The sequence below is a fragment of the Salvia splendens genome, chromosome 1 (genome assembly GCF_004379255.2).
Source record: "Salvia splendens isolate huo1 chromosome 1, SspV2, whole genome shotgun sequence".
NCBI lineage: Eukaryota > Viridiplantae > Streptophyta > Magnoliopsida > Lamiales > Lamiaceae > Salvia > Salvia splendens.
The window spans coordinates 38,769,990-39,024,284 of record NC_056032.1 but is presented as its reverse complement, the minus strand read 5'-3'; the positions used below and the strand labels follow the sequence as shown (position 1 = coordinate 39,024,284).

The window sequence follows — 254,295 nt, the reverse complement described above, 5'->3', positions numbered from 1 at the left end:
AGGGTGTTAGGACTTCTTCTTGATGGCCCTGCCCATATTGCTGGCCGAGTTTTAGTTGTTCGGCGCACGTTTCTTGTTTTTCCCAAGGGTTTAGAAATCCTTGGGGGTAGGGTGTAGTATGTACTAAGTCTTAAAACCGTCGTCAAAGTACACGTGTTTCAGTCATTCATCTAGGGTTTAGAAATCATATCGGCTAGGTAGTAGTTTTTTACTGATACACATAATGTACATTGTATATTATATAATGGTTGTTTTAGGTTCTGTAATGCACGATTTGTGATCTGTAATGTACATTTAACTGACCAGTTTAATTTAAGTTTGGCCGTGTTTGATTGTTCGGCGCACGTTTCTTATTTTTTCCCAAAGGGTTTAGCAATCCTTGGGGCTAGGGTGTAGTATGTACTAATTATCAAAATCATTACCAAAGTCCACGTGTTTCAGTCATTCAACAAGGGTTTAGAAAGCATATCGGCTAGGTAGTAGTTTTTAACTGACATACATAATGTACATATTATATTATATAATGGTTCTTTTAGGTTCTATAATGCATGATTTGTGATCAGTAATGTACATTTTTACTGACCAGTTTAATTTAAATTTGGCCGTGTTTGATAGATCGGCGCACGTTTCGTCTTTTCCCCAAGGGTGTAGCAATCCTTGGGGGTAGGGTGTAGTATGTACTAAGTCTTAAAACCGTCGTCAAAGTACACGAGTTTCAGTCATTCATCTAGGGTTTAGAAATCATATCGTCTAGGTAGTAGTGTTTTACTGATACACATATTGTTCATTTTATATTATATAATGGTTGTTTTAGGTTCTGTAATGCACGATTTGTGATCTGTAATCTACATTTTTACTGACTAGTTTAATTTAAGTTTGGTCGTGTTTGCTTGTTCGGCGCACGTTTCTTATTTTCCCCAAGGGTTTAACAATCCGGGGACTAGGGTGTAGTATGTAGTAAGTACTAATACCGTCGTCAAAGTACACGAGTTTCAGTCATTCATCTAGGGTTTACAAATCATATCGGCTAGGTAGTAGTTTTTAAATGATACACATAATGTACATATAATATTCTGTAATGGTTATTTTAACTTCTGTAATGCACGATTTGTGATCTGTAATGTAAATGTTTACTGACCAGTTTAATTTAAGTTTGCCGTGCTACTAGGCCTCTTAGACGGTGTAAGGCGTGCGATGAGATGGGCCATCACGACTCTAGAAACACTTAAAGAGATGGCGATGGAGAAAGAGTCGCGGAGGGGCAAAAGGCCAGCTTGATGTATTTTGTTCCACACATCATTATTGGGGGTTTTTTCGGATTAGTCTTGTGCTTCACTTGGTTGTCTTAGTATTTATTAGTATTCCCACTGTCAACATTTAATACATATTATTATTGCATTATTAATCTGTTTTCGTTCATTATCGTTAATGAAGTTGTACATTATTGGATACTAGCACTTCACTTACTCTATATAGTTGTTCCATTACAGTTCATTATTGGACACAGTATGTATATTATATGTTGCATTACGAAACTGATAATGTACATTGTTGGCCTTGAAGTTTACCATTATTATCCAAATGCACTTAATTGAGTGTACATAATATTTTTGCATTAGTAATCTGGTCTCGTTCATTATCGTTAATGAAGTTTTACAATATTGGATATTAGCACTTCACTCTCTACATAGTTATTTCATTACAGTTCACTATTAGACAGATTATGTACATTATATATTGCATTACGAAACTGATAATGTACATTGTTGGCCTTGAAGTTTTTCATTATTATGCACACGCACTTAATGGAATATACATTAATAATATACTATAGTTTAGAATTTCAGACGGGGTTCGTCGATAATAGAGAAGGTCGACCTTTCTCCCCCTGTGTTTCTTTTGGTCACCCTCTTCTGGAGCTGTGCTTGGCTCGGCCACGACCAATCTTTCCCTGATATTCTGCACTAGTGCAACTGGAATTACATCATCAATTGCTTCGTCGATGTCCAGTCTTAGCTGATTCTCTGTTGTGGAATCATCAACATACAACATCAGAAAATTATTCTAACGAACAGAATAATGCATAATATTTGATATATAATGTATACTACTGATTAAAGAATGCACAGATTCATTCAAATAATGCACAAAGGAAAATTATACAAGCATATTTGTAAGTTGTGTTTTTCACCATTTCACCTATGTATACAAGCAGTCCCATAATGCCTAATAACTGGTAAATAATTTAAACTACTAGCTACATAATGTACAGATTCAATCAAATAATGCACATAGGTATATTGCATTCACCATTTCACCCACATCAATCAGCAAGCAGTCAAATAATGGCAAAAACTTGACAAATAATGTATACTACCAGATATATATATATAATGCACATATTCATTCAAATAATGCACAAGAGAATGAAAATAAAGCATTTTTTTGAACGCCGCTTACTACCTTTTCAACCATGTACAAATAAAATCTTATAATGAATAATACAAGTTAAATAATATATACTACTACAGACAAAATGGGTAGAGTCAGTCGAATATTGCATAATAAATGACAACTAATGTACAGTACCAAATAAATAATGTACAGTACCAAATGAATAATATACAGTTTCAAACAAATGATGTACATGCAAACCTTTGAGTTACGGTAAGCAGCAATTCACCAATATACACAATAATTCTCATAATGCCTATTACATTGCAAATAATGATAACTACTTGATACATAATGCACAACCTCGGTCCAATAATGCACATATTTATATTCCATTCACCAATTTTCCTACAACAGCCAGGAAGCAGACACATAATGCATCCGAGAACATAGATAATGTAAATTTTTAATCAACTAATGCGCACATTGATACTTCACTGAGTTAATCTCCCAGGTATAAGAGCACTTAAAAAGGTAAAGAATAATTCACTCATATACACAATAATTCTCATAATGCATACTATACTGCAAATAATGGCAACTACTTGATCCATAATACGCAGCCTCAATCAAATAATGCACTTATTTATAGTCCATTCACCAATTTTCCCACACCAGCCAGTGCGCAGGCACATAATGGAGTCGCGGCGCGATGGCGGTTGGCCGCCGCCTTCCTTCCTTCCTTGCGGTCGGCGTTGGGAACCGCTCGGGCCGGAGTCGTGGCTATCCAAGTTAGCTCCGACAAGTTGGTTAGCCACGTCATCGGAGCCGGCGTCGGTAGGGATACCGACCACCGTTTGGAGGAACCGCTAGAGGAGGATGTTACGTCTCCCCTATACTTCGGATGCGACCGCGTCTCCTGCCAAATGTTGAGGTACTTTAACGGCTTGTAGTTCATGGATTGGTAGGTCGACAAGGCGGACTGATGAAGTCGACCTCGCTCCGGACGCTCCCGCCGGCCGCTCCCGCCGACCGCTCTTCCTGGAGGTAATACCCCTTGAACTTTTGGATTTATTCGTTGGCTCTGTATATGGCGTTGCGCACCATACTCTCGTTGCGCTCGATTGTTCCAGCCGGCCGGTTTTCATTGTACCGGTGACAGATGCGCCACCAATAATGATCGCCGGATTGGTTCGTGCCAATCTCCGGATCTTCGGAGATTGACAAGAACGCTTTGAACAATTGTTCCATCTCCGCCGGAGTGTACGGTGTGCGGACACCGCGAGTAGGAGGAGTCCGAGTTTGGGAGGGGCCGCTCGACCTCGCTCTAGGCTCGGGTGTCCACCAGTATTGCCCTTCGGGGGCATCTTGGTCGTCGATCGGGTAAGGCCGGTAGCCACCCGGAACTTCCGAACCTTGGGTTTGAGGAGGGGCCGAATATTCCATTTCCGGACTAGGAAACGGTTGTGAACCGAACCAATCGGGGTTCCAACCGTGGGAGCCCAGGGGGTTTCGCCGTGGCCGGACATTGTTTTGTTGTAAGAGTAAGAGTGAATGAAAGATTGGATGAGAATTGAGAATGGAAATGAGAGAATATGGATGATAATTGTGTAGTGTGGTGTGAATTTTTGGTGTGGAAGTGGGGGTATTTATAGATGAAAATGTGTATTTTTTGGGAAAATAAATTAAAAGTGGGTTGAAATCGGATATAATTTTTTGGGAAGTGGAAAAATATTATTTTTAAATCGGATTAAAAAAAAATTAAATTGACAATGGCTATGTCGTTGGCCAATCACACATTGCCACGTCGTCTGCTCGCTAGCACGGACGTGCTCGATGCATCGAGCAGCGCCGTGCCAGCGGCGGACAGCGTCTCCGTGGCGCTGGCACGGACGGACGGACGCCGTCCTATTCGCCGTTGTGGATGCTCTAAGTGTCTCTGAAAACGTGCAACCCAACTATGGATTAGTTTTAAAATTATTTTAAAATGATACTAACTTACTATTTTGATCATTTTAATTCTTTATCTATCTTTCTACATTAGAACCTTTAATTCTTTTAGGCAATGTTTTTTTCTTGTTACTATTCAATTTTCTAATTCTTTCTTTTCTCTTCAGTTTTAATTAAATAATGCAGAAATTTATTTTTTTTATCATTCTTTATTTAATTTCTGTATTAACATTCGAGGATAAGAAAAAGAATAGGTAAATATGAATTGTTTCATTCTTTTGATTAGGTATTTGTTAATTAGTTTCTTGCAATAATTTTTTTTTATAAATTTTCATAGATTTTATAATTGTGATTTTTTATACTATGTTATTACTTCACATATTTTTTGTTATGTGTTTTCTTTTTAACTCTGCATTTTTTTTTAAATATAAAGAAAAGTTAACGAATTTTTTTGGATACTAGAGTCTACTTTTTTAGAATGCATGGTCTATTTACTAAAAATAATAAAAATAAAATGATGGTACAAACATAATAAGTAAAATTATTTTTTTTTATAAACCCATGTCGGATCAAAATAGGATGGGGAACGAAGGGATCATACATATAACGGAGCCCCTACTCAAAAAAATTCCTGCGTCCACCACTGTATTGGAACTATGGATTTTGTTCCAACACTCGGTGCATCCTGTGAGGCTCTAGGCTAAATGGCAAGAATTTTTTAATTTAAATGATGTAATTTTAGTGTATAATTGACACTATAAAAAAAGTTATTTTTCAAGGATAAAAAAATGAGACGCAATTACTTGCATTAGAAAATTTTAAAAAACAATAATAGTTTAGGACTCAAAAGAAAGCGTCTTTAAATTATTGATAAATTAACTTAATCTTTTGCTTTTTTAAGACGCTTCCATTTGCGCCTCGAATTTTGGTTGGGACGCTAAAAGTAAGGACGCTATTTGAACATTGGTAGTACATTTAAAACTTAAATTAGCGTCCTTAAATGCATTAAAAGTGTCTTAACAATTTTTGTTGTTGTTGTAGTATGATAAGTATAATTTTAAGAGATTATGATATATAATTAGTATACAATTAATGTAATGTTAATGATATGCTCCCTTCGTTCCACTTTAGGAGTCTCAGACACTTTTCTGAACTCGTTTTATAAAAATGTTAATAAATAATTAAAGTGGAGAAATAGTAAAGTAAGAGAGATAATAATGTTGAGAAGAGACTGGGACTTCTAAAGTAGGACGGATGGAGTAGTAATTTTTTGTGTCTCTAGACGGCAAGAAATTTTTTAATTTAAAATTTAATTTTTTTAAATAAATTTTTTGAAATTTAGATTATCTAATTTTAGTGTATAATTTTAATATATTTAGATATGTAATTAGTATACAATTAATGTAATACTAATGATATAATTTTTTGTATTTTATTAACGTTATTATGTGTTTATTTTAATTTTATGCATAATAAAGATAAAAACAAATGGAGCATAAATTTGAAAATAATTTTAGAAATAAAAAATGAAAATATTTTGTGATATCGAGCATGTATAAATTGTGGGTAATGATGACACAACATAGCTGGAGTATGAGGGAATTATGAGCTGTGGATGGGTTTTACCTCCTCCGGCTGACAGTAAGAGTCTTTTTTGTCAATTTCGATTCGATCCTTTAAGAAATAAGTATGGAGTATATTTTATTTCACTTACTAATTACTATAATGGTAATTAAGTTTCACATACTTTTAACTCACTATATTCTATTCACATTTCACTGTAACATTGATATAAAATTAAGTATTTATTTTCCACTAATTTTTTAACTCAGCTATTTCTTAAAGCTTACTATTCGAAAAAAGTAGACTTATATGTGTAGACGGACTGTGCAAAATATTGCACGGTAGTCTTTCCTTTTTCTTGTTGGTAAATATACACTCCCTCCGTCCCATAAAAGTATGTGCACTTTTTATATTTGTTTGTCCTATAAAAATATGAGCATTTTCATTTATGAAAAGTTATCTCAATATATTATCCCTATACATCAATATTACAACTTATATTACCATCAAAACACTAATAATAATGTAATGTGGGTTTCTATATCTACTAACACTACTCTAAGTACTTTTCTCCTTCATCATCTTATTTTATCCATTTTGTCCTAATTATCGTGTTATATCATATACCCATATTTTGGTGGAATAGAAAGATTAACATTTTTATATGTATCACTAAGGGCATCCACAGTGGGGCGGATTGATGCATCGGGCGGACGCCATGCGGACAATGGCACATCCATCATCCGCGCACTATGCTTCGATCAGACATCGTCTGCGGTATCGTCCGCCCCACTGCGGGCGAGGCGGACGATACCTCGGACGATGCAACGCATTTTCCTTTTTTTATTTTTTAAATTCTTCAAAATTTATATATATACACCACAATTCCTTTCACTCTTTCATCTCATTCTCTATTTCACTTATAATTAATCCCGGTGATTACTCAAGTCCGAATAGTCCGATGTTCAGTGGTGGTGCACGGTGGTCGGGTACAGACTCTGAATACCGGCCATTTGACTCCAACACCCAATACGATCCTGATTTAAGTACCGATTCGTACGAACAGTCAGACATGGAGCCGTCTCCTACCCGCGCCCCCGCCCCAACTCGCCGCGCCTCTGGATTCGCCGCCGCCGCCTCGGGCTCCGCCACCAAGAAGAAGCGGAACAGGCAAAGGGCCCAGAAGTTGCCGCTTCCGGAGAAGAATGAAGAGTTCGCCCCATGGAGGACGAACTACAACCCGGATGAAACCATCGCCTTGGCTAGGTGTTGGATTGATATTTCAGAGGATCCAGTGTTTGCCAACAACCAAAAGCAAATAGCGTACTAGGAGCGCATCGCTGAGCGCTACAACGAGGCCAAGTCGCCGGCCGCCTACGAGCGCCATAGGGACCAGCTCCGCAATAACTGAGATCAGGTGAAGAAGCAGGTCAGTTTGTTCTCGTTGGAGTACGAGAAGTGCTTGAGGGAGCAGGGCAGCGGCGAGAGTTTGACTGATGTGCGTGATAGAGCGCTTGCGTCGTACATTTCATTGTACGACGATTTCAAGCATTACAACTCCCGGTTCCTCTTGAAGGACAAGCAGAAGTTCCAAGGAGAGATTCTGCCCCTATCGGCTGCGGCAAAGAGGGCGAAGAACACCGCCGCCGGTGATTATACGAGCAGCGACAGCGACGCACCTCCGATGGACCTCAACCGGCCGATGTACGAGGATGAGAGTTTCGGCACACCGATGTCCTCCCGGCGTCCCATTGGCAGCAAGGCTGCCAAGAACAAGGGCAAGGCGAAGGCGACATTCTCACAAGCCCTGGCCCCGGCCCCGACTTCGGCTGCGGGACATGCCTACGCGGAGTTGGTGGCGGCCGCCAACCGGAGGACGTTGTTGGACACGCACCACGCCCTCATGTAGTGCGAGGACCCAGACAAAGTCGAATACCTCAAGTAGATGATCGATGATCTGCGCCGCAAGTTGGGAATGATGTAGAATATGCTCTTCCTATTATCTGTAGTTAACTTATTTTTTATTTCTAACTCTTGTAACTTTTTTTATAATTAGTAATGTAGGATTTGTCTTTCATCGTGGTGCTTTTTTTATAATTTTGCATGATATATTTGAAAATATAAAAAATTAATTAACAAAATACTCCCTCCGTTTCATCATAGTTGAGGCGAAACTTTTCGACACTGAGTTTAAGAAAGGGATGTTGAATGTGTTGAATAAATAGATAAAATAAGTAAGAGAGAGAAAAATGTGGAGAGAATAAAGTAGAAAGTGAATAAAGAGAGAGGAAAAAGTAAGAGAGAAAAAATAATTACTATATATGGAAATGACTCAACTATGAAGAAACTTCTCGAAATGGAAAAATGACTCAACTATGAAGAAACGGAGGGAGTAGTAGTTAAAACTATAGGGCGAACTTTAGAGTGTCCCACTGCAGATGGAAGGGTATAAGAGCATCTATAACGCAAGGGGTCGGGCCGCATCTCGCGAGTCCCGGCCCGTCCCGAGCGTTGCACGGAGGAGAGTCACGGCCCAGGCCCGTCCCGGGGCGGCGTTCCCTGCCTGTCGCGCGTCCCGCGTCCCGGCCTGGGACGGCGTTGCACTGTGACGGGCCGTAACTGTAGAGTCCCGGCCCAGCGTTACACGCTCCTCGGGCCGGGCCGCAACCATTTTTTTTTTTAATTCGAAAATTTTTTCTATAAATACTACTCCATTTTCATACACATTCAACTTCATATTCAACTTCAAATCTCTTCCTAGAATTCGAAAAAATGCCTCCACGTCAAAGAATATTCGAAGATCAAATGTCCCGGTCGTTAGCAGAGGCGCTACCGGCAATCCAAGAAGAAATCAACAACGAAGTTGAACGCTACCAAGCTGTTATTCAAGCTTGGAACGAACAACAAACCCGGTTACCACGTACCCGGATGTATATTCACCGAGACCGTGAACAAGCTGCCTTGCGGCTTTTCACAGTATTCGATGAAATTAAATTGTCCGTGTTATAAATTTCCAGTGTTTTTTATTTTACGAGTTAAATAGGTTGGAGTTGTGAATAGGGTCATTTATTAGTTGCGGCCCGGGCCGCAACCTGCAGGGTTACAGCAGTTGGGGCCTGGACCGCAACTGTAGAGGAATGATGACTTGGAGGGGACTTGGGGCCGGAAATGGGGACGAGGTTAATGATGCCCTAAGGATAGAGTGATGATGTGGCGGAGTATAGGGTGCCCATGGATGCTCTAACATCTATTTGCAATTTTACATAGTGTGTAGTAATCAAAATGGATTGGTGCAATGTGAAGTCCCTTTTCTTGTACGCAAATGTTATTGTTGATTTATGTTTGAACGAAACGTGTGAACATAAGTTCAGTCAAAGAACAAAAGTCTAATCATACATGATTGATTGTTGAAAAAAAGTTCACATATCGTCTTCGATCATCCTCTAATTTTGTCATTAGTACATGTATCCATTCCTCTAACTATTCTATTGAATAAATTTTTTCTTGATTTTGGCACCATAAAACTGAAATCTCATTTTAGATCTCCAATACAACACGCATTTACCCAATGCTGCTTATGGAGTAAAATATTAATAATCGAGAATTTGGAGAGATTTTGGTGTTAATTAATTTGACATAAATAATTTCGAAATCTTACATTCTTCCCCCTAAAAAATCGAGAAAATACACTTGGACCCCCCAAAAAACAAATCGTCAAGATCCAATCACTGTCACCGTCTCCGGCCATCGGCGTATAGAGAGAGCGGCACCACCTCCTGCAGCGGAGTGGAGAGAGGCGTCGGAAGCGGCGAATTCCGGCAGACAGGGCACGACGCGTTGAGCTTGAGCCACGCGTCGACGCACATCACGTGGAAGCAGTGCTTGCAATCAGGCAGCATCCTCATCATCTCCCCCTCCCTATACTCACACAGGCAGATCGCGCAAACGGCGTCGTTCTCCCAATTTCCGCTCCGCTTCGTGAACACCAGCTTCGGATACGAGTTGATTACCGCCTGCTCCAGCCCTACCACCGCGTTCTGCTCCCCGCCGTCGTCGTCCTCGGCGACGAAGATGATGCGCGGCAGATAGATGCTGTTCTCGGCCGAATTCTGAGGGTTAGGGTTTCCGAATTGGCGTCGGCGACGGCGGCGGGAGAAGGATCGGTAGCAGATGTAGGAGGCGAGGAGCACGGTGGAGAAGAAGACGAGGAAGCCGAGGGCGATGGTGATGGCGTAGCCGAGGCCGATCGAGGTGAGATTTTTGGAGACGGAGGAAGGGGAGGCGGTTAGCGGCGGCGGAGGAGGTGGTGGCGAGGTGGACATTGGGAGAAAAAAGGGGTGGAAAATGCCATCTGAATGAGGGGGTGGGTGGGGGTTGGGGTTGGTGCTGGCCGTTGATGCAGCATTTAATATTTCAGTGTGGACATAGAGGAACTCATTTAATGGGTCAACTACATTGGCTCATTTTATTTATTGTATTTTACTCTTATAAATATACATATTTAAAATATTGGACTTTGGATTTTGGGAAATTGTGATTTTTCGATTTGGACTTTGGAATTTCGATTCTGTAATTTTTACTTGGCTCAATGATTCAAACTATATGATTGGCTCAATGACTCACTATATGATCCTTTGTAGTTATATGTATTTGATCATTCGAATCATTTTATACTTAGTATCATTTCTTCTACTATAAGATTTGGCGTTTTAAAAAATTATACACAAATCAAAGAGCAGGTTGAATTTTTTAAGGAGTTAGAATAAACCAATGTTTTAAAAACCGGATCAATAAACAAACCGGAGAGGCAACTAGTTCATAGTTCAACCGGTTCGACTAGTTCAACCACTGGTCGAACCGTAATACTATTTATAAATATATAAAATTTAAATATATAAAATACAAAATAGATTAAATATAGTGAATGATAAATATAAATAATATCATATCAAAAAAACATTAAACATTGTATAATTAGTCAGATATAAAGTATTTAAATTTAACTATTTTTTTATAATTAATATTCATATATTTTATTTATGTTTTATTATAAGAACAAATAAAGTTCATATTTTTTCTTACTAATACACTTGTAGTGAACCAATATTATAGCATATTTTCAAATATAAATTATTTAAACTAATATTTAGTAAACAATAAAATGTAATTAATAGTATATATAAAAAAGTTTGTCGCTTAATATATGAGTATCATTATTTATGTTATTGTATTTTATAAAATTTCAACTTCAGCTTTGGTAAGATATCGTCATTTCTCTTTCTAATATTATTGTTACACGACATAATTTTAAATTGCATAGGTTAGATATTTTTTTGTTATTTTATGTATGTTAGATGTCTTAATGTTTAAATAGAAATTTTAATTCATCTCGTAAAAATTTATATTCATACGTATCAAGAGAGAGAAAAAAGTTGTATATTAACTTATTTATGATAATTATATATAAAAATAATAAATTTAGTGAATGATAAAGTATAACTAAATGGATGATAAATACGAGTAAATATTTTGTAATTTATAATTATTAGTTAAAATATAAATTTTTTATTATACAAAAATTTTCATAGTTAATACATATATGAATAATGAGTAAATGTCAAAATTGGTCTTGAACATATGTCATAGGTCCTAAACTTTATCTTTTGAATTTTTGCATTCTGAACATTTCAAATCAGATCACAATTGGTTCTGGACTAACTGTTCCGTTAGTTTTTAACGGTCAACGGGTTTAATCATGATTTTGACCAAATTAGACTGTTAATTATGATTTTTTTATTCCCTAATTATTTTGTTAATTATTTTAATAAATATTCATTTATTAAAATGACGAACACTAGGACGACCAGAAATTCGGCGAGAAGTAAGAATTTTGGCCAGGATTTGAATGTGGAAGAGGATAAAGTCGTAAGCATTAGGATGACTAGAAATTAAGCGAGAAATTTGAAGTTGGCCATGGATTTGAATGTTGAAGAGGATAATGGTTTGGAGCCAAGTGAAATCAAAGGATCGAGAGGTGTAAGCACTAGGAGGAAGAGGAGGGAAAACAATGTCGAAGAAGCTGTAGTTGAAGGGGGAGGAAGAAGCTGATTGGGGAGTCTACTTGTGAAGAAACAGAGAATGAAGAAGCAAAACCGGAGAGCGAAGGAAAGGAAAACAGTTCAGATATTGCAGCTGATGAAGTGAGAAGCTCTGGAGTGGCTTGATTTTAATAAATGAATATTTATTAACATATTTAAGGAAATAATTAGGGAGTAAAAAAATCATAATTAACAGTCTAATTTGATCAAAATCGGAATTAGATCCGTTGACCGTTAAAAACTAACGGAACAGTTAGTACATGACCAATTGTGACCCGAATTGAAATGTTCAGCATGCAAAAATTCAAAAGATAAAGTTTATGACCAAAATCGTAAAATGAGCATATGTTCAGGATCAATTTTGTCATTTACTCTATATGAATCATTACTCTTCTATGAATATCACTCAAATATATGTGGTGGAGTGGTAGAGGTGTTCCTAACCTCCCAAGAGGTCTTTGGGTTCAATTCTTGGATACTATAAATTTGAATAATTTTTATGAAGAGAAATAAGAATCGGTTACCGGTCTAACCGGCGGAGTCAACTGGTTTAAAGCGGCTAAATGTACAAGTGGTTTTTAAGGCTGAATCGGACCAGATTGCCTGTTGGTTCACGGTCGAACCGGCCGGTCCGGTTTTTAAAACAATGGAATAAACTATTAGCCCATTTTCAAAATTTATGCAGTTTTTACTAATTTGACTATTCTATTTAATGAAAATTTGTCCCAATGAAAATATGGTGATTGATTGTAAATAAATGAGTCAATGACAAGTGATACATACCCTCTCCGTCTTTCTTTGAATGACAACAGATTTTATGCAATTTTATTTTATATTTTAGATGGAGAGAATAAAATAAAATAAAAGAGTAAAAAAATAGAGATAAAAGAATAAAAACTTGAGAGTATTGTGTAGAGATGTAGTCAGTCTTGAGAAAACTTTAAGTAGACAGAGCCTTTTTAGTACTAGTACTTTGGTAAAGTTTATTGTCATCGTATTTTTCTTTTTATAATACTTTTTAATATATTAGAATCAAAATAAATATATAAATAGAAAAAAACAATATTAAACGTGTGTCAAACGAAAATGATGTTTACACAAGGAAATCATATAAGTTATATAGTATATCATTCTCCTCTTTTTCATATACCAATTTTGCAGTTCGTTTTAAAACAGACACTGAAATTTAACATATTTTCCACCATTTACCTTCCTTGGCTTAACTTGAAATCATCAATTAAGAGCATCCACATCCATGCTTTTTGGCAAGAGCATGGAAGTGAGCCCGAACCCACTTTTACTCTCTGCTCTTCCGCAAGAGCACAACACCCACATTCATGCTCTTCCGCAAAAGCATGCTCAAGGGTCCACCATTCTATTATTCAATTTAAATACTTCAATTACTAAAAACATTTTCACAATATTAAAATGCATTAAAAATACCCGAAATACTATTATAAATGACTAAAAATTTAAAAATTACATAATTAAAATTTTAAAAATTAAAAATTACATAATTAAAATCTTAAAAATTAAAAATTACATAATTAAAATCTTAAAAATTACATAATTACATAATTAAAATCCTAAAAATTGAGGTTGAGAGAGTTGTTTGGTGTAGTGTATTTTTTGTGTTGAAATAGAGGTATTTGTAGATGAAAGTGTGAATTTTGGGATAAAAATAATGAAAAAATAAATTAAAAGTGTGGAAAATGAATATATTTTATTGGGAAGTGGGAAAATATTTTTTTATTAAATCTGAATTTTTCATTTTTTTGAATTAAAAAATAAATACAAAATGATAAACCAACGGCCAATCAGAGCATGCCACGTCGCTGCTCGTGCTCTTGCCGTTGGCACGGGGGTGCTCTTAGCTAAGAGCAGGGTCGTTCCAACGGCAAGAGTACCGCGGTGAGCAGGGTACCTGCCGTGCCAATGGCACGGCGCCTGCTCTTAGCTAAGAGCACCAATGTGCATGCTCTAAGGGTTTAAGCTTTCCGCGCCTTGCCTATGATTAAAAAAATGTGATCTGTTTATTAATTAATTTTACATATATATATATATATATATATATATATATAGGGTCCTGTTAGGTTGAGATTATTTAGCTAAATTGAGAAATGAGATGCAATATCAGCCACTAATCCACAAGATTAACTAAATGTCAATAGCTATCACATTATGTCAACACGGGGGTATAAGTGTCATTTCGTGTTTTAATGTGTCGGATTGTTGACATGGCTTGTATGTCTAGTTGACATGACTTATAATTATTGTTGACATGGTTTCTATGTGCAGTTGACATGGTTGTACGTATAATTGACATGGCTTGTAACATAGTTGACATGGCTTGTATGTGTAGTTGACACGATATGTACCGTAGTTGACATGACATGTATGTGCCGTTGACACGATATGCACCATAGTTGTCATAGTGTCACCGGCTTATATATCAAATGTCAACAACTTATAGTAAAATGTATCAGCTTGTATATCAAATGTCAACAGCTTGTCAAAAGCTTGTATATATTGTCAACAACTCAAAAACAATTATTGTAATTAAAAAATAACAACTATTTGACTTAATCTTCTCTAAGCATCGTAGTATACAACTACACAATAGCTTAATTGATAATTCCATAACAGAAACGGAGATGGAGTCGGAGGAGATTGACTCGCCGGAGGTGGAGCGGCTGAGGGAGGATCTGTTGGACGGAATCGACGAAGATTCCGATCTCTGCACTTCCATCCACGACCTCGACTCGTTCATGAAGAGTTTCGAGGAGGAAATCACTACATCTCCCACTTCCAGTCACGGATCCGGAGCGGCTGAGGAAAGAATCATCGAATCGGCGTCGGATTGCGGCGAATCCGGAGAGGTTGAGGAAGGAATCGTCGAATTGGTGTCGGATTTCGGCGAATCGCGACCGGATCTAGGCTATCTGCTCAAGGCGTCGGACGACGAGCTAGGGATTCCACCTCCGGCGGCGTCTCCGGCGAGCAAGGAGCTGGTGACGGGGTGAGGAGGAGCGCTGCCGTGATTTGAGGCGGAGCATCAGCGAGAAGGGTCGGAAAAGAGTGGAGGAGGAGATGAGCAGAAGGTGGAGACGTAAGGGAAGAAGAATGGGAGGGGAGAAGTTAGTTTTCATTAGTTTTCAACTAAATTTACCATTATACCCTTTCATAATAAATTAATCTAAAAATAATTTTTTGTGGCAAAATCTAGACCACTCATTTAATAAAAATGAGTGGCTGATGTTGCATCTCATTTCTCAATTAGCCTAAAAAATCTCAATTGATCATGGACATATATATATATATATATATATATATATATTTATAGGATTGTGATCAAGATAGAACCATTCTTAAACGTAGAACAAATGTCAAACGGAGGTCGTTAGATCTTTTAATCCAATGGTGTTGATTTGCACAACAACTTCCCATTACAACCAAAGCTATTATTAATGGGTGAATGCAGATAAGTGAAAAAATAAAGCATGCATGGACTCTTCTTCGTTTCATTCATTCTTCCATCAACATGTTAGTTTTTTCACATGTTGAGTCCGGAATGTCGTGAAAACATAGTCTAATATGTATGATTTTTAATCTTGACCGTCATTTTTTCCTCATCCAATAAATAAAATATGTAGAGTTCTAGGTTCTACACTTAAGAATGGTTCTATCTTTAACGCAACCCTTTATATATATATATATATATATATATATATATTAGTCTCATTATTCACAAATCCACTCTTAAAGACCGAACCACCGAACCATTCCAAATTAGGGTTTTTAGATCTAGTTTTTTATGGATGAGAGACACAAATTTATCAATTATTTTCGGCTTCATCACGAGCCTATTTTAAATCATCCGAAGGTAAATAAGTCATACTAACATGTTACGAAGATTTAACTTCATTCCAGTAGGTTTTTACTTCATTCCAGTACGTAAATGCGGTTTCGCCGTCGCGTGCCGTTCTTTCTCTCTACAATATCTATCACCACCGCCACAACACGGATATGGTGTAATAAACACATGGAATGATGTAATAAATTATTGGAATGAAGTATGTGTAGAAGCATTTGAAGTCCTAGTGGAATGAAGTAAAAACCTTATCCAATGAAGTAATAACGTTTCTGAATGAAGTAATAAACGCACTTGAATAAATTGCATTTTTAATGTAAATAAAGTAAAAACTCAGGTCAATGAATTCAAATGGAACATATGTTGAATCATTTCAAAACCTACTGGAAGAAAGTAAAAACATGTTGTAGTTTCAAGGTATTATGTACGGAATGAAGTAATAAACCTATACAATGAAGTAAAATGAGCTTGTAATGAAGACCGAAAAATTTACACAGCAGCACATCTCATCAAATAAACTAGATCTAATGGCCCAGATTTGGTCTCTAGTTCGGTCTTTCAAATTGGTTCGACATTGATCACAACTATATATATATATATCCTATTCATCCCTTAGATCCTTTATTCTTCTTAATATGGGCCGTTAGATCTCATTCATCAACGGTCCAGATGATCTGCATTATTACACTATAATGGTGCATTATTAGTCGGTGTGCGTTATTCAACTGAAAATCTGCATTATTAGTCGGTGTGCTTTATTCAACTGAAAATTTGCATTATTAAATGACACGTGGCACCAATCTAACCGTCGGATGACAAAATCGTGGGGCTGAGATTAAAAAGAACAAAGAACAAAAGATACAAAAAGGAAATGAATACATCCCTATATAGTAGTATATATATATATATAAATATATATGGTTCAAGTAGATGATGATGGTGGTGGTGAGTGACGGTGATGATGATTTGTTATTGAAGGAATTTGATGAGCTTGACTTTTAGATTTAGAATCAGTATATAGATTAGGATTGGGCAGAATTTTATTTGGAAGCAAGAAATTCAATAACATGGTGGGATTAACAAAATTTACAAATATGCAGCTTAGTCTTAATTTGGACAAAAAATGTATATCATGTATTAAGCTCTTATGCAAAACAAATACTACTAGTACTAATGTAACTTTACATTGGGCAATAATAATGAACTGACTTGACAGACGTAACAAAAAAGTTTCACATTAAGTATATACTATTAAGTACGAAAAATAACACGTTAAGTTTGAATTATTTTTCTCAATCCATTCTATTATCACACCCCTAAGGCCATCCGCATCCATGTCTCAATACCGTCTCTTAATCGTGTCATCCCTTCACTATTCATGGGTCCCACTGCACTTTTTATCCCATCTCTTAACTAAGAGACAACACATGCATCCCTTCATCTCTTAATCATCTCATCCCTTAACTATTCATTCAATTTCATTTTTTACTTTTATTTCCAACAAATTCAATTAATAAAAATACACTTCATTAAATAAAAGAAATTTACAATTTAAAATCTAAAAAAATAAAAAAAACACATAATTAAAGTCTTAAAAAATAAAATAAAAAAGACATAATTTAAAATACTAGAAATTAAAAATTGCACACTTAAATTATAAAAACTTTTCCGCTGGCGAATCATCCTCCGGACGGTGCACCCAAGCTAGATGGAGGCGGAATACCAAGTTGACTTGCCAGATACTCAATGTCGGCAAGATGAGCTTGATATTGGGCAGGCGTCATGCGGGAAGTGTCAGCCATCGTGGCGATGAAGTACATGGACATTAGGGAGGACAGCTGCCCTTGGTAGCCCGCCTGGCTTGATTTGCCTCGGCCCCTCCCCCTCCCTCTAGCCGACTTCGCCGCCTTGTTCCCTTGCGGCCAACGTCGTTTACCGGAGGAGCCCCCTGCATCGGATGTCGGGAACTCAACCTCTTGTGAGGCGTTGCCTTCCCCGCCATCACTAGACGAGTATTGACCACTCGTCGTATGCTTCGTGCGTTTCGAGCTCGAACCCGTGCTGGAATCGACACCGTCGGCCCACCTATCAAGATGTTTGACCGCCTCCCAAACATCGGGAAATTTGAAACCTTTTTTGGAGTCGGATTTAAAAGACTCGCAAACCCGCTCTAAGAATGTCGGCTCCACTGGCTCCGCTTTAGTATTGCTCTGCTTCCCTCTTGTAGATCCCACAAAATCTTTTGACATCTCTGTCGGCTCGCTCCAAATGAGCGCGAAGCATCTTCAGGTGGTGGCTGAAGGCCCCCTTCTGCTTTTTTGCGTTGTATACTTGGGTGACCATATCCCAAAAACACTTGCGGATTTATTGATTCCCGAGGATGAGATCGTTTGACGTGCTGATCCAAGCGTCGAAGAGAACCATTGTCTTTGCTAGTGTGTATGGATGACGACAGCCGTCCTCACCGCCCTCCACCGCCTCCGAAGTGTGTTCCTCCGGAATATCCTCCCTAATTTGGGATAATCTCTGCGTTTGCGTGCTCCTCGGACCGGCGGGACAATAGTATGCATCAACTGGAAAAGATGATGTTTGGTACGCTGGCGTCACCGAGCCTTGGGTGGACGGTGACGAACCGGAACCGGAAGCACCCAAAACATTGTACATGCTCCCCCAGTAGACAAACGCGTTCAAGTCGTAGCCGCCACCCTCGCCGTCGGAGTTTCCGTCACCGGACATTTTTGCAGAAATTGGAGAGGAAAGAGAGATGATATGATAGTGTTTGTGAGAGTGTAGTGTTTGTGTGTGGAAAAAATGGTGGAGGAATTGAGTTATTTATAGATGAATGTGGGAAAAAAAGAAATAATAATAAAAAAAAAATCTGCAAAAAAACGGTAAAAAAACGGCTGAAAAAACGGTCAATTTTTTTCATATTTAAAAAAAATTTAAAATAGTCTAAAATCGACGCCCACTCGCGGAGCCAGCTAGTGGACGTCACGCTCCAACCGCTGCTCGCCACGTGGCCGACGCACGTGGCGAGACAGCCCGCCAACCGCCCCTCCCCTGAGCTACGAGACGCGATGGAACACCCGCATCATCGTCTCGATGCGGTCTCGTCCTGCCGAGACGAGACCGAGCCCTCATCGAGATGCGGACGCAGGTGCTCTAAATTGACCGTATCAACTATATAACACAATGTCTAATTAATTTATCTGCACTTAACTGAACTAAATCTTTTTTATTTACTAAGTTATTTCGGCTATTCCGTGTTTTATCATTTTATTTATTTTGATCTTCGACCAAATTAAACTTGATTTCATTACAACCAATAACTAATTAAATCTTATGTGAATACATATAATTGATTATAGGGAGTACATATATCCTTTCTCATATCAAAACGATCAATATCTAATTTACTATATTCATAAAAAAAATTACAAAACGCTAAATGATTCATCACCAACAAGAATAATATCAAATCTTCACACTACAATTCATCATCAATAAATACGAAAATAAACAAAATCCAACATCTTAATTCCAAAGTTCCGACAAAAATATACTCTTTCCGTTCCCTCATAGTTGTGTCATTTTTTTCATTTTGGAAAGTTCCCTCATAATTGAATAATTTCCGTATATAGCAATAATACCTTTTTCATTCTTAGTTTACATTTTCTTACTTTATTCTTTCTCTTACTTTTTTTTTATTTGTCTACTTAAGACTTTAAATATCCACTTTTTAAACTCTGTGCCAAAAAAATTCATCTCAACCATGAGGGAATGAGGAAGTATAATAACTGATATAAAATGTTTGATAAAATTCCAAATTGACCCAAAATTCAAATTAAACACTACTATTCACGTTTACAAATGACAGGGTTTTTTTTTCTTTTTTTCTTTACACAAAATTTACTAAATCTCTTTTCCTTAGTACTATTATCCACCGTTTTTTCCCCTCTCTACTTTTTTTCTTTCTTTCTATGGACTATTTATCCAACTTTAATACATTGATTATTATATTATTATTTTCTCTCCACTCTATTAATGACTAATATTACTCCTATTTATCCAACTTTAATACATTGATTATTATATTATTATTTTCTCTCCACTCTATTAATGACTAATATTACTCCTATTTATCCAACTTTAATACATTGATTATTATATTAATTTTTCTCACCACTTTATTAATTACTACTTCTAAAGTTACTCCTACTAAAATGCATGGCGGCTAGCCGTCTACTATCAGAATTATTGACAGTGGTTGGAAGCAGAATTTTAATTGGGTTAAGACCGTAAAAACAAGACCTAATTTTTAATTTGGCGTGGTTATTCGATCGGTCATACTACTATTTTTGCACATTTCCGATTCACCCTCAACAATTAAAAATACCAACATATTGACAACAATTAGCAAAATAAGTACTCCAATTATCATGTTTCAATTTCAAATCTCATTTCCTAACTTGCACCATAGAGATTTTAAGTAAATAAATTAGTAGTAAAATTATAGTAACACCGTAGATTTAATTATCTAAATAGCTTAATTTTTGGCTTACACTTATACTCCGCCACTTCCATCTTCACAACATCAACCGTGGCCGTACAGTTCATCTTCATCGTCACGTGTTTTTTAATAAACCAAAACTTCATCCTCCCGCCAATCCGCGCACGCCAGCTCATCGTCGCCCGACCCGCCTCCACATCCGACCCGAAACCCGGCTGCGCCAGCACCCGGTCCATCACGATCACCACCGTCACGTTCATCCTCGCCGTCCGCCGCGCCGCCATATTCCCCGCCGGCGCCCGCGCCTCCCCGATCGCCGCCCCGCGGTAGTACACCGCCGACGCCGAGCTCCCGTACCGGAACGACGCGTAGTTCCGGTTCCTCACCGAGACGTCGGCGCGTATGGTGGCGTTGGAGCCCGGCCGCGGGAGGCGCGTGCCGGGGATGAGGTCGAGGTTCGCGGTGGAGCCGTTCAGCAGGAAAACCGGGCCCCTCACTCGGAATACGGTGAAGGCTAGGGCTATGGCGAGTATGGCTACGAAGAAGAGCGAGGCGGCGGCGCAGGTGCAGCATCTCAGCAGGTGCCGTTTCCGGAGGGAGGGTGCTTTTTCTTCGTCGATGGGGGCGGCGAGTTGATGCTCCGGCGGTTTATCCATTTATGATGCTGAGTTTTGTTGGCTCTATAGTTGGGCAGCTACTTTTATATATACATGGATGGATGTGTAGCTTGGAAATAACTAATGCCCATTAATTTAGACATAATAAAACATTTAAGATAAATTTCCGTAAATAAAATTTTATTAAATTTGGATTTGTTCTTATTAAATTCATGGTGAAATTGTAATCCCTCCATCCCAACTTAGTCTAACCGTATTCACTTAATAAAGTATCTAATTATTTTTACTTTATTTGGATCTCTTTTTCCTTACTTTATTATCTCTTCTATTTTATATTACATTGGTTTATTCTATTTAACACAACTTTTTTTTTATCTTCATGCCCTAAAGAAACGATGATATGGAGTGAGTACTATTTGATGTAGATGATAAAAAATTCCACCGTAAAATAAATGAAAATAAAGTCATACTTTTTCTAACCGAATTTTTAAATTATAAGATAAACCAACATTTGAACAAACTTGACGATTTCTTTAATCTGTCCTAACATTTAAGTTGCAAAATTTATTAAGAAAAAAAAACGACAAAACGAAATTTTCTTATCGCATTTTATTATATAGTCATCATAGTATTGTCATGAATTCGAGAGAAAGTTGCAAGGTTATCACGGAAAAAAACAACAAATTTAAAACGAAATTTTCTTATTGCATTTTATAATTAGATGGTAATCATATGTATAAATATTATGGCATATGGGTAGTTCTTGAATTAAGGTGTAACCACATTTATCACAATTTTTTGTACAAAAATTGCTCCCAGGGCATGGAGGGCTTTTTTGGACTTTCATATCTAGGTACAAGATATAACCTAGATATGATATTTTCTTTATTTCTCTCTTGAGTATTGAATATGTTGTTTTCTTATAGTTTGAGTACCATAAATGATATTTTTCATTTAACTTTTTCAATTAATTTAGGTCAGATAATTTCTCTCTCTTTCTCTAAAACTTGTAGCTAAATTTAATATTGATTGTGATTTAACCATTTTTTAATAATAAAAATTAAATATTTAAGATTAATTAAAAATTAAAAATTTAGGACTAGTTAAAAATTTTAATTTTTAATATTTGAAAAATCAAATCACAATCAAAACTAAATTTAGTTACAAATTACATTGATAATTGAATTTATAATTTTAATTTTTATATATAATACTATATTTAAGAATTTCATACTATTTTTTATTTTTACTTTTCATTTTATAATAGTTTAAGAGAAAGAGAGAGAAAAAGGATTTGACATAAAGTGATTGAAAAAGTGAAGTGAAAAATATCATTTTTGGTATTCAAACTATAAGAAAATATCATATCCAATACTCAAGAGAGATAGAAAAAATAGAATATCCGGTACCTATATATGAAAGACCAAAAATGCCCTTCAAGCCTTAGGGGCATTTTCGGTGCAAATTGTGATGAATAGTGTAAAAGTACTATAAATGGGATTACACCTTAGTTCAAGGACTACTTATGATATTTTTAAAGTATAAGTATGTGTGCAAAACGCATAGTTCAGGACTATTTGTGTAGTTCACTCGTAACAATAATAGTACTCAGTACTGTCATGAATTCGAGAGAAAGAGAGGAAAAATTAAGTTATGCGGATAAATATCCTAGGGGTATTAATTATAGAGTATTTGGAAAAGAATTATCTATGTTACGCAACATGGGTAAAAGTGGTGAAAATTGGGAAACGATCAATCATGAAAGAAAAAAATCAAAATCAGGATGGTACACAACATTTTTAACATAAAATATAATTCGATCGAAGGAGTAGGTGTAGCGTTAGCTTGATGATCAGGTATTAGGATAAGACATAAATTAAATTTTTGCTGCGGCATTTCCATAGGCATACAACAGTACTTAATATCTACTTTAATTTCACGTGCCTAAACTACCAACGTAATGTGGAGTTATATATTTGGGCTGAAGTCTATTTTGAAATACAAGTATTGGGTTTAATAACAACCACCCTGATGCAGCCTATTCGAACCATTTAACTTAGTCTATTTATGTGGTCGTATACTACTATATTTTAAAATTCATAAATGAGTGACTAGCAAACTTTATAATAATTGAAATAAGAGTAATATATGTAAATCACTAATTACTCAACTCCAAAGATATACTATATCAATACCTGCATTGATAAATGTATGTCTAGGTACATAAATGGAGTATATATGGAGTACTACTCATGTAACTCCCCTAACTAGAGCCTAGTGGGGTGAGGCCTCATCACCATGACGCGGCGAAGCTATGTTAATAACTACTCATATTAATGTCTATCAAAATTAATAACTTGATTTTTCCGAGCCTATAATGTGTTTTGAGACTTATATATATATATATATATATATATATATAATTTTCTATTGTGGGTCGCGATTTGAGGTAGAAATAGAGTTTGGATAAAGTGAGTGACAAGAAAAGAGCCAAAAGAGTCTGAACACATCACTCGACCGAGTGTGGGGCAACAATCCAACTAGAACACTCCAGTTGACCGAGTGTGAGACGAGATTCTAATCAGAATAATACACCATTCGATCATGTAGAGTAACACAACAAGCCACTTGATTAAGTGTGTGTTGGAATCTTGAATTTAAGATGTCCGGTCAACGAAGTTTGATCAATAATAAATGTGACGAGACATTTAATTTTTGGAGATTAAATGATATAGCGTCGATCTACGTTCCGCGTAGATGACCATAGTATATTCATCTTTCTCAAATCCGATTCCCGGTGAGTGAGAAATAGTGGATAAAAGTTGGTCACATTGTAGTTTTTGATAAAGTTATGAGTTGAAAGTGTACGGAGTAATTAACTAGTGTTAATTATCCCACATAGGAGATGAGACACATCTTTAAATGTGTATTTATTAAGTGACTTAGAGCATCCGCAATGGGCGGACGATGGCACGCTCGATGGCGCGCATCGTCTGCGCCATCCATCGTCCGCACCCATTGCGGGTGCGCGCCATAGGGCGCGGACGATAGTCGCGCCCTATACTTCGGTCGCGGAGGATAGCGCGGACGATGGCCATCGTCCGCGCCATCGTCCGCCCCATTGTGGAGGTCGCGGACGATCGACCGCGGACGATGGCAAGCGGTTTCGTTTTTTTATAAATACCGTTCATTTGTAACATTTCATTTCACGCGATTTCATTTTCGAAACTTACATTTACATATTTACTACGAAATGGATTCAAGCCCCAATAGTCCTACGTTTAGCGCAAGGGCGCATTGGCCGGGTACAGAACCCGACGATTATCGTTCGTTCGACACCAACACCCATTACGATCCCGATTTCAGTACAGAATCGTATGGGTTGTCTGACATGGAGCCGTCTCCGCACCGCCCAACCGCAGCGGCCGATCCCGACCCCGCCGCGACCGCTTCCGCCCCAGCCAGAAAGAAGCGAAACCGGCAGCGGGCTCAGAAGTTGCCGCCTCCCGGTGATTGCGATGAGTACGCCCCCGGCCGTACGAACTACAACGACGACGAAACAGTTAAATCAATTAAACAAAACAATAAAATGATGATGTGGCGCGCCATAGAGCGCACCTTAGGGCGGGCCTTAGGGCGCCCCACTGCAGGTGGGGAGGTAGGAGGATAAAACTGCTAACGTGGCGCGCCATAGGGCGCGCCTTAGGGCGCCCCATTGCTAATGCTCTTACTACACTTAGTACTTATCGTGGACTAAGATGGGTGAAAGAGCCCACGCGCGCACACGCGGGCCGAGCCGAGCCGTGCCCGTGCCCTTGGTCTTGGTCTTGGATCTTGGCAATTGGTCTTTGGGTGGTCTTTAGGCTTGTCCCTGGACTCAGACTTAATGTTTTGGGCAGCAGCCTGATCAACTCGGCCTGCTGTGCCTTGAACGATGGCTTGATCAGTGTCTTGATCAAGTCACGAAGTCCACATGTGACGGTTGAACTAGGGCGTGTACGACGTCTAGATTCAACGTCGATCACTCCAGCTTTCAAACTCGTAACGGTCGGCGGTTACCGGCCCGCCATGATGACAGCCATCAAGGCTGAGTTGACCCCCGCAGTGGACCAAGCCTATAAATAGGCTAGTCATTCCTTGCATTAGAAGAATAGAACAACTATCGAACATACTCACAAGCATCATACTCTCTCTGCATTGTTTTTCTTCCCGAAGCTCTGTCCTCTCCTCCATCCAGTTCGCCGGAGCTCTGTTGATTGCGGTGCTGCTTCACCAGAGACGTAGCCGTTTTATCTTTGGGGACGACACGTCAAACCGAGAGCACTACCGGGGCGTATCTCGTATTGTGGAAAGAGGCCTCCTCGACTCGGCTAAGTTTTATTTTCATTTTACAGTTTCGATTTCATTGTAATTTTCAGCTTTAGTTCTTCCTTGTTGGGTTGTATTACGTCCGATATTGTTCATCTCTTATAATCCCAGTAAAAAAGGATCCCAACAATGTGATGTAGTGATTTCATCAAGAACACACGACTTGACCAGTGGTGTGACACAACAAGCCACTCAGCTGAGTGGTGTGTCACAACATCCTCCTCGATCGAAGGACACAACAATTTTTGCTAGAGTGAATTAAAATTGAAGGAAGAGAAAGGGTTTTATTCTTAATTCTTTACCTCACGAAATATGAAGAAGCATAAAGGGGAGTAGTATCATTTATTTGTTATAAAAAAATGGTACAGAATACTAATTTTATTATTAAAATGGGTGCTACATTTTCACTTTGTTTCAGATAAAGTGTTAATTAGTCTCTATTCTAGTACCTTATAAAATCGGTTTTTATCTTAGATCTATAGTCAGTAGCCAGTAGGTCTATTTGATACTACTATTTTTAATTAAATATGGGTTTCTTTATATATACTCATAACTCATCTAAGTTATAAATTTCGCCAAATTAAGCCAAAAGTACTCAAAGAAACAATAAGAAACAGTCGCAACAGTGAAGGGCAGTGTATTATTTTTATTAATAGTGATAGATTCATAAAACCATCCCTGCTCTGAGCTTTCAACCATTGGGGTAAATTGAATACCTCTTTGGATTTAGTTTTTTTTCTTTATTGAACATGCACTGCAAAAAACAACTAATTTATTTTCTGCCGGTAATTAATTCATATGTCAGTAATTTATTTTAGCTACATACTACTGAAATTCCGTCAGTTATCCATCAAATTCGTCGGTAACGCTATTTGTTGTCGGCAATATAATTACCGATCAATTGGCCCCGTCGGTAATTCAACTCTTTTTTATGATGCATGTTTTTGGGTATAAATAAATGCAAAAAGTTTAATCATATTATGTTTTGGCAATTGATTACGATTGGGCAATCGATCGGCACTTGTGGGAAATTTGGCCGACCTTTGTTGATTTTGTACCATATATCCTCACTAAGTCAAACATTCTATTTTTTTATACCGGTAAAGAGAGTGCATGAAGTTGAAGTTCTTTGATTATTCAGAGAAATGATAGCCAGAGCCAGTAGCGGTAAAGTGAGTCAAATATGGAGTAATAAACAATTGATGAATTTATTATGTGTCAGCTGTCGGGTATCCCTAATTAGTAATTACAATACTTATTCATATTTCCTATATTTAAAATACTTAATACAATCAGTGATTTGCTAATATATTACGCGCAAACGAGTCATGCGTATGTGTAAAATACACTCATTCATAATTATATATAGAGCAAACTGCCTTAAAAGTCATGAACTTTTTGCCAAATTTTAGTTTTTCCCATAAACTAAAAAATTGGCGTATAATGTCACGAACTTTATCAGGTTGCTAGTATTTGCCATTTGACCCGACCCTGTAGTTTTCCGATTGAAAACTAGCTTACGTGGCAAGCCGGAAAGATGAAGTGGAGATCGTAGGAAATTCTTAAAATGATGTCGTTTTCTACAGCTAAAACGACGTCGTATTATGTGTAGACCCATTGTGGTGGTAAAAATTTTCCGGTAGAACCGATGGCGGGGTTGCCGCCGGAGGAGGTTGTGAAGAGGGTGGTGAGCAAGGGTGCAGCTTTGAGGAAGGGGAGATCGAGCAGGAGATTTTACAAAGATTTGGGTATGTTGAATCCCAGCTCCGAAGCCGCCTCTGTCGCCGGCGGAGGAAGCTCCGCTGCTGGAATTTGAAGAAAGTGAGAAACGGGAAAGAGGGGGTCGGAAAAAGGAAAGGTCAAGTAGAAGGTAAATTTATAAATAAAATCAAAGCTTTTATTGGAGCATAACAAACACATCAATAGTTAATCGTTTCTTTTTTAATTGTGGTGCAATGGGGAGGAATTTGAGAAATGGAGGGGTGTTTGCTATGATGTTGTTGGTGGGGTTGTTTGCTTTGCCGATGGTATGAGGCTTGAGAAATGTAGGGGTTGGCTGATGGTAGGAGGCTTGAGAAGGACACGTTTGGTGGCGGCGGAGGGCTTGGTGGTGGAGGTGGCCTTGGTGGCGGTGGAATTGGGGGAGGTGCTGGTGGAGGGCTAGGTGGCGGGGGCAAAGCTGGTGATGGACTTGGGGGAGGTTCTGGTAGTGGGCTAGGTGGCGGCGGTGGAGCTGGTGGTGGGCTCGGGGGAGGTTCTGGTGGAGGTGGTGGCAAGGGAGGAGGCCGGAGGGCTTGGTGGAAGAGGAAGAGGAGGAAGAGAGTAGCTAGGGAGGAAGAGTGGTGGCGGATAGGGCTGGCAATTTTCGACACGACACGATAATCCGACACGAATCCACACGAAATTATTGGGTTAGGGTCAAGTCTTATTGGATCTGTGTCCTTATAGGGTTGACCCATTAAGAACCCGATAATTCGGGTTGGGTTCGGGTCGGATGCGGGTCGGATACGAGTAACCCATTAAGAAATAATATTATTATTTTTATTATTATTTAAAAAAATATATATTACTTTAATTTTTTAATTTCTTATAAATTAGGTTTAAATAGTATAAAATGAATTTTAATTGTGTAAATTAGGTTAAAAATTAAGGTTTAATCGTGTAATATTAGGTTTTAATCGTGTAATATCAGGTTCGGGTTGTTATCGTGTCGTGTCAACCCATATTATATCGTGTCGATAACGGGTTCGTGTCGGGTGCGGGTCGTGTTCGGATTTGAAGGTAGCAAGTCGGGTTCGTGTTCGGATTTACAGTTTCCTTAACAGGTCGGGTTCAGGTTAGACCTTATTGGGTTGGGTCATTATCAGGTTGACCCGATAACGACCCAATCCGCACGATTTGCCAGCCCTGGTGGCGGATGATATGGGAAAGTCAACTTAAAATTTGTTATCCACGTCATCCATCCAACGCACACTTAGCAGCCACATCAACTGAAAAAGACACGTCAGCTAGCTTTATAGTCGGAAAACTCGCCATGGAAAAACGGCGACCAATTATAAAGTTCGTAACATTATACGCCAATTTTTTAGTTTGTGAGAAAAAAACCGGAATTTGTATATACTATTTGGTTTTGAATCAATTAAATATATATGGTGCGAATCCCCAATAAACAAGATGATTAGTGGCCCAATATCAAGTTCTGAGCTTAAGAATTTATCTCCATTACCAGCCTTAGATGAGTAGTACTTACGTTTGGCCCAATAGCAAGATTTGAGCTTATTGCTAAATTGGATTAGACTGTTGGATACATTTATTATTGTTATAAAAATGGACCGAATATAAAGTGTATTACTAACTAAAATGGTGCTAAACTTTTCATTATGTGTCTCGTTTTCTATCATATTTCAATTGATACATGTTTTTCGATATAGGGAACAGTTCAGTTGAGAACTGTCCTAAAATGAGAAATTTATCCATTGGAAGCCCAAAAAATATCAGTTGTTTAGTTGATGAGTTCTCAATTTCTCATTTTAAGATAATTTTGCCTTTTATAACATATAGTACTCCATATCAATTTACTTATTAAACCTAGCCAAAAAGTAATTATAGATAGAAAGAAAGAAAACAGTAGCGACAATAAAGGGCAGTATATATTGTAATCTGTTTAACTAAGATGGACGCATAAAAAATAAAAAAAACCACACCTCCCCTGTAACCCCGTTACATATAAATGGAAAATCCAAAAAAACTTATGTATATACATACATACAGTAAGCCAGTAAGGCTGTGTAAATAGATATAAAATCCAGTAAGATATTAGTCTACAATTTGACCTTACGCTTACACTTCTGCTCCTGAATAGCCTGGCTAGTAAGATTAACGGTCAACGAGCAGTTCATAGTAACCCTGACATGCTTCTTCACCATCAAAATCTTGACCTTCCCTCCCACCACCGTGTAACTCCCCAGCGTCAGCACCCCCGAATTAATATCCGATCCCAGCTCCGGCTGCCCCGTCACCCGATCCGCTATCACCTCCACCGTCACGTTCATCCTCGCCGTCCGCCGTGCCCTCGCCTTCCCCGCCGGCCCCCGCGCCTCCCCGATCTCCGTCCCCCTGTAGTACAAAGACGACGTCGTTTCAGGGTACCTGAACGACGCGTAGTTCGGGTTCCGCACCGACACGTCAGCGGTCAGCGTCATGTTGCTGCCCGGCTGCGGCGTCGTGGTGCCGTTGATGAGATCCAGGCGGTCTACCGTGACGCCGTTGAGACGGATCACGGGGTCCTTCACCTTGAAGACGGTGAAGATTAGGATTACTATTACTACGGCTTGGATGAGGAGGACGGCGCCCACGCAGGCGCAGCACCGGAGGAGGCGGCGCCTGCGGTGGTTTACTGGGGTGGCGGCGGCGGCTTCGTCGTCGCTGCTGGTGGGGCGCTCGGAGGCGGGGGCTAGAGGCCGGATTTGCTCGGAGGTTTCCACCATTGGAGGGAGCTGAATTTGTGGAATATTTTTTGTTTGGTATGGTTTATATTTATATAGTGATTGTGGATGGAGTGTGTAACCGTTGAAATATTGTGGCATGCCAGTGTTGAATTCATGCTTTGACCTTTTTATACATGATGACAGTCTATCTATTCTAATCAAATTAAATTGCCTCTGTTTAACTCTGACTCATATTTTAAGAATGGTAAGAAGAGGGGGTGGGATAGCAGCCCTGCGGCTCCATACAAACAATTAAAATAATATATATTTATTTTATTTTATTTTATTTTATTTTATTTCTTTAATTATTTTATTTCTTTGTGTAGAGCAGTAGGGGCTGCTGTGCTGAAATGCACGGGATCCCCACCCTAAGAAGAGTCATCACAATAAGGACACCAGTGTTTTAAAAATCAGAACGACAAGTGAACCGGCGAAGTTATTGGTTCACGGTTCAACTGGTCGGACCAATTTAACCACCGGAATAGTATTATATTTATATACTACTATATAATAATTTTTATTAGTAGTATTATTATTTTATTAGTTTTAAGTACTTAAAAAATTTGTAATCTTATTAAAAAAAATACCTACGTGATTCTGCTCTCTTTTCCACTCCAAATCTTCACTAAAAGACAAATAGGCTCTCTTTACCATGTATGTCATCACGTGATATTTGAGGGATTTGAATAGGGTGATTGATGGGCTACCACGGGGGACTTCAAATAGCCAAATTAAAACTCCAGATTTCATTGTTGTACCCGTACCCGTACCCGGCACTGCTTTCTCCCTCACTTGCTCCATTCTTATCTTCTATTTCTCCCTCACATGCTCTCTTCTACTTCTCCTTCACATGCTCTCTTCTTATCTTCTATTTCTCTGTTTCGAATTGGCCGGCTACGAGCTACTGCGGCTCTTTCCATCCTATTTTTTCCATTTTCATTGCAGGCGTGAGAGAGGCTTCAATTTCAGCAGAAAAAAAAAGCAGAAAAAAAGCAAAACTAGCCAAACCGGTTCACGGTTTCCGGACCAACCGTCAGGTTTTACCGGTTCAAAACGGTCCAACTTGCATCCGATTTTTAGGCATGAATCGGACCGGACAGCTTGCCGGTTCGCAGCCGAACCTGTCGAACCCGCCGATCCGATCCAATTTTTAAAACATTAAAGGACACTTTGGTGGAAAAACCACTTTTTTTTTCCACAACTAATTTTTTTTGTCCACAGTCACTTTTTTAAGTGTCCACATTAATAGTGGACACTCCCAAGCCATTTTTTTTTATTTTATCAATTGATTGTATATTTTAATTCAATTTAGAATTAAAATTATCGAACTGAAAATAATTAGAAATTAACTGCTAATTTAATTAATAAAAATAATAAACTAAATTTTCGTTGTATTACATAAAGGGGAAAATTATACAACGAAAAATTTCGACATCGCACAATTTCTTCACATTGCGCCCCTTCCCGTACGTGCCCAGACCTCTTCAATCAAATCGGTCTGGAGTTGGGTATGTGTTGTGTCTAGAGATGCCCACCGGTTCAGGTTCCGGCGGTTAACCGCCGAACCGGAACCATCGGAATTCGGGTCGCGGTCCGGTTCAGGTTCAAAATATTTCGAACCGGAACCGTCACCGAACCGGCGGTTCCGGACGGTTCGGAACCGGCGGTTAACTAGCGGAACCGCCGGTTCGGGCGCGTATATCAAGGCATGGGGATGGGGCCGACGGCGACAGCTTTTTAGCTGAAAAACCGGCGGTTTTTGGGACGTGAACCGGCGGTTAACCGCCGGTTCAGTGGTATCCGGTTGCGGCGCGAGACACGAGGAGACATTGCGCAGCTTTTGCAGACGGTTTCGTTGACCGAAACCGGCGGTTTTGTCCCGGAAACCGGAGGTTTTGCTCGGAAACCGGCGGTTCCGGCGGTTTTCCGCCAAAAACTGCCGGTTTTCCGAAAATTCAAAATTTTTTTTTTTCAAATTTCAAATTCGAATTCTTCCATTTCCCCCCCCCCCCCCCCATTTTTATCTATAAATATCCCCCTCTATCCTCATTTACATTCACCCCACTCTTGTGTTAATAAGAGTTTCTCTCTTCAATCTCCCAATTCTCTCTCTTTGTCTCCAATTTCTCATTTGTGCTATTGTGCTTCCATTTAATTACGCAAGAGCTACTCTTATTACGCATTGTTATACACTTACACATTGCTGCATTTCTAATAGGGGCAATTTGATCTTCCAAAGCAATCAATGCATCTCGAACACACATAGTCAGAACATTATTCAAGCATCTAGCATGGAAAAAATCAGAACAAACTATCTATTAGTGCTAATTTTTTTCATGCTAGATGCTTGAATAATATTCTGACTATGTGTGTTCGAGATGCATTGATTGCTTTGGAAGATCAAATTGCCCCTATTAGAAATGCAGCAATGTGTATATGGCGTGCTGATATGTGTTTGCTTAGAAAATGGGCAACATTTTGCAAGAAAAAAAGGTTGATCCCAAGGTAAGAGAACTACGTGGGCTTTGATTCCTCAATAAAATTGTGGATACGTAGGCAACTCAACTTAAATTTGAAAAGTTTAACTTTGAAAGTTTAAGTTGATCCCAAGCCCTTTTCAATTTTTCCTTTTTCCCCCCCATTTCATGTTTTTTTTATTTACCTTCCGAGTCCGACGAGGCGACGACACTTATAAATTATATTACATTGTTGTATGTTGTTGTATTGTATACTTATGTATTGTAAATTGTAATGTATCGCTGTCCGTTACAACTCAAAATCAATAAAATTTATTTCATTTTCTCCTTATTCGTCTTATTTGTGCTTGAATTATGCATTGTCTTGTTCCGATTTGTTGTATAAAGCCAAATTTTAAATTAAAAAAATAATAATAATAATTGAACCGCGAAACCGCCGGTTTGAAAACCGGAACCGCCAAAACCACCGGAAAACCGGCGGTTCCGAACCGGAACCGTGAAATAGCCTCACGGTCCGGTTCCGGTTCCGCCTCCGCCAAAACCGGAACCGCCGGTTTTCGAACCGTGGGCAACACTAGTTGTGTCCCTGCGCATATCAGTGAAACGTTGGAGCATATATTCATTACTACGCAGTACACCCATCTCTATCGGCGCGGTGGCAACACCGTGACTTTAACTAGCACCGTCTTCCGTGTCCAACGCTCAGCAGCAAATCTTTCATCTTCTACTATCATATTGTGCAATATGATACATGACATTAACGACATCATCTTCGTGCCACACTTGTGTCGGGCACCGTAAAATGGCACACCGCACTTGGAGCACACCAAAAGCTCGCTCAACATCCTTCCTAGCACCCTCTTGTTTTCGCGCAAATTAGACTTTCTTCAGTCCAACAGGTTGTCGAACTGTCTTGACAAATACGGCCGTGGCCGCCTCCCGCGCCGTGTCCTCGTCGGCTTCTGCTTGCACCTCTTGAATCAGAGAATCTCACGCTTCATTCCACAAATCATCTATTTTTTGGAGGTGGAATTGAGAAAAACTTAGAGAGAGAAATTTGGAATAGAGAGTTGAAATGAGGTGAAAATGAATGGGGTTTTATTTATAGGCAAGAAATAAAAAAACGAAAAAAAAAAGTTGGCAGGCGCCGCAGCGCATGGGCCTCACTATAATCCGCCGCGGCTCGTCCACCCTGCCCCGTCCACGCCGAATACTCGACGGAGGGCTGTCCGCCGCCTCCCGCCCCAGCTCCCCTGTCCTCCACTATAGGGAGGCGCGGCGCCGCCGTGTCCTCCCTATTGTGGACACTAATGCAAATTGAGTGAAAAATGTTACAAAAATATAATACTACTATTAATTTTTATATAACATAAATTTTATATGAATGAATATGAATGAAATAAAGTTAGTGGAATGTGAGTTAATGAACGAACTGAAATGACTAGGCACATGGAGTATTTATTAATCGGAGTATTTATCATTCAAATTTAATTAGAAATTAAGAAATAGTAGTAGTATTAATTAGAATTGAAAGTTGATCAACTTTAAGTTGATGCATCTAGATTCTAGAGTCAGTGTGCAATATCTTTACTAACTCTATTATCTAAGTCCAAATAAAGTACTAAGTATCTTAATATAATTATGCAATTGTTTTTTAAGAAACGTAACTTCACGATTGAGTGATCGATCCGGACTTTAGGGAAATTTTTGTATAAAATATCTTCACTATAAGTCCAAATTTGTATACCGGAATGAGAGGGCTGTATTAAGTTGAAAAAAACCAGTTTATACTAGTTATAGTGTACAGTCAGTCAAATACAATATAAAAACAATTAATGAATTTTGTTATTTGTCGGCTATCTTCTTTTTTTCTATCATAACCATACTTATGTATATAGTTAGTAACTTTCACCATAATGTTAGTGAACCTTTAGATATAGAATGATTCTTTAAATATCAAGATAAATAAAAAATTAACATTAATTACACATAGTTTTTACAAATGGAGGTTATATGTACATCATAAAAACCACTATATAAATATTTACTTACGACAATGACTTAATACTATAGTTATATATTACGAGCAAATGAGCCATGCGTGTTTGTAAAATACCGAGCTAGGCACACAAGATATCTCAACAGCCTTTTTTTGTAGAATTTATATTTTATTTTTAAAAATCTAACTTTATTAAGCCATTATAAACATAAAAGTTGACTTTCAATCGGAGCTCGTTGCGCATTATGTACATGTACAAAATTATTAACTCGTTGGGATTTTTTGGAATTAAAGGATGCCTACAAATTTTTCATTCACATGAATTTGCGTATATTTGTTACTCCTTCATTTCTGAATTGAGATGAATGAGCTATTAAACTCTAAAATATAATGCTTTCCCCTTCCGCTATCAATAATTTAGATATTGGACTATACGAGTTTAAATATAAAATTGTAAAGTAATAGAGAAAAGGCGGTTGAATTTTTTTTTATAAAAATAGTACTTACCAGTTAATTAAACAAAAAAATTTACTAATACTCCCTCCGTCCCAAGTTACTTGAGGCATATCTTTTGGGCACAGAGATTAAGAAATAGATGATTAGTGTTTTAAGTGGGTTGTGTAATTAAGTAGATTAGTTGTTTCAATTATAATATTGATTTAATTTTTATGCGTCGTTTTTGAAATCTGCGATTACAACTCAATTTATATATCCATAATTATTTGAACCAAAAGTCGAATCAAATCTAATAAAGTTTCATTACTTAGCGGTAGAACCAAAAATAGATTACAAATCCACCTCCCAAATTCTGTAAATGGCGGCAGAACCAAAAGAGCAAAACAATTACAGACTTGGCGCCTAATTTAAGCATTTACTGCCTATAAATACATAATCTAATATTCACACATCCTGTCAAACTGGAAAGATCAAAACAGAAACAAAGGAGAGGATGAGGCCTCGTGAATACTCCTCGGAACAACGAAACCTAGTGGTTCAATTCATCCTCGAATGTTGCATCAAAGGAGAACCACCACGAGGTACACTCAAGAAAGCTCAACTTAAGTTCTCGATATCAAGGCAGACAAGCACAAGATATTGGAATGCAGCAAAGAAGCAACAAGAAAGTGGAAAAGCAATCCAGTTAGTAAGTGGTAAGAAGTCTAGACAATACTCAAAAGTCATTCACTTTGATCTTACTTTATTTCAAGGTCTGAACTTTTCTAAAATATGCAATATTAGAAGTATAGCTATTAGACTAGGATGCAGTAAATCAACAGTTTGGAGATGGGTGAAAGCAGGGCTGATCAAATCTCACACTTCAGCTATACGCCCTGATTTAACCGCCCCTAACAAGCTGCTAAGATTAAGGTTCTCCCTAGAAGCTTTAGAACTAGACATGTTTTTAAACACAATCAAGTTTAGGAACATGCACAACACTGTCCACATAGATGAAAAGTGGTTCTATATTACGAAAGGATCTCAACGATATTACTTGGCACCGGGAGAGGTTGAGCCACATAGGACATGTTAAAACAAAAAGTTCATTTCAAAAATTATGTTCATGTGTGCTGTTACTAGACCACTTATTTCAGAAAATGGAGAGGTTTTGTTTGACGGAAATATTGGAATTTTTCCTTTCACAAAACAAGTCCAGCCAAGAGAAAAAGCAAAAATAGAAGTGCAGGAACTATAGAGACTAAGCCTATCAAAAGCATAACAAAGGTTGTGACGAAGGAATTCTTGATCAATAAGGTAATACTATGTGCATTACTTTTATGCCTTTAATTTTCGCACTACATACATGCATTTGATCAATATCCTAATGAATAGACTAATGTGATGCATGCATTCAGATCATACCAGGAATAATTGAAAAATGGCCAGAAGGTGCAAGTAAGTGCATATATATCCAACAAGACAATGCAAAGCCACACATTCTAGACGATGATCCTGATTTTAGGGCTGCTGCAAATCAAAATGGTTTCACTATGAAACTTGTGCAGCAACCTCCAAACTCACCTGACACCAATGTGAATGATTTAGGATGGTTTAGAGCAATACAATCACTACAATTGCAGACTGCATGCAAAACACTTGATGATTTGGTTAAGGCGGTTGAGAAATCATTTGAGGACCTATCTGCTGTAACATTAGACAATGTGTTCCTATCACTACAAGGTTGCATGGTTGAGATCATGAAGGCTAGAGGACATAACAGCTACAAACTTCCCCATATGGGAAAGGAAGCTTTAAGAAGAGTAGCACAACTCCCTCATAACTTAGAAGTCCCAAAGGAGCTTGCCATTGAATGCATTTCATATTTGAAAGACCAGGGATGCATTGATGGACTTGAAATGATTGCCAGAACTTTGGGTATGGAAGTTTAATGAGGCAGAGGAGCTTTATGGAGTTGTTTTAGAAAGGAGATATAATGGTTTTTTGTAAACATGCATATGGTATTTTGCAAAGATGCAGATTTGTGATGAATGCATATTGGTTTTTGTAAAGACGCCTGATGCTCTTTTTATAAGGAATGCATTTGCTGATAAGAATGTTTTTTTTGTAAAGAATGCATTTTGTTAACAATCTCATCCAAGCTCACAACACAATTCTACCCAAGCTTATAACATAACCCAATCCAAGCACAAACAACACAAGAACATAACCAACAAAATCTAACACTCATATCCATCCCAACAATTATGTCAATCTATGCTTGATTTTAAAGATCTCACCAAAGGTCTAGATGCAAATTTTTAGAATCTCACCAAATTTTTAGAATCTCACCAAAAATATCACCAAACGTCTAGATGCAAATTTTTATAATCGGCGTGTGTGGGAGACATGAATTAATCCATCCACCCTTACAAATCCTCTAGCCGGGCATGGTAGATCTAAGAGAACCAAGAGGGCAGGGTAGGCGGAAGAGAGAGACTAAAGAGAGAACCCAATAAAAATTTAGGGTTTCACCTCTCAGAGTCGCCAAGATAGAGGAGAAAAATAGGAGTTCACCTCTGGAATGTAGAGATTTTTTGCATAGATGAGGCGAAATTTAGGGATTCAATATTCGAATAGAGAGAGAAACTGGAGAGGATGATTGAAGAGTGAGAAAGAAGAATGTGTAAAATGAATGTTACGGGTGAGTGGTGGGTGAGTGGGTGTCAGAGAGATTAATTTGTTAATTACAATAAGGGATAGATTAATTAGAGCTAATTGTTTATTAAAATTTCCTAATTTTTACCTAAAAAAGAAATGACTCAAGTAATTTGGGACAACCCAAAAATGAATACGACTCAAGTAACGTGGGACAGAGGGAGTATATATTTGCACCTAATTATTCTACCAGCTGAGAATAGTTTTTAGAATTACATGTAAAATATATAAAAGTGTTGATTATTCCTATGAAGTTATAATCAAAAGGAATTAATTGAGTGTGGACCTATTATGCCAATTTATGAATGTAGCCCAAATCGGTCTATTATCTAAAACTCGAGACCCAAACCCGGTTGCCCTATCTGGTGCTCCAACAGTGAGAAATGAGGAGACCTTAGAGCATCCTTAACCCTGGCCCGGATTCACGCCCCAAGTCTCCTCCACGTCATCATTCCCCTAAATTTGAGTCTCAGGCCACAACGGCTCTAACCCTGCAGGCCCCAACCCGGGCCAAAACTAATAAATGGCATTATTCACAACTTCAATCTATTTTAATCGTAAAATAAAAAATGCCAAAAATTTAAAACACGAAAAAGTTGTTCTTCGATCGGAATTGAAAATTACAACATATAAATTTAAAAATACAAAAAAATATTAAAATATAACGTTAATGCTGGAAAACGTTGGTGTGTATCCAAATCTCTTCAATTAGATCGGCTTGAAGGCGAGTGTGTAGTTCGTCTTGGCGCATCGCAACTGAACTGGCCATGACATTGCAGATGTCGGGAGGAAGGCCCTGCACGGGCGGGGAGGTGACAGTGTAGTCACTCCCGGTGCTGGAGAGCGGATCGTCGCTCCACAAAGTTACATTTTCTTCCTCGTCCTCAACGATCATGTTATGCATTATGATACATGCATACATGATGTCGGCGATTAGTGGACGCTGCCAACCACGGGCCGCTCCCTTCACAATAGCCCACTGTGCTTGGAGGACTCCGAATGCACGCTCCACATCTTTCTGAGCCGCCTCTTGCCTTTCGGCAAACAATGCCCTCGGATCCGTTGTCGGACATGTGATAGTCTTCACGAACACGGGCCATCGAGGGTAGATCCCGTCTGCCAGATAGTACTCCATACTATACCGACGGTGGTTGGCCGTGAACTCTACGTTCGGCGCTCGCCCGACACACAAGTCATTGAACAATGGAGACTCGTTCAACACGTTGAGGTCGTTGTTCGACCCCGCGACACCAAGGTAGGCATGTCAGATCCACAATCGTTGGTCGGCAACGGCCACCAACACAATCGTGGGATGTGTGCCCTTGTGCCCGCTAGTGTATTGTCCTCTACAAGCCGTTGGACAATTCTTCCACTGCCAGTGCATACAGTCGATGCTGCCAAGCATCCCCGGGAAGCCGTGGGTCCGCTCGTGCAAGTTCACCAACTTCCTAACGTCGTCGGTCGTTGGCTTTCTCAAGTATGTATCCTTGAATACTTCGATGACTGCCCCACAGAATTTAGCTAGGCAATCCCGTCCAGTATACTCGCTTACATGGAGATACTCATCGAACACATCTGTTGTAGTTCCGTAAGCGAGTTGACGTATGGCAGACGTGCATTTCTGAAAGTCGATATACTTTGCCGGCCCGCAGCATCGGTGGTTTGGCAGAAATATGAGTCACGAGCTACAACTGTGTTGACAATGCGCACGAACAAAGGCCTCCGCATCTGGAACCGGCGACGGAACATCTAATCACTCCATCGTGGATCGCTAGAGAAATAATCTGTGAAAAGCCGCAAAGCAGCTTGTTCACGGTCTCGGTGAATATACATCTAGGTACGTGGTACCCGGACTTGTTGTTCGTTCCAAGCTTGAATAGCAGCTTGGTAACGTTCGACTTCGTTGTTGATTTCTTCTTGGATTGCCGGTACCACCTCTTCTAACATTCGGGACATTTGAGCATCGAATAATCTTTGACGAGGAGGCATTTTTTTGAATTTTGGGAATAGAAATGAAGTTGAATGGATATGAAAATGGATGGAGTGGTATTTATAAATAAATTTTCGAATTAAAAAAAAAAGTTTAAGTTGCGGCCCGGCCCAAACACGAATTAACGTTGGGCCGGACCGCGTTGCAGCCCGTCCCGAACCAATTAACCCTAGGTCGAGCCGGACCCCAGGAGTGTCCTCAAACCGCAACTGCAGCCCCGGGACCGACACATGCCGCATCTTCCTCTTCTCCAATGCAACGGCCGGGCAGAGACTCGCTCATTGCGGCCCGGCCCAAAGCGTTAAGGATGCTCTTATGCACCCTTCTATTTGCTGTGAGAGTTCATTGCAATTTGTTCTCTTTGAAACGGTTCAGTAAACAAGATTATATCTCATGATTGAATATATATTTTGTTTGGTTTATAAGATTAAATCTCACAACTTAATCCTAGATAGATAGTCTAAGTTATAGTCTTATGATAATTAGTCATATACAACAATGGTAGATCTAGGGGCGGCCGTCCCCATCGTGCGACTGATTTCCCCGTATTCGGACTTAAAATTGTCATGTCCGCCCACTCCGTTTGCCTCTGATGTCGCCCCGAAGACAGAAAAAATATCCATATCCGCTCCAAACCAAGCTAGTAATATATATTCCCTCCCCCAGTCATCCATCTCCAACTAAAATAATCTTACAACTTAATACTAGGTGAATAATCATATAATAATGAGTTATCCCAAACCGAACGACACCTTTATGCACTGTCTATCTCTCTAGTCTTCATGCTCTCTTTTTCTCTATGTGGGATCTTATGTGTTCTTTCTATCATTGATCATTATGTGTATGGTGAGTTAGTCCTTCACAAAGACAACCTTATGCTATTTGACCAGCAGAAGACTTGGTTTGAGGTCTTGACGGTTGTTCTTAATGAGCTTGTTAATCGGTGTAGTCGAAGGTCTAGCTGGTTGGGTGACAAAGTTTTTGGGTTGGTTCTTGTACAAAGGTATATTGTGTCTCTCTTCTCTTAAATACCCGCGATTTTCAAATTTTCATGAGTCCATTTTTTTACTTTGTTACCACATTTTGGTCTTGGTTATAATATAACTATAGGGGCGTTTTGTTTATAAACGGTTTCCAAATTTATGCTTGACTTTGCGTATATAAGGTAATATAATTATATTGTGGGCGATTATATATAAATTTATGCTAACACATGAAATCATATTAATTAAAAAATATAATAATAATAATAATAAATTGCATTAATAATATAATTGAAAACAAATGAATTGATTAGTAATTTTATTAATTATCGAGTATTAAATATAATTTTTAGTAAAATTAATTTCTAAAATAAAGTTAATAAATTCGGCATCGGTGTGCACATACAAAAGATATTAATGCAGTCCTTGCCGTTAATTCATTATTGAAAATTTAGCGGTAAAATTAAATAAAAGCTCAGACTTAAAATACAGAAAATTAATTTCAAGAATAAAGAAAAGGTTTTGACGTTTGAGCCTAAAAAATTAATTTTAGTCAAATAATTTGTTGTTTGTTGGTAAGTAGTCGTTGGGGTGTGATCGCTAATAAAAACAAACCATGTTTTACTGTCAAAGATCAAATTGTGTTTTTTTTTTCATTTGGTCGAGTTTTATTTTTTTATCGAAGTCAAACATGACACATACCCACCATCTAACAAAATTACATCAAATGTTTTAAACCATGATTGCTTCATATATAAAAAGGTATTCATAATATAAGCCGAATAAATGATTTTGTCTAATCATTTGACATTATTACTTAAAAATCTCTCAACGATTAGTAATCCAAACAAAATACTCAATGTATCATTTTTAGGTTAAACACATTTTTCTATGCATTTAGGATTTTGATTTGGTATACTTTGTCTGATCTCTGGACTTCATGTATTATTGTATTTAATCTTTATTAACTGGTTATTTTAAGATTTTTTTATATATATAAAAATGGATGACAAATCTTAGTTGTGAATTATAAAAAAATCAATGCCCCGGTAAATGTTCGATATACTCCTATATATCCTACTGTAGGACCACTTATAAAAATTTGAATACTATAATTTTCAATTTCATCAAGTTGCATACGTCACAAACATAATATACTAGTAGAACCATCCTTCAACTGTTGAACATACTACTAATTTTTCATAAAATTCACACATTCCAAGCATATAATATAGTAATACTAGAAATCGAACCTTCCTTCAGACTTCACGATTAAATATTTATAGACGGTAGAAAAATTGCTAATATGACCACACACGTTGCTTTCTCTGTATGTTGACAACTCACAGTTTTCGTAGCGAATATGACCCTATAGTTTAATATTTATATGCACTAAGAGCATCTCCAATGGCGGCGTCGGCACCGGCACGCCGATTCTCACGCCGATCCTCACAGCACCATTGTAGGCCCCGGATCGGCGTCAGACCGGCGTCAGATTTTTTTTTTAATTTTTACGATGAAGAAGCCCTCCTCCAAGCACATGCCGACATGCGTCAAACGGATGCTCATATTCGACTCCAAAATGATTTAATTGAAGAGTTGTGGGCGCGGAGGATTGCAAGGCGTTAGTTTTTATTTAAAATTATGTAATTTTTTAAATGCACTTTTTAATTTAAATGAAAATAGTATATTTTCGCGTATATGTGTCGTATATTTAATTCCGTATTTTGTGTGATTGTTAATTGTTTGTTTTTCATAATTAAGTGATGTGGCTGGGCTAATGCATGTCCGGTTGCTTATCCAGTTGCATGTCCAGATGATGTGGCATGGAGATTTTAGTGCTGATGATGTGGCAGTGGCAAGGCTGTGGGAGGGCTATTGTATGTCCATAACCATTGGAGATGCTCTGAATCTTCTTTTTTTGGAATTTTAAATTGCATTTGCGAGTAATTGACGATATCAGCAGTCAAAGCATTTAGAATTTGACGCGTGTGACCCTTTTTTTTTATACTCCATAATCCATATGGTGTCGTTCACCGTACGTATTTTCATATTTTACACTCTAAATAAACGTATGAAACAATGTACATTAGTTTAGTTCATAAAAGAAAAGCAGTATCAAATTATATTTAGGGAATAATAAAAAAGTACATTTATAATTGACTTTTTTGTGAAAACCAAGTAGTAGTAGTAATATATAGAGAATACACATTCCAGACACTTTAAAAATCAAATTAATGAACTGTGGGCCTACGGCAGTGCTGGGTGGGCCCATGGGATATGGGCTCAACATGGACGGGAAAAGGTTCAGATTTTAAAAGCCCATTAAGATACATGGCCTTGGGCGGCCTCTTCTACAATCCTTCATTAGTCAATCGAGTGTAGTTTTTGACTGAGTAAGGTGTTTGATTACGTGATTTATTATTTCATAACGATATTATTCTAAGGATGTGCTCATTATTTATAATCAGTAATGTCAAGTTTGAAGAATTGTGTTATAGTGTTATAGTGTCAAGTTTCTTCTAGTAGTAACAACATAAAAACATAATCACCAAATTTCAATTTTGTTGTTATCAAATTAATAATATATACAACAGCCATATAAAATATTTCACTTCCAAAAAAATAGATTCTCATTCATGTTAAAACTTAGGTTTTCAATAAAGAGAACAAAACGCTAAACTGAAATATAATAACATAGCAATCTAAATAGAATGAATACAAGTGCTGAGAAAACCACAAAACTAAATTCGTGTTAAAACAATGTTGATGAAGAAGCCAAAGAATACCTAAAACTGATAGAGATTTTCGCTGTAAATTGAGTGACAAATGTAATGGGAAATTACTTGCTTAGTGAGTGGATTTATAGAACCCAAATATCATACTAACATATTTATAGTCCAAACAATAGTATTACTTTTAAAACATATTTAGTTTTCCCTCTTTCAAATTCAACTTCTTCCAATTATTACAAGAACAAAAAAAAATCTTTTCACTTCTCCAACTTTATGTTTAAAAAACTATACATGGAGTATAAGTATAAACTATGATCCAAATATCTATCATGACAATTTTATTATTTTTCCCCAATTTCCGCTTCGGTACATGTATAGATATAGAATAAAGTGCGTAGTGTCTATGAATATTGAATATATTCCTTATTTAATAGGAGTCCGGGTTCTACTTACCATATTTAGATAAATAAATCACCCTCCCTCAATTCATAATTTACCAAAAATGCCATTAAAAAAACACCCCCCATACACCAATTATTGTCGGCACTCTCTCAATTACACTCTCTCAATTTCCCTCTCTCACTCTCTCAATTACACGCTCTCACTCTCTGACTCTCTCACTCACAACTGCGTTCCCCTTTCTTCCTCCGTGGAAACCCTAATCCACGCCTCCTCTTCCTCCTCCAAATCGCCGCCTCCTCCTCCTCTTCCCCAGTCGAGCGTCCATGGATAATGCACCCTCTCCACCCCGATCCCCCATCTATGGGTTGGATTCGGCCGGAAATCGCATCCAACTTCCACGTTGGCCTCGTCCGAATCCGGCGCCGGAGTGGACGTTCGACCCGTCGGAGGGGTCGATCCCGACGCCAATTGCGTCCCCTACATACTCGTGGGAGGCGGGTGATTCGATGTCTACGGTTGTTCCTGAAACTCCGACGGTCGACGTACCTCCCTGGACCGATTCCCAGCCCCCAATGTACCTTGAAACCCCAGATCTTGAAGGTATGCCGTCGATGGTGGGTGGTTCCACCGTGGTCCCTGGTACGCCGGATCCCATGCTCGAATTTGAGCTTATTGTCCCTGATACGCCGGGTTACGAGAGTCCGGACTCCGATTTGGTCCCTGAAGCTCCGCGAGTGAAGAGACGGAGGCGACCTGTGGAGGAAGAGGAGTGGTTCAAGGAGATCCTCCTGATTCTCTTACCCGGCATGAAAGATTTCATCTAACATGGTGAGTTGTGTAAGAATCACCCCCTGGCTCGGGTTTGGAGATTCTGTAGTCGGCTGTATTTAGGGTTCTTTTGTTGGTGGCTGTATTTAGGGTTCTTTTGTTATGCATTCGACTCCTATATGATGAAATATGTGATGTTTGTCCGATTACCCTACTGCTATAGGGTGCATTGTTGTTATACATGCTGGAATTTGTTGTTTGTTGCTTCTGTGGTGTTGGGTTATGTTTGTGGGTCCTGTTGTGTGTGAAATAGCCTCCCCTTGATATGGTTTGGAGGCTTTTCACAATGCCTATGATGACATTTTTCTGAGGTGGTTTGATGTTGCTAAATTGTTGACTAAGTTGATGGAATATGTTGTTGGCTGCTGCATTCTGTGTTGGGATATGTTTGTGATTCCTGTTGTGTGTGAAATAGTCACCCCATGATATGGTTTGGAGGCTTTTCACAATGCCTATGATGACATTTTTCTGTGGTTGTTTCATGTTGCTAAATTGATGACTAAGTTGATGGAATATGTTGTTGCCTGCTGCATTCTGTGTTGGGATATGTTTGTGATTCCTGTTGTGTGTGAAATAGCCACCCTTTGATATGGTTTGGAGGCTTTTGTTGGTGTATTGCTGTTGGTTATTGCTGTGATGTGTAAAAGCCACCCCTTGTTTCTGGTTTGGAGGCTTTTGATGGTGTAGTGTGGTTGGTTGTTTCTGTGATGTGCACAAGCCACCCCTTGTTTCTGGTTTGGAGGCTTGAGCCAATGCCCTATGATGAAATTTTTCTGAGGGTCTCATAGCATTATCCTGCTTATGTGCATTACATTAGGTTTGCACTATGTATGTGTACCAAAAAACCAAAAAAAATGCAGACCCTAACCCAAAAACCATAGGGGCTGACCTACACACCAAAAAATCAGACTACCCTATCCCATACACATGACTTTGGCTGACCTAGAAGCCAAATGCATTTGACAAAGGGCCAATATCATACACTGACCGAACATTGTTCTCTGGCAGTTGTAAGTACTGAAGCACATCTCTCACAACATCCTCCTCCACCTCCAGCACATTGGGCAGCCCCCCATTTCTTTGTAGCCTGTCCTTGTTGATGTGTGGGACTTTGTATCCATTTCCACCTCTGCACTGTAGGATTTCAGTGAGGCAAGCCTGCAAGCTTAGGAAAACTTTGTTGAGAGTTTGTGGTGACAGCTCTGTAAATGAGCTACACACATTCCCCACTAGTTCATCCACAGTCTTGCATGGTTTCTCATGCTGCAGTGACTGAATTGCCCTAAAAATCCCAAGTCTAAGATGTTTGTGTCAGGGGAATTAGGTGGTTGACAAATCAGATGGATTTTAAATCCATCTGAATTGGCAACAACCTGAAAATCTGCATCCATGGCAGTTATGTGTGGGGTTGCATTATCTTGCTGAATGTAGATGTCTTTACTTGCCCCAACAGGCCATTTGGCCTTAATTGCAGGTATAATCTGTGGCCAAGAACAATATCATAACTAGATGATGATCTTTTTTGAATTATTAAGATCTGATAGAATGAAAAATGTTGCATACCTTTTGGATAAGGCAGTCCCTCATCACTGCCTCTGTGACTGAATTGATTGCTTTAGTTTCCATGGAGTACATATTTATTGTACTACTACAATGGAGCAACGATTGACATTTTAAGTATGTACATGCTTGGTTTCCATTAAAATCTAGTCATGAAGTCATAGTGGATTATCTGATGAACTAATAAAATGCAGAAGCTTATGACATACAATAGTAATGAACTAATGAAAAATATGTATACTCCTATATAAATAAATAAGCAATGGAAGACAAGGTTCTATAATATACTGTACATCAACTACCACAAATATACAACTAACATCTCATAGACATCTCTAGATTCTCTACTCCCTTTCTTTTTATCATTGCCAAAAATAATTATATTCCCTAGAAGAAGAGAAAAGAAAAAAAAAAAGATAAGATAAAAAGTTCCATGATTTCTAGATTCTCGACTAGTCTCAACGGACAAAAAAACTTGTCGGGTGGCTACAAAACGTAAACAAAAGTGAGCGAGAAGAAAAGCATCGATTCGATTCATTACCCCTCCGGCGCCGGCAAGCCCTCTCCGCCCAAATCGTCCAATCCGGAGAAAAAATCGTCGTCATCGATGTCCACCTCAGATTCCTCCGGCTTCTTAGAGTCGGGCTTGCTGCGGGTGCTGCCGGCGAGGGAATTCCGGTGGGTGGGGACGGGGTGGCTGTGGTCGCCGGTGTAAGTGATGATGAATTTTCCCGGGTCGGATTTGTTCCGCTCCACTTGCTTCCTTGCCATACACCCTTTTAATGTGCTGCATTTGTAATAACCCCTAATTTTCACAACAATTAAATTAATTAATCAGAAATCTAGTATTTTTGTTGAAACCTTCTTCAATTAAATGTAAACAGACCTTGGATATGGGGATCCCTTGATTGGCTTTTGGCCGTATTTTCGCCATGACCATACGTCGGAAGACACGCTCTCTGCCGGGACATGGCACACCTTCTTCGACTGATGTTTCCTGCAAAAAATTGGAAAATTTTAGTAAGTAGTAAAATTGAAACTAGATCCATGATTAAATTTGACATTTGGTTACCTTTTTTTGGACCTTGTGGTGCTGCGTTTTGAGGCGTTCAAGATGGAAAAAAGGTGTTGTTTTTTGGGGGAATTTTGTGTGATTTCCTGCTTGGGCTGAGGATGCTGTAGAATTCGGTGAGACGATGATAGTTCTTGCAAAACAGAGAGGGGAGAAATCGGTGGAATTTGTTGTTTCCAAATTAGCTGATGCAAATCTTCAAACGGATCTTTGGACAAAGTAAAGCTCTCCAAACTGGTGGGGTTTTGGGAGGCGGCGGCGGAAGTGGAGGTCGAGCAGCTTCTGACCACGGCGTGAAGGTCCCAGTCATCCTCCATTTTTTTTGTATCAGACAAAAATGGAAGGGCTGACTTTTTGAGGAGTAGAGAGAGGTGGAGAAACAGGGCTATATTTTATTTATGGAGAGAGCAAGTTGACTTTGGAAATGTCAAAGGGGGTAGAAACTAGAAAGTGAGTCTACGCGGTTTGGTGTATGGGGTGGGTGGGGTTGCCGACAAAAGATATGGAAGCAGAGCCACGTGGGACGGGTGCTCCACTCTAAAATCTGACTGCGTCTCATGCTTCACTACTTTCTAGATACACAAAGCATTAAAGGATAAGTTATCAAAATGTTTTTTTAACTAAATAATACTTCATCCTTCACACTTTCCTTTTTAATGAAAAAATTCCCTCACACATTTATATAAATATATTATTTTCTCTTTTCACTTAGCACACAAAACATCTCCTAAAACTCCGTGTCAATTCTCAAGTGTGACATCTACTATGGGACGGAGGGAGTACTAGTACTCATTTTGTTCCATAGTAATGAGGGTATTTCTTTTCAGCACGAAGATTAAGAAAATTTGTATTAAATGAGTTAAGTCAAGAAAGAATAAAGTAAGAAAGAAAAAAAGTAGAGAGATGAAGACGGAATAAAGTACTCAATCTGTCCCAACTAAGCAGAGTCGTATTCCTTTTTGGGATGTCTCAACTAAGTTGAATCATTTCTTTTTTTAACAAAAAACAAAACATCCATCACTCTTACTTTATCCACCATTTACTTTACTCTCTCTTTATCTTTCCTATTTTATTCATTTCTCTTACTTTTCAACACAATTTCTTAATCTGTGTGTCCAAAAGTTTTGTTTCAACTTAGTTGGGACGGAGGGAGTAAAAGAGATAAAAGTATGTGAGGAAAAATGTATTGACTTTTACTACTCAAAAGGGAAATGACTCCATTATTATGGAATGTACTAAAATGACAAAATAACTCTACTATTATGAAACGGATGGAGTATTACTAATATGAACTTAACATTCAACATTTTATAGCAAGTGAAGTACACATATTCTATCATTGTCCATATTATTAGCATATAAATACACAGTAACAACACTCATAAAATACTTCACTCACTCGATTTTCATCTATCTTAAGTACCAGAGGGTCTTCTCCAGTAAACTTATATGGTACCTTCTCTAAAATTTGGTTTGCAGTATAAACGAATCGATTGCTTGTGCCGTTGACACCCATTGGAATTTGTCGAGCACCTTGACCTAGAGCCGATTTGCGATGTCAAAATCGCATCCCCTGCTAAACTCCCATAATTTTAGATTTTTAGCCATCTAATAATCTAAACGGTTGCATTTATGATTTTTTTTCAATTTCAATTTCATTATGAATAAATATATACTCAAAATATATCTATAAAATTAGTATTGAGATAAATAAAATGAAAATAAAAAATTCTAATAGGAGTAATATTTAGCGAAGAACACAAGACAACGAGCCCTCAAATAACATCTAGCTAACCGTTCTAAAACGAAGTGTACTTCTCTATTTATTCCATGATTTAGTACTCTCTACATCTACTAAAAACATGTTGCAAAAATATGAATTAAATTTTAATAAAAAAAATAGTATACGTATTCTTAGTTGTGAATGAATTCTAATTTTTTGGGTACAATCTTGGGGTGAACAAAATATCCAAAAATGTGATCCGAATCAAATAAAACTATTGGATTTTTAACAGTTCCATATGTTCGGATCATATTTTATAAAATTTAAAGTAATCTAAAATGCGAAATATATATATTATATTAAATTTATAAATATAAAATCTTTCTGTTGGACAGTTCTAATAATATTTGGTACAAGATTTTCGGATTTTGGTATTGGATTTTTGAATTTTCGGCATTGAATTTTTGAATTTTTATAATATATTTTTATGGAATTTCGGATTTCAGAATTTGGATTGTCGGATTTTTTAATTCAGATTTTCAAACAATTATAATCGGATTCAGTTTTTATGAAATTTCGGATTTCAGAATTGGACAAAATTTTGATCTTAAATGTGAATGTTCACCCATAGTAATATATATGTACTGGTTAGTTAGTTATTATAAGTAAAGTTGATATTAGTGATGCTATGGGCATGGCTGTGTGCCCATAAATACAAGAATATTAGTAGATCAACTGAAGAGGCTGATATTTTTTCAATTGACATGATCTCCCTATTTGTGGTTTCCACTAACCAATTCGCGTATATGGTCATCTGTTCACTTGTACATTGTTGTAACTTGTCACTTTTTGGAACATGTTATATACTATGTGGGGTGTTTGGTAGGAGAGATGTGATAACATGTGATAACTTAAAATGAGATGATTTATCTTAAGAGTAGTGCTAAATGGCCATAATGTGGCTGGCCATAAAAATAAAATATTGTTACATTTAATGCTTATTTACTTGGATTTAGTTCATCTTAAAAGTAACAACAATTATCTAAGACTAATTTACCCTTTATCCCGAAATAAATACACATAAAAGACTAAGTCATCAAATCATCTTGAAACTTTGAATGTAGCTCATTTTCGTTTCTTATGTCAGATATCCACTCAGTTTTTTTTAAACTTTAATTTATTATTTCATATTTTAGAGTTTAATATCTATAACTACTTTTAAATCAGAATATATGTATATCTTTATGATATTATTAATTTTATTATTGTTGATTATATATAGATTCACTTACAAATGAAATAATTTAAAGTATATTATATTTAACATTAATATTTAAATAACTTATAAATAAAATAAATGTAAACGTTATACTATATAATTATTTTACATACTAATTCAAACTTTTTTAGAAAAGATTGTTCCAATATTAAAAGTATATATAGAAAATATATTCTGATTACATAAAATATAAAATTGATGGTTGGAGATTAATTGAAATCTTGAATGGTTCATAAAAAATTGAGACACAAACTATTGTGCAATTCATAATAAAAATCCATTGAAATCCTCAATAATTCAATCAAATCGAAATTAATTAAATTATTAATTGAATATAAGATCAATTAGGAATTTTTTTATTTTTTTATTAAATCTAAAATTTAATATGAACTCTCAGTTGTTCAATTATACTGAATTTAAACACTTAGTTGAAAATCATTTGAGATACTTAATTAAAAAATTTAAAATAAAATCAATCAAAATTTCTATATATAGAAAACATAAGTAATTATACCTTGCGTAAATTATTGCTAGTGCACACTCTTAATTTATGTCGGACAATTTTTAAGATAATTGGAAATCAAATTCTTAAGTTCAAAACCATAGTAATATATAAATTGTTATTTAAAAAAATTAAAATTTATTTGAAAATAAATACTCCCTCAGTAGTCCGTCTTGTACTACTTACACTTTTGTTTTTGAGTCGTAAATTAAAGATGGAGTAATTCGTGTAATTAAATTAGTATTTTAATTTTAAGTATAATAAAAGGATACTTAATAATAGAATACTTAATTAACTATAATATATTAATTAAATACCATGATTCTTACTTGAAATATAAATAGTATTAGTAGTTTAAGAAGAGCCAAACAAGAAAGGTGTGACTAACATTACACAAGGTAGTAGTCAATCGTATCAAATGAATTGTCATTTAAGGATTCAATGATACAATAAGCTCCTACGAAACAACAGAATCAATCGTATCAAATGAATTGTCATTTAAAGATTCAATGATACAATAAGCTCCTACAAAACAACAGAATCTTTATTGTCATAAACAAACTCAATTAATACAATATTATATACAATTGAATCTCCAATATAAGTAATATATTGAAAATTATAGTTTATAATTCAATTATTTATAAAACGATAATGATACTAGTTAGTGGCGGATCCAGGTATAATGATTAATCATTATATAACATACCAAAATAAAAACTAATACTAAAAGCAATATATTTTGAAATATACAAATTTTAGAGTCATACATTTCAAAATACAAAAATAAACTACATTATATCTAATTTATTTTTCGACGAGTCTTCATTTCTTCAAAACGATTCACTATATCATCATCGGATACTTGTAGAAACACATCTTTCTCAATGAAAGTGACCAAACAATCGTTCAAAGGTTGATCACTCATTCTATTTCTCAACTTATTCTTCACAAACGTCATTCTAGAAAACACTCTCTCTACACTTGCAGTGGCAACCGGAAGAATCAAAATCAACTTGATAAGCAAAACCACAAGCGAATAAACCACATCTCTTTTTGTTTCAACAAGCTTCACCAAAAGAGAACTAATATCTCGCAAATTCTGAAAGTCTTCATCACTTCTCATATCTCTAATGAATATATCAAGTTGGCACTCAAGGTCCATCAAATCAATGTTTGAAAAATCGGAAGGATAAAAAGTGGCAAGTTTGAGTACCTTTTCCTTGTCAAAAGAAGAGAAGCCATCTTTAGGATTGAAGCAAGCCATACATCTGAGCAACTCCATATTAACTTCATCGAATCGATTATCAAGTTCTTGAAGTAATAAGTCAATCACTTTGATAAACACATCAACACGAAAATAATGAAGATATGAAACTTGTTGAACAAAACGTTTTGATCTTCCATGAGGGCTATAGTGAGCTTTCATATCTGGAACAACAATGCCATGTTTATTGCAAATTGAGATTACCTTGTTCAAGTGAATCTCCCATCCATCCTCCCTCCCTCATTTTCTGTAGTTGATATTTGGTTAAAGTGACAAGCCTCATAGCATTAATGATGTCTTGATCTCTTCTTTGCAAAGCAAGACACAAATTTTTAAAATTATAACTAGACATAAAAAAACAACTTATCATGGAAGTCAGAAGATCAAATTTTTAAAATTGAAACACAATAATTTAGAATCCAAAACAACAATTAAGCTATTTAAAATTAGATACTTGTGCATTTAATACTCTATAATCCCTAAAATAATACATAATTGAGAATTTCTCATCCACAAATAATTGGAAGCACGGTTGTTTTCAATTCACCCCAATTTCAAGACAATAAGAGAGAGTCATAAAGTGTAAAACATTATTCTATTTTGCACAAGCTGCCAAAATCCCTAAATTATTTAATGAACTAAACTTTTACACCTAAATTCCTAATCACTCACCTTTTCAACAATGAACAAAGTGTATGATGAAAATTGAGGCGGCAAGTCACGGAAGAAGGCAAGAAACCGGAGTTGGAGAGCGGTAGTCGGCGGCGGAAGAAGGCAAGAAGCAGAAGCAGTCGGCGGTTTTCAATTGGGGATGGCAATAGGTTTGTTATTTTTATTGTGTTCTGTAAAAAAATGCTTTGAATTAAAATTGAGTTTTACCACTTTTTGATTTATTAAATATATTTTATTTCTTTTTCAGTATTTATTGGAGGAATAGCCAAATATGGATTAGGGGGACATTAGTTTTTGGCCGCGTAGTTTTTGGAGTAGCCAAATAGGGGGACATTATACATATATTATTAATATAAACTCAGAATTTGTATTTAAATATATAATACTACTAAAAAAAAAATTTGGGTACACTCGTACCCCTTGTCCCTACTCCCTCCGCCACTGATACTAGTAATATGTTGAAAACTTAAAGTCGTGTGCGGTTATAATAATAGTAGTAATTAGATTATTCAACTTCTTTGGGGTCTCAAATAATACTAATTCAGATGTGGATTTTAGTGTTAATTTCAATTGTTCTTAAATTTAAGAGCAAATTTTGATTAGTATCTAATTCACATATATAAACAAAAATTTAAATACATTAAAATAATAATAATAATAATAATAATATAATACTCAATTATACTATAATTTTCATACGAATTACTAGTATACACACGTAAACACTATATAAATAAATACTAAGTATATCAATCCATAAAATACTATATTATATTACCTCCGTCCATTCTACTCGCACTTTTATATTTCAGCTCATCTCAAACTATTTGTATTATTTCAATTTTAAGTAAGAATTATACTAGTATTTAATTGTTTCATTATTTAGTGTTTCGATGGAGTGTTTCGAAAAGAAACGCTTCACCCAACAAGGATAATATTTTTATATAGAATAATCCCACATGAGATTTGTAGTGCGACAAGCCTCTAGGTCTCAAACATGCAATCCAAAATATACTAATATCCTAATATAGTAACTACGCTTGAGAATAAGAAACATTGAAATAAGTTCATTAAGTGATTTATACGAACTTTACCTGGACATGAAACAATAAATGAAGAACATTTTGTCTTTAAGTATTTAAATAAACTATTCCCCATCTCAAATTTCACCGACTAAATCAGCAATTGGGATAACAAATAAAGCCCAGGCCCAACATTAGCCCAGCATTGATTGCTAGCTCATGTGATAAAAAGTGCGTGGACCACTCAAATTTGATGATAAATGAAAAACTCTGTTTTTTTTTCTTATTTCTCTTCTTTTAAATTAAACTTGCATCAAAATAAAACGCATTTGTAAGAAAATAGAAGAGAATTTAAACGCATGGAAAATTACCAACTATGTTGAATGAAACTTTTGTGTATGCAAATGGGTTTAGCGATAGAGTGATCAGTGTTTGATTTCATTGATTTAAGATTTGAATATTTTACCTCCGTTCATGAAAAATAGTTATGTTTTTTCTATTTTGGATTGATTATCAAAATTAATCTCTATCTATTTTTAGCAAATTTCTTTCTAATGCAGTTTCCACTTAATAATATTTCAACCATTTATTATATATATCTCTTATTTTATCAAATTTGCATTAAAACATGTGTCGTCCACCGCTAAAGCTATTTTTTATAGATGGGTGTATTTATTTATCCAAAAAATTAAATGAAAAAAAAGAAATACATATTCAAGCGTTGTCAAGATGGCGTGGCACATTTAATTTAGCCGTGCAATGTCTCTTTGATTGAATTTAATGTATCAGGGATGATTCTCAGGTCATTTTCGCATTATTGGAAAATTGACTTCAAACTACAAATGTCATATTCTACTATCAACTTGATTGAAAAACGACTACCTAAAATTTCACAACCAATATTTATTTTTCTTTGATAAGGACCTACTTAAGAGCATCCACATCCGTACTCTTGCCAACGAACATGGATGTGAGCCCGGATCCACTTTTACTCCTGTTCTTAGGCAAGAGCACAACACTCACATCCGTACTCTTCCGCAATGACAAGCTCAAGGGTTCACTATTCTATTATTCAATTTAAATAAAAATATTTCCGCAATATTAAAATGCATTAAAATTACCCGAAATAATATTACAAATTATAAAAAATTAAAAAATTACATAATTAAAATCCTAAAAATTAAAAATTACATAATTAAAATCCTAAAAATTGAGATTGAGAGAGTTGTTTGGTATAGTGTCATTTTTTGTGTTTGAAATGAGAGTATTTATAGATGAAAGTATGAATTTTGGGGTAAAAATAATGAAAAAATAAATTAAAAGTGTGGAAAGAATGGATATATTTTATAAGGAAGTGAGAAAATATTTTTTTTATTAAATCTGAATTTTTCATATTTTTTTGATTTTTTAAAAAATAAAAAAAATGATAAACCAACGGGCCAATCGGAGCATGCCACGTCGACGCCTCGTGCTCTTGCCGTTGGCACGGACGTGCTCTATGCATAGAGCAGCGCCCTGCCGTCGGCAAGAGCACAACGGCGGACAGGGCTTGTCCTTGCCGACGGCAAGAGCACGTTCGTCGGCAAGGACACCGCTGTGGATGCTCTAACCGGCCATCACTTTATGTTTTGAGGAGAGCAAGAGGTGATGTTTAACTAAGATTAACTAAGATATAGTACTACAGAAAAGACAAGATTAACTAATGTATAACATCAAATGCACCTCCAGCATCAATGGTGGGCTAGTACTGCGATTCTCGAATGCTCTAAAAAATATTTTTCTCTTTAAAAAGCCTCATGCATGATTCAAGACAGAAACTTGATAGACAAATTCTCCAATTCAAATCTATAATTATAACACCCTATAACGTGAGTATTTAAGAAAAACATTTGCCGACATATATATCAAAGTTCAAATTAAAAAAAAACCCCAGAGTTCGATCAAAATATACTCAATCTTGCAACTTTCAATTATATTCAACTATATTATTCTTCATTGTCCCATTAATTTGGATCTGAGATAAATTGTAAATTGAAATGATTTTAAAGTCAAAATACATCAGTCTTCTCTTGTATTCTTTACTTTTTAAATTAAACTTCATAGCTTTTATGATTATATATAAATATGCATAAAAAACCACAGATTTCAGCTTCCATGTCATATACAATTTCTTTTAAATTAAATCAATAAAATAATTGAGAAAAATACTAACATTACGACATAAATAATTGAATATATTTGTAATTTGTGGAATTGACTAAAATTTTATAAAATTTCATGATTTTTCCGATAATCTATTTCACTTTACCATTCTATTTTTCTGTCTTTATCAAAATATATTAAGCATATTAACTTTACAACAAGGATCTTCAAGTGTGGAGCGGGCCCTCACTCTTACAAATATATGTGAATAATAATAATTAAACTTTTAAAATTTTAAAAAAACATTATTAATTATATATACACAACAAAATCCGGAAAAGACTATTATAGCCTTGACAAGTAAGAGCAGAATTGCTCAGTTTTTGTTCAAAATTAGCTAAGAGATGGCACATGCATTCGGATTCTCTTCCATGCTGTGATGCAGATAGTAGTATGTGTTCATCGGCGGATAACACTGACGGAACGGTATCACCGTGCCAATACTGGGGTCCGATTCCGCCTTCTCCTTCTTCTCACCTCCCTTTTTGGGGTCTTCTTTCTTCCCCTCTTCCTTTTTCTCTGGCTCCTTAGATGGGCCAATGGAGATGATGTCGACTTGCCAGTTTTTCTTGCGCAGTTTGCTTACCACTCTCACCGGATCAACTGTCCCGACCACTATTAGCTTCTTGCCCTTCATGTCAATGGTGATCTCATCGATTCCTACGCCAAGAATGGTATATAAGTCAATGAAAGTGCAATGCTTGATCTACATTTGCAACATTCACATGTGAAATCAATGAGTATATCCTCACTTTCTATGTTGTCCAAATAAGAGAAGATCTTAGGCTTACATAAACCAAATAACATAATTTCCTATGCTTCATTCAACTGCACTAATGATGTTCATTGAAGTGTTGTTTTGTCTCTCATTTCCACCATAAGTGCATTTATGAGTGAATGAATGTCCAAAACCATCTCAATATCACCAGCATTAGTCTCAATTGTATCTCTATATTTGAAAATGAGATACCTTAAAATGTGAGCAATTTTAATGAAAATATGATTTTGTAATGAGTGCAGATTTGTCTCCCCTGTTTGGATATGCATAAACACGAAAATATTAATAATTCAAGAATTTTAGGCGGGAATAGTAAACTCTCTGACATGCTACAATTATTTTTTTTTAAAATATTTATTTGCACATGGAGTTTTAATAACACAAACCAATTTTACAAGCAAACCTGAAAGGGCAGTCACAGTTTTGAGAGCCCTTCTTTTGTCTCTGTCTTCTTCCAGATCCAGTTTCAGAACAAACTTCTGCAAAAAAAAAACACATAATTATATAAACGAAAATCTTGTAGTAAAACAAAATAAAAACATTGCACACAAATGTGTATGTGTGAAAATTGAAATATGGTTTTGCTAAAAGATAAATAAACAGGAAAAGAAAAAAGTGCAAGATCATAAAGCAATTATCTTTATTGAAACAAACACACACACACGAAATCCTCGGAATCAACCATGGAATATGATGGGGTACGAACTAAACAAGCCCAACAGCAGTGACGGCCCATCAGCCCAAAGCCCAAGGAAGAGTATGAGTTCGGCATTACCAAAGAGTTCGGAGGAGTTCGGCATTACCAAAGAGTTCGGCCTCAGCCTACAGCTCGGTAAAAGCCAACCAATCAAGCTCTGCTCTCAGGTCGGCATCAAGCTCTACTCTCAGATCGGCAACCAAAGCAGTTCGGTCTCAGTATTCGACCGAACAAGGAGTTAGTGGACCCATGCAGGATTTCCACAACTTCCAACACACCCACTACCACGTGGCGTCAACTCAGGCCACGATCTTAGGCCATGACCTACACGACCTCCACGACCTAGAGTGATGATGTAAGCCACGATCTTAGTTCAATGTATAAATAGAACTTAGATCTGGTAGAAAAGGGTTAGAATCTCTCTGGAGAAATAATCATATAGCAAGTCTGTGTTGTAAGCTGTAATTCGCAGATCAAGCAATACAAACCTGCCCCCATTTCTCCCCGTGGACGTAGATTTACCTCAGTAAATCGAACCACGTAAAATTCTCTGTGTCGTAATTTATTTTTACGAGCATTCATCATCACCAAAAATTCGCCGACTCATCACTGGCGCCGTCTGTGGGAAACAGAGAACAAAATTTGTGATAAAGCGAATTTTTGATCCATTTTTTCCACCCAAAAAATGCATACCAGATCGCAGAGTACCCGTATTCCTGCCCGTGAGAACCAGGAGGAAGCCAATCCATCCCATAGGTCGGGAAAACAGCCTAGGGATAAATCCACCACCAGTTCTCATGGTGGAGGAACAAGCCGCTCCAAAAGCCGTCACACCGAGTCTTCCCAGCAGCCCGATTTGAACGAGGCTGTCAAGCTGTTTTTGGCGGAAAAGCAGGAGGAATTCTTAACCTTCCTGCAAAAAAGCCAAAAGCAGCCGGGGACAAAAACGGCGGATTCTCCCTCTCCCTCCATACGAGACAGTCACTACCGCAGTAGTGTCATGTCTTCCAGAAGAAAGAATCCTCGGTACCGGAATCACAGGAGAACTCCATCTCCTCCATACCGAAGAAATGTCGGGTTCGCCATGTACGGAGTATTGAGGACTCCGTTCTCGGACGATATTACCCGAACTCCCCTTCCACAGAACTACCGAACTCCGTCGATAACCTATGACGGACTCGTGGATCCTCATGACTTCCTGGGACGCTATCAGTATAATATGGCGAACCAAGGTCTCAATGAGGTCCATATGTGCAAGCTGTTCCCCGAGCTGCTCATCGGGAACGCCAGAAGGTGGTTCGACAGCCTTCCTCAAGGCAGCATTAGATCCTACCGAGATCTGATGGATGCTTTCCACAGGAGGTTCTTTCAGAAAGCGGAAAGCCCGAAATACTTCGGCTCAGCTGCTTTCTATACGTCAAGGTCGCGACGAAAAGATCAGCGACTTCCTGACGAGATTCCATAAGGAATGCCTACAGGTAGATAATCTCAATGATCTACTTGTCATTTCGGCATTCCAAAATGGAATCCTGCCCGGAGCTCTCTACAGAAAGCTCGTGGAGTGCGGTCCGCAAACAGCTCAAGAGATGTGGGACCTTGCGGACAAGTTTTCTCGTGCCGATGAGGCAGACCGTCGAAAACGGTCTTTAGACAGCTCATCTAGAGAAGACAAAAAGAAGCCCGGTCATAGCGATCAGAGGCATCCTCGCCGAACACCTTCTCCACTAAAGGAGAGATAGCGGTCATCCGAGGTGATCGAAAAAGAGCAAGTGTGTTCGCAGATTGCGCTTAAAAGTGCCGAGCAATCAGTTCGGCACCATCAAGCATAGCAATCACAGCAGCCGGAATCAGAGGCCGGCGAAATGACCGAAGTCACACCGGAGCCGAACTCGATGGTGTACGGCACTGAAGCCGTGATTCCGGTTGAGATCGGCATATCCAGTCCCCGAACTCAATTTCTCCTCAGAAATGAATGGTGACGGACTAAGAGCCGAACTACATCTGGCCGAAGAAAGAAGAGAATTGGCCTGCATAAAAGCAGCCAAGTACAAGGAGCAAGTAGCCCGGTATTATAACCAAAGGGTGAAAAAGCTGCAATTTCAAGTGGGAGATCTCATCTTGAGAAACAACGAAGTAAGCCGAGCAGAAAAGCTGGGCGAACTCGAACCCACATGGGAAGTTCCATATCGGGTGTCAGAAGTCCTCGGCAAAGGGTCTTACAAATTGACTCACGTGTCAAGAGCACAAGTACCCCGAACATGGTACGTTTCCAACCTCAAAAAGTTCCATTTGTAAGAGACAGTCCGGTCAATGTGCTTTCTTTGGTTTGCTTGGTTTTTGTTCGTCTCTATGTGCTTTTTATTTGTCTATATGCCTTGTCTATGTGCGTGTCGTCTCTTACAAATGTTACTGAGGTATCTTGTTCTTCGAAGGCTGATCCCCTTCTTAGAACATATACAAGCTAAACGATTGTGAGTCAAAGCTTCTACAGAAGATACAAGACCACAATTCAGCTTAAACAAGCAGTTCGTCCGAAACGAGCTGCAACAAGCCAACGATTGTGCGTCAAAGCTTCTAAAGAGGATACAAGACCACAATTCAGCTTAAACAAGCAGTTCGTCTGAAACGAGCTGCAACAAGCCCACGATTGTGTGTCAAAGCTTCTAAAGAGGATACAAGACCACAATTCAGCTTAAACAAGCAGTTCGTCTGAAACGAGCTGCAACAAGCCCACGATTGTGTGTCAAAGCTTCTAAAGAGGATACAAGACCACAATTCTGCTTAAGAATCAAGCACTTCGTCTGAAACGAACTGCAACAAAAGTCCGATTCTCGCGATAAAACTTGCCTGAATTAGGACAAGGGAAAGTCCAATCCACGCGATAAAACTCGCCGAATTAGGACGACCAAGTTCGGTCAAAGCAGTTTACCTCATAAGACCGAGGACGACCATGTCTAGTCAAAGAGGTTTACTGCATAAGACCACTTCGGTTAACTGGGAAAGTCCGATCCACGCGATAAAACTCGCCGAATTAGGACAAGGGAAAGTTCGATCCCGGCGACGAAAATCGCCAAATTAGAACACAAAGACGAGTCCGGTCAAAGATGTTTATTTCATCAGACCAAAGACGAGTCCGGTCAAAGATGTTTATTTCATCAGACCAAAGACGAGTCCGGTCAAAGATGTTTATTTCATCAGACCAAAGACGAGTCCGGTCAAAGATGTTTATTTCATCAGACCAAAGACGAGTCCGGTCAAAGATGTTTATTTCATCAGACCAAAGACGAGTCCGGTCAAAGATGTTTATTTCATCAGACCAAAGACGAGTCCGGTCAAAGATGTTTATTTCATCAGACCAAAGACGAGTCCGGTCAAAGATGTTTATTTCATCAGACCAAAGACGAGTCCGGTCAAAGATGTTTATTTCATCAGACCAAAGACGAGTCCGGTCAAAGATGTTTATTTCATCAGACCAAAGACGAGTCCGGTCAAAGATGTTTATTTCATCAGACCAAAGACGAGTCCGGTCAAAGATGTTTATTTCATCAGACCAAAGACGAGTCCGGTCAAAGATGTTTATTTCATCAGACCAAAGACGAGTCCGGTCAAAGATGTTTATTTCATCAGACCAAAGACGAGTCCGGTCAAAGATGTTTATTTCATCAGACCAAAGACGAGTCCGGTCAAAGATGTTTATTTCATCAGACCAAAGACGAGTCCGGTCAAAGATGTTTATTTCATCAGACCAAAGACGAGTCCGGTCAAAGATGTTTATTTCATCAGACCAAGGACCAAGTCCGGTCAAAGAAATTTACTTCATAAGACCGAGGACAAGTACGATGAAATTTTTTCGCTAAGCTGTAAATACAGTGTTAGAAGCGAAAACAAAATTTCATTTATCAAATCTTGTTCAGCATACAACTCCGCTACCCTACAAAATGGCGTTACGCTATTACAAAGGACTATTCTACTGTCCAGGGTTGCTGAAGTTAAGCCACCTATCTGCAAAATCCTCTGGAAGCCGAGTTCGGTTGTTCCGAGCAGATGAAGAATAAGCAGGTCGACGAGATGCTATCCTCGACCCAACGCCTCTTCCCCGAGCCAGAGAAGTCCTAACACCTCGGCGATGAAGAGTCTCTGCAATAAGCATCTGCTGATCTTGCTCGCTCATAGTCACAACTCCTCGGCGAATTTCAGTCCGTCCCCGTCTTGACGATTCCGGTTGCTCCTGAGCCCGTTCTCGTCTTGACGTTTCCGGCTGTTCCGGAGTTCGTTGTTGGCTGGGAGTAGGATTTTGAACAAGGGAACCAGAGGTTTGATCTGGAGTGCGAGCATCTGTTGGCGCGATATGCCGGAGGAATCTCTCAATTGAGGGACGCCGGGCAAGAACAATGTCGTACCGAGAAGCCCAGCGCCGCAATGATTTCACGACTTGTTGGCAAGCCGAGCTCTCCAGCGCATTGTTCCTCCGGAGTACATTATACTCCTCCCACAGTTCGTCAACTCGTTCCTGAACTTCTGATATGGTCATTCCCCCGCGCACACGGATGTAATCCTCATACGCAGTCCTCTCAGCAATGGCCGTATTCAGCTCGGCCTCCAGATCTTTCTTATCGGACTCTAAGTCCTTGATATCGGCCTCCAGCTTCACTAAACGAGCCAGAAGCTCGTCATTCTTCGTCTGATCGGCTATAGCTCTTCTCTCAGCTTCGTCCAAAGCCGAAGAGTACAGCCGTTTCCAGTGAAGTATCTCCATCTCCTTGGGTACAAAGCAGCTATATTAGTTCGGCAGCTATACCGAGCAGATAGTAAAATACAACAGGAATAAAGGCGAGTACGAAAAGCTATACGAAGACAAATGTAGAGAATTTTTCATTCACAAGGAAAATTTTTTACACTAGGGCTTCAAGGCCATTTTACAAGGAAGAAACTAGACTAAGAGAAGGGAGACGAAATCATACTCCGCCTGCTTCGTCTCCGGCTCCTCGGTCTGGTACAGCTTCCTTCTCCTGGGCTACCTCAGCCTCGGCCTCGCCTCCTGCCGGCCTCGCCTCCGCCTCCTGATCGGCCTCCTTCTCCGGATGCCCGGCCTGATCGACTTCGGCCTCCCGCTCCAGCGGCTCGGCCTCACCCTCTCCGTTGTAAGTCGAAGCGGGTGAAACGGGTCCCACGGAGGCAAAGATAGCCTCCAGGTTCTCGTCCCGATCAGCTCGACAACTCCGGACTCGGTCTGCAGAAAGCAGGACCGAAGATGAAGCGAGCTCCTCAAGGAGCGGCAGATTCTGAAGCCGAGCTGCTATCTCTCGGCTGTACAGAGGCAGCACGACGTCGGCCCCCTGCTCGCCCTTATCGGCAATTAGCCTTACCAGGCTACCGACAAAGGCCGAGAACTGGCTGCTCAAAAAGAGTTTCTCCGTGTAAACACGGAGAGCCTCCCCTTGGGCAACCACGGCAGCAGCATCGCTCCGCTTCGCCTGCTCTCGCTGGATGACGAGCTGGTTTTTGGCAAACTGAGCTTCATCCTGGGCCGAAATCCTAGCAGCTCTGGCCTTCTCAAAGTTAGCCTCAGCCTGTTCGGCCCGATGACAAGCAGCTGCCAACTTCCTCTGCATCTCGGCATAGTCATTGGACGCTTTGGAGAGTTCGACGGCGACGAGCTTGGAGAGCATATCGTTCCTCTGAAAATGGACAAGGAAAAAAGTCAACAGAGGGCACCAAAAATACAGGACAGAAGCCAAGCCAAAGAATCAAGAAGACAATTCACCTCGGCGAAGTCCGTGGGCCATAAAAATGGCTCACAGATATGCTCCGAAGGAGGCGCCAAGACCACGTCTTTCTCTGGCGCTCTCGGGGGCTTCTGGGTCCTCCCCTTCCTACTTGCCGAAGTCGACTCCGGCTTCTTTGGACCCGAAGAGGTCTTTTGCCTCTTCGGATTCTTCTCGGCATCAGGCGCCGAGCTGGTAGCCTTCTCTTTCTCCGGCTCCTCAAGCTCGGAGGACTTTCGGATAGCCTTATTCAGCATGAACACTGCCAAAAAGCAAGAAAACAAGGTTAGTTTTCTTCGTTAAAGCAGTAGAGCATAAAGATAAAGAGAAATCCTCACCCTCGGCCTCTTCGTCCGAAGACGAGATATTGAACACGAGGTCGCCCTTGACGAGCTCAGTTTCCGAATACTGTTTCCTAATCATAGGAATCTTATTGAGCTCGCCCTCGAGCTCGGCCAACGGTTCTAACCGAGGATGGGGAATCACGGACTTCGGCCTTCTCCAAGGAAAGCCCGGAGCCGAAGTCCTATTATAAAAAAAGAAACGGTTTTTGCCATTTCGGCCACTTGGTTTTGCAGAAGGCCCTAAAAGGCTGTAAGGGGATCAAGTAAAACCAAGATCCCTTCCTTTTAAACTGGAAAAAATTAAGGATTGCCCTCAGAGACAGATCCTTATCTAGCCTACGCAGTTCGGCAGCAAAAGCCGATAAGTGCCTCCAAGAGTTCGGAGTCACCTGACCTAAAGGGAGTTGAAAAAAATCAAGAAGCTCTACAAAAGGTGGGGGAAGAGGAAAACGAAGCCCGCATTCTAAGCAGGCTTCGTAAACGGTGGCATAACCCTCCGGCGGGTCGTTAGCCCTATGATCATCGTCGGGAACCACCGCCTTCCCCCCAGGTAAAAAATATTTCTCGTGAAGGGATATCACAGTATCCTTACTCAAGATACTGTGAAAATACTCTACGGTCTTCTCCCCGGATTCTTTCCGGCTAGAAGACCCCTTATCCCCTTTCCTACCGCTACCCGACACCGAAGAAGAAGAAGAAGACATTTTTCTTACTTTTTGAAAGTGAAGAAAGTCTGAAGAAGCTCTTGAAAGCGGAAGAAAATTTCTCGAGAAAGAGAGAGTATAGAAGACGCAACAGCAAAGGTGTTCAAATGAGGAAGAAAGAGCATATTTATCAGATTCGGCGAAGATTTCAAAATCGTCGCACCGTTTCGAATCCCACCTTTTCAGGATTCAACGGCCGGATTTTACTGTCGCATTTAATGCAGTCACATGCAAGGCACGTCCCCTGACGTCAGCCTCCCCCGTACCTTTATCCAGAATGCCGAAGTGACTCGCTTCGCCGAAGTGATTCACTTCGTCTTTCGGGGGGGGGGGTAGTGATGGGGTACGAACTAAACAAGCCCAACAGCAGTGACGGCCCATCAGCCCAAAGCCCAAGGAAGAGTATGAGTTCGGCATTACCAAAGAGTTCGGAGGAGTTCGGCATTACCAAAGAGTTCGGCCTCAGCCTACAGCTCGGTAAAAGCCAACCAATCAAGCTCTGCTCTCAGGTCGGCATCAAGCTCTACTCTCAGATCGGCAACCAAAGCAGTTCGGTCTCAGTATTCGACCGAACAAGGAGTTAGTGGACCCATGCAGGATTTCCACAACTTCCAACACACCCACTACCACGTGGCGTCAACTCAGGCCACGATCTTAGGCCATGACCTACACGACCTCCACGACCTAGAGTGATGATGTAAGCCACGATCTTAGTTCAATGTATAAATAGAACTTAGATCTGGTAGAAAAGGGTTAGAATCTCTCTGGAGAAATAATCATATAGCAAGTCTGTGTTGTAAGCTGTAATTCGCAGATCAAGCAATACAAACCTGCCCCCATTTCTCCCCGTGGACGTAGATTTACCTCAGTAAATCGAACCACGTAAAATTCTCTGTGTCGTAATTTATTTTTACGAGCATTCATCATCACCAAAAATTCGCCGACTCATCAGAATAATTATTGAAGAAATAAAAAGAGAAGCACATACAAAGGTTGCAAATCCAAAAAAATAAAGTAAAAGGAAAAGGAGAAGAATGAAGGCAACCTTCATTTGTGGTTGAAAAGAGAAATTAGTGAGCCTGAAAATGGTGGTGGGTGAGTAATTAAGAGGGGATAGTGAAAAATAAGAGGGAGATGACAGAAAATGAAAAGTGATGGAGCGAGAAAGAGACGGAGGCTAAATTAAAGCACAAGATTGTGCTGCAAACTACCAAGGCAAGAATGCTTCTTAAATGGGAGGTTATGAACCAAAATAAAACAATTGCTCTCTCTCTCTCTCTCTCAAATGGGAGGTTATGAAATAGAAAAATGGGATTCAGTGCACGTTTCAGCCTGGGAAATGGGTGCGGCACAGGTGTATAGTAATGCAGCAGAAATTAGAGAGATAGAGGTAGCAAGAGAGAGAGGAGGAGTAGCTAGGGGTGGAGCTAGGAATTTGTAGAAAGGGAGCAAATTTTTATGCGAAAGAATTTTAAGTATTTTTGAGAAGGGGGCAGTAAGAGATTGAATGAAATAAAATTTATAATAAGTAATATATAAAATGAGGAGGGGGCAAATGCCCTATCTAGATTCCCCATTCCCCTGGGAGTACCTGAATTTGAGTGTATCCTTCCCCATACATAATGTGCTAAACAGATGGTGATAAGTAGCAAAGAATAAAAAAAAATTATTAATTTTTGATAAAAATAAAAATGATTCAATTAATTTAAAACTTCTCAACATAGTAAAATGACCCTATTAACATGGAACGGAGCGAGTAGAAAATTTGGATGTGGCAACAACGTTCACAGGCGCCAAACTGAAAAAAAATGATACTCCTTTCGTTCCGTATTAATAGAGTCATTTTTCTATTTCGAAAAGTTCCAAGTTAATTGATTCGTTTCTATTTTTGATAAAAAAAATAATTCTCTCTTTTACTTTATTCTCTCTTACTTTTTCACCATTCATTTAACACATTATTTTTAAACTTCGTGACGAAAAGAAATGTCTCTATTGACAAGGAATGGAGAGAGTATAGTAGTAGCAATTTCATTAGCCTATTTTATCTTACAAAATGAATTTCATTTATTTTATTTGCACTTTCTATTTCTTACTTTCACTTTTTTTCTTCCCTTCTCAAATTTTAGCCCTTTAACTCTCCGATATATTAACAATTACTATCTTTATGTGCATAAATTGAGTAGTAATAATATAATTTCTCCGTCTCAATTAATGACATATACTATATCTTTATAAAATGTTCCAATTAATATAATACACTTTTATTTTTAGAACTAAAATACGATAAATTAACTTAATTAATCATAACTATTAATTCAACCTACCTAATCCCTAACTCTAGAAAGGTGATCGCCGCTGCCTCCATTCCTAATCGTTTTCGTTATTGTTTCAATTGCAATTCCAGCGTATACGGAGTACAATATGTTTTACTCCCTCCTTTCATTATTCCGAGTCATTTTTTCATTTTTGATATTTCATCGTAGTATAGTCATCTCTTACTTTATTCTTTCACTTTTTCATCTGTTGTATTTTATTATTTTTTTTATCTAATACATTATATATATTTTTCTTAGTCGTCGTGCCGAAAAAAAATACCTCCACTATTATGCAACAGACGAGTAATTAAAATTCAAGCTCCCGAGTATTTTGCAAAGGAATTAGTAAATATTTTGAAAGCTATATGCATTGTAGGGCATAATAAACCGGCCTATACATATGCAATAAATGGGTGCTTGACTATTGTGTACATATATATACTTTACATTACGTAGGCTATGTACCTAGATCGTATAGGTTATATTATACCATTAATTATCTTTTTAGTAAGTATATATATATATAGGTTTACTATATATACTAATATAGTAAAATACTCTAATAGCCAAAAATATACTCCTAATTGTAGGCTAATCCAAGTCCTTAAGCACCACTAACTTTAAATATAGTGAAAAATAGTAGTACTATGAATTTTTAGCTTGTAGACAATTTCTTATAAAATCAAATTTCACCTAAATTAAATTCAAGGTGCGTGTTATTATAATATCCAAAACTGTGGCGGTGGCATGTTCATAACTTCTAACTAGACTGCATCATTTCATAAAAAATAAAAAATAAAATCAAATTATATATGATAAGATTATCTAATTTAATTTTTAAAACGACATCATTTCAATGTTTTGATTTGTCAATTCAAAACTGATCTAATCATGTCCTCCGAAATTACCATTGAACTTGTCACTAAGATTTCATTTTGCAAGAATACTTGATCACAAAAAAATTGACTACATACTAAAAGTTTGTGCATTTTTCATCACGTTCAAAGTTGGTAGTACTGGCTCATGTAATTGGTGTATTTTTTATTAATCGTAACAAGTATTTTATTTATCTGATTTATATTAATAGTTATAAATAATTATTGACATCATTAATATTCCAAATTACAAATAATATAAAAATCAATACCTGATGTGTAAATTTATTTGTTTTTAAGTTATAAAAAACTGAACAAACTAAACTTTATTTTTTGTAATTTGTAAATTATATATATTTCTATAATTTTGAAGTTATTGAAAATTTGAAATTAAAATAGATGGATAAAACGAAAAAAAAACTAATTTGGAGATAAACTAATTAATTAGTATAATTTATAAGTGTACTACTAACCAAAAGAAACTAGGAGTACTATAATTTATAACTTTTCTCACTCTCTCTTGTAGGAGTAACACTCCTAGTATTATTATTGTCTTTGGCTGTCCCCTACCAGCAATTAATTTTCATGTGTGCATGTGTTAACTAATCGAACTATTCAATAATATACGACTACGTATACAGTGGAGGTATTATTTGTTGTAGCGTGGAGAAGAATATGCAATAGGAAATATTGACATTTTTTAGTTTGTTTTCCAGATATATTGTTTTTTATACTTGCTTTAAGACATACATTATTTAGTAATTAAGTATTACATTGTTTTAGAGTTATTCTACTTTATAATTTTATCCCTACTATTATTATGTTATAAATTTACATTACTATATACTTTTGACCCATGAATTGCTGAACTCATATGGCATGAATTCAATTTCCTTTCAACATTATTCTCTTCAATCTGTACTTTATTCACTAATCTGTGCACATTATTAGATACTATTGGTACATTATTTACTGTACCAAATCTTAAACGTATTAAAAAATAAAATTTAATTCATGTGGTGGTGTTATAACCTAAGAAGGTAAATGTACATTATACTACGAAATTCGTACATTAGACACTGCGAACTTATCATGTTTCCATGACTGATATCTACATTAAACAAAAACAAATTGGACATTATAAAAAATAACAAATACTATTGTTTAAACAATGAAGAAACCATAAATTCGTACATTACGAACTGTAAATATCTAATTACTCAAAAAATGACATGAATAAAAAAATGTTAACCACACATATTTGCACAATGAAAATGAAAATTTAAGAAGAATAATTGTATACATGAAAAAGAATGTTGATTTAATTAAGGAAAAGAAACCGTATAATATATATTTTCCACCCATGAAGGAGAAAATCAAGGAATTAAATAACTGCTGCAAAATACAACTACCAGGTATGCCCTTTTCTATTTTTATAATTAATTAAATTAGTTACATGTAGGGTCATCAGATCTTAAGATTGTGGGGTTGAGATTTAGAGAGGAGGTTGAACAATAATTAGGAAAAGGATATGAATACATCTCTACAGAGTTGTGATCAATGTCGAACTAATTTTAAAGACCGAACTAGAGACCAGATATCATCCACCCATTCATCACATCTAATGGTTATTAATAATTACAGATTCTGATTTTTTTGTAAGATCAAATATTATGCAGTATTCGCATTTCTTCCTATATTCCCAAACCCAACCCACTTCTCTCTCTACAATTAAGGCAGTTGGAGTGTTAGGTGGGGCAGTGGTGGTAGTCAACCACCGCGCGCAGCAACGGCGGGGATGACTGACGGTGTTGAGGTGGGGGTCGAGTTTGCAGGGACGACGAAGTGGCAGACGGTGTTGTGCCTGACGACGATCAGCGAATTAAGGCAGCGGCATTGGCTGGGGAATGGGGATCGAGGTAGAAGCCGAGAGAGAGAGAAAGAGAGAACTAGAGAGGTTGAGAGGAAGACGATATTGAGATAGAAGGGTCACTGGAGGAGGAGGCGTGGCCGGCAACGCCAGAAAGGCAGAGGCAGCGAGAGGTTTAGATAGAGGTTTAGAGGTTGCTTTGCTGGAAAATCGGTCAGTTACGAAATTGAGATTACACCGTCGAGGAATTGATGGAGAACAACTCCGACGACATTGACATTGCCTGGTTTAGTGCCGGATGGAGCATACGCAAGAAGTTCAGCTCGATTGCGCCGGAGAAAGGCACCATCGTGGAGCTCTGCAGCCGCGTACATGGCGGAAACTTTGACAGCTGCAATTCAAACCGGGGGAGCAATGAAAACGAGAATTGGACATGTGTTGGAGTAGAGGAAGAGAAATTTTGAGTAATTTTGAGTGTGTGTTGTGCATTTATTAGGTGAATTATTGAAAGTGTGAGTAGTTAAATGACAACAAGTGTTCCTCATGCATATGAAGGTAGTTATGTACATTCCTTCGAAGCTGGCCCCCTACATTCGATCTTGTCTTTCTTGAATGCTTTGTGTTCTGTTGAAAGCTTGCAATGGTTCTCTGCTCTATGTTCTCCACCTGCCACAGCTCAATTGATTTTCTGATATAGAGTATCGAGTTATCGTTGGTTTTAATATTAACTGAGTTTTGGTCGACGGTAAAGGTCATCTCATTCTCTCTTGAACACCCATGGTAGCTGTGTTGCACCTAAAATCATTAAATAGAATATTGAAATTGAAGTTGAGTCTATGGGATTCTCTGTTGGTAATTTGAATCTGTGAGCAACTAAGCACAACCTCCCTATTTTTATTTTATTCAACTTGTTCTGTTATTGACTACAAATTTGGAGAAGAAAAAGTATAAAAATCATCGTTATTTAAATTTCTATATTACTTCATTCAACTAGACTATTACTCCATCCAGTTACAATATTGCTTCATTCACCTAGATTATTACTACTTAATTATTTAACTATCTATATTACTTCATTTGACTAGATCACTACTTCATTTTATTCTATTATATTACTTCATTCAAATAGTTTTATCACTTCATTCGACTATGTTATTACTTTAAGGGATTCTTGAGCATATGAGGAATAGTGATCACTACTTCATTCATATGTACATTTACTTCATTCAACAGGTATACCACTTAATCACAATAGGATTTTATTTCATTGAACTTCAATCGGGTTATTACTTCAATCCATTACCTTATTAAATGAGGTTATAACTTCACCAACATTGACATACATCATAATAATAAAGATTAAATACTTCATTTTGAAAACCCTTCACACAGTCTATTCGCTTTAAATTTTGTAAAAATGTTAAACAAATTCAAATTCAAAGTGGATGAAGTAATAATCTATTGGAACGAAGTAATTAACTATTGGAGTGAAGTAATAAATCTATTAGATGAATTAATAAACTATAAATGTAATTTGACAAAAATTCCATCGGTTGAAGTAATTTGGCTACCTAATGAATGCGAAAATTTTCACTACATCATCTCATCTCATCCATTAAAAACTAGATCTAATGGGCATAATTTGGTCTCTAGTTTGATCTTTAAGACTAGATTTGTGAATAATGAGACTCCCCTAATATATACTCCATTCGTCCCATGTTACTCGCACTTTTCATTTTAGGCCGTAAATTTGGAATAGATTTTTAAGTGTAATTAAATTAGAATTTTAAGTGTAATGAGACATCACTTAATAAAGGAGATCTTAACTTAAACTAACATATTAATTAAATGCATTAATTCTAACTTAAACTATAAATAGTGTAAGGAGTTTGTGATGAGCCGAAAAACAACAGTGCAAGTAACATGGGATGGAGGGAGTAACACAATAACATGTTAATGATGAATTGGAACTCATATTCAAAGATGAACTAAAATAATCTCATACATAAAAATAAATTTAGTAAAAATAAATTGAAACTCATATTCAAAGATGAACTAAAATAATCTCATACATAGATAGAGAGCGTGAGAGATGAAGTAATACAGTAACATGTTAATGATGAAGTTGTCATCACTCATCATAAAGTAACGCGGGCAAATTAGACGATAAAGCCTAAAAATTACAGACATCCGAGATTGCTTCAAACATATGCCCGGTTTGGATTACATGCAGTCCAACTAGTTTCAAACATTTTCTTTTATGGTGAAAGTCAATCAATATTTGGACTAGTTTCAAATACTATTTTCTTTTATGGCGAAAGTCAATGAATGTTAAATATTCATATTTGAAGGTTTCAAAACGGTAGTTTAACTAAATTTAAAGAAAGCAAGAAATAATTTTCTTATTATAGTAAGATAAATTTATTACCTTGAAAAATTTGATCCGCGTGACGAGGAGGTTGCAATAAACGGAATCGACCCGTGACCCGGATGCCACGTGGATCATGGTAGCCCCGACCCGGTTGTTTATAGTGTTGCAAATCTCGGGCGGGGACCCGAAAAACCACAGCCCCACAATATGGGCCCACGTGGGCGGGCGCGTTTAGATTTTCCCGCAATCTTGTCAGCTCCCACCCGCGCTCGACGCGTGTGTTCACCACGCTCCACTTGTCCTTGTACCTCCCCCTATTTTCATCATCTTCCCAATCTCAAATTACCCTCGCAAGAGAACCCTAAATTCCACGACAATTTGGTTATTCCTTGATTCCTCAAATGAACCAAATACTGTAATTTTTATTAGAGAATTTCCAAATTAGATTGTTCGAAGCTTAGGGTTTTTGGAGAATGGGCAAAAACGAGAACGATTTGCAGCTATCCATTTACAGGCCGCCGATATTCACCGGCGGGTGTCTGGAAATCCGCCTCTTCTACGTCCGGATCTCCCCCTGCGCGGTGGAGAATCTCCCGGAGCAACTAAAGCTCCGCCACCTCAGGCGGGAGGTAGGCGTTTCGCTGGAAATCAACGGCGCGCGCGTCCCTTATTCTGACGCCGTCTCCATCACTCTCCGCCGCGATCGCGTCAACAAGGATTCCTCCGAGGTGACATACGTCAGCACCGATAGCGTCAAGGTATCGGGCCCCGCGGAGTTCGAGGTGTGCGAGGAGAGGGATGATCTGGATTTGATTCTGTGTGGCTCGCTGGAGAAGGCTCATGCGTGGAGCAATGAGACCGCGCTGGATAACGATTCGAAATCGGGGTGGGGTATCGAGTGCTACGCGGCAACACCTATTACGAATAAGAGCTCGGCGCTCCTGCAGCCGAGGAAAGGGGGAGGCTCTCCATCCATCGAGGTATATGTAGCCGGGTGTTGTTCGGGAACGCCTGTGATTTTGATGAAGACGGTGTTGGTTACCCCGCGCAGGAAAGCGAGGCAAGGAATGATGCTTGATGCAATTCCTGAGGACGAGGAGATGGGGAAGGAACAAGGAAATTTGTGTAATGGGCTGGTGAGACAGCGAAAACTGCAGGTAATTTTAGGCTTAATGTTGTGGAGTTGAGAGTCTCTTTTATGAAAAAAAATTGATTGGGTATTTAAGCTAAGATTAATATGCTGGTGTGCAGATTCTGTTTTTATTCAATGATCTAGGATATCTGGAAGATGTTTTCATTTATTCAGTGTGTAACGAAATGTAGCAAATTTGATAGGCTGAAGCTGAAGCTGAAGCTGAAGCTGAAGCTGAAGCAATTACTTGCAAATCAATATAGAGAACAAAATTAGAGTGGGCTGTTATAAATGAGTAGGGTATAAGTTGGGACTCTACAGTTTGATATATTCTCCTACAATTAGGTTATAAATTGTTTATTTACTTCCTGATGATGCATCTTATGCTGTGTACCTCATGAAACTGAAACTTAGTTTTGGGCTGAGCTATGATCCCGTGATTATGGACAGCTTTTTTCAACTGGCAAGTCTTTTAGGATGTTCTTTCTGAAGACAAAAATCTTCTCAGATATAGTACGATGATTATCTTAATAGTTTAATGTTGAAGGAAACTCTGTTTATGTCGACTCTTAGTCATGATATATAAGAATAAAAAATTATTTTTTAATATCTACTACCACCTATAAGAAAAGGAAGACAGAAGTTCATGACCCAACCGATAAGTCTTACTTTAGTGATACCGTGATAGCATGAACTGAACCAACTTTGAGCTTGTTGGACCATGTAATCCTTCAAATACCCAATCATATGTATTGTAAATCCAAGCTATCATCCAAAGTGAATATACTTCATATATCTTTCATTCTGGTTTGTACTTTGCTGTTGCCGGGCTCTGAGAGACCCCCAGGTTAGGCGCCTTAGTCCCATTGAGGCACAAGGCATCCCTTGCCCATGCCTAAATTGTCTCGGACTAAACTTGCCTAGGTTGCTTGGCCGTAGCCTGTCACTAGCGCCTTTTAGAAAATTCCCGTTGTTCAATGGATGTTTCAAGCGACAACTAGTTCTGTTGCTGAGACCTGCATGTACAAACTTTTTTTTTGGCATTGTTAGATCCTGGAAATAATGTATTCTTACAGATTGATTTATGGACAATTTCATGGCTAGCAACATAGCTGCAAGAGTTGACCAATATCTTTCAGGATCCAATAAATTGTGTACTGGTTGCAAGAAGCCAACCTAGAAAATGAACTTTGGATAAGGAAAGTTGTTAGAATTTATTGATTTTAGGTAAAAGGTGAGTGCAGTATCGAGCTTATGTAGTACTGGTGCTTTAGAGTCTAGGGTCTTCTCCCACAACCACTCTACTTGTATAAAAGTTTTAGTGTATGCTCTATACCTTATCATTTTAATCAGACTTTCCAAATGATTGAGGAACCCTGTACCTTTACTATCCATCAACAATATGGTTCAGGATCTGCAGACTAACTAGTTAATAAGTTAACGATTATTTGCCGCAGCTAATCAAAGTGTAACTTATCTTCTATAGGTATCTTCAGGACCTCCCTGTCTCTAGATTCTCTGTACAATTTATAACTGCTCAGGACTCAAAATTTTTGCTTTTATGTATTTCACACCTTTTTCCATGTAGTGGTTGTAAGCTGGCCATTACTGGAGTGGGTAGTTTCTGGGTGATAATTTCCATTTTCCTAATAGATTCTTATTTTGTACTACTTCCAAATTAGTAAGCAAGAGCAATGATTTGGGGTAAGTAGTGTGCTTTAAATTAAAATGCAACTAGATGTAGAACTGTGCTCTTGTTTACAGTTTGGATTATCTCTCATACAGTCATACTGTCATACATTCTCATTTACATGGTGCAATAACATCAGAGATCACATGAGTTTGAGCACAAATTTTGTTAGGAATAAACACGAGAAATCTGATCCCCTGTAGGTTAATTATAGCCAACTCATAAACATTTGAATGTGTGCACTGCAAGTATCTCCTGAAGGCATCACATGTCCGGTGCAAAATACTAGTAAGTGGAGCTGTTGAGTGAAATGTTGGACAAAACAGAAGCACATAGATGACTTTGTAGAGAGCTTTAAGAAAAACTCTGTCTGCTCCATTCTTGTTTCTATTATGCCGCAGAACAGAAAAACATGTTAAATCATATTTTGTTTCTCTGGTTAGCCTATCCAACTAGTCTTCAGATGGTAGCCCATTGTTTTATAAGTGTGTTGAGCAAGATTTCACTCACTGTGTCTTGATATTATTCTTTAATATTTTATTGGCTGGTTTTGTTCTGCAGTTGATGGCATCTGATATGGATGACGAGGAGTCAGAGGGGAAAGTTGCATACAGCTATTACTCTGAGGATATGTACCCTGGTGAAGATGGTCAGCTCTCGTGGTTCAATGCTGGTGTAAGGGTTGGAGTGGGGATAGGACTAGGGATGTGCCTTGGTGTTGGAATCGGAGTCGGGCTGCTGATGAGATCATACCAAGCCACGACTAGGGGTTTCAGGAGGAGGTTCTTTTAATCTGGTCATCCTCACTTAGGGGAAAACATAGGAAATCAAATCACATTGGAGATGGAAGCATACCACCACACCATAACACAGCTAAAAGTAAGAAGCTCTATAGTATATAGCGTATCACAGGGTTGTTTGATAGTTGTGTCTTGTAGAAAGGGTGCTGCTGGTTTGAAGAAGGACGTCGTTTGACAATGTGTGTGCCACTGGGAAATGTTTGTGTAGCGAATGTGATATAATCGGGCCTTGTGTGAAGAAGTACTCTCTGTGTATCTTCCCTCTAGCTGTATATCGTCTTTTCCCCCAACAGATCATTTTTGTGTAGCTTTTTTTTTTTCTTCCTTTTTTCTCTCTGCAAATCCAGACATGTTAGCCAATTTTGTTCCCAAATAAGTAGCCGTTTGCGGTACTAGGTCGTTGCTGCTTTTGTTGTAGAGTTGTAATGCATTGGTGTAGAGTTGTTTGTGTTGTTGGAGATCATTGCCTTTTTACTTTATGTAAGCACAGTATAGCTATTGAATAATGATATTGAAGCGCAGGTAACACTTATTTGTCTCTGTTGTTCATTTACTAGCGCACATTTAAGTTTTTCGACCAGGTAAAGCTAACAAGAATAAGAGGTTGTGGTCTAACTTTTTACTTGGATTTTTTACCAATTCTAACCGGTCTTAGCTTTGGCTGGTCATAAATTTTGACATAGACTAGTACTCCTTAATAAATATGAATTGAATTTGTAAATTTTAAAAATTCGAGCTAAGAGTCGTCAGAATGGAGTCACAGTTTTTTGGCTATATTTAAATGTTGTGAGAAGACAGAAGAGTCATGTGATTAGATTTAAATCCATATATTTTATCCACGTCATTGTTTTATAGCATGGGTTGGATATGGCATGATAAATAATTTGGGATTAAATTTTCGGGCTAAAAGTAGGATAACATTTAGATATGATTTTTGTTATTTTTGTAGACTAGATATTGCTTGGGATTATTTCAATGATAAAACATGAAATGACAAATATGCCCTTATTGCATGCTTCATATAAATAAGCAATTATATATGCAATTTACCTCACTTGTTCGATTATTTGCAACTCTAATTTGAAGTTTTGATTCTAATGATTATTCATCAACTATAGTTAGAAGTTTGAATTCTAATAATTATTCATTATTGTGTTATGTGATCTAAATTAGCGAGCATATTCCATCTTAGCAATGGAGAAGAATCGAAAAAAATTACAGAATAATCAATGATTAATTTATGATTTTATGGAGTAGAAAGGAAAACAAGCTCGGTTTTTACACATTAGAGAAGGCAAAGTGATGCTTCACAAATTTTCAAGCGGGCACCACTTTCGCAGCTCTCGGATTAGAGTAGAAATCAACAGGAGGCTCAAGATCTTAGAAGAAACCATCACTGCCAAAATTTGTGTAAAATTTCCAGCAACAACAACGAATTCATAGAACACGAAGCTCAACTCCAGAACAAATCATCTATCAACATCGGTGGCCTAAATGACAATTGAACAAATCTATTGAAGCAATTTACAGAAAATCGAAGCTCAGATTTGGAACATCAACAGTCCAACCTCATCACCGTATCAGATCTACCAAAATTGAAGAAGACAACGGAGGTAGGTGTGTCGGCGGCTATGCCCAGCAACCACTACCACCAGACACATGCGCTACAGTCGCCGACCATTTTTGGGCGGAAAGAAGAGAAACACATCGACTTCAATCGATAGAGAGAGAGAGAGAGAGAAATTGACGGAGGGTGTCGGCGGCCGAGTGGAGAGAGCGGCCGTGCCCTTGCGACCACCACCACGACCACTGAACCTTTGCACAGCCGTCGCCGGCCAAAGCATCATACCGAGAGAGGCGACTTCAATTGATAGAGAGAGGGAGAGAGAGGGGGGGGGTAGACGATGGAAATCAATTTCAAATAGTGTATAAACCCACACATTTTTTATGGATAATAGTAAAGGCCCAACAGTGCAAAATGCTTATGTGGACACGGGCTTGGATAGGCTTTCTAAAGCCGATGGGCTTTGGAAGTTTTTATCCAGTCTATAAAACGAATGATATATATAGGATTAAAGTCCTAAACCTACTATATCCCTGCTATAAAACGGGTCCTAAATAGTCTAATGAACTCCACGTGAATTTGCTACAATAAATAGTAATGAACCAAATGTAATTCGAAAGACTAAAATTATATTAATAAATATCTCAATGCATGATATCTCACAAAAATTGGCATTCATTCAAAACACTAGACATGTATACAGTATACTCCAATTCAATTCACCACTCGTCTTATTGTCTTCCCACTTTCATCACATAGATGATAATATGTCATGTGTAATCCATCTTCATATCTAATATGATACGAATTAGTCTTAAGAAGAAATAAAATAATAATAATAATAATAATAATAAAAATTTGTGTATTTACAAATGAGCAGCCCTAAGGTCCATCTACGACTACAATCCATCTTCATTCAAATCTCAAATCATACCATAACTCACTCTTTTAGTTGCTACACTAACATTCCACTCAAATCTAGAATATACACCTCCAACTCATTCCTCATTTGTACCCGAAAAGCAAAATTTATTTATGTATTTATTTTATTTTTAAAAAATTATTCTAAACTTTCATATTTTTTTAGGTTTCATTATTTATAAAATATTCAAATAAATTAACTATATTTCCAAAAATTGTACTTAAAATATAAAAAAATTACATAATTTAGATTGCTAAAATTATTTCTTCCGTGGTGAAATTCATTCGTGCATAATAAAAAATTTTCAATAAGATCTTACTCTAATATTTTCTTTGTTGGGGTCAATTAAATTTTGTAAACTAAGGATAACATTATCGCCATAGGAATTTGTCATTTTCTACATGGAGATCCATTAAACTTTATGGTTGCAATTTCAAAGAGAAATTATAAATGAAGATGAATTGGGACTGTTTGACATTGTATACTAGTATATTATACTTATATAGAAGAAAAATGAATAAATTTTTTTATAAATAATGAATTTTAAATATAGAAGAAAATAGAAAATATGCTTGTGGTGCAGTTCACCACTGCGCAACAAAGCCATGTTCGGGGTAAGATCAGACCTCAAGCCAGACCTCGAACCACAAATGCAATACCGCATTAGGCCTCATGGACCTCGCCCCTTCATCGTGTCACCCATTGCGCTGGACCGGACCATACAACAAAATCTAGCTGCCGGGATTTAATTTTTTTTTTTAATTTTTGGGTGGATGCTCAACAAAATATGTACAGACTACAGTACTAGAATAAAGGATTATTTAAACGAAAATTAGCGGAAATTGGGGCTGTAGTGGCAAAAGTGAAAATACACTGAACACCTCTCTCCCAACTGGAAACAATCAGCTCTTCTATAAATACCTCCAACTGCTCATTTCCCAAATTTTCGAAAAGAATATCTGAAGCTCCCCCCTTTCTTCACGCATAAAAGCCAAAGATTACGCCTCCTACTGCGCCAAATTACTACTTCAAATTGACTGTTTCTCAATTCGGTGTGTGTGAGAGAGAGATCTCCGGCAGTAATGCCTCAAAGCGGCAAATCGCAGCCGCTTCCTCTAGTCGTGACGCTCAATTGCATCGAAGACACACTTCTGGAGGAGGAATGCCTCAGCGGCGTGGCGGAGGTGGAGCACGTGTAGCTCAGCCGGCTGGCGGAGTCGCGGATCGAATCGGCCGCGGCTGTGCTAATCCACTCGCTCTCGTTTCTTCCACGCGCCGCGCAGCGCCGCCTCCGTCCGTGGCAGCTGATTCTGTGCCTCGGATCGTCCGACCGCGCAGTCGACTCGGCTCTGGCCGCGGACCTTGGGCTGAACCGGCTGATCCACGTGGACGTGAGCCGAAGCGAGGAGGTGGCGGACACTGTGATGGCGCTTATTTTGGGGCTACTGAGGCGGACGCATCTCCTCTCGAGGCACACGCTCTCGGCTTCCGGGTGGCTCGGCTCGGTACAGCCGCTCTGCCGTGGAATGCGACGGTGTCGTGGATTGGTTTTGGGGATTGTTGGTAGATCTGCCTCTGCGACGTCGTTGGCTAATAGGAGCTTGGCGTTTAAGATGAGTGTGTTGTACTTTGATGTTCAAGAGGTATGCTAATTAGTAAACATATGTTTCTATTTCAATAAATAAAGTTTATGGACGTAGCTTTGTAGTATTGTTTGTCAAAGTTGTATGGCCAAGCATACAGATGGAATTTGGAAGATTGGTTTTCATGCTGACATATACTAGTATTTATATATAGTTGGAGTTTTTATATGATTTTGGTTTCGAATTATGGAAATTGTAATACCCATATTATGTTCTACTACTAATACCCCATATTACTGACCTGTGCTGCTATTCGAAGATTCTTAAGATTGTAAATTACTTAAAATGTTTCGCTGTCTCTTCTAGATAATGTTTTTTGCTCTCTGATTCTACATGCGCTTCCTGTTACTAAGTTTGTACTCCATGTTATATAGTGTGTGTTTTTCTCTTTATCGGTGTTATCTACATTGTCATAAGCACTAGTATATGAAACTAGTCCTGCACTTTGGTGCTGTTGTTTTATTAAGTATAAATCCTTATAAATTCTTTTGACCATGTCACTGAGAATGTGTTCCATGATCAATTAGCTGATCGTTTTAGACTGTTCAACATAATAGTAGCATTATCATATTTGGAGTCTTAGAGTTTTCCACTGCCTTTTTTAATGGTTAATTTAATATATTGGTGGTAGTGATTTGTGTAGTTAAAGTAAACATGTGACATGATGACATATGGTTTAAATATTTGATCAACCATCTGTTCCTGACATCTGTGTGTAGGGAAATGGTAAAATAAGTAGATCTTCCTTAACATTTCCCGCTGCTGCTAGAAGAATGGATACACTTAATGACTTGCTTGCTGCAAGTGACCTAATATCCCTTCACTGTGCTCTGACTAATGATACGATTCAAATCATGAATGCAGATTGTTTACAGCATATAAAGCCTGGTAAATATCAATTTTTGTTCATGAGGATTTTTCAGACCTTCGTTTTCGGAATATCTCTCTTATGAGTTAATACTTCTTTGAAGGGGCATTTCTTGTAAATACTGGGAGCAGCCAGCTGTTGGATGATTGTGCTGTGAAACAACTTTTGATTGATGGCACGCTTGCAGGCTGTGCCCTTGATGGTGCTGAAGGTCCACAATGGATGGAAGCCTGGGTATGATGAATAATGTTATAGGGTGGTTCAGAAGTTCACTGCATTTTTCTTACTTGCTTGCTTGCTTTTATGCACGATTCCTCTTTCTTTCAAAGGTCTCATCTCCATTTTCTTGTATCTGTTTATCTTGCTAGAAAAATTACTTCCGAGATCCTATCATTACTTAGAACCTCAGTTTTTCTGGTTTATCTCTGTTTATGTCTAAACTGATACTACTATGACCTGCTTTCAGCTAAGGGAGATGCCCAATGTTCTGATACTTCCTCGCAGTGCTGACTACAGTGAAGAAGTATGGATAGAGATTAGGGAAAAGGCAATTTCCATACTACAGCAATTCGTCGTTGGTAATGCCATTCCAAAGAATGCTGTATCTGATGAGGAAGATGAGGAGGAAAGTGAGCTGGAGAGTAAGAACAAACAGAGTCCCATGCTGGAGAGCGAAACTTCATTCCAAGGTTCAGTGAGTGATAGACTGACTGAAAATGTTGAGCTAGTGGCAGAAAGTTCCCAAAAAAAAGTTTTGAATCAGGCGAAAGATAATTCTCCCCAAAATCAAAGCTCTGTTTTGTCTCAAAGTAATATAAATAGATCTGAAACAAAGCGAAACAGATCAAGTAAGAAGGCGAAGAAGCATGGCCGGCAAAAATCTCAGAATAAAGTAGATGGCGCATTGACATTTGAGAAAGAAAGTTCTTCATATAGAGAAGATGATGCTACTATGAGTGGCACAGATCAAGTTCTGAGTTCTAGTGAAGATTCAAGGAATAGGAAAACACCAGTTGACTCAAAAGCAGAATTAACTCCAGAGCTGCCGCTAAACTCAAGCCGAGAACTTGTTAAAAAATCGGGTGAAATGCTGAAAGATGGCTACATTGTATCTTTACACGCAAGAGACCATCCTGCACTTCATGTCTCAAGGCAAAGAGTCAAAGGTGGTGGTTGGTTCCTGGATACATTGTCAAATGTCACAAAAAGAGACCCTGCAGCCCAGTTCCTGGTTGTGTATCGAAACAGGGTACTTAGATCAAAAGCTACTTTTTTTTTACTTTGTCCCATTCATCAATCATCATTTTGCTTGGTTGAGATTCATTAGTGAAATAAAAAGGGAACTAGTGCTAGTCCTAGGTTGATATCAGGTGAGAAAAATAACACGAAGATGGCTCCTGAGTTTCCTTGTTTACTCTTAATCGCAGGATACAATTGGGTTTAGATCATTTACTGCTGGAGGAAAGTTATTACAGGTAGGCTCCTAGATTATGTCCTCCACAGCTACACTTTCTTTAAAAGATGCAGCTCTATGCTACTGAAAATAGTTTGTGTGTTGGTTTATCAACAACAGCAGTGTCTGGTACAGTTTTACAGGATTTCAAGCAAACCATGTGGTGCATGTGCTCAAGATTGAATATTGGGTTCCATATATTTGTTTTTGAAGCACTTATGTAAACTAGGCTGTGGTTAAGCATTTTGATGTTTAAATAGTATAAGCCAAATATTCTCTCCTGTTATTGCATTGGCTACACATTTAGTAAATAGATGCAGTTTCTGTTGCTTGAGCTTTCATGTTGACTTTACAGATAAATAGAAGGATGGAATTCGTATTTGCCAGTCATAGCTTTGACGTGTGGGAAAGTTGGACGGTTGAGGGTTCTCTCGAAGAGTGCAGGCTGGTGAACTGCAGAAATCCTCTGGTACGTCCGCTCTGGCTCACTATAATTAGATTTATTAATTGTTGCAATGTAGAGCCTTTGATCAATAATCTCAGTGCCACAACTGCAATGATCCAACTCCAAGCATTGCGCAAACTTATGCTGAAATTTTTTCATAAAGTGAGAAGCTGTCAAACCTGGTTTATCTCTCTCCCTAAGATATATGGCAATTATGGTAATTTGCAGGCTGTGTTGGATGTGCACATTGAAATCGTTGCTGCTGTAGGTGAAGACGGCATCACTCGCTGGCTCGATTAGCTGTTGGACGTACAAATGTTAAAAGTCCTATAACACATGAAAGACACATTGCATGGATGCATTCCTTTTACGAATCATCTTCATGAGACAATATTGTTGTAGTTGAAAACATAGATAGGCCTATTGCAATTCAATTCTCAAGTATTTGCATGCTTATTTTGACGTCTAATATACAGAGTGATTTGTTTCAAAGCTCATTCAGTCACATTTTGGTTTCTAAAACCGAACCTTGTGGATTTGACATGGGAGGGATTGTATGAGGTTTTATTTTTTGTGTCACGTAAAGGGAGAAAATATAATTTTATATTAACCCGAAAGAGAATTTTTTTCAAAAATATTAATATGACATTTTTAGTGAGATAAACTAAAAGGGAACATGAAACATTATTTTATGGAGGGTTAGGAGTTCAACCTTTTCAAGATTTTTGGTGTTAGGAATTTTTTATTAGGGAAAATGACTTGTTGACTTGAACCCCTATAATTGACTTGGTGGTATTTTTTCAGAGCGGATCTCCTACTTCACCATTCCTACTCCACACTCACAGCTCAATAAAATAATCTCACCATCACTTAATCATCACTTACATATTTCTAAGATTATTTTATTAAGTTGTGAGTGTTGGAATAGGAATGGTGGAGTAGGAGATCCACTCCGGTATTTTTAGTTCGAGTTTCAATTAATTCATTTTTTAATCCTCATTGATTAACTTAGTTATCATTTTAGTTTGTAGGTGAATTTGAGCATCGAATTAAAGCGTGGCATTCTGATGTATGCTATAAATTTAACGATGAAAAAATTTAAGATTTTTCCTGTCTTCAAATGATTTTTACTATACACAATATTTTTTTTATGAGACTAAGAAGTATCTACTGGGCGGATCTAGTGTGCTCCATACCCAAAGTCCAAAGGCAATGTTCGATCACCTAATGATAGAACCTTGTTCTATCGGGATTGAGCACACACGTTTGTAACAAGAACAAGAGGAAGATAAACCCTAGGGGGCGATTTCCGCCAGAACCGGAATGAGAACAAGTTTATACTTTATTTCTCAATGCACGAAAATACGATAGAATTCTATTATATAGAATTCTAAACCCTAACATATGTCTTGCTAATCAAGAAACATAATTAAAATAAAAGATTACAAAAGATATGGAGAATAAATAAAGATAACTAACTAAAATCAAAGATACCCTATAATATTGGAGATGATCTTCAACGAGATTTGCTAGATCGAGGACCCTATCAACTCTCCCACCCTCGAAAATCGCCTTGCCCTCAAGGCGGAAAGTAAGGAAGCGTTGTTGGAGTATGGAAATCACCAAGTGCTGCTCATCATTCTTGAACTTTCGATCTCCTTGTCCTAATGCTTCCAATAGTTTCTCTGGTTCATGTTTCAGTACCATTGCGATGCAACACCAAGTGATAAAGATCATAATATGCATTAACACCTTCCCATATGCCAGGCAAGAACGATTCTCCCAACATCTGATCCGAAACTCATTTTCCTGCCTAGAAGTGAACTGCTCGGCGAACTCCTGAACTAGTACAAACGACAAGCTAATAAATCCACCTCCATTAGGCCTTCCTTCATCATATTGCCATTGAATCATCCCGTGACACCCAAACCTTTTTAAATAGGAGCACATCTCCAAAGCTTGAGCATAAGAGCTCCCAAACTGCTCCCAAGTCTCATAAATATCACAATCATTTGAAGGAGCTAACCAATTAACATACCAACTCATCTTCTCATCATTCCACCGAGAATGTAATAATCTCCTCAAATTTAACAAGTCAATTTTTACCAATAAATCATATTTGGTGAAGTATAAAGCACTAGAATGAACATCAACCACACGAAATTCATCGAAGTCTAGAGAATACATATCAAGTACCTTAAACAATCGAATCTTGAAGAATATCCCCCATCTGTTCGAAACTGCTACACACCAAACATATTCCTTCCCATGCTCTTCCTCATGAAGCTTATATTCACTTGTTTCTTCTAAATGAATCGTGTAGTAAGATGGATCATATCGCCGACGAACAACATTCAAAACATCTATGGAATCGTCGTCGGGGTCTGCCACGCAATTTCGAAGCATCCTGAAAGATGAGGCGGAGTCGATTGTTCGGCAGGGCAGTCCCATATCATCATTCCCCGTGTGTAAAATCTCCGCAAATAACTCAGGATCAACAATAAGCGACATGCTCTCAACCTCAAGATTCAACGACGATGTGTGAATCATCTTCGTCCACTCCTCACAATTGTCCCAGGCATTCTTCACGTCAACCACCCTACTAGAGTTCAATATGCAATCTTTATCAACACGGACATCATTATCCGCCAATTCCACCTCCAATTTATTTCCAAACGAAGAATCCCTAAACTCATTTAATAGATTCTCATCAACTACACATGAATCTGCCTCTTCAAAGAATTCCGGAGCAACTACCTCTTGGAGGAACGAATCAACCTCATTTATTTCCATCATTGGCAGCCCACAATCAACTGCAATATGAATAACAGTGTCTCCATCTTCATCACCATCCGTGCTATTTGTTCCAAAATTCTCATCACCAGTAATAGTTTCAAAACCAAGTTCATTAATAACACTATTATTGGTCGATCCCGTATTCACGATCATATTCTCGTCACAAACAATTGATTTGGAACTACTCACAATAGCAAAAATATTGCTAGAAATTGCATTTAAAGGGTGAGCACCAAATTGACTGACATCACTTACTTGTGTGACCTCCTCTTGTCGCTGCAGTGGCTGCTGATCGGGCTCGGGATCTGCGACTGGGCACGCCGTAGTGCGGTTGGGCTTCTGCTGGTCTCGGACGATACGCCTCGTCCCCATAAACTGTCTAGGTGAGGCGGTCACCGCGCTGGGTTTGTAAAATTCAGGGTCGAACCGCTGTTCCACGGCCAACAAGAAATCATCCCAACTTTTTCCTTTGTTAGTTTCCACCCAATATTCCCTCCAATCCGATGCTGGGTGATCGAATAAATATTGTGTAAGATAAAGGCGATCATCTAGCGGTGTGTAGTTGTGGTTATAGTACGTCTGGATCTTACGGATCCAATCTGAGGCATTCTCTCCGTCGAAACGTGGTGGCTCGAGGCGGAGTCGTGGTACGGCCCAGGGTTTGATACCCAGCGGTGGGGTTGTGACCGACGGCGGAAGAGACGAGCCCTGCTGCGGCGTCATCACCGGCTGCTGGTCCGGCAGCTCCTTCGGTCTCTGATGCGGAGGTGAGCGCTCGGCAAGGCTGCCCGGAGCCTCCTTGATCAGCGTTTGCTGCTCGAAATTTTCCGCCAAGGCTTGACTTTGAGCCTTTATCATTCGTTTTAATTTCAAGAGCATATCATCGATAGTTGGGTGGTGCTCTTGTGATTCCTTGGGAAAAGACATGATATTTTGAGATGGATAGGTTCAAGCAACAAAAACTTGGGTTTCAAGAAAAACACTAGACAAGCGTGAATTTGAGAGAGCTGTGGAGAGATGGTGTGTGGTGGGAGAAGAGTAAATCAATGGAAGCACCAATTGATAGAACCTTGTTCTATCGGGATTGAGCACACACGTTTGTAACAAGAACAAGAGGAAGATAAACCCTAGTTGAGGTGCTAGGGGGCGATTTCCGCCAGAACCGGAATGAGAACAAGTTTATACTTTATTTCTCAATGCACGAAAATACGATAGAATTCTATTATATAGAATTCTAAACCCTAACATATGTCTTGCTAATCAAGAAACATAATTAAAATAAAAGATTACAAAAGATATGGAGAATAAATAAAGATAACTAACTAAAATCAAAGATACCCTATAATATTGGAGATGATCTTCAACGAGATTTGCTAGATCGAGGACCCTATCACCTAATCATTAAGTTAAAGATGAACAAGTTATATGCAATTTGTCCATGCCCCAATAATAATAGTAGTACTTAAATATTTTTATTAGGTAACTATAGATATTTGAGGTTTTGGTTTCAGTTTCCAGTCATACTAGAATACTCATTCTATTAATGTGTATACAAGTACTCCCTCCGTCCCGCACTACTCGCACATTTCCTTTTGGACACGGAGATTAAGGAATGAGTGATAGACAAAGTCAACAATTACGGCTGTAGGTATAAATTGTTACTAAAAATGGAAAGAGTGCAAATAACTTGGGACGCCAAGAAAGGAAATAAGTGCAAGTAGTGCGGGACGGAGGGAGTATTAATTTATGTTTCTTGTTTCTTTTTGAGGAAATTAAATATTTTCAATTCATTATTCCAAGGATTAATGGAGTTAGGTATTCGGCCAAACATGTTGTTACATTTATTGCTTCTCATGGATGATTATACAAATAAAATAACACTCCCCAGGTTTTGTTTAATTACAAAAATACCTTAATAACTACAAAAATATCACAAATATCAATTTAAATACGAATATCCTTCAAAGAATTGTAGCCAGCTTAGTAGCATCATTTGCAACGTGCTTTGCTATTGATATTTTTTTTTATAATTAGGTTGAGAACTTGAGTGTACATGTTAGTTTTATTCTTAGTTAAAGATTTACATTTTTATTCCTTTTATTTTGGTGAAGGTGGTATATCGTGGAATGCATGTTGAAATAGAGCTTTGAGTTGTAGGGTTTCTATGTTGGGAGATCTCTATCTCATTTTTCTCTCTCCCACGGTTGATCTATATAATTTTGGATGAAACTGAAAGGATATGGGCTAGATTAGATTAATATGGATTAAATAATTATAGTTGGGCTACAATTATAATAGTCCATAAGCCCAACAATCATAGAACCCTAGTGACTCACCATCTATATAATGGTTATTTATTCTCCATTGTGTGAGAAGAGAAATAGCGTAACATTAGAGAGAAAATACGTAAAGCTTTGTAGAGAATTCCTAGCTTTCTCTACAGAGCGATTGTACCGAGGAATTGTTCCTGCATCGGATCAGAATACACGTGGACCTCGATAGTAGTGGATTCAACTTGCAGGACACAATCGAAGAAGAAAATAACAACAAGTAAGATTTAGTTCCGTTGTGTTTTACATGCTCAACTTGCAATATGATTATGAATCTAGATCTGTTATTCTTGTCTGCAATTTCCGCTGCGCTCATTAGATGAACACAAGAATTACTAACAGTGGTATCAGAGCCCGGGGCTTGATTCATAATTAATTTTGTTTCCTAATTAATTTGTGGATGATTTTGGAAATCAAAATTCTAAAATTATATTTCAAAATTCTTTCACTTGGGTGATTTCAATTAATTTTGAATCGGTGCATATAAGAATTCATAGGCAATTCTTTAATGTTATGATTACCTTGATTACATCTTTGGTATACTCCACGCAATATTGTTTTGGGCGGTCTGTACGGGTTTTGCGGGTTTACTTGCAACAAATCTGATGGCGGCGTCGCTGAAAGCGAGGGCTTAGGCAGCAAGGCAGCAACTCTTGAAAACTACGGAAACGATGCCACAGCGGCTGCAGGAGAAAGCAGTGGTGGAGAGGAAACCGAACGGCAACGTCATGAGATTTTTCCCCAGAACCCTAGCGGGCTTTTGAAGATCCGGGTCGGATTCGAATCGTGCTTTTAGTCATTGTAAATCACATTATTAATTTAGAATTAATAATATTAATCAAGCCAACAAATTATTTACTATCATTATTTTGAATAATAATAGTAAATGTGTTTTAATATTATTTTAGAATTAATATTAAATATCTGTTTATATTAGTTTGGAATTGATATAGATCAGATGATGAATTTATTAATTGGATTAATGGATTAATGAGCAAGAATTTGTTAATATTATTATTTTGGAATAATAAATAATATATGTACTTGATGATGATTTGGAGTCATTACTTGATTTACAAACTTATTAATTTAGAATTAATATAGATTGAATTAATTTCGTTAATTAGATTAACAAATTGGGACATAGTTATCATCTGGAAATGATAATATATACTCCACAGCACAATATTAATTTGGAATTAGTATTAAATATGCATAATTATATTAATTTAGAATTAATATAATTAAATCCACATTTAATTAGTGAATAAAATTTGATGTTATTTGTTGAGCATTATTTGATATCATATGTGATAAGCATGCTATTTGATTTATGCTTATTTATTTAACTATAGTAGTTAGAGACCGTGTTATATTATGTCTGGGTAGGCGGCGCCCAGTATGTGTAGTCCGTGTTATACTATGTCTGGGTAGGCGGCGCCCAGTATGTGTAGTCCGTGTTATACTATGTCTGGGTAGGCGGCGCCCAGTAATTGTTTGAAATTTAATATTGGATATTATATTCACAGAACTAGTATCACACTTTTCCCCACAAAATATAAGTCTTGTTTTGAAACAAACGCGTCGTCCATCACAATTGTTTGATGTTCCTAGTCTTTTCGACCACGAGTTTTACGCTCTCGCGTTTACTCTAAATCTACAAGGTTTAGGCTCATTCATAGATGCATGGTTGGCATCGTGTGATGGGGTTGACTTGCTTAAATTATTTTGAGTAGCCCTCGCAACCAGAATAATTTATGGACGTATATTAATTAGATTAATAAACCAAGAATTGTAAAATTGTTGTTACAATTGGCTTGGAGGCCTACCTGGTGATATTATTGTAGTCATCAGCCCTCGCAGAGGCTGCAATAATATAGACTTGGATCTTGGACCACTAAAATTTATATTAGATATAAATTCGTATTTTATGTTTGGGGGACATAATATATGTTAAAATTAGTGGGAGCTAATCAATACAATAAACCCTTGTTTGATTAGTGATGCGATTGTGATCTTTGTATGCTTTTCTAATTCGTTTTTCGTTTTATTTTCTGTTTAGATAATATGTCAAACTTATCTTATGAGTGTATGATGGAAACAAACAAATTGACTAGGTCAAATTTCACGGAGTGGCAGAGAGACTGCCCAAAACTCAAGGCACAAGGTGCAATGAGTGGGAGCTCAGCTATGTTTGTCATTGAGATAAATATGTCTATGAATAACTCACAATCCTGGGTATTGGATAGCGCTTGTGGTTCACACATTTGTAATAATGTGCAAGGTTTAATTGATAGCAGGAAAGTGAGGCCTGGGGAAGTAGACCTACGTGTTGGAAATGGAGCAAAAGTTGCTGCCGAACGCGTGGGAACTTATAGATTAGATCTTCCCTCAGGACATAGACTAGATTTACATAATTGTTATTTCGTTCCAGTTATTTCAAAGAATATTATTTCCATTCCGATGTTAGACATCGAAGGTTTTTCCTTCCATTTTGCAAACAGCAGGTGCTCGTTTTCTAATAATGGATTGTTTTATGGAAATGCCTCTTTAGAGAATGGATTATATATGCTTGAATGCAAACGGGATATTCTCAATGTGCAAAATAAAAGACTTAAGCTATGTAATACGGATAATGCTACTTATCTTTGGCATTGTAGACTTGGTCATATCAATGAGAAAAGGATAACGAGATTGAGAAAGTTAGACTATCTAAATTCATTTGATTTTGAATCATATGGTGCTTGTGAATTCTGTCTCAAAGGAAAGATGACTAATAAGCCACTTTCCGGGAAAGGGGTGCGTGCTAATGATGTGCTAGAGTTGATCCACACAGATGTGTGCGGACCGTTTCCAACTCAAGCAAAAGGTGGTTATTCGTACTTCATTACTTTCACTGATGATTTGACAAGGTATGGATATGTGTATCTTATGAAACACAAATCTGAGGCCTTTGAGAAATTTATAGAGTTTAAGTGTGAAGTTGAGAAACAACTTGGGAAAAGTATAAAAACTCTTCGATCAGATCGAGGAGGGGAATACTTGAGCCGAGAATTTCTTGATTACTTGAAATCGCATGGAATTCAGTCAGACTGGACACCTCCTGGTACACCACAAATGAATGGAGTATCTGAAAGGAGAAACCGAACATTATTAGATATGGTTCGATCCATGATGAGTTTAGCTAGTCTTCCTTTATTTCTCTGGGGTCATGCTTTATTGACTGCTATTTACATTCTGAATAGAGTTCCATCTAAATCAGTTGAGAAAACACCATATGAGTTATGGTATGGCAAAAAGCCTTGTCTTGACTATATGCGGACCTGGGGTTGTCCAGCCTTTGTTAAGAAAATGATGACTGATAAGTTGGAATCTAAAAGTGAGAAGTGTTATTTTGTGGGATATCCTAAACAAACTAGAGGATATGAATTCTACTGCCCCGGAGATCACAAGGTGATAATCTCTAGGAATGTGAAGTTTTTGAAGACACTTATGTCTTAAAGGAACAAAGTCACAACATGGTAGATCTTGAAGAAATTCAAGAACCACAAGATAACATTGAGAATGAGGTATTGTCAAATGGTTTGAACAATAACTCAGTGGGAGTTTTTGATGATCTATTGGGAGGGGAAATTACTATTAGAGGAGACCTTAGAGGGACTCTCGAAGAGCCTCCTCAAGACAATGAGATGCATAAAAGACAAGATGATACAATAGTTGCATCACCTCTACCTCAAGAAGATCATAGTGATATTCCTGAACCTACTCACATTCAGAATGAACAGCCCGAGCCAGAAGAAAACCAACTCAATAGGCCTAGGAGGATTCGTCGTGCACCTGAGAGACTGAATCTAATGATTGAGAACCAAGATGATGAAGTTGATTTAGATTACGATGAGCCTAAGACCTATACCGAGGCGGTGTCAGACACCGATCGAGAGAAGTGGCTTGAAGCCTTGATATCTGAAATGGACTCGATGTACTTCAACTTAGTCTGGGAACTAGTTGACTTGCCAGATGGGGTTTACCCCATAGGCTGCAAATGGATATTCAAAAAGAAAAGAGATGCAGATGGCAAAGTACAAACCTACAAGGCTAGGTTAGTGGCAAAGGGTTATAGTCAGCGTGAAGGCATTGACTATGATGAAACCTTTTCGCCAGTTGCTAAGATCAAGTCCATTAGGATATTACTTGCAATTGCTGCATACTACAATTTCGACATTTGGCAAATGGATGTCAAAACCGCATTTCTCAATGGAGAATTAGAAGGCGATGTCTATATGACACAGCCAGAAGGTTTTGTATCGAAAGAAAGGCCGAATGCAGTGTGCAAGCTAAAGAAGTCCATCTATGGACTTAAGCAAGCTTCGAGGAGTTGGAATATTTGTTTTGACAGAACAATCAAATCGTTTGGTTTTGTCAGAAGCAAAGAGGACCCATGTGTTTATAGTAAATGCGAGAATGGTAACATTGTCTTCCTTATCATATATGTTGATGACATCTTGATTATGGGAAACGATCATTCCATGATGCAATCCGTGAAAGAATGGTTGTCTAGTTCCTTTATGATGAAGGATCTGGGTGATGCTTCCTACATCCTTGGAATCAAGATCTATCGAGATAGACCGAATAGGATGTTAGGATTATCACAATCCACTTACATAGACAAGTTGCTAAGGCGCTTCTCAATGGAGAATTCTAAGAAAGGTTTTCTTCCTATGGGACATGGCATTGTATTGTCAAATAAGGATTGTCCTTCTAATGACAAAGAAAGAGACAACATGAAAATGATCCCGTATGCTTCGGCTATAGGATCTATTATGTATGCCATGATCTCTACTAGGCCAGATGTGGCCTATGCGCTTAGCATGACAGACAGATTTCAGCAAAATCCCGGTGAGGAACATTGGAAAATTGTTAAGACTATTCTTAAGTACCTTAGAAGGACTAAAGAATATTTCTTAGTCTATGGTAGACAACCAGAGTTATCAGTTACTAGGTACACTGATTCTAGTTTCCAAATAGACCATGACGACTATGAGTCTCAGTCTGGATATGTTTTGTCCTCAATGGTGGAGCAGTAGTTGGAATAGTTCCAAACAAGGTATAACTGCCGATTCCACCACCAAAGCCGAGTATATTGCTGCATCTGAAGCTGCCAAAGAAGCTGTTGCTTTGTTAGAGTTCGTTAAAGAACTGGGTGTCATTCCGAGTGCCAATAGTGCAATACCTTTGTATTGTGACAACACTGGTGCTGTTGCGCAAGCAAAAGAACCCAGAGCTACGAACAGGAACAAGCATGTTCCTAGAAGATATCATCTGATCAGAGAAATAATTGAAAGAGGCGACATACAATTAGAAAGAGTACCCACTGATGATAATTTGGCTGATCCTTTCACCAAACCGTTATATATAGCAAAACACAACAAGCACTTTGAGAGCTTAGGTGTTAAGCATCTTGGAAGATGGCTTTGAATCAGTGGGAGTTACAGTTTTATATGTCTTAGAAACATTTTGTGTTGAGACAATATTACTTGATCACATTATATGAAAATTTCATTTTCTATGGGTTTTGTGCACTTATTGGAATAATTGTTTTAAATGTTTGATTTTATTCTAAATATTTGTTCCCTTGAATTATGACTGTTGTTAATGGTGTGAGACATTAATGATATAGTATAATTCTAAAATAGCCCTAACTAATGATCATCAAGAATGGGATATTGGTGATATGTTATAGGTTAGCATGGGGTTTGCATCACATTCTTCGAGAATGTAGTTGTTCTCACAACTATGAGATATTAGATACTCGTGATGGACACATGGTATATTTTGGAGAGTATTGGTATACCCTACTATTAAACTGTTTTGTGAAGTGTCTACAGTTTATTAGTACATGAAGTATGTAATAGTCCTTGGATCTGAGGTCATTACACATTTTGTTTGTTGAGTGATGTGCTTTGACCTTGTACAACGCTTTGCCTCCCCTCGGAGGATTAAGACACGGACTTGTATTGGGTACATCATAAGATAAATGGAAATGGTAGTTGAGCCAAGAATGAGATTCATTCCTCGATTAGAATTTCGAGAGAACACTCAAATTCTCTATATTACTTGACCATTAAGTCATTGGCCAATGCAAAGATATATTCAATTAAAGTAATTGAATATGATCGAATGGGTCATTTAATAAAGATGAGATAAAGTGATTGAGCTATTTGGATGACACATGACAAATCTTAGGCTCAATCGGGTGGTTCGTGAATGAAAGGATATTACTATAAACTTTGTGTAAAGGCTTGTTTACCGAATTCACGTAAACGTCCGTCATATATCGAGCTACGCTGCCAACGCAGTCTAGGAGTTTTGTGCAGACTTCGATTAGATCGTCGTCGATAATGAGGGCCTAAAGGGTCACACTATATGTGTATTTTGATCCGCTCAAGGGTACAAAGTTGGAACTGCGTATTATATCTAATGCTAGTCCAAGTGGGAGATTGAAAGGATATGGGCTAGATTAGATTAATATGGATTAAATAATTATAGTTGGGCTACAATTATAATAGTCCATAAGCCCAACAATCATAGAACCCTAGTGACTCACCATCTATATAATGGTTATTTATTCTCCATTGTGTGAGAAGAGAAATAGCGTAACATTAGAGAGAAAATACGTAAAGCTTTGTAGAGAATTCCTAGCTTTCTCTACAGAGCGATTGTACCGAGGAATTGTTCCTGCATCGGATCAGAATACACGTGGACCTCGATAGTAGTGGATTGAACTTGCAGGACACAATCGAAGAAGAAAATAACAACAAGTAAGATTTAGTTCCGTTGTGTTTTACATGCTCAACTTGCAATATGATTATGAATCTAGATCTGTTATTCTTGTCTGCAATTTCCGCTGCGCTCATTAGATGAACACAAGAATTACTAACAGAAACATGGAGTAATTAAAAATAGTGAACAAATAAAAAGGGAATGAGACTCATTTTCCTTAAAAAACGGTGTCGTTTGACATTCATTTTCTTTTCCCCCAAAAAAATGTCATATAGGGATGACGGCCATAATGTTTTTGTTGACCAAAAAGAAAAAAAATTGTCCATTCTTACGTGTCTGGAAAATTACATTTCATAAAAGTTAATACTATGAATACTCCAAATTGAGAATAATGTTACATAAGAACATAGAAGAAAAATGTATTTGTTAATACCTAATGAATTAGTATCAAATTTAACACATCCTATATAATCATTTTCTAAGCTTGTACCATGAATGTAAACATATTTTTGTATAGTAGTCTATTGATCATAGTCACTACCAGTGACGGAACCAGAAATTCTAATAAATTCTAATAAGCCCGGACTGAAAATAATAATAATAATAATATTTGTAATAATATTTATTATTACTCCCTTCATCCCATAAAAACAAGGTCATTTTCCATTTCGGGATGTCCCATAAAAATATCCTCTTCTATTTTTGATAACTTCGTACTCTCTAATGAGTTGGAATCCATTCTCCATTAATAATACTATAATTATATTTTCTTTTATCTCTCTCTTACTTTAACAATTGTGCATTAATTCACGTGCCGTCCCAAATGTCCATATTTTTATAGGACGGATGAGTATTATTATTGTTACTCCCTTCGTCCTGAAAAGTAGGAAACAATTTCATTTATTGTATCCCCTGAAAATTATGAACACTTAATTTTGAAAACTTTTTTTTTAATCTCTAATGTGGTAAGATCCATTATCTATTAATAATACTTTAATTAATTTTTCTTTCTATCTCTCTCACTTTACCAATTATGCATTAAAACTTATACCGAAGCTAATGCTCATAACTTTTTATGAACGGAGAGAGTTATTTTAAAGTATTAATTAATATTGTTTGAATATTTTGAGGACTGGGTAATTGTACTTCATTTCCGTTATTTTATAATCAGCTAAATAATTTATAGTCCAAACTCATATACAAAATATATTTCAATATTATGATGAGTTTATAAAATACTTTAATTATCATTTAAATTATACGTTTTCTATTAATCCAATAGTATTTTGTTTGGATGCGGCAAATATTTGATTTATTCATTTCATCTCCCACAATAAGTTGATAAACGATTCATTTAATCTCCACTTAACTTTATTTTTTTAATAATTGGTAGGAAACTTGGCATGAACTATTTCTTTTAATTTATTTACTTTTTTTGTAACAAATTCTATTGAATTCTTTTCATAATTATACTAGTATTTTTAGTTATATTTCTTATTGAATTCATTCACATTAATATAATTTTTTGTTACACTCGCCATTGAACCCTTTGTAATCATTTTCTTAATATTTCGTATTCATTAATTATTTTTGTAAATTGAGTATACAATGATTGAGTTTCAATAACATGCATTTGATTTACAAGTAAATAACTTTTTGGCTAGTCATTTTAATTTTCTCATTTTGATAATTAAATTTAAGGTGTTTTTTACTAAATAAATAAATAAAAGAATACCATAAAAAAAGAATAAAAATATTAAGTAAAAGAAGTAAATTTCTGTTAAACCATAACATACACTTTTTTCTTTTAATATTTTTTTATGGAACATCTTTTTATTTTTAATAATAAAGTATAATTTAAATATTAAAATGAATTATAACTTAAAAAATCAGAAAAACAAACATTTATACCTAAACTACTGTATAACTAAGAAAACCTAATAAAGAATTAAAGAATTTAGTGTTTAAGTATATATTCAAACAAAATGTAAATGAATTCATAGAAGACGTGGGGTAGTGGTAGGGGGCAAGGGGTAAGGGGGTGGTGGGATGAATTGAATTATTTGAATATTAAATGTTTGCTGCCGTTTCATTAGAAAACATCTGCGTTTTGTGGCACAGCATGGGCTGCTGTGGTTTTAACCACAGCAGAGGATCCTTCTCCTACGGTATACTCCATATCAATAGATTTCATATTTTATTAGGTAAATTATTAGATCCAAAATATTTAATACATGGAGTTGGTATTAATTTGGTGCCCTAGGCCTCTATGCAATGCAAAAAGTGAAAATTGATACACTGTCATGTCACTTCCAACAAATTTCAACGGACTCTGTCTCTATCTTTATCCCTATTTGTAGACGTCTCCAAACCGAACCGGCCCGGATGAACCGGCCCGGAACCGTCGCCAGCAGTTCCGAACCGGAACCGGAACCGTCACCGGCGGTTCGAACCGGCACCGGAACCGCCAGGCCGGTTCCGGTTCCTCATTTTATGCAAACCATAACCGGCGGGTCGGAACCGCCGGTTCCGGCGAAACCGGCGGTTCCGAACCGGCGGTTCGGCGGTTTCCGACACAATTTCAGGCCTACTCCCTAGCCTTTTCACAATTTCAGGGTTAAACCGGCGGTTCCGGGCCTAAACCGGCGGTTTCCCACCGCAATTTTCAAAATTTGAAAATTCAAACGGTCCGTAAACCGCCGGTTCCACCGAAAACCGGCGGTTTCGGCGGCGAACCGGCGGTTTCGGCGTTATTTTTCAAAATTTGATTTTTTTTTTTTTAAATTTTTAATCACAATTTTCCCCTATAAATACCCCCTCCTCTTCCATTTCTACTCAGCCCATTCTTGTGTTAATAAGAATTTCTCTCTCAATCTCAATTTCTCTATTCTCCATCCTCATTCTCTCAAGTTGTGTACGTTGTTTGCGCTCATAATTTACCCACGTTGTTCTTGTTCACGTTATCATATAGTCATATTCACATAAACACTACTATCTATTCTCTACTTCCAATTTCCATAATATCATGTCTTCATCTCGTCGTGGTGGTGATCGGGGCAAGGGCATTGCTCAAGATCAAAGTGACTCTCGGCGTCGTCGTGCCCCTTCTAGAGCACAAGTTGCGGAGGAGGTGGGGAGGCGAGCCGCTCTTCGATTACAAGTAAGTTCTAAACTTCTAAATTAAATGTTTTACTATGTTAATATGTTATAATAAGTCTTTAATTTGAGAGCACCATTTGGTATACTTGCTCGGAAAAAGATTATGTGCGGACTACCGCCCTTTTCTTATATCCTTGTGCAAGATGGCCTATTGTGGAATGCCTCAGCGTGGTCCTTCCTTTGATTTATATGTTAGTTATGTTTTAATATGTTATATGATAAGTCTTTTAATTTGAGAGCACCATTTGGTATACTTGACTCGGAAAAAGATTATGTGCGGACTACCCGCCTTTTCTTATATTGCTTGTGCAAGATGGCCTATTGGGAATGCCTCAGCGTGGTCCTTCCTTTGATTTACTATGTTAGTATGTTTAATATGTTTTCAGTACGTTTTAATAGTTAATATGTTTTAATATGTTTTAATATGTTTTAGTAAGTTTTATATGTTTTAATATGTTTTAGTAAGTTTTAATATGTTAGTATGTTTTTAATATGTTTTAATTATTTATAATATGTAGTATGTTTTACTATGTTAGTATGTTTTTTTTAATATGTTTTTAAGTTAATAGTATATAGTAGTTTTACTAATAGTAAGTTTTAATATGTTAGTATGTTTTAATATGTTTTAGTAAGTTTTAATATGTTAATATGTTTTAATATGTTTTAATATGTTTTAGTAAGTTTTAGTAAGTTTTAATATGTTAGTATGTTTTAGTATGTTTTAATATGTTAGTATGTTTTAATATGTTTTAATATGTTAGTATGTTTTAATATGTTAGTATGTTTTAATATGTTTTAATATGTTATAATATGTTAGTATGTTTTAATATGTTTTAGTAAGTTTTAGTAAGTTTTATATGTTTTAATATGTTTTAGTAAGTTTTAATATGTTAGTATGTTTTAATATGTTTTAGTAAGTTTTAATATGTTAATATGTTTTAATATGTTTTAGTAAGTTTTATATGTTTTAATATGTTTTAGTAAGTTTTAATATGTTAGTATGTTTTAGTATGTTTTAATATGTTAGTATGTTTTAATATATTATATGATTGGTGCTCCGCCGAAATTAGAGACCAAGAACCGGATTGGGACAAACTAGTAGTACAACCCGACCAAGACTACTTCCCCGACGAAGAAGAGTAGGCGCCAATACTTCCGATCAAGCCAAATAGGTAAGCAAGGTAAGAGAACTACGTGGACTTTGATTCCAAAATGCAATTGAGCATTGAGGATACGTAGGCATCTCAACTTATATTTCAACTTAAATTTTAAATTTAAGTTTAAATTTAAGTTGAGCTCAAGTCCTTTTCCTTTATTTCTTTTTTCTCCCCTTTATTTCGAATATGTAATTTTGTAAATTGTAATGAAGACTTTAAGTCTTTTGTAATTTATAATTTTGAAGTTGTAATTTCTAATTTTTATGTTGTAATTTGTAAATTTTAACTTGTAATTTGTAATTTTAAAGTTGTAATTTGTAATTTTGAAGTTGTAATTTGTATCAATAAAATTACATTTGTTCATCGCTTCATTCTAATGTTATTTACGCAAGTTTTTTTACATTTTAAACTTGAATTACAATTTACAAAATGCAAAAAAAAAAAAAAAAAAAAAAATCGGATAAACCGCCGAACCGCCGAACCGGCCCGGAACCGGCCCGGAACCGGGTAACAACCGGCGGTTCACGGTTCATAAACCGGAACCGTGCGGTCTTCGACGGGCCGGTTCCGGTTCCAACAAATCTTGAACCGGAACCGCCGGTTCCGAACCGTGAACCGGCGGTTCACGAACCGTGGTGACGTCTACCTATTTGTAACGTATACTCTTCGTTCCCTTCCAGTTCTTTCCCATCTCTCTAGAAATTATAGAATAAAAACAAAATTATAAGGGTATCCACTATAGATAGCCGCGGGTTGGGGCAGGCATAGGGCGAACCATAGTGTAGGCGACGTCCGCTCCGGGGCGGACGAGAAATTTGGGGCGGACCAGCATTCGGTGAAACCGGGGCGAGGACGCGCCGGGCGGCCTTTCGCCGCGCCTATAGGCGCGCCGGCCATAGTGCGCAGGCGGTCCTCGAATTTTTTTTTTCTTTCAAAATTCACTCTATAAATACCACTCCTCCACCTCCCATTTTCACACACTCTCCCTTCATTCACTATCTATACTTTCACTCTCTAAAAATGCATAGTGGAGATTATGAATCACCCGACTCGCAGGAATCGGGCTATGGCGGCAATCCTTCACAGGGATATGGCGGCTATCCTACTCAGCCGTCGGGATATGGCGGCTATCCTTCTCAGGCTATGGCGGGTCTCCGTCCCAGCCGTGGAGTTGGAGTCAAACCCCCCCGCTGTGGGCATCGAGTCCAAACCTTCATCCATCTCAGTCGTGGAGGTCTTCTCCAACGCCCCCACCTTTTCAGCGGAATCTGAGTCGGTCGGCGTTTGGAGATTACAGACCCAACCTCGACGCGCTTAACCAGCCACGTCCGGAGTCCCCTTTCCCATCCAGTCACTCTCCTTACACCGAAGCAGATCAAGACGCACTAGATACCATGATGGGGCTGCTCAGTTCCGGCGTCCCGGATACGCCGGTTGCACGGGTGGAAACGCCTGTTCCGACCGGAAGCAGCGCAGGGGGCGGTGGCGGAAGGAGCGGTGGACGCGGTGATGGTGGATCGGGAAGCGCCGGTGGCGAGGCAAGCGACGTCGGCAGTGGCCGTGGCTCGGGGAACAAACGGGGCAAGCTCTACACGAAAGCGGAGTCCATTGCCGTGGCGATGGCTTGGGATGCCATCACATCGGACCCCATAGTGGGCACCGATCAGACCGAGGGGAGCTTCTGGAGGCGTGTCCTGATGGCGTACGACGAGTTCAAGCTGCGGGGCGCCCGAGAGCGCGACCCAGAACAGGTCTCAAAAAGTGGTCTCGGATTCTCCCGCCTACCAAGCGGTTCGCGTGCATATACCAGAACAACCTTATGCACGCTGAGAGTGGCCGAAACGAAGCAGACGTGAGGGCCCTGTCAATGGGCCAATACAACACGGAGAGCTGGCCGAAGTTCACAATGTGGGAGGAGTATCAAGTCCTCGCGGATTGTCCGAAATTCAAGGCCATCTGCGATCAAGAGGTCAGTGGAGCTCCTACGCCGAAGCGTACAAGACACAACCTTGTCGGGGACTACAGCAGCGGAAGCGGCTCGCACTCGTGCGAGCAGAGCAACGAGCAAGTCGAAGAGCCCGCCCCTACACACACTAGGCGAGGACGACCCCCAGGACAACATGCATCTATCCGCAGCGCCAAATGGGCTAGAAGTGCCTCCCGCCTATCGTCAGCGCCGTCTGGATCGCGTTTCACGCAGCCCGCCCCAATCCCACCGCAGATGGTTCCTGGTCCTGCTGAGGTCTTGAGGGAGAACCTCAATGCGCAGTTGATGCAACAACTGCAAGACGTTTGCGGCAAATACGGAGCAGAGACTGACCCGTTCATCAAGAATATATACTTGAAGCTCATAACTCGGCTTCAGTGGCGTCTAGGGTTGGCTGATGAGGCAACTGGGGCAACGGCAGCCGCCAGCAGCGAGGCAGGCGGAGAAAAAGAGGGAGGCGGAGAAGAAGACGAGGAAGCCGACTCCGACACCGAGTAGACAGTGGCGGAGTTTTTATTTGTGTTGTATTTTAAATATTCGTTGTACAATTTTACCCTTTTTCAATACAACGAGTATTCTGTCCCAATTATCTCGGTTTCTAATTATTTACACTGCGGTGATTTTAATTATACTTGATTGAAATAAAAAACAATGTTAAAATGAAAATTGATTATAAAATTTGGGGGCTATTGGAAGTGTCCACTATAGTGGCGGAAACAAAAATTTGGGACTGTGGACAAAAAATTTGGGACTATGGACAAATTTTGGGACGGGGCTATTGGAGTGTCCACATTATAGTGGACACTCTAAGCACTATCTTCAACTTTCCGCCCCCAGCTCACAACCCTGTTACAGCGTCCGGCCGCGAGGGCTTGTCCCTTACTAGTTCCGTCGCTGGTCACTACACTATTGATTAAACATTATTAGGAAAAAGTGAGAGAGAATATAAAAAAAAGGAAAGGACTCACTTATTAGGATTGTCTCAAAAAGAAATATGAATCAATAATATAAGATAGAGTGACTTAAACCTTTAGTCATGAAAATATTAAAAATTGACTTTGTAATGAACAAACTTAACACTCCATCCCAGCTACTCCCTTCATCCCAACTACTCGGACTCCCAAGGTAGTTGAGTCTTAGTATTTCTTTCCAAAACATCCCAATGATGCCGTTCCCTTTTTTTAGCAAAAAAGACCACTTCCTCCGTCCCATTAAATTGAAACATTTGGTTTTCGGTATAGAATTTTATATGTTGTTGTGTTGTGAGTTAATGAAAAGAAAGTAAAGTAAGAGAGAGGAAAAAATAGAGATAGTGTTGTTTCCAATTTAAAAAATCATTTCATTTTTAATGGAATAACCCAAAAAAGAAAATGTGTTCTTTTTCATTTGTGCTACTCTCTCCGTCCTTAAAAATAGAGAAACTTATAAATGATATGAGTTTTAATATATAATTAGTAGTATGTGAGAGGTGAAAAAAACAGTGGAAATAGTTTTAGTGGACTGTGAAGTTCACATGATTAGTGGTGTGCGATTGGTTAAAAAAAATTCATATTTAAAGTTGGTCTAATTTAGGGAATAACCAAAAAATGATAAAACTAATCTGTTTTTTAAAAATGGATAAATATATCTTTATTTCAAATACTATAGTACATCCTCCGTCCAATAAAAATATGGGCAATGGATATGGCACAAGAATTAACATAAAATTGGTAAAGTAAGAGAGTGAAGGAGAATGATATGGTAAAGTACGAGAGATGATGAAAATGATAGTTAAAATAGTGTTGGTGAAGATAGTGAGACCTATATTATTAAATTGATATAACTTTCTAAAATTGGAATTCACATATTCTTGTGGGACGGAAGAAAATGGAAAGTGTATATATTTTTATGGAACGGAGAGAGTATTATTTTTCTTTATTTTAAATTAAATTTCAATCCGTTAAACCTCGGTGCCTAATTTTAATACTCCCTTGGATGGATGGAGTATAAATTTGTCAATTCGGACATGTGCGGCGTTTTTAAGAATGACTTTGAGGATCAAAACCTCGTCCAATGAACTAGAGGCTGACACCTCAACCCATCACCCATTTACCGACACGTGTGCGGCTAAGATCTTTTCCCTCTTCACCCCCAAACAAAGTTATTTCCAAAAGGCCACCCGCACTGCGTCACGCGGGTGGCCCGTATTCCATCACTAAGGGACGAGACGACGGCGTGACGCGTTGCAACAGCCCGTCTTGTCCCTAGCCCACTCCGCGTTCCGTCCCGCCGTGACGAATGGCGAGACGTCTCGCCACGCGCCGAGGCGACGTGGCGCGCTCCGGCGCCATGCGTGACGCCCACTCGCCGGCCCGCAACGTCACGCTGACACAATAAATCATTTTTTCTTAAATTCGAATTTAAAAAATGAAAAACAGTAATATTATCGTTATATTACCCTTTTTTCCTTCTTTTTTATTTTTATTTTTTTTACTCTATAAATACTCCTAATTCATCCTCATTTCACACACAAATACACATACATCTATTCTTCTCAAATCATCTTCATTTCCTCTCTAATTTTCATCTAACCTCTCATCACAAAATGTCCGGCGACGGAAACTCTGGCGGTGGCGGCTCCAGCCGGTTCGACATCAACGCGTTCGGTGACTGGGGGCATGTACAATGTCCTTGGTGGTGGATCCGATTCATCGACGCCGGGCACCCAGGCCGGAGGTACCAACCACCCCATTTTGATGTGGATGCATAAGCCCGTCCCTCCGCCCCGAGGTATTCGCAGGGATTATCCCAGATTCGGGAGGATTATTCCGTTGAACCCACTCCGGAAGAAGGCCGAGGCGGAGGAGGAAGCCGAGGCGGGGAGGAGTCCGAGGCGGTGGAAGCTCCAGGGCGGAGGCGGAGGCGAACGAGAAGGAGGAGGAGGAGGATCTAGGCCGGCATCCGTACAACCCCAAAGAAATGCTGGCGGTGTACAACGCCTGGATCAGCGTCTCGTACGATCCCATCGTCGAGAATCAACAACCCCGGAAGTATTTTTGGGAAAAGGTCACCGAGGCCTACCACGAGATTAAACCGAAGGGGTCCCGCCGCCGCACATATAAGATGCTTCGCGCTCACTTTGACCGAGTCGACAGAGAAGTCAAAAAATTATGCGTCATCTACAAAAGTGAAGCGGCTCATTACCAAAGCGGAGCCACGGGAGCTGACATTCTGAGGTCGGCTTTGCGAGTCTACTACGACGACACGGCCAAACAATTCAAATATGTCGATGTTTGAGAGGTCGTCAAAGACGAGGAAAGGTGGGCCGGCGGTGTCCGGTCCAGCTTGGGCTCGACCTCGAAGCGCACGAAGCACACGACGGGTGGCCAATACTCGTCTAGTGAGGCGGTTCGGGCAGCGCCGCACAAGAGTTTGCCTCGCAGGAGGTTGAGGGCACAACAGACTATGTCGGGGGTCCTCCCGTGGCCGCCGTCAGCCGCAAGGGAGAAATGCAGCGAAGGCGGCTAGAGGGAGGAGGGGCCGAGCCAAATCAAGCCAGGCGGGCTCGAGCTCGGGGGCACCCTCGAACTCCCTAATGTCCATGTACATGACCGCAACAATGGCGGACACTTCCCGCATGACGCATTCTCAATACCAAGCCTACCTTGCAGGAATTGAGTTTATGGCAAGACAACTTGGTATTCCGCCTTCAGGTGGCTTCAGTGCACTTCCACCGCCTTCGGGGGATGATTCGTCGGTGGAGTAGTTTTTTTTATTTTCTATAAAATTGTATTTTAAATTATGTAATTTTTATTTTTTTGGATTTTAATTATGTGTTTTTTTTATTTTTTTGAATTCTAAGTTGTATTTTTATTTTATGTTGTAATTTTATTTTATTTTTAATGAATTGTGTTTTTATTAATTTAATTTGTTGGAAATAAAAATAAAAAATGAAATTGAATGAATAGTAATTTAAGGGACGGATAAGAGATGGAGGGTTGCAGGTTCCGTCCCTTAATTTGCTTGGAATGCTATCACTTCAGATCCCGTGGTGGGCACAGATCAGGCCGATGGGAGCTTTTGGAGGCACGTCATGTTTGCATACGAGGAGTTCAAACCCGACGGCGCCGAGAGGCGCGACCCAGAATAGCTCCGGAAAAAGTGGGGCAGGATTCTCCATGCGACCAAGCGGTTCGCGTCCATATACGAGAACAACCTTCGCCACGCTGAGAGTGGCAGCAGCGCAGCAGATGTTAAGAACCTGTCTGAGGGCCAATACCACACGGAGGGCTGGCCGAAGTTCACCTTGTGGGAAGAGTATCTTGTCCTCGCGGATTATCCGAAATTCAGGTCGATCGTGGCGAACGAGGTGGGAACAGCTCCTGGGCCAAAGCGCACAAGGCACAACCTTGCCGGCGACTACAGCAGTGGAAGCGGCTCCCAAGAGTTTGAGCAGTCCGACGAACAAGTCGAAGAGCCAGCCGATACTCACACTAGGCGACGACGGCCCATGGGACAACAAGCCTCTATCCGCAGCGCCAGAGGGGGTAGAAGGGCCTCCCGCCTATCGGCGGGCGCGTCGGGATCGCGCATCCAACAGCCCTCCCCAATCCCACCGCCCACGGTGCAACCCCACGAGGTATTGGCCAATACCATAGACGTGCAGTTAATGCAACAACTGCAAGACGTATGCAGGTCATACGCAGGGGAAACTGACCCGCACGTCAGGAACGTCTACAAGAGGCTCATCAATCGGATTGATAGTCGACTGGGGTTGGTTGATAATGCGCCTGGGGATACCGTGGCCGGCAACAGCGAGAGAGGAGGAGAAGGAGAAGAAGAAGAAGAAGAAGAAGAGGAAGACGAGGAAGCCGACTCCGACACCGAGTAGACGGTGACGGAGTTTTGTAGTTGTATTTTATTTTAATTATTCGTTGTATAATTTTACCGGTTTGCAATACAACGAATATTCGGCCCTAATTACCTCGTATTCTAGTTATTTACACTGCGATTATTTAAATTATACTTGATTGAAACTAAAAATATTTAAAAATAAAAATTGATTATAAAATTTGGGGGCTATTGGAGGTGTCCACTATAGTGACGGAAATAAAATTTTGGGGCTATGAACAACAAAATTAGGACTATGGATAAAAACTGGGGCGGGGCTATTGGACGTATCCGCCCACTCTTAAGTGACAGCGCTGCGATGGCCTAAACCCGTCGCATTCCACGATTTCCATCTCCCCTCCCACCACGTAAATCCCAACCCCCAAATTCATTTCAATCCGATTCGCCGAAACCAGAGCTTGGACTTCTCCTTATACAATCCGCACGCTGACATATCTGCTTTCCTCTTCTGTTTCATTACTCTTTTCTGCGTCTCTGGATTTCCGGAGTTGAATTTGATCATACAGGGTGTCGGCACACCGGAAACCACCGCCGGATCAGGAATTTTCTCATTTTCACGATTTCTACATGAGCGGTGACCACTTGAAAATTCCGGCGGCGGATAGTAATCTGCTTCCGGTGGCCGCTGAAGCGAATGCGTCCTCGGGTTTGGATGATCCGAATAAGAAGATCCGGAAGCCGTACACGATCACCAAGTCAAGAGAGAGCTGGAGTGATCAAGAGCATGATAAATTTCTCGAAGCGCTTCAGTTGTAAGTGTGTTCCGTCCTTGTGTTTAATTGCTATATGAGTGACAAATATCTTGGCCAGCATCCAGCAATGCCGAAAATTAATTGCTGTGGTGAGGATAATGAGATTTAAGAAGAAATTGTTCAAGTTTTTAAGCTTGATAATGTTTGAATTTTGAAATTATTGAGGTTCTCTTTTCTTAAATTTTCACTGTCGATGATAATTTAATGCTGAATTAGAAAATGAGTTTTTGAAATTATTGAGGTTCTCTTTTCTTAAATTTTCACTGTCGATGATAATTTAATGCTGAATTAGAAAATGAGTTTTTGATATTCGACTTTTCTTTATCACTGATGGCTGGTTGCTCTTACTTGTTTTCTGATTTACTTTCTTCAACTTTAGATTTGATCGGGACTGGAAAAAGATTGAAGCATTTATTGGGTCAAAGACAGTTATCCAGGTTAATTTTACTTAAGTTTTACACTACACTTCAGATGATATTTTGTAATTTAGAGTTCAACAACTTTCAAATTATTTACCTGGATAATCGATATTTTGAGTTATTGTAAATAATTTATGCTCTAAGGTGAAGCATAGGAGACTCCCTTGAAAAAGGAGGTTTTGCTCACTACTTTGTTTTCCTGAAACTAAACAGAGGTCATCTTTCAGATACGTAGCCATGCCCAAAAATATTTTCTGAAAGTCGAGAAGAATGGTACAAGCGAGCATGTGCCTCCCCCACGTCCAAAGAGAAAAGCTTCTCATCCTTATCCACAGAGGGCCTCAAAAAATGGTTGGCTACCTTTGATTTTCCTGTGAATTTTGTTCTCTCCTTTCCCTTTTGGGGACATCCAATGACTTATTGGTGCCCCTATGTTCTGTGCAGTTCCACCTCGAACAGCAGGTCCTGTGCAATCTTCGGTTGCTAGAGTGGAGACTGGATATGCTGTAAGGCGCGATCCGTTTTCAACTCCCAGAAATCCTATCAGTGGTTCACCATTGTCTTCTTGGAATTACAATGTTGTGCCAGCAGGATGTTTGTCAAATGTTGCAAAAGGTGATTTTTTTATACTGCCAAACAGCTTGATCTGCCATTTGTTTTAAGATGTCACTGATGAAATGTGTGTCTTGGTGGTTTAGATGATGTCCGATTAGCCAGTGCTGCCAATAATTATAGCACCAGCAGCAATGATAGCACTCCGTGTCTGTGGAAATCTAGTGAGATGGATCATGAATTAAAAGCGACATTGTGCAACACAAAGATAGGTCGGTACCCTATAATCTGTAACTTTACTTTTTAGTTTGAACATACCTGAGAAAAATGTGGCAATAAAAACGCCATACACTAAGATTTAGTTATGCACCAGCAGAGCACGAGTTCTGTTCCTCACGTCTGCTATTAGCATCTGTAGTCTGTGAAATCAACATTACTGGTTAAAAATGCAGAAAAACCTGTTTTGTTAGGTTTGAATCATCCATGTTTAAAGCAATGTATGCTGCACTTGTCATGTGTTCCATGTTGAAGCATTGTTATCAGATTACATGAGTGTTATTCTTTTTTAATAATTACTCTTATCACCTGAATGTTAGTATTACTATTAAGACTGATAACCAGAAAAAATATCTATTGTTTCTGTAGAATGGCATAACTAAAACTTATCACTGGCTTCTTATTAGTGCAGTTATGCCGGATTTCGCTCAAGTTTATGGTTTCATTGGCAGCGTCTTCGATCCTACCACAACTGATCAATTGCAAAGGCTAAGGAAAATGGAGCCTATAAATGTTGAGACGGTGAGTTGAACTGCTCTATAACTGAACGAGTGTTTTGGACAATTTTATGCTTATAAAGTTGATCTTTAGCCTTTGTTTACTAATTTGATATTCAAGGGGATATCAACTATATCTATTGTTAATCTGATGCACTCAAGTAGAATTTAACAACCGTTAATCTTGCAGGTACTGATGTTGATGAAGAACCTCTGCGTCAATTTGGTGACCCCTGAATTTGAGAATCATGTGAGTTTCATGTTCTCTATTTGCAGTTCATATCTTCAGCTTTCCCGTACTAGTATTATGAAAAACTCTAGGGAATGTTTTTGGGTTTATTTTAAGTGGATTGAACTTTTCCCTCAATCTTGGTTGCAAGCACAACATCATACGTCTTGATAACCCAACAGTGACCTGCTAGCTGAAATTCTGAATGCTGTCTTCTTGTCTTGGATATCACAGATTAACCTCTAATTTATTCGTTTTACTCTATCATGTCCTTATTACCGTATGACCTTGATGTTGACAGAGAAAGTTGCTCTCTTCATATAAAATAGCAACTGAAAATGTCCGTGCTGGGAGTGAGATCCCGTCTGCATAGAGTCCTCAAAAGGCATTATCTGAAGAGCCTTAGGAGCTTGTTATGTTCCAAGATTGGTTAGTGTGGTAGATATGTTTTTACTTGTTGCTTTATGGTGATGGCAACAGCTGCAGCCATGGGTGATTGTGTGATCTACTGCTGAATATGTGGATCTGTGTGTGTTGTATGTATATAACAGGCATGTGGTGATAGTTTTGAAACGCCCAGAAGTTTGTTAGCTTGAGAGAGAGAGAGAGAGTGGTTGATGTGTTTTAAAATGTCAGGGAGAGTAGGTTTTCTGATCTTGTACATTCTTGGCTTCTTTTTATGATCTGTTCATGTAATGTTTTGGTGTTACTAAGTGACTTTGAGAGAGACAGTATGGAATCATGGTGAAACTGTAAAGCAAACGCCTATGCAAGATGGTAGGAGACATTTGGAATTAGTTTCATATAATCGATATTGATATCGGTGATCGATCTGATTGTTATTTTAAAGGGCAAATGGGTGTTTTGGATGACTGGCAACTACAGCTCTCATGCGGACAGTCACCATGACCCTGGTGCGTTATGGGAGATCAACAACAGGGACGTGATGGCGAAGAAGGCCAAGAAGTATCTGTGGCTGTGCAGTGCGGTTGAGAGGCTCATGAGTGTAGTCTGCTACCCGATAAGGGACTTTCCCTATTGATGATCTAGAAGAACTCCTTGTAGAACTCTAGTTCTTAAAGACTATGATCTACTATTAAATGAAAAACTAGCAATGCAATGGATATATGCACGATGATGTTATTCAGATGAAAATTTTGACATAGCAACGAGAAATCTTGAATTTTTTCTCTCTGAGAAAATTACATGACATAATTCAGTAACTGGTGTTAACAATATCTCCACCTAAGTTGGGATTGAATATTTCAGACATCGTCCACATGAATTCCTTGATGTTCTCTTGAGTAACTGTTGGATGCTCATAGTCAAAGAAAAACGGATTAGGGCAAACAGGTTCATTGTTGATATCACGACAGGGTGCTAAGTAGGGATGACAGAGAGCATCATTGACTGCAAGTGATCAAGAATATAAGAGCATTAATGCAAAGAGTAGAGAGGGGGACAAGAATAAACAAAAACACATGTTTCAGGCAAGACGTCTCCACCATCTCATGCGTTAATTCAACGATACAAGTATCGTAGAGGGCCGGAAATCACAGAAGCATCCTCTCTAACAAATCCAGAGCAGCAGTATTCTGGAATCTGGCAGAAAATTGTTGGTTTCGGTACCTGTGGGAGCTGCCTAAGATAGCGTCGGTGATCATTACTAAGAAAGCCAAGACTGGCATCATCTGGAGAGCCAATTAGCTTCACAAAATGAAGAGAGACGACACAACATCAGTACTAAAACATACACACAACTTTAAAGACACTCTCCATCCATCCCATTTCAAATGTCTCATTTCTTTTAGGAATGTTTATTTGGGAGAGAATGTTAGTTAGATTATTATGTGTAATGTTTAAAAAGGATGTATGGGCTCACAAATTTCAGCTTGAAATGGAAATGGAATATGGAACATTCCAAATGAAACTGGAGTATAATACAATTAATTTAAAAGAAAATTTTAAGAGAATGGAATAGCAAGGTTGCAGTTTCTAACTCCATGCTCCACCTTGCTATATACACTGCAGGTTTTCCAAACTATTGGCAGAAATATACTTAAAAGAGAAATATTCAGAAGCACATCATGCTTATGCCACCAGGATTTGTAGAGACGAGCATAATCTCCAGCGTTCCTCGGATGATGTAAATAAACGAACAAGGACGAGTGTACGCATAATATATTTTTTTCCAAATAAAGAATGAACATTGATGCTAACAAAATAACAGCGAATATTGTATCAAAACATATTCAGTTAGATGGTATGTGTGTTTGGACTGTTTGATCAGAAATACCTGTGTGATGAGTGTAAACTGCCGATCAATATCTCTTCCGGGAACTAAAGGTTCTCTTTTCATGATCTCGCTGAGTTATACCAGAAACTATTCGTCAACACTCGATGACACATTAATATAAATTGTACAAAGATGTCCTAATTATGTTTTTAAAAAAGGTATAGCTTAAGAATTATGTGGAGTGAGGTGTGTCATTTTTCCATACATACAAAAAAAAAGTTGCACAAAATCAATCAAGAGAGAAGATTTAAGAGATGACAATCAATAGGATTTAGGTGAAAATGCTCACATCTGAAGTAGATATCTGATTTCATGTAGTGTCTTCTTTGCATCAAATATGTTACCAAATGCATTGCTAGTCTTTTTAATGGCGACTCTTTCACCTGTCACAGTGTTTTGAGCCTCACTGAAGCAAGTGAAAAATATTCAATTCCCCTTAATCATTGGTAAACACACAGAAACATATGCAAACAGGATGATAAACCAACATTTTTCATATTCTAACTCTAAGACCATGTCTAAAATCTTCCAACAAGCTTCAAGGTCAACGAGCTAATATAACAAATGACACTGTCAAACTATTATAGCAAAAATGATTATTGAAGAGAAAAGCTGGAGTTCCTCGTTATATAAATCTGATCAAGTAAAATATGAGCTCTCTAATCTGAATATACATACTTGTTCTAGCTTCATAACCAACTATGCATCACCATTTTTAATGAAGTTGAAAGACTACATTGTGGTTGGATCAATTAAAACCATTACGACAAAATCTAGTTATATTGGAGAACACAACTTGTAATCTTCCTATTCTAAGAAGGCATCTTGCCTAGATTGATTTTACATTAACTCAAGCATCTAATAAGGAAAAGTTGACCTATTCTTAATCTTTAGTTTTGCATCATTGACTCAAGATTCTCTTCACTTGTCATCTTCCAACACATACTCAACTACAAGAACCCCCATTCCTTTGTCTTACAAATCCCCTTCACATTTTCATCAATTCAATACACCAGTAAGCAGAAAACAACAAAGGCAACTCAATTCCAAACATCAAACATCACCAGAGATCTCAAATTCAATCCCCAAAAATTTAACAACAAAATAAAGCACGAACTCAATGCTCAAGAAACAAGAAATGAAGATTCTTATAGCAAATCAAATGAATTGAGAAGAGAACTGGAAATATCTCCTGCCATCGCCAGAAACACAAGGCGCTTTCAACAATCCAAATTCTAAAGAGGAAATGAAGCAGAGACTGTTTTGTTAGGTTGTTGGATTTGTAACAGTTTCTGCCTCAACTTTTAAACTTGGTCACTCTTTTACTTGAGCTGTATCCGAATAAAACGCTTAAATATATAGTACTACTACTAATAATTTGTATCAGAATTGAAAATAAAACATATTTCGAAAATGCATTCGAGCTAAGAAATGACAACATACTCGCAATTCACCACACCCACTCACTCAAAGACCAAATTAACACAATCAAATCAATAATAACTGGAATTAGATGATAATCAACGACACATTCGACTTGAATGAAAAATGCTAGCTGCACTCAAGCTAATTACTCTCTCTCTCTCCTGATCGTTGGCGATAGCTGTGGTCCTCCTGGAAATCATTCTCTGCTATGCAAGCTCTCATTCGTCAACTTATGCCACGACACATGCGATAGATGCTGCATGCAATGCATGGCGATCAAGTATGCAACAAAAAATTTACAAATTAAACAACACCATATTTTAAGTTGTCTTGTGTTAGCACAAAATGGTCAAAACTATGGGTGATTCGGTACAATATACCTTATCAAAACCATCATATTGGCATAGCGTATATGATGGGGTACGAACTAAACCCTAATGGCAAGCCCAATAACAGTGACGGCCCATCAGCCCAGAGCCCAAGAAAGAGTATCTGTTCGGCACCAAAGAGTTCGGCACGACCAAAGAGTTCGGACTCAGCCTACAGCTCGGTAAAAGCCGACCAGTCAAGCTCTCCTCTCAGATCGGCAAGAGCTGATCGGTAAAGTCCAGCAGTTCGGTCTCAGCATTCGACCGAACTAGGAGTTAGTGGACTCATGAAAGGCCTCCACGACCTCCACTATACCCACGATCTATTTAGTGGTACGAAGCAGTTATTGAGCAGTTATTGCTCACCCACGATCTTGTTAGTGGGGCTGCAAACCACGATCCTAGTTCAATGTATAAATAGAACTTAGATCAGATAGAAAAAGGTTAAGCTCTCTAGAGATAAAATATCATATAGCAAGTCTGTGTTGTAAGCTGTAATCCCAGATCAAGCAATACAATCTTGCCCTCCCTTCTTCCCGTGGACGTAGATTTACTTCAGTAAATCGAACCACGTAAATTCATTGTGTCGTAGTCTTTATTCTCTACCAGCATTTACTAACATCAGAAATTCGCGGATTCATCACTGGCGCCGTCTGTGGGAAACAGAGAACAAAATTTGTGATAAAGCGAATTTTTGATCCATTTTTTCCACCCAAAAAATGCATACCAGATCGCAGAATACCCGTATTCCTGCCCGTGAGAACCAGGAGGAAGCCAATCCATCCCATAGGTCTGGAAAACAGCCTAGGGATAAATCCACCACCAGTTCTCATGGCGAAGGAACAAGCCGCTCCAAAAATCGTCCCACTGAGTCTTCCCAGCAGCCCGATTTGAATGAGGCTGTCAAGCAGTTTTTGGCGGCGAAGCAGGAGGAATTCTTAACCTTCCTGCAAAAAAGCCAAAAGCAGCCGGAGACGAAAACGGCGGATTCTCCTTCTCCCTCCGCACAAGAAAGTCACTACCGCAGTAGTGTCGCATCTCCCAGGAGAAAGAATCCCCGTCCCCAACATGTTCCAGTTCCTCCTCGGTACCGGAATCACAGGAGAACTCAATCTCCTCCATACCGACGAGATATCGGATTCGCCGTGTACGGAGCACTGAAGACTCCGTTCTCGGACGACATCACCCGAACTCCCCTACCACAGAACTACCGAACTCCGTCGATGACTTACGACGGGCTCGTGGACCCTCACGATTTCTTGGGGCGCTATCAATATAACATGGCGAACCAGGGTCTCAACGAGGTCCACATGTGCAAGCTGTTTCCCGAGCTGCTCATCGGGAACGCGAGAAGGTGGTTCGATAGCCTCCCCCAGGGCAGCATCAGATCTTACCGAGATCTAATGGATGCCTTCCATAGGAGGTTCTTTCAGAAAGCGGAAGCCCGAATCACTTCGGCTCAGCTGCTTTCCATTCGTCAAGGTCGCGACGAAAAAATCAACGACTTTATGACAAGATTCCACAAGGAATGCCTGCAAGTAGACGATCTCAACGATCTGCTTGTCATCTCGGCATTCCAAAATGGAATCCTGCCCGGAGCTCTCTACAGGAAGCTCGTTGAGTGCGGTCCGCAGACAGCTCAGGAAATGTGGGACATTGCGGACCAGTACTCCCGGGCCGATGAGGCAGACCGTCGCAAACGGTCGTTAGACAGCTCATCGACCCGAGGAGACAGAAGGAAGCCCGATCATAGCGATCAGGGGCATCCTCGCCGGACTCCATTTGAAAGAATTCAAAGGGCTCCGGTGCAAGACAGATTGGGACCCCGTCTCAATCCCGAGAAGCCGCCCGCTCAGTTCGTACCGCTGAACAAGCCGAGAGCGGAAATTTTCGAACTGCACTCTGACCTATTCGAAAAGCCAAAGCGGATGACGAAATCAGCCGCGCGCCGACCACAGGATAGCTACTGCTCCTACCATCAAGACCACGGTCACGATACTGAGGAGTGCAGAAACTTGGCTGCAGGTATCGATGTTCTTGTGAAGGCAGGGACATTGAAAAAATACCAAAGCAAGCAGCCAAAGAAGAATAAGAAGCAGAGTGGTGCGAACTGCGCTCCTCAGGATCCGAAAAGGCAGCCGGATCCCGAAGACGATGACGAGCCGCAATATGATGGAGTAATCCAGACTATTGACGCTCTCCCTGCCGGGAAGACCAAGTCGTCCCTAAAGTCAGAGCGCAGAGGCTCCAATCGAGAGGAGCCAACGCATAAAAGGCTGAAGCAGGACGAAGTGATTACGTTCTCGGATGCTGATCCCGTCCCGGCCATCTCTCCTCACCAAGACGCCATTGTCATCCAAGCCGGAGTGGCAAACAAACTGATCCACAGGGTGTTTGTGGATACAGGAGCGTCGGTTAGCGTTCTTTTTAAAGAGTGCTTTGACAAACTAGAAGTGGACCCAGCTCGGCTCAGTCCGGCTCCGCTTCCCCTGAAGAGCTTCGCCCAGGAGGACACCCGCCCTGAAGGTATTATCAGCCTTCCGATCACGGTGGGGAAAGCGCCTACTAGCTCCAGTACGATGATTGAGTTTTTCGTGGTGAAAGCTCGGTCCCCGTACAACATCATCCTGGGAAGAGACTGGCTCAACACAGTTCGGGCCGTTTGCTCCACTTATCACCTCACCATCAAGATCCCTACTAAAGGAGGGATAGCGGTCATCCGAGGTGACCAAAAGAGAGCAAAGGAATGTCTGCAAATTGCGCTTAGAAGTGCCGAGCAGTCAGATCGGCACCACCAAGCATAGCAATCACAGCAGCCGGAGTCAGAGGCGATGACCGAAGTCATACCGGAGCCGAACTCGATGACAGTTCAGCTGTACGAAGACGATCCATCCAGAACGGTTAAGATCGGCTTCGCGGGAACGCCCCTACTTCGGGAAAAAACCATCCAGCTCCTCAAGGAGTATAAAGACGTCTTTGCATGGTCTCCGTTGGACATGACCGGAGTGCCCCCCGAGGTAATCACTCATCGGTTAAATATTGATCCTTCAGTCCGGCCGATAAAACAGAAGCAAAGACTCTTTGCGGCAGAACGAAGTCAAGTCATCCATGACGAAGTCCGTCAATTATTGAAGGCGGATGTGTTATTCGAAGTGAAGTATCCTTCGTGGGTGGCCAATCCTGTCATGATCAAGAAAAAGGAAGGAGGATGGCGGATGTGCATAGATTTCACCGATCTAAATAAGCACTGTCCCAAAGATTGCTATCCCCTTCCGAACATAGATAAAAAAGTAGAAGCTTTGATAGGCTTTGAAATTTTTTGTTTTCTTGATCTGTACAAAGGATACCATCAAGTTTTAATGGATGAGATTGACGCTTCAAAAACGGCCTTCATTACTGATTTCGGCATTTTCGCTTATAAAAAGATGCCATTCGGTTTAAAGAATGCCGGAGCCACTTATCAAAGGATGGTAGACAAGCTTTTTCGGCACCTGATTGGAAAGGAGGTCGAAGTGTATGTTGACGATATAGTCGTCAAAAGCAAAAGCACTTCGGAGTACGAGCACAACCTCAAGTCCACTCTCAACGTGCTCAAGAAAGCCAACCTCAAACTTAATCCCCAAAAGTGTACCTTTTTGGTAGATTCGGGAAAGTTTCTGGGTTGTTGGGTTTCAAAGGACGGACTCAAGGCAAACCCCTCAAAAGTTCAAGTTGTTCAAAACATGGCGATGCCGAAGTCCATACATGACGTGCAAAGGCTAACCGGATGTCTAGCCGCACTGAATCGATTCCTTTCTCAAGCAGCCGAAAAGCAACTGCCGTTCTTCACGGTGTTGAAAAAGGCACCAAAGTTCGAGTGGGGAGCCGAGCAGAAAAAGGCCTTTGACGAGCTCAAAAGTTATCTAGCCGAGCTTCCTATTCTCTCTGCTCCAACCGAAGCCGAAGTAATATTCTTATACTTAGCGGCATCGGATCAAACCATCAGCGCGGTGCTTGTACGAGAAGAAGGCCTAAAGCAGCTTCCCATCTACTTTACAAGCCGAGCATTAAGAGGTCCAGAAACCAGGTATCAACCTCTGGAAAAGATTGCTCTGGCATTAGTAAATGCAGCAAGGAGACTGCGGCCATACTTCTATGCTCACAAGGTATGCGTCTTAACTGATCTGCCACTTCGGCAAGTGTTGACCAAACCAGAAGCATCAGGCAGAATCGCCAAGTGGGCTATAGAGTTGGGAGAGCACACAATTGAATATCTACCTCGGAAAGCCATCAAGGGACAAGCCTTGGCAGATTTTCTTGCAGAAGCGAAGTTCGATCAAGCAATTCCTGTTATTGCCGAACAGAAGAATTCTGCCAGTGCCGAACTAGCACAGCCCTTGGAATCCGAAGTAGAGCCGCCGGACTGCTGGAGCGGGTTCGTAGATGGAGCTTCGAACAAGATGGGAAGTGGAGCTGGTATTTTACTTGTCGCTCCCGACGGACACGAGGTAGCCTACTCACTTCGGTTCCTATTCCCCACTACTAATAATGAAGCCGAGTACGAAGCCCTCCTGGCCGGACTCCAGTTAGCGCAAAGTCTGCTCGTCAAATCTCTCAAAGTCCATTGTGATTCACAAGTCATAGTAAATCACATGTTGGGTACAAGTGAAGCCCGTGACGAGAGAATGAAGAAGTATTTGGACAAAGCGCAAAGCATCAGCCGAAGTTTCTCCTATTTTCGGATAATCCGCATTCCCAGAGCGGAAAATAGCCGAGCAGATACCTTAAGTAAGTTGGCCTCAGATCCGAGCTCAAAGGCGGAAGAATTAATGCACCGAAGCATTGATGAAGCCGAGGTACACTCAGTATCCAGCTCGCCGAACTGGATGACGCCGATCTTGCAGTATCTGGATCAAGGACAATTGCCCGAGGATAAGAGAGAAGCTCGGAAGATCACGTGCCGAGCACTTCGGTACGAACTTCATGAAGGAGTCCTCTTTAGAAAGTCTTACCTTCAGCCGTTATTGCGGTGCGTAGGACCAGAAGAGACGGACTACATCCTCAGAGAAGTTCATGAAGGATCGTGCGGTAGCCACATCGGAGCCAGAGCTTTAGCTAAAAAAGTTCTGAGATGGGGATATTATTGGCCAACCATGGTACAAGAGGCAGTGCAGCTCGTCAAGAAGTGTACGAAGTGCCAAATTCATGCAAATGTCCCAAGGATGCCGCAGACCGATCTATACACTATGCAAAGCCCTTGGCCTTTCATGCAATGGGGCATAGACATAGTGGGACCACTTCCTCAAGCTCCTCGGCAAATGAAATTCCTTATCGTTGCCGTGGACTACTTCACGAAGTGGGTGGAGGCTGAGCCATTAGCTACGATAACGAGCTCAAAGGCATTGGACTTCGTCTGGAAGAACATAGTGTGCCGATTTGGCATACCCCGCATCCTCGTCTCGGATAATGGGACTCAGTTCACCGACAAGACGTTCAAGAATTGGTGCCAAGAGCTGAACATTCAACAGCGGTTCACTTCGGTCTCCCATCCCCAAGCAAACGGACAAACGGAAGTAACGAACCGGATTCTGGTGAAAGGGTTAAAAGCTCGGTTAGAACAAGCCAAAGGACAATGGGTAGAAAATCTCCCTCAAGTCCTATGGTCCTACCGAACTACACCCAAAGCATCCAACGGTGAAACTCCGTATAGTCTGGTGTACGGCACTGAAGCCGTAATTCCGGTGGAGATCGGCGTACCCAGTCCCCGAACTCTAAATTTCTCCTCAGAAATGAATGACGACGGACTGAGAGCAGAACTAGATCTCGCCGAAGAAAGAAGAGAGTTGGCGTGCATAAAAGCAGCCAAGTATAAGGAGCAAGTAGCCCGGTATTATAACCAAAGGGCGAAAAAGCTTCAATTTCAAGTGGGAGATCTCGTCTTGAGAAACAACGAAGTAAGCCGAGCAGAAAAGCTGGGCAAACTCGAGCCCACATGGGAGGGTCCGTATCGGGTGTCAGAAGTCCTCGGCAAAGGGTCTTATAAATTGACTCACATGTCAGGAGAACAAGTACCCCGAACATGGCACGTCTCCAACCTCAAGAAGTTCCACTTGTAAGAGACAAAGTCCGGTCAGTCTGTCTTGTGTCTAGTTCGGTCATAGGGGTACATGTTTTTATTTGTTTGTTTTTTACTTGTACCTTTTACTTGTCGTTTATAAAAAGTTTAAAGTTTTTTTTTCTTTCATCTTTTTCATTTTTTCTCTATGTGTTTTGTCTCTATGTGCTTGTCGTCTCTTACAAATGGTACCGAGGTATATCGTTCTTTAAAGACTGATCCCCTTTTTAGATCGATTATTAAAGACTATTGTGAGTCCAAGCTTCTAAGGAGGATATAAGACCACAATTCAGCTTAACAAGCAGTCCGTCTGAAACGAACTGCAATAAGCCAACGATTGTGAGTCCAAGCTTCCAAGGAGGATACAAGACCGCAATTCAGCTTAACAAGCACTTCGTCTGAAACGAACTGCAATAAGCCAACGATTGTGAGTCCAAGCTTCTCAGGAAGATACAAGACCACAATTCGGCTTAAGAAATAAGCACTTCGTCTGAAACGAACTGCAATAAGGGAAAGTCCGATCCACGCGATAAACCTCGCCGAATTAGGACGACCAAGTTCGGTCAAAGAAGTTTACCTCATAAGACCGAGGACAACCATGTCTAGTCAAAGAGGTTTACTGCATAAGACCACTTCGGTTAACTGGGAAAGTCCGATCCACGCGATAAAACTCGCCGAATTAGGACAAGGGAAAGTTCGATCCCGGCGACAAAAATCGCCAAATTAGAACACAAACCAAGTCCGGTCAAAGAAGTTTCCTTCATAAGATCAAAGACGAGTCCGGTCAAAGAAGCTTACTTCAAAGTCCAAACACGAGTCCGATCAAAGAAGCTCACTTCATAAGACCGATGACGAGCACGATGAAATTGTTTCGCAGAGCTGTAAGTAAGCAGTGATAAAAGCGAAAGGAAAAAATTTCATTTATTAAATCTCGTTCGGCTGACAATTCAGCTCCCCTACGAGAAGGCATTACGCCATTACAAAGGACTATTCTACTGTCCTCGGTTGCTAAAGTTAAGCCACCTATCTGCAAAATCCTCTGGAAGCCGAGTTCGGTTGTTCCGAGCAGATGAAGAATAAGCAGGTCGACGAGATGCCATCCTCGACCCAACACCTCTTCCGTGAGCCCCAGAAGCTCTAACCCCTCGGCGATGAAGAGTCTCTGCAATAAGCATCTGCTGATCTTGCTCGCTCATAGTCACAACTCCTCGGCGAATTTCTGTCCGTCCCTGTCTTGACGATTCCGGTTGCTCCTGAGCCCGTTCTCGTCTTGACGTTTCCGGCTGTTCCGGAGCTCGTTGTTGACTGGGAGTAGGATTTTGAACAAGGGAACCAGAGGCTTGATCTGGAGTGCGAGCATCTGTTGGCGGGAAATGCCTAAGGAATCTCCCGATTGAGGGACGCCGGGAAAGAATGATGTCGTACCGAGAAGCCCAGCGCCGCAATGATTTCACAACTTGTTGGCAAGCCGAGCTCTCCAGCGCATTGTTCCTCCGGAGTACATGATATTCCTCCCACAGTTCGTCAACTCGACTCTGAACATCTGATATGGTCACTCCCCCGCGCACACGGATGTAATCCTCGTACGCAGTCCTCTCAGCAATGGTCGTATTCAGCTCGGCCTCCAGATCCTTCTTATCGGACTCTAAGTCCTTATTATCGGCCTCCAGCTTCACTAAACGAGCCAGAAGCTCGTCATTCTTCGTCTGATCGGCTATAGCTCTTTTCTCAGCTTCGTCTAAAGCCGAAGAGTACAGCCGTTTCCAGTGAAGTATCTCCATCTCCTTGAGTACAAAGCAGCTATATTAGTTCGGCAGCTGTACCGAGCAGATAGTAAAATACAACAGGAATAAAGGCGAGTACGAAAAGCTATACGAAGACAAGTGTAGAGAATTTTTCATTCACAAGGAAAATTTTTTACACTAGGAGGGCTTCAAGGCCATTTTACAAGGAAGAAACTAGACTAAGAGAAGGGAGACGAAATCATACTCCGCCAGCTTCGTCTCCGGCTCCTTGGTCTGGTTCAGCTTCTTTCTCCTGAGCTACCTCAGCCTCGGCCTCGCATCCTGCCGGCCTCGCCTCCGCCTCCTGATCGGCTTCCTTCTCCGGATGCCCGGCCCGCTCGACTCCGGCCTCCTGCTCCAGCGGCTCGGCCTCACCCTCTCCGTTGAAAGTCGAAGCGGGTGAAACGGGTCCCACGGAGGCAAAGATAGCCTCCAGGTTCTCGTCCCGATCAGCTCGACAACTCCGGACTCGGTCTGCAGAAAGCAAGACCGAAGATGAAGCGAGCTCCTCAAGGAGCGGCAGATTCTGAAGCCGAGCTGCTATCTCTCGGCTGTACAGAGGCAGCACGACGTCGGCCCCCTGCTCGCCCTTATCGGTAATTAGCCTTACCAGACTACCGACAAAGGCCGAAAACTGGCTGCTCAAAAAGAGTTTCTCCGTGTAAACACGGAGAGCCTCCCCCTGGGCAGCCACGGCGGCAGCCTCCTTCTGAGCCTCCCGGTGCTTCGTCTGCTCTTGCAGGATGATGAGCTGGTTTTTGGCTGACCGGGCTTCATCCTGAGCCGAGATCCTAGCAGCTCGGGCCCTCTCAAATTTGGCCTCAGCCTGTTCGGCCAGACTACGAGCAAGATGCAACTCCTTCTGCATCTCCTCGTAGTCGTGGGATGCTTTGGAGAGCTCCACGGAGACGAGCTTGGCTCTCTGAAGATGAACAAGGAAAAAACTCAACACAATGGCCATCAAAAAATGTGGAAAAGAAGCCAAGTCAGAAAGCTTACCTCCACAAAATTCGTCGGCCATTGAAAAGGCTCAGGGACGTGTTCCGGGATGTCTGCAACCACCTCGGAGATGACCAGGTCTTTCCCCGGCACTCTTGGGGACTCATGAAATTTCCCCTTCCCTTTAGCCGAACACTGCTCCGGCTCTTTCGGATCCGAAGAAGAGGTTTTTTGCCTCTTCGGATTCTTCTCGGCTTCAGACGCCGAGCGAGGGGCTCTCTGCCTCTCCGGCTCCACAAGCTCGGAGGACTTTCGGATAGCCTTATTCAACATGTACACTGCCAAAAAGCAAGAAAGCCAGGTTAGTTTTCTTCGTTAAAGCAGTAGAGCGTAAAGATAAAGAGAAATCCTCACCCTCGGCCTCTTCGTCCGAAGACGAGATGTCGAACACGACGTCGCCCTTGACGAGCTCAGACTCCGTGTATTGTTTCCTAACTATGGGAATCTTGTTGAGCTCGCCATCGAGCTCGTCCAACGGTTCAGGCCGAGGATGACGGATAACGGACTTCGGCCCTCTCCAGGGAAAACTAGGAGCCGCGGTTCTATCATAGTAGAAGAAGCGGTTTTGCCACTTCGGCCACTTCGTTTTACAAAAGGCCCTAAAGGGCTGTACAGGGATCAAGTAGAACCAAGACCCCTTCCTCTTAAATTGAAAGAATTTAAGGATCGCCTTCAAAGACAAATCCCTTCCTAACCTACGGAGTTCGGCAGCGAAGGCCGACAAGTGCCTCCAAGAGTTCGGAGTCACCTGGCCTAAAGGAAGCTGAAAAAAATCTAGTAAATCTATAAAGGCAGAAGGGAGGGGGAAACGAAGCCCGCATTCTAAGCAGGCCTCGTACACGGTGGCGTAACCCTCCGGCGGGGAGTCAGCCCTATGATCACCGTCAGGTACCACCGCCTTCCCCCCAGGAAAAAAGTATTTTTCGGGTAGGGATATCACAGTATCCTTACTCAAAATACTATGGAAATACTCTACGGTCTTCTCCCCGGACTCTTTCCGGCCAGAAGACCCCTTACCGCCTCTCCTACCGCTACCCGACTCCGAAGAAGAAATAGAAGCCATTTTTCTTACTTTTTGAAGGTGAAGAAAGTCTGAGGAAGCTCTTGAAAGCGGAAGAAATTTCTCGAGAAAGAGAGAGTATAGAAGACGCAACAGCAAAAGTGTTCAAATGAGGAAGAAAAGAGCATATTTATCAGATTCGGGAAAGATTTCGAAATCGTTGCGCTGTTTCGAATCCCACCTTTTCAGGATTCAACGGCCGGATTTTACTGTCGCATTTAATGCAGGCACGCGCAAGGCACGTCCCCTGACGTCAGCCTCCCCCTTACCGTTATCCAGAATGCCGAAGTGACTCACCTCGCCGAAGTGATTCACTTCGCTTTTCGGGGGGGGGTAGTGATGGGGTACGAACTAAACCCTAATGGCAAGCCCAATAACAGTGACGACCCATCAGCCCAGAGCCCAAGAAAGAGTATCTGTTCGGCACCAAAGAGTTCGGCACGACCAAAGAGTTCGGACTCAGCCTACAGCTCGGTAAAAGCCGACCAGTCAAGCTCTCCTCTCAGATCGGCAAGAGCTGATCGGTAAAGTCCAGCAGTTCGGTCTCAGCATTCGACCGAACTAGGAGTTAGTGGACTCATGAAAGGCCTCCACGACCTCCACTATACCCACGATCTATTTAGTGGTACGAAGCAGTTATTGAGCAGTTATTGCTCACCCACGATCTTGTTAGTGGGGCTGCAAACCACGATCCTAGTTCAATGTATAAATAGAACTTAGATCAGATAGAAAAAGGTTAAGCTCTCTAGAGATAAAATATCATATAGCAAGTCTGTGTTGTAAGCTGTAATCCCAGATCAAGCAATACAATCTTGCCCTCCCTTCTTCCCGTGGACGTAGATTTACTTCAGTAAATCGAACCACGTAAATTCATTGTGTCGTAGTCTTTATTCTCTACCAGCATTTACTAACATCAGAAATTCGCGGATTCATCAGTATACTTGCCGAAAATTCAATATAAGATAATGTACCTATTGTCGGTATGTTATACCGAAATTCAATATACCGTCCTTTTACAGTATACCGAACTTTCAACATCAATAAAAAATAGAGAGTATTTGGATTTTTGGAATATTATACTGTATTTTATAATTCAAAAATCATGGTATACCAAAATACAGTATTTTTCATATATATCCGATACAATAAGATGGATATTTCAGTGTTTTTCCCGTTCCTAATCAAACCTATTCTTGCTCCTTAGAAAAAAAGTCCACAACCCCTAAGAGTGTCCATAATAATGTGGCACAGCCACGAATCCGCTCAAGGCACAGCCACAAAAACTCTTCCACAGCCACAAAAACTTGTCCAATCCAATAGTGGTCACGCCACAACCACAAATCTTAGGGGTGTGCATTCGGGTTTCGGTTCGGTTTTTTGTCAAAACCGAACCAAAACCGAAAAACCGAATTTAGGTCAAATCCAAACCGAACCGAACCCGAAAAACCGAAAACCGAACTTAAAAAACCGAAAAACCCGAACAAAACCGAAAAAACTGAAAAACCCGAAAAAATAAATATAATATTAATATATATATATGTGTGTGTAATTTATTTTATTTTATATATACTAATAGAATATTTATATATAATATAAAATTAATAATACATATAATATATATAATATAGTAGAATTTATTAAAAGAATATACTATATATTATATATAATATAATATATTAAATTAATAGAATATATATATAATTCGGTTATTCGGTTTTTCGATTTTTTTTCTTCACCCGAATCGAACCGAAAAATCGAAATAACCGAACCGAATTTCAAAATTTCGGTTTGGTTCGGTTCGGATATTCGGTTTGCGGTTTTTTTGCTCACCCCTAACAAATCTCATTATTTTATCAATTATTGGTATATTTTAATTTGATTGGAACAAAATTAATTGAAAAAAAAATGAATAGAATGGAATGTAATGAAAAAAATGATTTGGGAATAGATATTTTATAGATAAAAATTTTTAAAAAAAAAAAAAAAAAAATTGAGCGTCGGACACCGCCGCGGCTTTCTCCGGCGTGCAATAGGCGCTGCGGCGGCGCCATCACCTCTGCCGCCACCGCCCTGTCACTTGCCGCAAATGCGGCTCATCCCCGTCCACCCCACCCGGCCGCGGCTCCCTCTGGCCCAGCTATAGACCGCCACGCCGCCGCGCGGCCCCTATTGTGGACACTATAATGAATTGCTGGAAACACGTCTCAACGAAATTTCCATCAAACTTTCTTTTCATTTTACCCATCAATCTAAATTAACTAAAAATCGAAACCACATAGCTGTAATTCAAGAGACAAAACGCAATCTTATTACAAAATTTATGATTGTTATTATATATACAATATATTGAAGTTCAAACATTAACCAGTAACTTTCAATTTGACAGACCACACATACACATACACATGCATATGCAGGTAAATGTACACAGACATTAAGTATACAATATATACTCGTAATTTGAAAAACTCCATTTGCATTTATCTTCCGTATACAAGAGCTTATATATAGATATTCTTTTTCTTCACCTAACTGGTGGGCCTTGTACATTGAGGCTAGTTTCACCTTGCTCGAACACATTACCAACAAGCCTAAGATTGCTAAGTAATGCGTCGCGTCCAGTAAAAACTACCTGGAAGAAACCATCGACCTCCTTTGCAACGAGCTCGAGTCCTTGACAGAGTTCTCCGGCTGCTTTCTCCAAATCCGACTTCAACTTCTGCAACACTTGAGCTTCAACAGGGTTCTCCACCCCATCTTGCACTATGGGGTATACCTTCCTCACGCCACTATCGACAGATTCCACCTCTTTCAAGAAAACGAGGGCCTTCTCCGGGTCCGTGTTTCTGATTTTGCTGTTCACACAAGTCTGGAGATCTGAGAAGGCCTGCGCCCACAAGCAGGTCTCGGGAACCGGTAGGTCCATCAGCTTTTTTGAAGAACCGGAGAATGCAGCAGCAAACACACCACAAATTAAGAGAGTGACGACCTTAACCCCATACATGGCTCGCATCAAGACTTTTCCCTTTGAAGAGTTCTTGATCTTTGGGAGGTCTAGTGTTTGAGCGAGGCTATCCATGACGGAGAAGATGTTGTCGAGTCTGGGATTCTTCGAAGCCATATGCTGCTTCCATCCATCCAGGGAGGAACGTGCCTGAATAAACTTCTTTGGGGATGCACTCTCCAAATCGTGCAGGAGGCATCGGAGGAAAAGGTGGCCCTGTTTCAATCGGGAGATCTCAGAGCTGAAGGCGATGCAGATGTCCAGCAACTTGACACTATTGTCCAAGTATACATCGATCCACTTGTCCTCCCAGTCGCAGACAGGGAGTTCGAGAGACGTAATGAGAACTTTTATATCGGCGTGTATTTCACACAGTAGCTCCATGGCACTCCTCATCCATGTTAAGCACAGAATATCTTCCTTGCCTGGAGGCTTAATCTTTCTAAGTCTCTCGGCCATGTTTTCCTCAAAACTATTTAACAAATCGAACATCTTTGGTGACAGTGAGGATCCCTTTGGTAACATCATGCGAAATGGATTTCCGAATGGGAGGAAACTTCTATGAGGTTCCTGCGCACGACTCATTTGATGCACTAAGTCCTGAGAAGAAAACATGTGTGTGAGGATGTATATCTTTAACAAATTATAAGTTAAATGAAATAAAATAAAGATATCTGCTGCCACATAGAAATACATCATGATATTACTTCATTAATTAATTGAGTTCAACAAATAGAAAAAGCGTGAGACTGCACATATCAATGCAAAAAATTAAGCCCTAGAAAAGGAAAGATGAATATATGCAGAAAAAAGCATAAAATGTAACACCAAATAACATGGCCATCCAAAATAGGGAAAAAGTCTTGAGAAATTACTGAAACTAGGACATGTCTCAACTACAGTAGATTGAAATTTTTTTCCAATTTCCTCAAAACAATGAAAAAATATCAACGAGATAAAAGCACAAAACAACCAATAATACCATGAAACTCAAACTAATAATAAGATCAACATCGTTAAAGCGGTCAAGCATTAAACAACTCCAGATTCTGGCAATTAAACCCCAAAATTTGAATTTAAACCTAATAATCAAGGAATTAATTCCATCCAACCAAAAATGAACAGATATTTCTTCAAAAGAAAAGAGCAAAACCAATTCGAACAGATACTTACCAAATTCGTCATATTTTCACCTATAAAAACAGCGAAAGCTGACAAATTCGGGGTGACCTCAAAAAAACTAAGCTAAAAAGTTTTTAAAAACTACAATCGGAGAAAATAATACACAAACAGAAAAACGGCTGCCAAAATAAGCATATATATACCGATTGTAGAAGAGGGAAGTCATACCTGAAGGCTGGAATAGTAGTAGTAAGAGAGACGCGTAGAGAAATGGTGAATGAAATTTCGAGGAAATTAAGTGAATGTAAAACAGAGAGGTGTTGGATTGATTATATCAAATCATGTACGCGCCACGCGGCTAAATGCCATTGGAAAATTGATTTTTGAGGGTGCAATTTTTCTAATGGTGGGATGCCAGTACGTGATAATGTCCCAAACCGACCGTTGCGTCTCGACCGTCGATTACATGGTGACGTCATATTATAATATATACGAATAATAAGTGTATTTTATTAATCGCGAGAAGTTTTTAATAGCTAAAGATATTTTCCTTTATTAAATATTCTCTTCGTCCCGCTTTAAGAGTCTCATTTGTTCGGCATTGGTTTTAAAAAATCGAAAGAAAAATTGGTGAAAAAAATAGTGGAATGTGAGTCCTATTTTTATATATTAGTTTTAGAATGTGAGGGGGAAAAAGTTAATGGAATATGAAGCCAATTACTACTATTTATGGAATGTTCGAACACGGGCACCTAAAACTGGAAACTCAAAAATGGTAAATCGTGACTCCTAAAGTAGGACGGAGGGAGTAATAAATTCGCCCAAGTATCATTAGAGCATCCGCAATGGGGCGGACGATAGGCCGCCTGATGCCTCGGGCCCGCCATCGTCCGCCCACTGTGGGTGCGTGGACGATGCCCGATGCATCGTCCGCGCCCTATAGATCGTAAGCGGACGATAGGACATCGTCTGTGCCATCTTCCGCCCACTGTGGGCGACGCGGACGATGCAATGCGTTTTTTTTTAATTCTGAAAAATTTATTTATATAAATACCCCATACCTCACCTTCATTTGTAACCTTTCCATTCACTTTTCCACACTCAAATTACACTATAAAATGGATTCCGGTGAATACCCAAGTCCGAATAGTCCGATGTTTGGGGGTGGTGCACGTTGGCCGAGTACAGACCCTGACGAATATCGGCCGTTCGACTCAAACTCGCAGTACGATCCCGAATTCAGTACGGATTCATACGGTCTGTCTGACATGGAGCCGTCTCCAACTCGCCCCACCGCCCCTTCCCGCCGCGCCGCCGCGCCGCCAGAAAGAAGCGGAACCGACACCAGGCGTACAAGGTGCCACCTCCGGAAACGAATGAAGAGTACGCCCCAGGAGGACGAACTACCAACCGGATGAAACCCTCGTCTTGGCGAGGTGTTGGGTGGATATTTCGGAGGACCCGGTATTTGCGAACAACCAAAAGCAGGTTGCGTACTGGGAGCGCATCGCCGAGCTCTACAATGAGGCGAAGCCGCCGAGCACGTACAAGCGCCATAGGGAGCAGCTCAGCAAGCACTGGGATCAGGTGAAAAAGCAAATAAACCTGTTCTCAGCGAAGTACGAGAAGTGCTCGAGGGAGCAGGGAAGTGGCGAGAGCTTGAGCGATGTGCGCGATAGAGCACTGTTGTCGTACCAGTCAATATACGGCGACTTCAAGCATTTTAACATCTGGGCGCTCTTGAAGGACAAGCAGAAGTTCCAGGGCGGGATTCTGCCATCGGCTGCGCCAAAGAGGACGAGGACCACCGAAGCCGGTGCTTACGCAAGCAGCGAAAGCGGCGCATATCCGGTGGACCTCAACCGGATGATGTACGGGGAGGAGGAGAGTTTCGGCACACCGGTGTCTTCCCGACGTCCCATTTGCGTCAAGGCTGCGAAGAACAAGGGGAAGGCGAAGGCGAAGGCGGCATCCTCCTCGCAAGTCGCGATCGCCCCCTATCACCGATCCCTACCCCGGCGGCACTTGCCTACGCGGAGTTGGCAGCGGCCGCCAACCGGAGGACGTTGTTGGACACGCACAACGCCCTCATGCAATGTCAGGACCCGACCAAAGCCGAATACCTCCAGGGGATGATCGATGAGCTGCGCCCCAAGTTGGGACTTTTGTAGAGTAGTAAACTTTTTTTTCATTTCTAACTCGTGTAAAACTTTTTTTTAATCAATGTAAGATTTGCCGTTTTTAATTAATCGTGATATTTTTTAATTATTTTGCATTGACATATTTGAAAATATTTAAATTAATTAACAAAACAATAGTGAAACCTATAGGGCGGCGGCGGCCTTTAGGGCGGCTTATAAGGCGCCCCACTGCAGGTGGAAGGGTAGGAGGATAAAATGGTGACGTGGCGGTGCATAGGGCGCCCCACTGCTAATGCTCTTAATCATTATGTTGCATTTCCTTCGTCAAAAAACTCGTAACCCCATCGTGACTTCGTCTACGAGTATATTATAGTCAGGTTGGTTATGATCGCAATTAAAATTTCACTTTTATAAGATATGTTTGCATAGGGTTATCAATTGCTAACTAATTAACAATCCAAAAATAATATCAATTCTTAGCCATTAGATTAAGAGCTTCTGATAAGGCCCATTTCATGCATCGGTTTAGGGGTAAAATGTACGCTACTTGATCGATTTTATCGCGTAAAGCAGGTGTTAAATGTGCAGGAATGCCGCTTGACCAAGGCAACAAGGCTAAACTGATCAAGCAAGTACAATAGGCAAAAAAGGTCAGGAATCGGGGGAGTTGATCAAGGGGGGTAATCAAACAGTCAAGGAGGGGACCACTGGCTTCTAGAAGAAGGACATGTGAGGCAATGAGCTGGATGGTGCGCATCATTCTGTTATCAAGGACAACGTTCTAGAAGGGGACACGTGCTGATATATGAGACGCAAGGACGGAGCTGAGTCATGAATATGTTACTGAAAAGCATCGTCATTCTAGAAAGAAAGAACGTAGCAATCAATGAGTCGTTCCCTCTCAGCATGAGCGAATATTCCCTGCCAAGATCGTTATCCAGCTGGAGGTCGTGCCGAGCCTATAAATAGAGGATGTGCCACCACATTGAAAAGAAGATCTTTTACCTTTCTGTCTTTAGTTTTTAGTTTAGTTTAGCTCAGTTCTCTAAATAGCTTAGATAGAGAAACGTTTAGTTAAAGGGCGACCGAAGTGAGCGCTACAGAATACTCGATATCTGTCGGCGTTATCTCAAGTTTCCTGTCGAGAATCTTCTCGGTTTTACTTGCTTTCGTATTTTCCGAAGTGTTAGCTTAGTCTAATTTCAAGTTGCTTTGTAGTTAAAGTTTCGAGCTTTTTACATTCTGCATATTCGCTGTACTCGTTTGAATGCTGAGTATAAAATCGAAGTTGTTTTGTTTTCGTCATCGTGATTACTATTCTAAGTAGTTAATTTTCATTCCAGTCTGCACTTCACTTGATCCAGTAGTTAAAATTCCTTTGAGCAAGTAGTTAGTTTACTTTATGTCTAGCGTAAAATCAGTAGTTAAAAACTCCCAAAAGTAAAGCGTGGCAGCAGCCAACCCCTATTCACTACTCACACACTTGATACACTAGCTTCTCTGTGGGATCGACCCCGAACTTGCACCTTTACTGTTAAAGTAGTGCAAAATTGGGATTTTATAAATTACTTTGGTGGTGAGCGAGAGCGAGATCGTCTTGATCAAGTGGCAACGACATTTGCTAACTGGTCCATCTGGTTCAATTATCTCATCTATATAACTTGATCTAATCTCAACAATCATTCGCAAAAAGCCCCGTCAGATTCAATGGTTAAAATAATGACAACTATATTATATTTTAAATTTAAATAATTAGTAGATAAATTTAAAGGGTATTAATGTCAAATCTCTCTTATCAAAATCTTCTCAAAACTTTAAATTAACGTAACTCTCTCGATTTAAATTATTTTTTCGCAAAAAATATATCAAATTAAAGATAATTTTATAAGGATTCCAACGAGATCTCAATTGCATATGTTCCGACGATGTTCGAATGATGAAATTTGATAATTTATATTTCAATTTTTGTATAAGCAGATTTTATCAACAAATGCACAAAGAAATATCAATATAGTGTACGTAAAATCTCAATATAATGTATGTAAAATATCAATAAGACTGTTGATATTTTCTTGTACTTGTGTTGATATCCTAATGTCATATTGTTGATATTTGTAATACACTATGTTGATATAAAAAAACCCACGAAAATTATCATATGATAACATAATGACGATATTACCCTTTTGTTGATATTTTGTCTACTATTTATTAAACTTTGTGAGCTTTAATCTCATTCACTCATTTTAAAATTTAAGGGTGTAGATTTAGTCCTAGTTTTGAATTATGGTGTTATAAGCATTAGAAGAGGACCATATCTGCATAATTTATAAACTTTAATCAAATTCCAATATATATTTGTAAATTTCCAAACAATTAATTTGATATAATTTTACAATCAATTAAGATTTTGATTTAATACTGATTTAATATAAATTATAATTCAATAAATAAAATTATTTAATTTAGTATAATACGAAGTTGTGTCGTTGTCTAATATGTGACAGTTTTATTTGATCCCAATAATATGATGTAAGTAAATTATAAACTATATTAGTGTCGAAATTTTGATTGATTACAAATTTTGAACAAATTTTAATTTATGCATGGAATTTAAAGTCGGTACATCCCTTTCATATAATTTAACACCAAAACTTATATAAGCTGTGCCTTCTTTTGTATATGCTCTACAGCACCTAATTTTGTCTTTATATTTCCTACATAGTAGTATTATATATTTGTGCTTATAAAGTTAGAAATGGAATGTAAAAATATATTTCTACGCCTGATTATATGAACCTTACTTAGTAGTATTTATTTAAAGAAATGCATTGTATCAAATGAACTTAGTATAAATATTAGGTTTAATGAGATTTCACCCAACCTAAAAAGGAATAAATAGGAGATCTCGCGTGGCGTTCGGTGAGCTCCTCCGTTTGCAGATGGGGAAGGGGGAAGAGGAGACATGGGATGAGGTGGCGGCAGCCATGAAGGGAGAGGGGAGGCGGAGGCAGTGGACGAAGGGAGAGGATGCATCGACGATGAAGGGGGAAGGATGAAGGGAAGAGGATAAGGTGGTGGTGGACCGGTAGTGGCAGCGGGAAGGATGAAGGAAGAGAGGAGAAGGCGAGTGCACATGCGTGCAACCAAAATTGTCAAAATAAATAGATAACCTTTTTAAATATTGTTATTACGACTTGTAAATTTAATAGTATAACCTTTTTTCTCAAAATCAAAATCAGCAATTAAGTATTTCTCTCTTTTTTTTGACAATATTTGCTTTTTGTTTCCATTGAAGAGATAGAGGCATTTTCTCAAAATTTGTTTTTAGCATATCATAAGAGTGGAAATTAGGATCAACAAAATGTTTTAAAATTGAAATATAAAGTTTAGTTTGCTTTCGATTTAGTTAAAATTTTGATTTTCAGTTATGTTCGGTAACAATAGAAAGAGGCGGAGTTGCGCGGGATAGACTGAGTCCACATCCACCTACTAGTAAGTTCTGATGTAAAAGTAAAGAGTGACCATCAGTTCATAGGCATGGACATGGATGGAACACTGGTGCATAGGGCATGAAGTATGAGAGACTCCTACTTCTAAGATAGAGGGAGACATTGATGAACTAAAACACATCAAAAAAAGAGAAATTTCAAGAATATAAATGTAAGAAACTACATATTTGAGGATATCTTAGGTCTTAACAAATTTGATAAGTGTTACTTATACTAACAACATGCATCTTCTGCAGGAACAACCATTGATGAATATGTGAGTCTGGTCGTTACATCACTAGCATAAGAAAATTCAAAATTTTGATTATTTCAGTTCGGTGTGTTTGGGTAACAGTCTTGATTGGTTCCTTTTCAATAAAAAAACAATTACTACTATGATATGGTTCGATTTTAGCAAAAAACTGAACAAAAAACAAATACTCCCACCACCATATTAATGTTTGTCTAAGATTTTGTTACTTAAATTACACATCCTTTTCCAATTGTGCAGATTTGGAAAGGAAGAAAACGCAGCAAAACCCGCCCTATAAAATCCATTTGCCAGCTAGCAATTTCATTCCTATAAACATATATATCCTCATTTAGTATGAGACAGAACATGTGAATGCATAGCTAAGATTGTCGTAGATCAACAACGACAAGAACTGGCTTTACCAATAATATCTCACCTAAATTAGTTACTAAGTAGCAGTCATCCAACATAAGATGCAATAATACACAATATTTCATCTACACTACTACTATGATGTTCTCTTAATTATAATCCCACAAGCAATGCCAATACACTGCCCAGCATGATACGAGCATCGTTATATTTATGCATACCTTACTTGAACGTCTCGTCAAGGCTGAGTACATATTGCCATTCTCGTTGTCTGAAACTTCCATCCTTAGTTAAACCGAAAGAAATGTGAAACAAACAAATTGCTACGGTTTCTTTCTATAAAGAGTCAAGAATAAATCATTCATTTCACAAATGCTAGTTAACAATGCTTTAGGCACTAACTATAGAAAAAATTGGTGATAGAGGATAAGAATGGAACTGATAGAAACGGCATAAATAAGCACGAGGAATTTTCATACATAGCAAGTACCGAATCTGCGTACTATCTCCAACTAGTTGGTGCGTGATGGTTCCTACTGCTGTCTCCTTCAACATTATCAGATGTAACTTTGCTGCTTTGTTTGTTAGTCATCTCTGAACCTTGATGACTTTCTTCCCGGTGAGAACTCAGAGATTCACGAGCAATTCGTTTCTCCTGAATTTTCAGGCAACAGTTTAATAAACACAGGAAGATCAACATTTGGACATAGGACCATTTCTTCCTATGCGTCTAACTTGAGATGGTTTTTAAGGCATACCTCACGAGAAAGCAAGTCCTCGGATTCCAACATGTGTATTACATGGCCCATTTTTGGCCTCTTCTGGGCATCCGGGTCTACACATTTAAGGGCAATCAAGATCAGACGTTTGAGAGCTTTTGAATCAGGTCTTTCAGCCAATTTGGGATCCACCACCTCCTCTGACTTTCTGCTTCCAACCATCATTTTTAGCCAATCGACCAGATTAACCTGTAATTATGTCCTTACTCATCAGTGAGAGTAGCAAATAATAATCGCAAAACACCAGACATTTCTCAGGATTTTATAAGGACTAACCTCACCCTGAGGCCGGCTATAATCAACAGGAGATCTTCCAGTAATAACCTCCATAATTAGTATCCCGAAGCTATATATATCACTCTTCTCATTCAGCATACCAGTGCAAGCATATTCTGGAGCAACATATCTAGCAGAAGAATGTCAAAATCATCTTAGCTTCATCTCATCTAAAAAATAAAAAGGAATGAAAAATAATAAGCTTAGTATAGTTAGATGTAGATACATCAAGAAATGTTTACTAACCCAAATGTTCCCATTACTCGAGTCGTCACATATGAGCTCTCTGAATTCAAGAGTTTGGCAAGCCCAAAATCTGACAACTTAGGATACCATTGACGGTCAAGCAATATGTTGCTGGACTTGATATCACGGTGAACAACCTTTGGTTCAAGACCTTCATGTAAATAAGCCAAGCTGCCAAAGAGACGAGTTGAAGATTGGTAAATAGTCAAAACCAAGCTGCACATTGCAAGAGATCATACTAATCTCAGACCAGATATATACCCTTTTGCAGTTCCTAAAATTATATTCACACGGATATCCCATGTCAAGGGGCTGACTTCCCCAACATCTCCGTGAAGCCACTGGTCCAAATTTCCATTATCTACATATTCATAAACTAGCATCCTGTATATAGAATATATGCATTAGAACAAAATGATGCTCAAGTGTAAATCAACTAGCAAAACAGAATAAGTAATGATACCTATAAGCCCCTTCCACACAGTAGCCAAACAACCTAACAAGATTCTTGTGTCTGACTCGCCCGATGGCTTCAACCTCTACCTTGAACTCCTTTTCAGCCTGACCCCTGTTAAGAATGGCTGACTATGGCTTAGCTCACAAGCAAAATGATATAGCACATTCACGTCTTGGAGAAATTAAAACTTCAAGAGCTACAACTGAAAAGTGATCAAGATTTCCAGGGAAGAAGGAACAAACCATAAAGATATTCATGACAAGTAAGCTTAGAAATTCTCTACCCCCAACGATAAAGATAAACATGACAAGTGAAATTGCAGGAAACATCTCAATGCTCAAGCGTTTGCTTTCCATTGTAGTGCACTGTGCAAATACGTTCAAGAATAGAAGCAAACAGAAGAATACTCTCACTTGTTATTCAGCAAGTTCTTTATAGCAATTTTCGTGTTATCAGCCAATACACCGTAATACACAATTCCATATCCCCCTTCCCCGATCACATTCTCATCTGCCAATCCATTCGAGGCTGCCTCAAGTTCTCTTAGAGTATACCACCTTCCCCATCCCAAATGTGACACCTCCAGCAACGACCCACTACCTCCACCAAACGACCCCGTGTCAGCCCCACTCGTGGCCCTGCTCTCGCCACTCGATGCTCCTCGATCAGAAAACACCACCCTGTGCTCCACTTTCCCCATATCAATTTGTATTTCAGGGACAGCCTAAAAATGAACACAAAACCCAATCTAAGCAACATAAAGAAGCTGTATTTGTTTCATAATAAGTGGATTAGAAACAAATAAATCCGCATTCAATTTCCCAATCCAACAGCTTGAGCATAAAAACTTACTAAAAGAAAAGCTAAGTAACTCACTTCATTAAAAAATATACCTTTCTCAATCCAACAGTAAGATAAATTTTAGGGAAAAAATAGTGAAAATTAAAAAATACCGTTGTAATTAAATCGAATAGAACAAATTAGATCTCGTAATCTTATACCTGAGGACCAATCGGGCGGTGATCGGCGGCGGCAGAGACGGAGGAATCGTGGACGATCTCCTGGATTTCCTTGGACACGACAGGAGTAAACTCGGCGGCGCCGGAGATCTTTCCCTTCTGATCACCCTTGCCCTTGCCGCTGCTGCTGCGGCGGCGAAAGGCGGTGATGCAGAGGGACAACAGGAAGAGGATCAGGACAATCACAGCTCCGACTACTATCCCGATCACCACCCATAGGTGTAGGCCGAAGATCGAGGTCTTCTTCGAGAGCTCCGTGTTCACAAACGCCGTATCGTAGACCGTCATCTTCGCCGCAGTGCGTGTTTAGTGTGAGATTGGTGAGAGAAGTGGCGAAACCGACATGCACAATGAGAATGGAGCAGGAGCGCGGAAATCTCGATTTGCTAGGTTTAAGCTCAATTGAGTGTTCATAAACGTAGATGTCGGTTGAGAATGGATTCTCGGCTGCTTCGCCCGGAGATTTGGCGGAAATTGTTTACAAATTGATTTTGGAAAGGCTCCCGCCGGTGAAGTAATTCGCCGGCGAGCTTCTGTGTGTGTGTGTGTGAGAGAGAGAGAGAGGGAATCTATAGTTATACTGTACTTGAAATTTGGGCGTCTGTCGAGTGTAATTCTCACTGTCGAAAAGGAAAAGTGTCCACTTCTGTTATGCTAGCAATTCCTATTTTTATAAATAAATCCACCGAATTCATTTATATATGCGTATACTAATTTTGGTAGTATTTACCAACTTTCAGAGCAAAAAGAACCAGATTAAATGAATTTAAATCTGACATTTCTTTACAGAACTTACTTCCAGATTAAGTAATTCATTATAGGTGGGGAACAATCACACTATAATCTAAACTGGAATTATGAGCATTATTTTATAGAAATAAATGTAGAAAGATAAATTATGTTATAATTCTCGAAACTCTATCAAATCAAATAAATTTGTATTGTTAATGTATTCTGGTTTATTATCGTCTCCTTTACTTCGAGATAATCATCTTATTTTTAGAATAATTTAGCAGTTTTCCTTCACCTGCTAAGTGCAATATTCATTAATTACTCATGAAACGTTTTGAAAACGAAAGAGTATCATCATTTATTGATGTACTATGGTTGTTTCCCATTGGTATTATTGGTGTAATTATATTTATAAATTTTTTGCTTACGACTGAAAAGAAAGAAGAAATGTGAGGTGATTTTTCTGTCATCCTGTCATGATAAATTTACAACAAAAACGCATTGTAATACTCGGAATAAGATCCCCTGCTGTGCTGAAATGCACAGCAGGACTGCTGCCTCAAACAAATAATTAAAATAATATTATATTATATTAATTTATTTATTTAATTTATGTAATTATTTTATTTTGTTGTTTGAGGCAGCAGCCCCTGCTGTGCATTTCAGCACAGCAAGGGATCCTATCCCGTAATACTCTATGATAATGGTTTTTTTTTATCTAAAGTAAAAAATCAAAATTATCCGATATTGCTCGGGAATAAATTTACTCAAAATTATAGGCTAAGGATTTCCATGTTCAGTTAAAATGATTGAATATTCAACACATTTCTTCTCACTTATTTACTTTTATTTATTTATTTTTAGTTTATTCTCTCTTCATCTCTCTACCATTTTTTTTCATTTTCTGCTTTATTTTTTCTTTACTTAACTCACTTAACATAATGTTTCTTAAATTCCGTACTGAAAAGAAACGAGTAGGAGTTTTAAACTCAAGTGCAAACAAATATTCAAATTTATTTGTTTTGGTTATTAACAAATCTACCTTCAACGGTCGGGTACTGAATTGACACACTTCCAGCTACTTCGGGTATAGTTCATTTGTCAATGCCAAAACATTAAATACACTTTTTATTTATTTATTTGTTTGTTTGTTTGTTGTTGATGAAAAAAATAAGCATATCAACTTTGGCTTTTGTAATCCTAGTCATTGGTTGGAGGGATGACGACTCAACAGACAACAGGTCGCGGGTGTTGATCTCAATTTTTGTGTTTTACTTTTACATTTTGTACTCATTTAAGATTTTAAGCCTATTTTGTATATGATCTCAACATAAAATATATGAGTGCATACATAATCAAACTTAATTCAAGCTGTATGTTATTAAAAATATTACTACTCTCTTTATTTCATTAAAGAATGAAATGTTTTTATTGTTGAATTATTCCAATAAAAAATAAAATATTTCCTAAATAATATAACACCATCTTTATTTCTTTTTTTTAGAGCATTAGCAGTGGGGCGCCCCACCCTAAGGGACGCCCTACAGCCCGCCCTATGCACCATCACGTCAGCATTTTATCCTTCTACCCTTCCACCTGCAGTGGGGCGCCCTATAAGCCGCCCTAAAGGCCGCCCTATAGGTTTCACTATTGTTTTGTTAATTAATTTAAATGTTTTTAAATATGTCAATGCAAAATAATTAAAAAAATACCATGATTAATTAAAAACGGCAAATCCTACATTGATTAAAAAAAATTTACACGAGTTAGAAATGAAAAAAAGTTGACTACTCTACAAAAGTCTCAACTTGCGGCGCAACTCATCGATCATCCCCCGGAGGTATTCGGTTTTGGCCGGGTCCTGACATTACATGAGGGCGTTGTGCGTGTCCAACAACGTCCTCCGGTTGGCGGCCGGGGTCGGGGTAGGGATCGAGGTCTGGATCGGCGATGGGGGGCGGCCGCGGCTTGCGAGGAGGATGTCGCCTTCGCCTTCCCCTTGTTCTTCGCAGCCTTGAAGCAAATGGGACGTCGGGAAGACGCTGGTGTGCCGGAACTTTCCTCCTCCTCGTACATCGTCCGGTTGAGGTCCACCGGATATGCACCGCTTTCGCTGCTTGTGTAAGCACCTGCTTCGGTGGTCCTCGTCCTCTTTGTCGCAGCCGATGGCAGAATCCCGCCCTGGAACTTCTGCTTGTCCTTCAAGAGCGCCCAGATGTTGAAATGCTTGAAGTCGCCGTACATTGACTTGTACGACAACAACGCTCTATCGCGCACATCGCTCAAGCTCTCGCCGCTTCCCTGCTCCCTCAAGCACTTCTCGTACTCCGCCGAGAACAGGTTGACTTGCTTCTTCACCTTATCCTAGTGCTTGCGGAGCCTATGGCGCTTGTACGCGCTCGACGATGCGCTCCCAGTACGCAACCTGCTTTTGGTTGTTCGTGAATACCGGGTCCTCCGAAATATCCACCCAACACCTCGCCAAGACGAGGGTTTCATCCGGTTGGTAGTTCGTCCTCCCGGGGGCGTACTCTTCATTCGTTTCCGGAGGTGGCACCTTGTACACCAGGGTCGGTTCCGCTTCTTTCTGGCGGGGAGGCGCGGCGGGGCGAGTTGGAGACGGCTCTATGTCAGACAGACCGTACGAATCCGTACTGAATTCGGGATCGTACTGCGTGTTGGAGTCGAACGATCGATATTCGTCAGGGTCTGTACCCGGCCAGCGTGCACCACCCCCAAACATCGGACTATTCAGACTTGGGTATTCACCAGAATCCATTTTATAGTGTAATTTGAGTGTGGAAAAGTGAATGGAAAGGTTGCAAATGAAGGTGGGGTAGGGGGTATTTATATAAATAAATTTTTCGGAATTAAAAAAATAAATAAATAAAAACACGTTGCATCGTCCGCGCCATCGTCCGCCCGGCGCAGACGATGCCCTATCGTCCGCGGACGATCTATAGGGCGCGGACGATGGCGCGCCCGAGGCATTGGATGGCCTATCGTCCGCACCATTACAGATGCTCTTATCTCTCTTACTTTATTTTTTCAATTAAATTGCAAAAGAGCACTATTAAAATGTCGTGCTAAAAATTATTTCATATTTAAAAAAACACATGGAGAGTACATAAAAGAGAGGAGGCTGTGGTTTAAACGCAGATGGCAGAGAATGAAAAGGCTTAGTTAGTTTGATTATTTAAAATGCTTACCGATTCTAAGTATCATATCAATTAAATATTCATAAAAATTAGTTAGATTGATAAATTTTAAGGGACGGAGGGAGATAGACCATGAGACGAGCTTCGGATTTAAAACCACCATTGTGAGTGTCCTAAAGGACATAGGGAGTACTCCCTCCGTCCCTTAAATTTTGTCATGCTTTATAAGTTAAAAAAGTTAGTATAGAGTGAATCTTATTTTTATATATTAGTTTTATAATAAATTATAAGTCTGAATGAGTTAGTGGAATATGTGGAACGGACGGTAATGGAAAAATGTGACAAATTTTAAGGGACGGAGGGAATAATATTTTTCTTTATTTTTTCAGTTATGAATTGATTATTTGAGATGCGGAAAAATTTTAATACGGTATAATTTTAGTTAACTCCTAATGATCATTTGTAGGGGTGGTGAGTCTAAAAAAACATTAATATGTTAAGAAGTTTTTAGCATGGTCGAAGGATGTAGTCTTTATGCCTATTTTCATCCCCTATACATCTTCCCACCTATGAATCTTTAGAGGCACATGATTTGGATAATATTGTTCGTAGTAATTATTAAGACATCACATATTTAGAGGTTTTTGTATTAAAAATTTCATTTAATTAGGTTCTTATAGCAATTTTTTAGTTTATTAAGTACGTGTGTTAAGTTACTTTGTTTCATTAGACTTGTTTACCGTTTTTTGTTTCATTAGTTCATTATACTAATACATTTTGATTTAGGAGATTCTTTGGTTGAATATTTATTTAATGAATTATAGACTTAAGTTAATTTTGTTTGTTAATTAAATTTATTTTTCTTATTTATTTTTATATTAATTCAGTTATAATATCAATTCAAAAATTATTGAAAAATGATAGATTTATAAGTTGATAAAGGGCAATATTAATAATTTTTCATTTTTCCAATAGTTTTTAGTTGATTTTGCAACTGCATTAATTTCATATTAAATATGAAAAAATATATTAATAAAAAAAATAATTAAATTCTAAAGTACATTAAATAAAATATTCAACCAAATTAAAAATATAAATATAAAAACCTCTCAAAATAAATGCTATAGTATAAGGAATTAATTTTTTTTTATAAAAGGACTTAATTAATAAGACCAAATGCATTAGTATAAAGACATAATGGATCAAAAATAATAAAACAAAATATATCTATACATGTTTGCTTTAGAATAATGATCTACCATCAGTTGTTTATAACTGTCAACAACAACAATATTACAATACTACTACTACTAAAACGAACCAACTAATTATTGATTAACATCCTTGCAATTACATATTTTTGTAATTAGAATTTTAGCGAAAAAAATTAAAATTCACTTCGAACAGTTTTCTTTTAGTGGTCTCCAAACTAATCGTATTACTTATGTTCAAAATTTTTACACTCCTATTGGTTTAAAAATTGTGAAATAAATCTCACTTGTACCCATAGGATCCGCAATTTTTATTTTTATTTTAAATCGATATACTTTTTCACTAGTACTAAAAATTAAAACTTCAACTTTATCGATGGACCAAAATTATATCTTGAAAATTAATATTGTCATTATGTACTAATTGGGATGTTTTAAATTTTTGGCACAAAAGATAAATAAATATTTAGATACATGATCTAATTCTAATATTCAGATGCTTGATTATATAGTGTATTTTCTAATTTTTGGATATATGAAGGATATAAACACAATAATATTATTCCCCAAAATATAAAAAACATGACCCAACCAAATTACCTAAAATACGAAATACTCCGTCTATTTCAAAAAATCATTAATCTCCTTTATATGTCTTCACTCTCATAAAAATCTTGGAGTGCTAAACCCTATCCCGTCTCTGTCTATTTCCTTCCCTTCTTCTCTCCGTCGATATCTCAAACTCACAGAGTTTCCAAATCCCTTTATATATATATATATATATATATATATATATATATATATATCAGCATCTCTTTCTCCATCTTTCTCAGCTCAAGGACTGCCACCATCCGCGGTTGCCGATCGCTATCCCGCTGCCAATCGATCCTCGCGGCGTTATTCCTCCCGCCGCGCCACTGCTTTTCAGCACCTAATCCCCTCTCTCTCTCGGTATTGAATAGTAAAACAAAGGATATCATATTTCTGCTTCTTAAAGAGAAATTAAAATTGTTGATTGTTATAATCTGCTACTGCATCTGTTTTTTGTTGGTAATCCCCACGAGAGAAAACAATTCCCTGACGCTTTGACCTGATTTCATTACTCTTGTGATTTTGTTGAAATTGCTCAACAGTTGGATACAATGGCTGAGGATTTTGTGGGAGCACTGGAACAGGAATGGTATAATGAAGATGTGAGAGTACAAGCAGATCAAGTTGGGTGGCATGAGGCTGCAATGAGGCTCAAGCGCAGGTACCTCAATCTTCTAGGAGTAACTTTCTATTTTCTTTTGATTACTAAATTAATTTCTTAAGGTGGTGTTCGGTTTCTTAGATAAAATAATACCAAGATATAATCTTGGATTAAGTTGTGAGATTATTTTAGTCATAGGACTAGGAGGTTAGCTATGACTAATTATTCCATGATTATCCATCTAGGATTGAATTGTGGGATTGAATAACATGAACCAAACACACTATATATTTAATCCCAGGATACAATTTTGCAAACCGAACATCCCCTAACTCTTGGCAGGTGGTTGATGGATCTACCTTTGTCCAAATCGGAGCAAAAGAGGATTGACAAATTACTGCCTCCCAATGATATGTATGTAAAAGTGCGCTTATTTGTGTTCTTATGCTCTTACTAAAGCATACATCATTTTTTCAATCAGGATATGATTGGTTCGTGATATACTGTGTTTATCCTATTAAAATCAGTAACATACATAATTATTGAAAGGAAAATACTAAATTGTGTTGTTGGTATTATTGAGGTTAAAACAGTTTTGGTCATCTGACCAAGTCTCTGTTTTTTCCTTTTTTCCTGTAAGTGTGGTAGATTCAGCTGACTAAAAGGATGAAAACATCTTCTGTTTTTAGTTCAATTTGATTCCGGCAAGGCCAGGAGCTCATTGTAGATGTAGGAACTTTGGATTTAGTGTTGATATTGAATATCTGTGGCGAACTAAGGTCTTATTCATTTAGGACTGAGCTGGTTGCAAGTTGCATCCTCAAAACTTTTTGTTTGACTCAGTGACAATAAATGCAGTGTTTACTTACTTCTTGTGTTGTCTTTGCACTTGCAGGATATTGCCTGAATCTTTCCTTAGAAAAGATGATGTAAGTATCCTGCTGCTCTATAAAGCGACTAGTAAGCTTTTATAGTATGTGGGAGAAAAAATTAAAATAAATTGGTTGACTTTTTAGTTGCTGGTGGTAGGATGGTTGCCTTTTTGCATATTGAGGTTGTTTTTAGCTGATATCATAAGTAGTTTTTCACCTTAATTTTAGGGGGGCTATGAAGACATCAGGACTTGTATAGAGAAGGCTTTTGGAACTCCTAACAGCCAAGAGGATCCTATTTGTGATCGAGATGGTGTAATAGTACTTAATTCAAGTGATGGTTTTCAAGAGGTATCTTTCCTCTTGGAGGCTATGACTAATAAAGGCTTATGTTCCTTTGCCAGCATACTTACTGAGGGACTAGATATATTTGATAAGACAAATTGGGGTGTGATGAATACAATCAAAGAATTGCTTCCGAAGGTTATTGCTGACAAAAATGACATTTCCAGATCAAAGCTGAAAAGATGCTCACTACTATTAAAAGACCCGACTAATTTTCGGTGTAATATGACCATGCACTTCACTGCTGAATCCTATTGTGTAGCTGCATTCAAGGTACTTGACGAGCTAGGGCATTTCCCTTCTAGAGCACTATATGCAATGGTTAGGAAGCTGAAAGGTATCAAAGGACACATCCCTTGTCCTGTCATACGACGTACATACACTAGGGATCACTTGGCCAAAGTGGTGAGGAGAGAGTTCACAAAGATGGTATCAAACATTGGTGGAGTAGATGAACCTCCTGAGGAATTGGTTGGGGCACTAGGAGTTGCAAGCTTAACTTTGAAGCTAATAATGAACCGTCCAGTTATAGGAGACTTCGGGAGATTTTCACCAGAGATGGTAGCGTTGCATAAAGATATAGCTAAAGCTATTCACGTATTAAACGAACCAAAGGATTTATTAAACTCATCCAAGGAATTTCACAGCTTACTTGAATCGAGAAAAGTGCTGATGAGTAAAGTGCAGCCTTTGTTGGCTCCTAAGTTGAATTCGTTTAGAGTTCATATGTCAATACATAATATATTGTTTGATTACCTTTATGAGTGCAGTGATATGGAGAATATCCCTGGGTGTTTGATAGAATCTCTTGACATAATCAATAATAGACCTCAACTTGGGTCTTCCAAAAAGAGTTCCTCTAAAGTTTTATCATCTTCCAAAGAGTTGATGAAAGAGGAAATAGAAAAAGAGGTGCAACTTCTCCTAAATATCAGTGCTCAAGCCAAAGAAGTTGTAGCGAATTTGCTTCCAGAACATGAATTTGATGAAGAATTTGCTCGTGCATACATGGAGGATTTCCATGGAAGCGATTCTCGTTGTGTTATTTATGATGATCCACAAATGGAGGATGATTCGCAGCATTTTGAATTTCATTCTTGTAGTTCATATGACCAAACAGAAAGTCTTGGGGAGACAAACCCAGAAGAGTTCAATTTACATGTTCGCAGAAGTAAAAGAAATAAACGCTTACCCCCGTCTCCCAATAGTCAATGCTTGGGGAAAGAGTTTCCATCGGAATGTAAAGCTGAGGAATCAAAACCTGCTTGCTCTGATTCCACGAAAGTGACAACTAAACCTCGTATGTCTTTTCTGTCTCCCTCTCCTGCCAGAAAATCAAGCCACATTGAATATAAATATGAAGAAGCTACAAGTTGCTCTCCAGGAACAACTAAAAATGGATTTTCTGACATCAAAGTAGAAGAAACAGATATTGTTGATCAGCAGAGCAAGTCAGTTAATGGATACCTTGAGCTCCAAGAAGCATGTGATGCTACTAGTATTGCTGCCTATCATTTTGTGGGTTACATGCTGGACACACTAGCTAAGACCGAAGGTATAGAACTGCACAAAGATGATAGATTATATCTACGTAGCCGTACTCCAGTCCTTGAAGATACTGAAGGTAATTTTCTTTCAGTCATTTCTGCGTCATTAAAAAATAATGTTTGGTGTCATCTTTATATTATATTGATTTAACTCTCTGCAAAGGAGCGTGTAGTTGGATTTCTATGTACATTTGACAACCCTTTTCCTCATCAACTATGTTATTATTATTTGTCTTGTTTTTCTTGCTTTTATCCCGAGTAAGAAAATCTACTTGTTTAATTGGCCTTGGTGGTTCTTGATCCTGTACTCTATGATTTTTGCTGCAGAATTTTCGGACTCTGTGGTGTCCAAATTCTCTGAAATGTGGAAGAATGCGCTTGAGTTGTAGGCCTTTACAAGTCTGTCAGTCACAAAATTGTCTTGTCTACCCATGAGGATACCAGGGCATACATATCATGAAATCAAAGTAATCAAATGACTAGCCAGATGCCCAAGTTGCTGCTTTCATTTTCATTTCCTTGTCAAATCATGGTATATATAACAGGCCGCGTTCTTCATTTTTAAGGGCTTGTGTATTGAAGATAGTGCCAACAGAATCATACATAAAATGTCAAATGGAAAGTAAAGTTTGTGATCATTTGCAGGACCAGGGTCTAATATGGAAGCTGTGAAGTTACAATCCTGGGAGTTTGTTAGGATGCAAGAACCATGGTAGAACGATCAGAATTCAGACATTTGTGTATTGCAGTACCTAGTTATTTGTAGATTTTTACATTTAGATTTGCCTGAAAGCATGTTCCATTTGGTTAATTGATTGTGTTAGCTTTAGCCTTTTTCAGTACACACAATGGCTGTCTGATCTATAACAGGAAATCGATTCGGTTGTACCTTGTAAATTTGATGGAGCTTTGATGTAACTTGTAACAGGAAATGGTTTTAGCCATTTTGATTCATTATTGAACTTGCATCATGATATATTTTTTTGGATTTATTAATTGTGATATGCAAAATACTGTTAATCATTGACAATATTTTTAATGTAATAGTAAATGGATTAATCCGGTTGGTAGAAAATCACCTATCTTTATATTGCTGTGATAATTAAGTGGAAGAGTGTTGGTTTACGAATTACGATAACAAATCAACTAGTGCCACTTTTGTTTTTTCTGTTCGTCGTGGTAAATTTGAATTTTATGCATCTTATTTCAATTGTTTGTTTTATCAAATTAAATCAATGCATTGTTAGTAATGCAGAAAATCACCTATCTTTAATTCTTGGTGTCATAATTAAAGGGATTAGTTTGGGACAACTATTTATCTAGTGCCACTTTGTTCTTTCTCTCTTTCATGGTTTTTTCTGAATATTCTTTTGCGTCTACATATAGTACTTCATTTTCTTGTCCTATTATAGAAAATTAGTGCATTGTTAGTAAAGTCATAATTAATATGTTAAACAATCTAATCATTTAAAATAATTGAGTGTCTAATATAACAAATGCTGGTATAGAGTTGCTGAATTCTGAAAGTATCTTATAACTAAACTACTCGAAAGAATGAATCCATAAAAATAAATAACATCAAATTTTAACTAAACAATGTGAGCTTTATGCTTTATCCCAGTAACATTTACTAGAAAATTTGTGACGTTCCTATATACTCCATCCGACCCGCACAGAGTAATAATATCATTAATATCAAAAAGTGACACACACACTAAATTAATACTCCATCCGTCTCTAAAAAATAGACAACATTTAAAATGACACGAGTTTTAATATCTAATTGGTAAAGTAAGAGATAGAAATAAAAAATGATTGAAGTATTGTTAGTAGAGAATGAGACCCGCCTCATTAGAGAGAAAATAATTCCTTAAATATAATTGGTCTATTTTTAAGGGACATCTCAAACAAATATGGTCTATTTTTAAGGGACGAATGGAGAAGATACCTATCGAATTAAATATTATTATGAAATAAAATTTCTTAAACAGTGTATAAAATACAAATTTATAACGACCCTACTTCGAACTAGTCATTTTGAAGTTACTATCACACTCACACCACACTATCTAGCAGAGTAATTGGAGTAGCATATAATTATCATGTAATTTAATTACTTAAATGGGCTAGAATTGATTAGTATGCGTGGGTCACTCATTGGGCCGACCATATACTTGTACTATTCTACAGCTTATTTATAGTTTCATAGACGAGTTTAGAATCAAGCACACGAAAACTATCCAACTACGTTGTACTCCCTCCATTCCACGGCACTGGAGACGTTTCTTTTTAGCACACAATTTAAGAAAAATTGTGTTAAATGAATTAAGTATAGAAAGAATAAAGTAAGAAATGAAAAAGGTAGATAGAGGAAGAGAGAATAAAGAGATAATATGTGTTGACTTTTGTTAGAAAAGGAAATGACTCCACTATTATGGAACATACTAAAATGGTAAAATGACTCCACTACTACGAAACATAGGGAGTATTTATTTGCCAAATTCACATTTTTAGTTTAGCAACAACAAATAAACTTATACTACTACAACTAAGAAACATATATATGGAGTATTTTTATTCACAATTTCAGTTTAGCAACAACAAATAACTGTTGAAATATTATTAAACTTGATTTTGTAATGGAAATATCTAGATATTGTAGAATTGTCTAGAAATAAGCTTGAGAAAATATCTAGATATTTTAGTAGAAATATCTAGATATTTTAGGAGAATAATCTAGATTTTAAATATTATGTAAGAAATATCTAGATTTTTATAGATAAAAATCTAGATATTTAGAATATAAAATTATTATGTAGATTCTAGAATATGAAGAGGACTCCTATAAATAGGAGTGAGTTGTAACATTTTAGATAAGTTGAGAAGTTGAGAGAATTTGAGAAATAAAGAGTGTCATGGTTTTCCCCACATCAACATCTCCTAAATCACTTCCCAAATATTCCACCCATTGTCCCCTCAAATATTTCCTCCAAACTAAAATACTCCTCCAATATATTTCCTATATTCCAACAAAGTGGTACCAGAGCCATAAGTTCCTACCTATAGTATGGCTAACTTGTCATCGTTCCAAGTCCCCATGCTCAATAAGAGCAGTTTTGATAATTGGAGTATCAAGATGAAAGCATTATTGGGAGCCCACGATGTTTGGGAGATCGTGGAGAGTGGCTACGAGGAGCCGCAAGACGAGACCGATCTATCCCAACAACAAAGAGATAGATTGCGAGATGCGAGAAAGAAAGACAAGAAAGCTCTCTATCTCATCTACCAAGCTCTAGGGGACGACGATTTCGAGAAGATCACAAGTGCAAGCACGGCCAAAGAAGCGTGGAAGAAGCTCCAAATCTCGTGTATTGGTGCGGAGCGAGTAAAGAAGGTACGTCTCCAAACTTTAAGAGGAGAATTTGAGTCTTTACATATGAAAGAGTCCGAATCAATTTCGGATTACTTTTCAAGAGTCTTGGCGGTGTCAAATCAAATGAAAAGAAATGGTGAAAAATTGGAGGATGTTAGAATTATGGAAAAAATATTGCGTTCTCTAACTCCAAATTTTGAGCATATAGTAGTTACAATTGAAGAAACAAAAGATTTAGAGGAAACGAGTATCGATCACTTATTGGGATCGCTACAAGCATATGAGGAGAAACAAAAGAAGAAAAAGGAAATTTTGGAGCAACTTTTAAAGTTGCAAGTGAGCCCAAAGGAGAAAGAAGAAAGTTCGGGCAGTGGTGGTGGTCGACAAGGAAGAGGTCGCGGACAAAGACAAGAGCGCGGTCGTGGCCGAGGATATGCTCGTGGACGTGGACGAGGATATTTTTCGAACAATGAAGAAAGAAAGGAGTTCCCAAATAAGGGACGAGGAAGGAGTTCCCCACAGTCGAGGTACGATAAATCTTCAATAAAGTGTTACAATTGTCATAGATATGGGCACTATACTTCCGAGTGCAGAGATGCAAAATCAAAAGTTGAAGAGAAGGCTAATTACGTGGAGAATACGAATGAAGAAAATGGTTGTGTCCTTCTAGCTTATAAAGGAGAAGCTGGGAGAAAAGATGATACGTGGTACCTCGACACAGGAGCGAGCAATCATATGTGCGGGAACAGAAGCATGTTCGTGGAGCTTGATGAATCAGTAAGTGGTAACGTCTCCTTTGGTGATGAATCTAAAATTCCAGTTAAAGGGAAAGGCAAAATACTAATTCGTCTAAAGAATGGAGCTCATGATTTTATTTCTAACGTATATTACGTGCCCAATATGAAAAATAATATTTTGAGTCTTGGACAACTCTTAGAGAAAGGTTATAATATTCATATGAAGGATTATAGCCTTTCAATAAGAGATGGCAAAAATAATTTGATCGCCCAAGTGCCAATGTCCAAGAATAGAATGTTTTTATTAAATGTGCAAAATGATGTGGTGAAGTGTCTTCAAGTATGCTACAAAGATAAGTCTTGGTTGTGGCACCTTCGATTTGGGCACCTGAATTTTGGTAGCTTAAAATTGCTATCAAATAAAGAAATGGTACGAGGATTACCGCCCATCAAGCATCCCGATCAACTCTGTGAAGGATGCTTACTTGGGAAGCACTTCAGAAAGCCATTCCCAAATGAGTCGAGTTCGAGAGCTCAGAAACCATTGGAGTTAATCCATGCAGACGTATGTGGACCAATCAAGCCAAGCTCCCTCGGTAAAAATAATTATTTCCTACTATTTATCGATGATTTTTCAAGAAAAACGTGGGTATACTTCTTGAAGCAGAAATCAGAAGCATTTGACGCTTTCAAGAAGTTCAAGGCTGCCGTTGAGAAAGAAAGTGGTCTAGAGATCAAAGCAATGAGGACCGATCGAGGTAGAGAATTCACATCCGGGGAGCTTCAAGAATTTTGCAAAGAAAGAGGAATTCGGCGGCAATTAACGGTTCCAAGATCCCTCCCAGCAGAATGGAGTGGCCGAACGAAAGAACAGGACTATCGTTGAGATGACTCGGAGTATGCTAAAGACGAAGAATTTGCCCAATGAGCTATGGGCAGAAGCAGTGGCGTGCGCTGTATACCTGTCTAATCGGTCTCCAACCAGAAGTGTGTGGGGAATGACTCCTCAAGAAGCTTGGAGCGGAAGAAAACAAGGGATCGCACACTTGAGAGTGTTCGGGAGCAAAGCCTATGCACATGTACCAGATCAAACGAGGAGTAAATTCGATGACAAAAGCAAGCCATTCATCTTCATCGGGTACGACTCTAACACTAAAGGATATAAGCTATATGATCCAACTTCGTAGAAAACAATGATTAGCCGAGATGTGGAGTTCGATGAAGAAGGAGTATGGGATTTCGGCTCGGACAATGACACCAATTCCATACCTCTATTTGGAGATCCAAGAATAGACGAGCAAATAAGAAAGGAGCAACAAGAACAAACAACTCCACCTGCATCTTCTGCTACATCCGTTGGAGGCTCACCGCCATCTTTCTTGAACGAAAGAGCCACACAACGCGCACGAAATTTGGCTGAAGTGTATGAAGACACTGAAAGGTTAGAAGATCTTACCTTATTCTGCTTATTTGCTGATTGTGAACCAGTCAACTATGAAGAAGCTGCAGAAAGTGAAAATTGGTGAGTCGCAATGGATGAAGAGATTAAGGCTATAGAGAGGAATGATACGTGGGAGTTGGTGACACTACCAAAGGGTCATAAGGCCATTGGAGTTAAGTGGGTGTATAAAATTAAGAAGAATTCCAATGGTGAAGTTGAAAGATATAAAGCAAGACTCGTCGCAAAAGGATATAGCCAAAGAGCCGGAATCGACTATGATGAGGTATTTGCTCCCGTTGCTCGCCTAGAAACTATTAGACTAATACTCTCTCTTGCAGCCCAAAATAGATGGAAGATCTATCAAATGGATGTAAAGTCGGCTTTCTTGAATGGATTCCTTGATAAAGAAGTCTACATCAAGCAACCTGATGGCTACGTGGTGAATGGCCAAGAAGATAAAGTTCTAAAGTTGAAGAAAGCCTTGTACGGGCTAAAGCAAGCACCAAGGGCATGGAATAGCAGGATCGACAAGTATCTTGAAGATAACGGCTTCACCAAATGCCCACATGAACATGCGCTCTATGTGAAAAGTAAAGGAAATGATGTCTTAATAGTGTGCTTGTATGTGGATGATCTCATTTTCACAGGAAACAATCCAAGCATGTTTGAGGAATTCAAGAAGGCCATGACTGACGAATTCGAGATGACGGACATTGGGCTGATGGCATACTACCTCGGTGTAGAAGTGAAGCAACTTGAAGATGGAGTATTCATCACACAAGAACACTATGCAAAGGAGATTCTGAAGAAATTCAAAATGGAGGATTACAAGCCAATCAACACGCCGGTGGAGTGCGGGGTCAAGCTATCTAAGAACGACAAAGGAGAAAAGGTGGATCCGACACTATACAAGAGCTTGGTTGGAAGCCTACGGTACTTAACTTGCACAAGGCCAGATATATTGTACGCTACTGGGCTCGTAAGTCGCTACATGGAAAATCCAACTACTTCCCACTTCAAGGCAACAAAGAGGATACTCCGTTATCTCAGATGTACGATCGACTATGGCCTATTTTATTCACAATCTAATGATTACAAGCTTGTTGGCTATAGCGATAGTGATTGGGCTGGAGACAATGATGATCGAAAGAGTACAAGTGGATATGTGTTCTACATGGGAGACACTGCCTTCACTTGGATGTCTAAGAAACAGCCAATTGTCACACTATCAACATGCGGAGCCGAATATGTGGCTGCCACTTTCAGTGTTTGTCACGCAATTTGGCTCATGAGTTTATTATCGGAGCTCTGGTGGCCACAAAAAGAGCCAACAACTATTTGTGTGGATAACAAGTCGGCCATTGCGCTATCCAAAAATCCAGTGTTCCACAACCGAAGCAAACACATCGACACCCGCTACCACTACATCAGAGAATGTGTTGCAAATCAAGAGATTCAAGTCGAGTATGTGAAGTCGCAAGATCAGGTTGCTGATATCTTCACAAAGCCGCTCAAGCATGAAGACTTTGTCAAGATAAGGACATTGCTCGGAATGACAAATCAAGTTTAAGGGGGAGTGTTGAAATATTATTAAACTTGATTTTGTAATGGAAATATCTAGATATTGTAGAATTGTCTAGAAATAAGCTTGAGAAAATATCTAGATATTTTAGTAGAAATATCTAGATATTTTAGGAGAATAATCTAGATTTTAGATATTATGTAAGAAATATCTAGATTTTTATAGATAAAAATCTAGATATTTAGAATATAAAATTATTATGTAGATTCTAGAATATGAAGAGGACTCCTATAAATAGGAGTAAGTTGTAACATTTTAGATAAGTTGAGAAGTTGAGAGAATTTGAGAAATAAAGAGTGTCTTGGTTTTCCCCACATCAACATCTCCTAAATCACTTCCCAAATATTCCACCCATTGTCCCCTCAAATATTTCCTCCAAACTAAAATACTCCTCCAATATATTTCCTATATTCTAACAATAACTTGTACAACTAAGAAACATATGGAGCATTTTTATTCACATTTTCTATAAACATGCAGCGTATTTCAATTATGAATTTAATTTATAAAACAAATGGCCACAATGAGTTAAATGGTGGCTATGAATAGAAATATAGAATCTCATTATTCCAATTTGTCAGTTTATGTATGTATGGACATGGATGATCCGACCCAATCTATTTGATAACTATATTTTTTATGATTTAAACTATCTTTTTGTGCACTCAATTTGCTTGTTTTCACGATAAAAATCGCTAAAAAATGACGCTTGTATAGAAAATCAAATCATGCAAGTACAAAAAGGAATTAAAATTGGTTTGGCATATGGGCCCCTAAAACATTTTGATAGTAGACTGGCTTTCTTATGGCACTAAAAGTGCTCAAGAAAATTTGCTACATTTAATCGTAATGTTTGTGAATCAAACTTTGCCACTTCTCCTTCCAAAGGCAATCTCTTTAAATTCACTATTGGAATTTGGAATGGTCCACTTTTTTTTTTTGACATTTTCATAGGGGTGTGCATTCGGGTTTCGATTCGGTTTTTCGCCCTAACCGAACCGAACCTGAAAAACCGAATTTTGCCTAAAACTAAAACCGAACCGAAATCGAAAATCGAACTTAAAAACCCGAACTAAACCGAAATTATATAAAAAACCGAAAAATCGAAAAACCTTAAACCGAAAACCGAATTAAAAACTGAAAATCTGGAGAGAAAGAAAACAGTACAGAAACTTATAAATTTTCAACCTACAAAACATAACATGATAAAAATGATAATATCCCTAATCCATCAAAGGCATCAACCAACAAATACAAATATGCAATCAACATTCCACAATAAAAACATCAATCTAAATGTCTTCAATAGTTCAACACATTACATCAAAATAAATCCAAAATGAAGTTCCATGACAAGTCTTCAATATTGTCCAATTAGGGCTTTTACTTTTAGAATTCAGAATTCAGAATTCAGAAAACGTGAGTTTCCAATTAGGGCTTTTACTTTTAGTTATAATTAAATAATAGTAACATATATATAATAAAATAAATAATTAAATAAATTCGGTTATTCGGTTTTTTTCTTCGCCCGAACCGAACCGAAAAATCAAAATTTTTGTATTTTCAAAACCGAATCGAACCGAAAAACCGAAATAACCGAACCGAATTTCAAAATTTCGGTTTGGTTCGGTTCGGATATTTGGTTTCCGGTTTTTTTGCTCACCCCTACATTTTTCATCTCCCTTTTTATGTATATTATGGGGTGGGGATTGAGGAATATTCTCTAATCTCTTCCCTAAATTATGGGTACTTTTTTCTCTTATGCTAAAGCAAGAAAATGAGAAATAACAAAAATTGAAGTCTCATTATTCATTTGAGAACCTCACATTGATATTTTAGAATCTGTAATAGTATCAAGTTTTGAACATGATTTTTTCCTTCCCAATGACGCATCTTACTTTTATAAAAAAATCATTCAGCTCCTACAATACTGAATCTCACACATTAATTATGGTACGGCAATTTTTATGGCTGAGATTTTAAGTTCTAGAAGAGTGGATGCATATGGTTGCACTAATTTTTAACCAATGCACAATTCATAAATTAACTGATCAAAATTGTTGTATTAATAGACCAATTATTACTAATATATTCCTTATAACTTTGTAGTAAATACTTGTTCTTCTAGTGTCCACGTGTAAATAATCATGGTGTTCGTTACTAAAAATATCGAGTAAGTTCACAGATTCACTTTTAATTATCTTTAAAAAAATTGTCTACATGTCTTAAATCCATGATTTATGTGCAATAGTTGCAAATCACACTTTAAAATGAGATATTACAAATAAGCTTATATATAAATATATTAGTGAAATGAGAGGTTGAAGGTCGAACACGTAGCAAACACATGTAGAGCACACGAACGAAGATTCTTGATTAACAAAAACACACTCCCCTTTAATTAGCAAACAAACTAATCCCACCATTCCTTAGTCAACCTCTACTATCTTACGACACACCCCAAACCAAAATAAAACAACGTATTTCTTTTAAATCAAAGATTTTAAGAAAATCTTAGCAAAACTATTTATTTAATTTTTCTAGTTAAAAAACTAGAGTGGGAGTATTTTTCATTGGTTTAGATTGCGTTATAGCTAGTGACGTACAACTTAATGTTGCATGGTACATGCAATTATCTTCCCTTAGAAGAGAATGTCAACTACTTCCATGTCACACCCAATTTTATTTTTACACTTGATCATTCTACAACTACGTCATTCCATTTATTTCTCGAATGCATCAATCACAAATGTGAAATAAAAATATGAAAATCAAGAAGATCACCAAGGTTCTTGCTGGATGAATAAGTCAACTATACAGGTAGTGAACAAATCTTGCAAGCCGTTGTCACACCTTTATATATATTCCTATTCCTCTATATATACCTCACATTCCCTTAACATTCTCCAATCCATTTCAATACCATTCTACACAATCTCTTACTTCCCTAAAAAAGACACTACATATATCAGTATATCTCAACAAATTAAACAAGAGAGATAGTGGCTTTATTTAGATTCATACAAAATTAAACATATACACACATATATATATGGCTATCCGGGCGGCGATAGCAGCGTTGGCGTTGGCGGTGTTTGGCGGTTACCTGGTTTTGCTGGTGGGGATGCCCACAAAAGCCTATAAAGTGACGTGGCTGCCGGTGCTCCGAGCTAAAACCACCACCACTTACTTCGGAACTAACCAAGGTTTCACAAAAATCTCATGAAAATTAAAAATATGGATCATATACACAATTTTGTTTATTTTGTGTTTAATTTGCTCACTTCAAATTTTTCTCATCTTTTCCTATATTTTTTTGTCTCGTGGTAGTTAGCACGATAGTACATGCATTAAGAAGCATATGTATCTATTATACTCGCATTAATCATCACTTACTCCTATAGAGTAGTATGTGACATATTAATATTTAATGTTGTTTAATTTGCAGGTGCAACTTTCTTGGTCTTCACATCTCCACTTTTGTTAATTGCACTATTGGGATGTATATATCTCCATTTAGGCAAAAAATCGGAAATTAACAATACTAAGAGGTGGGCACACTCAATTAATATAATTATTGTATGATATGGCTCTACTTTTTTATTTAATACTTTAGTTATGAGCAGTGGAGATGGAGAGAATCGGCTAGAGATATGGAAGAGGCCAATGATCATCAAAGGCCTAGGAATTGTTTCCAGAATAGAGCTTGCTTTTTTCCTCATGTTTATTGCTCTTCTTGTTTGGAATTTGGCTACCTATTTCCATAATGATTTTGCCCGAATTACCCCCAAGTCCGCAGCACTAGATGGTGAAAAAGTGTAAGATATTTATATATGATGATTTTATGATAATATTGATTCATTTTATATATGATGATGAAAAAGTGTAAGCAATTTATTTACTTGCTTCACTTTATATATGATGATTTTATGATAATATTGATTGATGCAGGTGGGAGGCGAAGCTGGACATGGCGGCGCTCCGGCTGGGACTGGTCGGAAACATAGCGCTGACCTTCCTATTCTTCCCGGTGACACGTGGATCGTCGGTGCTCCAGTTTTTAGGGCTAACATCGGAGGCTAGTGTGAAATACCACATATGGCTAGGCCATATTGTCATGACCTTCTTCACAGCCCATGGCCTTTCTTACATCATATTTTGGGTTTCCACTCATCAACTAGCTCAGGTACTTACTTTTACTTTATTTCATTTTCCTATATATGGAGTATATTAATGGAAACATTCAACTTATTTTTGGTAATCTTGGTGTACAATTTTAGATGGTGGAATGGAAGAATACAGGAGTCTCAAACTTAGCAGGAGAGATATCTTTGGTAGCTGGACTATTCCTATGGGTTACCACATATCCAAGGATTAGAAGAAGAATGTTTGAGCTCTTCTTCTACACTCATCATCTCTACATTCTATTTGTCTTCTTCTTTGTTCTTCACGTTGGCATCAGCTACGCCTCCATCATGCTTCCCGGCTTCTTCCTCTTCATCGTAGACAGATACCTCAGGTTCCTGCAGTCCAGGCGACACGTCCGCCTCCTCTCCGCTAGGGTTCTTCCATGCCACACTGTTGAGCTCAACTTCTCCAAGAACAAAGGTACTATATATATTTACATATAGTAGTACTATATTCTAACAAGTATTGATCATGTATGTTGTTGGTTTTGAGGTTTGATTGCTGGTTTATGTCAGGTTTGAATTACAGTCCAACTAGTATCATGTTTGTGAATGTGCCCAGCATTTCTAAGCTGCAATGGCATCCATTTACTATTAGTTCAAGTAGTAGTTTGGAGAGTGATACTATAAGTGTGATCATCAAAGGGGAAGGAAAATGGACCAGTAAACTCAACGACTTGGTTGCTTCACCCTCTCCACCCCAACGTCTCGATGTTTCCATCGAAGGCCCTTACGGACCTGCCTCAACCGATTTCCAAAGGTACGACAAACTAGTCTTTTGAGATGAGTTTTCCTGTTTGTTACGTAACATATGAAGTAGTATAATCCACTACATATTTTTCGCAGGCATGATCTTCTGGTGATGGTAAGCGGGGGAAGCGGCGTGACGCCCTTCATCTCCATCATCCGCGACCTCATCCACACGGCCGAAACCCTAAAAAACCAGACCCCACAGATCCTCCTCATCACCGCCTTCAAAAACTCAACAGACCTCACCATCCTGGACCTCATCCTCCCCATCTCCGGCGCCCCTCTCCCCAACCTAAATCTCCAAATCGAGGCCTACGTCACAAGAGAGAAACAGCAAGAGCAGCCACAACAGGAGAAGAAATCCGCCCGCACCGTCTGGTTCAAGCCCAGCCCGGCCGACGCGCCCCTCGCCGCAACCCTAGGCAACGACAACAAGTGGCTGTGGCTCGGCGCCGTAATCGCGGGATCATTCATCATCTACCTCGTCTCAATTGGGATCCTGACGAGGTACTACATATACCCTATCGATCAGAACACGAATGCGATATTCTCCTCCGCCGCGAGAGGCGCGCTCCACGCGCTGTTCATCTGCGGCGCGGTGGTGGTGGCGGCGACGGCGGGGTTCGTGTGGAGCAAGGAGCGCGGGGCTAAGGAGACCACGCAGATCCAGAACATGGCGACGCCGACCGCGTCGCCGTGTTATGTGGCGGGGAGGGAGATGGAGAGCTTGCCGCAGCAGTCGCTCGCGGAGTCGATCAACGTGTATTATGGAGAAAGGCCCGACCTCAAGAGTGAGTCTGTCTTAATTAATTCACACAACTTTTTTTATGATGGAGAAATGGAAATATTAGTAGTAGTTTATTGGATGATTTAATTTATTTTGAGAAAAATGTTGGGGATGAATGGAAATGTAGGATATTTGTTTGAGAGGAAGGAATCAAGCGTTGGAGTGCTGGTTTGTGGGCCGAAGAAGCTGCGGCATCAAGTTGCCAACATATGTTCTTCGGGTTTGGCTGAAAATCTGCATTTTGAGTCCATCAGTTTTAGTTGGTGATCTCATCTTCAACTTTCTAATCACTATTCACCAACCTTTCTTTTCTTTCGTGTTTTTGTTTTTAATGTTTTCAAATTCCATGTCACTATGAAATGTATTGGAGTCGAGAGAAGCCTCCTTGTTTGGCTGTGTGTAATAAGTAAAATATTGCAATCAAGCAAAAATGTCAGCTTACAATGCATGGAGGTTTTCGTGTTGTTATGTTTTGATTTTCTCATTTGTGATCAATTTATGAAATTCTTGACACCAGTTATAAATACTGAAATTCATTTGGTTGCATATTTAGATAGTACCATAATGTACTCCTAATTAATGAAGAATTATGGGTTCTCTTTTTAGAGCTAAAATGGTAACTTATTAAAAAACGCTATTAAGTGGGAGTCATCAATGCTTTTTCATCTTCTTCATTTTCATGCGCCAATATTTACTCGAAGTGGATATAATTAAATTCACCTTACACACGTCTTTAGTGGAAGTAGTGCTAATTTCCACAATGGCTTTGTAATATTATTTCAAAAGGATGGTTTATGACTTTATGTATCTTAGTCCAAATATTTTTTACCCATTATAATTTTTTTATCATTTAATTTCACTTTTAGTACTAACAAGTCATAACTAGTAGTAAAGTTGATAAACCTGAAATTAGGATATATGGGGAATGATCAATTGATAACTAATTAATAATCATAAATTAAGATCAAATCTTAGCCTTAGATTAGGAGATCTACTGATTAGGAGATCTACCGTAAATTATGAATAAAATACTATAGTGGTCTGATATGTTGAGCCTAATAAAACAAAGTGATAAGCACCACTCAAGAATTGATTACGTGCATCTCTTATATTTCTCTCCATTTTTTTCATTTTTTGACTTTCCCCCAAATATTTCTCTTTTGCTACCCACTTTGTGAGTACTTCCATGATCACCCGTTATTCCCAATGAAAAATTCGAAATTGGAAGTTATTTCTGCAACATGTTGCTGCTGATTCATCGTCTCTTACTTCAAACTTCAAACCGCATGTTATTTTTAGGTGAAATTTTTTTATATTTTTTTTATCTTCTTCCGCTTCTTTTAACTTTATCGTGCTTGTTTTGTTACCGAAGCTTGTTGATTTAGTGTTTTAATTGGTGAACGGAATTTACTGCACATGGAGTTTCTGTGAAAGTCTGGATAAGGATTGATGCGGCTGATTGGTGATTTCTTTCAATTTATGGTTATGGCACTAGAGTTTTGACTGAGAGATTGCGTAAAATAGCTGTGACTGTATATTTGAAGCTTTTGTTTTGTGTTGAGTTTGAAAGTAGTTCACTGTGAAAACATTATTTCCTGATTTTGGAATAATTAGAGTTGTAACAGAGACAAGTTAGAACATTTGATTCTAACATAACTGGTGAATGTAACTAGAGCAGCATAATGTATTCAAAATTAATATGATAGTCACTTTTGTAGAATGTAATTTTTGGTAATTGGCCTTCATAATCGACTTAATACTATGATTTTGAATTTTTGCTAATCCTATGCTGCTCCTTCTGTAATTATGCAGAGTTCTGATTGTGACAGTCCTCTGATTCCACAGTGCACAAAAGAAGCTGGAAAAATTATTAAGTTTAAGTTGTTAGGTAAAGGACTTGGTGAAATGGGAGGTTGTTGCTCATCGTCCAGAAAGCTGGAGCTTCGTGGAGCGCCAGTGTATTATTATGTTAGTGTTCACACTTGTTATTCTTTAAGTTTTAGCGCTTTATCCGTGGCCAATCTCAGTCAGCAAATAGTCTTTCTGCTTATACATATTATAAGTTCTGCACTACAAAAATTCTTTAAATTTGGAATCTGAGTTATATCTGTTGTCCAGTATTATCGTATCCAAGTCTGATACAGATGTAATTTTCAAGTCTCTAGTTTACTCAAACTAGGGCTGTGGTAGATATTACACTTATACTGGATGATTGGATACAACAGTAATAGACTAACAGATACAGTGCCATAAAAATGTCTTTGGCACTGCTGTTGTCACATTAAAAATGGTTACAAACCTTGAAAACTATTTAGCCCACGAAGATGTAAAGGTGTAATGAAGAGTCTTTTGGTCAATACATGGAACTTGATTGAGATAAATGATGTGAAAAGGGGCATTTCTGTTAACATGATAAATAGTCTTATATACTTAAGTACTAAATTTTATGTATATAAGGTACTTCAGCACGCTCTCTCCCCTACAGTCTTGACTATTGAGCATTTTGAAATCCTTCACGGGTATAAGGAGTGTATATTTCTTTGCATTTGAGTGGACTATCTTTGAGTTGTTACCATTGTGTAATAAGCACTCTTTCCTTATGGTCACTTAGTTTTAATGTCACATCATTATTCAGTACCAACCATCTCCGGAAGAGAATGCATTCCTCAGTTCGCACAGTGGTGGACCGTTGCTAGATTTAAATCTGAACATGTCAGTTCCTGACACTTATCGATCTCCTCCTGCACCTATACCATACGATGTGGTTCTGGGGCGTCCACTTGTTGGGTCGAGAGACGCGGCTTTAAGTGGCCAGTTTTTAGGAAAACATATTTGCAAGGATATCCAATTGGGCATTCTTCCCCTATCTCCTAGGAAGACAGACCTTGAGCTTTTGAAATCTAATCCACTTACAGTAGCAGCAACGGATGAAGAAGATGTATGCCCCACTTGTCTAGAAGGTAAAATAGTTTGCTGTATATTTTCAATTTTCTCCCATTCTTTCCATATCTGCTTTATCATCTATTTTCTTTTACAATATATCACAGAGTATGATTCAGAGAATCCTAAAATAATGACCAAGTGTAACCATCACTTTCACCTTTCGTGCATACTCGAGTGGATGGAAAGAAGCGACACCTGCCCTATCTGTGATCAGGTTAGCTCTGTGCCTGAATATAATCGACACCTCAATTTCTTTTCCATTTCATTTTTTCTTCCTTTAACGTTGTAGCTTCTCTCACAAAATCATGAAATAACATTCGTATCCACTTTTCACTTTTCGTGCTGATTTTATGCAAACAAATTTTGATACGTACGTAATTTCTCCAAATTGCAGGAAATGATATACGAAAGTCCTGTGGGCGTGGCAAGATGTGATTAGCTTGGCTATTATGTGTATAGCTCTTCTTTGTATATATATAGGAATCCATGCAATTCATCATTTTCAATCCTTTATGGATCAACATTCATTTGTCGAGATCATTTCACTTTGTAAATATTTCAAACATCTCAACCCAGTTCAGCCCTATTGAAACCGATTAGTTTCAGTGATGGAAACGTTGAGAAAGAAGGGCATCATCATTCTTTCATCAGAAGAGCTGTCGCCACAAACCTAAGAATCAACATTTCTGGTGGTTGTCTGCTTTGCAAGTGTGAGAGGCATATAGACAGGGGATATAGAGGTATATAGTTACCACAATTCAAGATTTCTCTGTGTGTTCTGTCAAGATTTAAGGTACGAAACAATTTATATAGCTTCTCGTGTTGAATATTTGCAGGCTTGGTTGTAAATTTCTTTAATGTGCTGATCTATGTACTCATACACATGTGATAGAATCGTTCTTGGCTTTGAAATTTAGTCATAGATTCATGTACATATTTATGAACTATTACAAAAATTTAGTGATATACATGTGCAGATTTATATAATCATACACATGTGATAGATTTCTTAGAAACATTGAGTAAATTTAGTGAGCATGTTTTGGAATGTCATAGTGAATTCTGTTCCTTTGCCATCTAGAATGATTGGTGGGTTTATTTTATTTTGAGGTGGTGGCTAGAATTGGCATTATACTATTGATTGATTGATTAATTAAATATTTGGGTAAAATTAAATCTTGGTAAGTGTCACTATTACATATTGTTCATCCTTAATCATAAATTATTGGACGTAAAGAAATGGCATTTATTGAGGTGAGAGGTAAAATTCATAATAATAGGTATGGGGCATGATTTAAATGAGATTGTCTGGATTATATTTAGTTAAAAATATGTCGTGAGATTCAGATTCGTTTTCTTTGTCAATTTACTTAATTATTTAATTATTTAAACACTTTATCATGTGTGTTATTAAAACATTAAAGACTTGTTTTGTAATGTGGATTGGATATAACATGATAATTAATTTGGCATAATTTTTTTGGGTCAAAAGTAGGATAATATCTATCTAAGGTTTTTGTAATGTTGTTTTCTAGAGTACTATGTACTCCATTTTAAATTAATTCTACACTAAAAATATCAACTAGTCGCTTAATAACTAGGGCTGCTAACAAGCTAAGCTAAGTCAAGCCGAACACTACTCAATGAAAGCTCGACTCGAGTTTATATCTTATTGTTCGAGCTCGTTTCACCACCCAATTACCAAGCTCGAGCTCGTGTAATGCTTGATAAAATTATATTTGAGCTGAGCTTGAGCTAGGCTCGTGTGTTAAGTACTTGTTAGTGATATCGAATTCGAACTTGAGCCCATCTTCTAATATTTGTATAAATGGTGTTTGAGTAGCACATATTAAGGTATTATTCGTAAATGCTCATCCGAAGTATTGGTCCAATATCCACCACAACTTTTACCAGAAACAAAAGCTTTAAAAATAAACTCAAAATAATTATTGAGTGTCGTCTATCCAAACATAAAAGGTGGACCACATATGTATTCGACGCCACCTACCCAAAATAATAAAAGGCGGTCTCTAGCAACAATAAATAAAAATAAGTACAAAATCAAAAGAAAAAACACTTATGGGGATAAAGAGCAACTAAACCAAGCATGACATATTTTTAGAATTTAAATGTATCTTATGTTGCACTAGTCGATAATTATTAAAGAAATAAAAAGTGAATATGTCTTATATTGATAGTGAGTACGGATGTGAGGTTTATATAGTGGTAGAATAGAGAGAGCTCAAAATCTGACGACTTGCTATCTTCGAATCCAACTCCGTACGAGATTTAAATTGTCAATGTTTGCTTTCGGCGTTGGAATGCAATTGAATTTAAATTCTATAGACCTTAAATCAGGGCTAATCAGTCCCAACCTTAGTTAGTTATATAAACCAGTCTCAACAAATAAACAATTCTTTAAACATCCATCTTAATAACACTCGAACACATTTTAATAAATAAGCTGAATTTTATTACAATCAAAGAGTGGATGCCAAATAAAGAGGTAATTTCATTTGAAACACACCATATTCTCTCATTTTGTCACTTTATATATTAGGGGGTAATTTTGTCACTTTATAAATATTGTGAATGAAATAATAATAAAAAAGAAGAGAAAATATATAAAAATTTGAAAATCCTTTATTTAGAAAAATTCGCATGCCACAGTCTCATTTTTCGAAAGGTCGGCCAATTGAATCCTAAATTTCGAAAGGCCTGCAAATTTAATCTCTTTTTCCGAAATCTCTCCTCAAAATGAGATTTTGGGATCCAAATTTTCTGGATGATTCAGTTTAATATTGATTTTCATAAAAATTCAAATTTTGAATCAATTTTATATCAAGCGAAAATCTAAATCAAAATACTCCTGAAAACAGCCCCAGTCTATGTAGTAAATCAGGCCAAACAAATAAATCATTTTGCAAACAAGTGGCATAATAAAGAGGTGATTTCATTTAAAGCATATCGTATTCTCTCACAAATAAAGAGGCAATTTTAAAAATGTGTAGTAAAAGAATTATATTTCCAATAAATAATGATTATCAACCTTATCATTGTCACGACTCATAAGTTAATTTTTGTTACTAATTTATTTTTTATTTCAATACATAAAAAAAATCTAATTTAGGTAATAGTAATTGATTGCAAAAAAAGTACACGTGTACATCTTGGTAATAGAGGGTGACTGTGGAATTGCCCATGTGTGCATATACATACATATAATGTATATATTCATTTTCTCTCACACAATTAATTCTTTCATTCATCTTCTCAACCTTACTTCTTAACCCCAACAAGTAACTTCATTCTTCCCCTTTTTCTCTCTCATCCTTCATTTCCTTCCCCAAATCAAACTCAAGCAAGCTCAGAATCACAGCTAAATTCAACATGTCTTCCCCAAGCAAGAGGCGCGAGATGGACTTAATGAAATTGTAAGCAATTTTTTTGTGGTGGAAGAGAAATTTATTTTTTTTTCAATTCATTTTCCCTGCCTAAATTAGCTGCTGATATGTCAATTGTAACTGGAAATTTTGGTGTTTTGAAATAGGATGATGAGTGATTACAAGGTGGAGATGATCAATGATGGGATGCAGGAGTTTTATGTGCATTTTCATGGCCCTAGTGAGAGTAATTTTCCTAATATTATCTCAAACCTGAACCTTTTTCTAGATGAAATTATTTTTTGCTTTTGATTCAGTATTTTTTTTTCTGGCATCTTTTGATCCATTTTGTTTGCACCTTTATTTAGGAGTTTGATTTTTTCCACATTATGCGAGAGATGTTGAAGAGGAATAGAAAATTTGTCAAACTTGATAATAATAATAATAATAATAATAATAATAATAAAAATAATAATAACAATAACAATAATAATTGAAGGTTGCTACATCCTGATTGAGTTTGGATCTTCTTTATTTGCGGCCGGGGTTGGCTATATCCATCTGATTTATTAATTTGGGAATAACATTAGTCACATTAAGATAGAATGGATTCACCTAATAGTAACCTTATTATTGGTTACATTATGTTTTATGGTTCATGTTTAATGGATGATGTGCCTTGAGTTTTGTTGAATGTTACCAATGGCATGTTTAGGTCCTTACCACGGCGGAGTATGGAAGGTAAGGGTTGGGCTTCCTGATGCATACCCATACAAGTCTCCTTCTATAGGATTTATAAACAAGATGTACCATCCCAATGTGGATGAAATGTGAGTATTCTATGACATGGAAGAATGCTAGTTAGTGTGTTATCTCGATCAATATTGAAATGTTTCTTTTGGGATGATGATAATCCAGGTCAGGTTCGGTGTGTTTGGATGTTATAAACCAGACGTGGAGCCCTATGTTTGGTAATGGGGTTGTGTACTCTCTTATGCTTTTGTTTCTATTCTTATTGCATTCTTGAATATGTAGTGTGTTCATTTTACTCATCCAGACCTGGTGAATGTGTTTGAGGTGTTTCTACCTCAACTCTTGCTGTATCCTAATCCATCTGACCCATTGAATGGAGAAGCTGCAGCTTTGATGTTGCGTGATCGAGCTGCTTATGAACAAAGAGTCAAAGGTAATGAAAGCTCTGAAACTCAGGAATTGCTTAGAGGATTGTGGATTAGTTTTATGACAGTTCTGAAACTCTGATCTTTATACTTAAAACAAAATAAGGGCTTTAAAACTAGAAAAGTAGTGTGGCGTTGATCTTAGCCCTAGAGTGCTATGAAAGAGGAATTGGTGTCTATGAGTTGTGTTAGTTCTAGGTTGAATTCTGTCTAACATTCAAGGCCTCCCGGTTTTCCCACATTGACTGCATTCTGTAGGAAAGTAGTACGCCTAATAATATATAATATGAGCTTACACTCAGTGGAACCATAAACCTAAGGCTCTCTCAATCTTATTTTAGGGGAAAATGGTGAACTTGAGGAATAGAATGTTCTATATACCTATTATGGAAGCTATATAAAAACTTGACCCAGGTGCTGGAACCCCAGAGAGTATAATCTCGTGTGCTAACGTTTGATGTGGTTTTATAAGCACCGGCCATATCGAGTGAGGACGTTTCCTACTCATAAGCACTTTTGGCCATTTCTTTGATTGATTTACTTCAAGTATATCATGTTGAACTTCTGCAGCTCTATTAAGTTTATATGGTGCATTACCCTGTAGATCATATACTAGAGACTTTCCACATGTAGATTGATTTATGTACATTGAGTGGAGTTAACATGATCGGTCATAAATTAGATTCCCACCTCCACCAAAACCACCCAAAAAATTGAAGGAAAAACTTATATGTACAAGGAATCATTTTCTTAAAGTTCATAGTTGTTTCCAGCAACTTAGATCAGCTAGTATATGTCCTAAAACTCAATATAATATTTGCTCAGATTTTTAAAATTCCGTGACAACATTGCCTCAGCTTTTTGTAGCTATCTGCTTGTACATATCTAATGCGCGTTTATGCATTATCCAGAATACTGTCAGAAATATGCAAAACCAGAAGATGTTGGGGATGCCCCAGAAGAGAAATCGAGTGATGAAGAGATTAGTGAAGACGAGAGTGTGTCTAGCGACGAGGAAGTTGTGGGGCCGGTGGATCCATAGCCTTCCCTCACTACCAGTATCAGTACACTATGTCCGACTATTCTCTCTGTATGCTTCTATCAAATGCATATAGAAGAAGAAGCTATTCCTTTCCTACTGCAAAAAAACCATGAGTATTTATATCCTGTTGTAAAGTCTGTTGTTGTAAATATATGCGTACATTGTTTGTAACTTTATTCCTCATTACAAATACCAAGCAAAAATCTTGCTCTAAGGGCAAGTTTTAATTTGTTGAATAATTGTTTCATAGTTTTAATAATTAACTTTACATTGATATAAAGTACTTACTATTTTTTAATACAATATCAATAAACATATACTACTTATTTAATGTATTTCGAAAGTGTGAGCCATATTTAGGTAGCATTGTTGGGGAGCAGATCCTCTGCTGTGCTATAATTCACAGCACACAATGCTGTGGTTAAAACGCATGAAATATCAAACGAAACGCAACATTTAGCCTTGTCCGCATAATTGGCTTTATTCATTATTCAATCACCATTTCCCCATGGGCCCACCTCTCCTAATTGACTCTGTGATTCAATATTCTGTCATTAATTATTAAAAATGAATTTGCAATACACAATTTTTTGTCATTAGTTATTAAAAATGAATTTAAATTATTAATATTATACAACACTTTTTGTCATTAGTTCTTAAAAATGAATTTGAATTATTAATATTTATAGGAGATAGTGAAATAATGTTTAAATATAGGGATATTAGTCCATAATATTATGAAGTTTATTCAAACTTCTGATATTTTTTACGAATTTTAAAATTGATCTAAAATATTACTCCCTCCGTCCCGAGCTACTCGCTCATTTCCTTTTCGGCACGGAGATTAAGGAATGAGTGTATAGGAAAGTCAAAAATGACGGCGGTAGGTGAAAATTTTTACTAAAAATGGAAAGAGTGCAAGTAACTTGGGACGCCCAAAAAGGAAATACGTGCAAGTAGTGCGGGACGGAGGGAGTACAAACTTATTCTATGTAGACAATGAAATGTATATTGTATTTTAAACCACATTATAAGTTCGTGACAAATAGGATAAACAAATCACGTAAAAAATTACATTGATTTAGTAGTGCCAAGTAAGATAAAAAAAATATACGTAAGTTAGTCGGATATAGTGATAACATGTTGTAAAAAACAACAAACAAAATGTAAAATTTATGATATTTTAGACCAATTTTAAAGTTCATCAAAAATACCAAAATTTCGCAAAAGTTTTTAATTTTAATATCAATATACCTTAAATATATTTATACTAAAATTGGTTTTTTTGTCATGATTACTAAAAATGAATTTGTAATAATTATATTTTTAGGAATGAGAGTAATTGGGTAAAAACTAGAAAATCAACGAGTTATTTATACCAAATCAAAATCTTCTTATGCCTGAAAATATTAATAATGCAAATTAATTTTTAATAATTAATGACAAAAATATTTTATTATTAGATACGTAGTAGTATTTCAGAGAATAAATCGGGTGAGTGGGCCCATGGGGAAATGGTGATTGAATTATGAATAAAGCCAATTATGCGGACAAAGCCAAATGTTGCGTTTCATTTGATATTTCATGCGTTTTAACCACAGCATTGTGTGCTGTGAATTATAGCACAGCAGAGGATCTGCTCCCGCATTGTTGGGGTTGAATTCTGAATAGAGTAGCAATTTTGTTCAGTCTTGGTTAAATGATTAACTACAGTACTGGTATGTCACTGCAAAATTGAATTTCGAAAAGTCACTCTCACTCGCATCATCAAAGATTCAAAATTATTGTACCCTATTATGATTGAGTTTGATTATAGAATGTAATTAAATTTGAATTGAAATATTGATTTTAGGGGACCCACTATAACAATATCAAGTTAAAAGCTTGAATCTATAAATAAAATAAAAAAATCCGACCTGCCGGATTCGAACCAGCGACCTAAGGATTTCAGTAAACAATCTACAGTCCTCCGCTCTACCAACTGAGCTAAGGTCGGATGTTGTTTAAGCATCTCTCTAAATATATTAGTATAATTTCATATTGTAATTGTTGATCATCATTGTTGTCAATTGGGCCTTTCTAGTAGCTCGTGTCTGATTAATTGATTACTACCTTGGTGATGATAGATGAGTTTGAAAAATGTGGCAGCTTATGTGGTCTTCCAATTCCATTATTATTTTCTAATAATTATCATACAAAACTAACAAGATAGCTTACAGGATGGTCGTTCAATACCAAACAATTAATTCATAAACTCTAAAAGTCAAACATAAGAAAAATATAAAGCCTACCCACCGCAGTCTAATTTTACTAGGTATATATAATTAATAAAGGTTTTATAAATTAATTCAGCGTGAGATGGTTTGTGATGTTAAGCGCACCTGCAACGCGTCCAACGGGTGTCTCTTATCTCGTCCCTCCGAGATGAGACGGATGCGAGACGCGTTGCAGCGTCCCGTCTCGTCCCTGTCTCGCCGAGACGCCCACTCACCGGCCCGAGAGTGGGCTTCGTCACGCTGACGCAATAAATCATTTTTTTAAAAAAATTGAATTTAAAAAAAATTAAACATTAAAAACGGTAATATGACCATTCAACGGTCATTTTAAAAAAATATATTTATTTTTCTTTTTTTATAAATACTCCTCTTTCACACACACAAACACACATTTATTCTTCTCAAATCATCTCTCTTTCCTCTCCAATTTTCATCTCAAATCATCTCTTTTATTCTTCTCCAAAATTTAATCCATTCATGGATCCATTTGAACAAATGCGTCGAATAATGGAAGAATCGCTTGAAGAAGATCGACATAGGGAGGCGGAGGAAGTCGCACCGCCCCAACGACGATCCCGGACTTACATTCATCGTAACCGGGAGGAAGCCGCCACAAGGTTAGTACGCGACTACTTCTGTGATGACCCGGTATGGGGAGAGACCTACTTCCGTCGCCGTTTCCGCATGCAAAAACCGCTATTTCTGCACATCGCAAATACATTGGCAGCCCGGGAAGAGTTCTTCCAAGAAGGGTTCGACGTCGTTGGCCGTCCCAGCCACACGACGCTATAGAAATGTACTGCAGCAATCCGTCAACTTGCTACTGGACAAACGGCGGATTTGTTCGACGAATACCTCCATATTGGAGAAAGCACTGGGAGAATGTGCTTGATGAACTTCTGCAAAGGCGTCCGGGCAGCCTTCACCGGTGAATTTCTCCGGAAGCCAAGCACGACAGATTGTCAGTTTCTGCTCCACCTTCACGAAGAAGTGCACGGATTCCCCGGGATGCTTGACACCGTCGATTGCATGCATTGGCAATGGAAGAATTGTCATGTGGAGTGGAGGGGGTCATACACAAGCGGCCACAAAGGCACCCACCCCACCGTTATACTCGAGGCCGTTGCCGACTACCGGCTATGGATTTGGCATGCGTACTTCGGGGTCCCCGGATTGAACAACGAAGTCAATGTACTCAACCAATCCGATCTCTTCGCCGAAGTTTTGAATGGTAAAGCGCCAACCATCAACTTCATCGCTAACAACCGGCGGTATAAAATGGGGTACTATCTTGCCGACGGCATCTACCCGAAGTGGCCAACCTTCGTGAAGACGTTCAACAGGCCGGTGAACGAAAAATAGGCTCTTTTTGCGCAGAAGCAAGAGGCTGCTCGCAAGGATGTGGAGAGGGCGTTCGGGGTTCTCCAAGCGCGCTTCAACATTATCAAAGCCCCGTCTCATACGTGGTTTATGGAGAATATGGTCGACATCATGTATACATGCATAATCTTGCACAACATGATTGTCGCCGACGAAGGACCTGAGGAGGGAAATTGGTCCGACCCTGAAACCCCGGAAAGCTCTACCGCAAGTAGTCCGCTTCGCAGTGGAGTGCATCCGTCTATGCAAGATCAGTTGTCTATTCGGGCAAGGACATGTGATTCTACCGCCCACGCCCAACTCCAAGATGATCTAATGGAGCACATTTGGGCAAACTTTGGCAACCAGTAGGGTGCGCGGAAGAAATTAAATTATGTATTTTTAATATTTTTTTAGGATTTTAATTATGTGTTTTTTAAATTTTTTTAGAATTTGAAGTTGTAATTTTATTTTATTTTATTTAATGAAGTGTGTTTTTATTAATTGAATTTGTTGGAAATAAAAATAAAAAATGAAATTGAATGAATAGTTAAGGGATGAGATGGTTAAGAGACGATAAGAGATGGAGGGTTTGCTGTCTGTTAGTTAAGAGATGGAGTGAAAAGTACAGTAGGGCCCATGAATAATTAAGAGATGAGACGGTTAAGAGACGGATAAGAGACGGCGTTGCGGATGGCCTAATTCATAAACATGTCACGTCTATCTATAACTAGTGTTAATTTAATTGTATTTCATGGCTCAACTTTTAGATGATTTGTGAAACTAACTTGAACCTTAATAAAAATAACCTTTTAACTTCCAAAAAAGTTATAAAAATGGCTCAAATTTTAGCAATACAAAAGAAATTGCCTAATTTTTTTACAAAGTTGACACGAATATTTGAAAATAAAAATAAATCCATTTGTTAGCAACAAAAGATGGAAAAGTTTGGAGCAAGCTTAAGAGGTCATTATCCATTGCACCAAATGTCACAATATTGTAGACCTCTTTCATACTTGCATCATCTCCATTTGTTCTACAAAAGGCAATTTTGTCTTGTCCTCGAGTGTTTTATAAAAGCTTACAATTTAAAATATGTTCAAGATATTTTTAGACTTTCAGACCACTTTTACAATTTTTCATAAAGGTTTAAACCATTTTTGTAACTCTTTTAACTTCAGTCAATTTTATTACTTTCGTGAAAATTATGGCCTCCTTTCTATGTTCTAAAGTTTAGGCCATTTTTACAAAAACTCACAATATCCATCTTTGAAAAAAGAGTGCAACCATCAACAAATCGAAACTCACATATAGCTTGTAAAATGCAATGGAATATTTCATGACAGAAACAGGAGATTTGAACCAAAAAAATATCAATACATAATGAAGAAACGGTAATTCACAAAAAATAAAGGAATAGTTTTGATCTACTAAGAAAATAAATTCGATAATATGAGGTTTTCCAAGACATCTTACAAGTCAAAGGAAAAACAACCACTCTCTAGGGTCTGGTATAGGCTTTGCTAATTTTAGCATATATTAGTAAACATGAAAGATATTTCACTTACCTGATACCAACATGCATGATCATCCCCAACAGCTAAACTGTCGATAGGGTTCGATGTCTAAAGAAGTCTGAAGATTCGATCCATCTCATTTCTTTGCGAGTTATGCGACCTCAAATATTCCTTCCGTGTCTCGTTGTACTGGTGTAGTAACATAAATATTAGTCCAGGATTTTCTCTCCACTTTGAACACGTCATTCCAAGAACCTGTGAGAAGTATCAGAGTTGTAAAATTACTACTCCTATAAAGGTGAAAATAAACTGGTGAGTATGGAATTTATAGTACCATGTTGAAGAATGTATCCGGTTGCAGCAGTCCCAAAGACACCAGCAAGTACGCCTGCAGTGTTGGATAATCCAAGCAGTACTCCCTGCAACGGAGCAACATCACACTGTTTGCGCACCGGAGAGACGACAGGTTTAATGATTGTAAAAATCTACATAGTAAGATGAGGAGTACTCACAGCATAACGCGGCCCAATATCTTGGTGATTGGAGTAAAGACCAGATTGTGAGAATGCATCTGATCCCTGAGAAGAAGAAGGTGCATATTATTGCTTCATTCGTTTTTTAAGATCCATGAATGTGTAGAGAAAGTAACCCTAACCTGACTGCAAGCCATGCACAGCACTGCTAAGGCAGGTGTTTTTACGTTACCAAGTTGGGTCAGAAAAAAAAAGAAGCAGGGCCCAGGAACCCGATTGATTGCATTATCTGCAATGTGAAGAAGTGAAGAAGAGTCATTCTCTTACACACCTGTTTGATTTCAAAAGCATGCTTCTGCCCTATAGTACACCGATGGCATGCTTCTTACCTTTCGAACTGATGTAATTGAGAAGCCTCTGCTGATAAGGGTATCTGCAACCCAACCACCTATATTAGCGAACACAGCCATAGTGAGCCATCGAAGCACACAAAGCAATCCAGATTCCGTGAGGTTGAAATTCAAAACCTGCATATGGTAAACATGGAATTATCAAGTACAAATTGCCTATTGAAGTCATATGTTACACTGGTGACAAACTGCATGAGCTGAATTTCTTTATTTACTAACATAGCATTCAATAGCTAGGAATACCTGGTTATAGTAAGTCGGCATCCAGGTCAACAGAATAAATGTTCCCCAGTTATGACAGAAATGGGAAATAATGAGAGCCCACACAGGAGCCTTAGACAAAATCTTCTTCCATGGAATACTAGACACTGGTTCTTTGGAAATGTTGCCTCCCACGATCTACTGCTTCTCCTCCAAACTTAGACTTGGATCTTCTTGAGGTGAACTGTAGGCCTAGAAATTAAGGAGAATTGATAATTATTAGGAAGAGCAGTAGAAAATGAAATATGCCAGTTAATTATAGCACCAAACATAGTAAAACAATAAAAAGAATTAAGCATAAGGAGGAAGAGTATCAGTGCTTCTTTCGATGCATCAGTAAACCTGGCCCAATGCAACTGTAAGAAGCACGACTTTATATTTACAAGAATTGCAACAGAAATAAGCTTGTTTAAAAGAATATTGTAGAATATTATTAAGAGTGGGAGCTGCAAAGGGAGATTTAGTTTTTTTCCCATTGCAAATTGACATTTTTTTTGTTATTTCTTTCCACTCTTTTTTTCAGGTTAAGGAAACAACAACCGCCCTCACAGAAATCATTGCAGCAAAAACTAAAGCCTTACTTTGCTCAACCAAAGTGCAAACCAGATACTTCCAAGGGAACCAAAAGAGTAGAAAACAGATGGCCAACCAAACTTGTGTATCAATGCAGGAGATGCTGCCAAACCAGCAACTGAACCAAGACACATGCCACTGTACACTAGTGCAAGGGATCTGCTTCTTTCGGAAACAGGAATCCATCTTGATAGCAAATTATTCATGGCAAGAATAGTGATGAATCCGCGAATTTCTGATGTTTGTAAATGCTGGTAGAAGATAAAGACTACGACACAAAGAATTTACGTGGTTCGATTTACTGAAGTAAATCTACGTCCACGGGAAGAAGGGAGGGCAAGATTGTATTGCTTGATCTGGGATTACAGCTTACAACACAGACTTGCTATAGGATCTTTTATCTCTAGAGTTAGTAAATCCTGGTCTATCAGATCTAAGTTCTATTTATATATTGAACTGAGATCGTGGCTTGCATCACCACCCTAAGTCGTGGAGGTCATGGAGGTCATGAGATCCTGCATGGCCACTAACTAGGCAGTGGCTTACATCATCAGCAATTATGTCGTGGATGTCGTGGAGGTCATGAGAGCCTGCATGGGTCCACCACTAGATAGATCGTGTAGTGGAGGTCGTGGCTCCCAGTTCGGTATTGCCGAGCAGCTTTTGCCGATGCTGAGACCGAACTGCTGAACTATTGCCGAGCAGCTTTGTAGAGCTTGATTGGTCGGCTTTTACCGAGCTATAGGCTGGGGCCGAACTCTTTGGTAACGCCGAACTGATACTCTTTCTTGGGCTTTAGGCTGATGGGCTTTACTGCTGTTGGGCTTGTTTAGTACGTACTCCATCAAATAGCGATTGTCACGACCGCCCTTACTAAGGATAGTAAAGACGGGGAAATCGTGACTAGGGAAGAGACTAAGGAGCGGGGAAGAAGAAGGGGAAAACAATGAAAGACAACATCTTAAACAAAGCTTTAAAAGAAAAGTTTTAATCGATTAAACAATTAACCAGCAGGTTAATATCTCAAGGTAATTAATGTCATAAAGTAGTGTAGAGCAAAACGAAAGACTTTATCAAGAACGATTCGAAACAAGGTAGCGGAATAAAGGTGTCTAGAGAGTCATAGGGAGACGCCTATGTATGAAGATACGACGCATCCGGAATTTCTTAAGGCTCGACTCAACATCCGCCGCAACATCACCGCTCAACCTGCACATAAAGAAAACATATGCAGGGTTGAGTACTTGGTATACTCAGTGGACACATGCCAAAATATTTGATAAAAGTTATGTCATCCATACCACAGTGAACTCGAGTTTTAACATTTTAGAAAAGAATATCATCGAGTATCACAAAACATTTTCGTAGACTGGCCAGTCAAAACAATCTCCCCACTTTATCCACAATCAATCAATCACATCCTCTTACCATAGTGCGACGAAAGTGTGGCCACACTATTCACCCACGAGACCGGCCGACTAGCAAGGACGGCTCCCGATCCCACCTGTGTACACAGCCTGATAGGGTTTGCGGCCCTACTCAGACCTGAATTCGTTTCACACATAGCCCTATAGTCTAACGGAGCAAGCTCAAACGAAGTAGGCATCAGGCAACAATCTCAACATCAAACAATCACAGCCCTATAGCCTAACGGAGCAAGCTCAAACGAACTAGGCCTTAGGCAACAATCTCAACATCAAAACAATCATGGCATGACATAACACTTTAAACCACTCTTATATCTCCAATATCATAATTTTGAAACGTAAAAGAGTTTTAGTAAAGAAAGCCCACCTCGATTGCTTAAAAACACGGTTCACAACTTTATTGAAATTCTTGCTCTTCATACCCACGTACGCACAACAACCCTTATCAATATCATAACCACATAATACAACACAATCAGTTTTCTATCAACACATTACTCATGCATACCCTATCGTTCCTTTCATCGTTTTCTCATATTGCCCATCCCAACGTTCACCATCATACACGAAACGAACCCTTTGGCATACATCAACATGCAACACATAATCACATCATATGATAAGTCCAGAGCCTTTGTCCTAGCGGCAAGGAGCTTAGACAATAATGTATGAGGTGCCGAGTTCGAGCCCTCTTGGCATCAGTTGTAATTTCCTCCTTTCTATAGTATAGGGGTTTACTTGTTATTTCCTCCTTTATATAGAAGTTAATTTAAAAAAAAAATCACATCATATGATAAGTTCTTACTCACACATGTATCATGTATTTCATTCAAAACTTGCCAACAAGACTATTTCAATCAAGACATGAATCTGGCAGAACAGCGCAGTCGTTTTGTAAAAATCATTAAAATTTCATCCGACCTCATATGACCCTAAAATTTGGTCACCACACAGTAGACACATAAATTTTTACTTAGTTAAAATTTCACACCAAAATCATGTCTTTAGGTCGGTCAAAAACAAAACGAAACTCACTGGACGAGAATACAAATTTTGACAAGACTGCGCAGTTCAATTGAAAAATTCGTTAAAAAATCATCTTTCGTCAAAAGAGGCTGAAATTTTGACCTAACACAGAAGACACTTAAAATGTCACTCAGTTAAAAATTCGTGCCAAAATAAGATCGTTTGGTCGGCCAAACTGTCACGACCGTCCCTTTAGGGTTAATAAATACGGGCGATCGTGATTAGAAGAATTTAATAAACGGACGAAAAGGATTAGGGTTTCAACACAAGTTGGACCAACAATTAATATTCCAATAAATAATCATGAGTTTGAGATTATCCAACAAGTAACTCAAAATATCCATTATCCTAACAATTAAAGTTGTCGGCCCAAATAAAACATGAATAAACGAAAAGTCACAGCGGAAACGACCAAGAGAGAGAGAGTGACGTCATGTGTGAAGACACAACGACACTCAAGGTTCAACGACACATTAAAATCTTAAATTCACTTGCTCAACACCACCACATCCTCGTCGCCGCTCAACCTGCACATAGGGAAAACACATGCAGGACTGAGTATTTTAAGAATACCCAGTGGCTCATGCCGAAAACATTTTCAATAAAGAGTAATTTATCATGCCATTCACAAGTAACCATCGGGGTTTAGCTTTTAGAAATGCCCGAGGCACTCAAAATCATTTCCATTTCAAACATCGACTGATCAGTCATTTTCCCATAGACGTTTACCATATCTGCCAATACATGACTTGGAATGTGGCCACAAACCAAGCCACTAGACCGGCCAGCCCGTACGCTAGCATACGATCTACCATAGGTGTACACTAGCCCAAGTAGGGTTTGCGGCCCTACAAGGACCCGAATTCGATTTATATAATAATGGCATAAAGCCACATCAGATAGGCACGTAAAAATCAAATCATAGCATGATAAATACAGTTTCATTTCCATCGATAAAATATTTAGGACGTTGTCCTTATTTTAAAGAAAGCCCACCTCAATTGATTAATTCTCTACACTTCCTCCCCTTTGGTATCTCGATTCCCTTGCGAAGTCTCACCTTTAGAATTTAAATAATACATATATCAACATACTTTCCAATTAAATCAATAAAATGCATGCACTCTACTTGAAGTCTTTTATCTTGTTCTCTCAATTTTCGCTTATTCGGACGCTTACGCCAATAATCGCTCCGATGGCTCCTCGTAATTTCCCTCTTGATATCGAATTAAAATTCCCAAAATTAATAAAAAGTAATTAAATTATCGCAAGCATTTTCCCCTCGATCTATATTTATTTCGGACTTAGGATATAATTATTCATTCGTTGAAATATTCCGGAATTAATTAAATAATTCCCCACAATTAATTTAATTATCAATTCAAAGATTTATTTAAATAGTTCGCCCCAATTAATTATCGGCCCAAAACTTAATTATTTCATCACCTTATATCTCCAATCACAAAATAAACCCAACAATTAAAAGGAGCCCATCAATTTAATAATTCTACCCACTTCTAATTTAATGAGGCCCAATTACCCAAGGCCCGAATTACTCCCCATCTTCCCCATCTCACACTCTCTCTCTCCTCTCACCCTCCTCTTTCTTCTTCTCTCTTGATGAAAGTATTTAGAGCTCTCACTCCCGTCGCCTTCCACCGATTCACCGTCGCCTTCCACCGTCGCCGGCCGCTGCTCACCGGATTCGCGTCGCTGCTGCTCAGCCGGGAGGAGCCGCTGCTGGTGGTCGTGCAGCCGTCGCCGGGAGGAGCGCTGTTGCCGCTGCCCGCCGTTGGTGCTGCCGCCACCGCTGCCGGGAGACGCTGCCTCCGGTCAGCCCCCGCTTCCGCCCCGATTTCTCCCCGAGGGTAAGTTCTTTATTTGATTTCGTGAGTTAAAGCTTGTTTCTTTAGTTTAGTTTGCTTCGATTCATTCGATTAGGAGATATATCGCAGATTGTGGCAACAGTAGGGGAAATATATATGGATGCAGTAGTATGCCATTGGAAATTTGGGTGGGAGAGGTGTATACCTTAAATTTGCAGATTTGCAACTGGACGGAACAGGAACTCCCTCTCCTTAGTTCTCGATTTCTGACCGGAATAATTGAATAAGTTGATCTGAATTTCAAATCATGTAAAGTAGAGGAAGAAATTCAGTAGAGCTTACCTTGAATAGAAGTTGAAAGAGGACGTCTGGTTTCTTGATTGCAGAGAGTGAATATGAGGAAGAATGAACTAATTTGGTGATTAAATTAGGGGGAGAGGTGGTTAAAGATGTGGGAGAGATTTTAGGTGAGAGAGATAGTGTTTTCAACGTGGGTTGAGGGAGGAGGGATTCATTTTTTTTTATTTAATTGAATTTATTTGGTGTTTTATTTGTAGATTACGGAGGAGGAATATCTTTTCACGGAGGAGGAAAATCTGCGCAGAATCTTTAATTAAAATTGGAATCAAAGATGCTTTATTTTAATTAGTTTAGTTTAATCCATAGCCCATTGTATTTTATTTTAAATTGTGCAGTACACAACTTATTTATCACGGACTGGACTTTCATATTATTTATTTAATTCATCGGATCCAACATGGAATTGAGTCCAATAAATATTCCTCACGGAAAGGAAATTATTTAAATTCGCGATGTAATTCATTTCATAATTTCTAGCTCTCATAACAATTAATCGATTATCCAAAAACCTTTAATTTATCCCCGTATTCAATTATTCGAGCAGCCACGTCACATATTCAACACTGTTGACCCAGTCAAAATTCCAACTCAAAATTAGGTCACGAAAGGTATCCAACAATTTTACTCGATAATTAATTCGCGGACCTCGCAATATCAAAAGTATTAAATACATGTACTTTAGGGTTCGAAAATTAGGGTTCAAAAAGTGGGGCGTTACACAAACACTCGTCGGAACCTACTGTCCGAACACCCCAGTTTTCATGCTCAATATTTACAAACTAGGGTTTGTCTATCATTCATCCACACGTACATATTCATGCTTTCAACACATATTCCCGCTTCAAAAACGACATCACAACCATGTTCTCCTATTTACACATAGCATTCACCAATGAATCATCTACAAACTCACACACACACACACATACATACACGCACATACACATATTTTCTCATGCAAACATCCTTCCCAACCGATTAATTTTTAGATCTACGATTTCTACACTCACTATATGCATGAGGGGATCAAGAAACATGGATTCAATGGTAAGAAGGAGAAAGATGAATCAAAGTATACCTTTCTCTTGAAAAACAATCGGTAGGAATGACGAATGATGCGATTCTTCGATGAATCTTGAATTTCCAACTCCACAATGATGCAAGAACAAGGAATTGGTGAAGGATTGGTGGAGAAGGAGAGGAAGAGAGGGGAAAAACGTGTGGGAGGAGAGGGAGGAAAAGAGGCGTGTATTTTGAAGGTTAAGGTTAGGGCTTTTCTTTTTTTTATACTCAAGGATTAATTCCACACTTAAATAAAATAATTAAATTGTGGGAGAATAATATAGAGGTCAATGAATAAATCCCACAATTTTAGCAAAATAGGCATGTGTTGAAGGGGGGGGGGGATTTTCGAAAATTATGCCCTTTAATTGGCATAGATATTGATTTGATATTTACTTGGAGAGAAAGATACTCACAAAATAGGTAAAAAGATATTGAGTATCTCATAAATAAGGTAACAAAATAATTCAAGCATCTCCAAGTGGGGAAATAAAAAGGGGCGTGTATAATGGGAAAAATCAAGGAAAAATACTTAAATCCTCAAATCAAATAGGAATAGGATTTAAATTTGGTAATTTCTTATAGGAAAAGACTCCCACAAAATAGGTAACAAATAAATTAATCTCACAAGTAATTGAAAGGCATATGGGCGAAAATTATGAGGTTTTAGGGAAAGAAAGAATCAAATCCTGATTAACATAGCATATGGAGAGATTTGGCAAGATATGGTAAGATTTAATTGGACTTTAATTCAAGGAAAAAGATAAACAAGATACCAATTAAATCTACAAAAATAATTCTCTCTCCTAATTAATAGGAGATTTCGAAAATCTCAAGGGATGGCCAAGAGGTCGAAAATCATGTACAATAGCATAGGGATAATTTGGTTTGGATTTAGTTTGGATTTAATTTGGGTAAATATCTCAAAGCAATTAATTAAATCCAAGAAAGAAAGTATTATTTCCAATAATTAGGAGGGCCGAAAATTCCAAATAAAATGGCTAGAATGATTATGCATGATCCCATTTAATTTAATTCACACATTGAAAGTTTAATCATATTAACTCACATAACTCACAACAACTAATTTCACATAATTAACTCAAACACATAGAGACTCAATTTCCATAAAAGAAAATCTCATTCAACATCCACATTAATTAAAATAAAATAAGCCATCAAATATAAAAAAAAGTCACAAATTTCTGGGGTGCTACAGGGACACCCTGATTAATAAAAAAAACATATTTTGGACATCATATCATGCTCCACCCATCAAATTCGTCACTTTGCACAGTAGTGATGTGATTATAGCAAGCAGGCAACGATTTAGAAAAACTTGATAATATCCGCCGCCCGAAGCATGTCATACAATGGTTGATTTCATCCTTATGACCTTATCCATCCTATGTACAACTAGAACTAAATTTGTAGCCAATGTGAATCCAGCAATTTTAGGAACTATGAGAATTGTAATACCATTACGATAAAGTTCTTTCTAAACAGCAAATCATTTTGATCATTGTGCAACATCTTTTATGTGTTCACAGTGCATCAACTTAAGTAATTAAAGTGCAATCTGTCAGTAAAGAAAGAGCAGGAACTATAACCAAAATTATGACAAATTTAACATAAATACACTAGTTGCAGTCAACAGGTGATAAGTTGTAATTGCTACGACTTCACATCAGTATATACATTCCCAATTTTAAAGTGATGCTAAAACCAAAAAATATGCAGAACAATATCTGAAAGTAAAATAATAGATATGATCTTTCGTATTAAATATAGGCATGTCTGTGTGTCCTTAAATTTTTTATTGAGTCAACGCATAACGCACAAGCAGCTAACCTCACCAACTCCCATAAAAGCACGCGTTACTAGTAAGCAAGGGAGTCCAATTCTTGCAGCAATTGGGGTGAACATTGTTGCAATAGAATAGACCACCAAACAACTCCAAAACCGAGTACTAGCTTCCCACCAATTTTATCAGCCCATATGCCACCAATGATCTAGTCAAAGAACATGTGAAGAAACTTAAGTAAAGAAGAGAATATAGCTGCTGCAGGATTGTCTCAAATGATGTCAGAGTTCAGCTCAAGTCTTATTTATGCTGAGGATAAAACATGCTGAGAAACCATGGTTTCAGTTTATTCTTATCATTATTTTTTGAAGAAACAAAAAATGGTCAGAATACGAAACAGTAAATCTAGACAGTAAAATGGCATATTCTCTATTTAATATTACTCCTTAAGATTCTAGACAGTAAATCTTAAGTTTGCAGGAATGCAAGTCAGATATATGGAGTATACCTATATAGTACTTACGGGGAATTGATCGAGTGGTGGTAGTCTAGGCAATTATGTATGGAAAAACAACATTTCATGTATGAATTTCAACCAACAGGATCAAAATAATACTCCTAGTTATGAACTTTGGATGGTAGACAGAAACAATATAGGTTAAAAAACAAATTTATCCCAAACACAACACGTCAAACCTAGGTGAAGAAAGAAAAGGAAGCTATATATATATATATATATAGTTATGGCGAGGTAATATTATTGGATAATGTGAAGAATATGAAGTTGCTGCAGTTTAGGAGCATGAGGAGATATGGCTACAGAGAATAGTAAAGTAAAAGATGAATATCTAAAATAGCTAGGCATGCGACAACATCATCGAGCTGAAGCATACACATATGATATGATCATTTCTTGGCATACATAGACTCCACCTTGCCATCATTCCCACCAAGCAGCATATACTTATCCTTCCTAGTCAGCTGAGTACACTCAAACCCCAGCGCATCCGCCAATATCCTCTGCACATGGTTCGCCACCTCAATCGACGACTTCCCCCCGGCCTTGCACGTCATCTCCTCCGGCAGCCGCTCCAGGAACGTGACCTCGTACGTTGGCCTCGGGTTCATGAAGTAGAAGTATGCGTCCCAGAACTTGACCCCCCTCACCGTCGTCCCGTGGAACATGTTCTGCTTCAGGTTCACCGCCACCGGCACCACCCGGTCGCTCAGCTCCGCGAACAGCGCGCTGAACCGCAGCAGGTACGGCTCCCTGCACGTCGTCCCCTCAGGGCACACCACCAGGTCCCCCTTCTCCAGCAGCGCCTTGATCATCGCCGCATCCGCCTCCCGGTCCCGCGTCAGGGCCACCGCCGGGATCGGAGACAGCAGCCTCGACAGTTTGCTGACGCTGTAGGTCACGCACGACACCTTGCGCCCCAGCGCGATCGCAATCACGATGGGGTCCAGGGCCGTGCGGTGGTTGCACACGTACAGGTTCCCCGGGGAGCTCGCGGGCGGCGGGTTGCCCTTGATCACTAGGTTGATCCCCAGCATTGGGTAGGTGTAGCGCACGATGCGCTCCGGGAGTGGTAGGTTGAAGTAGACACGGACGAGGGAGAGGGCGAACCCAAAAGGCAGCCAAATGTAGGTCACCAGCGCGTTCAGGGGCGTCGGTCGCTCCACGAGACGGCCATCGTGGAAGATCAGCCGGCTTTTCAGCTGTTCCACCGGCAGCGGCTTCGCTATTTTGCTCGGGTGCACCATGTACCCTTCCTGTTCACCATAACCATATTATCATAACTTGTACACTTTCTTAAATTTGACTTTACATAAATTTAATTGGAGGTGCAGAAGAGTATATTTGTCACAACTGACTCCTAACATCCAACTGTCCACTTGCTTGTAGTTGACAAAATATTACTCGCATTAAATTAGGCAGCTCCAAGTAATAAAGTTACACACATGCCTCGTTAAAACTTTGGGTTATTGACAGTCTGTAAAGTTTTAATGCTGTGGCCCCCTCTTTTAGGTCTCAAAGTCCAACTCATATTGCTACATTCTCAACCACTACATTTATTAGACTACTCACATCTAATTAGTTGTGTGTAATTATTCTGGATTTACATGTAAAAATATTCTCTCCTCAGCTACTAATAGTACTGGACTCTTGACAGAGTGACAACAAATTTTAACGTAAAAATTAGAAAGAAATATGATTGATTGAATTTGAATAAATTAGATATATAAAATAAAAAAATTACTGTACTATTGATTATTGACTAAAAAATTACTAATATTTTTTCTAAAGTTACAAACTTCCACCAACTTATTTATCATTATTGGCATATTATATGAGAACTTATGTAAAATTTAATGCTCGCTGAAACCAAAGATATGCAAGACTTGGAAAGTAGATGACGGTGTAGAAAAGAGATTGCCACGGATCAAAAAATCATGTATGGCCCAATCAAGAAATATTTATCTTAAGCACTATCTCGCGAACCATTGATATCTAATTTAAATTTAATTGACCATTCTTCTAAATAATCTAGTACTACCATAAACACTATTTTTCTCCTAATTTACCAAATTTTATAATCTTCGATCCTCATATAACATTAACGAGGCATACTTTTTGGCCCCACCAAAAACAATAGCCACATACGGATGAGGTCGTTCACCAACATTATTTCAGAATATATGATATTTGACCTATGAAATTTATTCTTCGCGTTGAGTTATAGTAGTAGTGAGTAGTAGTTATTAAATTCTATAAAATTCGTTGGTGATTTTGGGTCCTTTATTGCATCAACTAAGATGTTAGCTATGCAGTTTTTTGGATGAAGCCATAATAAATTCCAAGTTTAACTCGGTAATTAAGATAATTACACAGAAAATCAACCGCATTAACCAAAAAACATGAAGAACACATTCAAATTTGAATACAGTTTCAAGTGTTTACTCAAAATTAGAGCAAAAAATGTAGAGGAAAAGGATAGATACTGACCTTGCAAATGGACATGAAATCGTGGTCAGACTCCCGATCTCCGATTCCGATATCCGGCTTCTCCTCTCCGAACTCCTTCAGCACCCCCAATTTCTTCAATTTTCCGACCAAAACCCCCGGTTTCTTCACGAATCCAGTCGCCTTCCTCGTCTTCGGATCCACCTCAATCTCCGTCCCGATAACCTTATCTCCGCCCAAATAGTCCTTCACGAACGGCTCCACCATGATCGTCGGGTTGGCCGTGATTATCACTTTCCTCTGGCACTTCTCGAACACGGCGTAGCTCTCCGGCCTCACGTCGGTGGCGTAGAACCTCGGCAGCACGGCCCGCGCGGCCAGCTCGATGTCGCGCACCTTGAGCCCGGAGAAGGAGATGTAGATCAGCATCTGGATGGCGAGGGCTTCGGAGACGAAGACGTAGGCGACGGCGATGATCGGGAAGGCGAGGAGGAGGATCAGGCCGCGGAGGAGGCTACCGGCCTCGATCGCCACCAGCATGAAGTAAGGGAAGGAGGAGCGGGAGATCAGGAGGGTTCCGTCGAGATCAGCCGCGATCGATTGGCGGTTGGCGCCGGAGAGGTCGCATTTCTCGATCGACGGGAAGCGCGCCGCGGCGGCGGCAGTTTCTGCCATTCTCTCTCTCTCTCTCTCTATCAAAATCTCTGTGTGTGTGACTGTGTGTTTGTGTGTTGAGAATTGGGAATGTGTTATGCTATGTATGCAAATGCATGTATATTAATGAGTGAGTGAGTGTGTGTTGGTGTGAATTTCTGGGGAGGGAAGTTGCGTTTTAAATGAGGCTGGCGCTCTGAAATGACATATATGCCCTCGTATCGGTGTATGTTACTCCTCCATCACTATTGAAAATTTGTCACTTATTTCCATTTTCGTCCGTCCCTAAATATTTGTTACCTTCCACTTTTACTATTTTTGGTAGTGTACCTTACATTCTACTAACTCATTTTTATTCACAATCTTTTATAAAACTAATATATTAGAGTAGGATCCACATACCACTAACTTTTTCAACTCACTTTCTATTATACTCCATCCGTCTCACTTTAGGAGTCTCAGTTGAGTTCGACACGAATTTTAAAAAATGTAAAAGAAAGTTGGTGAAAAAAGATAATGTAATGTGGGTCCTATTTTTTTATAGAGGGAACATCATTTTAGGTCCACGAACTTTGCCAAAGTATCATTTTAGGTTCGTGAACTTTGAAAATATCATTTTAGGTCCGTGAACTTTGAGTTAGTATCATTTGAGGTACTTTTTACTATTTCCAAGTTTTTTTGGACGAAAATACCCTCAATACCTTAAAATGTATATATTTTTAATAAATTTATCATATACCCATATTTTTTTTATAAATATCTTTACAATATATTTTGACAAATTTTCTAAATATAATTTGACCTTAATATTATCACTTAATTTTGTGACATGCACGTAAAATTGGATAATTCTTCAATTTTTTATATTATATTTTTTTAAAATTGAATAAAGAACTTTTCTTTAATAATAAAAAATTGAATAAAGATCTTTTTATAAATATCTTTACAATATATTTTTGATAAATTTTCTAAATATAATTTGACCTTCAATATTATCATTTAATTTCGTGACATGCAAGAAAAGATCTTTATTCAATTTTTTATTATTAAAGAAAAGTTCTTTATTCAATTTAAAAAAAATTAATATAAAAAATTGAAGAATTCTTCAATTTTACGTGCATGTCACAAAATTAAGTGATAATATTTAAGGCCAAATTATATTTAGAAAATTTGTCAAAAATATATTGTAAAGATATTTATAAAAAAATATGAGTATATGATAAATTTATTAAAAATATATACATTTTTAGGTATTGAGGGTATTTTCGTCCAAAAAAACTTGGAAATAGTAAAAAGTACCTCAAATGATACTAACTCAAAGTTCACGGAGCTAAAATGATATTTTCAAAGTTCACGGACCAAAAATGATATTTTGGCAAAGTTCGTGGACCTAAAATGATGTTCCCTCTTTTTTATATTAGTTTTATAATAAAATGTGAGTGGAAAAAATGTTAGTGGATGTGGGGCCTAATACTATTTATGGAATATTCCAATCGGGATTCCTAAAGTGGGACATCCAAAAATAGTAAACCGGGACTTCTAAAGTGGGACGGATGGAGTATTTCTTAAAACCCGTGCCAGGTCAAATAATAAGGGACGGAGGGAGTATAAATTGTGATTGGTAATCATAAATAGTACTCATTAAGGTGTATATTAATTTCCCCAAATTGTGATATTAATTTCACCCTCTAGATAGAAGAGGTTTTGAGTATTGTTTATTGATATTTTTTGATGCAATAGTATATTGAAATTTAGATCAACAAAGGTTTTAAGGGTTGTTATTATATGCTTGAAATAGTCATACACTTAGGGCTGGCAAATCGTGCGGATTGAGTCGTTGTCGGGTCAACCTGATAATGACCCAACCCAATAAGGCCTAACCTGAACCCGACCTGTTAAGGAAACTGTAAATCCGAACACGAACCCGACATGCTACCTTCAAATCCGAACACGACCCGCACCCGACCCGAACCCGTTATCGACACGATATAATATGGGTTGACACGACACGATAACAACCCGAACCTGATATTACACGATTAAAACCTAATATTACACGATTAAACCTTAATTTTTAACCTAATTTACACAATTAAAATTCATTTTATACTATTTAAACCTAATTTATAAGAAATTAAAAAATTAAAGTAATATATATTTTTTTAAATAATAATAAAAATGATAATATTATTTCTTAATGGGTTACCCGTATCCGACCCAAACCCAACCCCAAATTATCGGGTTCTTAATGGTCAACCCGATAAGGACACGGATCCAATAAGACTTGACCCCAACCCAATAATTTCGTGCGGATTCGTGTCAGATTATCGTATCGTGTCGTGTCGAAAATTACCAGCTCTACCTACACTATTACAAGTACAAGGTCAGTTGGTTGGACTAAAGCTCTCTTAATTCATTACTTTTAGAAAGCGCTGCAATGTTTGATGGCCAAAATTTATATATTTACAACCACATTTAATGTCTATACCCTCCACCTCCTCTAAAATCATTTTTAATTAAAGAGTGAACCACGTAAATGGTCCATAAACTAGGTGTTTTGCACGAAAATAGTACCTAAACTTTAAAAATATCATAAGTAGTCCATGAACTAAGGTGTAATCACATTTATGATACTTTTTCACTATTCATCACAATTTTACACTCAAAATGCCCCCAAGACATGAAAGACATTTTTGTCATTTTAAATCTAGGTATTGGATTTGATATTTTCTTTCTCTCTATAGTACCTAATATGATATTTTCTTCTAGTTTTAATACTATATTATTCACATCACTTTTTCAATCACCTTATGTCAGAGCTTCTTCTCTCTTTCTCTAAAATTTTTAGAAAGTAAAAAATTAAAATAAAAAATAGTATGAAATTCTTAAATATGTTAATTATAAAACTTAAAATTATAAATTTAATTTAAATTAATTTGTAGCAAAATTCAATTTTAGTTGTGATTTGATTATTTTATTAATATTAAAATTAAAATTTTTTAATTAACATTAAATTTTAAAATTTTAATTAATCCTAATTTTTTAATATTTAATATTAAAAAAATAATCGAATCAGAATCAAAATTAAATTTAGCTACAAGTTATTTTGATAATTAAATTGATAATTTTAAATTTCATTCCATATTTAAGAATTTCATAGTAGTATTTTTTATTTTTATTTTTTACTTTCTAAAAGTTATAGAGAAAGAGAGAGAAAGAAGATCCTGCATAAAGTGATTGAAAAAGTGAAATGAATAATATCATTTTAGGTGCTCGAACTATAAGAAAATATCATATTAAAGAGAGAGATAAGAAAATATCAAATCTAGTACCTAGATATGAAAGTCCATAAATGCCCTTAATGGCTTGGGGGGCATTTTTGGTGCAAAATTGTGATCAATAGTGAAAAAGTATAAAAAATGTGATTACATTTTAGTTCATGGACTACCCACAATATTTTTAAAATTTAGGTATCATTTAGGTGCAAAACGCATAATCTATGGACCATTTGTATAGTTCGCTCTTAATTAAAACATAATTAGTTATTTAGACCAATCATAAACAAAGACAAAAATTTAGTATAACAACAATTATTACTTATGAAGTGTCATATTGTGACATCCCTAACCTGAAATATGTTTTTGCATATTGACATATTTTTATTTATATTTGCATATTTATATTGTTAGTTGTATAATAAATAATAAATATATTTTGGTACTTGAATATATATATATACACACGTATATTACATAATTATTGAAAAAGTATAAGTGTGTGTGTGCATGTGTAATAATGTGTAGGGAAATATAGTATTACATGTCAATATGTGCATGGAAATGTAGTGTGTATATGATACATGTACAAAAGTGAACGTGACTAGGGTCCTAATTATTAAGCTATGTTTATATATTTATATTTAATATATGAAATGATTTTTTTCTTTTAGTAATCTTCACCTCGTCACTAAATATGCAAGTGGCGCGTAGCACTAGTATTTAACTAAGAATATGTCATTTGGAGCTAAACTTTTAAATTTACATGCATGAGTCGGCAAGTGACCAACGTGAGTGTTTATAAATTATTATTCATATTTATGCATATAAAAAAATAAAGGGAGATTTTTAGGAGAGTTCAGGGAAAGGAAAAAAGGGAACGAGAAGAGGAAGATAGCTTTCGGCAAATAGGCGAGAACTTTTTCTATCTCAAATTCACATAAAACACTTTAGTTTTTAATCATACGTATTATTTATATATATAAGTGGAAGGTATAATTGAATACATATGTGTAGAGAATACCAGTAGTTAGCTTATAGCTAATTTTGACTCTTAATCATAAATTAAATTTGTGTTCATTATATAGCATCACGTGTTGTGGAGCGAGAAGCAGGAACAAGTTCCCGACTAGATTACTTATCGTAAAGGTGTGTATAAATCACACTTTTAATTTTACATATTTTATGTGATTGATTGCTATGTGTTAAATTGGAGTGAATATTTGAATTATATGACGTGAAACTAAAATGGTTATGTGTTATTTGATATTGATGATGAAATATGATATGGATATGTGGTTGGTGCAATAGATATGTGAGTGGTGCTTTTTATATGTTTTTATATGGCATTAGAATTTCTTGAATCATGGGATTGAAGAGGATATGTGACAATCTTGCCCTGAGTCTGATATCAATGGTAATGGAAATAGACCTACGGGTCATATTCAATGATAATGGACCTACGGATCAAAGAAAATATGCAAAGAGGGACCTTCGTGGAAAGGTCAAAATGCAAAGAGGGGCCTTCGTGAAAAGGTCAAATAAAATAGGGACCTTCGTGGAAAGGTCAAATAATTAAAAGGGACCTGCAGGTCGTATACAATGGAAATCCCGGGCAGATACCGGGCTTGATCTGTCACAGAATAACGAAAAGAACGGAGAGGCATATGCATATGAATATTAAATTGTTTATGATGATATATTTCGGTGAAAGAATGTGTTTAATATTTGTGTATGAAATTAAAGGTAATGTTTATGTACACTGAGTTGTGGCTCATATAAACCACTATTATATTTCAGGAATAAGATATTAGTGAAGTTTTTGGTTGACGTGGGTGGTAGGAACTGCACGTGTTATCAGGTTCGGCGGCTGACGCGTTTTGGCAACCTTCTCCTCCTCATTTTTGCATGTAGATAAATGTGTAGTATATAAAGTGGTGAGATGGTCCCACTACGGTTTAGAATATTTTGAAATATGTACTTGATAAATGTTGATTTTTGAACTTATATAATATGTGTGTTTTATTTACTTGACGCGTGGATTGCTTATTTTAAAATTTGAATTTATTTTTACTATAAGTAGTTACATCATATAGAGTTGGGTGTGACACATATTAGTATGTTACCTATACAACTAAGCAGCTTTAAAATATACCAGATCATACTATTCCTAATCCCATAATTTTTATCTATCACTCTTTCAATCCAGTATATTTATTTAAATTGTGATATTTATAAAATTATAAATAAATAATTTTTAAAAATAATATAAAAAAAATTATGAACATGTGATCGAATTCACAAACACCACCCCCACTTTAGGTAGATGTCATCAAGGAGATATTAGCACTTACTTTGGATTCTACAATTCACCTTGAATTGGATAGTTGACACCTACCAGCACATAATTTGTTGAAAATTGGTAAACAGTTCAATTTAGGACTTTTACGTCATGGATGAAACTACAAAATGCAATTAATATAAGTCAAGATGATATCCATGAAAAAATTTCCATTGTTAGTACATACAATTAATAGTACCTAGCACTTGGGGGAGTTGTGCCGCTGCATATTCATCAAGTAGTAGACTAATATAAATACCAAACACACATCTTTCAATTATGTCAATATGTGATCCCTAGTCCAGTATATTTTAGAGCATATTTTATAATATCCTTTGCATTACCCATAAAATTAAAGATACCAAAAAATATTGGAGGGTCATACAAGAAATCCATGGTCTACAAGAAACCTGTTTTTTAATATAGAAAGAACATTTTACAAATATATTTTAATGGTATAAGTCACAAATTTTCTTTCTCTTGCCACACTCAACCTACATGATCAGCTCATTTAGGTGCCCCACTAAAGCCTAACTTCTTCAACCCCTCTTTATCCATTCAATACGTATCAAAACTTTTTTTACAACAATCAATGGTGAAAATGGTACCGGTATGTAATTGAATTTAAATTCAAATTCAAGTTCAAGTTCAATCAATTTTACAATTATGAAAAAGTGACTATCCATAATTTTTATTTGAAAGGGCCACAAATAATTACTTCATATAACACATCGCGTTAGAGCATTTGCTATGGCATCGTCGTCGATTGCCCACCACCAAACAACATAGCCCAACAAAGACTTTCTTTATAATCGTTTCCTTCTTTTCCTCTCTCACCCTTTGTCTAATTCCCTCAAGACTATGAAGTATGTATATTTGATGATATATGGATTGTAGATAATATACTTTTGAATTAAAAATTAAGGATGCTGGATTTGATTTATATAGTGAGTGATCAATAATTTTACAATGCTATAAAAATATTGAGAATATAATTATATCCCTTGCTCTAGATGTATACAATTGCTCCAGATAATTATAAACTTTTGTGACATAAATCCCTCGTAATAGTCAAGTTAAATTATGGTGTCGCATTATTGGCCTAAAACAGTAGTCCTTTTGTGAAATCTCCAAAAACTAGACAGTGTCAGCTGTCACCTAAATAAAATTGTTTGATCCATCTCCATTGAACCTGCCCTACTAATTTAATGCATGAATAGATATATAGATGCATATGTACCACAAAAAGAATTTCTAATTTTGCACAATTTCTGTGTACCATGTATCATAGTACTATATTTATAATACTAGTATACAGTATTGATGAGTTAATTACCGCATATAACTCGACATGGACATGCATAGCCTAATTTATAATTATAGCATAACCTTTAAAACCTTGCAAGTTGCAATTACAATATCACATTTTAGTTGAATTTATGCACTATTTAAGATGGCATCCTTGATGCGTAGCATATTTCTTATACTTTTCCCCCTAAACTACACACTTTTATGTTAATTATAACTCATCAAGTTGTATTTGTTTTGAAGTTTAGGAGGATTGGAAGCTGGAAGTTCGCCGGGTGAAATTGGCAAAGCATGCAGAGATGAGAAACATCGCCCGGTCGGGCGATTATGAGATTCGAAACGCCCGGTCGGGCGAAACACGTAAAAGCATGAGGAGAGTCCAGAAAGTTCGCCCGGTCGGGCGATTCTTCAAGACACAAAACGCCCGGTCGGGCGTTTCCCACGATGCACCCCAGTAGCAGTTCGCCCGGTCGGACGATTATCCCTTTTAATTTCGCCCGGCCGGGCGTTTGGTTGTTTAACTGCAATATTGCAGTTTTTGCGGGAGCGTTTTTGTGGGGAAGAGACGTGGCTGTCAGAAAAGGGGATAGAAAAGAAGGAAAAAGAAAAAGGGAAGGGCAGTGACAGAGAGGAGAGAAGAAAAGGCTGCGAAAAAGTAAGGAGGAGAGAGATCTGGAGAAAAGGAACGTAATCTGGGCAGAATTCCATTTGATCAATTTGGGGGAGATTAAGTTTTGATTAATTGGTGGAGACGTTTTGTCAGAGAAGTTGACTTTGGAGAGAAATCATTTTGAAGCAATAATACCGATTGATGCTTGGGAGTTTATTCGAGCAATTCAACAACAATTTCTTCTTGGTTTCTATGGTTTCAGATCTCTCATTCATGCTCCTAGTTTGATTATGATTGGCTAAAAATCTTAGTGTTGCTCCAAACATGTAGACGAATAAATTATTCATGTGATTTATGCTATGTTCTTCTGTATCTTATGATCGTCTTCATCACAATTTCCTTGTTTGAATCTATTACTTTTGGTGCATCATTAGTAGTAGTTCCATAATCCTAATCATATGTCTCTTTAACTTTGAATAGGATAGATCCTTGTGGTGATGAATTATCAATTAGATTTGTTCAAATGATAATTTGATAATGGATTTCTTGTGCTTATAGTAATTGATCTTTGAGTCTCGCGCTTCCGTAGGATCCATAGATTAATGAAAATTAGTTTATAGAATATGTGTTCAACTATTCTTAAACTATTGTTTGTCGAGCATGTTCAGTGCTAGCATCGAGAATTGATATCATAATCCCATAATTCATAAGATAGAGTTGGACATTAGAATAAATCAATGTTTTATTCGTGAATGTTTGGAGTAACAATTTCTTCTCTTCATTCGTCTAGCTTATTTAATTTCTTGTAATTGTCGTTACATGATCTTTAATCAAAATCTTCAAACTAAAATCCTCTTTAGTATGGGTTTTCTATGTTTTAGAGTTAAATAATCTTTCCTTCCCTGTGGATCGACACCTTAAATTACTACACACGAAGCTGTAATCTTGCAGTGAAGTGGTAATATTTGGGTTAATTAATTGAACTTGAGTGATACTTTATCTATTGTAATAAGCCTAAAAATTACACATCAAGTTTTGGCGCCGTTGCCGGGGAGGGCAATAGATTGTTTAACTTCTAGTTTGTGTTTTGTTTTATTTTTATTTTGATCTTTCTCTTATTTTTGTAGGTACTCATTTCGTGTTCTTGGAGGTGATAGCCATCTACCGCGTCTGGACTTGAAGACGAAGGAGTATATTTTCTAGGTGACATCTTTTAACTCTTAGTTTAGGTAGTCTAGTTTTTCACTTAAGCACACACATTTTATAGTACTTACCCTGAAGTTGTCGAGAGGTCTCGCTTTCGGTAATAGGAAATATATTGTGCTTGTGTTTGGTGTATTTTCTGTTGTGTAGGTAAAAAAAAAATAAATAAAAAAAGAAAGAAAAGTGAATGCACACGCGATCACAGGGTACACCACCGTTTGGACTACTCTGTTATCAAAGAAGAAGGGTTAGAGGTTCAGAGTTTGAGATCTTCCCGGACTATTCGAGTCCATTCAGAAATAACCGAGAAGAAAGGGATCAGGATTCAGACGGTGAATCAATGGCTGAGAATAATGAGATTCCACCACCCGTGGTACGGTTTGGCGACACTCTTAGGTCGGGAATTGAGCACCCGGGGGAGTTCGCTTATGCAAACGACAACGTCAACATTCCACCTCACTACATTAGTTTGGTGAATGGAGGAAATCTTTTCCACGGACGGGATGAAGAAGATCCGGTGAGCCACCTCAATGCCTTTTATGAGCTGACAAACTCGCATAGACCTCCAAATGTGGAGCATCATCGGATTAAGAGGGCCCTATTTCCGTTCTCGTTGAGGGAGAACGCAAGAGCGTGGTATGACTCACTCCCGGGCTACAACATAGCAACGTTCCAAGAGTTGAAGACGTTGTTCCTCTTGGAATACAATTCTCCTATGAAGATTGAGAAGTTGAGAGAGGAGATCACCTCTTTCCGACAGAAGTATGACGAGTCCTTCGCGGAGGCATGGAAGAGATTCATGGAGTTGATAAGGAAATGCCCAAGTCACGGACTAGCTCCGGGGCATGACCTTTTGAAATTCTACAAGGGACTCAACAGTGAAGGCACGGGATTGGTGACTGCAGGTTCGAATGGGAACCTAGATGATCTAACTCACGATGAGGTGATGGCTTTGTTTCAAAGGCTGGCCAACAATCAACGGAATTGGCACAATCCAAGGCGAGGGGCTGATAGAGCAGGAGATACATTTGGTGCTACAAAGGATGCGGAAAGAGTTACCGCAATTGAGGCTCAACTGGCGGACATTAGCACTCAAATGTCGTCGATGACAAAGGCAGTTAAATCTCTTCAACTGACTCCTCAACCCCAAGCTGTGACTGTGATGAGATGTGGATTGTGTCAAGGAGGGCATCATACTGATCAGTGCCCAAGTCTTCAAGGACCACCAATGGAGGATGTGAACTACATTGGTAACAATCGACAAGGGTTCAACCAAGACAACCAATACAACAATCAGCAGAATTGGAGGCCTCAACAAACGGGTTGGAATCAAGCTGGTCCTAGCAACAACTCGGGTAATCAATGGAGGAACAATACTCAACCCCCGGGTTATGAGAAGAAGCCATCAGTCGAGGATCAGTTGGGACAGATTCTCTCTTTTATGAATAAGAGTCAAAAGGAGAATGAGAATTTCAAGGAAAAAACAGTGGAAAAGTTTGGACAGATGGAGGCTACAATGAGGAATCTCGAGACTCAGATTGGACAGCTTGCTACAGCATCACACACAAGGATTCCTAATACCATCCCAAGTAATACAGTGCCCAATCCGAGAAGTAATGAACAGTGCAAAGTAGTGACTTTGAGAAGTGGTAGAGAGTTGGATTCAACACCATTAATGGACGGCCAAGGTACTTCCGGCATCTCACACGCAGGGGCGGATGAGATGTTAGGCTTGCATTCCTCGCACGCAGGGGCGGACGAGGCATGTAAGGGAAGTCCCGCGTTGGTGCAGGGGGCCCAACATGGTCAAGAACAGGCTGCATCCGGCAGCAAGGAACATGGTGAAGAATCCGATGCAAGTGGAAAGTGTTCAGCAGAAGAGAATGGTAAGAAGATAGTGGAAATGGAGTCAAAGAAAAAGATGTTGACAAGTCCAGCACTAGATCCGAAAAGCAAGTTCAACTTCCCCGATCATATTCCTCCTCCACCATATCCAACCAAGAGGAAGAAGAGGGTCCCCAAAGAGAAAAGCTTTGAGTGGATGATGAACGTGATCCGGAAAGTGAATGTGGATGTATCATTGGTGGACCTCTTCACTAATTTCCCCAAGTTCTCCAAGTTTTTCAAGGATATGATGGCAAACAAGGAGAAATTGCAAGATGAGGGGATAGTGGCCTTGAGCATGAATTGCTCACAACTGATTTCGGGAATGATGCCAATGAAGAAGAGGGATCCGGGAAGTTGTGTGATTCCTTGTGAGATCGGTAACACAATCTTCACGAAATGCTTATTAGATCAAGGATCAGGGATCTCACTGATGGCTTTAAAAACTGCTAGAGCCATTGGATTAGAGGACAGAATGGAGCCCATCGACATTGCTCTACAATTGGCTGATCATTCCATCGTGAAGCCCACTGGAATAGAAGAGAATGTCTTGGTCAAAGTCGACAAATTTGTCATCCCCGTTGACTTCATAGTCTTGGACATGCCCGAGGACAAAGAGGTACCAATTCTGTTTGGTAGACCATTTCTCGCCACGGGAGATGTGTTGCTTGGAGCAAAGGACAACTCAGTCACGTTCAGAATTAATGGTGAGCAAGTGACCATTAATGTTGAGAAAGCGATGAAGCATCCCAGTGATGCAAAAGCGTGTTTTAGAGTTGATGTCCTCGACAAGTGCATTTTTGACAAGATGTGTTGCTCGGCAAGAATAGAAGGAAGCGTGTATGATAAAGGAAGTTTGGAGAGAGACTATGGTTCGACACTTAAAGTAGATTTTGATGAAATAGAAGATTCTCAAGTTGATCAACCAAGTCTCGAGAATGAATGTGTGGTGGATACTTTCACGGCAGATGTGAAACCTTCAATCGAAGTACCACCAAAGCTAGAATTGAAGCCACTCCCGACAAATCTGAAATACGCATTCCTTGGTGAGGGTGAATCTTTACCGGTTGTGATATCGGCGATGTTGAATGATGAAGAAGAATTGAAGTTGATAGAGCTACTGAAGTCACACAAGAAAGCTCTAGGATGGTCCATTGCTGACATCAAAGGGATTAGCCCCGCAATTTGTATGCATAAAATTTTGATGGAAGATGGAGCTAAACCGGTAAGAGAAAGACAAAGAAGATTGAACCCACTCATGTAAGAAGTGGTTGAAAAAGAGGTGAAGAAGTTGTTGAAATATGGGATGATCTATCCCATATCCGATAGTGAGTGGGTTAGTCCGGTGCAGTGTGTACCGAAGAAAGGGGGAATAACTGTGACCGTTAATGAGAAGAATGAAGTTTTGGCAACTCGATTGGTGAACTCATGGAGAGTTTGCATGGACTATAGGAAGTTGAACTCGGCGACAAGAAAAGACCATTTTCCGTTGCCATTTCTAGATCAGTTGCTCGATAGGATTGCGGGTTATTCCCATTACTGTTTTCTAGATGGATATTCGGGGTACAATCAGATTGCAATTGCCCCGGAAGATCAGGAAAAGACGACATTCATATGTCCTATTGGAACTTATGCCTTCCGTCGGATGCCTTTTGGTTTGTGTAATGCACCGGCTACATTCCAACGATGCATGATGGCAATTTTTTCCGATATGAATGAAGACATCATGGAGATCTTCATGGATGATTTCTCCGTCTTTGGATCCTCATTTGACTTTTGCTTAGAAAACCTTAGACGGGTCCTACAAAGATGTGAGGAGTCAAATCTCGTGCTAAATTGGGAAAAGTGTCAATTTATGGTCAAAGAAGGCATAGTGTTGGGACACAAAGTGTCGGAGTTGGGGTTGGAGATGGATAAGGCGAAGATTGATGTGATCTCGAAGTTACCTCCCCCAACAAATGTGAAGGGCATCCGTAGTTTCCTTGGACATGCGGGATTCTACCGACGTTTTATAAAAGATTTTTCAAAGATTGCAAAGCCACTTTGCAACTTACTTGAGAAGGATGCCAAATTCGTCTTTGATGAGAAATACCTTGAGGCATTTGAGTTGCTGAAGAAAAAACTAGTCGAAGCTCCTATCATTATCACACCCGATTGGTCTAAGCCGTTTGAGTTGATGTGTGATGCTTCGGACTATGCTGTGGGGGCCGTTTTAGGCCAAAGGAAAGACAAGGTCCTACATGCCGTTTACTATGCTAGCAAAGTACTCAATGAAGCTCAATTGAATTACACCACGACGGAGAAGGAAATGTTAGCAGTAGTGTATGCCTTTGAGAAGTTTCGGGCATATTTACTTGGCACGAAGGTGGTAGTGTTCACGGACCATTCAGCTATCAAATATTTGATGAATAAGAAAGATGCAAAGCCTCGGTTGGTGAGATGGATTCTCTTACTACAAGAGTTTGACGTGGAGATTAAAGACAAAAAGGGGACCGAGAATTTGGTAGCTGATCACCTGTCTAGACTAGAGGGATTGGAAGAGACGGAAGATGAGAGAAAAAAAAGGATCAATGAGAAATTTCCCGACGAGCAAGTGTTGCAAGTGGAAGCTCGGGAAGCATATGTGCCGTGGTTTGCCAATTTGGCGAACTACCTTGTCACGAGCATTATACCAGAAGGGTTGTCATCTAACCAAAAGAAGAAATTTTTGAGTGACACCCGCATGTATATTTGGGAAGATCCGTTTCTCTTCCGTATTTGTAGTGATGGAGTGATTCGAAGGTGTGTGGGAGAGCATGAACACCTTCAGATTTTGTCTGCATGCCATGATTCTGTGTATGGCGGCCACTTTGGAGCACGTCGAACCGCATTTAAGGTGCTTCAGTCCGGATTCTATTGGCCATCGATCTTCAAGGACGCAAAAGCCTATGTAGAGAGATGTGACAGTTGCCAAAGAACCGGCAATATCTCGTGGAGAAATGAAATGCCGATGAATAACATTCACGAGGTAGAACTCTTTGATGTTTGGGGAATAGACTTCATGGGACCGTTTCCCAAGTCTAATGGGCAACAGTACATTCTCGTAGCTGTTGATTATGTGTCCAAATGGGTAGAGGCAGTGGCCTCGGCAACCAATGATGCCAAAGTGGTATTGAAATTTATCAAAAATTACATCTTTAACCGCTTTGGGACACCGCGAGCTATAATCAGTGATGGAGGAACTCATTTTTGCAATAAATTGTTTGAAAACCTCCTAGGGAAGTATGGTGTCCAACACAAGGTTGCTACCCCTTATCATCCCCAAACAAGTGGTCAAGTTGAAGTCTCCAATCGTGAGATAAAACGGGTGCTTGAAAAAGTGGTGAAGCCGTCTCGAAAGGATTGGGCTCAAAAGTTAAATGATGCTTTGTGGGCATATCGAACGGCATATAAGACCCCGATTGGAACTTCGCCATATAAGTTGGTGTTCGGAAAAGCTTGTCATTTACCGGTAGAACTTGAGCATAAAGCCTTTTGGGCTTTGCAAAAGTTAAACTTGGATTATGATGCGGCAGCCGAGAAGAGAATGTTTGACCTGAACGAAATGGATGAATTTAGGCTTCATGCATATGAGAGCGTTAATCTCTATAAGGAACGTGCTAAGAAGATACATGATGCAGCCATCAAGCCTCGTCACTTCCATGAAGGACAACAGGTCCTTTTATATAATTCTCGGCTCAAACTGTTTCCGGGCAAGCTCAAGTCAAGATGGTGGGGTCCTTATGTGGTGCACAAGGTGTACCCCTATGGTGCTGTAGACATTCGAGATCAGAAGAGTGATTCTATTTGGAAGGTGAATGGCCAACGCTTGAAGGCTTATGTTGGAGTTGAAAGTGGCATGGAGGCAAGAGAAGTGGCTTCTCTGGTGGAGCCAAAAGTGTAGATCAATGATGAAGAAGGTCGAGCCAACAACTATAAACAAAGGCGCTGATTAGGAGGCAACCCAAGTTTTTATTTTTATTTTTCTTTTTTTATTTTTGTTTTCTTATGTTGGAGGTTTTGTTTGCTCAATTCTTTCCTCTAACATTTATTTTGAATTGAGTGTTTCTTTTTGTAGGTTTTGTTTCTTTTTGTAGGAGCAACATGGAGATGTGACATTTGTTGGAGCTTAAGAGGAAGCACACCCACAAAGAGATATACACCCACCCTCCCACCCAAATGCACTATGGATTTCATGCCAAGTTTGGGGGAGTTATCTTTCCCTTTACTTTATAATTGTTCTTTTATGCATGCATTGAGGACAATGACGCATTCAAGTTTGGGGGGGTTGTCAATGATTTTTATGCTTGATGCATGTTTATTGGGTGTATTATTTGATAAAGGTGTTTTGAATCAATGTATTTGACGGGTGCATGCTTTATCTTCGGCTTTCTGGTTGGGAATTCGTGCTTGATTTTACTTGATCTTTGAAGCTTAGGATGAATGGAATGGGTGCATGAATCTATTTGAAAAAGCATGTCGTGATTACATCCGATTTCTTGAGTTGAGGAGAGTGTGAAAATCGCATGACTTGTGGAAATTACGTTGGATTGATTTGCTTTATCGAGTGAAGTGCTTGCGTTCGTTTGTGTTAACGATTTGGGAGGATAAGGCACTAGGATGAACTCTATGGCCAAATGATCACATGCCTAGTCCATCAAATGATCACCTAGAAGCCACCTTGAGCTTAATTCTCTATTCTTTGTGTAAACACTTAGCCAAACACTTAGCTACGTAAATAAGCCTAATTTTAGCCTCATCAATAGACCTTGCTACTATTTGGGTGCTAAATACAAGTTGAGCTTTGTGTTTTGAGTTGTGAGTGTGAGGTGGTGGATTGTAAAGAATAGACATTTCTAGACTAGATAGAAGGTGAAAAGAATGAAGTTCTAAGAAAAAAAAAAGACGACCTCCAAATTCACAAAAGTCGAGGTCTTTACAAAAACAGAAAAAAAAAGAATAAGTTGATGAAATAAAGATAGAGCTTCTATGTTTGTTTGTGTAATCTCATCTGGAATAGATCTCAAGTTTGGGGGAGTGTGGGTTTGGTTGTAATTTTTCGTTGGTTAATCTTCGGAAGGAAGTTGTAGGAGGGAAGATTTTGGCACTCAAATGTGTAGCCTTTGAGCTCACTATCCATATTGATCCTACCTCGTCCCTAGCCCCATTACAACCTTGAAACAAGACCTTGGACCTTATCGTTGATGCTTGTGGATGTTGTGTAAATAACTTGGTAGAGTTAAAGAAGTTCGGTTTGAAATCCGTGTGTCTATGTGATTAGTAGTGCTTGATGAGTCGATGATGACGGTTTGAGTTGTTTGATCGTATGTTTGGACCTACTTTGAAGTGCACCTTGACTTGAAGTTCTAGGGGGATGAGTGATTGTTCTTGAGAGTGGGAAATTTCGATTGGAAATGTTGGGGGTTTAGATTTTGTCACTCACGTCCTTACATGATTCTTTTTGATGAAAATCTCTTTGCGGGTGAAGTTTGGGTGAGTTTTCGTGCTTAAAATGTACCTTGCTCGGGGCGAGCAAGAGATTAAGTTTGGGGGTATTTGATGCGTAGCATATTTCTTATACTTTTCCCCCTAAACTACACACTTTTATGTTAATTATAACTCATCAAGTTGTATTTGTTTTGAAGTTTAGGAGGATTGGAAGCTGGAAGTTCGCCGGGTGAAATTGGCAAAGCATGCAGAGATGAGAAACATCGCCCGGTCGGGCGATTATGAGATTCGAAACGCCCGGTCGGGCGAAACACGTAAAAGCATGAGGAGAGTCCAGAAAGTTCGCCCGGTCGGGCGATTCTTCAAGACACAAAATGCCCGGTCGGGCGTTTCCCACGATGCACCCCAGTAGCAGTTCGCCCGGTCGGGCGATTATCCCTTTTAATTTCGTCCGGCCGGGCGTTTGGTTGTTTAACTGCAATATTGCAGTTTTTGCGGGAGCGTTTTTGTGGGGAAGAGACGTGGCTGTCAGAAAAGGGGAAAGAAAAGAAGGAAAAAGAAAAAGGGAAGGGCAGTGACAGAGAGGAGAGAAGAAAAGGCTGCGAAAAAGTAAGGAGGAGAGAGATCTGGAGAAAAGGAACGTAATCTGGGCAGAATTCCATTTGATCAATTTGGGGGAGATTAAGTTTTGATTAATTGGTGGAGATGTTTTGTCAGAGAAGTTGACTTTGGAGAGAAATCATTTTGAAGCAATAATACCGATTGATGCTTGGGAGTTTATTCGAGCAATTCAACAACAATTTCTTCTTGGTTTCTATGGTTTCAGATCTCTCATTCATGCTCCTAGTTTGATTATGATTGGCTAAAAATCTTAGTGTTGCTCCAAACATGTAGACGAATAAATTATTCATGTGATTTATGCTATGTTCTTCTGTATCTTATGATCGTCTTCATCACAATTTCCTTGTTTGAATCTGTTACTTTTGGTGCATCATTAGTAGTAGTTCCATAATCCTAATCATATGTCTCTTTAACTTTGAATAGGATAGATCCTTGTGGTGATGAATTATCAATTAGATTTGTTCAAATGATAATTTGATAATGGATTTCTTGTGCTTATAGTAATTGATCTTTGAGTCTCGCGCTTTCGTAGGATCCATAGATTAATGAAAATTAGTTTATAGAATATGTGTTCAACTATTCTTAAACTATTGTTTGTCGAGCATGTTCAGTGCTAGCATCGAGAATTGATTTCATAATCCCATAATTCATAAGATAGAGTTGGACATTAGAATAAATCAATGTTTTATTCGTGAATGTTTGGAGTAACAATTTCTTCTCTTCATTCGTCTAGCTTATTTAATTTCTTGTAATTGTCGTTACATGATCTTTAATCAAAATCTTCAAACTAAAATCCTCTTTAGTATGGGTTTTCTATGTTTTAGAGTTAAATAATCTTTCCTTCCCTGTGGATCGACACCTTAAATTACTACACACGAAGCTGTAATCTTGCAGTGAAGTGGTAATATTTGGGTTAATTAATTGAACTTGAGTGATACTTTATCTATTGTAATAAGCTTAAAAATTATCACTCATATCTATTGTAATAAGCTTAAAAATTACACATCAATCCTCAAATTTTCAATTGGTAAAACTACGCTGTTTTAAATGGTACTCCACCATAGAGTATTGTTTTGGTGATACATTTGTACATATTTCATCAAAAAAAAATCCTATTGTTTATCTGTATGAAATTGACAGTTTATCTGCCCAAAATATGTATTTCTTGAAGTTTGGATGTTTTTGCACATGTGAAAGATGAGAGTGAGTTATGACTAATATAATCCAACCATTCTCCAACTAAGTTTGAGAGAGCATTAATTGAATAGATGACTATCATAGATAATGTTCAATGTTCACAGACAGAAAAAATAGTTCCACATCACAAGTCACAGCCTACCAATATAATACTCCATGTTGAAAACGAAATATATTTTGTGGGTATGTAAGCATAATAGATTTTATAATAAATTAATTGAGATGGATTGGGCCAAAATGAAATTGATTACTTGGTCATATGGCTGAGTTATTGAATAAAATGAAAAGGGCTATTGGGCCATGATGCATTAAATATGTATTTGTATGCTAGCATCGTCACTCGAGTTAGCTCAATCAAAATGCTCATTTTCCACATATTTTAAATATATATACTACACTACCAATATTATTTTACAGATAAAAAATAAGGTCGCTCAAATTAGGTCAAATAAATCCATTTAAGCTTTTTATCCAATACGAAGAATACACAAAAATAAAGAAGATTGAACAATAAACAATAATTTTATTAGATACCGAATCCACGTAGAAGCCAAGGAAACCCATGGTCCCCCAATAATTGAAGACTTGCAAATATACTCCCTCCGTCAACGAAGAGTATGAACATTTGGTTTGGTACGGATTTTAATGCATGATTGAAAAAGTAAGAGAGTAATAGAAAGAAAAATATTTTAAAATATTGTTAATAGAGAATGAGTCTCAGCTCATTCGAAATAAATGAGTTTCCAAAATAAAAAAAAGTTCATATTTTTCAGAAATGGACTAAAAAAGAAATAATTCATACTCTTCAAGGACTCAAGGAGTATAGTATACACGTAAAATACAAAGTCTTATTAGTAATATCCAGCTGAGTTGATGTTGTCCTCAGTCACTCTATTCACTGTGAGATTACATATTCGATTCCCCTCATTTTATTTTTTATATAGTCCGTCTATTTATATGTAGTATGTTTTTTTTGTTGTACTCTCATGTCAAATACTTCATCATTTTACACCCTACTAATTACCCTATTATTATTGATCCAATTTACTTTGTATACTTTTATTGTTTCATAATATTAGAATAATTGATGGAATTTATTTGTGAACTTTGATAATGCTAAATAAGTAAATTTTAAAACATTACTTCACTTTTTATTGTAAAAATTAATACTTCTATGATATAATATGCCTATAAATTATTAAAAGAATATTGTAATATTTTGAACATCATTAATAAAAGTTACGTATGAATAAGAAAAAGATAGTACTATATATACTTTATGACAGTACATCATTAATAAAAGTTACTTCTGGATAAAAAAAAAGAAAAATAGTACTGCATATACTTTATGACATTGTCGTTGACGCTTTTCCGATACTAGCGAATGCCAACTCTTTCGACATCGATGCTTCTTTTAACAACAATCATTGTTTGTATCTCTAAGTTATAATAGTACTCACACTCTAATTATTTCTTGCACATTAAGAGCATCCACAATAGTGGACTAGCTCGCGGACTACGCGCTAGTCCGCAAGCTAGTTCACTATTGTGGCCTGCTAGCGGGTGACGGACGAGCCCGACGGACAACCTCTTGTCCGTCGGATAACGCGCTAGTCCGTCGGCTAGTCCGCTATTATGAGCTCCCAACGGACGAGCGGATGGACTAGCGGTTTTGTCGATTTTTTTTTTCAAAACTCTATACATACGGCTCGTTGCACTTCATTTTTTTCGTGAACTGTGTATATATATTTTTTAAATTATATGTTTTTTAAAAAATTATATAAAATGGTTGCATTTTCTCCGTATTCGTGTTGAAATTTTAATTCCATATTTGTGAATTTTTTATTTTGTCTGTTGGGATGTCCTAGTGCTTGTCCACTATTGTGCAGTGGGATGTCCTAGTGATGTGACAGTGCAATGGCTAGTCCTAGTGCTATTCCGCCTGGATATTCACTGTTTATTGTAAAAATTAATACTTCTATGATATAATATGCCAAAAAATTATTAAAAGAACAATGTAATATTTTGAACATCATTAATAAAAGTTATGTCCGGGTAAGAAAAAGATACTACTGTATATATTTTATGACAGTACATTATTAATAAAAGTTACGCCTCGATAAAAAAAGAAAAATAGTATATTGCATATACTTTATGACATTGTCGTTAACGCTTGTTCGATACTAGCGAATGCCAACTCTTTCGACATCGATACTTTTTTTAACAATAATAATTATTTGTATCTCTAAGTTATAATAGTACTCACACTCTAACGATGTCTTCTTTTAACAATAATAATTGTTTGTATCTCTAAGTTATAATAGTACTCACGCTCTAATTACTTCTTGCACATTAATCTCTTGCATATTATACTTTTATTGTAATACCAACACCAAAAATACTTTACAACTTTTACATGAGTGTTAAATCCTAGCTTCACCACTTATTGATTGAATAGTGGGGAATCAAACATTTCATTAAATTAAATTATATTACCACTTAAACTAGCGTAACAAAATGGAGTAATTGTTCAACCTGAAAATGAAGCGGGCACCTGATCCGCCGCGAATCCATGACCCGTGTCCATTTGTATGTGGGACACTTCATATTTTAAAAACCTAATCTTTTTCTAATTCTTTAATTCGTCCATATCTATTCTCCTTCTCTCTTGCATCACATCTAATTTACAGCCTTTTTCCGGCAACCGCCATTTCCATATTCAAAGCCCCATTCAGCCGGAATACTTCTTTCCAAGTGCGAAAATCTTCCTCCCTTCGTGCAGCAAGATAAAGTTCGTGTCTTGCTCATTCTAATTTTTTGTTAAGCCCGATTATACTTGACGGCCTAAGTGGGTTTGTTTGTCGTGTTGAATTGATTTGCTGTTTAGTGATGTGATTTCAAGTTCTTTTGTTCATTCAGTTTCCCGCTGCGTTGATTTTGCTACGAAATTGTTTTGATTCATGAGTTGAGTGGACGGGTTTTGAGTGTGATTGGGGATTAGGGCTTTCCGGAATCTGTATTTCATGATTTTAGGTCGGTTGTGGTTGTTTTTCATTTCTGATGAATGATTAGTAGTATTTGGAATTGACACTCTTATAGTATGTGACTGCTGTGTGTCCGAATCTGAAGCTTTCTGGTTATTGAGAATTCATGCTTTAGTATGTACTATAGTCATCTTAAGAAATATTGCAGGGAAATTTTGGGAAACTGTTTGTTTTTTAGAGTGTATTTAGGAAATATGAACATAATTTCCGCTAAGCTTTGCCTGTTTTGGACCATGGGTCGTCATTTTTAGGATTGTAAGGAATACGAATTCCCAAGGGTTAGAATGATTCTGAAAGTGAGGGTTGAGTAGCTCCCGACTTATAGACTTGTCCCTTTATGGTGTTTATTTAGGGCGTTTGATAAATGCTAGTACTACTATTATTTGACCTTTTCTTCAACTCAGCCTTCCTTAATAAGTGCACAGGAGTGTATTAATTATTCCAGACAATGTAGAAAATGTTAGTAGTTGACTTCTTCTGGACCATGTGCTGACAGCAGAAGTCCTTTGTGGCTTGTGCTGTCGATTATAAGTCCTGATTGTTGGGAAGAGACTAGAGATATTGAGCATATGTTCTATCGATACATGAGTTCTGGCAGAGTTTTTTTTATTTGAGAAAGAGTATTATAATGCTTGTAGTATAAGAGTTAAGACAAATTGTTACCACCGAACTTCTTCTTATTTTGTTTTGATTAATATTCTAAAAAAGCATGTTGTTTTGATTTATACAGTTTGGCTGTTTATCCATTATCTTAGACAGGCTTTTTTTACCTTCATTGGAAAAAATGTTATATTAATAAATAGCCAAAGACCTAAGCTCAAGTTAGGCATGTTATTTAGGTTTTCCTACAATCTATAAATATTTTCCATGATATTGTGGTCATATGAGTACTGGGCTACTGTCTCATTCCGGCTGTTTTATTACCTTCATTGGAAAAAATGTTATATTAATAAATAGCCAAAGACCTAAGCTCAAGTTAGGCATGTTATTTAGGTTTTCCTACAATCTATAAATATTTTCCATGATATTGTGGTCATATGAGTACTGGGCTACTGTGTCCTTCCGTCTGTTTTATTACCTTCATTGGAAAAAATGTTATATTAATAAATAGCCAAAGACCTAAGCTCAAGTTAGGCATGTTATTTTCGTTTTCCTACAATCTATAAATATTTTCCATGATATTGTGGTCATATGAGTACTGGGCTACTATGTCGTTCCGTCTGTTTTATGTTGATTGTTGGGACATTTTCACAATTTCTGTAGTATATTCTTGGTTGCAGATAAATACTTGCGAAACTGCTTTCTCAGGCTCCCTGCTTGTCTCAAACTCCAATACAATGATAGAAGCTGATAGTGAAATTATTAAGCCTGAGGTATGCTCTGCGTTCTGCTTCTGGACCTCAGCGTCATGACGTCATCTTGTATTGTGATGCATGGTTTCCGCTGTCTTGCCTGTTTAGATGTGCAAGTATCTCCTTGACTTTTAGAAGCCAACTGTTTCCACCCATTCCATTTTATACCTTAATAGAAAGAGGACTATCACCTGATCCACTGTTGGAGCTTGTGAAGGATCCCTCTGGGCTAAAATTAAGAAAATTAATTTGCCCAAACATGCTTTTTAATAGGAAAGTAAAAACATAGTCAGAATACCCGACTCTTATCATCCGCTGTCTGTTTTCAGATGAGACCATGAAAGTTCAAAATTATAACACTTGCTATTTACTACTATTATTAACAGTGTGCGCTGGTCTTGTATTTTATTTTTCTTAACAACTGAGATCCTTACATCTATATGCTCTGGTTTACGGATTTGATGTTCTTTTTTTTTTGTCAAATAGTGTTTGTTTTTTATTGATGTGCTGCTTTTATTGTTAGATTCTGAAGGCTTATGTATGGCTTCAAACTGCTGATGATTCAATACAGCAAGTTGAACAAGAAATTGCCATGTTTTGTCCATTCATATGTCGTGAAATACATTCAGGCATGGGATCTTCCAAGAATTATCCAATCTCTCTTCCTCCACGAGTGAATCCTCCTATGTTAAGCCTAATTCTTGACTATTGCCGGTTCCATCAAGTACTGGGCCGCTCTAACAAGGTTATTAAAGATTGCTCGTGTTTGAATTCTGTTAATGCTATTGATTTTTATAATGGGGGAAAAAGTCTGTTAGGCATTCAAGTCTCTGAGGAATTTGGTGGATGATATATAATCTTTCTACATTTATGCAGGAGAGGAAGTCCTTTGATGAAAAGTTTGTACGTTTGGGTACCAAAAGACTTTGTGAGTTGACATCTGCTGCTGATAGCCTGCAACTTAAGCCCCTTGTTGATCTTACTAGTCGTGCACTTGCACGGGTGATTGAAGGAAAGTCTCCGGAAGAAATACGAGAGATATTTCATCTGCCTGATGATCTCACAGAGGTTTTCTTTTTGTTGCAAAAGTTCTTGAAACTCTTAGATACCCTACTTTTTTTTTATTCCTAAAATAACTGTGTTTATGTTACTGAAACAGGAAGAGAAGTTGGAGCCCATTAAAAATACCATGGATGATCCGAGGATTCGGCTTTTGAATCGATTGTATGCTAGAAAGAGGAAAGAATTAAAAGAAAGGGAGAGACTAAAGGTGATCTGGGAAATTGTTTCCTGTACTGATTTGTGGTGCCCAATGTTTAAATACAATAGCTGCTTGAAAATGGTTATGACTCACTGTAAAAGTTTGTGGTGTGTGCTAGTTAGGATCAGTAGCTATCTGTACTATATTGAGTGAACTTCTTGAAAATGTTTACCACTATATTACATGGTACGACCCAGTTAAGACTCAGACTTTACCTTTCAATGGATTGTATAGAATATTGAAGTCGGAGAGGATCAAGTGGATGACCGTTCGGTGGATGAGCTCATGTCATTTATCAATGGAGCCAATGAAGGTATTCTGTTTGTTATATTTCATTATTCCTAATCCGCTCGTCTCAGTGAATGTTGAAATAGATGCTTAAAAGTTTATAGGTGTAGAAAAGCTTTGAAAAGTTTTGCCTTGATTCTAACTATCTTGATGATGAGTTATCTGTGATATATTCTATCAGTGTTATTGATACAGAAATAATAATGACCCAACTTATTAGGCTCAAAGTCAATATGCTTAGCAATTGAGTTTACTTTTATTTGATTTATTTTTTAAATCTCTGTCTACCTCCCCTCCTTATTTTATCATTTGAGGAACATTTGATACATGGATAGTTTGCAGATTCCAAGGTGAGCACATCTTCTAAACACAAAAAGAAGAATCGGAAAAGAAAAGATAATCACAAAACTGCTCCTTCAAACTGTACCGGTACTTCTGTAAGAAACGGTATCCACAATAATAAGGTAAAGAACTGTTTTCTGTAATATACTACTTGGTTTTATGAAAATACTGATCTCATATGGGCATTTAATGATTATAAATATTCTCTGTTCTCATTCACCTGTGCTAGGGAGCATGCTTGAATGCCTTTGGTGTTTGGATTAACATCATCTATTACTGCAGGAAACAGATGGTGTTGATTCGTACTGTAGCAATCCAGCATTACATGACAGTCTTCTGCACAATCTTTGTAATGCCACAGAGTTACTTGATATTGGTGATGACAGAATTGCACCTGTAGAAGACGAGTTTGATTGTTGCGATTTAGATGATGATATTGATCCTGCTTTGAAAGAAGAAATTGATAGGTAAGCTTGATGCTATTTGACTAGCCTCATTAGTAGTATACAGTTTTTTTTCCTTTAAATTAGAATCATGTTGGCTGCAATGTTCATCAACTTACCATGTTATGTTCGTTCATTATTGGATCTATGTAAAACTGTTTTTATATTAATTGGGTGAGTAATTTTCTCTTTGGTAGACCTGTTCAAAGGATTATAATGTTCTGTTACTGTACTTGTCTGATTGATAGGGAAGTGGAAGACTTTGCCCGACGATTGAACCCAGATTGGCCTGATAGAATCCAAGATATTCTGTTTCTGAGTCAGGGAAGACCGCTGCCGTTGCCTAATGGAAATTGTTCAATGAGGGTGTTCACGAGTGAGTCTTCTTCTTTTTTCTAATTCTTTTTTATTTTTATACTATTTTGTAAATAGAGTCTTGGCATTTTCCATGCAACATTTCAACCCTTTGATAACATGTATCATTCCTGCTGATTCATTTCTCGGAATTTGACAATTTAGTATGACCCTTAATTTTTCATTTGCTTTTATTCATTATTACTGAAACATGTTGTTCAAGAGTCAAAATTGATTGTTAACTCAAAAATCTGAAACTATGCTGTTATTGCAGCCTGGTTGTATTCGATTTTGGTGCGATATCTTGTGATTGCCAATTTGTGTTATACTCCATCTAAAATTGTGAAGTTTTTGCATGAAATAATTACTTACTTTGCTTCCACAGGTGTAGATCAGCGCCTCAATCATGGAAACCCATCAACTTGAATAAGTTTATTGCTGCGAAGGAAATGGCCCTTTTGTTCGTGAGCATGAGCTGGTTTGGATTAACACTCAAAATTCCATCGTCATTGGTATTATTTTTGACATTAGATATTCAATTTTGATGATCCGAGTTGAGCAACACAATAAGGGAAGTAATATTAGTATAGATGAGAAACACAAGCCAAACCATCTTGTAATCTCCCTCTCTCTTTAATTCAGTTTGGAGGGGTGCCTAGGAAAATAGGAATAGTAGTAGATCATGAGACTAGAACAATCCTTCTCTCACCTTTTTTTTTGTCTTATGGATACAGCTGGGGGAGTCATAGCCAGCAGTTGGGGTTTGGGAGTTAGTTGTAAATATCGCGAGATTTATGTAATCTTGAAGATTTTCGAGGTTAATGGTCGAGGCCTCTCTGTCTTTCTCAGCTTATATAGTTTGCATTATAAGCTTCAAGATATAGTTGAACAGTGATGTCCTCATCTGGGAGAGCATGTACACATTCCAGATATGTAGAGTTCGCCGAGATTCGTGTTAGTATTGTCGAAATTGTCATTGCTTGTCGTGTTGGAGCTGAATGCGTGGACAGTGCCTGTAACTGGCAACAGAAGATTAACTCTCTTGTTTGCCAACGTTGTTAGAATCTCTGGAAACATGAAATTATGTTGTGCATGTCGGGTAGTTACTTGCCGGTCTTGTTGTGCCGGAATAGCATCATCACGAGCCCTCGCCCCTGTAGGCTTGAGGTATTAAAGATGTTTGTTAAAACGAAAGAGTTACTAGCAGTACCGGTATGATAATATCACCAAATCGCAGCATCGGAATGACATCTTCTACCCTTCCAACACCACGAGCTACCTTCAAGAAAGGCATCAAGGATTCTGCTGCCTACAAAACTTTATATGCTGCTTCATTTCGACATTCAAATCATCCAAGGACGGACTGAGATCAGGTCATATAAATTCAAACAACACATGTCCAGATAAACCATTTCATACACCAGAATCATTTTGCAGCCCGTCATTTGAATATTTTGGCATAAAAACAATGTCGTATGTTTCACTTTTTCTTTCTTTAGTTGTAAAAAATAGATCAAAGTAACTGTATTTTGGAACTGGACTCATGGGAAAAAAAACTATACTCTTCCCGTCCCACTAAATAGTACTCCCTCCGTCCCATGCTACTCGCACTTTTCATTTTAGGCCGTAAATTTGGGATTGATTTTTTTGTGTAATTAAAAAAGAATTTTAGGTGTAATGAGACATCACTTAATAAAAGAGCTCTTAACTTAAACTAACATATTAATTAAATGCATTAATTCTAACTTAAATTATAAATAGTGTAAGGACTTTGTGACGAGCCGAAAAGCAAACGTGCGAGTAGCACGGGACGGAGGGAGTACTATAAAATATTTGATTTTCAGCATATGATTTTATATAGTGTCATTTTGTGAGTTAATGAAGAAAGAATAAATTAAGAGAGAAAAATGGAGATGTTGATGTTTCCATTTTAGGAAACGTTTTATTTTTAATGGGACAATCCGAATAGGAAAATGTTTCATTTATAATGGAGCAATTGGAGTAGTATATTATACCCTATAGCGACTGCCGTGAATCCATTGTACTCATAGGTGGTGTTCGGTTTGCAAGATAAAATAATACTAAGATACAATCTATGATTGAGTTGTGAGATTATTTTAGTCATAAGAGGTTAGCTATGACTAATTATCCCATGATTATCCATCTAGGATTAAGTTGTGGGATTGAATCTCATTAACCAAACACACAACAAATTTAATCTCGGATACAATCTTGCAAACCGAACACCCCCATACTGAATAGATATACGTAGGATAACAATTAGGCAATTATTCCTATTTTGATGTACTATATCTTTTAAAATTATGCATTTTCTATTTTAATTTTTTTTAGATGTGATTCATTCTTTACTAATAATATTTATTTTTTTAATTTCTTTTTTAATTTATTAATTATGCATTCACTCCGTACCATTTCAAAAGTTATTACTAGTATTTTGAAAGGAGGAAAGTAAGAATTAAAGTATTTTCTAATGTAATTTCTGTTATTCTAATTATACGGGAATTATGATACTGCAAATTTCTATGACATAGAATCGCGGTTTAGACGTAACACGATTTAGCAACAAAATGGTTTGGAAAATTGGATTGGAAGCGATGATTTAATCCGTATGAGAAAAACAGGAAACCTGCAAGATGATGGTGGATATGAGCTCCTTCTCGGAGGAGAAATTCGATCCTAAGAAATGGATAAACGGCGCCGTACAGCAGCGCCACCCGCAGGATCCCGTCGAGAAGCATCTCGTCGATCTCGAGATGAAGCTGCAGATGGTGTCAGAGGAGATCGCCGCCTCTCTCGAAGAGCAGAGCTCTGCCGCCCTCCTCCGCGTCCCCCGTGCCTCCCGCGACGTCATCCGCCTCCGTGACGACGCACTCTCCCTCCGCTCATCCGTCGCCACCATACTAATCTCGCTCAAGAAGGTGCTCTGCTTTCTGTCTCGCATCACAACAATGTTGCTGGAAATAATGTTTCTTATCGTGAAATTCAGAATTAGACATGAAGTGTGGGATGAATGCGGATTTAGTTTCACTCAAATGAGAAAGGTTACTGAGTTAATGTAGGCTTATAATAATTAGTTTGGAAATAGTAACATACTGAAAATCAGAGATACGGAGTTAGTTGAAGGTGCCATTTAAGTGTGAATTCGTAAAATCAGAGTATTTTGTTTACTGATTTAGAATGATTAAACATGAGTCCAGTGCATGCGGAGCAATAGGAGTAGTTAATGTTATGCCTGGAATTGTTTGCTTATATGTTCTGAAGTAGTTACTTAGTGTGACGTTTTGTGTCAGTCGGAGTAGTTAATGTTCTGCCTTGAATTGTTTGCTAATGTAGGCTGAGGGGTCCTCTGCAGAGTCGATCACCGCCCTTGCTAAAATTGATACAGTCAAGCGGAGGATGGAAGCTGCATACGAGACATTGCAGGTCTAGTTATGATTTAAATTCCTTGTTTGAGACACGCTCAGCTGTCGGTTGTTTGTTTCTTGTGGGTCATTGGAAGTTGTTTCTGTTGTTGAACAGGATGCTGCTGGATTAACACAATTAAGCTCAACTGTGGAGGATGTATTTTCCAGTGGTGATCTCCCACGTGCTGCAGAAACGTTGGCTAACATGAGACACTGTCTTGCTGCTGTTGGGGAGGTATCTTTTTCCTAACCCTTGCAACTTTTTTAGTTTGCAGCTGAGAATCTGTGAAATAGTGTCACTCATGAATTTTTGATGATTAGGTTGCTGAATTTGCTAATATAAGGAAGCAGCTTGAAGTTTTAGAAGATAGACTGGACACAATGGTTCAGCCTCGTCTGACAGATGCATTGAACTACAAAAAGGTAGCCTGGATAATGTAGTTTACTTCAAATATAAATAGTGCTTTTGTCTTGGTGATATTGTTCTAGTTGTTTCCCATTTTTACTTGACGACAGGGAACTTAAATATCCTTTCTCTTTCTTTCGTAGGCTAATGTCGCTCAAGAAATGCGGGGAATCCTCATTAGAATTGGGAGATTTAAGTCTTTAGAAAATTACTACACAAAAGTCCACCTCAGACCCATAAAGAAGCTATGGGAAGATTTTGACTCAAAGCAACAATCCAGTAAACTTGCAAGTGAGAAGAATGAAGTGGAACAGATCTCACGAAGTGTGGATTCAAATGGGCCAACACTATCTTTTGCACGATGGTTACCAGGTTTCTACGACGAGTTGCTACTTTATCTTGAGCAAGAGTGGAAGTGGTATTACTTCTTTAAATTCGCGTATTGGCTTGTATTGCATTTAGATTTGTCTACTGTCATCTTCTAGTGTAATATTGTGTTTGACTGAAGTAGTGCAGTTTGCTCTTCCTCTTAAGTTAGCAGTAGAGTATCATATGGCATGTTTTCTAGATAAATACTGCTTTGTTTTAGATGTTTTAAGATAAATTTGAAACTTACTTAGACTCCAATTTATTGTCACTAGATATGTTTTAGTAAATGCTCATTCTTCTACAGGTGCATTCTTGCTTTCCCTGAAGATTACAAAACTCTTGTTCCTAAATTGTTGACTGAGATAATGGCATCCATCTGTACAAGTTTTGTATCTCGTGTTAATCTAGCTACTGGAGATGTTGTCCCTGAGACTAAAGCATTGGCAAAAGGTCATTCTCAATCTTCTTTTGTTGTTTTCAGTTTCTGCCTCTGGATTGAGCACTACAGTTTTCTTAGACTCTCTATGTTGTTTTGCCTCTTAAGTTTGTTTGTGAAGAAATGGGCCAATTCATTGATGTGCGTGCGCCAAAGTAAACAATGATCTTATCATATCCTTTGTGACATTGCCCATTCTATAGTCCAATGAAATACTGGATCCCACTATAATTATGCAGTTCTCTAATTGTGAATATAGCCATATTTTAACTGTTATAAATTTGGATATCAAGCTGTAGCTGACTAAATGACAAATCAATACAACCTGCAAACTAAGGAAATGGTTGTGGATGGCTGTTTACTTTACTTTGCAATGTTAGCATCATTTAATTGCTCATTCAATTTGATTTCTAAGTGTAAAATGATTGACTGACTAGTTGTAATTCATGGAGTTCTTTTTCAAAAAAATTGGTAGAAACCGTGCACAAATTTAAGAAAATGGTAAATTCATAAAATTTGACCAAATTACTTGTTTCTTTCGACTTTGATTTAATAGAGGAATTATATGTGATATTTTTCCTTTTAGTTAGTAGTTCACTCCCAGGAATCAAAAAGAGTTCAGCCCACCCCCTCTTGCCTTTATACTTTCACCTCATTGAAGTAAACAAAACCTTGGTTTGTTATGATTCAAAAGGTAAATAGGTAGGATCATAAGCTGGCGTTGATGGAGTTTCAAGTTATTGCTCATTTGAACTAGTGTAGAGACTAAATTAATAAGTTTCCTCATCTATGTATGGTGTGGCATCATAAAGATGGCTTTAAGACTATTAATATGTCCCACTTTGTGAAACTGATTTCTTGTAAAAGTTGTTTGCTTCACTGGCTTCCTCAAAATTTGGTATTCTGAACTGAATCCTGCAAAGTCTATAGTTAACTGCACTTGAAAGTATTCTTCATCGTTTATTGATCTGATAAGCTCCAAGTTGACCTTCTTCGCTATTATATGAGCTATATATTTCAGTAAAAAGTTTGAATCCATATTGATTTCGTCTTGTCCCTCTCTTTCAGGTGTCTTAGACATCTTGTCTGGTGATTTACCCAAAGGTGCCAAAATTCACACAAAACACTTAGAAGCTCTGATAGAACTACACAATTTAACTGGGAGTTTTGCCAGGAATATTCAACATGTATTTTCAAATTCAAATCAGCATGTGTTGTTGGAGACACTGAAGGCGGTCTATTTGCCATATGAAACCTTCAAACAAAGGTAGTCCTATTTTTTCTTATTGTAATTACTCTGCATTCTTCACACATTTCTGATGGGATAGTATTAGAACTGTTTTTCCACACCTCCGTTCCTTGGTGTGATTAGGTAGTTGTTTTGAGTTAAGACGACAATTTCATATGGTGGAAACTCTTCTTCTGTAGAGGTTCTTGATTTTATTTTCTGGGGATTGTTGTGTGTGGAGGATGCTTCTTGTTATGTGTGATGGCCACTAAACAATTGATTTCTTTATTATAATTAACTCCTGTAATTCCTCATGTAGGTATGGGCAAATGGAGCGAGGTGTGCTGTCTGGGGGCATTGCTGACCTTGATCTTAGGGGAGTTAGTACTCGCATTATTGGTGTCCAGGGAGTTGAACTCAGTGAAACAGTGAGAAGAATGGAAGAGTCCATCCCACAAGTCATTCTACTTCTTGAAGCTGCCACTGAAAGATGTATTAATTTTACTGGTGGTTCCGAGTTAGATGAACTAATCCTAGCCCTAGACGATGTAACATTACAGTATATCACCATCCTTCAGGGTAACCTGAAAGCACTAAGAGCAGTGTGTGGGGTGGATGTAGCTGCGGATAACGTTGTAGGAAAGAAGGAAACTGGATCTGATAGGAAAGATGCAGCTTCGCATGCACGTAAAATTGATTTTAGTTCCAATGAGGAGGAATGGTCTTTTGTTCAGGGTGCTTTGCAGATTCTCACTGTTGCAGATTGCCTCACAAGCCGAATTTCAGTTTTTGAAGCTTCCTTGAAGTCCACACTTACTCGACTGAGCACTAATCTGTCTTTCTCCGTGTATGGTTCAAATCTTGACCAGAACCAATCACATTTGGACGGCAGTGATGGAATTGGGGGCTCTTCAACAGCAGGAAAAGCTTCCTTGGATGTTGCAGCTCTATGGCTTGTTGATGTTCCTGAAAAAGCTCGAAAACTATTTAGCCTCTTAGAGCAGGTACATATCATCATTCCCTTATTCGTAAGATTCGAGGGAAACAACTTTTTGGTGCCACCCTATTTTATATTTTCCAACAGAAACTGATCATAAATCATTTGATCTAATTACTTAACGACATATACATCCTGGACTCACGAGTCTTAACGAGTTTCTCTTGGTTCTTGCAGTCAAAAGATCCCCGATTCCACGCTCTTCCACTGGCTTCTCAAAGAGTAGCAGCCTTTTCAGAGGCAGTTAACGAGCTAGTATACGATGTACTCATACTAAAAGTGAGACAACACTTCAGTGGTTTGTCTCATCTACCGATATGGTCTTCTGTTGAAGAGGCAAGCGCTTACCCTGTCCCAAGCTTTAGCGCCTACCCTCAGTCATACGTGAACAACGTGGGTGAATACCTTCTTACTCTACCCCAACAGCTAGAGCCCCTTGCTGAGGGAATTTCCAGCAGTGACTCCAATGCTGAGGAGGCACAGTTTTTCGCAACTGAATGGATGTTCAAGGTAACTAAGCTCACTTATTAACTTTAGAGTCCAATGTTGAACCCGATCATCCCACTCTCATCGAGTGATGTGAATGTGTAGGTTGGTGAGGGAGCTAGTGCTCTTTATATAGAGCAGCTGCGCGGGATCCAGAAGATAACAGATAGAGGAGCTCAGCAGCTAGCAGTGGATATCGAGTACTTGAGCAACGTGCTGTCAGCTCTATCGATGCCGACACCACCAGTTCTTGCCACATTTCACACATGCTTCTCAACACCAAGGGATCAGCTCAAGGATGTTGTCAAATCGGATTCAGGAAATCAGCTAGGTCTTCCCACAGCTAACCTTGTGTGTAAGATGCGAGGAGTCGGGCTTGATTAGGGCCCATCTTTGGCAACTTTTCCCAGCTCGCTTCAACGATGAACTCATCTCCCTCCCAAATCCTATACAAATATTTGTATTGTAGTGTACTGAAAAAATGGAAAATGAGATTGTAAAAATGCCAATATTGCGGTGTAGCTTCGTCGAAAATAAGCTTTTTTTTTGTTTTTGTTCAGAGAGAGAAATTGATATGGTTGAGAAAAGGTATTTACTATATCTAGAAATCAAAATTTGAATATGGTGAATTGTCGTTAGTCTGTTATATACTCCGTAAATTCGTTATTGGCCTAATATAGTAGAAGTAGTAGTAGTTAGTTCGTTGGAGGTAATGGTTAAAGGTTAAATCCAAAATAACTGCATTGTTGCAATGGCTTCGAAAAGAAAAAAAAGTTCTACCATGAGTTATAATGATGTAAAAGCGCAATTCTTGACTCTTAAAATCAGTATATTTCGAATCGTCTTACGTGTGATTATTGAGCCAGATAATATTTTGAATATTTATATTTTCGTTCAACATGAAAATGATTCATTTCCTTTTTTTCCTGATTAATACTATACTGAGTACTACTATTTCGCAGCAGTATTAAATTAATTAAAGAAATTATGCAGTCCAGAGTCCGGGAGATAAAAGATCATCAAGCGTTACATCATACTAGTGTGATTCAATGCAAATCATATATCTAATACATACTCAAAACTTTAATTATAGCCATTAATTATAACATATATGTGGTTATGACTGCGTAGAATTTATATCTCAACAAGGGCATGTATTTTTTCCAACAGAGGGTATTTTTGTAAGTTAAATTTCTAAATGGTTTATGCGTTCCTAATTTCTCTCCCACCTTCAAAACTGAAATATTCACATCTTCGAAAGGATCTTAACACCACTGTAATTGGCGGTGAAACTTTAATTGTGTTGATTCTTTGTTGATGTTGAATTTTGTGTTGAAATAGTGTTGATTCTAAAATCTGTGTTAATTTTATAAAGATTTTTTTATTGAATTTGTGTTGAATCGATCGTGTTGCTTTTTTGTTGAATTCTGAAATCCGCGTTGATTTTTTGCGCAGAAATTTCGTTGATTCTTTTGTTCTGCTGTTGGTGATTTTTTGCGTTGACTTTTGTCACGACCGCCCATACTAGGGTTACTACAAACGCGGCGATCGTGACAGAGTGGTATCAGAGCTTAGTGTTCGCTCTGGTCCGAGAGTCTTCTTTTGTCTTAAGTCTAGATTAGTGAATCCTTATTGACTGGAAGTGTCATGAAGGCTCAACATCCACAACATCACGCTCAACCAATGAAAGTGAGGTATGTTTCAAAATGTTGGAAGTATGCGAGATCGACGCATGAAATGTATGATGATATGATATGACGTTTGACAAGTTTATGCATGTGAATGAATGATATGCATGAGGATGAGTTGAAATGGAATGATCATATGAACATGATTGGAATGATAACTTAAGCATGTATTATGTGCGTAAATATGATGTTGTAATAGTATGAGTATGTGGAATATGAGCATGAATTGACAAGATGATTTAAGCACGTGTTGTATGTACGGACATGATATTGATATGGTATGATTATGTGTGACATTAACAAGATCTGTATAATGACCCAAGTATATGTCAAATGGGTGAAAGTGATAAGACGTGAGCATGAATTTTGTGATGTTGTGAATGTGTATCACGTGCGAAAATACTACGACGTTAGCATGTGAAGGTAGGAAGCCTTAAGAAAATATTAAACTTGAAAATACGTGACGAGCTTAGGAACCATCACAAACAACAATGAGAAAAAAGATGTTTTGAGAAAATTTTGAGAATGAAAGAGGAGAAAAATGTTTACACGAGCAATGAAGTAAAATCTTTGAACCTTGAACGAAAGCAAGTTAGTTCGTTTCTTTTGGAAAAATTTAGATCTGGAAGTGAATGAGGAATATGACGTAGTTATGCATGGCGATATACGTTTATGCATGTTGAATCATTTGGTAAGTGAATCATTTGGTATGTGAATCATGTTTTAAGTGATGAATTATGAACGTAAAAGTGTGAGGTACTTTATGAAAGTGTTGATAGAAGAAAGTATGATGCTATGAACCTTGTTGCAAACCTAGAATGCCCAAGATGTCTGTTTGATCGAACGATATCGAACTTAGTTGTTACAACTACAATATTACTTTTCTGAGGGATAAGATAAATGGAAATATGTAGTGCGAATTCGAACTCCATTAGATAATTATAAATTCACCATCGTTTTCCTGAACGATAAGAATAAAGAGAATACGAAAAGACATTACGTACAAAAAGAACTTCAAGAGGAGATGCTAAATAATTTAATCCTACAACGGGGAGAGCTCATACTTGTGATCCAATATGTAAACTCATTCTTGCGTCAAAAGTGGTGATGCGACGAGGACGACTGTTATAGCATGTTGGGAGCGCGAGTATAATTAAGATGTTTTAAGAGAATGGTTTTTTTATGAGGTGAAAAGAATATTATGAAGAAATGGTTTCCGACTATAATTATTAGTGGCAACGATACGAAGAATCTCAGCGTGGAATCCATAGTTCCTAGAGCGATGTTACCAGTTCTGGCTCGCGAAAGATGAATGAGAAGGTGCGATTTTAATAGCTAGAACGAAATTTTTAATCAACAGTTCTTACTTGGATTCTAAGAAGTTGTCTTTCAGGACCATTCAAATATTCGTGAGCCCTTGTCTATTTAACGTCTTGTTTCACTCACTCTTTGCAAGTAACGCATATTATTCCTTTTCATCCATTGAGTCATAACTCACTTTAAGTTCTTGGAAAGTGGAGTTGCCTTCATAACTTTGGACACCTGGATTGATTGTAGTCTTCCTTGACCTATTATTTACGAACAATATTTTGACCTTGTGAGCCTTTTCTATTAAACTTCATCCCTAAGGCTGCTTGCAGTTATGTCCTTCAATATGTTCACATTTCGCAGACATGCTTTCTATGTGATATTCTTCTTCGAACTATTTTTCAGCCTTTCATTTTGTAACCATGTCTGTGTCAAAGTTCTTTCTTACAGAGTGAAATTCCTTTGGTTATGTTCCACTATACGTATCATTTCCATATCAGAACTTTTCTTTCTACAAAACAAAGTTAAGGCCTACATTTTGTACCTTGCCTTAACAAATTCAATCCACTAGATTTTCTTTCAAAACTTTCTTTGACCTTGGTAGCCTACTATGAGACTTGGGATTTAATTCGATTCCACCCTATATTCATGATCTATCTTATGTTCTTTCAAGCTCCGTGGAGATGATCATAACCAATTGTTGCAAGTTAGTGAGATCCGAAATATATACAGATCACAAGAGTCTCAAGTACTTCTTCAAGCAGAAGGAGCTAAACATGCGACAACGACGTTGGTTAGAGATTGTGAAAGACTATGACTGTGGCATTCACTATCATCCGGGCAAGGCGAACGTAGTAGCCGATGCTTTGAGTAGGAAGAACCAACCGCAATTGGCTTATGTCCTAACGCAAGAGGAAGCTTTGATTCGCAAATTTGACAGAATGAGATTGGAAATAGTGAAAGCGCCCGAGACGTTAGAAGCAAGATTGGCGACACTAGTGATTGAGCCAGATTTGAGAACCAAGCTCATAGAAGCCCAGCGACGTGATGAGAAGTTGGAAGAATTACGTGCGAAGGTGAGAGCCGAGAAGCTTGATCATTTCTGTGAGGAGGCGGATAATGCCTTGACGTACGATGGACGTTTGTGTGTGCCGAGCGATGAGACGCTAAAGGATGAGTTTTTGAGTGAAGCGCACGATACGCCTTACACTGCACACCCCGGAAGCACGAAGATGTATCGGGATTTGAAGCAACGTTTTTTGTGGAATGGAATGAAGGGGGACGTAGCGTCATATGTGGAACGATGTCTAGCATGCCAACAAGTGAAGGCCTTACACCAACGGCCATATGGGAAGTTGCAACCACTCGAAATTCCCGAATGGAAGTGGGAGCATCTAGCTATGGATTTTGTGACGGGTTTGCCAAAGTCACAGAAAGGCAACACTGCGATTTGGGTGATCATCGATCGACTAACTAAAAGCGCGCACTTTTTACCAATTCGAATTACTTATGGCGCGGACAAATTAGCAAAACTCTACGTGAATGAGATTGTGCATTGGCATGGGGTGCCAAAGACCATTGTGTCCGACCGCGATACGAAGTTCACATCAAAGTTTTGGATGAGTTTGCAACGAGAATTGGGCACGCAATTGAACTTCAGCACTGCTTATCACCCGCAATTGGTCGGGCAGTCAGAGAGGACGATTCAAACGCTTGAGGATATGCTTCGAGCCGTTGTCTTAGATCGAGGGAAAAGTTAGGAAACTGTTCTACCGTTGGTTGAGTTCGCCTACAACAATAGCTACCAAGCGACGATCGATATGGCTCCGTATGAAGCCTTGTCTGGCAGAAAGTGTCAATCCTCACTTTATTGGGATGAAATTGGCAAGAGGAAGATGTTAGGACCCGACGCTATAAAGGAAATGACCGAAATTGTGCATCAAATCCGCGCAAGGATCAAGGAAGCTCAAGATAGGCAGAAGTCGTATGCTGATGTGCGCCGAAAGGAGATCAAATTCGATGTTGGTGACAAAGTGTTCTTGAAAGTATCCCCAACTAGAGGAGTTGTGAGGTTTGGAGTGAAGGGCAAGCTGAAACCGAGTTTTGTAAGACCGTACGAGATTATCGATGAAGTAGGTCATGTAGCGTATCGTTTGGCGTTACCTCCCAGTTTTGGGAACGTGCACAACGTGTTCCATGTGTCGCAGTTGCGCAAGTACGTGTTCGACCCCAAGCATGTGATTCATCAAGAGGAAGTGATCCTAACCCCCGACATGAGCTACAAGGAAAGGTCCGAGGCAATCCTAGATCGGAAGGTGCAAGAGTTGCGAATCAAGTCGATAGCATCCGTGAAGGTGTTGTGGAAACACCATGGTCCCGAGGAAGCCACGTGGGAGTTAGAAGATAGAATGAAAGAAAAGTACCCCGAGTTGTTTATGTGAGATGGTCAAATTTCGGGAAGAAATTTCTGTTAAGAAGGGAAGGATGTAACGTCCCAAATTTTTACGACTTTTATTTTAATATGTCGATTGGAAATTTCATTTATGGAATTAAATTGTTGCTACGGGTTTGAGTTTGATTATGTGGAATAAATTGTCATGGATGAATTGGAATGAAGTGCTAATTATTTTTAATGTGGGGAATCAATTTAAATAAAATCATGCATCTTGTTCTAGCCAAATAAAGTGGCTACTGTCGGCCCCTCCAATTATTGGAAATTATATTCTTTTCTTGGATTTGATAAATTGTTTTGGGATATTTATCCAAATTAAGTCCAAAACGAACTATTCCAAAATTGTGCTTCATGAAAATTCGAACTCTTGCCTATAAATTTTTATGAGTTTCGGATATCTCCTATTTTAATTAGGAGGATGAATTAGTTCTTTGATTTAATTGGCACCTTGTTGGTTCCCTTGAGCTATTTTAAGTCCAATTAAATCTTGCCACTTTTTATTTCTCATCCTAAATAAATGGAGAGTTGAATTATTTTCCTTGTGGCTAATTAAGCCAATTTTCGGCCCCCTCCCTAATTGTGGAGGAGAATATATTATTTCTTATTTTGTGGAATTCCTTTTGTTCAATACCAAATTAATACTTAAGTTAAATTAATTGGGGATGTGAATATTTCCTTGTGTTGCACGCCCCTTTTTGGTTAATTTCCTTGTGGAAATTTATTTAATTGTCTTTTCCTATAAAGAAATTACCAAACTTAAATCATATTCTATTTAATTGAGGATTTAAATAATCTCCTTGTGCATTTCCTATGGAAATTTTCGGCCCTCTCTCTTATTTTCCTACTTGGAGATTTAATCTATTTGTTCCCTTGTTCATGGAATATTCATTGTTTTGTATGAATATATTCTCTCCAAGTAGATACCAAATAAATTTCTTGTTAATCCTACATGGAATTTTTGAAAATTCTTTCCTCCCCTATTTTATTCTTTTAATTGTGGGATTTATTCAATTTTATTTTTCCCCACAATTAATTAATTAATTAATTAATTTCTAAACCTAACCCTAACCTTATTTAAACACCTAAACTAAACCCTAGCCACCATTCTCCCTCAAAAAAATCGGCCCCCTCCTCTCCTCCCTCAACCTCACGCCTCTCCCTCTCCCTCACTCTCCATCCTCTCCAAAAACATCTCCCACCATTGTTTCTTGCATCAATTGGAGTGGATTTTCAAGAGTTCCTGACGAATCGTGCCAACGCTTGTTTCTACCATTCGTTTTTCTTGATTCAATAAGGTATAACTAAGATTTTCTCCTCATCTCCTTCATTGAAACCTTATTCTTGATCCCTTCATGCATATAGTGAGTGTAGGAATTATAGATCGCGAATTTAATCGGTGGGAATTTGTGTTTTGTATGAGATGAGTTATGAATATGCGTTTGTGAATGAATATGTGTAAAGTTGAATGATTGGTTGGTGAATGATGTGTGATATTATGAGAACATGTTTATGAGAACCTTTTAAAGCATGATTGTGTGTGAGAAGCATGAAAAATTGTGTTTGGATGATTGAAGAAGAAACCCTAAACTCGAAATCTTGAAACTTGAAATCTATGGTGTTCGGACAGTGATTTCCAACGTGTGTTTGAATGACCAAACAACCTTATTTTGATGTGAAAATTTTACTGAGTAAATTTCAAGGTGTTTTCTGTGTCTCGTGTGAATTTCAGCCCTTTTTGTCGAAAAATGGATTTTTAATAAATATTTGAAATTGACTGCGCAATTCTGCCAGAAACTTATGTTCTCGCCTAGAAAGTTTCGTATTCTGTTTGACCAACCAAATGACCTCCGTTTGATATTATTCTTGAACTAAATGAACATTTGAAGTGTCTTCTAAGTCGTGTAAAAATTTCAGCCTCATTGGACATCGGATGAATATATGGTGAATTTTTCAAATGAACTGCGTAATACTGCCAGAATTTTTATGTCCCGACTAGAGAGTTTAATTATTGATTTGACTGACTAAACGACGTGATTTCAGTGTGAAAATTTGTCCGGATGAACTTGAATGTGTCTTCCGTGTTGTGACCAAAATTCAGCTTCATATGAGGTCGGGTGAATTTTTAGTGATTTTTACAACACTGTCGCGCAGTTCTGCCAGTTTTCTGCCTTGATAAAATAACACTTATTTCCAAGTTTAAAAATATTATATGATGCATGTAAGTCCAAGGAACGTGTTTAACGATGTGATCACGTGTGATACGTTGAAGTATATTATGGTGTATTTTTCCACCTTTGGTCGAATGTTGGGTTGAGTAAATTGAGAATAACGATGAGAGAGAAACGATAGGACATGCATAGTAATATGATTTTGTGGAAGGCTAACTTGTGTTGTCGTTGACAAGGGTGATTGTGTTTTCGTGAACTCGAGGAATGAGAGTTGCCATAAGTTGGGTTGTGAATTGTTAAGCGAACGAGGTGGGCTTTCTTTTCAAACCTCTTTATTTTCCGAAAATATTACGTGGTGTTATAAGGGTGGTTTAACTGTTATGTCATGCCATGTTTTTGTTTGTGAGATTGTTGCCTGATGCCTAGTTCGTCTGAGCTTGCTCCGTTAGGCTATAGGGCTGTGTTGTGAAACGAATTCGGGTCTGAGTAGGGCAGCAAACCCTATCAGGCTGTGTACTCTGGTGGGATCGTGAGCCGTCCTTGCTAGTCGGCCGGTCTCGTGGGCGAATAGTGTGGCCACACTTTCGTCGCACTGTGATATGATGATTGTGATTTATGGAATGATGTGAAAAGTGGGGAGATAAATTGTCTGGCCAGACTTGAAATGTTTTGTGTTCTCGTGATATTTTCTTGCTATCTAAAACTCGAGATCACTGGTATGGATGACATAATTATATTAAAAATGTTTTCGGCATGAGCCCATTGAGTACAACAAGTACTCAGCCCTGCATATTATTTTTCTTATGTGCAGGTTGAGCAGGATGTTGCGGAGGATGTTGAGCTAGCCTTAGGATGCATTGTGTCTTCATACATAGGCATGATCCTTGACTCTCTCTTTAAACCTTTTTCCGCTGCTATATTATTAACTATGTCTCAAGACTTTAAATCGTTTCTGTATTGTGTTTGAACATGTATGGTTGTGTTAGGTTTTAACCAAGTAATTACGTTGTCTTTGAAAATGGTGTTTTCCGTGAATTAAATTAAATATTTTACTTTAGAAGTTAATTGGGTTTCTTAAAGTTTATTTTCTCCGCTGCTTCTTTTAAAAGTTTTTATCATGAGTCATTTCTAATTAATAGTACAATTTTAACCTTAAACTTTTTTTTTAAACAATAATGTTTTTTTTTCTTCTGCCTTTAAGTTAATTAAGTTTCCTTTTAAAAACGTTGTCCATGCATGTTGGTCACGATCGCCGCGTTTGTAGTAACCCTAGTATGGACGGTCGTGACAACTTTTTTGTTCTGCTGAAGTTGAATATTTTGCTGAAATCGTATTGATTCTATGTTGATTCTAAAATCTGTGTTGATTTTTTGTAGTTTTTTGTTGAATTTGTGTTGAATCGATCATGTTGCTGTTTTGTTGAATTCTGAAATCTGTGTTGATTTTTTACGATGAAATTTCGTTGATTCTTTTGTTCTACCGTTGGTGATTTTTTGCGTTGAAATTGCATTGATTCTTTTGTTCTGCTGCTGCTTCACAAATAATCGCCGTTGCAGCCGTTGAATGAGGTTGAGAGAACGAGGGGGAGAATAGTCGAAAAGGAGAGAGAACGCCGAAAAGGCAAAAAGTTGGAATGAGGGGGAGTAATTGAAACGGTTTAATTAACATGAATAGTGGAAGGAGAGAGAACGACAAAATCGAGATTGCACAATTATTCTATAATTAAATGATTCACTGTATTATGAAAGTGTCTAATATACCCTTTGTTGAGAGATTCGTAGAAGTTATTGAAATTTTAATCTTGAAACATAATAAGCGTTGATCTATAATAATTAGTGGGTAGGATTAAAGTTTCGAGTTTGTATTAGATACCCATACTATATGGTTTTCATTATATCACTACCCATACTCTATATATACAAAATATTTATCAATATTTTAAATTAGTAATACAAAAGTTTTAAATTTAAATAAATAATATAAAATAATAATTTAAGCGCATTGGATGTGCTAACGTGGCAAAAAGCGACGCGTATTGAAGCTTAAAAATACACGAACTTACGTTGTTTTCTAGAATTTTCCCCCAACTTTGAGATTTTGTAAAATTTTCCCCCTAAACTTTGAAAATTTCTCATAGAGAAGTTATGTCCATCATCAGCTACCTAAACCTGCACCAATGTCTGCTAGAGGTCGTCGATCCAGTCACCGTGTATCTTGCTAATTTTGTCCGGCCCCTTCCATTTCTGTGTCGGTCTGTGTCCAGTCATCTGAACCACATTCGGCAGCCTTTGTGCCGGGACTCCAAGGTGGTAACCATTGGAATAAGGAACGGAGGTGACAGATGCAAGAATGGAATCCACTGAAGTTTTAGTAGCTACTTCCCCTTGAGTGGAAGCATCTTTAACTTCTGAGTCCAATCCGCCGTGATTATGCAGTTCTGTAAAAGAGATTGCATAATTGTAGTAACTAAGTATGGTTATTGTACAAGATAATAAAAAACCAAGAAACCATAAAAATGAAAGAAGAGTTGTGTCATTAAAATACACTTCTGTAGCCACTAGGAAATGTGACAAAGCAATAAATTGAACATGATACGGACAGTGCAACTTCCTGGGGACGAAACAGAACAATGGTGTATCCTACCACACATCTAAACAGAAATTTATCATCTTATTCAGCATGTTTCAAACCATTCTTTTTAATGCCTTGATGGTATATACTTAATTCCTTAGCAGTCAGTAAAATACATGATAACTCATCAAGAAAATTGTCTAGCGCAGTGATATAAGTAATCCAGACAACCTCAAAATGAATATCCACTATGTCATTGACTGGTAATATAGATGGACACGGAAATCTCATCTAATGTGCTTATATGGTGATAAGAATTTATACCTGCTGCTCCATGGGCGAAATGGCACTTTCTGCCAAACGGGCAATACCCGGTAAGCTCCCACTTATTACAAATCCTTGTTTTCCAATTTGCTTCAACTTCAAGGCTACAGAATTCGCGTTATTCCCATATCCACTAGCGCTGCTGCCAGGGCCTAAGCTTATGGCAACACTTTCTCGGGTTTTTGACTGCTCATCGTGAAGGAAAGTGCAGTTCTCGCCATAAGGGCAGCCTTCCTCAGTATAGAACTTCTTGCAGTGCCGCCCTTTGTTTGACCTCTGCGTCTCCTCAGTGGCTCCCACAATCGGTATCTGGAATTCCTCCCTTGGCTCAGACGACACTGGCCGGTCTTCCTCATGTGCATCCACGATTTCCTGCCAGTTAGGGGGCGGTTTCCTGAGTTCCTCTATGTTGTGTGCAAAGTTACAGGTGGTGACATACGGGCAAGTGCCAGCTCGGAATTTGCAGCACAGTTTGGACTTGTAAAACATCTTCCCAATCGCCTTTGATCTGTTGGAAGACATCAAATCCCCTGACTTGGATCTTTTACTTGGAGGCTCGCTTCCTGACCGGTCCTGTGATGGCATTCCCTCATAATTCGAGTTTGAATTAGTATCACCGGAAGCTTCGCCACTCCACATTCCATAGTCATCCTCGGTAGCCCAAATCGCCTGATCACATGACCCCGGCCCCCAGTTCTCACTACCACCATTCCCACAAATAATTTGCACCACATTCCCACTAGAAAATCCATTATCTCGGTGCATATCCATTTCCAAGAACAACAACAATAGTGAAATCTACTCCCTCAGACAAGAAAAAACTCAAGCAATTTCTACTTTCTAGTAAAATTCTAGCTTTCTTGTTGTCTTTGTACAGAAATATGACATAAAGCGAAATCTACTTGCAAAATATACAGAATACTAGTATTACAAATTAGATTGGAATTACAACGAATGCAAGCACTGGAAGTTAAATAAATTGGAGTACTTCAAAATCTAAGAATCACCTGCTTTTCCTCAACAGCAACATTTCAATTCAGTAGAACCCTACAAATTAGCAAGTTGAATAAAAAAATCAGCCTACAATAGAACAATCAAACTAGTCAAAATCAACTTGACTGTTAAAGTCTGAAGAAGGATTACAAAAATATTGAAAAAATTAGTTTAACTTGTGTTTACTGCAAAATTAGGAAAATGGATATGTTACCGAATTGGAAGTGAGTTCCGGAGAATCTTAAAAGGAGAAGTGAAGGAAATTGGGTTGAAGAAGGAACACAAATTTGGTTAGATGATTAATTTGCGTTGAGCCAAACGCCGCCTATCTACTTTCAACTGCGAAGTGATACATTCATAATTTTTTAATACTAATACTCATTTCAATTCAAATCAGATTGTTTAACAAATGCTCCCTCCTCCATCCATGATTGTGAGTTTCATTTATATCCTATGCAACTTTTAAAAATTGTATTTGAGTGTATAATAATTAAATGTGATTGTTAGAAGTCTCATTTATACTCTTTGATTGCCGCAATTCATAATTCCAGTTATTTGTATTTAATCTTAAAACTTGATATTTGGTCTTAATTTGAAGAAGTTTTTCATATTTAAATATAAATTTTAATAAATTACCAATTTATGATATCTAATTACTTAAGAAACCTGTCTACAGGTATATAAAGTCGAATCAAATAGTTCAGTTAATAATACTATATAACTATACCAACTTATTGAATACTAGAGATAAATTAAATCATGTTTTCTTGCAGTTTTCGTGCTTAAATACCTGAAAATGAAACCCACGCATACTGAATGAAAAATACAGTTGCGACAACGCAAAACGTGGTGTGTCATCATTAATAAATAGCAATAGCACTAATTTCAGATTTATATTTACAATTACAAAAAGTAAAAGAAATCCATTATTTAATTGAGACCAACGATCAGAAATGCAAATGCCCATACTGGAGAGGGCCCCACAACTTGTGACCGTGCGATGCATGTGAACGGCATGTCCGAAGATAAGTGCCTTAACGCGTGCCAACTCCTCCCACACGCTTCCCTCGTGCGAAACCCTCCCCCTCTCTCCTCCGTCGCACCGCCGCCGTCTTCCCGCCGGAACTTTTTACACGTCCCTTGAATTCCGGACGCTGCCTTCTTCTCCGCTTAGTTGGCTCGCCGGAACTCGGAGTAGATAACTTTCCGACGGCGCTTGTCTGGATCCGCGTGGTCTTCCCAGAGAGCGTGGAACGACGTCGGAAGTGAGTTTAATTTTTTGCTGAACTGTTTTATGAGCTGAATCGTGTTTAATCCCGGTGGATTTATAAGGTTTTGGAAACATTGAGATTTCTGTTGAGCAGTATTGCTCATTTGTTTTTAGCTGATTTTTGGGCTTAGAAAACTTAGCTTAGCTGAAGATAAATGAGTTAGTGTGGTGATATAAATGTTTCTCTCTGTATTCTTGCTACTTAAGCAATGCTGCAGCACAATCATTGAAGCAAACTCTTCATGAGCTGAACTTACTTGGGAACAACGAAACGGTGATGTTAAATATGTGAAAATGCTCGTAGAGGTATATGTATGGAAGTTTGAAAGTTTAGCTGTAGAATTTATCTTCGAGATAAGAAGTTCTAAGGATCTCTTCCATTTAGGCATATATAGAGTTGTGATATATGCAAAACTCAATCTTAATGACAAACTCCAGAACGAACACGACATTCATTATTAGATCATTTTAGAAAATTCAGATTTTTAAAACACGGAGATCACATAGGTCATTTTCAGATAACACGGATGTCATTTTTTTTTATCATTTTTGGTTCATTTTAGAAATTTATAGTACTTTGATATGATGACCCCGTGTTTTTCCAATTCAAATTTTCTAAATGAACTAAAACGATCTAACAATGAACTCTGTGTGATCTAATAATACCTTGTTTTGGTTCTACAGTTCTGCATTAGAAATTACTAGTAGTTCTTTATGATTCTCTTGACTTTGTTTGTTGTGTTTCTATTGTAGTATAAAATTAAGCCAAACAGTCAGAGATCCTGAGTACGAATGCAAACCCTCCCATTTCATGGGAAGTATGTCACAAGTAAACTATAATTAAGGTGTGAAGGTGGACGTACATTTGTCAGCATGACTAGTTACTGCAAAATATGTGCCTCCTCGAGGTGAAGATAACAAAGAGATACGGGGAAACTGAAAAGGCTGATGGCAGCAGAGATGCAGAGATTTGGCACAAGTGAAGAAGATGATGATGAAATGGGGATGGATGTGAAGGAGGAAGATGATGATGATGATGACGAAGATGAAGAGAAGAACATGGTAACCCCTACTATGGTGGGTGTGGATGTTGGTGTGTTGTCAACAGGGGGTAGTAATAGGTATGTACATAATCAGCAATATCAAGATCCACCTACTCCGCAGGTAGGAGGGTCTCGACGGTGTAGGCCTCAGGAAGAGAAAGAGAGAACAAAGCTGCGGGAGCGACAACGTAGAGCGATCACAGCAAAGATATTGGCTGGGCTTCGTAGGCACGGCAACTACAACCTTAGAGTCAGAGCTGATATTAATGATGTCATTGCTGCTTTGGCTAGGGAAGCAGGTTGGGTTGTTCTTCCAGATGGGACCACCTTCCCTTCCAGAGCACAGGTACCACTATTCTTGCTGTGCTTTTTTCGTGAATTTACACTTGTAGAAAAATAAATTCTTTCTTGCTTGATTTACAGTGTTAGTACTACTATTTTGCATTTTCTCATTCATTCTAAATTCTTGTATTATGGAGTAGTATGGATTTCTTATATACTCCCTCCGTCCCATTCTAAGTGAACCATTTTCTTTATTGGGATGTCCCATCTAAATGACACATTTCTAAAAATAGAAACATCATTCTCTCTACTTTTTCCCTCTCTCTTACTTTATTCTCTCCACTTAACTCACAAAACAACACTACATAAAATTCCGTGCCGGAATAGAAATGCTCCACTTAGCATGGGACGGAGCGAGTATTTTATTATTCACTAAGTCGGATGCCCCTTGTTGAACATCACTGGCACAAGGATGATGTTAGTGTTGGTCCCCCAGTTTATTGGGTAGAGTTTTTGAGATGCAACCCAAGAACTCTGAGATGTGAGGTTTAAAAAGAAGAAACTAGTAAATGATTATTTCAACTGTTAAGGGTTCATTTCAATTAACATACTTATTATTATTCTCTATTACCTAATACTCCATATACTAATGTGAAATCAAATTTCTTCTATATTTACCTTACATGTTTGACTAAGCATGCTACAATATGTGCAACTAAGGCTGCCTTAAAGGTGAAGCAGAAATATCCTAGCTCATATCTGCATCTGACATTCAAAGTTGAAGTGGAGTCTGTGTATTCTAGTTGTATGAATCTTGAGAAACTGGTCTTGAACTAATTTCATTTAAATACCAACAGAGTACCGGCCCTACTGGTGCGGCACAAAACACAGCTGTGACATCATCTTCTTCACAAATGCCAACACACCATACATCTCCTACTTCCTTGAGAGGCATCTCCCCAGGCTATAAAAGCACTGTTGATTATAGCTCAGGTCACTTGAAAGGTGTGTTTGTGCCCACCTCATCTCCTTATGATGTATCCTCCAGCACTAGGAGTCAAACACCAGCAATGATTGGGGATGGAGGAGAGCTACCAAATCCTAATGATCCTCTTCTTGGAGGTTCAATTGATTCAGTTGACGCCATGCAGGCAAGAATCCTGGCTTCTCTAGATTGATTTCTTACACTAGCTTTTGAATTTACTTCTTAGGTGCATTTTGTAGTTGCCTCATTTGGGATATTACATGATAATTTGTCCTGAACATTGATTGCATTTTTAGTTTGCCCGCTGTGCTGCTTTTCAATTTTTATTTTGATTGGTTTTTATGCCCCTAGGTTGTCGACATGCCGTCAAAACTACAGGAGCGGGAATTTTCTGGTACCTCTTATGTTCCAGTATATGTTATGTTGCCAGTGAGTAAGCTAATTTTACTATCCCATCACCTTACTTTTTACATATACTGGTCCAGTTTTAATGGTCCTATGAAGTAAATATTTTTTGTTTACATATTGACTATTTGACAAAATGACATGTACTCTTGGAGATGTTTTAGGCTTGTTTTTAAGGACAAGTGATTCTTAGAGCACCAATTCATTTTGGCTGCAGTAGGTTGTCATTTAGATGAACTTCAGCTTCGAGGAAAGATAATTGTTAACGCCCTAAACATTTTGGTGCCAGTTGGGTGTCATTAACATGAAATGCGAGCTTGTTGATCCAGATGGTCTAGTGAAGCAATTGAAAATCTTGAAATCAGTTCATGTTGACGGTATTATGGTTGACTGCTGGTGGGGTATAGTTGAAGCACATACACCTCAGGAGTACAACTGGAATGGTTACCGGAGGTTATTTCAAATGGTGAAGGAGCTGAAAATGAAGCTGCAGGTGACATTTCATGTCCTGGCTACTTAGCATTCAATTTAACCTCTATTTCAGATTCCTAAGTCTACATGATTCTATCTAGCAGTAGTTTTCATCCAGCAGAAAATACAAAATAAGTCTTAATGTTCTGAATTTTCAACTGTTCAAAGATGCCAAGAGTTTCATAGATTTTGCTTCATGTAGAGAGATGAATTTATTGAATCTGAAATCACATGGATGAATATTACATCACTTGAACCAAGTAACTTTGAGAAAATATCTTTGGGAACCCTTTTTGAATGATTATAATAACAAGAGATGGAATATTCAGCTTATGGCATTGGTTAAGAGTCTAAGGTAGTCTAGATAAGTACTCTACTGTTTGCAAGGTAGAACCTTAGACATGCTACTGTGACCTCTTTCTTGTTTCTTATGTTTATTTACAGTGAACTTCTTCTACCACTGGTTAAGATTTAATATGATAACAGGTTGTTATGTCCTTTCACGAATGTGGAGGTAATGTTGGGGATGATGTGTGCATTCCCCTGCCTCACTGGGTCACTGAAATCGGTCGAAACAACCCAGACATATTTTTCACGGATAGAGTTGGAAGGCGAGACTCAGAATGTCTGTCTTGGGGTGTTGATAAAGAGCGAGTTTTAAGAGGTCGAACGGCTATAGAGGTGATGACTTGATATGAACTAATGGTCTTATGTAGTTTCTGCGAACTGAGTTACAATTAGAATATTTTTTTATCATGTAATTCTCCTGTCAACATATTATTTCCAATTGTTAATTAATACTCCCTCCATCCCACAAGAGTATGCACTCTTTCCTTTTTAGTCCGTCTCACAAGAGTATGCACTTTCTAATTTCGGAAACTCTTTTCTCTCTATTAAGGTGGGACCCATTCTCCACTAACAATACTTTATTTACTTTTTCTTTCTATCTCTCTCTTAATTTTACCAATTGTGCATTAAAATTTGTGTCCAACCAAAAGTGCATAATTTTGTGGGATGGAGGGAGTAGAAGGAAGGAGAACCGGAGCTGCTGAAAAACTGCAATGCTTTTTTCTTGTGTTTTTCTAGTGATTTTCTCTTTGGTTTGATGGTGATTTGGTGCCTGATTTCTAGAAGCTGTACTTTCTTAAAGTTATCCATCATGTTCACCTACCAGCTAGCAACTTGATTTGTCAATAGGAAAAAACTTGTCCTGTAAAATAGGTTTCAAACTACCCCAGCTACTTCAACAAAATCATTAAGATGGTTTTGATGTTAGTATTTGTTAAATGTTAAGCAATGCTCTAATTAACTAGCTTGTGCATTCCATTGATCTTATGATTTGTTTAACTATTGTAGGTCTACTTTGATTTCATGAGAAGCTTTCGGGTTGAATTTGACGAGTTTTTTGAGGATGGTGTCATATCTATGATTGTAGTTGGACTTGGTCCATGTGGAGAGCTGAGGTACCCTTGTAACCCTGTGAAGCATGGTTGGAGATACCCTGGCATTGGTGAATTTCAGGTAATCAGCTTTTTATAAATTTGTTTCTAGTACTGCGCTTAGGATATAAGCCATGCATGCAACCTTGTAGGAAAGAAGTGGTATGATAATTTTCGTACCCATCACAGCTTCTGAAGGCATTGAGATATACTACTAATTTATGATATTTTGTATGAACATGATCTATAATGTTTCAGACAATATAATATATGTTGCTCTATTCCCAGTGCTATGATCAATATATGCTGAAAAGCCTGCGGAAGGCTGCTGAAATTAGAGGTCACTCTTTCTGGGCCCGAGGACCAGAAAATACTGGTTCTTACAATTCACGGCCCCATGAAACAGGCTTTTTCTGCGACGGGGGTGACTACGATGGTTATTATGGCAGGTTTTTCTTAAGTTGGTATTCTCAGGTTTTAGTTGAGCATGGTGATAGAGTGCTTTCTCTTGCCAAGTTAGCTTTTGAAGGGACACAAATTGCTGCAAAGGTGAGCTCCTTTGCTATAAACTAGTGATTATTTCCTTATGTAGATATGGTTTTATTTTTGACCATCTTCAGCCAGTATCAATTAATTGATGTTGAAATTTGGGTCTTTTGTTAAATCATGATTCTCTATCTGAAAACATTGTCATATTTTGATTTTTAAGCAGATGTCCAGCATGCACTGGTGGTACAAGACAGCTAGTCATGCTGCTGAATTAACTGCTGGATTCTATAATTCTAGCAATCGTGATGGCTATGCTGCTATCACATCAATGCTGAAGAGGCATGGCGCTACTCTATGCTTTACATGTTCTGAAATGAGCATGATGAATCAGAACACCAACCTCTCCGAGTCCTTGTCTGATCCCGAAGGATTGCTTTGGCAAGTAAGCAACTCGGTTTTGATATTTTTCCGTTTCTATAATAATGCCATTTTCTTCACAGGAAAGATGGATTTTTTGCTTTATTAACAATTGTTTATGTTGGAAATACACTTCATTCTCCCTCCAAACCATGTATTAACTGCTGGATCGCAATTCAGGTTCTGAATGCTGCCTGGGATGCCAATATATCAGTTGCCAGTGAAAATTCTTTTGCGTGCAATGGCAGAGAAACGTTTAGTTATTTATTGGAAAAGGCAAAGCCCATCAGTGATCTTGACAGGAGGCATTTTTCTTCTTTTACCTATTTGAGGCTCAGCCCACTTCTCATGGAAAGACCGAACCTCGTTGAATTTGAACGGTTCATCAAGAGAATGCATGGTGAGTTACTGTTACGTACTTAACGTACATTGAGAATGCATCATATTCCAGTATACATCTCTACAAGTGGTCGAATTATATTAAAAAATTTATAAGAATTCCAGTCGGCCCACATACATCTATCATCTAGACCATCTCAACGTTGAAATAGTGATATCAGCCATTTTAGTCTACTTTACTAGCTTGCCTGATTTCATGAGTCATTGTAGGTTATGTCAGAAGCAGCCATTATAGTTTTTATGCATTTTCATTTTCTAAGTGAAGACACATTTTATTTCATTAGGATAAGATTGACATCTGAGCATTCTAGTAGAACTTTTGTCTAAAATATTCACAAACAGATCAAATCTGCTGTCTAAACCAATTATAGATCTTACCAAATATAATGGTGATATTATCTCTCGTGACATAATTTGCAGGGGAAGCTGTTCTCGAGTATCAGACGTAGTTCAAAGTTTGAGAGTAAGAATACTGACTTACCTTTCTAATATAGCTCCTACGTACACATCTGTAACTAAACGATTTTTAGAGGACTGATCGATGCTCCCCATTATGTGCTAAGTTATACCATAGGAGAATCAGTCCCATTAAAATGATTTGAATGTAATCTGTATGTATTGAAGAAACTGTGCAAATTAACTAGTACAGAATGGGTAATATATTTATGCTTCTTACTATTGTTGTATGCTCCTTTCAATAGAGTTTATTTTACGTTATAACTGGTTTCTTATTTTATGGATCATTTTTTAATCTTACATCTATAGCAGTGAAATAAAATATGAAACCAGAGTTTGCGTAAGAGCTAATGTGGCTTCAATTTATGTTGGCTTAATGTCTTCCATTTTTATAGGTTTTTCCTTCAATGAGATGTGAGAATATGCTTAGCTTACTTTCCTATGGTTTTTAATTTTGTTTTGTAACTAAAGGTGATTTTGTGTAAACCTTTGAAAGTTCAGTTTGTATTAGTCATTGCATTATTTTATTGATGATAGTTTACATGTATGAAATTTAATAATTTTGTATATTTGAATAAATTATTCAAATCAAACACTAACTACTCTCATTGTGCTTACTTAAAAGGGTTTATGCATTACATCATTTGAATAAGTAATGTAATGTTTAGGGATATACCATATTGAGAACAAAAATCTGAAATGCATGGATTCCATATAAAAGTATTAGCTAATTCTTTATTTACCTTTTTTCGTTTCTTTAAATAATAGAATTAATAATGATATTTTATTTATTCCAATGATGATTTGAAACCCAAACCGAATGGATTGGATGAAGTGACCAACGCAAATTTTCGAATTTGAGCAAGATAGGACATGAAAGTCAATTTATTACAACCAACGCAATTGTTCATGTTTTATTGTCTTTTGAAAAAAATGCTCACTCAAGTTACTAAATTTATAGTAGTCATCAAATTCCACCAAATACAATTTAAATTACTATTCCCTCCGTAAGCATTCATGTTGGATTATGGAGTATTTCTTTATGGACCATTTAATTAAAATTAGATCATTTTCTTTTCTAGAAAAATATAACACAATCTCTCTTATTTTATTTTTTCCTACTTTATTTTACTTTTTACTTTATTTTCACTCCATTATGTATTTTTTTAATCTTCGTATCAAAAGAAATGTTCCAACACTAAAGAAAGGAAGAGAGTATTTTTTGTTAAAAGAAAAAAGTTGGTGGAATCGGAGCGATTCACTAATCTATATTAGTGCAATATTTCAAAATGAACAAAGCTAATTCTAATGAGGCTAACTTTTGTCAAAATGAGTAAGTATTTTTTTCCCAAAATAAACGTAAAACAAAGAAACAGTTGTAAAGTTATATTCCTTCATGTCCATTTCAGTCCGCGCTAATATGCTGGATATTCCTATAACGGTATTCAAAACTGCTTATATATAGGCTTCGCGCTTCATAAATTCACATTTCGTCGCTGCCTCAATTTTGCAGCAATGAATCCCGAATCAGGTTCCTTCTCTATTCAATCTTACTCCTACGATTCAATCTTATGTACTACTTTGATTTGGAGCAATTGTGGTTTTCTCACATTATTTGTTTCAAGTGACAGTGATCGAGTTTTTGGGGTGTGTGCCGCTGCTCCAGACGCTGCCGAGTTCGTCTCACAAGAAGATCGCCGAAGTCGTATTCGTCAAGCGCTACGGTAATTTTGGTTACGAATTTGTTTTTGCTTTCTCGAATTTCATCTTTTGGCATATGATTTGCTGTCGAGTTTTAGGAGGGCTTTTTTTTTATCGGGAACTAGAATTGACTGAGATGGTAGCTTTATTGTTATATGTCTATTGACGAGTTAATTGAATTGAGCTAAAACCAGTTACTGTAAAGCATTTTAGCAAGCTTGGTGACTTAACTAACTAGGCAAGCTCAAATAATTGGCTTCGCCGAACCAGACAGGCATTTGAAAAGACTCATTTTCTTATGTCAATGTTGATCAGCTTTTTGGTACATTCACAATTTTCACTTCAATCATCTAATATCTTTTTCTGCCTGCAATAATGAAGACCAAGGAGATTCTATAGTTTGTGGTGGAGATGGGGCTGATGGGATCTATTTCATATGGGAAGGAGAGGTAATGTTGATTTTCATTATAGACTATTCAGGTGTACAATATGCTTGTGTGATATATATTCTTAACTGTACTCTTACATCCTTGCAGGCTGAGGTCTGTGGGTCTTTACATTCCGATGATAAAAGTCACGCTGAATATCACTTGAAGCAATATGACTTTTTTGGCCATGGTTAGATGCCAATGCTTAAATTTTCATTGTACACATATGTCCGGTTGTACAGATGATTGATAAACTAAATGGGTTCTATGTAACTTCACTTTTACTTCCTCTGTGAATACATTTGTTAAAACAGATTGTGCTTGTTATAATATATACTAGTCTTCCCTTAGCCCAACCTTAGATACTTACTCATTGACACTTGCATATTCTTGGTAATTTTGTATGCATCTCTATACAGTGCATATGAGAACATATTGAAGGCTGAGGTTATATTGCAGGTATGTCACCATCTACTCAGCCAGTGGATGTGCTTGCTTTGTCTAAGGTTTCATTGTTATCTTATCTGTCTAGTATATTTACTTGTGCAAGCATGTTCATAAATATGCCCTGGAATCTACTCATATTTCTAGTTGTGCAGCTGACTTGCTTAGTCCTTCCAAATGATCAAGTGCATTTGTTAAAACCAAAATCAATTTGGAGTGCGGATGACGCACAGGAGAAGCACCCACTCATTGAGCGAATTTTACAACTGGATCCTATAGAGGTATGTACCAAGAAGTTACTCTTTTTTGGGAAGTGGTTTACTTGCTTTAAAGTTTTGACAAGGGGGCAAGTGGAAAACTAATACTAGTATTTGTATGCAAACAGTATCTTTTGGTTTCCCTTAGTTCGCCTCTTGTTTATATTTGTTTAGCTGCATTGTACTATCAAAAAGTGTAATCAGTCTGACAAATTGTTATCCTTCTCCATCACAGGTTGATGTTTTCCAAGGTATTACTTTGCCTGATGCAATAAAACATGTAAGCGTGTTTGGCGGCCAATTTCTAGGACAGGTATGCCTGAGCTTAAATGAAGAGTCCTGTTATTTCGAATTCATTCGGGAGGCCAAATGCAATTTATGATGTGATTGATTAAGTAACTACTTAAGGCCATTTCTAAAATTTGTGAACGGGCTTACCATTTGAAAACTGTTGCCTTCACCTGGCCTTGCATGGGCCTTTTACATAGCGCTCTTCTCGATTTTCCTTTAAACATTGCTATGGTTTGAGCTCTTCTACTGATTGTATGCATTGGGTGATGAGTGCAGGCACTAGCTGCAGCGTGTAAAACTGTTGATTCTCAAAAGATTGTTCACAGTTTGCATGCATACTTCATTCTTCCTGGCGATCTTAGTAGTATGTATCCATATGAATTCACTTTCCTCAGTATCTCTACCTTTATTGCTATTCTGAATTCTGACATGCTTACTTACACATGTTTGTTCATTGCCTCCAATTAAATAAGTATCTAGTTAGTTAAATGTATCACAATGGTTTCAGGACCAATTATATATAAAGTGCATCGTGTACGTGATGGGAAAAGCTTTGCAACCCGAAGGGTAGAAGCTATACAAAGAGAGAAAGTCTTGTTTACACTAATGGTTTCTTTTCAGGTAAATCCATCTTAAATGTGCTGAAACTAAAGATGGCCCATTTTTGGACTTAAATATCTTTGTTCTGTGATTGCAACTTTTCTAAACACACTGCTATAACATACAGAACGAGGAACAACTGTTCATTCACCAGGTGGTAGCAATGCCTTCTGTGCCTGATCCAGAAAAGGTTTTAAATTACTACTATGATTTTATCAGTTCTTATCAGCAGTATCTTTTATATTCTGGAGAATTTTAATTTTTTGCTCCCTTTTCAGCTTATATCAAGGGAAGAGTTGCAAGAACAACGTCTTGTTGATCCTAGGATTCCGAGGTCAGACTTTTTATCGTGAGCATTATGTTCTTTTAACTATACCCGAGCTCAACCAACCCAATTCACTTTCTGGTCTAGTTTCTTATCAAACGTGTCCTCTCAAATGCAGAAATTTGTCAAAACCTTATAGATTATTAACATGTGTTGCAGGACATACCGCATTGAAGCTGCTGGTACTGATTTTTTTCGGTGGCCCATTGAGCTTAGGTTCTGTGAGCCTGATACTGCTGCCACCAATTACAAAAAATCTCGTCCAAGGTCTCTGTCATATTCATTTGTGATGTAGTAATAATTTTGAAGGCATTCTCTCACTTGCATTTCTGTTCTATACTCTGCAGTTTAAGGTACTGGTTTAGAGCTAGAGGAATACTTTCTGATGATCAGGCTTTGCACAGGTCACTCTCCTTTACCAGCCCCTAGACGCTCCCTTATTTGCTTATGAAACATGAACCTTTGGGACACCAAATAAGAACTGTTATCAACTTGAATTGATAGTGCCATGTTCAGAATCATATCAAAGTATTATCTGTGCAAGCGTGTGTAGGAGGGGGATCATATGAGTCCCCTTTCTTATCATGAGTCTCCTTTTTATCACTGCTTCGAATGTACATATAATTATTGAAAATCCTGTGTATAAGTGATTGTACAACAGATTCAGTAATTTTATACGAACAATGAAGTGATAACGAGGGGACTCGCGGATTCACAATAAGAAGGGTACTAATAACCAAACCGTATATTACTGGACATTTAACCCTTTTCCCACACTGTATTGGCATTGATGTTCACTCCACTTCCTTGCAGGTGCATAGTGGCTTATGCTTCTGATTTGTTTTTTCTCGAAGTGAGTTTACACCCACATTATGAAAAGGATCTTAAGTCAACAAATGTTAGCCTAGACCATTCGTAAGTCAAAATCTCTCATATTTTCTTGTAACTAGAGTGATTAACTGTAGAGTTCCAAGGAGCAATATCTTAACACTGTATTATTGATTGCATAATATTATTGTCTCAGGATGTGGTTTCACAAGCCTCTTAGAGCTGACGATTGGCTGCTATATGTGGTGAGTAGTCAACGCACTCCTATATTCATATTACACAGTTGAGCAAGTTTTAATGCTCTTTGTTTGTTTTTTTTTTCTCAGATTGATAGTCCAATTTCTCACAGCGGTCGTGGATTTGTTAATGGACGAATGTTTACTCGAACAGGAGAGGTAAATAAGTCATTAATTACTGGACAACGATGAATGGAATGCATATTTTTGATGAAATCAATTATTGTTAGCAGCTAGTTGTTTCTATAGCGCAAGAGGGATTATTGAGGAGGGCGAGGGAACCAGCTCCAGCTCCAGCTTCCGCATCCAAACTATAAAATTCGGTGGCATCGATCAACTCTATTTTTTTCAACTCAAAACAGAGCTGCCCCCTTCAGAGAAATGATTTGTGGTAGAGAATAAACTGGCTCGGAAATGAGGGAATTAGATTTCCACCAAGAATTGTGCTAAAACATCAATTAATTCAATTGTTTGGCGTGTAGGTTATGCATGCCTTATTTTCTCGTCTGATTAACTAAATGAATAATAAAGTAGTAAATGAAAATAGTAGAGAAATGAAGAGACAATAGAGACTAAGGTAATTAAGAACAAATGTGTTAACTTTTACTAAAAAGGAAAATAACTCCACTAGTACCAAAATAATAAAATAACTCCATTACTATGGAACGGGAGGATTATCTTGTCCGGTTGCAATTTTGCTCAGCCCCTATTAATGTAACTTGACACAGCTTCATAATGCTAAAATTAGACTGTTTCTCATGATTAATCTTATCCCCACTCCTATGACTAATTTAATCCTAGACAAATTGTATTATGAGTTTGTGACTTCACCAGCATGTGTATATGTATAATTGAACGAGTATATATACTAGTCCAAATATGTTTCTTTTCTTTTTTTCATTTTCATTTTTTTTTATATACGAGATGTCCACTCTGACTTACTTCTATCATCTATACACATATATACTTATCTAACACCAAAACTTTGCCACTCTCTTCTAAGAATAATTTCAACCGGGTTGTCTGTCTTTCTCCAAGGAGTTTGGCCATCCATTCTGGGAGTGTTTCTTCCCACGACTCCGGTTTCTGTTGGCACTTACACGAGCCCGAATGAGCTTCTCATTCCTCACAACTTCATCTATGTTGCTGCGAAGCCTGAGGCACATCTCATCAAGAGCCAGCACTGGGAAAGGCTCTTCAATAAGAACGCCAACCTGTAAAAAGCCCTCAAGTTTAACAACGATATTGTGTTTGTGTGTGTTTATGTTTGTATCTGTGTGTGAGCAGTGGAGTGGTGTTTATACCTCCTCAATGCAGAATAGAGAAGCAGCACTAATGAAAGTGGCGGGCACAACGATCCAATGACAATCATCCCAAAGTATGATAGGGAGAGTGAGATGCCAGAGGACTAGGAATCTGGAGGTAAGTCTAGTGTACGAGAGAGGGATAGGCGTGCCCATGATCTGTTCACACACTCCAATACCCTCTTGAAAACAGCCAAGATTCGATTCCTGCAAGGATTCAAACCAGTTTTACATTGAAACGAGCCTCTGAAATCAAGGGAAAATGGATTTTTACCAGTAAATGGCGCTTTGTGGCCTCGATGTCAAGCAGCTGCAGGCTTTGAGAGATGAACTCGATGATGCAGCGAGGCCGGTGCTTGGAGCTCAGAACTACAGACAGGTCATCCACCTCAAGTAAGTTGTCGAGATTTTGTGCAACATCTGATCCATAAACGATGTGACACTGCCATTCATTGTCATCATGATCATCATTTGGCAAACCTGCATACATACAATCCTCTACAAAATACCAATAGATGCAAAGACTAGTTCTACTTTGAAACAGAGATCAAACAACCAAAAACCTAAATCCCAACTGAAGCATAAAGTTCAGAATCCATTTCCCCCAAATCAATCACTTTTGAAACAGAGACCTAAATCCAACTGAAGCTTAAAGTTGAGAATTTATTTCCCCCAAATCGATCAGTTTTGGAAGAGAAATCAAACAACCAAAAACCTAAACCCATCTCCCCCAAATGAATAACTTTGTAAAATGAATTCAAGCCTATCGGAATCAAACAATATATGCAGCAATGAAGATAAATGGCAACCTTGAGAGCAACAGGAAAGGCGATGATATACTGCAAAATGGCCTTCTTAAGCATATCATCATCGGCGCTGCGCACATTAGCATTAATCTGGCTGGCAAAATCCTCAGCACCAGAAATAACCTTAGTCCAAGCCATCTTCCCTTCCTCAAACCTGGAATACGACGCCTCCGTCCTGAAAACGAGCAGCAGCGCCAGGGCGGGAGCGGTGAGCTGGTAGGGCAGGGAGGAGGCTCTGAGGGTGGGGAAGAACTCCGGCAACAGATCGAGCGAGACGGCAGTGTTGTAGACGGCGACGAATACAGCGACGGAGGTGAAGGCGATGACGGGCGGGACGAGGGAGAGGATGACGCGCGAGGTCAAGCTGGTGAGCAGGTGCCTGACGTGGCGGAGGGAGCTCCGGTGCTGGACCCAGCTCTCGTGGTCGTAGAGGTAGCGCTTCTGCTTCATGCCTCGCTCCTTGATCTCGTCGGCCCAGTCGGGGATGGCGAAGAGGACTGAGAGTAGGGCGGAATCGCGGAATGGGGGGGAATTGGAGGGTTTTGATGAGTGGCAGGCGCAGGGGAATTTGGGGGCTGGTTTGATAGATGGATTGAGGAGTGGTGAGTGTGAGTAGTAGAATTTGGATAGCATTTTTAGTGAAGAAGAAGATGAAGAAGATGAAGATGGGAGTGTGAGGTTTGGGAATTGAGGAATGGGGTTTGTGTTTGCCATTGGAAAGGTTTTAGGATTTGGGAAGCAACATAAACATGTGATTCTGCTTTGCCACCATTTTCTGTTTTCAACCAATTAATCAGATAATACAACCACATGCTTTCCCCACCGTATATATACTTCCACGACTTCTCTTAAATTTTTTCATTTTATCCATTCAATTTAATTATAATTACTTAACATCATTAATGTTATAAAAAATTTAACTCAATTTATTCTTTATATTTTTTTAATTATAAAGATAATGGATAAATTGAGTTTTATTTTCATCCAACTTATAAATTAATGCAAACGATGATGATTTTTAATATATTAAAATCTAATTAAATAAATAAAATAAAAATCATGCTTGCTAATGTATTTATATTAAGTTTCTCTATATATAATACCCAAAATAATCATGCTTTTCGATTCATTTAATACTAAGTAAAACCAATTCAATTTCATGGAAAACAGAACAGAAACTCTCTCTTTCGAAATTACGGCAAAATTTATCAGTATAAGAATTGAAGTTTCCAGTCATTCACGTTTGAAATTTCCATGAGATCTTCTCATCCATTTTATTGGTATCACAATTTGTATACAATTTTCAATTTTTTATTTCCTGATTTTTAAATATTAGTTAATTATTAGAGTTAATTAATCAGAATTAGGATGAACGAACTTAGTCTACAAAAGAGTGTATCACTTCATGAACCGTGAGAGTATATCATGGTTAATTATTACATAATTATGGTTCATTATTACATAATTAGTTTCCATCTAAGTTTCTGGACTGATAATTAATTAGTGTTTCGAATCCTGAACCAATACATAAAAACTTTCTTCGAAGAATAAGTTTAAAAGTTGTACAAACTTCAAAAACTAGACAAAGATTAAGACAACATGTAAAAGATAACTCTCAACCATAGCAAAAGTATTATGTTAGGAAATAGCATTCACAAAACTGGGCAAAATCGAAAAATGCAGTTTCCGATTATACAGATTGTGTTATAGAAACTGTAGCAAGCTATTATCAGGAATGTAGCATTTAACATACTATGAGTGTTTCTCTGAAGCAGCTGAAGGAGGCTTTTCGATCTCACTTTGTGGAGTTTCCTTCTTCAATCCAAAAACGAACGCTTTCACCGACTGTTTTGCTGATTCCACAGCATCTTTTATCTGTCATTAGGCAGTAAACATCAAGAGCTCGGCAATAAAGCATATTTACTAATTCTCTCCCGTGGCATTGTGATCACAAGTATCACTAGTAGAGATGAATGTATGAAATTCAACATTGGCAAAGCTAAAAAATGCTCTTATTCTCTATTTTGCAACCAACAACAAAGTGTGCTTTCCACCCCATCCAATGAAAAGGACAAACGAAGAAATAATGCATAGTATTATTATGAGTTCTACTATCCAAGGAAAACGATGGAGAGTTATAAAATCATGACTTGCTGGTTGCTGAAACCAGAAAATCACATTTTCTGTTTCCGAATAATGCTGCAAGACAACAAAACCAGACTGCTTTTAATTGAGTATTGGAATAACAGAAACTAAGAGGCAGTGGTTGTTGTGTACAATCTACATCCTAGCAAAGAATGAATCACATGACATGCTTTCTCACGTTTGAAAACATAGGAATCAAGAAATCACATCTTTTGCACATAATCATATGCACCAGCTTGGTGAAAGCATACCACCTATGCTTGTGTTCAAGATGAGTGTATGCATTTGTTGGAACTCCCTTAATAGTTCAGTTCAACTCTTCAATTTAAGGCGACTCAAGTCATATCAAGGGCAATGCATATGATACATATTTTAAGTTCTGCATAGCTCTCCCGTAAGTAAAACGCATCACTAGAATTTCAGCCAACTCCCCTGTAACTTCTACTATGCTGCGTTGCTGAGAATCTCATCCAAAAACCTCCCTTGTGTTGTAGTATTTGGTAACAACTTTTAACATCAATACAACAGTAATACTCTATGATCTAGTATCAGAAACTACAACAAAAATTAACAAAGTTGGACTTTAGCTTAATTCACATAGCTGCATATTCCCACTTTCACCTTCCTAATCCTCTGTATGCATCTTAATTAATGAATGTATTTACTACTATTAATTTGTTTTAGCAAGTGATTCCCCCAAAATTAGAGGTGAAAAAGTGGGATAAAATTATTCCTAATTCCCCACGGGCCACTACCAGCAAGCAGATTCATTTATCTATAGTAACATCAATCCAAATTTCAAAAATTCTCAATTTTATTTGTGAGATTCTTCTCTTCAACTCAATTAGCGCCAAGACTACCCAATCCAATATCGTAGCCTAGGATTTCCTTCTCCAATCAAACCTCGAATCGAACTAATGGCAAGTGAAAATCCAATTGAGTAGCAATTCTAAACTGGTATAAATTAGGAGCACAACAAATAAAATCAAAACAAAAGGCACCAAAATAAAAAAAATTAAAAAGAAAGCGAGAGGATTAAGGTAGTTACGGGATCAAGAAAGTTGGGTTCAGGACCGTAATCAGCCGTGAGTAGAAGATAAGAAGCTGTGGCAGTGGCTATCATGGTTGTCCTCCTCACTAACTTGTCCGTTTTGGGGTCCATTTTCTGTAAATCGGTATCTGAAATGGATGAGTTTACAGCGAACTCTGTTTATTTACATTTTTCGAGATGATTCCAGTGCTACAAGAAATGAATTATTCATTGTTTACTCTATTATCAAAGCTTAATTGACATCCAAGGGTCCATAGCTCAGTGGTAGAGCAATTGACTGCAGATCAATAGGTCACCGGTTCGAACCCGGTTGGGCCCTTAAAATTTGTATTTATTTTAACTATTGTTTTGTTCACATGTCTAGAAATGAGAATTTGAGGTAAGATAGTGGAGCTTGGTGGTAAGATCACTCATTCATAATCCATGTATAAAACGCTCTTTAGATAATTTGATAATCTATACCCCTAAATTAGGAGTGAGCAATATAAAAAAAATCCGATTTAAATCAAATCTAAAATTCAATTCGAATTTCTCAGATTTGCATTTTGGAGTTTTCGCATTTTGGTTCGGATCAGATCAGGTCGTCTTGGGGAAGCAAATCATATCTCACATTGGAGAGTGAAAAAGAGTTGCAAGCATATATGTGAGCTACCAAAATTCCATTTGCATGTGGACCTTTTGAAAAGTACCCCAAGAGCAAAATCAAAGCGGACAATATCATACTAATAATGTGGAATTCGGGTGTCGAATATTTTAAAATCTAAAATATACTATAACATACATACCTATTATACATATATTATAATTATAAATCTAACAAATATAATATCTTTGTGTTGGAGAAATTATTATTAGATTTTTGTATCTAGTACGGAATTTCAAATTTTTGGTATTGAAATTTTGAATTTATGAAATATTTTTATGCAGTTTTGGATTTTTTTCGAATCAATTAGATTTCATAGTTTAAATTCCGATAATTTCATACAATTTGAATTGGATCGGATTCATTTTTTCATAAAATTTCATAGTTTCAGATCGAATCGGATTGAGCAAAAATTCAATCCGAAATCCGAACCCGAATGCTCACTGTTCCAAAAAAATAAAAATGAAAATGAAAGGGGATGCAAAAGGCACGCGCCAGGGGTGCGAGTGGGCGCGAAGATTTGACAAAACACATTGAAAATCTGACTATTGAATAAAGATGAGATATATCCACCAAGCGGCTGCTGCTGCTCTCCTGTTGAAGATTTTCTCTTTCTATCCCTACAAAACAAAGCAAACAACCGCGCACCACACTACCTCAAAACCCGCATCACTATTCCCCTCCACACTCTATCACCTCACCTCATCCCACACTACACACAGTGAACACGAAATTCCCAGCATAAAAAATGCATTATGTTTCGGATAAGAATTCTTTCACTGTTATGGTGAGTTCATCAATGGCTTATTCTCACAACCTGCGGTGCTAGCTGCTTTTCATAAAAAGACTCTCTTTTTCATTCACCCCTTTTTGTTAGATTAATGTTATTGCATGGCTGCTTTTGGCATAGACGATGATGTTTCTTTCTCTTGAGGTGGGCCTCTGTTGCTTTCTCTTCTCCTGCTCTTCAAGGGCTGTGTTTATAGTCCATAGATAGATATGTTTTGAGCTTATATGATGAATCTTGGAGCATTTTGTTTGACGAGAGAGAAAATGGAGAATTTTATCTTAAAAATGAAGTCTTTTTCTTGTTTTGATTTAGTACTGTGTACGTTGTTATCTTGAATTTTTGAATCTTTTTCTCTTCTTGAATTGAAAACATTTCAATCTCGACTTCGTGTTATTTGGGGATTACAAATTTGTAAATAGCACATTTTAATTATTTTTTCAACTGTGGGATTGAGCTTTCTCTTGCATTGCATAACAGAGCTATTGGGATCATTTAAGTTGCGTTGATAGAGGTCTTCCAGTGCCGAGTTTAAGCGTTGTCAAAATCGAACAGAGCATCTAAGCCGGAGATCCATGTTTTGCTTGATGAAGGCATAATTTGATACCGATTTTGGAAGTGTTGTATTTGGCATTTTTGGAGTACCTTAGATTGGAACAATTTATTAAGTAAGCATACATGGATCAAAGGGAAGCTATGGCGCTGCAAGGTTCGGCTTCCTATTATCTTCATCAAGGAAATGCCGACTCTGTCATGGGACTACAGGGATCCCCCGGCATGAATTCGTTGACTAATCCTGGTTTGCAGTACCAAACCAACACAGGGAGGAATATGATGGGATCATCGTTGCCTTTAGATACTTCATCGACAATGTCACCTCACGGGATGAGTGTTGGCCCACCTCCCGCGCTTGGTGTAGGTCCGCCTCCTGCTATGATGCAAGGGGAGCCTGTTCGTAGGAAAAGGGGAAGGCCACGGAAATATGGGCGTGATAGTGCTGTTTCACTGGCATTGTCGCCCTCCACATCTAATCCTGTGCCATTTGTGAGACCAACTCAGAAGCGGAGAGGACGACCACCAGGGACGGGGAGAAAGCATCAACAAATCCCCCTTGGTATTTCTGAATCTTGTTCTTTATCTGTTTCATGGCTGTGCTTGGATACACTTGCTATTTCTTGGTAGCAAACACATACGGTTTTTGGTTGATTTGAAGTATATAGTTGCATGTTAATGAGTGAGATTAGATATTTTAAACCTTTTTAGTGTTGAAAGTTTCTTATTTGTCGTCTTTGATCTTAATAATCGCCTTCCAAATGCATAATTTGAAAATTGTATGGCGCTTGAGCTTGATTGGAAGCCATTAAATAGACAAGATGCTGCATTGACCAATTTCAGTGCAGAAATGAATTTGGGATAGGAATCACCAGTTAAAATATGGTTTGAAAAGTGAAATCTTAAAATGTATGATCCTATCAAATGCTAGTCTTGAATCGTGTGCTTCATTATGTGAATTCAGTGATAGAAATTACTAGAGAAATAATTTATCATGTAAACAGGCACTTGTATAAAGACAGGGCAGTTGCAGAATTATGTAGAAAATAAGGTACTAAGTTTCTTTTTAGTAATGGAAAGGCTTATAAACAGGCACTTGTATAAAGACAGAGCAGTTACTAGAGAAATACTACAAGTGGCTGAATACGTAGTGCCACCAGCAAATACCTCGTCAATCGAGCCTTAAGCTGCTGACTCACCCCTTACCTATGTAGAGTTTGTTTTACCTATTTTCTACATTCTGCACTCTTTCTTCCCTCTCTCTCTCTCTCTCTGTGTACAGAAATATTTTAGTAGTGACAGAAATGTTTAAAGTTTCGGATCTAAATGGAAGAGCGCATCCAGGTTATTTAAATCTTATCAATAGAGAACGCATGTATTTTTCTTGTCAAAATAGGAGCATTTAACATGAAAAGCATCAATTTCCCTAATTTAGCTGATATGCATTATTCTCAAGATGAACCTTTTTGCTCAAAATGCAACCCTTTTTCAACTCATTAAATACATATTTGAGGATTTGTTACTCCGTTGTGTGTTATTGAGAGTCTCTAATTGTGGAAACGCTGATAAATGCTCACTTGTATCATTGCATATATGTAACTATCAAAATCTTGATATCACTCCAAGCCTTAAAATTGAGTTATTTCCTATTCGACGATAATGGTCTAGCAATATGCTCATATCGTCTTGTCATATGCACATATCTCATTATAATATGAGCATTATTACTGTTGAACTAAAATGTTTTTTCCTTCTCGATGCCTTCTTATTATGTTCATAAATGTCGTCTCTCTTTTTTTTTCGAATTTGATAGCATTGTGTCAACTGAGATGTTATGATATGTTTCTTCCATGCGTTTTGAAGTGCTTGCATTTTCTTGATTTTGTGGGGAATTCATCTTTTTGCCAGGCGGATCTATCTTTACCGTGCCTGGAAAACTGGTCCCACGTATCATCAATGTTGCTGTTGGAGAAGTTAGTGCAATCTCAACTATCTGAATGAATTTACCTAACATTATGTGTTTATCTGTATCTTCCACTCTTACACTCTTCCACCTGTTTACGCATCTAGCGAAGAAACTTCTCGAAAGAAGATTTATGAACTTGTAATACTTTTCATAAATAGTATAATGAGATAAAGTTTCAGCATATCTAGTTCTTAATATTTGGAAAGAAAATCATGGAAAATATTGTTCAAATGAACTTGGATAAAACTGAAAATGTAAATCTTATGATACGTCAGTTTCCTGATATGCAACTTCTCGCTTATGTAACTGTCCAGTCTGTAGACAAAAAACTCGGCTGTGAGAAAGGGAAGGCATGAGTCATTTATTAAAACTTGATATGGTCTAAATGCTTTGTATGTCTTTCAGGGCATCTCAGAAAGGCATTTTCTAAATTTTTTATGATAACAAATGTCAACTTCTGGACATCCTTAACTTATAATTAGTGGATCATTTATTGTTATAGTTTTTCTGCAGGATATTAAAAGAAAGGTACTGTCGTTTGCACAGGGGCGGCAGAGCACTGTCATTTTATCAGGAAATGGTACAATATCAGCTGTAAATATTAGAATATCAAGTTCTGGTGGGAGCGTCACATACGAGGTATGTATATGCTCAATTTCTTATTGCAAATATAATGTGAAAACTAGAGGCATCAGTAATATGCTCCACCAGTTCATAATGAGGGTTAGATTGTAGTCCATCGAAAAATTTAAATACCTTATCTTCCCTTAACTTGTCTTGTTTCTTCTTGACTCAGTAACAATTTTTCTCTGTTTTCGCTTTTCTATAGGGACGCTTTGATATTTTAAGTTTAACTGGTTCATATGCACAAAATGATGTGAATGCGCCTCATGGCCCAGTCGGCTGTCTGAATGTTACTCTGTCTGGTCCTGATGGGCGTGTCATAGGTGGTGGAGTCGAGAGTGTCATGGTTGCCTGCAGCCCTGTTCAGGTACCTTTAAAATATTCAGCACTGAAGTAGGCCTCTTTTCTGAAATTTTATTCAGTTTCAAGATATTCCTTAGATGATACTTTGGGAACCACTCATTCGATAAACTCCTCCAGGTTGTCGTGGCAAGCCTGCTACCGCGCACTTCAAAGATGAAAAACGTTGCTGGGGGAACTTCAGCAGATTCTGAAGATCGTACAGTTGGGAATCTCGTCATTCCAGCCAATGCTTAACCTAGCTCAGAATCCTAGCTCAGTTTGTTAGGGATAGATAGCAATTCCATTTCTTATATTTTGTTCAAGTTATTGACTTCAACATCCAGCGATGTCTGGATGAAACCGCATTATTGATTAGTCTTTAGCAGAGCATCTGACTCTAACCATGTTGCTACTTTACCTGACATAGGTTGCACGAATTCAGATCTTTGTTAATGATTCAGTTCTTCACTTTATACATCTTGATTCTCTGTTTCTTGAGATTAGAAATGGATTTATCTGTGTCTATGCAGGAGTTTTTGCTGTGAAAATTGGAACTTAGTTGAAGTGTAACATTCAGAAATTTACAAACAGTATTTATAGGTGGTCACAACATGCTATCAGTCCTAGCAGGCAGGCGGCGGAAGAAGTTGAGCGGCGCTGGAGGCAGCTTGCGTCGGAATTTGGGAGGTCTCATGGCGTAGGATCCGGCAGTGACTATCAGCAGCTGAAGAGGCACGGCGTAGAACACCACGGCTGACGCAATGCAGAAGGCCATGAATATGATGGTGGCGCGAGGATCCCGCCAGCTCAGAACCGCCTGCACCCGCTCCCCCTGCGACGCCACGTCCCCCACCACTCTCTGTATCCGGGCAGCAACGCTCCGCAGACGATCGTACCTTATCCGCAGAGTATCACCACTTCTAGCCGTTGGGAACGTGTCAAACTCCTCGTCGAGCTCGTCGGCCGTCGCGGTGTCTGCCCACGACAACCTCATGTTCATGTGTGGTGGATTCTTCGGCCTGAACCGATAGTTCCAGAGTCCGATGAGGAACATGTATAGGTACATCGTTGGCAGGATCAACTCGGGGAAGAACACTAGTATGACAAAGAGGGCGTACAAGAGCACCGTTGTGACCGGATTCTTCCATTGGCAGACCTCGTTGAGCCACTTTGAGACAGCGAAGATGCCATTGAAGACCGCCATCAATCTGTTGAAGTTTGCCTTGCTTCGCCTCATGCTCCATAGATGTGAGTTTACATCACTCATGTATTCTACCACCTCTTTTTGGAGAGGCGGCTCAGCCCGGCTCAGACGTGCTGCCAGGATGTTGACCGCTTGGTAGCGCAGCGTGTCAAGCTGCGCCACCGACAATGGTCTTACGTAGTGCATTTTAGGCAGGAGAGGCCTCGAGTATAAGGACATCATGTTGAGCATCGACGTGCATGTGAATCGGATTGCCAAATGCAGCTCTCCCATCTTCTTCACCCCCGAGGGGTGAAGAACGACCAACGGATACGAATGCGTGTAAACACGATTTGTTTCCAAGGTCGAGATCCGGATCCGAACCTTCCCAATCTTGAGGTCTCTGTGGCCATTGGAACCACCAAAGTGGCCGTTGTCGAAAACGCCCACAGTTAGAACTGTGGCCGGATCGTAAACGTCCCAAGTGTACTGCTCATTGAACTTGGGGTTCAAGCTATCGGTGATAGTTCTAGTTCGAATCCATTTCTGTCCGTACTTGGCCACACAGAATGTGTCTGAAGTCCCTCGACCGTTTCTACTCTTCATAGGTGTGAGGGCATCGGCATTCAAGATTCCAAGCTCAAGCACGCCTACAGGCGGTTTCCAAAGCTGCTTTGCTGTTGGCCTGAGATCACTGCTATACTGCGTGGATTCATCTAGAACATGGTAGCCTCCATCGAGGCAGATCCGGAGATGGATCCGGCTCGCAAAATGATCCCTCTTAGGCTCCACAGCCTCGTTGGCACTCGGCTTCTGCAGGTGCCACCACTTTGTGTGCACCACTCTGTCGTCGGCCCTTTTCTCAATCGTTGCCAACGGCACAAAAGCCTTGCCAAGAGACTCCTCTTTGTTAGGCCCGACGCGATCATCAACTGATATCACCAGCTGATCGTCGTCGAAGGGCTCAGCGGCAACGAACATGAGGTCCTCGTTCCATGACGCGTTCGAGGTCTGTGACTGGACTGGCTTTGTTCTCAGGACCTGGTTCCCGATTTGGGCCTTCACGTGCACGACAGGGTACCGGTTCCTGTCATGCGTGACGAGATCCTGTGCCTCAATCACGTTCACGCGCACGTACCACAACCGGGGCGCATGGTACACCTTGGACCGGATGTGTGCGGTTGAGGTGGAGGTGTCGACGAGGCTAGCTGCATCGGAATGCCAAGCATCAGCAAAGGCCTCATCAGCTTGTGTGCCTATCCAAACTGCAACCATGAGCTCCCCGTGCTTCCTCTCGCCCTTGCTGTCCTCGAGTCGGTGCCACTCGGGCGCCAATGGGCTGTCCGGAGGGGCCCGTCTTGGGATCTCGTGAAGGTCGAACTTCACCACACCCACAAAATCGTCCTTGATCACATCCTTGTCCATCACCACAACTTCCAAAACAGTGGCTTGCATTCTGTCCTTTGAAAACGTGAACACTGTGTTCCATTCTGGATTCTTTGTCTTGTCGAAATGGCGAGTAACGCCCTTGTAATTACCCAGCTTCACCTCCACATAGGGGTCGAGGCTCCCTGTGGCGTCCTTGGACGGGAGGTCCCGTGCCTTCACAACACGAACAAAGAGAAACTGCATAGGCTGCACGAGATCATACGTGCTGGTAGCCCTAATCCGCCCCCCTCCGAGGACCGGATTCGTTTCTCTGAGTGAGAAATCATTAGGCTGGGACGATGTGTTCAGATGCATTCGAGCAGACTGTGATGGCTGAGGCTCGAACATCATCTCACTAGCGTTGTATTGCGTTGTTTGGTACAATGGCATTGTATAAGAAGAAGAAGGCCGTTGTTGTTGTGGTTGTTGCTGCTGCTGTTGTGGTTGTTGTTGTTGTTGCTGCTGCGGCTGGTGGTGTTGACTACGATCTGAGCCAGCAAGAGTGTACAAACTGCGCCTAGACCGGGACGCCTTCTCCTCGCGCCTGTGAGAACGGGGTGATGGTTCATCATGGATCGAATGCAGGCTAGAGAAGGACGAGGAGGAGGCGTAGTGATGACTAGGGGTGGGATCGCCAGTGAGATAGACTTTCAAGGCGAGCTCGCCTCTGGTGGAGGAGAAAAGGCTGTTTTTCTCAAGGGGGTAGTTGAAGACGACGGAGTCAGAGAGGGGGACGAAGGAGGTGCCGTTGATCCGGACCTTCCCAAGGGAGTGTTTCTTGGAGGTGGCTCGATTGATGCTATAGAGGTGAGCCTCGAGGGTGAGGTGGCGGAGGTCGAGGGGGTTGGCGACGTTGAAGTAGAAGGTCTCGTTCCAAAAGGGGTTGAGGTCTCTCTCCTTGATGGTGGTGCGGAACTTCTGGCCATCGAAGAGGAGCTCCACGGCAGCGCTGGACGAGCCCTGCCCGTCTTTGGGGAGGAGGTTGTGGGCTCGCACCACCTCCACTGCTAGCTTCAGGTTGTTCATCTCTTCATGAGATATTCAGAGGCGTGGGATTCAAGTATTTAAATGTGTACAAGTAAAGTAATGCTTACATTACAACATTAATTAAGAAGAAAATTCAAGGAAGAAGAAGAAGTCGTTTTAAACTAACATTGATTTGTGAGAAGATTAGTACAACATTAGTTCAGGTAATGAGTCGTGCTGGGGTGAGGTGATCAAAGAAGAAACTAAGAATAATTGTATAAACACAACTAACTTGTTTTACTTTTTAATGACAGAGTTATTGGTCAACTCAATCCTTGTGAACTTCCAACTTGTATTTAACAGAATATTTGTCACTATCACATTCTATTATATTATACCTAATTTCAAATTGCCGTAAGTTCCTGTAAATTGAAAGGCTAATGAGGCGTAATTGACATTTTCTTTGTTT

At 38.3% G+C, this 254,295-nt stretch overlaps 26 protein-coding genes, 2 long non-coding RNA genes, 3 other non-coding genes and 2 pseudogenes across 39 annotated transcripts; 15 read left to right on the top strand and 18 right to left on the bottom strand.

The window, feature by feature from the left end:
- Positions 1-9,422: 9,422 nt before the first annotated feature.
- LOC121750963 (RING-H2 finger protein ATL68-like) lies at positions 9,423-10,303 on the bottom strand. The gene has a single exon (XM_042145666.1). It carries the CDS (start codon positions 10,227-10,229, stop codon positions 9,639-9,641), a length of 591 nt encoding a protein of 196 aa, XP_042001600.1. The 5' UTR covers positions 10,230-10,303; the 3' UTR covers positions 9,423-9,638.
- Positions 10,304-14,659: 4,356 nt separating this feature from the next.
- On the top strand, positions 14,660-15,028 carry LOC121786807. Its single transcript, XM_042185447.1, has one exon. The coding sequence runs from the start codon at positions 14,660-14,662 to the stop codon at positions 15,026-15,028; it is 369 nt and encodes a 122-aa protein (XP_042041381.1).
- Positions 15,029-20,409: 5,381 nt separating this feature from the next.
- Positions 20,410-21,042, bottom strand: LOC121786738. The gene has a single exon (XM_042185387.1). The coding sequence runs from the start codon at positions 21,040-21,042 to the stop codon at positions 20,410-20,412; it is 633 nt and encodes a 210-aa protein (XP_042041321.1).
- A 5,977-nt stretch (positions 21,043-27,019) lies between these two features.
- Positions 27,020-28,835, top strand: LOC121786685 (acanthoscurrin-2-like). The gene is made up of 3 exons (XM_042185335.1): positions 27,020-27,151; positions 27,421-27,729; positions 28,803-28,835. Exons 1-3 carry the CDS (start codon positions 27,020-27,022, stop codon positions 28,833-28,835), a joined length of 474 nt encoding a protein of 157 aa, XP_042041269.1.
- A 357-nt stretch (positions 28,836-29,192) lies between these two features.
- Positions 29,193-29,858, bottom strand: LOC121786620 (late embryogenesis abundant protein At1g64065-like). Its single transcript, XM_042185278.1, has one exon. It carries the CDS (start codon positions 29,856-29,858, stop codon positions 29,193-29,195), a length of 666 nt encoding a protein of 221 aa, XP_042041212.1.
- Positions 29,859-45,220: 15,362 nt separating this feature from the next.
- LOC121751115 lies at positions 45,221-46,071 on the bottom strand. The gene is made up of 2 exons (XM_042145831.1): positions 45,989-46,071; positions 45,221-45,906 (listed from the first exon to the last, which is right to left on the bottom strand). The coding sequence occupies exons 1-2, from the start codon at positions 46,058-46,060 to the stop codon at positions 45,655-45,657; spliced, it is 324 nt and encodes a 107-aa protein (XP_042001765.1). The 5' UTR covers positions 46,061-46,071; the 3' UTR covers positions 45,221-45,654.
- Positions 46,072-46,207: 136 nt separating this feature from the next.
- LOC121750894 (WRKY transcription factor 22-like) lies at positions 46,208-47,430 on the bottom strand. The gene is made up of 3 exons (XM_042145552.1): positions 47,058-47,430; positions 46,872-46,982; positions 46,208-46,790 (listed from the first exon to the last, which is right to left on the bottom strand). The coding sequence occupies exons 1-3, from the start codon at positions 47,372-47,374 to the stop codon at positions 46,523-46,525; spliced, it is 696 nt and encodes a 231-aa protein (XP_042001486.1). The 5' UTR covers positions 47,375-47,430; the 3' UTR covers positions 46,208-46,522.
- A 3,933-nt stretch (positions 47,431-51,363) lies between these two features.
- LOC121786529 lies at positions 51,364-51,990 on the bottom strand. The gene has a single exon (XM_042185199.1). The coding sequence runs from the start codon at positions 51,988-51,990 to the stop codon at positions 51,364-51,366; it is 627 nt and encodes a 208-aa protein (XP_042041133.1).
- Positions 51,991-55,916: 3,926 nt separating this feature from the next.
- On the bottom strand, positions 55,917-65,551 carry LOC121751093 (heavy metal-associated isoprenylated plant protein 39-like). The gene is made up of 3 exons (XM_042145813.1): positions 65,058-65,551; positions 56,906-56,981; positions 55,917-56,384 (listed from the first exon to the last, which is right to left on the bottom strand). Exons 1-3 carry the CDS (start codon positions 65,061-65,063, stop codon positions 56,062-56,064), a joined length of 405 nt encoding a protein of 134 aa, XP_042001747.1. The 5' UTR covers positions 65,064-65,551; the 3' UTR covers positions 55,917-56,061.
- Positions 65,552-71,760: 6,209 nt separating this feature from the next.
- Positions 71,761-82,482, top strand: LOC121751149 (annotated as a pseudogene).
- A 22,885-nt stretch (positions 82,483-105,367) lies between these two features.
- On the top strand, positions 105,368-108,910 carry LOC121750787 (protein REVEILLE 6-like). Of its 2 annotated transcripts, XR_006039941.1 has the most exons (9): positions 105,368-105,811; positions 106,191-106,248; positions 106,458-106,581; positions 106,675-106,845; positions 106,929-107,054; positions 107,471-107,580; positions 107,746-107,805; positions 108,086-108,561; positions 108,635-108,910. XR_006039941.1 is itself a non-coding variant. In XM_042145400.1 (8 exons), the coding sequence occupies exons 1-8, from the start codon at positions 105,627-105,629 to the stop codon at positions 108,155-108,157; spliced, it is 906 nt and encodes a 301-aa protein (XP_042001334.1). In that variant the 5' UTR covers positions 105,368-105,626; the 3' UTR covers positions 108,158-108,910. The 2 variants fall into 2 exon arrangements, 1 of the variants encoding a protein (XP_042001334.1); XM_042145400.1 differs by having other exon boundaries at positions 108,086-108,910.
- Positions 108,911-124,095: 15,185 nt separating this feature from the next.
- LOC121750709 (protein BPS1, chloroplastic-like) lies at positions 124,096-126,267 on the bottom strand. Of its 2 annotated transcripts, none has more exons than XM_042145311.1 (2): positions 126,165-126,267; positions 124,096-125,414 (listed from the first exon to the last, which is right to left on the bottom strand). In XM_042145311.1, exon 2 carries the CDS (start codon positions 125,397-125,399, stop codon positions 124,335-124,337), a length of 1,065 nt encoding a protein of 354 aa, XP_042001245.1. In that variant the 5' UTR covers positions 125,400-125,414; positions 126,165-126,267; the 3' UTR covers positions 124,096-124,334. The 2 variants fall into 2 exon arrangements, with proteins under 2 accessions (XP_042001245.1, XP_042001237.1); XM_042145303.1 differs by lacking the exon at positions 126,165-126,267 and adding an exon at positions 125,988-126,144.
- Positions 126,268-132,500: 6,233 nt separating this feature from the next.
- LOC121750431 (probable serine/threonine-protein kinase At1g01540) lies at positions 132,501-135,620 on the bottom strand. Its single transcript, XM_042144972.1, has 8 exons — positions 134,953-135,620; positions 134,365-134,675; positions 133,958-134,062; positions 133,756-133,878; positions 133,495-133,665; positions 133,249-133,378; positions 132,952-133,161; positions 132,501-132,848 (listed from the first exon to the last, which is right to left on the bottom strand). Exons 1-8 carry the CDS (start codon positions 135,256-135,258, stop codon positions 132,696-132,698), a joined length of 1,509 nt encoding a protein of 502 aa, XP_042000906.1. The 5' UTR covers positions 135,259-135,620; the 3' UTR covers positions 132,501-132,695.
- A 5,153-nt stretch (positions 135,621-140,773) lies between these two features.
- Positions 140,774-145,005, top strand: LOC121750268. Of its 3 annotated transcripts, XM_042144782.1 has the most exons (7): positions 140,774-141,022; positions 141,205-141,323; positions 141,606-141,677; positions 142,159-142,192; positions 142,364-144,104; positions 144,355-144,559; positions 144,673-145,005. In XM_042144782.1, exons 2-6 carry the CDS (start codon positions 141,214-141,216, stop codon positions 144,414-144,416), a joined length of 2,019 nt encoding a protein of 672 aa, XP_042000716.1. In that variant the 5' UTR covers positions 140,774-141,022; positions 141,205-141,213; the 3' UTR covers positions 144,417-144,559; positions 144,673-145,005. The 3 variants fall into 3 exon arrangements, with proteins under 3 accessions (XP_042000716.1, XP_042000731.1, XP_042000724.1); XM_042144797.1 differs by lacking the exon at positions 141,606-141,677; XM_042144790.1 differs by having other exon boundaries at positions 140,774-141,323.
- Positions 145,006-147,094: 2,089 nt separating this feature from the next.
- On the top strand, positions 147,095-148,244 carry LOC121786439. The gene is made up of 2 exons (XM_042185106.1): positions 147,095-148,177; positions 148,221-148,244. Exons 1-2 carry the CDS (start codon positions 147,095-147,097, stop codon positions 148,242-148,244), a joined length of 1,107 nt encoding a protein of 368 aa, XP_042041040.1.
- A 6,577-nt stretch (positions 148,245-154,821) lies between these two features.
- On the top strand, positions 154,822-157,394 carry LOC121750337 (ferric reduction oxidase 2-like). Its single transcript, XM_042144860.1, has 6 exons — positions 154,822-154,978; positions 155,112-155,346; positions 155,441-155,768; positions 155,864-156,107; positions 156,194-156,888; positions 157,012-157,394. Exons 1-6 carry the CDS (start codon positions 154,827-154,829, stop codon positions 157,149-157,151), a joined length of 1,794 nt encoding a protein of 597 aa, XP_042000794.1. The 5' UTR covers positions 154,822-154,826; the 3' UTR covers positions 157,152-157,394.
- A 577-nt stretch (positions 157,395-157,971) lies between these two features.
- Positions 157,972-160,817, top strand: LOC121751005 (probable E3 ubiquitin-protein ligase RHB1A). Its single transcript, XM_042145707.1, has 5 exons — positions 157,972-158,183; positions 158,697-158,852; positions 159,520-159,844; positions 159,932-160,041; positions 160,222-160,817. The coding sequence occupies exons 2-5, from the start codon at positions 158,790-158,792 to the stop codon at positions 160,264-160,266; spliced, it is 543 nt and encodes a 180-aa protein (XP_042001641.1). The 5' UTR covers positions 157,972-158,183; positions 158,697-158,789; the 3' UTR covers positions 160,267-160,817.
- A 2,274-nt stretch (positions 160,818-163,091) lies between these two features.
- LOC121750981 (ubiquitin-conjugating enzyme E2-23 kDa-like) lies at positions 163,092-165,669 on the top strand. Its single transcript, XM_042145688.1, has 6 exons — positions 163,092-163,261; positions 163,378-163,457; positions 163,926-164,040; positions 164,129-164,181; positions 164,268-164,396; positions 165,300-165,669. The coding sequence occupies exons 1-6, from the start codon at positions 163,218-163,220 to the stop codon at positions 165,428-165,430; spliced, it is 552 nt and encodes a 183-aa protein (XP_042001622.1). The 5' UTR covers positions 163,092-163,217; the 3' UTR covers positions 165,431-165,669.
- A 1,671-nt stretch (positions 165,670-167,340) lies between these two features.
- On the bottom strand, positions 167,341-167,426 carry TRNAY-GUA. Its single transcript is given in 2 exon segments — positions 167,341-167,376; positions 167,390-167,426. It is a non-coding gene; the product is annotated as a tRNA-Tyr (tRNA).
- A 3,375-nt stretch (positions 167,427-170,801) lies between these two features.
- Positions 170,802-171,152, bottom strand: LOC121751213. Its single transcript, XR_006040026.1, has 3 exons — positions 171,095-171,152; positions 170,917-171,001; positions 170,802-170,837 (listed from the first exon to the last, which is right to left on the bottom strand). It is a non-coding gene; the product is annotated as an uncharacterized LOC121751213 (long non-coding RNA).
- Positions 171,153-171,506: 354 nt separating this feature from the next.
- Positions 171,507-172,450, bottom strand: LOC121751220. Its single transcript, XR_006040030.1, has 3 exons — positions 172,308-172,450; positions 171,709-171,918; positions 171,507-171,582 (listed from the first exon to the last, which is right to left on the bottom strand). It is a non-coding gene; the product is annotated as an uncharacterized LOC121751220 (long non-coding RNA).
- Positions 172,451-180,505: 8,055 nt separating this feature from the next.
- Positions 180,506-183,561, bottom strand: LOC121750442 (probable glycerol-3-phosphate acyltransferase 8). Its single transcript, XM_042144983.1, has 2 exons — positions 182,812-183,561; positions 180,506-181,577 (listed from the first exon to the last, which is right to left on the bottom strand). Exons 1-2 carry the CDS (start codon positions 183,442-183,444, stop codon positions 180,711-180,713), a joined length of 1,500 nt encoding a protein of 499 aa, XP_042000917.1. The 5' UTR covers positions 183,445-183,561; the 3' UTR covers positions 180,506-180,710.
- Positions 183,562-192,887: 9,326 nt separating this feature from the next.
- Positions 192,888-192,994, bottom strand: LOC121758031. The gene has a single exon (XR_006041308.1). It is a non-coding gene; the product is annotated as a small nucleolar RNA R71 (small nucleolar RNA).
- A 10,967-nt stretch (positions 192,995-203,961) lies between these two features.
- On the top strand, positions 203,962-209,265 carry LOC121750119 (SKP1-like protein 21). Of its 2 annotated transcripts, none has more exons than XM_042144581.1 (10): positions 203,962-204,119; positions 205,653-205,745; positions 206,248-206,469; positions 206,601-206,792; positions 206,884-206,994; positions 207,220-207,298; positions 207,616-207,737; positions 207,898-208,082; positions 208,307-208,434; positions 208,798-209,265. In XM_042144581.1, the coding sequence occupies exons 2-10, from the start codon at positions 205,710-205,712 to the stop codon at positions 208,836-208,838; spliced, it is 1,116 nt and encodes a 371-aa protein (XP_042000515.1). In that variant the 5' UTR covers positions 203,962-204,119; positions 205,653-205,709; the 3' UTR covers positions 208,839-209,265. The 2 variants fall into 2 exon arrangements, with proteins under 2 accessions (XP_042000515.1, XP_042000522.1); XM_042144588.1 differs by having other exon boundaries at positions 203,963-204,119; positions 205,636-205,745.
- A 1,720-nt stretch (positions 209,266-210,985) lies between these two features.
- Positions 210,986-216,381, top strand: LOC121750109 (conserved oligomeric Golgi complex subunit 7-like). The gene is made up of 10 exons (XM_042144571.1): positions 210,986-211,351; positions 211,767-211,856; positions 211,953-212,072; positions 212,159-212,260; positions 212,387-212,661; positions 212,917-213,062; positions 214,117-214,315; positions 214,596-215,280; positions 215,451-215,783; positions 215,865-216,381. Exons 1-10 carry the CDS (start codon positions 211,067-211,069, stop codon positions 216,141-216,143), a joined length of 2,514 nt encoding a protein of 837 aa, XP_042000505.1. The 5' UTR covers positions 210,986-211,066; the 3' UTR covers positions 216,144-216,381.
- An 8,959-nt stretch (positions 216,382-225,340) lies between these two features.
- LOC121800084 lies at positions 225,341-227,661 on the bottom strand (annotated as a pseudogene).
- Positions 227,662-228,214: 553 nt separating this feature from the next.
- Positions 228,215-235,141, top strand: LOC121750098 (beta-amylase 7-like). The gene is made up of 11 exons (XM_042144559.1): positions 228,215-228,528; positions 229,287-229,922; positions 230,716-231,009; positions 231,195-231,272; positions 231,538-231,741; positions 232,206-232,400; positions 233,076-233,240; positions 233,447-233,707; positions 233,871-234,089; positions 234,245-234,464; positions 234,884-235,141. The coding sequence occupies exons 2-11, from the start codon at positions 229,482-229,484 to the stop codon at positions 234,910-234,912; spliced, it is 2,106 nt and encodes a 701-aa protein (XP_042000493.1). The 5' UTR covers positions 228,215-228,528; positions 229,287-229,481; the 3' UTR covers positions 234,913-235,141.
- A 1,247-nt stretch (positions 235,142-236,388) lies between these two features.
- On the top strand, positions 236,389-240,535 carry LOC121750077 (acyl-coenzyme A thioesterase 8-like). 2 transcript variants are annotated; one of them, XM_042144539.1, is made up of 17 exons: positions 236,389-236,450; positions 236,551-236,643; positions 237,002-237,069; positions 237,157-237,238; positions 237,508-237,554; positions 237,648-237,773; positions 237,985-238,062; positions 238,317-238,404; positions 238,549-238,661; positions 238,768-238,830; positions 238,919-238,974; positions 239,125-239,232; positions 239,313-239,369; positions 239,779-239,880; positions 239,990-240,038; positions 240,120-240,188; positions 240,263-240,535. In XM_042144539.1, the coding sequence occupies exons 1-17, from the start codon at positions 236,435-236,437 to the stop codon at positions 240,344-240,346; spliced, it is 1,299 nt and encodes a 432-aa protein (XP_042000473.1). In that variant the 5' UTR covers positions 236,389-236,434; the 3' UTR covers positions 240,347-240,535. The 2 variants fall into 2 exon arrangements, with proteins under 2 accessions (XP_042000473.1, XP_042000465.1); XM_042144531.1 differs by having other exon boundaries at positions 240,260-240,535.
- Positions 240,536-240,895: 360 nt separating this feature from the next.
- On the bottom strand, positions 240,896-242,924 carry LOC121750090 (UPF0187 protein At2g45870, chloroplastic-like). Its single transcript, XM_042144550.1, has 4 exons — positions 242,143-242,924; positions 241,608-241,775; positions 241,334-241,540; positions 240,896-241,243 (listed from the first exon to the last, which is right to left on the bottom strand). Exons 1-4 carry the CDS (start codon positions 242,851-242,853, stop codon positions 241,040-241,042), a joined length of 1,290 nt encoding a protein of 429 aa, XP_042000484.1. The 5' UTR covers positions 242,854-242,924; the 3' UTR covers positions 240,896-241,039.
- An 817-nt stretch (positions 242,925-243,741) lies between these two features.
- Positions 243,742-245,524, bottom strand: LOC121800074. Its single transcript, XM_042199637.1, has 2 exons — positions 245,333-245,524; positions 243,742-244,014 (listed from the first exon to the last, which is right to left on the bottom strand). The coding sequence occupies exons 1-2, from the start codon at positions 245,444-245,446 to the stop codon at positions 243,892-243,894; spliced, it is 237 nt and encodes a 78-aa protein (XP_042055571.1). The 5' UTR covers positions 245,447-245,524; the 3' UTR covers positions 243,742-243,891.
- Positions 245,525-245,582: 58 nt separating this feature from the next.
- On the top strand, positions 245,583-245,654 carry TRNAC-GCA. Its single transcript has one exon. It is a non-coding gene; the product is annotated as a tRNA-Cys (tRNA).
- A 911-nt stretch (positions 245,655-246,565) lies between these two features.
- On the top strand, positions 246,566-250,724 carry LOC121750040 (AT-hook motif nuclear-localized protein 9-like). 3 transcript variants are annotated; one of them, XM_042144523.1, is made up of 6 exons: positions 246,566-246,765; positions 247,246-247,879; positions 249,226-249,290; positions 249,797-249,922; positions 250,113-250,274; positions 250,388-250,724. In XM_042144523.1, the coding sequence occupies exons 2-6, from the start codon at positions 247,444-247,446 to the stop codon at positions 250,502-250,504; spliced, it is 906 nt and encodes a 301-aa protein (XP_042000457.1). In that variant the 5' UTR covers positions 246,566-246,765; positions 247,246-247,443; the 3' UTR covers positions 250,505-250,724. The 3 variants fall into 3 exon arrangements, with proteins under 3 accessions (XP_042000457.1, XP_042000458.1, XP_042000456.1); XM_042144524.1 differs by having other exon boundaries at positions 246,566-246,912; positions 249,830-249,922; XM_042144522.1 differs by having other exon boundaries at positions 246,566-246,912.
- A 58-nt stretch (positions 250,725-250,782) lies between these two features.
- LOC121750024 (FT-interacting protein 3-like) lies at positions 250,783-254,062 on the bottom strand. The gene has a single exon (XM_042144521.1). The coding sequence runs from the start codon at positions 253,884-253,886 to the stop codon at positions 250,854-250,856; it is 3,033 nt and encodes a 1,010-aa protein (XP_042000455.1). The 5' UTR covers positions 253,887-254,062; the 3' UTR covers positions 250,783-250,853.
- Between the last annotated feature and the right edge of the window lie 233 nt (positions 254,063-254,295).

Excerpts from the sequence above, each read along its gene's own strand:
- LOC121750963 (XM_042145666.1), bottom strand. The coding sequence starts at position 10,229 with ATGTCCACCTCGCCACCACCTCCTCCGCCGCCGCTAACCGCCTCCCCT.
- LOC121786807 (XM_042185447.1), top strand. The coding sequence starts at position 14,660 with ATGGAGTCGGAGGAGATTGACTCGCCGGAGGTGGAGCGGCTGAGGGAG.
- LOC121786738 (XM_042185387.1), bottom strand. The coding sequence starts at position 21,042 with ATGGATAAACCGCCGGAGCATCAACTCGCCGCCCCCATCGACGAAGAA.
- LOC121786685 (XM_042185335.1), top strand. The coding sequence starts at position 27,020 with ATGGCGGGGTTGCCGCCGGAGGAGGTTGTGAAGAGGGTGGTGAGCAAG. Across the intron at positions 27,152-27,420 it reads CCAGCTCCGAAGCCGCCTCT|GGGTTGGCTGATGGTAGGAG; the intron begins GTCGCCGGCGGA and ends TGAGAAATGTAG. Across the intron at positions 27,730-28,802 it reads AGTGGTGGCGGATAGGGCTG|GGAACAGTTCAGTTGAGAAC; the intron begins GCAATTTTCGAC and ends TTTTCGATATAG.
- LOC121786620 (XM_042185278.1), bottom strand. The coding sequence starts at position 29,858 with ATGGTGGAAACCTCCGAGCAAATCCGGCCTCTAGCCCCCGCCTCCGAG.
- LOC121751115 (XM_042145831.1), bottom strand. The coding sequence starts at position 46,060 with ATGTACTCCATGGAAACTAAAGCAATCAATTCAGTCACAGAGGCAGTG. Across the intron at positions 45,907-45,988 it reads GGGACTGCCTTATCCAAAAG|ATTATACCTGCAATTAAGGC; the intron begins GTATGCAACATT and ends TCTTGGCCACAG.
- LOC121750894 (XM_042145552.1), bottom strand. The coding sequence starts at position 47,374 with ATGGAGGATGACTGGGACCTTCACGCCGTGGTCAGAAGCTGCTCGACC. Across the intron at positions 46,983-47,057 it reads ACCACAAGGTCCAAAAAAAG|GAAACATCAGTCGAAGAAGG; the intron begins GTAACCAAATGT and ends AATTTTTTGCAG. Across the intron at positions 46,791-46,871 it reads AAGGGATCCCCATATCCAAG|GGGTTATTACAAATGCAGCA; the intron begins GTCTGTTTACAT and ends TGTGAAAATTAG.
- LOC121786529 (XM_042185199.1), bottom strand. The coding sequence starts at position 51,990 with ATGAAAGCTCACTATAGCCCTCATGGAAGATCAAAACGTTTTGTTCAA.
- LOC121751093 (XM_042145813.1), bottom strand. Across the intron at positions 56,385-56,905 it reads AACTGTGACTGCCCTTTCAG|GAATCGATGAGATCACCATT; the intron begins GTTTGCTTGTAA and ends TTCTTGGCGTAG.
- LOC121750787 (XM_042145400.1), top strand. The coding sequence starts at position 105,627 with ATGAGCGGTGACCACTTGAAAATTCCGGCGGCGGATAGTAATCTGCTT. Across the intron at positions 105,812-106,190 it reads TTTCTCGAAGCGCTTCAGTT|ATTTGATCGGGACTGGAAAA; the intron begins GTAAGTGTGTTC and ends CTTCAACTTTAG. Across the intron at positions 106,582-106,674 it reads ACAGAGGGCCTCAAAAAATG|TTCCACCTCGAACAGCAGGT; the intron begins GTTGGCTACCTT and ends TGTTCTGTGCAG.
- LOC121750431 (XM_042144972.1), bottom strand. The coding sequence starts at position 135,258 with ATGACGGTCTACGATACGGCGTTTGTGAACACGGAGCTCTCGAAGAAG. Across the intron at positions 134,676-134,952 it reads ACCGCCCGATTGGTCCTCAG|GCTGTCCCTGAAATACAAAT; the intron begins GTATAAGATTAC and ends GTTCATTTTTAG. Across the intron at positions 133,666-133,755 it reads ATTTTAGGAACTGCAAAAGG|CTTGGCTTATTTACATGAAG; the intron begins GTATATATCTGG and ends TCTCTTTGGCAG.
- LOC121750268 (XM_042144782.1), top strand. The coding sequence starts at position 141,214 with ATGGCTGAGGATTTTGTGGGAGCACTGGAACAGGAATGGTATAATGAA. Across the intron at positions 141,324-141,605 it reads GCAATGAGGCTCAAGCGCAG|GTGGTTGATGGATCTACCTT; the intron begins GTACCTCAATCT and ends AACTCTTGGCAG. Across the intron at positions 142,193-142,363 it reads CTTTCCTTAGAAAAGATGAT|GGGGGCTATGAAGACATCAG; the intron begins GTAAGTATCCTG and ends CCTTAATTTTAG.
- LOC121786439 (XM_042185106.1), top strand. The coding sequence starts at position 147,095 with ATGGCTAACTTGTCATCGTTCCAAGTCCCCATGCTCAATAAGAGCAGT. Across the intron at positions 148,178-148,220 it reads TCGTGGAGCTTGATGAATCA|TTAAAGGGAAAGGCAAAATA; the intron begins GTAAGTGGTAAC and ends CTAAAATTCCAG.
- LOC121750337 (XM_042144860.1), top strand. The coding sequence starts at position 154,827 with ATGATCATCAAAGGCCTAGGAATTGTTTCCAGAATAGAGCTTGCTTTT. Across the intron at positions 155,347-155,440 it reads CCACTCATCAACTAGCTCAG|ATGGTGGAATGGAAGAATAC; the intron begins GTACTTACTTTT and ends GTACAATTTTAG. Across the intron at positions 155,769-155,863 it reads CAACTTCTCCAAGAACAAAG|GTTTGAATTACAGTCCAACT; the intron begins GTACTATATATA and ends GGTTTATGTCAG.
- LOC121751005 (XM_042145707.1), top strand. The coding sequence starts at position 158,790 with ATGGGAGGTTGTTGCTCATCGTCCAGAAAGCTGGAGCTTCGTGGAGCG. Across the intron at positions 158,853-159,519 it reads GAGCGCCAGTGTATTATTAT|TACCAACCATCTCCGGAAGA; the intron begins GTTAGTGTTCAC and ends ATCATTATTCAG. Across the intron at positions 160,042-160,221 it reads CCTGCCCTATCTGTGATCAG|GAAATGATATACGAAAGTCC; the intron begins GTTAGCTCTGTG and ends TCCAAATTGCAG.
- LOC121750981 (XM_042145688.1), top strand. The coding sequence starts at position 163,218 with ATGTCTTCCCCAAGCAAGAGGCGCGAGATGGACTTAATGAAATT. Across the intron at positions 164,041-164,128 it reads CATCCCAATGTGGATGAAAT|GTCAGGTTCGGTGTGTTTGG; the intron begins GTGAGTATTCTA and ends ATGATAATCCAG. Across the intron at positions 164,397-165,299 it reads TTATGAACAAAGAGTCAAAG|AATACTGTCAGAAATATGCA; the intron begins GTAATGAAAGCT and ends TGCATTATCCAG.
- LOC121750442 (XM_042144983.1), bottom strand. The coding sequence starts at position 183,444 with ATGGCAGAAACTGCCGCCGCCGCGGCGCGCTTCCCGTCGATCGAGAAA. Across the intron at positions 181,578-182,811 it reads ATTTCATGTCCATTTGCAAG|GAAGGGTACATGGTGCACCC; the intron begins GTCAGTATCTAT and ends TATGGTGAACAG.
- LOC121750119 (XM_042144581.1), top strand. The coding sequence starts at position 205,710 with ATGATAGAAGCTGATAGTGAAATTATTAAGCCTGAG. Across the intron at positions 206,995-207,219 it reads AAGAAAGGGAGAGACTAAAG|AATATTGAAGTCGGAGAGGA; the intron begins GTGATCTGGGAA and ends TGGATTGTATAG. Across the intron at positions 207,299-207,615 it reads TATCAATGGAGCCAATGAAG|ATTCCAAGGTGAGCACATCT; the intron begins GTATTCTGTTTG and ends GATAGTTTGCAG.
- LOC121750109 (XM_042144571.1), top strand. The coding sequence starts at position 211,067 with ATGATGGTGGATATGAGCTCCTTCTCGGAGGAGAAATTCGATCCTAAG. Across the intron at positions 211,352-211,766 it reads TACTAATCTCGCTCAAGAAG|GCTGAGGGGTCCTCTGCAGA; the intron begins GTGCTCTGCTTT and ends TTGCTAATGTAG. Across the intron at positions 214,316-214,595 it reads TATGAAACCTTCAAACAAAG|GTATGGGCAAATGGAGCGAG; the intron begins GTAGTCCTATTT and ends TTCCTCATGTAG.
- LOC121750098 (XM_042144559.1), top strand. The coding sequence starts at position 229,482 with ATGGCAGCAGAGATGCAGAGATTTGGCACAAGTGAAGAAGATGATGAT. Across the intron at positions 231,273-231,537 it reads CAGTATATGTTATGTTGCCA|TTGGGTGTCATTAACATGAA; the intron begins GTGAGTAAGCTA and ends TTTTGGTGCCAG. Across the intron at positions 233,241-233,446 it reads CTGGCATTGGTGAATTTCAG|TGCTATGATCAATATATGCT; the intron begins GTAATCAGCTTT and ends CTCTATTCCCAG.
- LOC121750077 (XM_042144531.1), top strand. Across the intron at positions 237,070-237,156 it reads ATTTCATATGGGAAGGAGAG|GCTGAGGTCTGTGGGTCTTT; the intron begins GTAATGTTGATT and ends ACATCCTTGCAG. Across the intron at positions 238,063-238,316 it reads GCGGCCAATTTCTAGGACAG|GCACTAGCTGCAGCGTGTAA; the intron begins GTATGCCTGAGC and ends TGATGAGTGCAG.
- LOC121750090 (XM_042144550.1), bottom strand. The coding sequence starts at position 242,853 with ATGGCAAACACAAACCCCATTCCTCAATTCCCAAACCTCACACTCCCA. Across the intron at positions 241,776-242,142 it reads CCTTTCCTGTTGCTCTCAAG|TGTCACATCGTTTATGGATC; the intron begins GTTGCCATTTAT and ends AATGAATGGCAG. Across the intron at positions 241,244-241,333 it reads CTCTATTCTGCATTGAGGAG|GTTGGCGTTCTTATTGAAGA; the intron begins GTATAAACACCA and ends GGCTTTTTACAG.
- LOC121800074 (XM_042199637.1), bottom strand. The coding sequence starts at position 245,446 with ATGGACCCCAAAACGGACAAGTTAGTGAGGAGGACAACCATGATAGCC. Across the intron at positions 244,015-245,332 it reads AACCCAACTTTCTTGATCCC|ATAAAAGATGCTGTGGAATC; the intron begins GTAACTACCTTA and ends GCCTAATGACAG.
- LOC121750040 (XM_042144523.1), top strand. The coding sequence starts at position 247,444 with ATGGATCAAAGGGAAGCTATGGCGCTGCAAGGTTCGGCTTCCTATTAT. Across the intron at positions 247,880-249,225 it reads GCATCAACAAATCCCCCTTG|GCGGATCTATCTTTACCGTG; the intron begins GTATTTCTGAAT and ends TCTTTTTGCCAG. Across the intron at positions 250,275-250,387 it reads TTGCCTGCAGCCCTGTTCAG|GTTGTCGTGGCAAGCCTGCT; the intron begins GTACCTTTAAAA and ends AAACTCCTCCAG.
- LOC121750024 (XM_042144521.1), bottom strand. The coding sequence starts at position 253,886 with ATGAACAACCTGAAGCTAGCAGTGGAGGTGGTGCGAGCCCACAACCTC.